Source organism: Anabrus simplex, chromosome 1 (genome assembly GCF_040414725.1).
Source record: "Anabrus simplex isolate iqAnaSimp1 chromosome 1, ASM4041472v1, whole genome shotgun sequence".
NCBI classification, from domain to species: Eukaryota; Metazoa; Arthropoda; class Insecta; order Orthoptera; family Tettigoniidae; genus Anabrus; species Anabrus simplex.
The window spans coordinates 1,187,343,009-1,187,631,366 of record NC_090265.1 but is presented as its reverse complement, the minus strand read 5'-3'; the positions used below and the strand labels follow the sequence as shown (position 1 = coordinate 1,187,631,366).

The window sequence follows — 288,358 nt, the reverse complement described above, 5'->3', positions numbered from 1 at the left end:
ACTGCTTCAGTGAAGAAATTTCTTCATCTATAGCCAGCAACGACTGTCGAGCTTCTGCTATCACCCTCCGCTTCTTTTCTTCTAATTCTTTCAGCAACAAAGTGGCCTTTCTCTTATTTTTTTTGCAAAGAATCTTCTACTTCCAATGCTTCACGTTTCTCCTTTTCAATTCCACCAAGGTTTGAGATAGCATCATATATTCTTCCTTGTGCTACAAGGGATTCTTGTAGCATGTTCTCTACTATAATGTCTTTGTTCAGAGAAAAACCACGTTTAAGTTTAAGTGAAGCATTTCTAGCCCTCGCACAAACTGTAATGGAGGAGGTGGCTAACTGACGCCTAGTGAAATAAGAATATCTTACCGTAGTTTGTTAACGACTGCTGCTGATATTTTACAGCACGTGGAACATATGTTTTTACCTGAAATCCAAACCATCCTGTGAGCTGGTGTAGCAACTTGTATAAATGCCTTTGGTTTCAGTTAATGCTTTAAGTCTGCAAGGAACAGAAGCCATGAGATGAGCAACATACTGCTCGCTCTCGGCAACCGCCTACAGAACATCAAGGGCTAGATCCCAAGAGCATTGGGTGGATTCCAACCACTTCAGTTTATACACTATCTCCCATATGCAGCACCTTTACCAACTAAGCTACTCCATCCCACTATTGGAACATGTAGCATAATTTCCACTTGTTGTTTTGAGTCTTTGGTCCATAGACTGGTTTGATGCAGCTCTACTCGCCACCCTAATCTGTGATACCGGGCGAGTTGGCCGTGCGGTTAGGGGCGCGCAGTTTTGAGTTTGCATCCGGGAGATAGTGGGTTTGAGCCCCACTGTCGGCAGCCCTGAAGATGGTTTTTCGTGGTTTCCCATTTTCACACCAGGCAAATGCTCGGGCTGCACCTTAATTAAGGCCACGGCCACTTCCTTCCCACTCCTAGGCCTTTTCTATCCCGTCGACGCCATAAGACCTATCTGTGTCACTGCGACGTAAAACAAATTGTAAAACAAATCTGATAACCTTTTCATTTCTGTGTATACAGTAACTACTACATTCGCTCTAATGTGCTTGTCATATTCATACCTTGGTTAACCCCTACTGTTCTTACTGCCCACACTTCCATACTTCCCTCAAACCAACTGAACAAATTATGAGTGTCTTAAGATGTGTCCTTCATTCTATCTCGTCCTCTGGTCAAGTTTAGCCAAATCGACCTCCTCTACCAACTCGATTCAGTATCTCTTCATTCGTGGTTCGATATATCCATCTCACTCTTAGCATTCTTCAGTAATACCACATTTCAAAAGCTTATATTCTCTTTCTGAGCTGGTTATTTTCCATGTTTCACTTCCATACAATGCTGCTGTACACTTACGCTATTCCTAAAGTGGAAATATTAAGGAGACCGGAATAAATACAACGGCCTTCGGCGGCATCAAACAGAATAACTAAGCACACAATGTCAGATAAATCCAGATTAGCATAATATCAGAATTAACAAAATCGTGTTGGCCGTGAGGAAGAAACAAAGAAATGGGATCTGGATTATTGAAACATGACAACAATAGAAGAAAATGAAATAAACTCTGTTATCGGCAATCCAAGTACACCCTACCACCCAACATTATCTCACTAATCTGCTTCAAGAATGGGTTTAATTGCATAAATCAGATATAGTGGTGGTAGGCATGTGTTCCCGCCAGCTTCTCAGCGTAAAAATATCAACTTCGTCCACAAAAACTGTTAATATAATCGCAGGTTCCGTTGAAGAGTAAAATATCCGCATATCAATCATTCAACCCCCATATTCAAGCAAGTAGCCGTGATATTGATCATATCATCTCATAGATTACTGCTATTATCATTTATACTACCTTATGCCTACATGTCATTGCCTATTTTCATAATGAAAACGCAGAAAAAATCCCAACACTAATTTATTAGCAAGCCAGTATAGTATCAAATAAGCGTAAATTGAATTGTAAGCCGTACAGAAAAGGAAATGAAAATATATTACACTTTCAACTTAAATACCTAAACTGTTTCAATCGACATAGTTGAAATTGGGTTTTTACAATCTTTCATTCAGAACTTGTCATTAATACTTCATTGAATTCAGTTCATCATTTTGCATTCAAATAGTAAATGGGGTTAATTCATAAGAGGTCTGATTCTTTATTTCTGGTGGATGTGGGGATTCTTCATATTTAGTTTGGATTTTTCTATTCACTTTTCGAGATACGAGATAATCAACAAGTTTCCTGAATGTGGTATCAAACTGTCACCACACTTTAAAATACTATATCAATAGTAAGTAAATATTGTCATACTCATTCGTACATGACAGTGGAAATCAAATATATTATCAATAAGTGCCACTCATAGAATAGCCTATCTGTACAAACTATGATAATCGTGCTATACGATTATATATATGTGCTACTGTAACTGAAGTAAACTCTTATATCATTTACCGCTGTGCCAATACTACGTTGTAATTCAATTTACCAATCTACATTCTCATTGGGAAACATTCGTTCTGTAAGGCGATATTCCTTAATATCCCTACATCTACTCCATTAAGTATGTGAGATTCAATTAACCTTGCATAATCTCTCATGTTATACTACCAATCGACATTTAATCACCTGGACTGTATCTCTATATTCATATCAGCATGACCTAACCTCGCAGCCTGCGTCTTATTTGTCATACAATATCCATAACTAACACATAAATCCGTAACATCATCTTCATTTACTCACACAACGAAACAAACAATATACTCCAATACTCTCATTACTTCATATTTCTCATATATCTCTTCTTATAAATTCATCTGAATATATACATTCTCATTTCATTTCTTCTAAACAACATCTCTGTTAAAGTTTTCTAGTCCATCGACCACATATTATTATTAATCGCTAATTCCCAATATTAAATCCATTTCTTCTTATAATACAGTCATAATGGCCATGTCTGCCGATTTGATCTCTTCAGTATCCAGGTTATACTCTGCAATTCATAGATTTCTTCTTGATCTCGCCTAATTCAAAGCTAAATAATGTTTCCGAGTATATTGGTACATTAACATCGATATACACACTCAATATATGCTTACAATAACCTAAAAGCATATCACGAGTATAACTATTACTCAAATTGGCACTCGTTCGCGGTTGACTTCTTAAAATCTAGCACTGACATTCACAAATTGGAACATATAATTTATTTGTAGGCAATTCTTCACTCCTACTATTTTATTTCAACAACTACAGTACAAATAACTTTGAACAGGTAATTTGGAAACTTATTACTTATCTCGTCTCGATTGGGTCAGCTGCTGGCTCCTGCTCGTATGTTATGCCATCTCTGAGTAATCAGCTTCCATCTCCGTATACGTCACAGCTGGGCATCGGTCTCGGCAGCCTTGGTTTGAGTCATAGCATCTCGGGCAGTCCTCCTCTATCAGTTTAAGCGTGTTTCATCATCTCGCCGGTGGTGGTGATTATTGTTTTAAGAGGAAGTACAACTAGGCAACCATCCTCTCACCGGTGTACATGCAAGAAGAAAACAATATTATTTGGGCAGAATATATAGCTAGTTCTTCCATTATAAGCCTTCTAGCAAATATGAATGGCTGCTAGTATTTCTTAATACTTCGAAATTGTGCTCTCTCTCTCTCTCTCTCTCTCTCTCTCTCTCTCTCTCTCTCTCTCTCTCTCTCTCTCTCTCTCTCTCTCTCTCTCTCTCTCTCTCTCTCTCTCCAGTATGGCTTATTCTCATTAAATATACCGTCTCCTCAACGTTGACTAATGCTTCTAATTAATATTTCTGCTGTTCTTGACTGTATTCAGCCACTTATTATACAGTAATTCGCCCTTTTCTCCTCTATTTTACGCTGGTCCGTAGCTTTCTTTAGCTCCAATATTTTAAAACAGAAATGTATGCGTATTTCTCTCGTCTCAGCTTATTTTGCAGACGTAAATGACTAAATTCTGCGCTAGAATTTATATTATTATTTCTCGGCTTTCTTCTTGTATGTTAATAACACTCTTCTTGGTTCGCAGTAAATTACTATTTTTCAAGGTGCGATCTTCTTCCTCAAGGTAGTTAAGAATAGATTGAATTCAATAATTTTTGAAAGACCATAGTTGTTCTATCTAAGAAACTCTTTTTTTTCCGCCTGTCTTTTATAAGTCTCCGCCTTCTAACTATGATAATCTTGCATCTTGGGAACACTTCATATATGTTTGCGCTGTCTGAAGCTGCTCCGCGCCATCTCCATATTAATCATCGCCTCAACTGTAACGTAATGGTACACAAGTATTTAGACGCAATTGAGCCAAGAATATAAAGTAATAATACAAAACTGCGAAAAAGTAAAGGGAATGCTGACCTAGAAGCATATTAAGGATTGTAGCATGCCAAATTATCTATATCCGTCAAGAAACAAGAAAAGAAAATACGCATTTCCACTAGAAGTGCAACTTAAACATTGGGAAGAGAGCAGAACAATATACGCATAGGCAATCATTCCGCACGGAGAAGAAAACTAACAGAAATACATATTACATATAAAGTAGCCCATATACATATAAGGAGAGTAAATTTACACCGATTTCATTAAATCACGGAACTAGTCGAGGAAATAATTATTTTAAAGGAAATTAGAGACCTAAACACAGTATAGGGGCTAACAATCAGTTGAAAGATTGCCAAGAGGAAAATTCATCACCATCTATTATCTGACACAATATATTATTTCATGAACGAACTTGGCGTCATGGAGCATTTTTTACAAGATGAGAGAAACTGACTAATCGGAGCTGCCCGAACCAACTTAGGATGATCAGCCGAGATCCCAAATGACAACAGCCGACTCAGCTGCTAACCGCATGATTCGCTGGCAATAACCAAGCACACGAGATCATCACAACAAGGCGGTGGAATTGAGATCAGTTTCTTGTTATTTTAAAATATGTATGCAGTTTATTAATTATAATACTGTAATGCGTTGTTCGCAAGTGCAGCAATAATCGTTGTGCCCGATGTGATCGTAGAAATCAACTTCATTGCTATACCAAGCTCTCGCAATTTATGTGCAATCCATGTATATTGAAGTGAGAAGTGACTGTAGTATACGATGATGATGATGATGATGATGATGATGATGATGATGATGATGATGCTTGTTGTTTTAAGGGGCCTAACATCGAAGGTCATCGGCCCCAACTGTAGTATAAATGAACCTGAGTCTTACCAATAATCTTAGTCAAGGTTAGTGCAGATGTCAGTGAATGAACATCGTAGAGGTTATACACTGTATATTTAGTAAGACTGTTGATAGTAGAGTATCGTTGTTAGGCAGGGTAAAGGCTATAAGAATATAAGAAGTAATGGATCCTATATTTATTATGAGGGAAAATAGAAGGAATATGCTAAGTAGCAATTAATACAAAATAGGATCAAACTGGCCAATGAGTGTATAAAAATGTCATTATTTATGGGAATAGGTCTACTACTATAATTTCAACGTACTTAAGCCGAAATAAGAACTAAGACATTGCAGTATAGTCACCTGATAACATCACTAGTATAAACAAAGAATAATATCAGGCTATGATATTGGTTAGCCACCATATATCGAGATACAGCCTTCAGAATGAACCAAATCAGGGTTGAAAGCTGTGAGATAATTCATGGTAGTGGTATACAGGAGAGTAAGTGAACCTATAAAGTAATATGTCTTCGGATATTGAGAGCTTTAATACATTTACTGGCACACAGGTATTAAATGACCTAGATGTGACACATTTTACCTTGATCATGTAATATACACTGACTGACAGAGCAAATGCAACACCAAGAAGGAGTGGTCAGAACTTTATGCCAATTGCAGGGTAGACTGACGTCACTGAGGTATGCTCATGATGTGAAATGCGCCGCTGTGCTGCGCACGTAGCGAACGATAAATGGGACACGGCGTTGGCGAATGGCCCAATTCGTACCGTGATTTCTCAGCCGACAGTCATTGTAGAACGTGTTGTCGTGTGTCACAGGACACGTGTATAGCTAAGAATGCCAGGCCGCCGTCAACGGAGGCATTTCCAGCAGACAGACGACTTTACGAGGGGTATGGTGATCGAGCTGAGAAGGGCAGGTTGGTCGCTTCGTCAAATCGCAGCCGATACCCATAGGGATGTGTCCACGGTGCAGCGCCTGTGGCGAAGATGGTTGGCGCAGGGACATGTGGCACGTGCGAGGGGTCCAGGCGCAGCCCGAGTGACGTCAGCACGCGAGGATCGGCGCATCCGCCGCCAAGCGGTGGCAGCCCCGCACGCCACGTCAACCGCCATTCTTCAGCATGTGCAAGCCACCCTGGCTGTTCCAATATCGACCAGAACAATTTCCCGTCGATTGGTTGAAGGAGGCCTGCACTCCCGGCGTCCGCTCAGAAGACTACCATTGACTCCACAGCATAGACGTGCACGCCTGGCATGGTGCCGGGCTAGAGCGACTTGGATGAGGGAATGGCGGAACGTCGTGTTCTCCGATGAGTCACGCTTCTGTTCTGTCAGTGATAGTCACCGCAGACGAGTGTGGCGTCGGCGTGGAGAAAGGTCAAATCCGGCAGTAACTGTGGAGCGCCCTACCGCTAGACAACGCGGCATCATGGTTTGGGGCGCTATTGCGTATGATTCCACGTCACCTCTAGTGCGTATTCAAGGCACGTTAAATGCCCACCGCTACGTGCAGCATGTGCTGCGGCCGGTGGCACTCTCGTACCTTCAGGGGCTGCCCAATGCTCTGTTTCAGCAGGATAATGCCCGCCCACACACTGCTCGCATCTCCCAACAGGCTCTACGAGGTGTACAGATGCTTCCGTGGCCAGCGTACTCTCCGGATCTCTCACCAATCGAACACGTGTGGGATCTCATTGGACGCCGTTTGCAAACTCTGCCCCAGCCTCGTACAGACGACCAACTGTGGCAAATGGTTGACAGAGAATGGAGAACCATCCCTCAGGACACCATCCGCACTCTTATTGACTCTGTACCTCGACGTGTTTCTGCGTGCATCGCCGCTCGCGGTGGTCCTACATCCTACTGAGTCGATGCCGTGCGCATTGTTTAACCTGCATATCGGTTTGAAATAAACATCAATTATTCTTCCGTGCCGACTCTGTTTTTTCCCCAACTTTCATCCCTTTCGAACCACTCCTCCTTGGTGTTGCATTTGCTCTGTCAGTCAGTGTATTTCATAACCTGAAGATATTACAGACCTGAAAATTGGTGTTTGGGATCTCCTTTAAAAATAAAGAAACACGTATTTATTTGTTTTTGGAAAATCCAATTAATGGGGGGGTGCAAAGGGGGTGATTTTTTAAAATGTGTATCTATATGTGAAAACTTTAAAATTTACAGATGCAAAAATTGGTAGTTAGCATCTCCTCTAAAAATAAAGGAACACGCATATTTTTTCCTGTAAATCCCAATAGGAGGGGTGTAGAAGAGTAATAACGTGAACGACGTCATATGTTCGCATCGCGAAACGGTGACGCTGAGGTGTGCCGAATGTCGGACGGAGAAAACAATTCTTCAATTAATCTCCCGTGGTAGAGAAAGAGTCCGTGGTGTGTGAGAGTAATTTGATTTTTGTGAAGGTAGACATGTAAAAAGGTAGCACGAAAGTCCGTGTAATATAATATAAACAGAATTCCAGGACTACGTTATCGTGCTGAATGACAGCGTGATTTTACAAGTACAGAGAAACAGACGTACGAGACAGGGTTTTGAAATAAATATAGGAACCCAATGTCACGTTAATTCAGTATAATAAACTATTGCAGTGACGAAACCGTGATTTCTGTACTATCTTTGTCGGACTGAGGTAGTCTAGCTGCTTCCGGCATAAAATTAATAAATATGCAACTTTCATTCTGCAAAAGATCGCAATCATACCAATAAAAGGGGAATTTTTGACGTGTGCAGAAGAAGTCTCTGTGAAAATCAGTGTGAATAGTATCTTTCCAGTGTTCACGACTCGAAGACCATGGATTATTCAAGAGTCATCGAGGGACGTCTGACCTGCCACCTTAGCGACATGGAGTAGACGCATCAGGCGGGTCCCTTAGGACTCGGACTATGGAGGACAAATTAAAGCTGTTGAGTACCAAGTTACGACTTTGTAATGCCAAAACTCCCTTTGTAAATAGGTAGAGATGTGAGGATAGGGTTAAGATAATTTATAGTATTGAATTGTCAGATTAGTTCGCTTAGAGTGGTCAGTAGGATCCCTTTTAATTTAACTACTTGAGTTATTCGGGAAGGAAACAAATAAGGATAATTGCATGTATTTTTGGCCCAATAATTGCATGAGCATGTTTTGGGGTTATTTGTGTTTACGAGTGCTGTTAGAGGAAAAGGGAGGAAGAGAGTATTGAATTTTGGTGAATTAATGAATTAGCGTTCCCTGAGTGACTATTCAATATGAGTCAGGATAATATGACGGTAGGGTCTTCGCCACTGCCTTTGAACAGTATTTTAATGTGGGATAGTCAGAGCACTCTCTTTAATGCAAAGTGGTAGAATTTATTGCATGTTAGGTTAAGACGTGGCTGTATCTAATATGTGTGTGAAGAGTTAATTGTGCCCAAGTTCGAATATCCACCCTCCAAACACTAGCTAGGCCCTCTGTTTTTATTAAGTTAATTTATTTGGTTGGATATTAAATGCCGATTTTCTGAACATAGTTTCAAATTATATTAGGTACACATTCTCATCTCTTTGGCCTGACATAATAGTAAATTTTAGCTTGTGAGCTAGTGGAAATTGTGGTTAACTCTGCGGTGAAAGGAACGATGTCTGAACTCCGGCCTTCTGTAAAGTTGAGAAAATATGAAGTGATATAGCAGCATGATTTTGAGAGATTTTAACATGTTTATAAGTGCATCAGTATTATTGTGTTAATATGATGAGCCGCTGACCATGCATTGAGAGTGCGATAATTTGTGGAGAAGTTTGTTTCAAGTAGGTTATTGTTCCGTCGGGAGGGCTGTCCCAAGAGGCTTATGGCAGGCGACCCAAGGGGATGCAACTTTTTGAGAGAAAGACAGGCGAGTCGAGATCTCTATGCCGGTTGGCAAGGAAAAGAAAGTTTTTCAGACACTGTGTTCTTCTGTTAGTAGGAGATGTATTTTCACTTGATTACCACATTCGCAGGAAGCTATGTCGAAATTAATGTAGGAACATTTAATTGTTACCCCTAACGATGCGGTAGATAGGGGTTTGTTTTTTCAGGAGACCTGATATGGAAGGAACCGAGGTCACTACTTGGAACCTTGGGGCACGATGAGAATTGTTAGTCACACAGCATCGTACAATAATAAAACGAAATGCAGCCATTATTTTGTTATATGTGTTTTCTTTTCCTGGTTGTAGAAGTGTGTGAACATGATGTTTTAGATAATTATTGATTCATTGAATCTAGATGACGTGAAAATATATTGATAGTTTGTTTAAGTGAAGGGCTTAGACCCTTATGACGTGTACAGTTGGTTCATCAAATGAGGTGTTTCGTAATCACCAGAATTCTGTTCGCTTTTTATTATTTGTGGGATTATGTTGTAATGCTTATTGTTTTTCAAATTTCATATATATTTTTATATATATAATTTATCGTGCTGTATTTAAATTAGGCGGCCACTATAAGACTAATCACAGAGTAAATCAGTGTTTGAATATGTAAATTGGGAGTCAAACCCGGGGAATATTTCGCATTCGCGAGGTCGTAGCCTATCACTGTAAATAGTCAAGTATTTTATTATGATATTGTGTGTCGTATTCAACAGCTGAAATACAACATAGGGCCGATTATCAACAAAACCAGTTATACAAAGTGAAACTTTAGAAAGGTAATTCAACCTTCTCCGATTTGTTTGGATGGAAAGGAATTAACACTCAAGTGCTTAATTAACAAATGTGTGATTTGTTCTATCATTAAATTCGACACCGTAATTTCAATAGTCCACAAAGAGACACTTGTGAAGGTGTGGACTGTGAGTGTACTTAAATGACAGCGTCGAATTTGTTTCCCGTTGCTTTATTGGGTGTCAAATCTATTGGTATAAATTAATGAATTTAATAATCAAGGTTGTAAAGTGTCTATATGTTGCAACGAGAGTTCATTAAACCTTTAGAAAACTTTATTTTTGCTTATCTGTTCCGATAATTGCATCCTTATCTCTTCCGTTCATTTTAAGCCTTTAAGTTAGATTTAAGTTGGTTCTAGTTCGTATCCGCGGACGCTCCATGCCCTTGAGAGGCTTGTGCTCATATCTCGGAACAGAAGGGTAGCGGTAGACCTCACTATGCTATACGGGCATTTGTCATCACATGTGTTCGCATTAGTCATTAAAATCCAAATGAGGTGGCATTTGTCACTAGGCAGAAAAGGTCCCTTGACTGTTGATTTCTGTAGCGCATGGGCCCAAAAACAAATAACATTCATGATTATAACGGTACGTTTTGTTGAAAAGGTACAGGAAGCTAGCTATAAGGTAGCCATTCTTATTTTAAAGGCCGATAAACCACATGCAATAGGTGAAAACTTACTAATGCCTGCTTGTAAAGAGGTGGTAAAAATAGTCCAGGGTTCAGAAGCTGCTAGTGAAATTTCAAAAATTCCTCTCCCTACTGATGCCATCAATAGCCACATGTCCGGTGATATTGAAGACATTATGAAGAAAAAATTAACGGCAGTCAGAATTTCTCACGTCTGATTGACGAGTCCACCGATATTAGCCATCACATACAACTTCTTACATTCGGTTCATCAATGGAGATGTAATTACAATTTTTGCAAAGAACTTCGCAAATGAGCCACTGGTGAAGAGATATTTTGCGTAACTTAAGAATATATGCTCCAAAATGAATATGAATGGAAGGATTATGGCACTCTTTGTACAGACAGGGCCACTTCCATGACAGGCCAAGTGAAATTATTTGTAGATGAAATATGTAACGTTAAACCTAACATTTGTTGCGATCATGGTCTTATTCACTGAAAGCCCTTGTTGCTAAACCCTTCCCGCGTTCTCTGAAAATTGTGCTGGAAAAAGAAGTAAAGGTTTTTAACCTTATTTAATTGCCACCCTTAAATTTTTGTCTCTTCTCCGTTTTGTGTCTGGAAATGGGATCAGAACACACTTCACACTAGTGATGGGCAACGCTTTCGTGAGGACCTCGAGACCGATTCTCCTGTGCTGCGAAGTGTGCGAAGTGAAGTTCCTAATTATACTGTATAATATTGTAAGGAATTATTTCCTACGTCACTAAAATATCGGTAAACAGAAGCAGTGGTCTTATGATATTGAATGTGGGGTCTGATAACGATGTACACCAATCTGGAATGATCTGGAGCATAACTGAACCATATTAGATTACACATTACACTCATGCGTAATGGTGGTTGCATATGTAGCAAGTCGTATCTTGCCTGGTCTCGAGTTTGAACAATACACGCCTCTAGTATCCAGGTAGGCGTACCTAGTGTGCCATTTCACTTTTCTAAAAATAGAATTCAGTGGAGTTAAGATGGTCGCAATTGCCGATAACGAATTTAAACAGAACGCACAAACTCGATAATGTATCAAGATGTTACGGTATAGCGCGAAGTCGAAATAGTCAAAATCAACATGGCAGTGGCTAAGACAAAACAAAACTTAGAACAGTTAAAGGCAGCATGATGAATTAACAAACCATCGTAGAGAGCGAACGCATTACGTCCAAGAGGCTAGACACGCATCTTTAAATTCATAGCTTAGAAGAAAATCATCGGAAAAAGAAAGATTTACAACGTTAAACTAATGAATAGCATTCAAATACAATAGAAATAATACAATCTACGCGATAACGAGAATATTATAAAAACGATACACAGGAGCTGATCATGTCGAAGATAAGGCCTTGATTCCATTTAAAGAAAAAGAATCCCTTGTAACGCAGTGATAACATACTGAATCTTAAAACAATAGTATACGGTATAAAAAGCTGAAACAACAGCAGATATATTGGAGATCTGCAAGATTAAAACGATAAAATTCAAGCTAACCGAGTTCTCATTGAAATTGTTATGTTAGAAGGCTTTGAATTCAGCATAATGTTGCAGCTAACTTCATACATGTATTTTTATCTTTCTACTGTCCGAGACGGGACCGCCATGCAGTTCTAAGGAGACTATGGGAAGATTGTCGGGATGAGGCCAAACTGAGACGACGGCAGAGAGTGACAACATCTCCGAGGACATCTCGATGGCCAGCGGCGGAGTGCGAACGTCAAAACAAAGCCACATATGACGATGCAGACTTGAACCTATCCTGGAGCTTTCATAGAGTTTTCAAAGGCCTTTGACTTAATCAGTAGAATGTTACTGTTGGAAAGGCTGGAGAATGTCTTGGAAAGTGATATATCTCTCTTAGTTCTGATACGAAAGATATTCGCAGAAACCTACGTACAGATTGACGACAATCTGACAAAATCTAACTCAATAGAGCAAACGACAGGAGTGGTTCAGAGGGATCCATTGAATCCGATGCTGTTTAACACACCGAACAAGAATGTAAAAATGTATGTTTACATGGATGACATGGCGATTGCAACATCATCTCATGCAGATCTGCAAGCAGCCTTCAATAGATTAGTGGAATGGGCCGTCAGAAATGACCTACAGCTGAATGCAAATAAGACAGTAGTTATGGCATTCAGACGAGGGGGGAACATTTCATCACATAACACAATTTATTATAAGAACGAAAGATTAACAGTCGCATCATCTAAATACCTGGGAATGACGCTACAGACTACAGGAACCACATTCACACTTCACATCAAGGACAAGGTCCAAACTGCGATAATAGCAATGCTCGACATCTTACACATAAGGTACCTCTCAGTGGATACAATGATAAAGCTATTCAGAGTGAAGATCTCGCCTATTGTGAGTAACGGATTGCATCTAATATGGGACCCTCTTTCTAAGAGCAATCTTCTGGAATTGGAAAAGATCAAGGCAATTTATCTAAAAAGAGTCTCGCATCTAATCAGTCAATCACTACTGATCTGCATTTAGTGCAGTCACCCAGGTGGCAGATTCCCTATCTGTTGTTTTCCTAGCCTTTTCTTATTATAAGAACGAAATATTGACAGTCACATCCTCTAAATACCTGGGAATGACGCTACAGACTACAGGAACCACATTCACACTCTCACACCTCATTTTGTAGTGAATGAGCGATGTATGAAGTTGTATTTATTTCCCGGCCATTGACTGCATTAAATTCTATCATTAAAAGATAAGTTATTCATTAAATTAAGGTAAACTAAGGTACTCATGAAATAAAGGTAAAGAAAGATACTCAGCGTATCTAAATTAACCCCCTCACGGTTGGTATATGAGCTGGTGAGAGAATATATAGGATCTTCGAGAATGGATGCTATTACTTTCTACACCTGCGTATCACAGTGCGTTAAATAACTACACGACAAGAAGAAAGAAATATGGAGCACATTTTACACCACGGATGCTATGATGACTCAAGACTGGCAAACTTCAAGTTACGACCTGCGTCATATCATGACGCGATTCGCTGTGCATGGATTCCATCACAAAATATGCGATAAGACAAAACATCACGACCCTAGTAAAGACTATACTTGCAAATTGTACAAGAAACAATGCGATCGGTACAATCTCCGGAAGTATACGGAAAAACAATGTCGTTGACCTCATTTTGTAGTGAATGAGCAATGTATGATATTGTATTTATTTCTCGACCATTGGCTTCATTAAATTCTATTATTAAGAGATAAGTTATTCATTAAATTAAGGTAAACGATTGTAATACAAATTCAAATGTAGACATTTTGGTTTTTTATAAGTAGATGTTAGATCGTTAATATCTTCGAAACTATTCAATTATGGTAGATTCTCGCGCAATAGTTATACATTTGTGTCGACATACATGGAGATAAGTATTTTTCCTAAAGACAAGACCAATTATAATTAGGTGATGTGAATAATACGAGAATGCCATTGCAATGAAACCAAAGAATTTTGGAAAGTTATGCCATGTGAAATGTGAAGTGAAGGTTATATGTGAAGTGATGATGGATATAATGGGATATGATGGTCATATGTCATAGGAAATCAGAGTAGGGATATATATTTACTGTACCCGTTTAAATGGTGCCTGATTGAATTTGGGGAAGCTGGAGTAATGTTTGTAACGGAACATTGGTCCATAAGTGAGCATGCATCAGCTGTTACCGTGCCGTGCCGCTGCGGACGAGTGCGAACTAGGTCAACAAGCCGGTGAAGGTCGCCACGTCGCGCAGTTACGTTACCTAGTAGCCGACAGCCGAGAGGGGAAAGATATCTTGGAGAAATCTACTTGCCGGTGTGAAGGACAAATCACGTCACAAGAAGGTCAACAGCCAATGAAAATCGAGGAAGGTACTAGAAGGACTTAAGATCCTTCTAGAAAGAAGTGGAAGCAGAGTCTCTAAGGAAAAGTTGAAGAGAACATTACAGTCTCGAAGGGGGAATCGAACAGAAGAGTCTCTAGGAAGTTAAGTAATACAAACTTCTGGAAGAACGTCGTATAATTTTAACCTTCAGGGAGAAGATGAATGTTTGCGGATAGTGATATTAACTGTCCATTTCTTGTATGGCACAACCACGGTTTTATTTGAGTGCTAGTTGAACTTTTCGCCAGCCTAATTCAGTATATACTGCCGTCACTGAGAGAACCAAACCTGATGTAAACAAAGAAACATGTGTATCCGTGTGTATCCATCCGCGGTCTAAACGCTGTTTGGAGAATCACTGTGCTACTCTCGGGCACATGACAGGAACCACGTGGGCAGTCTTGAAACTGTCGTTACTTCGCTTGATTGCGGCGATTACATCAGGATTAGCTCTACATAGACTGTTGCCGGATACCACTGACGTTAACATGTACAGTAGTTGACAGGCAATTGTAATGCGGATTACTGCACAAATTATACTCACTGTCCGCGAAAAATAAACAACAATGAATGATAAATAGCATCTCGACATTTAATTCTAGCGAGGAACTTAGAAGAGGCAATATTAAAACAATAACATGTACAGTACCGGTACTTTACCTAATCAGAATATGATAAAGGACGAACGCCTTCCAAGTAATCGCTTCTTCGATTTCCCGGGTGTTCTTACCAATCCTTGGTGCAGTCGTTCGCTGCGCGGGGTATTATTGCTCCACTCCGAAACACAAGTGAACTCGGATGTCAGCTTCGCAAATCCTTTAAAGCTAAGTCGGGTATTTCTTACAAAATTTATGAAACACATTCATTGCAATTGCCTTCTCGCCACTTTTCAAAGGTTTCCCTTTGAGATGCTTAATGAACTCAACTCGATGATCCACATTGCACAAGAACAAGTAATGTCTCACTCACTCACTTACGCACTGTACTGCTTACTTCCCAAGCTCACAGCTTAACAAAATGGCGGGTCAATCATGAGCGAATGCGTCCCTTGTGCTCTTCAATTTGAAATGCTTGTTTATATTAAATAACATTGAATACAAATAGTTTTTGTATATTTCTCTGACTTAAATTATTTGAGGAATTATATTTCGGACACTTTGCATCTAGGATCGCATTAGCCATGATGTGGCTAACGAACTAGTTTCATGTCTCCGCGTAGGTGTCCCACGGCAGCACTAACCAATAAACGTTAACCCAAGCACGTGCTTATGTTTACATCACGACTGGTTCTCTGGGTGAAATCTGTATAGAGCGAAGTTGTTACAGCCGCACATTTCACCGGGTGGAACTTGCGAAACCACAGACAGTTCGTGCGCTCATTTACGCCCAGTATTGCAGTAGAAATCTATGGAATGTTTCACTGGAAATTATAACGGAAGCGAACTATCTGAAGTGAATATTCGAAAGGAAACCTGGCCTATAAAACATCGTAGTACCAGTAATAATGTTCCGTCAGCTTCAAGACTTACTGTAATCTTGTGAATGTGTTCAGAATTCGAAGCTTAGGGTAAAACTGAACCTGAGTGTTCATCATTGTGCCAGTTAAGTGTCGTAAATAATTTAGTAGTATACAACTAGTGTGAATCCTATTTTCTGATACAAAATTTTAGTTTCAGCTACCTCTGTGAAGACTAGCCGATAGCATGCAACGAACGAGAGGAAAATCCTGGAATTTTCTGGAACATTGTTGGAGTAATTCAACGCTGCTGTACGTAGCCGTAGTCAAGATGGGTTAAGCCAAAGTGTGCACGCCAGCGAGATGAACTTGTCCATCTATAAGCCTCCATAGCGGAAGAAGAGGACGCCGACGCCCATAGCTACATCCCGACGCCAACGATTACCATCGGAACCATAAGTACCATTGTAAAATTTCTTCTCTTTCAGTAGATGACTAGTAGATTGTATTCTTGCTTAGAGGAATGTCGTTTCTTTTGAAATGTTGTACTTAAATGGTGATGGTAGAGTATTCATGCATTCTTTGATTTATGGTTTCCACATATTCTATCTTTGCATTCTCTTGGAATAATGTTTGTGTTTTTGATTCGGTGAGTTTTACGAGGTCATGAATAATTAAGATCTTCAAATGGAATTATGGGGGATTAAGATCTAATAATAATAATAATAAGAAGAAAAAGAATAAAATGGGGACATAATAATCATGACGAGGATGATGAAATTAATTATAGGAGTAAAATAGTAATAAATCGAAGGCTTAATGAACTACTAGTTTATGTGATATGATTGATATCAGAAGGGATGTTAATTAAAGTGTACTAGAAGCAGCTCATCGAGAAGACGTTTTCTAGGAGCCATAGTAGGAAAAAATAATTATAATAATAATAATGAAAGTCGGGTATTTAACTGGTTGTTGAGAATAAAATTGAACGATATTGTGATGGTGGATTTTACGATGAAATTGACGATATGGGACCACTAGGGTGCATGTCAGTCATTGTGAATTTAGTGAATTATAGTGATGATAGTGATTTATGGTGATTTGATTATATTTAGGGACTAATAATAGTTCTTTCCTTCGCTCAACAACCGATATTGTATAATGTACGACTTGCTTATTATTAGCCTTTCCTGGGGCTCACAGACGCATCTTTCCGATGATGGTTGTGATGATTATTTCTTCAAGATTAATTTAGTCATCCTGTTTCGTCTTGTAACAATAGCCTTGATGAATTCATATTATGATCGATTCATGCTATCAGGGTCTTCAATAATATTTAAGAGGAGAATATAATAATAAATGAATAATAAAAATCAAGCGTGTGAATTTGAACTGTGTGATAAATCTGCCTATAAACTGCTGGTGTGATTATGTTGTTACGTGTCAGTTCTCCATTTCGCTCCATGAATGCTTATTCTTTCCGTGTTTTTATGTGATTTATTAGTCAATGATGATGATGTTGTTGTTGTTGTTGATTACGCGTGGTGTTACGTGATGCTCTATCCATCCATAGAATACTAGTCAGTTAGAAATCGTTATGATTTATAAAGGAATACAGTCGAGCAAAATCTGCGAGAGAGGGGAAATACGCCAAAGAATTTCTCAAAGAATTTCTCAAGGAATTTCTCAAAATTGTAAAGCATTTCTCAAAAGTAATTTGTATGGAATTTCTCAAAAATAAGTTGTAAAGAATTTCTCAAAGGTGTGAGAAAGTGATTTAGGAATGATTTCTCACCAGTATGACAAAATAGTTACTCAAGAAATTTTCTCAAAATATGCCAATATAAATTAGACTGAAAATTTATCAAAGATGTGCTATAGTAAGAATTAATTAATGAGCAATTCATAAAGATTAATGAAGTAATGAAAGATGGTTATCTCATGTTCAGTGTGGCATTGTTTTGTTGCAATTATAACGACAGTACCACTAATCACATGATTAATCAAATGTTACAGAGAATGGCTTCGGTTGGAAGTTCATTGAAGGTGTAATTGAATCCAATGAATTCGCTAAGCATGCCAAGGACTCATAATCATTTTGTTAACGAGGAGAATAATCAGTTGAATTATGTTGAGGAAATGTTATATTTTTTGTGCATTGTCCAGACTGAATTTTATTTTCGTATTTTAATAAATGATGTTGTTATTTGTTCTGATTTTTATTTCACATTATGTCTCCTATCCAGTCACCAATGACCCTGTAAATATAAATCTTCTGAAGGTCGGTCCCGTAATAGCAAGTTGGCCCTGCGACCAGTCCAACCTTTTGGGACTCCCGCTACGCCGACTGAGCAACACCGGAGAAGGGGACAATATATATATATATGTGTGTGTGTGTGTGAATATGAGAATAAACCGAAGACATATTGAGAATAGATATGAAGACATTGATCCAATGAAGTGAATAAGTGGGAATGAAATGATTTTAAGCATGAAGATGAGTTATGTATGAGGGTTATTGGAAAGAAATGGGAGAGATATGATATACGAAATTATGGTAATGTTGTGATGTTATACGAGTATAATGAAGAATGGAAAGATAGAATATATATTGCTACGACGATTAAAAGAAGAAAATGATTGTTTTTTGAAGAGAAAGATGATGTTATTTGACGCAATCTAGGATCATTTATGTTCGTGATACCATGATTATATTTCATTGATAGAGAATCCATATGCTAAGATAAAATGTGTTATGGCAGGATTAGATCACAATTAATCCTTATAGGAAGTACCGGTCATTAATTTGATAAATCTACCATAAATTTTTATTTTCCAGAATGATAAGCATGGCATATATTAGATCACATGGATAGGCAATATTATTTTCTATAAATAATTCCAGAAGGATAGATGGTTTATAGTATCTTCATGAAAGATATCCCTTGCATATTTAAATAAGTCACAAAAGGTCATATATTAAAGTTCAGGCACTCATGTGAGAATATGGTTGATTAGTTAAGTTTTATGGTTAATTTGGATCGAAGATTAATTTGATAAATGATACAATGAATATTAGTATATGTTTGGCTAACAAGGAATACTTGTCTTTGTCCCGACGCACGCAATAACTTATGATCATCTAGTGACAAGTATAAAATGAAATCCTCATCCTAAGTTATCAGAAGAATGGAAATATTACGATGCTGATAATATATTTTATAAAATTCAAACAACTTAACATTATCCGTAATTTTAAGCGGATTTTTACTTATTTAAAAAAATTAATTCATATATTTTCTTGATTTTAATTTTGATATGAAATTGAGTTAAAAGTTCATTTCAGATTTTAATAATTTTTACTATATATAACCAACATATCAATGATCAATATTGTTAGTTTATGCTGTCGAAGCAGATTCAATTAATTCAATGTAAGGTAATCATTTTTCCTCCATTTCATTTTCTTTTTGCATCATTCAAACTTGAATAAATGGTTATAGTTAAGGTATACTGGAAGTGCTATTTATCAACTTTAGTTAAGGATATTAAATAGATTTAGAATTAAGGCGTCAAATGGATCATATTCTCGTATAGCCAACGATCCATCATCATTACTGGCAAATAAGGCGTTTATTTACGAAACCGTTCTCTTGTCGGAACTCGCATAAAATTTATATACATTTAGAACCCCGAGAGTGAGCTGGACTGGATTTCTTTTACGTTACCACCCTGGAAGCAGGAAGGGCGTACTACAGTAGCCGTCAGTTTCTATACTTGGCCTATTCATTCGTGAACTTGCCGATGCATACAATGCCAGAATGCGTATCCTTTATAATTATGTATGTTATACTGAGTCAAAATAGAACTCTGTACAAAAGAAAAAATGAACATCCTAGTTGCTTGTTGACACGTATTTGCTGAATGGAGAAGGCGCGTGGTTTGCTATTCGCACATACAGCACAAACAACATTCAGCTCCGTCTACCTGTAGGCCTACGACACGCTGCTCGCCACATAATGCGGGGACAGCATTATCGAGATCCCTCGAAATTTCTCGCGAGAAATTGTGCCTGTTCTAGCTCGAGAAATCTCGAGACCTCGTCTCAAACTGCCCGTAACTACTTCACACCTGCTACATACGGAAGTAGGGTGGTTATCGTGAGGAAGAGTGTTAACATGAATGTTGGATCTAAATGACGAGTTATGTGCATTTTTGACTATTGAGGAGCATGAGTATGCAGATTTATTTGCCGATGATGAATTGATATATAATTTGGCATATCTTTCTGTTATTTCCATACGCTTGACTGAGCTGAATGGAAAACTGCAAGATAAGAATAAATACACTGACTGACAGAGCAAATGCAACACCAAGAAGGAGTGGTTCGAAAGGGATGAAAGTTGGGGAAAAAACAGAGACGGCACGGACGAATAATTTATGTTTATTTCAAACCGATATGCAGGTTACACAATGCGCACGGCATCGACTCAGTAGGATGTAGGACCACCGCGAGCGGCGATGCACGCAGAAACACGTCGAGGTACAGAGTCAATAAGAGTGCGGATGGTGTCCTGAGGGATGGTTCTCCATTCTCTGTCAACCATTTGCCACAGTTGATCGTCCGTACGAGGCTGGGGCAGAGTTTGCAAACGGCGTCCAATGAGATCCCACACGTGTTCGATTGGTGAGAGATCCGGAGAGTACGCTGGCCACGGAAGCATCTGTACACCTCGTAGAGCCTGTTGGGAGATGCGAGCAGTGTGTGGGCGGGCATTATCCTGCTGAAACAGAGCATTGGGCAGCCCCTGAAGGTACGGGAGTGCCACCGGCCGCAGCACATGCTGCACGTAGCGGAGGGCATTTAACGTGCCTTGAATACGCACTAGAGGTGACGTGGAATCATACGCAATAGCGCCCCAAACCATGATGCCGCGTTGTCTAGCGGTAGGGCGCTCCACAGTTACTGCCGGATTTGACCTTTCTCCACGCCGACGCCACACTCGTCTGCGCTGACTATCACTGACAGAACAGAAGCGTGACTCATCGGAGAACACGACGTTCCGCCATTCCCTCATCCAAGTCGCTCTAGCCCGGCACCATGCCAGGCGTGCACGTCTATGCTGTGGAGTCAATGGTAGTCTTCTGAGCGGACGCCGGGGCCGGGAGTGCAGGCCTCCTTCAACCAATCGACGGGAAATTGTTCTGGTCGATATTGGAACAGCCAGAGTGTCTTGCACATGCTGAAGAATGGCGGTTGACGTGGCGTGCGGGGCTGCCACCGCTTGGCGGCGGATGCGCCGATCCTCGCGTGCTGACGTCACTCGGGCTGCGCCTGGACCCCTCGCACGTGCCACATGTCCCTGCGCCAACCATCTTCGCCACAGGCGCTGCACCGTGGACACATCCCTATGGGTATCGGCTGCGATTTGACGAAGCGACCAACCTGCCCTTCTCAGCCCGATCACCATACCCCTCGTAAAGTCGTCTGTCTGCTGGAAATGCCTCCGTTGACGGCGGCCTGGCATTCTTAGCTATACACGTGTCCTGTGGCACACGACAACACGTTCTACAATGACTGTCGGCTGAGAAATCACGGTACGAAGTGGGCCATTCGCCAACGCCGTGTCCCATTTATCGTTCGCTACGTGCGCAGCACAGCGGCGCATTTCACATCATGAGCATACCTCAGTGACGTCAGTCTACCCTGCAATTGGCATAAAGTTCTGACCACTCCTTCTTGGTGTTGCATTTGCTCTGTCCGTCAGTGTATATTCTTACAAGTACGGATAAGGTTCAGGGTTTTTGAACAGGCTGAATTTGTGGATTCAAGGAATTGGGAATGTTCATTTGAGATGTTTGCGACTGTATAACCACTTGTTTGCGGCAAAAATGTGATGATGGACCTAATTTCAAAACCATTTAGATATCCTGCAGGAAAGGTTCATGAGGTATTCTGGAGGGAGATTTTAAGATTTTGGCTGAGTACATTCAGAAACTTCCCATTAATATACAAAGAAACTTGCAGGCTTAAAGGCAGAGCGAATATTGAAATTAAAGCTCCTTGAAGTGCCTCTGGATGCATTTTGATTAATAATAAAGAATGAATATCTGCAAGATGGCAGGTAATGCTTTATTGCACCGAGCTCGTTAGTTGCAGTCGCTTAAGAGCGGCCAGTATCCAATATTTGGGAGATAGTGGGCTCGAACCACACTGTCGGCAGTCCTGAAGATGGCTCTCCGTAGTTTTCCGTTTTCACACTAGGAAAATGCTGGAACTGTACGTTAATTTAGGTCACGGTCGCTTCGTTCCCGCTCCTATCACTTTCCTATCCTGACATTACCATAAAATTTATCTGTGTCAGTGTAATGTAAAGCAAATTGTTATTTTCACGGTCTATGTCCCCTATAAAGCAAGGCCTTGATTAGAAAGATATAGCATTGATTTAAATTATTTTAACAAACAAGTACACTTTCCCACCATTTGTGTTTGTTTTTCGTCTGATATTTGCGTACAAACACTGACTCCACCTTGTAAACAATCAGTTACATTTCAGGATTGATTCCCTGTGTCAAGCTGAAATTTCATACACTTTTAGTTTTCAGTGTCTTTCTTCCAATTACAGAGCCAGTATTAATGGGAGTCATTTTTTTGGTCAAAAATGTGTAACAATTCCCCTCAGACAGAACAAAGGTTAGTATATTTTTCCCGATCGTAAGGAATCAAAGGAAAAGCGTTACTCAAGTCTGGATTAGAATGCCTCTTCGGTTTCTGACTTCTCTCCAGACGCAGGATGAGAGTGGCGTGCTTCTTTAAGGCTGGTTGAAGATATATGAGAATCCACGTCTGCTGAAGTTCCGTAGCGGGGATTGTTTTCGGAAGGTGGACTTTCACCCTTAGTCTTGCTTAGTATAATCACAAATTTGTCCATTGTTTCTGGATTTTTAAAATTATAACACTCTGCTTGGTACCACTATACAAACATACCAATATTGTATTGCAGCTAATGCATGGTCTATATGCAATTTTCTCATTAACGTAAGATGTGGTTAAGTGTAAGAGAGGGCCGTGTGCCCTAACTTCGCCACATGAAAGAAGCCATAATAAATAAATAAAAATAAATAAATGAAATTATGTCATGAATTATGTGTAAGCCTACAATATTCACCCTAGAGACTTACAAGGGGCTTAAGATCAGTCACACGGTTACCCTGACAGAACTCAAAGTTGACTGACTTAGACAACTGCCTTTGTACATTGGATGATCCGTTAATTAGTACTAGATGTTAAACCCAACACGGAAAAGAGAAGACACAGTCAACAGATTTACGGGAAAGATGATGACAGCTGGGTGCCTAGCAAAGCACTCGCATAGCTTCTTGTCTTTCCAGGAATCCCTGGGAAGCCACAACAGAGGGTGATACGGAATGTGCTGATGAGGTCTCTTCGCGGGGGTCGATTAAGAAAAACCAAACGGGTAGGGGGGAAATTGCCTGAGGCATGTTTCACTACCCCTACTCCAAACTGGCCGAGAAGGTAAATAGTGTCGATGGTTAATTAAAAATGAAAATTGTTTTTCACTATCTACTCTCGTTATCTCAGAGACGTATTCAACGCTACTCATTAGCAATTTTTGGCAGTTTCCCAGAATTCCTTAGATTTGCACTTACATGAAGCTGAAGTTCAATAATTTTCTTTGTGTTTACAGTCTCTTTCTGACCAATATACACTTATACCTGTATATTTTGGTAGCCTACGAAAAAACAAAGGTACTGTAGTGTGTTCTTTTCATATTTTTCCCAAACATTGAATGGAAGTATTCTCATGCATTTGCTTTTGGGTATATGACATCACATCACTGACACATTATAATAGCTCAGATTTAAAAAAGTATTTTGAGACAATGTAAATATTTCTCCATTTCAGTTACCTCACAAGTCAATACAATATTTAGCATAGCATGTGTGTTGCATTCTGCTAGATTCCAAAAAAATTGATAATAATAAACTCTTGTAGCCCACTAGTCTGGTACATGGCTTTTAAATTTACACCACTTCGGTGATTTGCATGTCAATGACACAGTTCGAGTACATCAAACAGAATTAAATTTCTTGGCATAGCCGGGAATCAAACCCAGGGCACTGGGGTGGTAGCCAAAAACGCGATTTTGCGAATACTTCACCGGGCAATTAGTGAAAATGAGGGAGCTTGACAATCCTCCAGCTGAAACTGAACTCATATCGGCCATCAGCAAGCAGTTCCCAGCTGACGTTCAACGCATGTTGGTCGCAGCGAATGTAAAGACAGCTGTGGAGGCAGAACATGTCTTACGACACCTCGACCAAACTTCAAGCGGATCTCACCCTAGGGCCAGACAAACCGAAATGATTAATAGGTTGGATTGCCAAGGGAAACAAAGCAATATCGTAGTCAAAGGTCAAGGCACGAATACCTGTGAGGCATATGCTGGTAACCAAAATGTAAGGGGCACCCAAATGAATTCTCATTTTTGGCGAGAACCCAGACGACAATATGGCAGACAGCAGTACACACAAAAGGAGCATAACCGAGATCGTCGACCCTATACTAGGTGGCCACGTCAGAACAACCAGAATTTCGGGCAGCAGAAAGAATACTACCGAGGAGAATTCGAAGATAGAAAGAGGAAGTCGCAGCAATACGTTAGAGAATTAAATGGGTCGAGACCAAGGATATACTTATGGGAAATACCCATACGGCGGCTGACTCAAACGGCGGAATACCAAGGAGCCGAGAGCCTCGCGTTACAGAACCATAAAGCTAATCAGAGTAGATTAAATCCTCGTGCCCGTGAATATGAGGCCAACGAATAAATTCATCCTAAAGAAGCGCCTGCTGAGCGAGGAGATAGCCGGAATTTCGGAGACTATCAATCCTCAGACTTATCCATGGACAATAGTAACGATCGACATGTTGGTGATACAACCCGATGATCTGTTGGAAGACAAGATCCAGATGAATACAAAGATTGTAAGAGAAGTGCCTGTAATCTACATAAGAGTAAATGGAAAACGGGTTCGATGCTTGGTAGATACGGCCTCAAGTGTTAGCGTCGTACTGAAGGTTTTGTTGGAAGAACTGACGTTGAAAGACCATATTCCTGTGATTCCAGTATCGAATATTAAAGTTCGCGTCGTGATTCCCGATCGAACTACGATTATTTCACATCCGTTTGTTGTACTATTAATGGGTCAGAACTTCCTACGAGAATATACAGCCAATATCAACATGGAAAGTAATGAGATTTGCTTTACATTCGATTCGGTCCAAAAGGAGGTAAAATTGAATGAGGTTGAAAATTTAGATCTAGAAGAGATGATTTGGAATACCCAATTATGCTCCGAAGAAGAAGAAAATGTCTTAGATATGGACGAGATTAGTATGAAAATCTTTGCTCATAATATTTATCATCACCGCGCTCAGTAGTTGCAGTCGCTTAAGTGCGGCCAGTATCCAGTATTTGAGAGAGTGGGTTTGAACCCATATTTTCCATTTTTACACCAGACAAATACCTTAATTAAGCCCAAGGTCGATTCTTTCCCATTCCTAGTCCTTTCTTATTCCATTTTCGCCTATGTTGTGCTCGTGCTATGTTAAGCACATTGTAAAAACAAATATAGGTACATACTGAAAGAGGAATCATCCTGTTACGCCTACAATTGCCCATGATCAAAATGGAGATGTACCGCGTGTTTCTTAAGTTTAAATTGTGCGCGTTGTAGTCTGTGACGCAAAAGCATGCTGCTAGCAAGATCGGCTGAAGCTTACCGTGGCACGACCGCGACGTCACCGAACACATGGCCTGCACGTCAGAAGGAATGACCTAGAAGCTTTTTTCTATCTTCGCTTCCTGATTAGATAACAGCAAATGGGCAACGGGATCATGTTGCTGGCAATAACAAGTGGCTTGTGCTCAAATTTCAAGTCCATAGCTGCATTATTCCCGGAGATATTAAAATATCAGGTGATATAAAAATCAAAGATACTCGTCTCTCCTAATCTCGAAAATCATAGATTACATACATACATACATACATACATACATAATCATTATAGACTGTTATGCCTTTCAGCGTTCAATCAGCAAGCCTCTGTGAATTTACTAAACGTCGCCACAATCCTCGATTTGCTACTACTGTTGTGGCCTCAATTAGTTCCATACCTCTTTAAATCGTTAGAAACTGACTCTAACCATCGTCGTCTTGGTCTACCTCTACTTCTCTTACCCTCAATAACAGAGCCCATTATTCTCCTAGGTAACCTATCCTCCTCCATTCGCCTCACATGACCCCACCACCGAAGCCAGTTTATGCATACAGCTTCATCCATCGAGTTCATTCCTAAATCAGCCTTTATCTCCTCATTCCGAGTACCCTCTTGCCATTGTTCCCACCTGTTTGTACCAGCAATCATTCTTGCTACTTTCATGTCTGTTACTTCTAACTTATGAATAAGATATCCTGAGTCTACTCAGCTTTCGCTCCCGTAAAGCAAAGTTGGTCTGAAAACATACCAATATAAAGATAGTTTCGTCTGGGAGCTCACTTCCTTCTTACAGAATACTGTTGATCGCAACTGCGAGCTCACTGCATTAGCTTTACTACACCTTGATTCAACCTCACTTACTATATTACAACCCTGGGATTACACACAACCTAAATATTTAAAATTATCAACCTGTTCTAGCTTTGTATCACCAATCTGACATTCAATTCCGTTGAATTTCTTACCTACTGGCATCAATTTTGTTTTCAAGAGGCTAATTTTCATACCATACTCATTACACCTATTTTCAAGTTCCAAGATATTAGACTACAGGTTTTCAGCACAATCTGCCATTAAGACCAAGTCGCCAGCATAGGCCAGACTGCTTACTAAATTTCCACCTAACTGAATCCCTCCCTTCCATTTTATACCTTTCAGCAGATGATCCATGTAAATTACGAACAGCAAAGGTGAAACATTATAGCCCTTTCTAACCCCTGTAAGTACCCTGAACCAAGAACTCATTCTACCATCAATTTTTACTGAAGCCCAATTGTTAACATAAATGCCTTTGATTGATTTTAATAATCTGCCTTTAATTCCATATTCCCCCAATATAGCGAACATTTCTTCCCTCGGTAACCTGTCATATGCTTTCTCTAGATCTACGAAACATAAACACAACTGCCTATTCCTCTCGTAGCATTTTTCAATTACTTGGCGCATACTAAAAGTCTGATCCTGACAGCCTCTCCGTGGTCTGAAACCACGCTTGTTTTCATCTAACTTCCTCTCAACGACAGATTGCACCCTACCGTCCAAGATGCCAGTGAATACTTTGCCTGGTATAATAATCAATGAGATACCTCGATAGTTGTTGCAATTCTTCCTATTCCCTTGCTTACAGATAGGTGCAATTACTGTTTTTGTCCAATCTGAAGGTACCTTACCAACACTCCATGCTAATCTTATTACTCTATGAAGCCATTTCATCCGTGCCTACACACTATACCTAACCATGTCAGGTCTAATTTCATCTATTCCTGCTGCTTTAAGATAATGGAGTTTATTTACCATCCTTTCCACTTCCTCAAGCGTAATTTCACCAACATCATTTTCCTCCTCGCCATGAGGTTGGCTGTTCGCAACACCACCAGGATGATTTCCTTTTCCATTGAGATGATGTTCAAAATATTCCCTCCACCTCTCCAGTGATTCCCTGGGATCTATTATGAGTTCACCTGAATTACTCAAAACACTGTTCATTTCCTTTTTTCCCTCCCTTCCTAAGATTCTTTATTCAGTCCAGAAAGGTTTCCATACTGCTTGACCTAGCCTTTCCAAGTTATTACCAAAATCTTCTCACGACTTCTTTTTGGATTCAACAACTATTTGTTTCGCTCTGTTTCTTTCATCTACGTACAAATCCCTGCCTGCCTCGGCCCTTGTTTGGAGTCATTTCTGATAAGCCTTCTTTTTACGTTTACAAGCTGCTCTCTGTTGTGTGAGATCAGTTAGTGTAACCTCTTTGATTCTTGTTACTCCTGATACTTGTTTACGAGAGCTTTGAAATAAGCAAAGAAACACACTTCAAGTTTTAGTTTGGGATCTTTTTGTTGTTCGCAAGATGGCTTCCATGTATATATGTGTATTAAAATAAATGTGTTCGATTATTGTTGAATTGTACCCGTGTTTTATCGTTTTCGAAGTGCATTCCCAACATTTGGCGACCGTGACAGGACATTAGACAGTTATATAATCATATAAACAGTTTCATACCTAGTATTTCAAGAAAGGAAGTGAATATAGCTGTGACAAATCAAGAGCGGTATTACGGCGATCAATAACCAAGATCTACAATGAGCTCGACGCGTTACTACAGATGCCGGAGAAAGATACGGAAAGTATTAGTGCACATATGGATCTATTAGAAACGAAATTTCATGAATTAACAGGTATGGATACTCTTATCTTCACTAATATGATTGAGAACGTGGAGGTTAGGGATGACGAGTTAGACAAAGAAATCAGTATGGCTGACGAGTATAAGTGCAAATTGTATAAGGTTAAGACTGTTGTTACGAAATTATTAAATGAAGACCGGAACTCAGAAGCTACTGCAGTATCAGTTAATTCTAACTCGTCACTCCAAGTTAAGCGTTCATACAAACTGCCTTTGTTGGAACTGAAATAGTTCGGAGGTGAACTAAAAGATTGGCTTCCTTTCTGGTCACAATTTAAGAAAATTGATGAGGACCCTCTTTTAGACCCTAGTGATAAATTCCAATACCTCATACAGGCCACCACTTCTGGATCCAGAGCAAGAGATTTAGTTGAGAGCTTTCCTGCTACCGGAGAAAATTATTGTAAAGCAATATCAAATCTCAAAGCACGCCATGGGAAGGATGATTTGCTGGTAGAAGTGTACATTAGGGAGTTGTTAAGTTTAATCATACAGAATGCTGTGAGCCCTAATAAGGTGTGTTTATCATCCCTCTATGATAAGCTTCAGAGCCACATAGGAGCCCTAGGAACCTTAGGTGTCACAACGGACAAGTGTAATTCCATGCTTTTACCACTAGTAGAGTCATGTTTGCCTGACGACATTCTAAGAACTTGGGAGAGAACTACTTCAATCGCGCTCATTGGCCAGTTTTCTTCAAATTCAGCTGTTAAACCAGGGGGCGCTAGTGTCGGTGACCAGAGTGTGAATTCCAAGAATCGTTTAGACAGTTTGATGCAATTTCTTAGATGTGAAGTAGAATAGGAACAGAAGATTACTTTGGCTATGTCAGGGTTTGGTGTTTTGTCATCGGTAACTGTCAAGGGAGGTCCAAAGAAGAAGGAAAAGAGCTTGAATTACACCACTAATGAGAACGTTCCCACAGCAGCAGGTCTCCTTACTGCCTCTGATAGAGAAACAGCAGGGTGTGTATTTTGTTCGTCTAATCACAAGTCTCAAGACTGTATTAAGGCCCAGAAGGTGACTTTGCAAGAACGTCGTCTTGCACTTGAGACTAAAAGATGCTGTTTTTCTTGTCTCAAGGTCGGACATCCACCGAAGAAATGTAGAAATAGGCCTAGGTGCATCATTTGTGGTCGAGGACACTTTGTGGTTATGTGTGATAAGTTGCCACAAACCCAGGTAGACTCAGCCGTAGAGAGACCGAACTCAACAGGAGACAAGATGGCTTCTAGTGCGCAAGTCCAGAAAGATGAGGCTTTAGCTAGTTTGTCGAACCATTGTGGGGTGCTGATGCAAACACTAGTTGTCAAGGTTCGGGGCCAAGGAGTTGAGCGGACTGTAAGAGCATTAATTGATTCAGCATCACAACGTTCCTACATTTTGAAGAGTACAGCCACGGAAATGGAATATCAAACTGACAGACAGGAAAATATCCAACACTCGCTATTTGGAGGTACAACCACTGGAGTATACCATCATTGTGTGTACACTATTTATCTCTCTAGTCTGGATGGTAGCTACAACTGTCACTTTGAAGCATTAGACCAACAAGAATTTGTGGTGCCATACCTTCAGTACATCAAGGTCCTTGGATTGAAGAACTAAGTAGTCAGGACATTGTTTTGAGTGACATCGAATCTTATGGACCAATAGAAATATTAATTGGAGCTGATGTTGCAGGCAATTTGTTTACAGGAGGCCACAAGATACTAAGTACTGGACTAGTGGCCATGGAAACTCGTTTGGGATGGATTTTAATGGGCAAAGTACCTTCAGAACATAGGAATGAGGAAAGTATGGCTATGGTGGTGACTGCTATGCTAACAAGAGAAGCCACCATCACAGATTTGTGGACTCTAGATACTTTAGGGATTAGTGATCCATCTGAGAAACGCAGCAGATATGAGATTGAGTCTACTACACAGCAACATTTCCTTGATACAGTATCAGTCAATGAAGAAGAGCGTTTTGAAGTTCACCTCCCATGGGTTGAGAACCATCCTCCACTGCCTGATAATTACCAATTATCACTGAAGAGACTGATGTCTACTGTTAAGAGATTGAAGACTGAAGGTTACTATGATGCTTATAAGGAAGTACTAGATGATTGGCTGAGGGAAGGGGTGATAGAAGAGGTGCCTCCTCAGGAAATGGATGTTCATTGCCACTATTTGCCTCATCGTCACGTTGTGAAACCTGGATCAACAACACCAATGCGCCCCGTGTTCGATGCCTCGTCTAAAGAAAATAAACAGCCCAGCCTCAATCAGTGTCTTGAGAAAGGCCCGAATTTAATTGAGAAAATACCTTCCGTGTTGACTCGTTTCCGACTGAAGAAGGTGGGAGTTGTTGGAGACATAAGAAGAGCTTTTCTCCAGATCAGCATTCGCGAGAGAGAGAGAGAGAGAGAGAGAAATCTTTTGAGATTCTTGTGGTTAGACAGAAATGGAAGTCTCAAGACATACAGACATTGTCGTGTTGTATTAGGGGTCTCTCAAGTCCTTTTCTATTAGAATCATGCATCAAACTTCACCTTGAAAATACATTAGTACTGTGTGAGGAAGGGAAGTCACCATGGCCCAAGCCATTTGTGGAACTTCTTACCCATAGCTTCTATGTTGATAATTGCCTTGCCAGTTTGGACGATGAAGAACAAGCTAAGCAGTTTATTGATGTAGCTTCAGGTGTCATGAGGAAACGGCAATTTTGTCTTCGAGGGTGGGAGTTGACCGGAAGTAATGACGTTTCCGGACCTACCAATGTGTTAGGACTCCTATGGAACAAGTCCGACGATTTCAACATAGATAACCTTCTTTCGATTAGCTTCGAGAAAATAACAAAGAAAGTTATTTTGAGTGCTGCCCATAGAATTTTTGATCCGGTGGGTGTCACATGTAGTGTAGCATTAATACCAAAATTGTTGCTTCAACAGACTTGGAGGGACCGAGCTCGATAGCTGCAGTCGCTTAAGTGCGGCCAGTACCCAGTATTCGGGAGATAGTGTGTTCGAACCCCACTGTCGGCAGCCCTGAAAATGGTTTTCCGTGGTTTCCCACTTTCACACCAGGCAAATGCTGGGGCTGTACCTTAATTAAGGCCACGGCCGCTTCCTTCCCACTCCTAGCCCTTCCCTGTCCCATCGTCGCCATAAGACCTCTCTGTGTCGGTGCGACGTAAAGCAACTAGCAAAAAAAAAAAAAAAGAAAAAAAAGACTTGGAGGGAAGGTTTGACATGGGATGAAGAAGTCAATGAAGAGATCAAAATAAAATTCTTGAGTTGGCTTGAAGAAGTTCCTCTTTTAGCTCAAGTCAAGATTCCCCGTTGGTTGTCTAACTGCAACAGCCCAGACGACTCCTGGACACTTCACATTTTTTCAGATGCCTGTCAGACATCATATGCAGCGGCTGTATTCCTGCGTGTTGAGCAAGGGGGTGAAGTGAGTGTTCACTTGGTGGCTGCCAAGTCAAGAGTTGCACCAACTGGAAAATCAGGCAAGGGATTGACCATTCCCAGGTTAGAACTTTTAGCAGCTTCAATAGCAACGAGATTATATGCATCGATTGTAAAGGATTATTGTATTCCCGATATTAAGGCAATTTTTTGGACAGATGCTTCAACAGTTCTCGCTTGGATTCAGCGAAGTGAAGCATGGGATGCTTTTGTCATGAACCGGATTAAAGAGATACGAGAACTGTCAGTTGGTTGCGAATGGCGACATGTTTCTGGAAAAGAAAACCCATCAGATCTTCCATCACGTGGATGTTCTGTGAAGAAGTTGATACAATGCCGTTGGTGAGAAGGCCCTGGTTGGTTGAGAGAAAATCCAGACTGCTGGCCAGAAACTGACTTTTCTTATAATGAGGAAGAGATAAATTCGGAGAGAAGGAAGAATGTCGTTTCATTGATAACAAGTAAATCAGAAGACATCAGTAAAGATTGGTATTACCGACACTTTTCTCAGTACAAGAAACTTGTAAGGATGGTAGGCTGGATGTTGCGCTTTCTGACCAACTGTCGCATCAGCAAAGCTCAACGCATACATCGTGACCTGACAAGTGAGGAATTTGTCACGGCAGAAAGGAAGATTTTACGGTGGGTGCAGGAGGAAGTGTTCATAGATGTTTTCAATTCCAAACTAAAGAGCTTACTTCCGTCTGTTGACGAACAGGGATTGATTCGTTTGATGACCAAGATATCAAACCGGGATGATGTCAGCGACTTTTGTCATCCCATTGTGCTCCCAAACGCTGATCACCCAGTCGTTCAGCGACTGATTATGGACGCCCATCTTAGCAACTCTCATGCTGGTACGCAAATGCTTTTGTCAATTCTGAGGTAACAGTATTGGATTCTAGGAGGTAGACAAACAATTAGAGCTCTTATTAACTCCTGCATGATTTGTAAACGTCATAGTTCAAAGAAGTTGGCAGCTCATCCTTCACCTTTACCTGAGAGTAGAGTGCGTGACGCAAGAATTTTTGAAGTTACTGGAGTTGATTTTGCTGGTCCTCTCTACATCAAAGCCGATGATGGAACCTCGAAGAAGGCATGGGTTTGCTTATTCACTTGCGGAGTTTACCGTGCAGTTCGATTGGAACTGGTGTCTTCATTATCAACAGATAGCTTTCTACAAGCTTTCAGACGTTTCTGCAGCAAACAAGGAAGACCTGTCATTGTCTGCAGTGACCAGGGAACAAATTTTGTTGGGTTTAAGAACTCCTGTCACAAACTGGACTGGAATGCAATCTCACAATACAGTTCAGCGCGGAAGATAGATTGGCGTTTTAATCCTCCAGCTTCGCCATGGTGGGGAGGTTGGTGGGAACGACTAGTAGGAATGCTCAAAACTCTCCTCCGTCGAGTGCTTGGTCGATCATCTGTCAACTATGAAGAGATGCGACAATCCTCTGCGACTGCGAAACCGTCATAAATTCTCGGCGATTAACCTATTTGTCTGACAACCCATCAGATCTGGCTGCTCTAACTCCAAACATGTTTCTACACGACATAGAAGAAGTAGGAGTACCTGTTCGAAGTAACTGATCTTCGGAAAAGACTGCAGTATCGCCTTCAGTTGAAAAAGAATCTTAGAGAAAGATTTCGTACTGAGTATTTAGGTCAGTTGAAGTTATTAAAATTATACAATCTTTTTAATAACAACCACCTACTCAATACATTATATTACTCATTGAATTATACAATAATCATGAGGTGTCTTAAATAAATAATTATTATAATTCAATGAGTAATATAATGTATTGTGTAGGTGGTTGTTATTAAAAGGATTTTATAATTTTAATATATTGTCCTCAATACGGTTCTATTATGAGATTAATTACATGTAACTTAGCTGCCTACCAGGCTACAAAAAGGAATAGATATCTTAATCTCAAAGTCAAGGTCAGCAAAATATCTAGAGATATTCAATTTTTAAAAGAATGTATGAAGCATGGACTAACTCCCAAATTTCTAAAACACCTTCAAAGAAAAAACTTTTCGACTTCTGATTTACGTAAAACTCAAACGAAAGTTAATGAATTTTGGTTAAAAAACGAAATCAAGGCGCATTACAAAAAGAAATCGTTCCTAAACTTACAGCTTTATAAGACGCATCTTGAAATATCCTCTAGTATGTCCCCATTAGAATGGAGTTCATACTCCATGTTTGTCAATGAAAAGGTACATGACATAGTGAAGAAGAAACAAACAACATTAGACAATAAACTGATACAATTGCAAAACACTAAGAATAAACAGAGTAGTGTCAACAGTAAAACTAACCTCCCTTCCGCCGACTTAAATCATTTTCCTACTACGGTGAACTTATCTAATACCGACTTTTCAGATAATGAACTATCCCTCCTTGATAAAGGCCTGAAATTTAATTGGCCTAACCCGAAAAAAACCGACGATCTGATTACTACAGTCGCGGAAATTGAATCTAACATTCAAAAACTCCCCATAGAAGTGCATAAAGACATTAAATATGAAATAAAGAAAAAGCTTCCTTTTCTGGCGAAAGAACTGAAAACTACCTCGAATCCGACCCTTAGCAAACAAATACATGATGTACGAAATAAAATTAATAATAATAATATCATCGTCACTAAGGCTGATAAAGGTCCCACCATAGTATTACTACATAAAGATGATTACATAAAAAAAACCGAAGATTTCTTCGCTAATAACAGTTTTACTATTATTAATAAAGATCCCACCCCCAAAATCCAACGAAGTTTGAAGAACCTATTGAAGAATCTGCCGTTCTTACTACAAGAACACGAATATCAGAAACTTATAATAATGAACCCGAAACTTCCAACTGCAAAAGCTTTGCCAAAAATCCATAAAAAAGACGTACCTATACGCCCTATTATCAACTGCATGAACAGCCCTTCTTACAAAGTTTCAAAATTTTTGCATAATTTTCTCAGTAAACCTTTTAAATTCAATAATACAGCCTATATAAGAAATTCCGTTGAATTTTGTGAAAAATTATCGAAATTCAATCTTGAGCATAATCATATAATAGTATCCTATGATATTACCAATATGTATTCCAATATTCCGGTAAGCAAAACTGTCAAGATTATTAAATCAAACCTTTTAAAACACAGTAACCTTAGCAAATGCGAAATAGATAATTTCATCAGTCTGTTAGAATTTGTACTTAATAACAACTATTTCACCTTCAATAATAGAATATATCATCAAAAGGGCCTAGCAATGGGTGACCCGATCTCGGGCATTCTAGCTAATATCTTTATGGATGATTTGGAAAATAACAAAATAATCAATAATATTAATGGTCTTCAATTATGGTTAAGGTATGTTGATGACACTTTTGCCATTATAGATACACAGAAAAACGATAGTCATAGTGTGCTAACATCCCTTAATAAGCTTGATAATGATGTCAAATTCACTAAGGAAGACGAGATCAATGGTTCTCTAAACTTTTTGGATTTAAACGTTTCAAGAGAGAATAATAAGTTCAGTTTTCAAATATTTAGAAAGCCTTCTTTAGAAACGATTCCTTACATCCGCAATCTCATAAACAGGCTGCATTTTTTAGTCAATCTATAGAGCATTAAAAATCCCGCTGACAACTGAAAATCGCAAAAAAGAACTAAACTATATTAAGGTTTTAGCCAGAATTAACGGCTATAACCCCTTAATGATTAATAAAATCATTAACAAGATAAAATTAAAAACCGCAACGAATTTGGTTCCGGACAAGCCTAAAAAAACGAAATATGCTCCCTTCACCTACACAAATCCAGGCCTATTTCAAGTTACTAACCCTTTAAAGAAATACGATATTAATATCGCTTATAGAACCCGATATACGAACTGTAATATATTCTTCAATTCAAATATAGTTAACATTAATCACAATAAATTCTCGAACTCTGGTATCTATAGGCTTAAATGCACCCATTGTGGATTCTCCTACATCGGACAGACTGGACGTAGCTTTTTGACCAGATACCTTGAACACTACAACGCTTCGAAACATAAAAAGTATTCCGCCATGAGCACCCATATGGAAGAGACTGGCCACAGTTTTACTACAATTGAAAAAGACCTTCAAATCTTGAAATACGTCAATAAAAGTAAACTTATGACAGAGTTTGAGAACGTTTACATATTCCTAGACCAGCATTTTAACGGGCATCAAAATTTAAATGATACTTCAAAAATTAAAAGTCCAATAATCGAGAAAATTCCAAACTACTCTCTCTTTTCAATATAAATAATAATAACTTTACGAGAATCTTTAATTATACAACTGTTAATAATACAACAACTACTACTCTACTGCCCTCTCATGCGACACCCCCTCCACGAATACCCGACCCGTCTAAGAAATCGGTCACCCCTCCTCCTCACATGACTCACTCCCCGCCTCTACGTATACATACATACAATACTAGAAGCAGCAATAAGGTTACTCGCCAGTTTGATTCGCGGAGCCAACGTTAGCGAACACCTCACACTAGTCGCAAGGGTAAGCCTCCTTTTCTTTTTCTTTCATTATAACATAACTTTATTTTTCCTCCCTTTTCTTTCTTTCCAGATTTCTAACTCCAATTGTGCCATAATCTACTCCATTCATCTCTGGTTTGCTGGAACTCTCCCTACTTTCAAGTTATAGTTACTTAACGAGTCCACATTGGTGTCCTACGTTGTATAAGATTAATTCTACTGCTAGCGTACAAATACGGACTAGTTCAACTGGTATTTCCTTCTGGCATTGTGTTGGCTCTCCTACAGAATTCCTAACTACTGAAGTTCACGTCATTTTAACCTTAGTTTCGTCGCCATGCGCCTTTTAATTGACTCAGTTTGACTCGTACTATTCAATAAACTCTATTACAACTTTTGTTTTGCTCAATTTAAGAACTCCATAGTCAATAATTAATCCACGCTTCACGCATTGACATATATTTTTAGATCCACTATATCGATATCTTTTTACTTTAACAACCTCATGTTTGTTATAACTTTATAGACTACCATCGTTCAAAGTATTCCTCTCCATACTTGCTGTTAATCTGTACATATTGTTATAATTTCATGTCTAATGTTATCATTTTACTTTTTATTATGGCTTTGTCACTCTTTTAACAATTTTTATCATTCAGTTCAGGGCCCTGACCTAATCTTTGTAAATTAAGGCTGATGATGTTCGCTATGTCGAACGAAACATGTTCCTTTATTTAAGACACCTCATGATTATTTTATAATTCAATGAGTAATATAATGTATTGAGTAGGTGGTTGTTATTAAAAGGATTTTATAATTTTAATATATTGTCCTCAATACGGTTCTATTATGAGATTAATTACATGTAACAGTTGAAGTTATTCGCCAGCAAGGATAAGCCACATGATCTCAAACTGGGAGAAATTGTTTTGGTTGGCAATGATGACACTAGAAGAATGGATTGGCCATTGGGACGAGTTGTCGAGCTTGTTAAGGGAAAGGATGGCAATGTTAAAGTAGTTCGTGTCGTCACTGCTTCAGTCGAGCTTATAAGGCCAGTTCAAAGAATATACCCACTAGAACTCAAGTTTCAACCACCTGAGGATACCCAGGAAATCCGAAACAACCTAAGGAAAGACTTTGTTCCAAGTGAGGAAAATATAAAGGATAATCACGAGACCAGAGCATTTAACTCTTCTACTCCTCCTGAAGATGGTCCTCAAGTTTCAAAGCAGACAGTGACAATAACTCATCGAGGACGATTGATTCACAAGCCAGAAAAGTTAAATTTGTGATATGTGTCAATTAACATATTTATTTGTGTTTAAATTATTGAATTTTATCATTTTGTAGTTGTTTCAGGACTATTTTATGAAAGTGGCAATTTGTGCATAAAGGGTGTAAGTCAATTCATGTTAACATTCATTTGACTTAGGTGGGAGGATGTTGTGTGAGATCAGTTAGTGTATCCTCTTTGATTCTTGTTACTCCTGAGATTTGTTTACGAGAGCTTTGAAATAAGCAAAGAAACACACTTCAAGTTTTAGTTTGGGATCTTTTTGTTGTTCGCAAGATGGCTTCCATGTATATATGTGTATTAAAATAAATGTGTTTGATTATTGTGGAATTGTACCCGTGTTTTATCGTTTTCGAAGTGCATTCCCAACAGCTCTCACTTCATCATTCCACCAAGATGTTCACCTTTTCCCATCTTTACACACAGTTGTTCCTAGGCATTCCGTTGCTGTTTCTACTACAGCATCCCTGTATGCCACACATTCACTTTCTATATCCTGAACCTGCTTACTGTGTACTGTTCGGAACTTCTCACTGATCATGTCCATGTACTTCTGTCTAATTTCCTCATCCTGGAGAATTTCTACCCTTATTCGTTTGCAAACAAATTTCACTTTATCTACCCTAGGCCTAGAGATACTTAGTTCACTACAGATCAGATAGTGGTCTGTATCGTCGAAAAATCCCCGGAAAACTAGTACATTCCTAACAGATTTCCTGAATTCGAAGTCGGTTAAGATATAGTCAGTGGCGGCTCGTTTGGGAGGCGCTAAGGCGCGCGCCCCCCACGGGGTTCCATTAAATTCGGGAATTTTAATCTTAAATGTTAACAAGGGAGAGATTTTACTATAAGATTATTATCAAGGGCGCGAGTTGTACTGTGCTGCGGCGCGATGCGCTGCTGGCCCTACGCAGGAGGGCGCTCTCTCACAGCGGACCAAATACTCCCGAGTCTCGCTTGACTGGCCTTGAGGGAGCCAATCAGAGGCGAAGTAGAGATGTGCTGTTCTACGGAGATTCCGGCGCGTTTCTGCCGCGGCCCATCGTTGCATCCAACCTACCCGAAACATTGGTGATCTGATTTCTATTTAACAGGGGTCAGTTTATGCCATTTCTCTCCTAAAACTAGGAACTATTTTACTGAGGCACTTACCTGAGTTAAATGTGCCGGTATACATTTAAAATTGTCTTGTAATTTTTAGGATTATTAACTAACGAAACGAGTAACGACTGTAACTACTGGCTCCTCGCACTTGACTCATGTTGGCCATACTCACTGGAGAGCGCGATGTTTAACTTTGTGTTGTTGAATGATCTCGTGAGGTGACTGTGACAAGGTGAAATTACGAGAAAGGTTGTGATTTATATGTAGGCGTAGTGTTATGTATGCACTTCGTACAGTATGATTACTGTTGAACATATTAAAGAACTAACGTTTTCTTCTCTTTCCATCGAGAAGAAAGTCGAACTGAAGGAGTGTTTTAGACCGACACCAGACTTCTCGTTGAAAAAACCGGAGACAAAGAAAAATGAAAATAGGGCTTTCCAAAGACAAATTAGTTCTCCTGACGTATATAACAAGAACTCGCGGATATGTGAAAGTGATATCTCAGAAACCTTTTACTGCTTTCCTAACCTGCTATTCTCCCGTTCTAAGAAAGGAGATAAATGGATCACCACAGGGGTGATATCAATAGTACCATGGACTTTGAAATGCTTGGTGAAATCAATGTCGTGTCTTGTGTAAGTGATCACTACAACGAAACTATTCGTAAACATAACTCTATGTTGGACAAGAACAGGCAAATATTATTATTATTATTATTATTATTATTATTATTATTATTATTATTATTAATAAATGAATAATAATATAATAATAATAATAATAATAATAATAATAATAATAATAATAATAATAATAATAATAATAATAATAATAATATATCTGTATGCATGTTCAGTCTTCAGCCCTAAGGCTGGTTGGATCCTCAACAGCTCTGCCATCAGCTGTCATAGATGGCCTAGGCATCACTGAAGAGGCATACTAGGGAAATGAGGAGTGAGGTAGTTTCCCGTTCCTTTCCTCACTGAGCCAGAAGTTGCTGTTACATATCAGTCTGCCAAGCCCACTGAAATGCACACACCAACCGACTCTATGAGCAACATTTTCACACCATACTTAGCAGGGACTGACTGCAGAAGGAATGGAATTACTAGCATCGCTCATAGCTCAGTCATTTTCATATTGTCAAAGCCAAGGATAAGACAGAGACAGATCAATGAAAGTTACAAAATTGCTCTAGCCCACACCAGAAGACATAGTGCACTGTAAACACTAGGTCCTGCCAGTAAAGGCATATAATAATAATAATAATAATAATAATAATAATAATAATAATAATAATAATAATAATAATAATAATAATAATAATAATAATAATGGAGTCACCAAAGATATCTACAATAAAAGATGCATATCCAAAAATGTAAAAATAAGGCATTACAACACAGTAGTGAAGCCAGAATGCCTATATGCAAGCGAATGTCTGGCATTAAACTATAATTTAGATAAGCTAGAAATACTAGAAAGGCGAATCATGAGGAAAATATTAGGCCCACAAAACACAGCAGAAGGTTGGAAATTACGAAGTAATGCTGATATATATCAAAAAATAGAAAATATATCAGATGTAATGAGGAAAAGGAGACTTATGTTTTTAGGACATTTATATCGAATACAAGGTAGTAGATTATCCAGTAAGATTTTCAGATATTTGTGGGGTAAGAAATAAACGACAAGCTGGGTCAATGAAGTAAGAAAGGATTTAGAAAATAACAATATAACAACAGAAGAAAAAAATAATAGAGAAGGCTTTCGGGAAAAAGTATTGAAAATAGAAGGATTCCAAGGTAGGAAAGTAAAAAAGACTGGTTCAAAGTGGTCTGAAGACAGAAAGAAGAAACATAGTGAACAGATGAAAGCGTACTGGAAGAAAAGGAAAGAACAAAGAAGAAGGAATTGAAATTGGCACGTGGTCCTCTGGTGGCCCATTCGAAAGAATAATAATAATAATAATAATAATAATAATAATAATAATAATAATAATAATAATAATAATCAACATCATCATAATCAAAACAATTGCATATGCATTGCACCGTATAGTGTTCGAAGTGTGTACCTTGATAACATGTTTTGAAGAACTTGAGATATTTTGTGGAATTATGAAACTAAGGTGCGCCCCCCACTGCTGATATCCACGAGCCGCCACTGGATATAGTCTATTACGGATCTGGTACCCCTAGCCTCCCATGAGTAGCGATGAATAGCCTTATGCTTGAAGAATGTATTCGTAACTGCTAAACCCATACCAGCACAGAAGTCCAGCAAACGCTTCCCATTCCCATTAGCTTCCATATCTTCCCCATATTTACCTATCACTCTTTCGTATCCTTCAGTTCTATTCCCAACTCTCGCATTGAAATCGCCCATTAGCACTATTCTATCCTTGCTGTTGATCCTGACCACGATGTCACTCAATGCTTCATAAAACTTGTCAACTTCATCCTCATCTGCACCCTCATATGGTGAATACACGGACACAATTCTTGTCCTAATTCCTCCAACTGACAAATCTACCCACATCATTCGCTTATTTATGTGCCTAACAGAAACTATGTTGCATGCAATGGTATTCCTGATAAAGGGCCCTACCATCTCCTATCTCTTCCTCGTTATCTCCCCTTACCTGAATATCACTTACTCCTAGCACATCTAGATGCATCCTCTTTGCTGACTCAGCCAGTTCTACTTTCTTTCTTCCATAAGTCCCATTAATATTGATAGCTCCCAATCGAATTACATTTTGTTCGCCAAGTTGTTTCCAAGGAGTCCCTCGCCTGTCAAATGGGAGTAGGACTCTGTTACTTCCATAGGTCGAGGCTTGTTTAAAATGTTCTGAGCTCGGTAAATTCATGAAGCACGATGCTACCCTACTTGCACATAGTCCAGCCTCTAACAGGTTATGGACCACCGGTGAATTGTGTAGTCCTAGCCGCCTGAGCACCAGGAGGGCCATGACTCAGAATATGACCGAGATGCCCACTTCCATTCCATAGCAACTGGTATCCCGACTCTCAGGACCACTTACTAGGCCACTCAGCCGTTGCCCATGGTTCACGAACTAGGACGTGACTACAGTAACCCACACCATGAACCATAACCATAGATTAATCGTTTAATAATTTCTGATACATGCAGTAAACAAAAATAGAAGGAGTAAGCTGAAATAAGTATTAAACTTGTGTTATTAAATGATACATTCAATGAATATTAATATAAACACAGATGATTAGAAATTGAACAGAGAAAGAATAACCTGAACTGAATGTTGGAGTTGCATTGATAGATCGCACTTTGAAAGAAAAACCGAACCATCTATGAATATTAATCTCTTTTCAGATTATAAGCAAAACTTCAAAGAATGTCAATATTGCCTTTACGGACTATTGAGAAAACGGAAAAAATGAAAATTAGTATTTGGCAATAGGGCAGACTAATATAACTACTATGACAACGTAGTTGCATACTAGACCTGAAGTCTATGTACCTAATGGCTCTAGACTTCAATGGAGTTATATTGTCTATACCTTAGGCACAATTCAGTTCCTGGCTGACATGTATCACATCCTTTCCTTCCGTCAGTTTCCTACTCCACATTCCCCTAATAATGTTAAATAATTTTGCGATTCTTCCCGGGTGTATCCATTCTCTGTTGAATAACTTTACAATATACAGCTGATTTTCGTTCTCAATTTTCTTTATATCCTCTTCATTTATAAATATCTCTCATATTTGCTTCATCATTGAACAATCTTTTATAAGGTGTGTCCAGAACATAGGAAACATTTATTTTCATCTCTGTTTTGTTTGTATGCTTTATTTTTATGTACCCCCCTTAACCACCATATTATACCCCTCATTCTCAATTCGTTATAATCTCTACATTTATCCTCATTAGCCCACTTACATTACAAAATTCTTCTAATGACCTCTTACTTCTACATTGTGCAACAATACATTGCTTTTCAATATCCTTAACTCTTAGGACTATTTTTTTTTTTTTTATTACATATTCTCATCTCCTCTATACAGTCTCTTTTCCAGTAATATCCCATTCCTATCGATTCCAAAATGTTCCGTACCCATCCACCCAATATCTTTGGTTCTGATGTTTCATTTGGTGTTGATATGCTATCTGTAATACCTCCTTCTCGCAGCTTCAGTCTCAATCAATACTTTATTATCTTTTTAATAATATCCACTTGCAGACTTATATGTTTGCACTCCACAGTTAGCTGTACAACTGGGTAGACCCATAATTATTTTACCAAATCTACTCGTGATTGTATCAAGTGAATCAACCCTCCCTTCAACTCCCCAAATTTCCACTCCGTACAACACTAATTTAACTAATGCATTTAAAACATTTTTATACACTCTGTAATCTGTGTTGGGCATCTTTTTCTCCAGTATGTTAATGGCTGACAGTGCACTCATACCTTTTATTTTAACTCTTTTTATTTGCTCTGCCCATTTTCCATTTCCACTTAATATCAAACCCAAATATTCCACTTTCTTGAAAACTTCTAATTACATCTCGCCCATCCACCTTTTTTTATTCTTTGACAATTTACATCCTTTTTTTACACACCATTACCGTGGTTTTCTGTGCATTAATTTTTAAATTCCACTCTTTACAGTAATTTACCACTACAGTTATACTATCCTGCATACTATTGGGTGTCAAAGTGAGCAGAAGGCTGTCATCAGCGAAAATGAGACCCGGAATATCTTGGTTCTCAAGACTTGGGTAAACCCCTGCCTCAAAACCTTTCGATTGAAAGATATCATTTATAAACAGTAAGAACAGTACAGGTGACAACTTACAACCCTGCTTCAGCCCTACTTTTGAGAATATTTCCCCAAATACTACTCCCTCCTTAGTTTTAATTGAGCACTTCACTTCTAAATATACATTTTCAACCGCTCTTATCATCTTCTGAGACACCCCTAACCTTCTCATCTTGGCTACGACTGCCCCTCTGCTCACAGAATCAAATGCTTTCTCCAAGTCAATAGGTAATGTACAATTTTCCACCTTTCTTTTTTACATACTTAACCATTATTGTTTTTACTACAAAAATATTATCAGTTGTCCTCATCCTTTCTCTAAAGCCTGACTGAAGTCTCTCCAGAATCGATCTCCCCTCTGCCCACTTCATTATCCTTCTTGCTAACACACCTGTGTATATTTTACTTAATGTATCCACCAACGTTATGCCCCTGTAATTATTTGGGTTAGATTAATCTCCTTTCTTCTTGTAGATTGGGCATATCACTTCCTCTTGCCAAGATTTGGGAACACCCCCCCCCCCCCCCCCCTTCAAATATTCTGTTAAATAATTTCACCATACTTCCTAGGATATCTTTATTCTGCGCCACCTGCTTCCAAAATTCGTTAGTGATGCCTGAAATCGCTCCTGATTTGCCTTTCTTGGCTTTCCCTAAGACCTCTCTCACTTCTTCTATCGATATTTCCTTATCTAATGCAGGCACAGTACACCCCAACCCTACCGATATTCCGTTTTCATCTATTCTCGGTCTCCACCTATCTTCAACCTCTAATAGTTTCTTACAGTGCTCCACCCAGATAGCCTGACTTATTTCAGCCTGCCGAGGAAGCTTCCGCTTTCCACAAATCCTCCTAATTGTACTCCATACTTTTCTACTATCATTCTGTTTTGCATTGCTATTCAATTCATCAATTTTCTGCTCCTGCCATTCAGACTTAGTTGCATACCCCTACAGTATTTCTCTATTCTCTTCTCAAGTTACAAAATTCAATCCTATGGTTTTCTCCCCCGTGCTTTCTATACGCCTTCAATGCTTTCAGTACTTCATACTTTTTATGCCTGCATTTGTCATTGTACCAACCCTTTCCTATTATGTTCTCCCCCTCCTTTATCCTCATCTTCTCACCTGCCATCTTTACAGTGTTTTCTGTTATTTTAACTGCTGCACTCGTTAGGTTATTCTCGATCATTGAGTCTATTCCAGCTTTCACTATCTGGCCTATTTCTCCCTCATACTAGTTCATAAACTCCTCCTTTAGCTCCTCTCTCCACCTGTATTTAGTAAAGGTTTCTTTGAATTTTATTGTATTGCTTGTTAATGCCCTAGCCTCTCTATCATTTACTCTGACAATAATTGGTAGATGATGTGACTCACCCCATTCCTTAACATTCATGCTTTTAATCAGAGGCAATGCATTCCTAGAGCACAGCGCCAAATCTGTGATACTACCCCCTGCCTCCGTTATGTATGTCAGGTTCCCTAATTCGTCACCATGCCACCATCCATTCAAAATATATATATATATATTTTTAAAGTTGTTTTACGTCGCACCGACACAGATAGGTCTTACGGCGACGATGGGACAGGAAAGGACTAAGAGTGGGAAGGAAGCGGCCGTGGCCTTAATTAATGTACAGCCCCAGCATTTGCCTGGTGTGAAAATGGGAAACCACGGAAAACCATTTTCAGGGCTGCCGACAGTGGGGTTCGAACCATATATAATTCTACCGTACCACACAGCTCTAGCAACTTTTCTCCATTTATATTAGAACCCTTATCCTGGCTCACTTCTCTCTTGTACATAAACTTTTTCTGCCCCTTTGTCGTACACCGGCTTCTGATCCGTAACCCTCGCATTGAAGTCTCCCATTATTAGAATACCTGCATCCTCAAAAATGTTTTGAATTCTATTCATTTCTAGTGCCAACTCATCAAAGAAATCCTTTTTTGCAAATGGAGAGACTTCAGGAGGGTTGTAGACAAAACCAATACATAAATCTGGCTCACTCTCATCGTACATCTTTATTTTAACCCACATTATCTCCTCCATTTCTGATTCAATTTGGTCTATTCTAGATTGCAAATCCTCCCTAACCATAACCATTATCCCACCCGGGTATCTGCCCCTGCCGGTTCGTCTTTCTTTTGCCTTATAGTAAACCATGAACTCTTCTATTTTTACATTACTTTTCAGTGGAATCCAGGTTTCCACACATGCGAGGATATGCAAGCTTTGTAACAACTCTTTAAAAGATTCATTATGTAACTTACTTCTAAGACCTTCAATATTGATGCACCCTACTGTTATCTCTAGTTATTTCTTCCTACCCTGCCCTTCACTCTGGCTGTTCTTCTTGGACCTCATAATCCTAGTAACACTCAGTTCGCCAGAGTTCTCATCTAGTGTAATAATACATTCCCTATTGAGGCCACCCTAGTTTAAATTACCATTTCTGCGCCAGAAGTCCTTCAGACTGACACGTCTGCATTTCGGTGTTGCGTCTCTCACAGAGTCAGCACTCAGCTGCCGCTGTAGGTCACCACGACTGCCCTCACTATTAGTTGTCTCTGCGTTGGCTTCTTCCTCTCTCTGTTCTTGTCGCTTCACTTCCTGGTCATTGCTCACTGCTCCGCATTCTGCTGATCTCAGCTGCCTCGTACGTTCACCTTTCTCCTCGGCCAATGTACCCTCTGTGTTGTACATATTCTTTAACTGCTCCAGCCCCCCATGCTCTGGTCTACTTGCTGTCACCTACCACTAATTTGTTGCCCCTTATGTAGGCCATTAATCCTGCACGCCTAGCTTTGCCTAGGTAGAACTGTAGCAATCTCTGGTTCTTGAAGGCTTCTTTCTCCAGCTCCTGTTTGATCCATAATTTTTCACCTTTCAATCGGCTTGTATTATACAAAATCTTCTTTACTAGTAGGGTTGATATGAACCTCACTCTCACTGGTCTGTTGCCTTTTGCCTTCCCCATTCTCTGTATCGGCCTCCCTGCAGGTGATCTTCAACCTCTCGTTTATTATCTCCAGCACTTTGGATACCAGATCATCTTTAGTATAAAATAAAATAAAATAAAATTTTAAAAAAATAAAAAATAAAATAAAAAATAAAATAAAATAAAAAATAAATAAATAAAATAAAAAATAAAATAATAAATAAAATAAAATAAAATAAAATAAAATAAAATAAAATAAAATAAAATAAAATAAAATAAAATAAATAATTTGAACAGTGTAGGACCACTGCGTTGTAAAGAGTATGAGATCACATTCTTCTCCTGCCACCTTAATTCTTTTATCTCTTCCTCCATTTTTCTCACCTTATCCCTCAAACTGATAATTCTTTATTATTTTGGACCACCATTTCTGTCACTTTGCCTATCTCCTCTTTCACTATTTCTCTTAGTTCACTGGCTTGCTCTCGTAGTAACTCTCTCATTTGTTCAGCTTGACCCTTAACGATTTCCCTTACCTTCTCCATCTCTTCCCATCCAACCGCATTAGCAGGATCAGGTCCAGGGTTCATCTCGACCCCTCCAATGACCAACAACACTGTCATGACTGATGCAGCCATCAAAACTGAAATCGGACTCACCTGCTGTCTGGCTCTGCAACCTACTTTGCGCCTCGTGGGTCTGCCTCTACTGTGCCAACGACCTATCGTCGCCTGGTACAATTCTATTGAAACCCCATGTCAGTACTTACTCACTTAACAAGCTTCCTCTTCGCTTGCACGATTACAGCTGTATCGGGTGATATCCATGACATTCATGCCAAGTGTCAAGCTTTCGTATAAAAGGCGAGCCTGGAAAATCAACGACACACACAACAACCGACAGCCTGCCGACCGGGGCCAAGTATCTGTCGAGTTCAGTCTGTTGCATGTGAAGACAGTTGTAACATGCAATCTGGTGGCTTGTAGCTCTCAGAGTAAGGTTTATTGAGTGCATGTAGTGTTGTGTATTGATGATACCATTCAATAAACCTTTAGTGCATTTACTGCACTGATGTACGTTTATTAAGCACAATGAGTGATACAGGCCATGATTCTATGTCTCATCAAGTAAGTCATCCTAGAAAATGCTGTGTGCAGAAACACCAATGGAAAATGAACGTGGCCAAGAAGAAGAGAAGTACTGTAAAGAATATGTAAGTGCGAAAGCAAATAATGTTGTAAAGGCCAAAGTAGGGCCTACTTGTCTGTGTGGTTGTTTTGAGAAACTGGGTCAAAATGAAACTGCTGAAATAATTCAAACATTTTGGGACATAGGAAATTACAACCTACAGAATAGTAATTTAAATAAACTAATGACTAGTGTGGATGTAGAAAGATTGCGTGTAGATTGTGCACAGTAGATTATAAAGTGATTCATGCAAATAAGAGTTACAATGTTTGCACAGTTGCTTTTCGCAACATACATAGTATGAGTGAAAAGTGACTGCGTACTGCTCGTGACAAGGTTACAGGAACTGGAACCATTGATGTAGATCATTGTGGGCATCAGGAAATGACAAGAATACCCGATTCAGACAGAGAAAACATAAAGGCACACATTAAGTTTCCCTGCCTTATCTAGCCACTACAGCAGAGCTAAAAGCCCACACAGGAAATATTTAGCCTCTGATTTAAGTATATTCAAAATATATGAGGCTTACTGTGACTGGATTGTTGAAAACCATCCTGAAGATCTTCCAGTTCCTGCGTCATTTTACCGACAGATCTTTAACACAGAATTTAACCTTGGATTTACTCCTGCAATGCCTGACACCTGCAACTATTGTGACAAAACAGAGTGACAACTAGAGACAATAAGACAAGACATCGATTCCAAACAAATAATAGAATTAAAACAGGAAATGAGTTTGCATGAACGCAGAACTAAGATGGCACAAGCACTGTTAAAACAAATGGCTGATACCAAGGACCCAACATTTGCTGCTGTTGCCATAGACAAGCAACAGACGCTTCCCACACCCAAAGTAAATTCTGGAATCAAATTTTACAAGAGGAAATTATGGATTTATAATTTCTGTATGCTCAATACAAAGGACAGAACAACTTCAATGCATCTTCGGGATGAAAGTATTGGAAAATGAGGCTCTGCTGAAATTGCAAGTTGCCTCATGCACTATACTGAAAGTAAAATACCACCCGAAGTGAAGATATTATGTATTTTCAGCGATAATTGTAGTGGGAAGAATAAAAACATGAACATGGTTTTGACCTGTCTCAGATACATCCATGCCGACCATTTCTCAAATACTGAACACGTCTTCATGATTCCCGGCCACCCTTATCTTCCTTGTGATCGTGATTTTGGGAATATCAAATTGTATCTTATGAGAAGAGAAGTGTTTACTGGGATTCAGTATGGCCAACAAATAAGAATTTACAGAAGGAAGAACCCTTTTGATGCCATTATGGCAATGAGAGACCAATTTAAAGATGTAGGAATTTTGCAAAACCACATAACAAAATGGCAAGTTTTGAGCGCCAAGTTTTCAGAGGGAAGAGCAACTACAAAATGGGATTTGGCATTAAACCTGCTTATTATGGAGAACCTTGAGTGCATCTGCAAAAGGGACGTGTGCAGGGCTAAAATCATCATTTCAATCTTTCGATAGTCAGTCTACCAAATAAGTACACCAAACCTGTAGTTATTTCACTAGAAAAAAGTTGCAGATATTCACTCACTTCTTCCGAATATTCCCACGCATCATCATGCATACTTCACAAGTATATTTACCTATCAAGAAAACATGTACCACACACCAGAAGGAGAAGAAGAGGTAGCAATGAATGATGACACTTTACTTTACTGACATATGCATGGTTGTTCACAGCACAACCCAAGCTAGACCAGCGCTTAGGCATGTTCACACTTTATACTTTATGGTTACATATTTCTTTATATTAATTACAGTAGTTAATTCATTATGTTTTATTGTGTATACTTTATTATTTGTATTAATGATTAATATTAGAACAATTCTTGCAAAATGTTAACTTTACAGGAAAACAGTTTCGGCTATCACACGCATGAATGCATACCTTATTTAAATAACAATGTCGATTAAATTAGCATTCCGAAACCTTGAATGTCTGTCAAATAGCACACCTGAACACTTCTTAATGTCTTTATTGATTCTTTTAATAAAGCGCATTAAACCTTTAATCACATTGTTCTCTAAAACTAGCTTTTAGCACATACGTCCCGTAGTAAAACGTTAATCACATTTCTCTCAAAACAACCTTTTGGCGCATATGCCTTTGCTATTCTATGGGCCTCATTTATAAAAATGTTGCTTGTCATCCTGACTTGGTATTTACTTTTGAGTTTTGCAAGGAGCAAGAATGACTGCCTTTTAGTTTTGATAAAGTCACATTTATGATATTAACAGTACGGTATTTGTGAAATATCAAGATCTTCATGTGTAATTTGCAGATCTGATGGAAAAAACTTGATCTTATGTTAGTATTATTATAAACGTACGTTTTCAGTCCTAGCTGGACGACTGCATGCAAATGTGATGGGTAGGCAGAGATCGAAACACAAGACAAGTGTAGGGATTTATTACATTTGGGTAATAATAGCATGCACTATAATTAGCACTAACCTTGTGATAGGTGATGTTGAAAATGGTGTCCTCCTGCATACACACGTTTCTGACATTTCTTGATTAAATTTCCATTCACACACTTTAGTTCTGCTTCCATAATTCTCCTGATTTCTCTCGTCCTTAAGTTTTTCTACAGTGTGAGGATTATTTCTGTACACTTTATTTTTTGGGTTTCCCCACAAATACACATTCACACACAGTAAGATCAGAGGAAGAGGAGGGTCATAACCCTTTAGAAATTGTCCATGGAATCAGCAGCACTGTGGGCGATGCCAAAATCTTGTTGGAAATATCAATTTTCTCTTTCATTACATAACAACAATTGAAAAAATGGTGTGAATATATTTCTGCAGTACCTCTCTCTATTTACTGCATCATAAAAAAAAAATCTTATTGCTCATTGTGCTGTTATTGCACACAATACACCAACTTTAACATCATGCAATGAATTGACCACGGATTTTCTGTACTCCAGTAACTATTGTTTTGTGAAGCAACATGACCACTTAATTAAAACCATGCCTCATTAGAAGACAATATTAAATGTGTATCCATAATGCTGTCAACAATGCACTGTAAAATAAAATTACAGAAATTGACTCATTTACCATCATCAAGGGGTCGAAATTCATGGACAATAGTCAATCTGTAAGGTTTCAAATGTAAAAGTTTAGTAGCGATATTGGCTGAGGTATTTGAAACACCTACTCGCTGTGCAAGCGATATTCTTGGTGAGTGTTTGAATGATGTGCTAATTTCAGTGATTTTCCCCTCAATTAGCAGTTTTGCTGAGGAATCGCAGCTTTTAGTGATCCCCTTTTTCTTAATTTATTAACAAGACACCCCACAGTCTCCCTACTTGGAGCTGAAAAGCCATGCGATGTCTTGAAACTGTCTACACACCTCTTTATCTTGCCTGACCACAATACACCACAAGGGTAACACCTACGTTTTTCTGCTCAGCTTGCTTGTGTGCAATCATCCGGGCCAGGGCAAAAAAACAAACACACTGTATTATTGCTGGTTCGCTATATATTTGAAAAATTCATCTTTCACAAAATTTTCTTCCCCAGTACACGGTAAATACCAGTATTACTTTCATAGTGTTATACGAAGGTTGGAAATTTAACAGTGGCAACACTGCTGTAGGACGCCATGCAATAGAACCTAATGATGTCGTTGATAGCACACATTAGTTACATACCTACTTTACCTCAGGGCATAAGGACTCTCCCTCCCCACATCACGTGCCTGCGAACTGGCGGGAGGAACAGAGCCTCGTGTTAGCTGGCGGTCTAAGGTAGTGTTTTCACAATGTTTTCCGAAACAGGAACAGCAGAGTTGCATAAAGATTAAATGTGCCAGAGGTCATACAGCACGACAATGTCATCAACGTCTTCTAGAGGCTTGTGGGGAATCTGCATTGCCTTACAGAACAGTGACACAGTGGGTAAAAGCCTTCGATGGAGAACGCCAAAATATGATGGATATGCATCGACCAGGTCATCCTAGTGTCAGTAAAGAAGACGTGCATGCTCGCGCTGCATTATTGGACACTGATTGATGCTATACTATCCGTGAGCTCACCTGAGACACCGAATTAGCGCATAGGACTGTACTTCACATTCTGACGGAACTCCTGGGTATGAGAAAAATTTCATTAAGATGGGTTCTGTGTGATTTGAGGGAAATGCAGGAATGGTTACAATACGATGCTGCTCGTAAATACTTGGAGCACTATGAGTGAGAAGGAGAGGCTTTCTTATGCCATATCATTACACTAGATGAGGCATGAGCCAAATGGTACGAGCCACAACGGAAACGCCAATTGAACGAATGCCATCGTTACGGATCACCACGAAGATTGAAAATTCGTCTGAACCCCAGCAGTGTGAAAGGTATAGTGATTCTCATGTACAGTTGTGACGGTGTTATCCAAATGCATTATGTTCCTCCACAGCAGACCGTCAATTCACAGTATTACTGTTCAGTTTTGGAACAAAACCTGGGACTAGCATTGAGAGGGAAGCGGTGACAAACCCACCCATCATTTTACATGACAACGCTCGGCCGCATACACTGCAATCTGTGGCTGATTTCTTCAGTCGATGGGGCTGGGAATCGCTGCACCATCCACCATACTCCCGAACATAAGCCCTTGTTACTTTGACTTGATTCCAAAGATGAAGGAACCACTTTGTGGCATTCACTTCGTAACTGTTCCAGAGATTTATCAGGCAGTAGACTGCTCCATTTGAATTATTAACATAACAGGCATTGCTAAAGGTATCCTACAACTTCTACATCACTGACAATGGGTTGTACACAATGCTGGTGACTACTTTGAAGGGCAATAAAAACTTGGTAACATGTATCTCTTTTGTATCAGTTGTAATTAAATAGTTGCTACTATTAAACTTCCAATCCTCATATTATGCCATGCAACCATTAAAGATTATTATTATTATTATTATTATTATTATTATTATTATTGTTGTTGTTGTTGTTGTTGTTGTTTTCAGGAAGCCTAACATATAGGTCATAGGTTTTCTTAAGACAATGCCCTGCAATAATTATTTCTGTGTTGTTATATTACATTGTAAAATCATAAGATAACAATACATTGTACATATGTACCTTTATATTACACTGTAAAAGCATTAGATAAAAGTTCCACAAAGAATTTTTCAGGTAATCTGGGTCTCAGCCCAGGGGCAGGTTATATAATCAAATGAAGGTTCCTGTTGTTTTGGTTCCATTCGTAGTTCTGGTTCGAAACACAGATTCTTGATGCCCGGTATATCACAATACTTTTGTTCTGTTGCTAGTTCAGATTCAAAGCATGGATCTTTCATTGCTGATGCATCACAGAGCTTTGGTTTTTCTGGTGTCTCAGCTTCAGGTGAAGGATCTTTGATAGCTAGCAATAGTAAAATTAAGCGATAAGGAGAGAAAGATGACAGTCACATCAACAAATAAAGTAGATAAACTTATAAACAGACATGATTTTAAATGCCCTTATTGGTAATCCTTAAAAATCTAGATTGTAGTTTGCACAGAGTGAATGAGAAATCAGAAATCACTGTACCCCTATGTAAAGCACCAGCACACTTCGTCTTGTCCGTGCACAAACTTTTCTTGAACATTTCCCAAGTGAGTTCACTGACTTCATAGCACGATTAATATGGTCACTGTGCAGTACAGATCTTATCACCCTAGGCAACTTCTCATGGGATATCATCAAGGAACGTATGTCATTACTAGGGCCCGGATTCATATGCACTAAAAACTCCAAAAATATGCATGCACATGCACTAAAAATTTTGAAAATATGCACGAAAATATGCACTAAAAATATAAAACAAAATACACTTACCAAATGCATTATTTAATTTTAACTCAGTGTTAAATTGATAAACATGATTCATTCCTTGTAAAATGATTCATGGCAGTAGGTTATTAACAGTTTTTCAATGTTTTCAGGAGTCAGTGACTTTCTGTTGTAGGACAGAATTAATTTATACACTGAAAATGAACGTTCTACGTCGACACACGTAACTGGGCAATACTTGTACACTGGCATTGATTGCTTGGAACATTCTTCTGGCAAAGACTGCCTGATTCTACTTATGTAGTTGCTTATGGATTGAAATGTCAGAAAGAAGGAAATAGCTGTTGTGAAAAGTCATTATCCATCTGTGACACTGAAAGCACTGTCCTTGATCAGGGAAGGCTTCTCGTGTTGCCAAGAGATGTAAAACATATACAGAGTTCATTATATTTTTCATTTCATTCAGAAATCTTAGATAATCGATCACACATGAGAAAAAAATATATCTATACATGCACTAACGTTCAAAATATGCATCTGCATATGCTCATATGCATTTGTAAAAAATCCGGGCCGTAGTCATTACACAACTACAGCACAGCTACCCATTACAGAGGGCTATGGAAGAAGCTTTCACCACCGTTATCCCACAAATTGGGGCAAATATTCGTTTATAGGAAGGGCAGTTAGGGACTGGAATAACTTACCAAAGGATATGTTCAATAAATTTCCAATTTCTTTGCAATCATTTAAGAAAAGGCTAGGAAAACAACAGATAGGGAATCTGCCATCTGAGCGACTGCCCTAAATGCAGATCAGCAGTGACTGATTAATTGTGATTATATGCTGCAACAAAAGTCACACCGGACATAAAGTTTCATCAGTTTGTGTTTTGAGCATCAAGGAGGCAACAGAGACACATTATATGTATAAGGTACGGTAACTCTGTATTATTATGTAGGAGTATAGTGACTTCTCGCCCACCCTGAGTCACAAATTCTCGTAGACAATTTTATTAAAGAAATATACCATATAAAATTTAGAATTAACGCTTGTTTCTGTATTAAACAATGCTCAATATATAGGGAGATTCCTGTACAAACAAATCTCATAACTTAGTTATAACATAGAAAATACAGACCATTTTTAAAATTACTTCCAAAAGCCCAAAACTTTTAAGCATAACGGGGTAACCACGGTAATCCAGCTGAGTCTAGCACTGATTTCACTCACTTGTACCAGCTCTTTTCTCTTTAATCATTCCCATCCAACATCACTTACTCAATTTGACCCCTCCAACTAAAAACATCATAAATGAAACATTTGCTTATGTTCTAAAAAATGAGCCACATCTCCAATGAAGAACATAATAACTTCACATACAATGTTCTTCATTGGATAATTCCAGTTCAGTAATTTCTTAACTACATGTAAATGGGTTATTTAATACATTAAAACATGCTTCTTGTGACAAAATACACTAGACAGTAAATGCATTCCATAAAGCCTATAATCGTTAATATTGAAAAATTCTCTGATTTGTTGGAAATGTTCAAAACCTTGAAACCGCTCTCCTCAACAATTTACTGTATGCAGATATGATGTTCTTAGTTGGAGGGGTCAAATTATTGTTCCCTTAAGTTTGTGAGGTCTGGGAAGCCTTTTATTTTCCAACCTTTCATGGCCTCTCCCTTTCTAAAGACAATACAGTGAAATTTTCACACAGTGATTATATCAGTACAATGATGAAATATTCTTATCCTGGTGATGTAAATTCTCTTTGTTTAATGATACTCTAGACAACAATAAAGCTCTTTATTACAATTGATTTTTCTATCCCCATTGATATATTTGCTTCCTGATACCGCAACTTTACTCTTTTTCTCTCCTTTTTTTTTAACAAGTTGCTTTACCAACACAGATAGGTCTTATGGAGATGATGGGACAGAAAAAGGCTATGAGTAGGAAGGAAGTGGCCATGGCCTTAATTACGGGACAGCCCCAGCATTTGCATCGTGTAAAAATGGGAAACCACGGAAAACCATCTTCAGGGCTGCCGACAGTGGGGCCGCGATTTTACAAAAGCAGTGCAAGTGAAAAGATTTCCAGTGTTGCGAACATAGTATGCTACAGTGTTCATAGAACTGAAGTACTACTGAATTCTGAGAAAATCTTGCATGCAAGCTACAAAGATTAAAGCTATAACAGTAATAAATGACCAGCTTATTGTCTGTGTAACAGAATCAGTCTTTAATAACAAACAGAAAATAATTACTTCTTCAACAATAGCTATATTACAATGAACACACGAATATAATTCTCGTATTGTGGAATGGAATTGGGTCAATAACAAACAACAAAGAATTATCAATCAATCAATCAATCAATGATCTGCATTTAGGGATGTCACTCAGGTGGCAGATCAATTGCTTACCTAGTTTTCTGTTAAACATTTTCAAAGAACTAGGAAATTTATTGAACATTTCTCTTGTTAATTTATTCCACTCTCTTACTGCTTGTTCTATACATTCATATTTGCCCCAATTTGTACTCTTGAATTCCAACTTTATCTTCATGTTATGACCTTTTCTATTTTTAAAAGCTCCGCTCAAGCTTATTAGTTTACCTATATCTTTCCACGCCAACTCTCCATCGACAGCTCGAAACATATCCCATAGTCAAGCATCTTGTCTCCTTACTCCCAAGTCTTCCCAGCCCAAGGTTTGCAACATTTTCGTAACACTACTCCTTTGTTGGAAATCACCCAGAACAAATCATACTGTTTTCCTCTCAATTTCTTTCTAGTTCTTGTATCAAGTGGTCCTGGTGAGGGTCCCATACACTGGAACCATATTCTAACTGCCCTCTCCTTTACATCCTTACTACAACCCCTCTCATAATTCTCATAAGCTTCTGAAGAAATCTATAACCTTTCTTAACAACCTCGTTAGTGTGATTACCCCAATGAAAACCATTCCTAATATTAACATCTAGATAGTTGCAGTGTTCCCCATAAGGTAGTATTACCCCATCAGCACAATAAATAAAACTGAGAGGACTTTACCTATTGGTGAAACTTATAACTTGACTTTTCATCCCATTTATATTCATACCATTGTCTGCTGTCCATCTCACAGCACTGTTTAAGTCCTCCTGCAGTGGTTCACAATCTTGCATCTCATTTACTGCTCTATACAGTATAACATCATCCATAAATAGCCTGAACTGTGTTTCTAGTTTTTTACTCATATCATTTATACAAGGTGTATCAGAACTATACTGACAAAAATATGAGGGATGTTTTTCGTGTTATGTTAAGAATGATGGTGCAATCGGATTGGCGGAGAAAGTTTTTATTTTCGAGAAAATGAGGTTACGTTGTTACTTCAGGGCACACGACTCAAACCGACGAACTTGCAGTATATGCTATGCCAGAGAGCTAGCCGCTGCCTGTTGCCTTGCGTCAGAGGACGGAAGGGAAGGGAGGGGTAGTGGGAAGTTGGAGACAGAGATAATGCTCAATGTGAATGCACTAGTTTCTCGTTTGTTTTGCACAGTCGCTTCCCAGCCCCAGTAGGCAGTGTACAGTTTGTTCTGCACAAGCTGACTACTATATGAACCCCGTAGAAAGAGAAGATGAACTTGTACCAAGAATACAGGTAGCTTTCCAGGTAATTCGCGACGCACCACACATCCTGAACATAGTCCCAAAGGTCACTACTACACCATTGTGAACTGTGTATCGAAGTAGGAGGGGGTGGCATATTGAACATCTATTGTAATCAAACCATTGGGGTGGCATATTGAACATCTATTGTAATCAAACCATTGGGCGTATTGTTTCCTTCTTCAGTATTTCATTCCATGTGCAATGTTGTGAGTGAAGGAATACACAATCATAGGGCAGCAGAGTAGCATCTTGGAGCATATTAAATAATAAATAATGTTACTGCGACCAACAGATGAGAGGAGAAATGATGTGGTGCATTCCTTGGGCTGACATGTGTGTCTTAATTACAGTGTGTTCTTGTACTGTGTGTGCAGTTATGGTTGTTTAATAAACGAGCTATGGGTATTGCCTGTAAGAGACAAGGACAATCCTGTGCGAGTCGAACAAGGAAGCTTGTGCATAAGTGCGGAGCATTCTCTCTCCCTCCACCATACACCCCACTTCCCCTCCCTCCCCTTCTCTTCTCTTCCCTGAAGCATGGCAGCGGCTTGTGCTCTGGCACAGAAAATATGGAGAGTTCATCAATTTGAATCGTGCACCCGGAAGGAAAAATGTAAACTCATTTTCTCGAAAAGAAAAATTTTCTCCACCAATCCTCTTGCACCATATTTCTTAACATACCAGGAAGAGCATCCCTTATTGTTTTGTCGGCTACATTCAATATCCGTATGACCAGTGCTTGTGTTTACCGATATTTTAATGATGAAGGAAATAAGTCCACACAATGTTATAGAGCATTCGCATCATAATTAGATACTTAGATATATTACAGTGCAATGTGTAACTGTGTCTAACTGTACGCGACAACTTTAAGACAATGTCCGACACACAACGTAAGCCGTGGATGTAGGTTATTTTGAAGAAATACTTGTGGGATGATCCAGCACTTAAAAACACAATTCACTGAAGAGGAATCATCATAGAAAACACCTCTTACCCGGCCTGCATCACAAGAGGCTATCCTGTCAACAACAACTGCGAAGTATCCAAGTAGGTATACATCCTATCTACAATTATTTACAAATTATGCTGGGTTATTCAGCTAAGATGTCCAACTCAAATAATTCGTGGACTATTTAAGATACTGACATTGTTTTCACTTTCGTTAATGGTATTAAGGCGCTCATACTTGAAGATTTAGTACTTTTCTAAGCTTTTGACAAAATTTATCGGCATACACATTTCCATATGAAAACTGCTGACAATATACTATCAAGCTTACATTCATAGTTACTGCAACATCGCACAGATCACAGCACAGGAGAATCTATCTTGAGAACTACCCATTACTACCCTGTCGAAAGAACTGGAGCAAACTCAGGCATTTTAGATTACACATTCCACTTAAGTGTAATGGTGGTTGCATATGTAGCAAGGCACATCTTGCTCTGTCTCAAGTTCGAATAATGCATGCCTCTAGTATCCAGGTAGGTGTACCTCCTATCTACAGTTAATTCACAAATTATGCAGAGTTATTTGGCTAAAATGTCCACCTCAAATAAGTTGTGAACAGTTTAAGATACTGACATTCTGTTTTCACTCTCGTTCATGGTATTAAGTATGGTATGGTACAATTGAATATGCAGTACTTTTCCAAGCTTTTAACAAAATTTATCGGCACACACATTTCCATATGAGATTGTTATTTCACGCAATAACACCTTATGATTTACTATCAAGCTTAAACTCTTAGTTACTGGGACATTGCACAGATCACAGCACAGGAGAATCAGTCTCGAGATCTGTGTCGTCAGTCTTGAAAGTCTCGAGCAAGAGCATTGCCCATCACTACAAAGGAGTGAAACAAATCATAAAAGGAGTAACTACAGTAGATTTTATCAACATAACATGGTTGGCATTGAATAAACTGAGAGTTTGAATTTGAATGAAATTTAATATATTCTAAAAGGAAAATTTGGTGGACATTTGGAAACATAAAATTTGGTGACACGGAAGAATGTTTTCTCTACCTACAGAATGACTGATATCGTAAGCTTAACCTGCACCATGATTTTGGCTGTACTTAACATGCAGATGGCCAAGATGATGTTGAATCATATTTTGAGAGTCTGACGTTATCTAATCAAGAGTAATATAATATGGAAGAATTATGGACTATCTGAAGATACACTAAACGTCAGTTATGTCTGAGCAATTATCCAAACGTCAGATTAACGTGAAAAGAACTTGTTAGTGAGGCAACATCACAAGAAGATACATCCGTAAATGAAATATTCGGACCCCAGCACCTGTTTGAAATCTGATAGTAATCATTTAAGAACAGCTTAGGTAAAGAACTGATTTGTAATCTGCCACCTGGGTGACAGCCCTAGATTGCAGATCAGTGGTGATTGACTGACTGGTTCATTGATGTGTCTTTTTCTTCGGCCTGAAACAGATAAATAAACACCAGTCATCATCATCATTTCCCGTTATCTAGCTGTAGCCGGGTAGAGGCAAATATGGTTCCTCTCCACTTTCTTCAGTCTTTCCACCACTCCTCCTCCAATACTGTGTCCCAGTCCAGGTTTCTTTCTCTGATACTGCGTTGGATTGTGTCCTTCCATCTCAATCGTGGTCGTCTGCGGCCTCTTTCCTTGCATTTGCATTTCCATCACCTTTTTTGGCATTCTTTCATCACTCATTCACTTTATGTACCCAAGCCATCTTAATCGGCTCTTCTCTATTCTATCATTCATTTTTTCCATTCCAATTTCTTCCCGGATTTTCTCATTCCTTATTTTCTCTCTGCTATTCTTCTGTATCATACTCCTCAAGAACTTCATTTCGGCTGCCTGTATTCGACTGTCATCCTTCTTTGTCATTGTCCAAGCTTCTGCTCTGTAAGTTGTTATGGGTACATAACGCATCTTGTACATAGTTTCCTTTGCTTCCACTGACTATGAAAGAAACAGCTTCCAGCTTGAAGGAGCTCCAGCTGCCTTTATCATCTCCACTGAAATGTCATCTATTCCAGCAGCTTTTCCATTCTTCATCTTTCTTACTGCCATTTCAATTTCATTCATTGTAATTTCTTTATCTATTTTTTTCATCAACTAATTGCCTTTCCTGGTGGTCCGTTGAATGACTGTCATTAGTTAATGTCAATGTTCAATGTTACTATACTGTCAAAACGTAGTATACATATCCACACATTACAAACTTAAGTCCTTGAAGAAAGGCGAGAGGCAGACATGATACGAATCACTGAGAACAAAGAAGTATTCTAATAAAAGCTGAAAGAGAAGCTTGCTATCGAAATTAATGGGGCTGTGAATAAAATTAGGGAAAACATCAAGCAACAGATTGCGGGAGCAGTGAAGGAGTGCAGAATAACCAAGACCTAGAAGAAAAAGCCCTGAATGAGTGATAACTCCTTACGGATCATGGAGGAGAGACAGCACATTAAGTATGGGTGATATGGATGGCATGGACTGAATAATCCAGATCAATCAACAGATCAAACGAGCTTGCAGACAGGACAAGAATGTTTCCTTCAAGGTCATCTGCACTGACTTGCAATGCCATGCTGAAAGACATGGGTCAAAAGACAGTTAATTTTCTGATGAGGGGTTTCAAGCCCTAGACCCAGGTCATCAGATACAAACAACGGAACAGGGTAACAGATCCAATGGGCGTTCCAGAAGTACGTCAAACATACTGTGCTGAGTTATTAACGGACAACTAAGGCCAGGCAGCCCCAGCCCAGATCTCTTGTGAGTTTGAGACCTTCGTTCTGAGATCAGAAGTTCAGAAAGCCATTAGCCAACTGTGGAATGGGAAATCATCAGGAGTAGATGGAATCATGGTGGAAGTGTTGAAGAACATATGTCATCTGCGATGAGTTTGATGCTGTGACTGCAACAACATTTGGCGAACGGAGTGCTGGCTGGGCAACTGGTGCCACTCCAGTTTTGTTCCCATCTTTAAGAAAGGATCCCTTGAAGACTGTTTCAGCTACAGGAATGTGGCTCTCATCTCACATGCTAGTAAGATCCTTTTACATATCACCCACAAAAGGCTTTAGAGCAATCTTACCCCACAAATCACAGAATCATTCCAGGCACGAGCACCTAGGAGCAAATCCTGAATGTCCACCAGATAGGAAAGAAAGTCATGAATTCAATATGACTGGCTTGCTAGGCTTCACTGATTACATTAAAGCATTACACTCAGTGAAAAAAGTTCCATTCTGGACCACACTCCTAGAAATTGGTGTGTCTCAACATCTGGTGAAACTTGTGTAGAATCTATATGAAAACAACAAAGTGGTGATCATGGTAAACTAAACCATTTCCAACAAACTGACATCAACAACTTAAGGTATACCAACAATACTCTCATCACGGGAACCAGCAAAGAGGAAGTGGACACCATAATGAGAGCTTTGGAGCGGACAAGCAGGGAACGTGGCCTGGAGATCAGAGGCAAAACCAAGATGATCATCATTGACAGAGCAGCAGGTAACCAGCCCTACCTGTGGGAGGCGGCATATTTCCAGGTTACCTATGATGAGACCAGCAACCTCTAAGATGAATTAGGTTTGGAAAGACAGAACCATAAAAAGATATTTTAAAAACTCCATCTGGTCCAAGAAAGCAAAAGCAAAAGCAAAAGTAAAAGCAAAGCAAAGCAAAGCAAAGCAAAGCAAAGCAAAGCAAAGCAAAGCAAAGCAAAGCAAAGCAAAGCAAAGCAAAGCAAAGCAAAGCAAAGCAAAGCAAAGCAAAGCAAAGCAAAGCATTATTTATTTACAAAGTTTGGACTCTGGCCCTCTCTTACACTTAACAATATTGTGTTTACAATCTAAAATAAAATAATTAAACTAGTTAAATTACAATAAATTTATAGAATAAAAATTAAATAAGAAACTAAAATAATATTAAAAACTGAGATACTTTTAATTTAAGTCTTAAAGTAAAGATCATTATCAAAGTTAAGTAATGAGAAATATTGAAACCCTTAAATTAAAGAGCCGGCCCTGTGGTGTAGGGGTAGCGTGTCTGCCTCTTACCCGGAGGCGCCGGATTCGATTCCCGGCCAGGTCAGGGATTTTTACCTAGACCTGAGGGCTGGTTTGAGGTCCACTCAGCCTACGTGATTAGAATTGAGAAGCCATCTGACGGCGAGATGGCGGCCCCGGTCTAGAAAGTCAAGAATGACGGCTGAGAGGATTCGTCGTGCTGACTACACGACACCTCGTAATCTGCAGGCCTTCGGGATGAGCAGCGGTCGCTTGGTAGGCCAAGGCCCTTCAAGGGCTGTAGTGACATGGTCTTTTTTTTTAAATTAAAGAAACTTAGAACATTCTTCAAGGGCAAGTATGAACACAATAATGTAACTATAGTTCCGTTTTTATGAGTTTCAACTTGACAGTTAGCCGGAAGTCAGCCGGTGGTGCCAAATTGCTATGAATACAAACAGCTGATTTACGATACACAACATGAACAGAAATGTAAATACTGGAATATAAGTCCATAATCAGTTATTCTTTGTAGCAATATACATGATTCGCAGATCAATAATACACAACACATTTAGGATAAAGCTACAAGATAAAAATATGTCAATGCTCGAACAGATAAAACGTGAGAAAATTAAATTAAATTTCTACTTACCATGTAGAAGATCTCGCATTGCTTTTAGATTCAGTTTCCCGTTATGAAGGAAATAATCCTACAAAGCGAATATACCACTCATTTCTCAGTCACTATCGGCATTGTCATCGTCTGTTGAGGTTTCACTCTCGTTTGACCCTAAAGAGATAATAAAGTCTGCAACATAATCATCTGAACTACTTTATGCCCGTTCCTTCTGGCTATCCACCACATAAGCTGGGTATTGGGGGCTTGCTTTTTTTTTTTTTTTTTTTTTCAAGAGATGCATAAGGTCCCCTTTCCCCATGTCATCGCGAACCGAAATATTGTGCTCCTTCAACCACTTAATCAACTCATTCTTTCTAGCCGCCATTGTTGGTGCTTTGTCAAGAAAGACTCCCTAACATTAAAAACAACTTCCCGGGCCTGGCTCCTTAGTGGAGTACCACGTCCGAAGGGCTTTCTTCTCTTGGGAGCTTCATCCTTAGACGTAGACGTCGACATGACAGAACATCAAATTCACACACGGGCCTAATTTTTTTTTTTTGCTAGCTGCTTTACGTCGCACCGACGGTAGGTGTGCTAGGTACCGGCTGATGAGCCCACCCTAGCACACGAGGGCGAAACGCTGGCAACCAAGAATGAGCTAGCTGGAAAATTTATAATGTCCAATAACGGACCATTTATATTGGTATTATAAATTTGCTCATTCAGGACAAATATTTCAGATTCCCTATGGGAATCAACATCTATATCATCTGATGGCCAAGCAGGCATCAATTTTTAGTGATGAGACAAAGTCTCTTAGTGCATTGGCACTGCCGATGGCTCCAGTTAGCCTACGCAGTGGCCTCCGCGGTATGCACTAGCCAGCGTATTGGTAGGTGTGCTAGGTACCGGCTGATGAGCCCACCCTAGCACACGAGGGCGAAACGCTGGCAACCAAGAATGAGCTAGCTGGAAAATTTATAATGTCCAATAATGGACCATTTATATTGGTATTATAAATTTGCTCATTCAGGACAAATATTTCAGATTCCCTATGGGAATCAACATCTATATCATCAGATAGGTCTTATGGCGACGATGGGACAGGGAAGGGCTAGGAGTGGGAAGGAAGTGGCCGTGGCCTTAATTAAGGTACAGCCCCAGCATTTGCCTGGTGTGAAAATGGGAAACCACGGAAAACCATTTTCAGGGCTGCCGACAGTGGGGTTCGAACCTACTATCTCCCGAATACTGGATACTGGGCCTAAAATTAACTTACTATATAACTACCAAACGAAATATTCAACTAAGCTACTATATAAAAATAGATCACCTGTTACACACTACTTACTACAATATAATGCGCTATACTATTAAAAATACTAAACAATACATTTATAAACTCTACACTAGGAAATATAAACGATCAACAACCTAGCACAAAGACCGCAAAAAGAACTGAGCACAATACAACACACAGCTGATAGCACGTGGTTACAGTAAGCAACAGATCGACAACACTGCTAACCGGAACTGGAGTCTAACGCGCTCTATCGGAGCGATCGGCTGCCTATGATTGGCTGTTGATTAATTCACTTGCAGCGCTCAAACGTGAAGTCGAAACTCATAATAACTGAACTATAAATACTGCAATAAATGAAAATATGAAATGTATGTCCTAATAAATTCTAAGAATGAAATATAAAATTGAAACACATAATAATAACCTAATATGCTTGTCTTACAGCTATACTGAAACATTATTCTTTACATCCTATTATATTCTCTTAGAGTTATCTAACTCAGGCACACAGTCATTCATACTACAATCATTCAATCAGCTGTCCTCAGCAAGTAAACTCAGCAGGCACCTTAAATCTTAACAACCAGCTAGTGACTCTGATCTGAGGTGGCAGGGCCTTCCATAATCTGGTACCGGTCACCCCAAATGATCTAACTTTATTTGAGCGGTGCACAGGAATAGAAAGAAAGGAACCCAAATGGGTATTTAGGTCTGAAAAGATGATAAAAAGGTGTATTCAGAAGTAACATACAGAGGCTGGTTTTCAGCTAACAATCTAAACACCATCATTAAAATGTGTCACTGTCAACGTTTTCAGGCTTCAGTCATGAGAGAGCCTGATAGTATGGAATTTTTTCCACACTGGAATATGAATGAATTAAAACAAACTAAACAAAAATGATTAAAAATTACATCAATAAATACACTAACATAGCAGAGATAGTGACAGAACAAGAAAATAACACACGCACTTGTAAAATGGAAACACTGGCCTTTATTTGTTAATTAATTACAGTGCATGATCCTGAAAAAGGAATCTCATTTCTGCAGCAAATGTGTTATAGCATTTTAATACAGTATATGGTGAATTCAAGTGATGAGATGTTCTGGATCTTTGAATGTGAAATAATTTATTGTTGCAAGTTCTAACTTGAGGAATATGAAAGGAGATGAAGTTATGTAGTTCTGGGGAAGCAAATTTATTGGTTATAATTCTGTTTAACATTTGCAAAAAAATAAGCATCCTCCTGTTACAGAGCAATGTGCGGTTCAAAGTACTTCTTAAATACCATGCTGATGAATTGGGCAAAACATATTCATTGTTTTATAATAAAAATACCATAAAAACTTATTTTGAACAACTTCAATAACATGTATTTGTTCCTTTGAACATGGGTTCCAAATTACAGATGCATATTCTAATTTACTTCTTACACGGCTAGTGAATAACTGAACGAGTATGGAAGATTGAGTAAATGATTTATTATATCACAACATGTCTTGAAGAAAATCTGAAAATGAACTATAGGAATATCTTCATTTTTACGGACAGCCAAGTGACCATTAAGGCAACAGAAGCAGTCCGGATAATATCCAGAATTGTCTGGTATTGCCATTCACTTCTCCTGAAGCTCTCAAAGTACAACATTGTCAAAATAATATTGGTGCCAGGGCATGCAGGTATAGAAGGAAATGAAAAAGCAGATAAACTGGCCAGGAAAGGGGCAGAAACACATTTTGTAGGCTCAGAACCTGTATGCGGGATTTCCTATGGACAAGCCCGACACTACATAGGAAAATGGGTACAAATGGACAACTGGAAAAATATTCCAGGATACAGGCTTGCAAAGGAACTGATAAAAGGACCAAACAAGAAGCATACAAAAGAACTGTTGAAACTCAGCATAGAAAATATGAAATGGGTAGTAGAATGGTGACAGGACACTGCCATCTGAAAAAACACCTTTCTCGTGGACAGTCAAGATTTTCTTCTGATGACGCAGAGCACAGTTCTCTGCAAAACGTAAATAAATTTCACCTTATTTTCTTGACACAGCATAAGCCCAAAGGCCTATACAGTATCACCTACATAGAATTGGAGTAATAAGAGACAATATATGTGGAAAATGAAATGAAGCAGAGGAATCAGCTGAACACATACTTTTCGAATGTGAGTCGCTGGGTAGAATCAGACTCTCCACTCTAGGACTACAGGTGAAGAGAGAGAAAAATACAAGAAGACCCAATAAGAACAACCTGCAGCTTTGTGAAGGGAACAGGTATATTTAGGTAGAAATGAAGCAAAAACATGGTAACAAAAGATCTTAGAGGTCAACGCTAATTAGGAACTAATATTTAGAGGCCCCATGAAGAAAAGAAGAATTTTTCAACCTAGCTGGAAAGGCAACTGCTACCAAACTTAAGTCCAGACAGTGTGATAGTATTAGGCAATGTTAGCTGTCACACTGTACAAGAGAACAGGAAGCCAACACTATTGACTGGCTTACTCACAACTTACAATTTGAAGGAAGTTTGACCACAGTGGAATTATTGATGTTGGTAAAAAGTGTCCCAAGTGAGAAGACCTACCAAATTGATCAAATGTTTACCAATGCTGATCATAGTGTTCTGCATCTATCACCCTATCATGCACACCCCAATCCTACTGAGTTGGTGTCAGCAGGCATCAAGGGTAGAGTGGACGAATCTGTGTCAGACTCTCTAGATGTGAAGCGTAGACTTTGTGAACAAGCATTAACTTTGTGAGCAAGCATTTTCAAAATATTCAGTGTCTAAATGGAAAAAATGGTGCGAGCAGGTTCGCAAGACAGAAGGTGAATATAGGTCCAATGATGCCTTCATTGATGACGGCATTGATAGTTGAGTGATGACAGCTCATCTGAATCTGAATCCAAGGATGACAGCAGTAATCAGGAAGATGACAGTGAGATGGTAGATGAGATATGAGAATGACAAGTATGTTATACTGCCTTTAATGACTTAATCCTTATCCTTCACAAGTGAGTGCTTTGCATGCATTATTTTGTGTTTATATTATGTCCTATGTGTGTACATTTATTAGAACTGTAGATTTATTCTAAATCATAGTTTATAGCACATGGCAATCATAAATAGCCCCATTCAACTCCATACTTTACACTTTTGGTTATTTAAAATTTACTTTCATTCTTTTAATCACATTGCATTGCATTTCCAGCATTAATGAAAGATTAACCTCAATCGATGAGCCGGAGTGTAGCTACTCACAGTATGTGTCAACAGCAACCTGATAGCCAGCCGCGTGCACGCTTGTCATTCCATATCGTCAGGGAAGATCAGGAAAAGTTAAAGCGAGCTGCGTGAATCAAACTAGTCGAGGGTTCTTTTGTTTGTTACAGCTATATAGCAGATAAAGGGTAACATAAATTCAGCTTTAGGACCGCACTGAGGCATGCAGTATAATACTTCACGTAAAGACTTACCTGGGTGGGTCCTCATGTGCCTGTTCAATTTTGATTTAGTATAGAAAGATTTGTTGCAAATTTGGCAGTCATACGGCCTGTCACCACTGTGTATACGTTCATGGATAACAAGATGCTGGTTTTCTATAAAGGACTTGTTGCACTGCTTGCAGGTGAACCGCTTCTCTCCCTTGTGATAACGCATATGGCGTGTGAGCTCAGATTTAGTGAAAAATGAGAGATCACAAAGTTCACATGAAAATGCCTTCAGACCTGTATGAAGAAGTGCATGTCTCTCCAAGCCACATTTTGTGAAGAACGCTTTACTGCAGATACCTGTCAAAACAAAAGTATTTCTTATTTACAACTGAACATACAGTTTTACTATGAAACTGTTGGAAATCTCAAAGAAAAATGTTGTTTCTCTAGGTAATATGACTGTTTTGCTACAGCAATCAATAACAGATTTAAAGCTAAGGTTACCATATTTTGAAATACTGAAATACCTCTCTTGATAATGAATGAGTCATTATGCAACTTTTAAATATGTCAGTTCGTCGCCATAAGACCTATCTGTGTCGGTGCGACGTAAAGCCAATAGAAAAAGAAAGAAAAAAAAAGTCAGTACCCAATGTTCATAATTAAGTTAGTACCTGGAAACCAACCACAAGAAATTGTGTGTTTTATTATTTGTAAAAGTCTCCCACAATTCCAACCCCTCGTCCATGCCGTGGGAGATGGGGCAATGTCATCAAGTACGGAATAGCCTATGGGGGTGAAGTACACTGGGGACCGTGTGTGCCCCGAGACCGCTATGGTAGCTGTGAAGGCCCAACAGGAATCTTCAAAAAAAGATGGTGGCTAACAGACTCTGGTGAAGTCATGACAGGCCTAGCAAGTCGGTGATGGATATCGACTAGTTTTCAAGGAAATAAGGAAAAATAAACCGGACGGTTGTAAGAGACAACAAACCTGGCGAGGAATAGGATTGCGAATTAGAATGCTGAATGTACAAACAGTGACTGGAAAAGTAGAAGAGATTGCAGACATGATGGAAAGAAGAAAACTGGATGTATTAGAGTTGGTAGAGACTAAGTGAAGGGGGAAAGGTAAGAGAGAGATACAGAATGGTTTTTGGTTGTACTGGATAGGAAATGATGAAGGAAAGCTAAATGGAGTAGGAGTGGTATTAAGAAATGGACTGAAAGAGGAAGTAAAAGGGATAAATGACAGGTTGATGAAAGTCAAAATAACTGTCAACAGAAAAACCTGGGAAATTGTACAAGTATATGCTCCACAAGTAGGATGCACGTAACAGGATAAAGATGACACTGAGGAATTGGAGAGATGGATGAATGGCCAAAATAATGTAATGGGGGACTTGACTACCCATGTAGGCATTGATAGGAAGGGATATCAGAATGTGCTTGGAGAGGAAGGATGGGGAAATAGAAACAGGGAAAGGGAAAGGCTACTGGATTTGTGCAAAAGAAATGGGATGATGGTCGGAAACTCATAGTTCAAGAAGAGAGAGAGCCATAAGATAACCTGGTACAGCAGTGACTGGTTTAGGAAGTCCATTGTGGATTACATGATCTATGACTGGGAAATGAAGGGGAATGTTACAGATTTAATGGTAATACCATCAGAGGCCCTAGATAGTGACCACAGACTACTGGTAATGAAACTGAGAACAATGAAGGAGAGAAAGACGACACAGAAGCAAGAAAGATGTATCAAAATATGGAAACTGAAGAAGAAAACCAAGGAAGAACACCAAGAAAATATAAGACTGAACTTACCAACAGATCATACAAAAACAGGAGAGGAGGAATGGGAAAGGTTCAAGAGGAGATAAGTAAAAACTTCAGAGGAAGTTTGAGGGAGAACTATTTTTTTTTTTTTAATTGGCTTTACCTCGCACTGACACAGATAGGTTTTATGGCGATGATGGGATAGGAAAGGGCTAGGAGTGGGAAGGAAGAAACACAGAGAAAGTAGTATGGCTGTGGCCTTAATTAAGGTACAGCCCCAGCACTTGCCTGGTGTGAAAACAGAAAACCACAGAAAACCATCTTCAGGGCTGCTGACAGTGGGATTCAAACCCACTATCTCCTGGATGCAAGCTCACAGCTGCACGGCCCTAACTGCATGGCCAACTCGCCCGGTTGTGGAGAGCTAATACCAGGAAAAGATGCAAGGAGCCCCCATGGTGGAACGACAGTGTCATAGTGGTGGGTGGGGAGAAGAATAAAGCTTTTAGTGTGTGGTTTCAACAGAGGACAACAGAGACAAGACAAGAATATAAGACCAAAAAGGAAGAAGCTAAAAAAGGTTGTAACAGAGGAGAAGACAAAATGGTTGGAAAAGTGGACAAACATAATGGAAGAATATAGAGAAATGAAAAAGTACTGTATGGAATGATCAAGAGTAAGACGAAAGGCATGAGGGAAGATGTTATAATGATAGATAAAAATGGAAATGAAGTACAAGGTAAAGTGAAACCCAAAGGAATGTGGAAGGAGTATTTTGAAGATTTACTAAACCCAGAAGGATGCAATGAGTAGAAAGGAAGAAGCAGGGAGGAAGGAAGAAACACAGAGAAAGACTTAACATGGGGAGAAGTGGAGGTAGGACTGGACAAGATAAAAGGAGGGAAAGCCCCAGGTTTAGATGAAGTGAGTATTGAGATGGTGAAGGCAGCAAGAGAGGTAGGGAAACAGTAGCTTTATTATGTGTTGAAAGTAGTATGGAAGGAGAGGAAGATCTCTGAAGACTAGAAGAAGGGGATAATCATACCCATTTCAAGAAGGGGAATAGGAAAGATTTTAAGAACTATAGGGGAGTCACATTGATATGTCACTGTGCAAAGGTGTTTGAGAAGATTCTGCAGAATAGAATCAGAAAGAGGGTGGAAAAGAAGTTAAAAGAAGAACAGTATGGCTTCAGATCAGGAAGGTCCACAGTACATCTTATACTCACAGTAAGGCAGTTACGAGTGGGATAAAGATCTACTTATGGCCTTCTTGTACTCTGAGAAAGCATATAACTATGTGTGTAGAAACAAGGTATGGGAAGCTTTACAGAAAGGTGTCGAGGAAGCAGACAACAGAGAGAGTGAGGGAGATGTACCATGGGAGTGTCAGTTATGTGAAAGTAGGAGGAGAGAGAACAGGCTGGTTTGAGCAAAAAAAGGGGATTAAGACAAGGAAGTGCTCTGTTACCTTTGCTCTTCACTGCAGTAATGGACGAGCTAATGACAAAAGTGGCAAGGAAAATTGGGGAAGGAAAAATTAAAGTGATGATGTTTGCAGGTGACTTGTTAGTCTGGGGAGAAAAGGAAGAGGATATCCAGGAACAATAAGATGCATGGGAAGATGAGGCGGAACAATATGGAATTAAATTTAATGCCAAAAAGAGCAAGATAGTGATCGCAACTAGAAAGAAGGAGAGACTTACAAGAGGGGTAATGCTTGGAGAGGAACAGCTTAGGAAGGTACAGAGTTACAAGTACCTGGGAAGTATCACAGAGGAAAGAGGAAGAATGATTAGGAAATAATCGAGTGTGGAAGACAACCAAGAGCGTTCCTAAAAAGTGTCAGAAGCCTGGTTTGGAGCAAGGTTGTCACTCAGAGAAGCAAAAGAGTAATATACAGGATGTACTATATACCTATTCTGACATCTGCAGCAGAAACTCGGGTAATGAGGCAGAGCCATAACTAGGATACAGGCAAGTGAAATGGAATTTCTGAGAAGCAGGATAGGAGTGATGAGAATGGATAAAATGAGAAACGAGAAGGTTAGAGATATGGTAAAGGAAGAACCACTACAGAAAGGATAGAGGCATCTAGACTTAGATGGTATGGACACATGAAAATATACCGAGGAGGATGCATAAAATGGAGATAACAGGAAAATGACTGAGAAGAAGAACAAGAGACAAGTGGATAAAAGGAGTGGAAGAGTGAGTACAGAGAAGAGGAGAGGACTGGGAAAGAGTGACAAGGGAGAAGTGGTAGGAAGACGAGAGGAGATGGACAGGCTCATGTTCCAAGCAGATCTGGCCAACAGCTGGAAACTGCATATGATGATGATGATTATTATTATATGTAAAATAAGTTTTGTCTGTACATTGTTCAAAATTAAAAAAAGAATGGTATTTCTGTATTGGCCGTGTTTACAGTACAAAGAAAATGCAATTTTTGATTTTCTGTCATCTCTTTCTCTGCATGTATGTATGTATGTATGTATGTATGTATGTATGTATGTATGTATGTATGTATGTATGTATGTATTTAATTTCTCTACTACTCAGTCAGCATTGAAATTCACAGTGAACTCACAGTGAATTCATTGTGAAATTCAAAGCTGACTGGGCTTTATTAAGACAACAATAAATATATAGAGATTTTTTCAAAATTTTCTTGCTAATTCTTATTTAAAAATATGTAGAAATATATGTGTATTAATATTTTTATAATAAAGGAAAAAATAAAATGATTACTGCAAATCACAGTTTTTTATAACCCACAAGTCTAAAAACATACAATTTTATGTAATTAGTATAAACTAAGTAAAAAAACATCAACATCATTGAAAGTAAACTTTTAGTGTGAAAATTGTTTGCCTGAGATTAAAATATCAATATCAGGAGTAATGGAACTTCATCACCGGGCGAGTTGGCTGTGCGGTTAGGGGCGCGCGGCTGTGAGCTTGCATCCGGGAGATAGTGGGTTCGAACCCACTGTCGACAGCCCTTTCCGTGGTTTCCTATTTTTATACCAGGCAAATGCTGGGGCTGTACCTTAATTAAGGCCACGGCCGCTTCCCACTCCTAGCCCTTTCCTATCCCTTCGTTGCCATAAGATCTGTGCTGGTGCGACGTAAAGCCCATTGTAAAAAGAAAAAAAAAAGGAACTTCACTCTTAAGTCCTCTTCAATACTTATTGTGTTTCTATGTTTATTTTTGATGTATAAAAGTTCAGAAAATTCATTCTCAAACAAGTAACTTGTAAAAAATGGCATAAAAAATAGCAGAGCTTTCCGGAAGATCATTGGGTACTCGGGTTTACATCCGATCCACAAGTTAATTAAAGATTTCTCTTTAAAACTGTCTTTCATGGAACTATCTTCTATTAAATCAATAAAACTTTCTTTTAATTCAAACTCACATTTGGTGAGGTTCCTGAAAAAGGATTTCTGATTTTGTCAAATTTGGAATTATCTTCAGAGAAATATTTATTGAAACTTTCTTGAAGGGCTTCCAAGTGTACAATGATATCAACAACTACATCTGGCATTGGAGATATTATTCATTTTCTTCAAAAAATGATGACAGAGTAGCAAATGCAGATAAATTCTCCTCCTGTATTTGTGAACTAAACAGGACCAACTTTATCTTGAGGGGATTAATTTTATCATTGGCTGTGAAGGCTGTTGTGTTTGGTCCCTGAAGTCCCATGTTCAGCGCGTTGAGTCTGTCAAAAATGTCAACTACATATCGTCCACACTATGCCAAACTAGCGAAAGTGACAAACTAGGGAATCTGTAGTTCTGAAGTTTTGGTCTAGATTTTATTATTTATACAGTATAATGTCTATCCTCTGACAGAGTCTCACATCTACAGCTCATTCTGTATGGCTAACACATAGAACCAATCATTAAATATAAAAATTGATTTGACATGAGTAATCACAACTTCTTTCAACTCTCCTAATTTTTTGACATTTTGCAGATTCACTAGTTTGCTAGAGGGGGGACAATATGCCAATCTTGACAACCATTTTTCATCACCAAACAAGTTTTTCATGTCATTATTTCTTTACTCAGAAACATAATAATAATAATAATAATAATAATAATAATAATAATAATAATAATAATAATAATAATAATAATAATAATAATAACAATAATAATAATAATAATAATATTATTTGCTTTACGTCCCACTAACTATTTTTTTACGGTTTTCGGAGACGCCAAGGTGCCGGAATTTAGTCGCATTCTGTTTGGGGATGAACATTGACTTAAATGGCACCTTGAGTGTCACAGTTCATCTCAGCGACCCCAAAATCAATGGATTCAACACTAAAATTGGTCATTTTTTATTATTTTTATAATTTCATCCCCTACCACAGGGGAGCTAGGGGTGTTTTACCACCAAAGTATTTTTTCCAGATAGAAAGTCATATGTGTACCAGTTCAGTTGAGAGATATAGTGGATCATATACGCATACAGTACATCCAAAATCTTGTAAATTCGGATATTATTTTTTTCAGCCCTTCTCAACCCCCCCCCATCTGTTTGTGGCTGAAATTAAACATAAATGGCACCCAGTGTGTCACTATTCATCTCAGCAACCCCAAAAGTGATGGATTCTAAATTAATATTGAACGTTTTCTATTATTTTTATATTTCACTCCCCACCTCTATTTGTGCTAGGAGTGTCTTACCCCCACAGTATTTTTTTCCAGATAGTACGTGATATTAGTACCAAGGTTGGCTGATAGCTATGATAGAACATACACACATATATCCATAATCTTGGTCATTTTCTACATTCTCTTTCACCCCTTCCAACCCCCATTCTGATTGGGGCTGAACATCGACATAAACAGCATCCAGAGTACCACAGTTCAGCTCAGCGACCTGGAAAACCATGTATTCCACACTAATATTGGTTATTTTTAATTATTTTTATATTTCACCCCTCTCCTAAGGGTGTTGCTTGCTTGCTGATGATGATGCTTGTTGTTTTAAGGGGCCTAACATCGAAGGTCATCGGCCCCCTAAGGGTGTTAGGGGTATGCTACTCTAATAGTATTTTTTCCAGACAGTAACTTACATTTGTACATTAACATTATCACAAATTAAAATCTTATAATATTAGTGTTTGTCCTTCCTTTCTCAACAAAGAGTTTTATGAACGGAATTATTTTAATAACTTTGTGTGTGAATTTTAATTTGAATCAACTTAAAATTACGATAATTATAGCGAACCTGATCGCATATAGTTTTAATAATTTGGTTCAAAATACCCACAAGCCTTCGACTTGTTGAGAAAGGAAGGACAAACACTATCTTTTTAAATATATTTTAATTGTAATGTTATAAGATTTTAATTTGTGATAATGTTGATAATATTTATATGATTTCCAGTTTTCCAATGCCTCTGTTCAGCTGATGATGACGCAGTATAGCGTCAAAACTAGTTCTGAATAAACATAATACGTTGTAATTACATCTACATAACAAATTGTATACTACTGAATAAGATGGACCCTAAAACTTTTAAAAAGCTTTGTAATCCTTTATGAGTCCTTCTCAACCAGCATTCTGATTGGGGCTCAAGCAAGAATTATATGACATCCAAAGCGTCACAGTTAATCTCAGAGATCCCAAAAACTATGGATTTGACATTAATATAGGTTATTTTTGATTATTTTTTTACATTTCAATCCCTCCCCTACAAGAGCTAAAGGTGTCTAACCTCCACAGAATTTTTCCAGATAGTAAGTCAAATGTGTACCAAATTTGATTTTGTTTTCTACAATTTGCTTTACCAAATGAAAATAAGTGAGTTAAATCCACCTTTTCAATACAAATTGAATAGTGTTTATTAAATAAACATTTAATGGGACTAGTTTCGACCTATTTAAAGGTCATCTTCAGCCATACCGCATGTAAAACAACATATTTGAAATAAAGTTGTTTTAAAGATGGTCTTAAAACATAGAAGTTTGACACTATGAAAAAAATGATTTTAGAATTTCCTTAAAACACTTTTGTTCACTTAGCTGTGGGAACATATGAGAAGAAGAATCTTTTAGTATTCTTCGTAGTATTCAACGTAGATACAAGTCGAAATTCACAATCTTGATGAGGTATGGAATTGGGCATATATGCATTAATGTTGTTGTAGTAGAGAAGAAGAAGTCTTTTGATATTCTTCGCATCACTGCAAAGTGTAGATATACTTTTACACTTTAAATCATTTATAATCTTGATGAGATGTAGAATTGAGCATATATGCAAAGTAATGTCCTAATTTAACTCGCTTATTTTAATTTGGTTTAATCAAAGTTCAATACGGACCCATAAAATGAAATTAATTTCTCTAGACAATTTGCTTTACGTCGCACGGACACAGATAAGTTTTACGGCCACGATGGGATAGGAAAGAGCTAGGAGTGGGAAGGAAGAGGCCATGGCCTTAATTAAGGTACAGCCCCAGCATTTGCCAGGTGTGAAAATGGGAAACCACAGAAAACCATATTCAGGGCTGCCGACAGTGGGGTTCGAACCCACTATCTCCCGGATGCAAGCTCACATCTGTGCGGCCCTAACCGCACAGCCAACTCGCCCGTTGAATTTGGTTTCAAGCTGTGCTGGAACATACACATATTCATCTATAATCTCGCTAATTTTGGGCATTACCTTTTTCACCCCTTCTCACCACCATGTCTATGGGGCAGTAATTTGAACAAACGACATCCAGAATGTCACTATTCATCTCGGTGACCCTGAAAATTATGGATTCTAGGCTACATTAATATTGGACGTTTTCTATTATTTTTATATTTCACCCCCTTTCCACCCCACCTCTAGTAGTGCTAGGAGTGCCTTAACCCCACAATATTTTTTTCCAGATATTAAGTCATATGTGTACCACCAAGTTTGGTAGAGACCTATCGTAGAATATAAACAGATACATCCATAATCACGGTCATTTTGGACATTCTTTTTCGCCCATTCTAATCCCCATTCCGATTGGAGCTGAACCTCCACTTAAACAGCATCCGGAGTACAACATGTTCATTTCAGCAACCCTGAAAACTATGGATTCGACAATGATTACAAGAAATGAAATTCATTATTATGCCCATATTGTCATGGTACTTTTAGGGGAAGGGAAATTCCACCTCTACAATATACAGTAGAGTCTCATTAATCCAAACTAAATTGGGACCAGAGTCTGTTCGGATTACGAAATTTTCGGATTAACCGGAAAATGTTTTCTAATAATAATGTTATTGTTTTTACATCCCGCTAACTACTTTTACGGTTTCCGGAGACGCCTAGGTGCCAGGATTTTCTCCCGCAGGAGTTCCTTTAAGTGCCAGTAAATCTACTTATACGAGGCTGACATATTTGAGCACCTTCAAATACCACCGGACTGAGCCAGGATCAAACCTGGCAAGTCAGGGTCAGAAGGCCAGCGCCTCAACCGTCTGATGAAAATAGTTTCTACAAGACAGTACAGTACATACTGTACAGTAATTTGAAATGTCCATTCTTTAGCAGTTACATTAATAAAATACCCTGGTTTAACACTGCATCTTCGAGCAGGTTCCAATCACTACGGCAAAAGAAACTAAGAGACATTGTAAAGTTAAACGACCAGTGATTGATGGTTTATGATGTGTAATTATGTTTACATTAAGTTATTCTAGTAAAATATGACTAATAAAATGCAAGTAAATCTTCATTCTATAATATGTTCTTTCATTTCTATAAGGAGAATTTTTTTTTAAAATTTAATACTTCAGTTCGGATTAACCAGACTTTCAGGTTAACGGGGTTCGGATTAACGGGATCCTAGTGTAAATTACATTTATTCCCTTCAGAATAACATTAACTTATTGGTATATGTTTGGCCTCATAGCAACATCTTCAGCCACAGTTCAAAAACAAAAATAGAACAAGAATATATATTAATATACTTTAAAACTTGTCCTGTCTGTGTACCGATTAAAACCATTAGTACCATAACACTTGTTCGATACTGAGATAGGTCATTTTTGATTATTTTAACTTTTACCCCTTCCCTAGGGGTGCTAGGCAGAAATTCACAGCTGATTCTCGACACTGTGCAATACAGCCTACCTATCTACAATAGAAATAAGTGTTTTATCATGATTTTCTTTAACAGAGGATTCCAATGCTGTTGTTATGGAAACAAAAATAGCGGCCTTTGCAACTCTACCCAAAAGACAGCCATGTTAATTAATATACATGTAGCAGATTTTGCAAACAAACAATGATCTGTGAATTAAGCAGGCTTTACAACCATAAATGCTGTTCATGTAGCAGGTTTTGCAACCGTAAACATTGGTCTGTGAATTCAGCAGGCTTTACAACCATAAATGCCATGAATGTAGCAAGTTTTGCAAGCGTATGAAATTTTTAATTTCAAATTTAAAGTTATTATAACTTTTTTAGGAACCTAAAAACGTAACTAAATTAGAAGCGAGTATCATAAATCAATATGAGATACCAATATCTCATTTTTGTAATTTTATGCATATAGCTGGTTTTGCAAATGGGCTACTCATGTATGGATTTAAGAAAAGTTGTGACAGGCTGGGCATTATTCAATTTTTGCCAATTCAATGAAAAATAGAACAACAAATCAGAGAAAAATGAGTTTATTTCATAATTCAATGTTGAAATCAAATAAATCACAAAAAGTTAGTACAAAAAGGGTATGCAATCGATGGGTTATTTCTGCATTCACATAAGTTATTCTTCAACTGGAAAAAAGTTAGCACTTAATTGTAATAATACTAATGTAGGTAAATAATTTATTCCTTCTGAAAAATGGAAAAAAAATTACTTATTTGGCTTTGGCAATTCAATTGTCGATAAATACCTAGTGAAGACAAAGGAGAATATTAAATTATAGTGCAAAATACTGAAAAAGGTCTTTCTCTACTACATACATACTGTATCTGTACTTGTATCACCGTACTGATTATTGCCTGAACAAACCATGCTCGCAGCACAAGTTCAGATAAGCAGTAAGATTACAAGTAAATATTGCATACTCACCACAGGTGAACTCGTTGATCCCAGTGTGTCTCTTCTGATGAGTCTTGAGATTTGTTAATGTAGTAAATGTCTTCTCACACAATAAACATGAATAAGGTTTCTCGTGAGTGTGGACTCGTTCATGATTTGTCAGCTGGCTTTTCTGCCCAAAAGTTTTACCACAATGATTGCAGAGAAAAGGCTTAACACCATTGTGCCGATTCTCGTGATTCTTTAAACCAGAATAACTGTGAAATGTTTTCTCACATAGGCCACATGGATATGGACGCACACCCAAGTGGTAACGCCTGAGGAAAAATATATACAGAGTATATACTGAAAATGTAAGTTTACTCCAGCAAAGTAAGTAATCAAAAGAACTTTCTTGCTGAAACTTTATAAAGATAAGACTTGCTTAGGAATAATTAAATTAACAGCAGTATTTCCACCAAGTCATAAAATTAATATGCTTTAAACTGAATTTCAAATAATAAAGTAGCTATCATTTATTTTTTTCTTTCTGATCATAGGTTATAAACTTTATGGTTCTGGTCCGTATTGAATTATTGTAAGTACAATATAATTATTAAATTAATGCGGTAATGGTCCACCTTTCAATACTATAATATGTAATATTCTAAATTACATTAATTAATTAAGGACTAGTTTCGGCCGGGGCTGGCCATCTTCAGCCTTAATGTAAAACATCTAATAACTAAACAAATGTACATGCGCACAGTTGACATAAAACAAATGAAACAAATATATACAAATTGACATTAAAAAACTGGGATGAAATTATGATTAAATTTGAAAATAAACTAGGTTCTCTCTTCTTGAGTATGCTCATCATTGAGAATATTTCAAGTATTAATTTATATACACAGAACATCTAATAATTAATAATTCAATAGTAAATGGGAACTGGTAAAAGTTGATCCCGTAGTTCATCACCAAATCTATTTGAGTGGTGTTAGTCATATGCAAGCCACTGGACACTGCTGTAAATAACCACTAGCTGACGGAGAACTGTTAGATGTTGTTTCATCTTCAATCATGGTAATAAAATGAGATGCTCTCGTGGTGCTTGTTAAATCATGCTGAAATGTAGGACATTGTCAGGACGGCACATGAAGATGTGGTTAACACATATACATTGTTTCTGGTATAAAATTTGCAATTCATTGTGGTGCCCATGAAGTTAACCTGAATAAATTAGATAAAATTAAATTAATGAATTGAATGAGAGAATGTGTTAGTTATATGGCATAGGTTATATGAGACTTACCTCTCAATACAGCTAGAGGTGTGTGGCCTATTATTGTGTGTGCTTCAGACTAACTGTTGTGAGATTAAAATGAAACACACTATTTGCACGAGTACAGAATGGAAGAATGCAAACTCTTAAGATCCAGCCCTATTTATAGTTGGCTTAATAAACCATAAAAACAGTTCTGTAGATTTTCAAAGCTAGCTATGAAAGTACATGAATTCATCATGAACATATACATTCATTCGACAGGCAAGAACTTCTCATTCATTATATTCTGACCATATTCAGTTTCTCAATTACCAGTTATGATATTTACTTCATTATCAGTAAGGTGTTCCACCTCTCGTTTCTCATTATACCATAAAACATTTTTCTGTTACCATCTATATCATCTTTCAGTTTGTCACTCGATATGTTGAATAATTTTTTTTTCCTTCTCTCTTACAATCTGTTCTGAGTCTTTCTTTGCTTGTTTATATAGTTCTTTATTATTATCATCACTTCAGTTCTTGAAGTATTTTCTATAGACATAATTTTTTCAGTACTACATCTCTGCTCCCATAATTTCACCAATGTTTTCATCATGTTTTTCATTAGTCCGTCTATACAGTGTTTCAGTTACTGCCCGCCTAGTGGCCATGGTTGTTAAGGCATCAGATCTGTATGGTCTGACACCATGATTATCCAGCTTGAGTCCCATTGGTGGAAAAGATTTTCTCCATCAGAATGTTGGCCAGCAGGATAGGAGAAGTGGTGGATTCAATTACAAACCTCTACGCTCTGTTCATGTGGAGTGAGGGCACATGATGCTGTTGACGGTGATTCGTCCATCAGATGGACACGTTAAGCCTTGAGAAGATCTCTTGGTGTTATTCGACAGCAGTTGGCCATGTGCCGACATCGGGTTTCACCCTTCCCTTACGTCATCATCATCCCACATCCAGGCGCGCAGGTCGCCTATGAGAGTTAAATAGAAACAGGCGAGCCTAAAATGTTCTTGGATGTTCCCAGCACTAAAAGTCATAAAATAAATGAATGAATAAATAAATAAATAAATAAACAAACACACAAACAAACAAATAAATTAAATAAATAATACAGTTACCATAACTACGCATTTCTTCAAGTTCTGCCAATCTCCTTCTAATGTTCATAAACTTCCTTTCCTGGACAGTTCTCATTTCTTTCAACTTTTTAAAACTGAAATAACCAACTAGGAGTGCATGGTCACTGCCCATGGGCACACTGGGTATCACTTCTTCTTCTACCGCTTTTCCCACACACATGTGGAATTGTGAGTGCGAATTGTGTCACACATGTGGATTTGGCGCTGTTTTATGATCGGATGCCCTTCCTGATGCCAAGCCAATGTGATGGGATGTAATCACTATTGCATGTTTTTGTGGTGGTTGTTGTCTGCATATGAAGAGAATTGCGTTGGGACAAACACAAACACCCAGTCCCCAAGCCAGAAGAATTAATCACATGCAATTAAAATCGTCGACCTGGCTGAGAACTGAATCCGAGACTCTCTGAACCAAAAGCCTCAACACTGATCATTTAGCGAAGGAATTCGACCACACTAGGTATCACTATAACACTTAATATTATCTTTATCAGTTATGTTCCCTCCAATATATGGTTGATAACCAACTTGTTGCATATCTCCCCAACTACAATGAAATTTTTGTTGTCTGTCTTTTTAATATCAAACACTGTCAATGACAATTTGGTTTCTTCTACAGAAATTAAGAAGTATGACACTCTCAGCATTACTTGGTCCCATCGGTGTGAGTTGAGGCCATGTTTGTACTCATACGCTTTCTGTGCATTCATGTCACCACAAATAATGGTTTCTTCATCTATGATCAGTTATTCCAGAGTTTCTTCAAACAGACCTCTCTAAAGATCATCACAATAAATTTCAGGCACATAGTACTGGATAATATATTGTAAATGTTCTGGGTAGGGTCTAATTCAAACTGGCATGAATAATCCTAGCATATTTGAAATCTAAGTCAACTATAATGAATATTAATTTTAAAATTCATTAGCTTTTACCCACAGATTCACTCATGTTGAATTTGCTTTTGTCTCCATTCACAGAACTGATGAACACTGGAACTTGCATCAAAATGTGTGTAGCAGTTTTTGAGAAACTATAGAAGATGCAGACACTTCTCTGCAGAGAGGGAGGATTTTGATGGTTATAATGAACTTGCAGTGCTTACAATACTAAAAAGAAAGTATAGAGGTTCCACCTTTTCAATACATTGTTATTAAGTTGTACCAATATTAAGTTACAACATGTATACAGCTGGGCTGAGTGGCTCAGAAGACAGAAGCGCTGGCCAACCAAGCCCTAGTGTGCGGCTTTGATCTCACCTCAGTCCAGTGATATCTGAAGGTGCTAAAATATGCCAGCCTCATGTGAGTAGATTTACCTGTGAGACAAATTTCCAGCACCTCGGAATCTCTGAAAACCATAAAAATGCAGTTAATGGGACCTACAATTATTATTATTATATACATGTACACTATTTTGTTATGGTATAGTTGTGTAGTTCTGGTATTTTGCTCTGTAGTAGTTTCAGCACACGATCTTCATATACTTTGTTTGTCAGATAGATTTTGGTATCATAGTGAATGGTATATGTGATTTTCTTAATCATGTACGGCAAATCATTTGAAACTCTTTTGATTTAATTTTATTAGCTGAATATGGGCCTAACTTGTGGAGAAGTGTGTCAGGATCTTCATCTGAGTAACTTAGATTTTCTCGGGTGTAAAGTCATCATACTCAATCGAAATGTAATTTAAATCATGTATGTTTGAATATAAATTGAGAGGATTATCTTAAAACTCAAGTCTTGGAAATGATTCCATTCCTTTGGATCAAAACCAGTTAACATGGAAACAAGAGGAGAGATAATATTAAGTCAAGACATGGAAACCGGAAGATGGGTTGGATCTTTGAGAATCCAAATGTGTTAGTTAAGAATTGTATATGCGTAGGACTTGTTGCGTGATATTATATTTTTGAATTTGTGACATCCCGAGGTGGATCACAAATGTATGGCTATGTTAAATGGGACACTATAGTATATATTTTACGAGTGGTAATGTGTTAGTCCTATGTCTTTGAGAGAAAATGAGTTGTATTGTATAATAGACGTATTAGAATATTCTTCGAGAGTAAAATCACGCTATGATTAATGGAGAGAGTTATTTATGCAAACTGCAGTTGGGCATCGAGATATTTAGAATCTTTGTGTGATATTGGATAATTATAGACTGCGCGTATTTGATTTTGGACTATGTCTTTGGTATATTTGTGTCCAGTAATACTATATTCAGAATTCTCCGAGTGTTACTGTCATTTTAATTTTCACGTTTATTCACGATGGTTATGGATAATTCTTCGAGATTATTCCCGAACATTCAATGACTTTCATCCGAGTCAACTACTTAGGTTTACATGACGCAGATATTCATCTAATAAAACTATGAAAATGTGATTGCATTTGAATGTAATGGTCATCTCGCGTATAGCCAAATGTTGTAGATGTTGTGTTGGAGTAGAATTGTAATCATGGTGTATGATAGTTATAGTGAGTTCATCATATATTTTTATTATGTCTCATGTATTATATTGTGGATTAGGCAGTGTCATTTTCTTTCATATTTCAGCGTCTAAGAGTTATAATGTGGCGTTATCTGGAGTAAGATTTTATTTGAGTTAGATAGACAATTTGAAGTGGCATTTCAATACTTTAACTTATTTCTTTAATTTATTTAATTCAGTAAGGAATTGTCAAATAAACAGATACTTATTTCATTGCGTCGATTAAGTTTAATGGAAAATTATGTACATAATCAGTCACAACAAATTCAGATTTTGAACAAAGGACGGTAATTTTTATATCATACAAAGTTTAATTTTTCTTTATTTTCTAATATTTCAGATTGGATTATCAGAACCCAGATCTTTCACATTTAATTAAATAAAATTGTTTGCTTTACGAATGATCAAAAACACTCTGTAATTCTGAATTTGTTAGGGCGAGATAGGGCAAAGATTAATGTACCACCCCATTTGATTTATGTTTATGTACTTCAAGAACAGCATTTAATCTTTTTTATTAGCGATCATTTTCATAATTATGGTTAAAAAGGATGACAACACAATGATATTGTTTTTATGTTACATAAACCATGCCAAAATTTGAATCTTATTCAATATTTTCTTTATTACATGCCACAGCATTAATGACTTTCCCAAGCATGCCATGTCCTTCATCACTCAGGCTTGCTAAATCCTTACTGAGCACCCCTGGGGTGTCTCATTGCTCTCCCACTAATGTCCATGTTCGGGTGCAATATACACATTTCCATCATTAGATGGAGTAATAATCAACTCATTTGAGACATCTTCAATGAAAAAAGGTTAAAGTTCTTTTTACATAATTAATGCTAAAATATGTGTCAAAACCTAATGAGGAAAGAATGAAAACAAATGAGACATGACGGAAACAAATAATAAGTGATTATGGCGAGGTTGTGGACCCCTTAGCCTAAAACTTGCATTGTTTTATAATTAAAAAACAGGACGAAATCACTGTGCTAAAAAAATATTCAAAATGACAGTCTGTCTCCGTTGAGTCACCATCATAAATAGTTAAGAGGGGAGTGAAAAACTTGAGAAACTAAGTTTGAGAGGAAACACATGCCAAGTAAACTGTGTGTGACACATAGTGGGAAACCACCAATGAAATTAAAAAATTTTTGAACAGTTGCACTCTCGAAAATAAGTGTATTCTCAATTTTAGCGGTCCCTTTCTCAATGATCATGTCCAATGTTGGCTAGGTGTGTTTACCTTATTTTTAACTAGTCAGGAGGGCAGCGAAAAATTAAGAAGCTATGTTAGAGAAGATAACAGATGCCAGGTAAAATGTATGTGATGCATACTGGAAACCGCCAATGAAATTCAAATCCGTAATGGAAAAAATGAGGTTGTATGAGAAATTTGGGCTAATAAGTAAAAAATAAGTGTGAAATTTTAAACTTACTTATTAAGTAGTCGTCCTCTCAAAACGGCCTGACCTTCTCAAATTTAACAGTCACGTTCTTACTGATCGTATCTGTTGTTGGCTCAGCTGTGTTTGCGAGGATGGGAGAAGTGAAGGGGGAAGGGGAGGGGTGGAGGGCTGGTGGGGAGAGGGGGGAGTGGTGGTGAGTTGGAGAGATGGAGGCGGGGTTTGTTTTTATTATAGAGGTTCTGACAAATATATGGAATGAATGTTTCAAGTAGAATGTTCTTTTCTCGTTGATTTCATTTTAATTATGAGAGGGGTTCATAAACTGATATATATCGATGTGAATGCTCTTCAGAACGTTGAGCAAGGTACCTTTTTGTTCATAATACAAGATCTTAAGGTATTTATATATTGATGTGTATTCGTGACTGGATTCTTTATGATGCTCACTCATAGCTGAAAAACGATTATATATGAGAGTGTTGCGATGTTTGGCGTATCTTATGACAAAATTGCGGCCTGTTTGACCGACATAGCTGGAATTACAGGATTGGCATTCTAATTTGTAAACTCCGGAGTCCAAGTATCTATTATTATTGTTGACAGTGTGCGGATTGAAAAAAGTCTGGAGTTGGTGTGGGAAGTTCTAAGCGCTATTTTAATGTTGTACTTTTTAAAGATATTAGAAATTTAGTAAATGCTACTATTATTGAATGTTAAAGTGGAAAACTTCTCTTTAGGAGCGGAATCTTTTTCTAGAGTAGTTTTGGGTCTGTTCTTATATCTATTGATGATTCTGTTGATGGAGGTTCTACTGAAACCATTGCATTCTGCAGTACTGTAAATTGTATTAATTTCTTTTTTGTAATTCTTGTGTGTGCTATTGTAAGCTGCTTTCTTATGTATGTCTTGGTGCAGAGAAGTTTGTTGGATCGTACTGATAATGTGGGTGGGTTTTCTGTATATATTAAAGGATAAAGTGTTGTTGCAGTTGCGCATAATGGTAAGTCCAAGTAATTAAGGGCATTATTGTTTGCTGACTCTATGGTGAATTTTATATGTGGATCAATGGAGCTGAGAAGTTCAAGTACTGTATTGCGGTTAGTAATACGGAAGTCTAAAATAACAAATGTGTCATCTGCATAGCGTGTCCAGTGTTGAATGCCGTTAATCTTACCAATGATGTGAGAATGTTCTAAATGATCGATGTAAATATCTGCAAGGATCCCTGAAGCAGGTGACCTGATAGAAAGACCCATCTGTTGGTAAATGACATTACTGAAAGTGAAGAAATTGTAATTCAATGAAAATTTCAGAATCTGAATAAATTCATCTATTTCGCCTTTACTTAATTTGCTGAATTTGGAAAGGTTGTTCTTAATCAATTGTGCGGTGTTGTTAACGGGCACATTAGCATACATGTTAGTGATATGAAATGAATGAAGTGTGTGCTGTTTGGATAAATTAAAGTATTTTATTTTATTGCAAAATTCTATGGAATTTTTCACTAACGTACTGATTTGAAAATGATAGTGTGATTTAAAGAATTTGTGAATGAACTGACAAGGGGAGGTCACGATGTCCGCATTACCGATTTTGTTTAAACTTTGTAGGTTGGTAGTACTACATCACCAAAACACAATGGCAAAGTAGTAGCGCGCAACTCTCAAAAATGAAAAAAATGAAAAAGAAAAAAAAAGAGAGCGATTTTGAAAATGCCAAGAAAAGTTACGAGAGCTTTAGCATGCCAGGTACCATCAAGCAAGAGACTGTGGTGCAGTGGTCGAGTGGTTAAGGTTCTATACTTCAGTTATGAAGATGGTGAGTTCGAGTCACGCTCGTCTTAACTTTTTTTCCTGACATTTCCTTATCCCCCTTTTCCTCGTGTTGCGAATGAGAGCAGCAGTTAGTCACTGTCTGACCGTGTTGTGTCATGTAACGGTTGTGTGCGATATAACCTGACATGCTCATCATAAGTTTGATTGGCATGGAGATCTCACATGTTGAATTATGTTCGAATGAAAGTGTTTTTGAATGTAAGCTACGCAAAGTGGAAACGCGTTCCCGGGAGAGCAAGCAATAAATTAACAGCTGAAAAGGGCCATGGCTTACGTCTAGCACCTTCTTTACATAAATCACTTAGTGGATCCCGGCAACTCTGTAGAGATCAAAGAAGAGGCCGAATTACTGGGAAAGAAAATGTTCTATTTTGACAGTAATAGAAGAAAATAAATTTTTAATAGATAAAAATAGGGGGAAAATGGGGGTAAAAAGCTGGTAGCAGCATGATTCAAACTTGCCATCTTCATAATCGAAGTGGAGAACCTTACCCACTCGACCACCGCGCCACAGGGTCTCGCTTGATGGTACGTGGCATGCTAAATTTTTCTTAACTTTCTTCAACATTTTCAAAATAACTTTTTTCGAAAAAGTTTGAGAGTTGTATGCTACTACTTTGCCAGTGTGTTTTTGTGATGTAGTACTACCAACCTACAAAGTCTGAACAAAATCGGTGATGTGGATATCATGACCTCCCCTTGTGAGATATTTCATAAGTCGGACTATTTCTGAAATTTAATATGTCTTATGGGAATGTCGGCTTTATGGATCTTGGGTAGTGCTTTTGCTGTGGGAAGCTTTGGATTCGTGATAATCACTTTGGATTTTTCAAGGTCATTAAACAAAAACGAAACGTTCTTAATAATGGTTTTCAGGTATCTTTGTATTTTATTAGTTGGATCTTTTTTTAGAGGTTATGAAGTTGTTTACTGTAAAAAATGTTTGTGCTTTATTGATGTAGTCACGTTTATCCATGATTACGGTGGCGTTCTCTTTGTTGCATCTCAAACACACAACAACAACATTAATATTAATAATAAAGTAATAATAGTGGTAACGATGATGATGATAAAACTAAGAATATAGTTCCACAAAAGCTATACATGTAACCGTAAATTATATAACGTAAAATTAAAGGAAAACTAGCCAGTCCATATAAAGCTCATTAGACAATTCCAAAATAGTTCCCAAAAATGCTTTTATGCTTTAGAATCCTTCTGAAGCACCCCTGCCTGGTGAAATGTTTGGACAACTTATATAGATAAGATCCTACACGGCCTTCTTTTAAACTAAAATTCCAAATTCCATTAAAACACATCCATCCATTTTCCCGAGATGTTGTAACAGACACAGACAAATATTAAACTGGAATCAACATAGGTCATTAGAATAACAGTATTCTTGTCAGAATATACTGTCAACCAACATGAATGTCGCAATTAAAAGCAAGGATTTCAAATGAAATGCTCAGTCAAATAAAAAAATGGCACAGTTTCTTTTTTCACTAGAATGCCTAGTTCCAGCAGCTGTAGTGACCAGTGGCATATGCTGGGATCAAGACGTGAGCTACCACTAGACTTAGGTTACCCCTTTTTGAAGGTTGGTTTAGTGAACGTCAAGTCTTCAGCATTTTGAGCTGCAGCCAATTGTCGATGGAGAAGCCTGCTGTGTTGTCAAGGCTGCTTCGCAAGCTACTGCCCTGGCCTCTGCTATTGCCAATGCTCAACCCCTAATCAGTGGATATGGTAGCCTAAGGCTTAGCAAATGAAAGTCCGGCTTTGTGGCTAACTGGGTAGAATGCTTGCCTTTAGTCCGATGGCCGCGGTTCCGTTTTTGAATCAACCCCCTCATACTTTTACTTTCCCTGGCTTGGGGACGGGGTATTTATGACATCTTCGCCATTCATTTTATCCTCATTATGTCACCATCAAGCCTGTACAGATGCCATGCCCCATTATTATTGTATGTTGGGTAATCAGCCCGAAGGCTGGTTTGATCCTCTGCAGCTTCGCCAACAGCTGTCATAAATAGCCTAGGCGTCACTGAAGAGGCGTACTAGGGAAACGAGGAGTGAGGTAGTTTCCCGTTGCTTTCCTCACCGAGCCAGCAGTTGCTCTTACATATCAGTCTGCCAAGCTTAAATAAAAATATTGAATTTTACAGCGGTCATACCCATCCTTCACTGGTTAATTAGCTTCCTCAGGAGGTCAGTGGTAGTGTCCGATCCATGATTACGACCAACAAATTAATTTTAAAAACCACCTAATCGATACTTTATTTTTTGCCTTGGGCAAAATTAAAAATACATTAGCACACACAGAACATGTTTCGACCACTTAGTGGTCATCTTCAGCTGTATAAAGATAGTTGAGATGAAAAACATTTGGACAGTAAGCACATTAAACCTTAAAACTATGTCCCATGGGATCTTGGAAACTATTGCTCTAGATGCTCTAAAAGAAGGGAGGGACAGGAGGGGTTTGAGGGTAGCCCTCTTACAAATGCCTGAAGACTGTTACAAACATTGACGTTTTTATTCATGCCACCTAGTGTTATTACGAAAAGCATATCACCACAGGCGCATTAAATATTTTAAATATGTATATTAGTTAATAAGTTTTTTCAACACAATTGTAGACACGAATTGTAATTTAAGTATCATCCACACACCTTACCCTCAACCGCCCCACCCCTCCCTTCCTTTAGAGCATCTACAGCAATAGTTTTCAAGATCTCATGGGACATAGTTTTAAGGTTTAATGTGCTTACTGTCCAAATGTTTTTCATCTCAACTATCTTTATACAGCTGAAGATGACCACTAAGTGGTCAAAACATGTTCTGTGTGCTAGCTAATGTATTTTTAATTTTTCCCAAGGCAAAAAATGAAGTATCGATTAGGTGGATTTTTAAATTAATTTGTTGATTAATTAATTAATTAATACTGGATACTGGCCACACTTAAGTGACTGCTACTACTGAGTGCGGTGATGATAAATATTATAACAGTGGTCTGTGCAAGAGGGGTTACCAGACAAACCAAGTTAAGTCAAATAAGCTGAAGATTACACTAAATGACACTGAAATAATCATGCAAGCACGTGTACTGGAATATATTAATGAATATTATGGCTAGTGTTGGTCTAGATTTCAGAGACAGACAAATGCAATTAAGAAATGTATGAAGGCATTTGAGATGTAGTGCTGGAGAAGGATGGAACAAGATCTTGTGGATAGAAAAGCTCACAAATGAACAAACTGTTAGTAGAATAGGTGATAAAAATCTCTACTACCAATAGTAAGAAGGAAAAGAAGAGACCAATTAAATGGCCATCTCTGCAGACACAATAGTTCTATAGTTAACTAGCATGTTACCTGCGGCTTTGCCTGCATTAATTAATTGAATAGATATTTTAGAACGATTATTTTAAAAGCAAAACAAAACTTATTTAACACAAAACGTTTTTACATAAATTGCAGGTATAATATTTTATTTTTAATTATATTTTTACTTTCAACACTCAAGATGTTGAGTTAATGGATGGTACAAGTCATATTAAAACAATATAAAAGACCATACTACACAAAAACAAACTTTTTCCTTACAGTTCTACCAGATATAGTATATTGAGTCTCGTCCCATATGGAGCTAAGATGTATAGTTTTCCTTTCCAACTCTGGACTAACTCACGTACTGGTACAGTTGACCACGAGAGAAGTTCTTTTTCGGAAGATCGAGTCCTACAACTTTAAACGACTGTGCTTGTGCCTTGTTGATGCACATAGCGAAATTGAAACGAACGTGGAACTGAAGCATCTAAATTGTAACGGTATATCCGAAGGGATGATACAAATCTCAGGAATGAGTGCTACTTCGCCCGTGGCATGTCCAGTCATGACGGTGCTTTTAATAATATTGGGCATTAGTTTCTTGACTAAGAGTCGTGTTCTACTGCAGCGAGGAGCAGGATTCATATTCACAACCTTCCGCTTCAAGATGTTCCACGGTACTCCAGGTGACACCAAGTTGTTCGAAAGCTCTGCCGTGTAGTTCAAAACCTGTTCTGTATTACGTGTGGTGTCAATAGATTTGTAAGTTTATAGAACACCGGGTATTTCTTATAAACTTTGCTTGTTGGTGACACTGACAGCATTTCTTGGAGCAAGATATAGACTGCTAAATGTACTGGATACAGCACCCTGGTTGAAGCTCAGCGAACTAACTTTTGTCTATATGCCATTATGGAGACTACCACTTCGTTGCCTTGACATTCTTATCATGATATTTAAAAGCATTATCTAGTCCGGCTCCACGGCTAAATAGTTAGTGTGCTGGCCTTTGATCACAGGGGTCCCAGGTTTGATTTCCGGCAGGGTCGTGAATTTTAACCATAATTGGTTAATTTCGCTGGCACGGGGACTGGGTGTATGTGTTGTCTTCATCATCATTTCATCCTCATCACGACATGCAGGTTGCCTAAGGGGGTCAAATAAAAAGACCTGCACCTGGCGAGCCAAATTTGTCCTCGGACATTCCCAGCACTAAAAGCCAAACGCCATTTCATTTCAACGCATTTTCTATTCAATGAGTTAGTAATCCTATAATGAAATGAGCAAAATGAATCTGGCTGGCATTTGTTTGGTCGTGAGCAAAATGATGAAGGATAATTCGGCATTATACACTAACATTAAAATTATGCACTACAGGAACACACCTTTCATTTCATTCCCAGTCCAGTTTTTGAGAGACGGATTACCTGCCATTTTCCCTGTCTCTATCTGGTTCATTGTTGTGGTTTGGTAATAACACATAGAACAGTTCAATGAGAAATTCATAAATGTATAGACAAAGATACCACAGCCTTTTAAATTGTACTATAATTTGTGAATTTTCTTCTTGATGTAGTTTCTTAGGTGTTATGCTTTTCGTTACATATAGCTGCAATTTCTGTTACCTTCTGAGAGTACCTGTGCCCGTTGGTTGGGACATAGGATATGTGTACGGTACCCCCTGCCCATTGTAAGAGGCCTCTAAAAGGGCGGTAAACCTAAGGTCTAAACTTGAGACCATGGGACCCCTAGCTATGTCTGACATTACTTCCATGTTTTTTTCTTTAAAAATTGTTATCTTTTTGGGGCATCAACCAACAAAGATCTTTTGCCCCTACTTGCACCATATGTTATGAACCTGTGTGTATTTGGATACTGCAGAAGTGTAGAGTGTTGAATGTGAAGAAAGGAATATTAAGGACGACACAAACACCCAGTCCCCAGGCCGAGGATATTAATCATTTACAATTAAAAACCCCTGACCCAGCTGGGAATTGAACCCGGGGCCGCCGGGTGGCAGGCAGACGCGTTGCCCCCTACACTTAGTTCCCTGTACTTCTATCAGCTTCACCACATTCATCTTTCTATCAGACCTCACTTAGTCAACCTTTATAGTCTTCTGAGCCCGACAGTATTTGGCTTGCAAGACCTAGCCAAACTTTTATTTTCATAGCTCCCCAATTACAGGCTATAGAGGAAGGGTATGTATAGGTATTTTAAGGCAGAAACAGGTTCCAAGAAGGACATTCCAGGAATAATTAATGAACAAGGGGAGTGTGTATGTGAGGATCTTCAAAAGGCAGAAGTATTCAGTCAGCAGTATGTAAAGATTGTTGGTTACAAGGATAATGTCGAGATCGAGGAGGAGACTAAGGCCAATGAAGTATTAAAATTTACATATGATAACAATGACATTTACAATAAGATACAAAAGTTGAAAACTAGAAAAGCGACTGGAATTGATCAGATTTCTGGGGATATACTAAAGACAATGGGTTGGGATATAGTACCATATCTGAAGTACTTATCTGATTATTGTTTGGTCGGAGGAGCTATACCAGATGAATGGAGAGTTGCTATAGTAGCCCCTGTGTATAAAGGAAAGGGTGATAGACGTAAAGCTGATAATTACAGGCCAGTAAGTTTGACATGCATTGTATGTAAGCTTTGGGAAGGCATTCTTTCTGATTATATTAAGACATGTTTGTGAAATTAATAACTGGTTCGATAGAAGGCAATTCGGTTTTAGGAAAGGTTATTCTACTGCAGCTCAACTTGTAGGATTCCAGCAAGATATAGCAGATATCTTGGATTCTGGAGGTCAAATGGACTGTATCGCGATTGACCTGTCTAAAGCATTTGATAGGGTGGATCATGGGAGACTGCTGGCAAAAATGAGTGGAATTGGACTAGACAAAAGAGTGACTGAATGGGTTGCTATATTTCTAGAAAATAGATCTCAGAGAATTAGAGTAGGTGAAGCTTTATCTGACCCTGTAATAATTAAGAGGGGAATTCCTCAAGGCAGTATTATCGGACCTTTATGTTTTCTTATATATATAAATGATATGAGTCAAGGAGTGGAATCGGAGGTAAGGCTTTTTGAGGATGATGTTATTCTCTATAGAGTGATAAATAAGTTACAAGATTGTGAGCAACTGCAACGTGACTTCGAAAATGTTGTGAGATGGACAGCAGGCAATGGTATGTTGATAAACGGGGTTAAAAGTCAGGTTGTGAGTTTCACAAATAAGAAAAGTCCTCTCAGTTTTAATTACTGCGTTGATGGGGTGAAAGTTCCTTTTGGGGATCATTGTAAGTATCTAGGTGTTAATACACTGACTGACAGAGCAAATGCAACACCAAGGAGGAGTGGTTCGAAAGGGATGAAAGTTGGGGAAAAAACAGAGACGGCACGGACGAATAATTGATGTTTATTTCAAACCGATATGCAGGTTACACAATGCGCACGGCATCGACTCAGTAGGATGTAGGACCACCGCGAGCGGCGATGCACGCAGAAACACGTCGAGGTACAGAGTCAATAAGAGTGCGGATGGTGTCCTGAGGGATGGTTCTCCATTCTCTGTCAACCATTTGCCACAGTTGGTCGTCTGTACGAGGCTGGGGCAGAGTTTGCAAACGGCGTCCAATGAGATCCCACACGTGTTCGATTGGTGAGAGATCCGGAGAGTACGCTGGCCACGGAAGCATCTGTACACATCGTAGAGCCTGTTGGGAGATGCGAGCAGTGTGTGGGCGGGCATTATCCTGCTGAAACAGAGCATTGGGCAGCCCCTGAAGGTACGGGAGTGCCACCGGCCGCAGCACATGCTGCACGTAGCGGTGGGCATTTAACGTGCCTTGAATACGCACTAGAGGTGACGTGGAATCATACGCAATAGCGCCCCAAACCATGATGCCGCGTTGTCTAGCGGTAGGGCGCTCCACAGTTACTGCCGGATTTGACCTTTCTCCACGCCGACGCCACACTCGTCTGCGGTGACTATCATGACAGAACAGAAGCGTGACTCATCGGAGAACACGATGTTCCGCCATTCCCTCATCCAAGTCGCTCTAGCCCGGCACCATGCCAGGCGTGCACGTCTATGCTGTGGAGTCAATAGTAGTCTTCTGAGCGGACGCCGGGGCCGGGAGTGCAGGCCTCCTTCAACCAATCGACGGGAAATTGTTCTGGTCGATATTGGAACAGCCAGGGTGTCTTGCACATGCTGAAGAATGGCCGTTGACGTGGCGTGCGGGGCTGCCACCGCTTGGCGGCGGATGCGCCGATCCTCGCGTGCTGACGTCACTCGGGCTGTGCCTGGACCCCTCGCACGTGCCACATGTCCCTGCGCCAACCATCTTCGCCACAGGCGCTGCACCGTGGATACATCCCTATGGGTATCGGCTGCGATTTGACGAAGCGACCAACCTGCCCTTCTCAGCCCGATCACCATACCCCTCGTAAAGTCGTCTGTCTGCTGGAAATGCCTCCGTTGACGGCGGCCTGGCATTCTTAGCTATACACGTGTTCTGTGGCACACGACAACACGTTCTACAATGACTGTCGGCTGAGAAATCACGGTACGAAGTGGGCCATTCGCCAACGCCGTGTCCCATTTTGTACCCTGATGAGATAGGCCCTAGTTTCATGATTTGATTTTGATATGAGAAATACAGATATATTGGAATATTAAATAAATACAGTGTCAGTTTTGTGTGGACGGGAGAATTTCCACATGATCGCGACAGTCCGGCGCCACGGTAAGCTTGTCATTAAGGGGAAGAAGGTTTCCTGGTCAAAAGATAAGAGGATTAAAATCTAGAGCTCACAACAACAGAATAATGACTACAAGGAAGTGAAAGAGTATATATTTCGGACCAAGGCCGAGCAAGATGCATCACCAATACCGAGAATATGACGTACGGGTTTCGTCCACGCCCGAGGCATTTGGTGTGGCCACGTTTCACAGGGAGAGATTTCAAACTAACCAAAGCGGTCCTGACCAATGAGAAAATGTATCGTAGGCCCGCAGATAAACCAACATAAGAAAAACTCAGAGTGAACTCCAGTTAGCTTCTCCGATAACAATAATTAAATTATTCCAACCACATAATTGAATAGAGGGGATTTTTGTGATATCGTTCCCATGTTGAATAATTGTAATCATAATAAATTCAAGTATTGAATTCGTGGAAATGACCCATGCTATCTCGCCATTGGTCGAGATGAGCACGCCATCAGGGACGCCGAGTTAGCGCGCGAAAGGTGGAGGACAGAAATTAAGTGATATTTCCATAATCACCGAACGATAGGAGTTCAGAATACGACACATGAATGTGTATCGCCAGTGTATTAAGTAGGATAAAGCAAGAGATCCAAATCCACCTGCATATGCCAATTTAGGAAACCAACCCCCCTCTCCAGGAAGTGACCGCGGATGACCCCTGCGGGAAATCAGATCGTCCATAAAAGTCCAGAAGCGGACCTCACATCACTCAGTTCCTACCAGTACTCAGTCGTTTGAAGTCACCAGTTGTGACCGAGCGGACCTCACATCACTCAGTTCTTACCAGTCACCAGTCGTTATCGGTCACCAGTCGTGTCAGTCGTAATGAAGTAGTTGAGACTCTGACACGTTGACTCTGTAAGTCAGTACCCCGGGACGTATTCGAAGTCAGTTAGAGCTGAAAGTACGTGAATTATTAGGAGAATGAATACGAACAGTGAAATTATCCATAGTACCGAGTGTGTATAATCAGTACAATTGTATGTTGAAATTAATGAATGTCATGTGTTTAAATAATAACTAACTAACGGAACGCCGATAGTACCTTTGGAAGGCAGTGTGCGGAGCCTGAAGTAAAGACCTCAAGATAGACGGTGAATAACTATCCGAGCAGGGAATTATATGGAGCTAGGCGATGATCAAGACGGCTTGAAAATAAACCAGGAAGTGCCGGTTGAAGACGCGATACGCGCCGGTTCAAATGAACGACATTTCGTCGTAATGTGTCACGACGTGTGTTTCGGGCGTATATGAAGAGTATATTGTGCGAGTGTCAGGGGTCTAGGAGCACCTATAAGTGTTTTTTTTTTTGTTATTAGTATTGTTGTGTAAAATAGTGTAATAAGGTATTAATCATGGGTAGTCACCCAGAAGTGTTTTATTGTGTAAAATTTGTATTGTGCGACATGATGGACGTGTAAATCACCATGGGGCCGTAAAGCCTATATCTCCTCCGCTACGAGACAATGGAATTCTACATAGGAATGAGTACACAATTTTGATATTTAGGGGATGTTATCGCGACTAAACGGGGTTCAGTGTAAATTAATTATGGTTACTTAACATGGTCCGCTTCCCGAGTCCATGATTTTTATTTTTTTGTTAGACGGACGAACTAATTTATATTAACGTAATAATGGGTTAGATTAATTAATTTGAGTAATTGTTTGTTGTATATAATGTAAATATGGGATATATTTCTTTCAATTAATGCATGCTGTTTGTAATACTTTGAATTAAGTTCATTTCAAGTGTTAAATTCTTTTTTTGTGCTAACCCATTTATTTGAATTTCATTCACTGCGGTGATCATTTGTAATTTAATTAGGAATAATTTCTATTAGACAGCCAGATTATGAAAAAGCCAGAGTATGGAAGATTTGTGTTGCGTACGGAAGGTCATTAAAATACTAATAATAATAATGTTTATGAGTTGACAAAGGAAAGTAAAATAATAATAATAATAATATTTGGGCGTGTAGAAGTTAAAGTATATTAATAATAATGACAGTGCTTCGTGAGTTAGCCAGTGCAAATATAATAATCAATGTGGAGATGACATGTAGCGTTAAAGACTTTCATTCGCGTAATCAGTTTGATTTTACGTAAATTTTTGATTTTACGTTTTTGGACTTTAATTTAATCATTAAAATTTTGTTTAAGAGCGATATAGGCACGTGAATTAGAATGGTCACGATATGTTAAAAGCCCAGAATGATTTGAGCCCATATTTAGAGTTGGAAGTCATGAGGGACGAATATCCGGCGTGAAATAAGTTGAGCCGTATTGTTTGTAATGATGAAATAGATGAATCTCAAGGCCTAAGATGATATAAATGCATATGCCGGTGTTCTTAGTGGTAGAATCCACGCACCGAGGATTATTTTATGAATTAAATGTTTGAAGAGTTCCGATGAAAGGAAATGGACTTCAAATTTGAAGGAATAGTTTAGCAATCGCCGGCATTGGAGGTATTTGCCCAGCCGCGATGTGCCATAGGTTGTGAGATGTGTCTTGGGAGGACAGGTGTCCCCATATAAAATTAACGGCAGTACGAAGTTGAAGGTACGGTCCCGAATACCGTGTTGTCCCGACCGATATAAAGCAGATCTTAGTGGTTCATAACGGGATTTAACATATGTGACTAAATTCTAAAGAGTGGATATTAAAATATCATCTTTCCATTTTTAATAATAATAATAACAATAATCATACTCCAAGTGAATCTTGTCTTAAATCGAGTGCTTAGTGCCAAGATAAATCGGAATTGTAAAAGGGGTTATGCGTTAAACATATTAAGAGTGGACTACCGTGTAACAGGCGAATTTAAGTTTTTTTAATAATAATAATAATAATAATAATAAAAACTAAGCTACTTTTTTTTTTGGAGAATAATTTTTATATATTTTGGACATAATAATGAAGTTGGGAGATGAAATGAAAGATTTGAGATTTTTAACTAATAATAATAATAAAATATTTGAAAAAGGAGAAGAAGAATAACCAATGAAGGTACTTTTTTTTTTTAAACTTATTTTTTTGATGAATTTAATAAGAGCGAGAAGTTGAAGTATTATAGCGAGGTTGATTACGGGTTACGATAATCACGATTTCCACTATTAATAATAATAATAATAATAATAATAATAATAATAAAATATTTATGAGGAAGCTGATCATTATATTGTGCGGATAAATTAGGAGGAAGAACTAACCTTCGTTTGAAACGTCGGCAAGGGTTGGCATATAATCATCCCGGATGACAAATGATAATAATCAAATACTGGATTATAATTGAAATTAATGATAATAATAAATTAATTGATGGTAGTCAAAGTATATGCTAATGATCAGACAGAGAATGGTAATGATATTATTTGATAATCATAGGAGGGTATGCTAGGGACAGTCATCCTGTGTCGAACTGCTCCGAACCACATGTTGGGTTTTCACGGGGAGATAGCGGTAGATACGTAAATAACCCACGGACGGCACATGTTTGCAGGGTCAGAGCAGAGTAATGAACCTTTCCGTACGTCTTGTCGTATTGACAAGTGTAAATATTAAAGTAGCTTTTGAGTTAATGAACTCTACCTGGTGTGTTTGTGAATCTGGAAATAATAGGCTAGAGTTTGTCCGTATTATAAATTCCCGTTTTTTCAAGGCGATAACATTTTCTACGGTGGGTGTCCGGCTCACCAGAATGTACATACTGGAAGTGTCTCATGTCCAAACGGAACGAGGAGACGACAGTAAAAAGTTACTGTCGTGCCTTCGTTTCCGAAAGAAGATCTCCAGCGGTGAAACGTCCAATCATACGGATGTGAATTCGATCCCCAGTAACCAATTGGGACGAATTCACCAGATGTTTTACACTACCAGAGTAGTGAGGTAAAATCCAAGTATTATGTCATTTATTTTTCAGGATTAAAGTGTCACAATGTAAATTTGTCATCATGTGTAGTATGCAAAATAAGTGAATAAATTGCTCCTCATTGCAATTTCAATAGGAAACAGCTTCCATATCTTTTCATTGTAGTTAGTCTAGTATGCCCATGGAATTTAAGTTGTCACTTCCCATTCCTATTGTGGAGTCAGAATTTTGTATCCATGAATGAGTCGTCCCCCGTAACCTTAAAATTTTCATGCCCCGTTCATCCCTGTGTTCATTTGATGCGCCGATATATATATATTTTTTTTTTTGATAGAAAATTTTTTTTTATTCGTTTTCGAACTGATCACCCCTGAGATAAATGCTAGTCTGGGACTCAGGAGGTGGGCGGGTGCAATTTATCGTTCGCTACGTGCGCAGCACAGCGGCGCATTTCACATCATGAGCATACCTCAGTGACGTCAGTCTACCCTGCAATTGGCATAAAGTTCTGACCACTCCTTCTTGGTGTTGCATTTGCTCTGTCAGTCAGTGTATAAGGAAAGATCTTCATTGGGGTAATCACATAAATGGGATTGTACATGGTTATGAGGGTGTTTAGGGGTTGTAGTAAGGATGTAAAGGAGAGTGCATATAAGTCTCTGGTAAGACCCCAACCAGAGTATGGTTCCAGTGTATGGGACCCTCACCAGGATTACCTGATTCAAGAACTGGAAAAAATCCAAAGAAAAGCAGCTCGATTTGTTCGGGGTGATTTCCGACAAAATAGTAGCGTTACAAAAATGTTGCAATGTTAGGGTTGGGAAGAATTGAGAGAAAGAAGAAGAGCTGCTCAACTAAGTGGTATGTTCCGAGCTGTCAGTGGAGAGATAGCGTGGAATGACATTAGTAGACGAATAAGTTTGAGTGGCGTTTATAAAAGTAGGAAAGATCACAATATGAAGATAAAGTTGGAATTCAAGAGGACAAACTGGGGCAAATATTCATTTATAGGAAGGGGAGTTAGGGATTGGAATAACTTACCAAGGGAGATGTTCAATAAATTTCCAATTTCTTTGAAATCATTTAGGAAAAGGCTAGGAAAGCAACAGATAGGGAATATGCCACCTGCGCGACTGCCCTAAATGCAGATCAGTATTGACTGATTGATTGATTGATTGATTGATTGATTGATTGATCGATCTTTTACTCTGATCCGACCCCATTTTTGAGACCTAGGGAGTGGACTTGGCACAGTTTTACGACTGAATGTCCTTCATGACATCAATGATTTCATGTCCCAAGAACTACTTCCGAAGTTTTCGGAGATGCCGTGGTGTCGTTATTTTATGCCGCAGCATTTGTTTTACATGCCAGTAAATCTACCGCCTTGAGGATTTGTACCTGAGCACATTGAAATATCACTTCTACTGTCTGAGGTAACCAGTTCAACTCATACAGCTGGTTACTCACTCATCAACTGCCCATCTGTGTACGGTACCGCCTGCCTGTCGTATGAGGCCACTGAAAGGGGAAAACCTAGGGTCTAAATTGAGACCACGGGACCCCTAGACATGTCTGACATTACTTACATGTAATTCTACCAGCTCCACCACATTTATCTTTCTATCGGCCCTCACTTAGCCAACTCTTGTAGTCTTTTATTATTAGGATTATGATTATTTGTTCTGTTTTGCACTGCTCATGTTTTGGCCTTTCTCTTCCATTGTAACCACTTGACACGTCCTTTTAAGAAGTAAGTATAAATAACCACCTACAGTAATCGATACCATATTAATGCCTCAGGCAAAATTGAATAAAATTAAAACTTACAGGACATGTTTCGACCACTTAGTGGTCCTCTTCAGCTGTATAAATAAAGAACTGAAAAGAAAAACATTATGACAATAAGCACAAATAAAAATTCTTTGGAGACTCCTTTGATAAAAATGGAGGTCATCAGAATAGGTCATCTTGCCTCTCGTTCTTGTTTGGAAAAGATGTTTATTCTGCGCTGTCTAGAGGGTCTGTCTTTGAGCGCGACCTGGTGAAGTAACGATGTGATACAGTTTGACAGTTCATGGAAAGCTCTGGAGAGAAGGGAAGTAGAGTTTTATCGCCATCTAAAATAACATGTGAGGGAGGAGGGAGATTGGGCTGTGCTTCTGCGATGTCGTGTTTGATTATATCTCTTGTTCGTCTAGTCTGTTTCATGTCTACCCATTCTAAGTATTTGCTAATATTCTCATATAAGATGTTTTTATGCTCGTTGTTTTCGTTGAGATTCTCTTCACTGTTTTCCAATTTATCAAGAACGATGTGGACCCCCCTGGAAAACATCTACATCGTTCTTGATAAATTGGAAAACGGTGAAGAGAATCTCAACGAAAACAACGAGCATAAAAACATCTTATATGAGAATATTAGCAAATACTTAGAATGGGTAGACATGAAACAGACTAGACGAACAAGAGATATAATCAAACACGACATCGCAGAAGCACAGCTCAATCTCCCTCCTCCCTCACATGTTATTTTAGATGACGATAAAACTCTACTTCCCTTCTCTCCAGAGCTTTCCATGAACTGTCAAACTGTATCACATCGTTACTTCACCAGGTCGCGCTCAAAGACAGACCCTCTAGACAGCGCAGAATAAACATCTTTTCCAAACAAGAACGAGAGGCAAGATGACCTATTCTGATGACCTCCATTTTTATCAAAGGAGTCTCCAAAGAATTTTTATTTGTGCTTATTGTCATAATGTTTTTCTTTTCAGTTCTTTATTTATACAGCTGAAGAGGACCACTAAGTGGTCGAAACATGTCCTGTAAGTTTTAATTTTATTCAATTTTGCCTGAGGCATTAATAAAGTATCGATTAGGTGGTTATTTATACTTACTTCTTGATTAAACATCGATACGGTCAGGAAATGGACAACTTGTAATACGTCCTTTTAATGCGATGCATCACAAATCGCCTTAATTATTTATTTATATATTTAACATACCGGTACCATTATTTATGCATTGTTTTTACATTTTACTCTTTCTCCAAGACCATATGGAGAATACAGAAACTTCTCCAGGCCCTATCTATGGTAGATTTAGAGAATAGGCGATTGTTTACCTATTTTTTTCATGTCGTTGATAAAACACATCTTTAGATATCTGCGTTCAGTTGATTCGGATGCGCATGGCACCTTTATATATTTAACATACCGTTATTTATGCATCATTTTAACATTTTACTCTTTCTCAAAGATCACATGGAGAACACAGAAACTTCTCTAGATCCTGTCTACAGTAGATTCAGAGTATAAGCATTTGTTTACCTATATTTTTCATGTCGTTAAAACACATCTTTAGATATCTGCATTCCATGGATTTGGCTGCGCATCGCACACATACAGACTAACATTTCCGGACATCACGGACTGACTGAATATGGCTCCTCATGTCTGAGACTGAAAATGGCTTCTACACCATGGACTTAAAATGACTCCTTGAATTGTAATACCTATCTTATGTACGTTGCCTAACGACAGTGACCCTATGCATTTAATCTTGGTGACAGCACGTTGGATTGTCATATTCCAATACATGTTTTCCGATGGTTTTTCGTTAATAACTCAACAACAAAAGCGAAAATAAAAATTCCGACTTCGAGGTGCATTCAGCCCTCCTTCCATCAACCTATGTTCAAAATTTCAGATATCTGCATGCTGTAGATTTTGCTGGGCATCGTCCACACGCAAAACACACACAAACAGACAAACACTTCCTTTTATTATCATAGATGTAATGGAAGAAATGATTCAGGAGAAGAGAGAAAGAGGAAGGCCTAGATTGCAATACTCTAGACAGATGAGAGAAGATGTAGGAGGCGGCTTGCATGAGGAAATGAAGAGAGAACAGGAAACATACAGGAGTGGAAGAAAAAAAAAAAAAAAACAACTGCTGCTAACCAATCTTTGGATTAAGGATTAAGAGGATGTCATTAATAGAAATGTAATACTCAGTATTGTTGAAATCTGATGTCTTCAGATATGATATCTCTCTCACACAGGAAGCCAATTAGTCTATCAGATCTAAGGAAGTCTACTAGAAAGCATGGGAAAATAGGGGCGTTTTGCAGCTACAACATAGCATTTTGCATAAGATAGTAATGTTATTGGTTTTACGTCCCATTAACCACTGTATGGTTTTTGGAGATAACGAAATGCTGGAATTTTATCCTGCAGTTCTTTTACATACCAGTAAACCTACCAACATGAGGCTGATGTATTGAGCACCTTCAAATATCACTGGACTAAGCCGCGATCAAACACACCAAGTTGGGCTCAGAAGGCCAACGCTCTATCATCTGAGCTACTCACTCTGGCTTTCACAGAAGAAAACAAGATGCTATATAAGGTACATTCATAGATCACATCTGTAATGAATGGAACACATTACCTGTGAACATTGAGGTCCTGTTTCCGAACAAATGACTTGCCACATTCTTCACATAAGTATGGTTTCTCACCTCGATGAACAATTTGATGTTTTCTCAAATTATCCCGCTTTGGAAAAGATTTTGAACAAATTGTACAAAGATAAGGAAGGTCTTCCACTTCATCAATACTTTTACTTTTCACTGCAATTCCAGACCTGATTCGCTTTACTCTCAATACACTTTTATTATGATGTCTTCTTTTCAATTCCTTTTTAACTGTCATTCCAGGAGATATGTTCCTTGACCTATGTAGGTTATCGACTTCATTTGTAGTATTTCTTTGTGGTGCTGATGCAACTTGAACATGTAATTTGTAATCTTCTTTGAAGATCTTGATATGCTTGGTATCATCTTGTTCTGTTGACTCCAGTTTCTGCAACAAAATTTACAATATCAATTAACATATTTCTTTCTCTTTACATATGCTCTATTTGGCATGAAGTTCTGTCCCGCATACAAAGGCAGCTAGTCTACAGAAAAACGACAGCTACACTAGGTGCATAATTATGTTACCTATTCATTCAAATATGTTAATGACATCATTTATAGTATTTGTTTGTGGTCACAATATACCATACACCATACACAGTACACCATAAAAAAATTATCCTCTCTTTGCCTTGACACACTACTTCATGTTATCAGTCATTCATCTTATCACTACACACACACAACATCTAGTAGTGTTGCCTCCATGAACTTTGTTTTTAAGAGCTTGATACTTGGGATCTAAGCAGGCCTTCTCCTTTAACCCTCAAACCAGTAGTTGAAATAGCTCTAAATGGTGGGTGCGCACCACACATTTGCAGTACCTGATTTATGTCACTCTGACAGGTGTATTAGGCACTGAATATACACATATAATACACCAAAACATTCAGCATGAACTGAACTATTTGAGAAGTGGTTTTGATTTACCCTCAATGTAATACTTTTTTAAATTTTTCTGCCCCTTTAAATGCCCCCACAAAAAATCAAAAATATTTTTTACTTATACATCAACTATAAATGACTAATAAGTTTTCTGAACCTTTTAAAAATATACATTTTTTTAGAGAAAATTCCGAGGATAGGCATGCAAATTTTACATAAATAGTGTTAATACTTTAGGAATTATTCAATAAAAATGTACGGTAGTTGATAGAGCTCAGGTGGATGTTCATAACCTACCGCAGGTGGCACAACACTTATCTGTTGTGGTGAAGCAGGTCTTGAATTTGCAGATGCATTTAATTCTATTAGAATATCTTCATCATTTAAATCCATAAATGTAGCCATCGTGTGTGCATAACACACAGTAAACAATGAAGGCAAGTCGCAACAAAATCAACACGTTTCAAAGCTACACGAATTGCGACCTTCATTTGTTTCAAAGATATCACACAAAAATTGATGTATTTAACACTAAAACATTCCAAAGAGAAAACAGGCTTGATTAATTTTGCCATCTATTCACAACTTCTTCTAGCTATATTTCCCGGTAAAATACACCTGACGATCTATCGTCAGCGCCGGTTGAGATAGGCGCACACCTGCCGATCTATCGTCAGCTACCAGTTTGATGGTTAAAACATAGCACAAGCAACAGTCTTGTGGATTCAGATCGGAACTCCTTGAGGGGCAACTGACAGTGGCAGCAATGAATCAACCAAAATGGTGTCGACATCACTTGTAAGTGGGCACCGAGTCCTGGTGGAATATCTAGTGCTTAACTGCGAACAAACTCATGTTTACAAGGGCTTCATAATCTTTTCCGGAATGTTGCCTTGGTAGTTGGTGTCATGTGTTTTCATACCTCCTTCACAGAAATGCAGCGAAATGATGCCCTCGCAAAACTCCCAACCAAATAGTCACTAATGCTGGATGTTGCTCTTGTGTAGCTTATTTTTTTTACAAGTTGCTTTACGCTGCAGTGACACAAACAGGTCTTATGGCGACGATGGGACAGAACAGGGCTGGGAGGCGGAAGGAATCGGCCGTAACCTTAATTAAGGTGCAGCCGCAGCATTTGCCGGGTGTGAAAATGGAAAACCAAGGAAAACCATCTTCTGGGCTGCCAACAGTGGGGTTCGAACCCACTATCTCCAGAATACTGGATACTGGACGTACTTAAGCGACTACAGCCATCGAGCTCGGTCTTGTGTTGTTTATACGAATAAAGCTGCTGTCTCAATGCTTCTCAAGTATGCTCCAAGCCTAATGTCCTTTTTAATGGTGCATGTCATTCTCATAGCAGGATTTTAATTTCTCACCATTTCTTTGCTTGTGGAGCATTTTTTTCAAATTTTTGCACCAACAGTTTTGATGGCTGCTAATACCCTTGCCTTGCATCATTGACCACTTCTAGTCCTATTATCAACAGAGGAAGTGTTGTTATATCATTTAATGGTTCGATACAAAAATTTGCTTGTTACTTGCAGTAGTCCAAAAAAGTCAGAACTCTTTCCTGGAGTCTTGTTACACTTGTATAATTTAGTCAGGTAAGTTTATCTTTTCACTAACTGACTAAATGATTGAAACAATGACTAGAAATGTTAGTTATAAAATATACACCAGTTCAAGAACATAAGTGCCTTGTGGTAAATAAGCATGAACATTTTCAAAAGAATCGAGTACCCATGTGGTATGAGCCAAATAAAGATAATATATATCTTCTTTCTCTTTTATGGTAAAGAATAGTGCATTATTTGGCCCAAGGAATTCACATGTACAGGATTTGACTTCTTAAAAATGTTCCAGGCCACATGAGGTTATGCCATTAATTGGTTTGATCTTACAGGAAATATGAAAAACCTCAACCTGTTTCCCAGTCATTCGACCGGGTCAGGAATGGAATGAATGAAGCCCCAATCTAGCGGCGAGGATATGAATTGTGTCGGCTGCTGAAGCCTGTTACACTCCTCTGGGGCAATGATTAATGACTGACACATGAAATGAAATGATACTGGAGAGTGTTGCTGGAATGAAAGATGACAGGGAAAACCGGAATACCGGGAGAAAAACCTGTCCCGCTTTGTCCAGCACAAATCTCACATGGAGTGACATGGGATTTGAACCACAGAATCCATCAGTGAGAGGCCAGTGTGCTGCCGCCTGAGCCACAAAGGATCATCTTACAGGAAGTGACTGAAGTAATTATTTATGTAAGAATGGAATAAATTTCATTCTTCTCTAAACAAGGAAAAATCATACTGTACTGAGGAGAAGAAGTAAATAGAATGGGAGGAAGAATGATAATGAGCACAAGAAGTGAAGAGACTGGATGGGCATACACGGATCTACTGAGAAATGATACTAGGCTCATGTAGTAATTAAATGATATCAAGCTCAGGGAGTAAACAAACTCTGTCAGAGAATGATCTAGTGCTGAAGAGGTAAACAAACCAGGTGGTAGCATTAATCATAAAATTATCTTGGCTTAAAAATGTGTTGCAGCCCATGGGTTCCTTAAAAAAAAAATGCATTTGAAAGAAGTTTATCGACCCATTCTCTAATTTTATGGTCTAGTTTAGAAACACCCTCCATTTTGCCTAAAACTGGGATGGAACCAACCATCTTGAGCAACTTCAAAAATCATCAGAATAGTCAACAACCTGGAAAGGGGAAACATTCCAGCTGATGAACTAGCAGCTAAGCTGTGGCCAACTGCTAATTTTTTCATGGTTAAAAATGCCTGAATACTTATAATATTTTATGATATGATAGTAAAATTAAATGACTGTTCTCTACTAGGAACATAATTTTTGATAGCCAAGGACGGGCATTTATAGCAAGTAGAAATACATATCTCGCCAATAATAATAATAATAATAATAATAATAATAATAATAATAATAATAATAATAATAATAATAATAATAATAATAATAATAATAATAATCTCCAAGATGCTTGCTAGTACACTGCTGAGACATCAGTGTAAGCCTTCTTCGAAGCAGTGCACTACCCAGCATCCTTGGAGAAGTGTGACATTCCAATAGGTGAGCCCGCTGCCACACTGGAGCGAAATGCTGGTTATTTCAAGATTATTATTACTCTTTCGAATTGGGCAACTAAGGACCTCGACGTTCAACTTTTTTTGCATGGAGAGGGCTTTGATGTTTGCCTGTAATCTTGTATTGTCTGGCTATGTTAAAAAAAAAATTTACAATCTGCTTTACATCGCACTGACACGGATAGGTCTTATGGTGGTGATGGGGTAGGAAAGGGATAGGAGTGAGAAGGAAGCGACCATGGCCTTAATTAAGGTACAGCCTCCAACACTTACCTGGTGTGAAAATGGGAAACCATGGAAAGCCATCTTCAGAGCTGCCGAAATTAGGGTTCGAACCCTATGTTGTTTCTTTTTCCCTTCATCCAGAGGGTGTCCATCTTCTTTCGTGATGATTTGTCCTGGAATCCCTTTTTTGTCTTAATATCCTTTTGAGAGGTAATCAGACTCTGATGTCACCTTTCATTACTCCTAGTTCCTAAATGTCTTTTATCACTTCTGTTAGCCATGGTGTCTTGATCTTTCTATTGTTCAGCAAGTAAGAAGCCAGTTGGTCACAGTGAATGGATTTATCCTTGAATACTATAACCATAGAAAATTAGATGTCCTTTCCGTATCGTTCTCTCCTGGAAGTTGGGTAGATGGATGGGTAGTTATGGATAAAGTGCAGTTCTACATCAGTTCTACAACAATGGAACCATTAATCACCATCATATGCATTACTGGAGTGCAGATAATCTCCATTGGGTATGACAGGTAGCTTTTCAGATACAGTGAGGTGTGAATGCATGGTGTTTTTGCTATTGGCTTTACGTCACACTGACAACAGATAGGTCTTATGGCGACGATGGGATAGGAAAGGCCTAGGAATTGGAAGGAAGCGGCTGGGGCTTTAATTAAGGTACAGCCCCAGCATTAACGCATGGTGTGGCATTGTGGCTGACCACCTCATTGGTCACCATTTCTTTTAGGGACCTTCTGACAGGAGAACGCTATGCTATACGCGGTTGCTCCAAATTGAACTATCATATTTCTGGAACACGTGACACTCCTTGACGACTGCAGGATGTGGTTTCGATATCACAGAGCTCCACCGCACACAGCAGTGGTCATCCAGGACCACTTCCATGCGACGTATCCTGATAAATGGATAGGAAGGGCAGGAACTGTTCCCTGGCCCGTCAGATCATTCAATCTTACATCCCTGGATTTTTCTGTGGGACCATATAAGACAACTGGTGTATACACAGGAGCCAGCCAACCCTGGTCACCTTAAACAGCTCATCATGGAGCCACTGCGTCGGATGAGGCTCATTTTTATCTATATGGTGGTGTCAGTAAACAGAATCACAGGTAGTGAGTGCCATTTAATCCTCTTTGACTGCATGAACAACCCCTGCACTGTAAATGTGTGACTGTATGGTGCAGCGTGGCTTCGTTTGGCATCATCGGTCCATATTTTTTGAAGATCTTCATACCCATGCAGTAATGGTTGATAGCAATCTCTATGTCCAAATGTTATATGATGTCCTTCTTCCAAGGGTGAACAACAACATATGGTTCCAACAGGATGGGACAACAGCTCACAGGGTCCGCCAGTCCATGACTGTCTTGTGGCGTCGTTTTCCTGGTCGATTGGTTTCCTGATTTGGCAACATTCATTGGCTAGCACGGTCGCCTGATTTGACTGCCCCTGACTTCTTCTTGTGGGAATACTTGAAAATTCAAGTGTACACTACCCGGTACACAGGGTCATAAAAAAAAAAAAAATACCCTCATTTTAAAATTTAAAAAAATTGCTACTTCATGTAGGATAAACATTTTGAGGTGATTATGGCCTTAAACTGAAGAGGAAAGAAGGGAGGTTTTTGCAAAATTTCTGCTAGCAGTTGTTGCCTGACCTTGACCCGGTGATGTAACCCTCGCTATGAATAGCGCATCTGCTCATATGGTGTGTAGCCAGACCTGTACGACGTGAACTGCCCAGTGAAAATATCAGTGCGTGATTTGTGGAATAGAAATACAATATGCTTGTTCAACATAACTTTAAAACAACTTATCAGTGAGGTGGTGAGGTGATATGCTGGACCATAAAGCCATACACTGATGATATAATCAATTTAAAGGAACAGGATGTACAACAAAATGAAAACCATCAGGCCTGCCAGGAACATCAGAGGATAATGTTGAATGTATTTGCTTGTCAAGTGACCGGGCGAGTTGGCCGTGCGCGGAGAGGCGCGCGGCTGTGAGCTTGCATCCGGAAGATAGTAGGTTCGAATCCCACTATCGGCAGCCCTGAAGATGGTTTTCCGTGGTTTCCCATTTTCACACCAGGCAAATGCTGGGGCTGTACCTTAATTAAGGCCACGGCCGCTTCCTTCCAACTCCTAGGCCTTTCCTATCCCATCGTCGCCATAAGACCTATCTGTGTCGGTGCGACGTAAAGCCCCTAGCAATAGCTTGTCAAGTGTTAGAAGTAACAAGAAATCTATTGGGAGGCAAAGTTTGCAATTAGGAATACCTAAGACTACTATCCAAAAAGGCTCTGCATAAACATTTCCATGACAGTGCATATCAGAGAAAGGATCACTGTTACCATCACAACTGTCATTCCAGACATGCTCCAGCGTATGAAGCAAGAAACTGATTATCGATTCTATGTCTGCATTCCACTAATGGGGGTACATTTAGAAATTTATTTAGTTATGTACAATAACTCCTATCTTTCCTCTTCACTTTAAAACCATAAACTCCTTAGTATGTTTATCTTCCTTGAAGCAGCAATGTTTTAAAATATGGGAATTCTTTTTCAATGACCTTGTATTTTTTTCTCTCCACTTGGAACTTGGTGTAATTTAGATTTCTTTGAAAACTATTCTTGATTCACATGTTCTGTACAACACTACTGTTAGAATTAAATATATCGTATTCTTTTTATAAATTAAGAATAATGAAATTTGAAACATTGTTGTAAATAAACTAACATATTTATTTAAAACTCAAAATAGTGACTGAATTCACACATTGTGTAGTGAGTGGATTCACATCACATCGTGAAATGAAACCGATCAACAATTAAATTTACGTACTAGATGCAATTATGGATGAAATCTGAATTAATTTTTGAATCTTACAATGTCAATAATAATAATAATAATAATAATAATAATAATAATAATAATAATAATAATAATAATAATAATTGGTACGGGGTTACCCATGGAACGCAGAGGTGAAAGAAGGTGCCGAGATGAATGGGTCTAACTACGAAGTCAAAGTTAATTTAAAATTTTAACAAAGGTTATATTTTCTTGAAACAACAAAATTTAAACAACTTAGTGAAATAACAAGGATACAGCAATTTGGAACCAAGACTTGGGAGGACCCCAGACATCAGAATTTAAATATTCTTGTGCTACAAGCCCCTAGTTTACAATTTTGAGCTCCTAGCTCAACTTTATAAAAGATTACACTTTTACACAAAGGGCAGAAATCTCCTAATACATGGAGCACTTGCTCCCAGTTCTCAATATCAAGCCTCGCAGAGGCATTATTACAATACTCAAAAAGAGCTGACGTGCTCTCAGTGTTCCCAGTCTACGCAAGGCAACACAATGCAAAAATCCAATAGTCACAGGCCTGACAAGGCACTATTTACAAATAGCCATTTTATTACACAGAGGTACCTAGTACCCAACTTACTGGGCCTTAGTGAAAAAGAACAATTTCAATAAGCGGCCCGAACAAAATGGAATGGAGTCAAAGATTCAGCTCCACGAAAAAATTTAACAACCTATAGGGCACTTGGCGAACGGCACAGGGGCTAATCCCAATCTACTGAGGTAGTGCGGATGGAAATCACTTTAATATATTGCAGAAACAAATGTGGTACCTCAAACCAAGATGAAGGGAAACTCGAGAGGGTATATCACTCTCTATCCCCGAATTACGGTTACAGATTTTATGAAGTTTTTACATAAGCCGGCAGAAAATTACATTTTTAGAAAAGAAGGTTACATGGTAAAAGTTTCGGACCTTTCCCGCGGGTTAAACTGCTGAGCTAGCAAGAAATAAAGATGTTAAACGGCCATTACCTTGCTGAAGGACTGCTGCCTGATGAAAGAGACACCTCCTGCCTCCTGCTTCACATACACACACTTAAATAGATGTTGATCAAGTGGCCAAGAGACGTGAAAATCCGCAGTTTACAAACCCTCGGGGAAAGTTCGAGACCTATCATGAATAATCAAGCCACACCCTCTCACTTTTATTGGCTAGCGTAAGTTTACACACCAAATCGAAGAAGAAACCTGTGATAGGCCGAAAATTAATTACAGAAATTAGGGATTGGCTGAATTTAAAACTGGCAGAAAGAAAAGATCAATGTTGCCAACCCAAAAATGAATGAACATAATTTAGTAAAGAACAAACTTATGAATACAAAATTTCTTCAAATAAAGTTCCTTCACTTTGCACCAGGGTGCATGATCATAGTTTTTGTAGTGACATCTGTTGCAGAAAGTCCAAACTTCTTGATAAATGGTAAACAAAACACCTAGAATTTCATACAGTACTGGAAACTTCACAATCACGAAATTGAGGAGGTGACATCTTCTGAGTAAAAGTTTAAGTAGGTCTAGTCTGAAGTTCAGTGCTTCTCCTGTAGAGGAGGTTTTAATTGGCGCAAGATTTAAATGTGCGGCGTAGAGATGTACCTCCCAGTATAATAATAATAATAATAATAATAATAATAATAATAATAATAATAATAATAATAATAATAATAATACTTTGCATTGCAATCTACCTACAGTAAAATAATTTTTTTTAAATTCTGTTTTTGTTTGGATTCAGCCCATTATGGTACATGGAAAATATTTTTGAGAAAAATTTATATTTTTTAAGATCACCCACACAATTTTCTCATGAGTAATTAAGAGCCTACTACACTTTAATTATTTTTTAAATACCATCAAACTTTAACACTTGTTGTTGGCCATCACCCTAAGAAAGAGAGAGAGACAAACCCACCCAAAAATTCCTTTATCTTTCTGAAACTTTCATTCATACATCCCTGTAAAGGAAAAGTATTGTAAGCACCATTTTTGTGTTACGATGTTTATACATCAATCAGACTTCACTGCACATGCTGACAAAGTATTGTAAGTGTCAAACGAATTTAGAGGGTAAAAGCAACATCAAAAAGAAATGATTGTAACCACCATCAGTAATATACAGAACACCAGGTTATTGTAAATGCCATTCATTACATCTTAAGCTCCTGAGTCAGAATCTTGTAATTTGCTTACAGATTATCGTACGCGACAATTTTTAATTCTGGAGGGACCGTGAAATGTGTCACTTTCATTGTTTGTGACTGTTGTTGGTCATTGCTGTAGTAACTACTGTCGGATTTTTTATTATGGACACTCGAGTTTAGGCTTAAATTACAAAGGAACTAATAGACCTATTGCAATGCGAGTTATACCAATATTTTCTTTGTTTTATTCTACATTAGTGTATATAAGACACGTTGTTTTCGACGTTCATGAAATATTTTTTATTTGTAGTTGCAATCAATATTGCCCGGGTTTTTGGCTTCTTCTCTAGGAAGCGCTCACTTAGGAATATATACAAAGAAAACTACTTGTCTGATGGTAATGAAATTTTTATATGTTATAACCACATGTATTTGTAGTGTAATACTCAAGTTACAATGTTTTTCAACCATCCCGAAAACAGTTCTTATCATTTTTCTAAAGCTACTCTTTCTCAGCCCAGGATAAACGTACAGCAGCAAACTTGGGCTTGTTTTGAAGCAGTCAGTCATGGTTATCAGAAACTACAACAACTGTAACCGTACAGTGTGGTACCGAATTAATGAAGAGTAATATTGAAAGGAGGTTTTGTGTACGCCGGACTGTGCGATTAACAGCAGGCCGGGTGGTGAAATCGGGCGCAGTGTTGCCGCGTTCAGTAGTAATCACGCGCGCAACGAACACAGTACACTCGCCCCGGCAGTTGTGAAAGGGAATGCCCGTGATCTTGGTTTGTCCGCAAGCTATTTTCAGTTGTCCTATGTTCTGCATGTTGGTCACGTCACTTCAAGATGCCTCCGAGACCGCCGTCATCAGAGGGTGAACTTGCAATGATTTTGAGTGCTATTTGTTTCTTTCAATGTGAGGGGGAAAAGAGGTGACAAGAGGTTCCTTGTGTACCAGAAAGTGGCAGATTGTCTTGGATTATCGCTGTCGTCAGTGAAGAGAGACGGAGCCGCTTCAAAGGAGAATGATGGAAATACATTATCGAGGTCAAGAAAGAAGCGGTGTATGAGACTGGGGCGTCCGAAAGCCCATCTCGGTGATTTTACTTTGGGCACAATACGAAGAAATATACGCGATTTTTATATGAATAAGATATTTCCCACAATTAAAAGCCTCCGCATGAAACTGTTAGAAAATATGGAGGATTTTCCTGATATGTCAATTTCTACGCTTTTAAAGTAGTTCGAAGTTTGGGATTACGATTCAAAAAACTAAACAGGAAACCAGTGCTGATGGAATCTGTAACAGTTGCTGCATCCCGGCATAGCTACCTTAGACGAATTAGAGACTTCAGAGCACGGCTACAAGATCTTATTTACAGAGGAGACCTGGTGCGGACAGAACCATACTATGAAATATGGGTGGCAAGAAATCGTGGTTGAAGCTTTAGAAAACAACGTTGACAACTATAATCTGTACAGAGAGTACATTCACCAAATTTATGGATGGCGTGAAGGGTTCAAAACACTGTCTGGAGCTGGGAAACGCATCACAATTTTACACATCGGAAGTGAAGAAGGCTTTCTTGATGGCGCAGAACTTTGTTTTATTGGCAAGAAAGGAAGTTGTGATTACCAAAATGAGATGAACTCGACTCATTATGAAGAATGGTTCACGAAAGTCCTGAGTTTATTGTGGGTATCATACGATGGTCGATCCTTCATCTAATAACCCGAACATGTCATAGCTGAAACCTGGAATTTTTTTTTTTTTTTTTGCTAGTTGTTTTACGTCGCACCAACACAGATAGATCTTACAGCGACGATGGGACAGGAAAGGGCTGGAAGTGGGAAGGAAGCGGCTGTGGCCTTAATTAAGGTACAACCCCAGCATTTGCCTGGTGTGAAAATGGCAAACCACGGAAAACCATTTTAAGGGCTGCCGACAGTGGGGTTCGAACCTACTATCTCCCGAATACTGGATACTGGCCGCACTTAAGCGACTGCAGCTATCAAGCTCGGTGAAATTATATCTTGGATAACATCAAAGAATATTTCACTACCACCTAGAGCTGACGATTATAACAAATTAACTAAATCAGAGCTGAATGTCCATGCCAGGCATTATTTTCAAACACCGGTAAAGAAGCTGGAACAACTGATTAAACGACTTCGACCAGAGGTACGGTTTGTTTGGTTACTAGTGGCCCATAGTGGCTTAATCCAATCGAGCTCATTTGCGCTTACGTAAAAGGGAAAAATAGCAAAACCAAATATGACTAACACATTAGAAAATGGTAGAGATATGGAAGCAATTAACGCTTTATGCCGAGAAGCCTTATGTACCGTGACCCCTGAACGCTGGAAACAATGTATTAAACACGCTAAGAAAATTGAAGACCATTACTGGGAAAAAGATGGACTGTCTGAAACTGTCCCTTAATTCGAGCCAGTCATAATCAGCATGAATGACAGCAGCACCGATTCATAGGAACACAGTGATTTTTCAGACGAACAAAATTGATAGAATTAAATATTGTAAATGTATGTAAATAATAATGCACATAACTCTTGTAAAAATTGTACAGTGTCATATTTCTAAATTAGGAAGTCAACCACTTTTAAACCTGCCATTGAAGGTCCAAAGCCTTTATGAGAAAAGGTTATGGGAAGTGGAATTTATAAGAGGAAATAAAATTAAAGGTTGAAAGCAAACGAAAAGCTGTGTTCATTGCGCGCGTGATTACTACTGAACGTGGCAACACTGCGCCCGATTTCACCACCCGGCCTGCTGTTAATTGCACAGTCCGGCGTACACAAAACCTCCTTTCAACATTACTCTTCATTAATTCGGTACCACACTGTACGGTTACAGTTGTTGTAGTTTCTGATAACCATGACTGACTGCTTCAAAACAAGCCCAAGTTTGCTGCTGTACGTTTATCCTGGGCTGAGAAAGAGTAGCTTTAGAAAAATGATAAGAACTGTTTTCGGGATGGTTGAAAAACATTGTAACTTGAGTATTACACTACAAATACATGTGGTTATAACATATAAACATTTCATTACCATCAGACAAGTAGTTTTCTTTGTATATATTCCTAAGTGAGCGCTTCCTAGAGAAGAAGCCAAAAACCCGGGCAATATTCATTACAACCACAAATAAAAAATATTTCATGAACATTGAAAACAACGTGTCTTATATACGCTAATGTAGAATAAAACAAGGAAAATATTGGTATAACTCGCACTGCAATAGGCCTATTGATTCGTTTGTAAATAAAGCCTAAACTCGAGTGTCCATAATAAAAAATCCGACAGTATTAGCTTGAGCATGATGGCCATCAATGGTCCGTATTGACTTAATTACTGTTATTAATTACGAGCAAATGTACCCATGCTTCGCTACGGTATTCAACATTGTATTCGAATATCGAAGGAAATAGTGTACATGCAGTAAATAAGATTGTTTTAAAATTGCATTAGCGTTATCCGAGAAAGAGCATGAGGATGTCCCCATACGTTGTTTCCAATGTAAAGTGTTTGTTACGGATTTGTGATATAACGGCAGGCTCACTTGCCTACTGCCATTCACAATCGAGTTGGGAAGTTAACATTATAATTGCAGGCCCCATTGCCTACTGCGCGGTCACAATCAATTTGGGAGTGTTCGTTACAATGGCAGGCCCCATTTCCTACTTCCAAACAGATTACAGTTGAGGAGATTTTATTATAATGGCAAGCAACTTCCCTACCACCAGTCAATTTGAGTTGTGCCGTTATAATTATAATGTCAGGCCCATTTTCCTACTGCCAGCCAGCTTACTGCCAGTCACACCAAGTTGGTGAGTTTCCATCAAAATAGCAGGCCACTATGCCTAATGCCAGTCAAATTTTAGATGAGGACATTTGTTTATAATGGTGGGCACCCTTGCCTACTGCCAAACACAATCGGGTAGGGGAGTTAACAAAACTGCATGCTCCCTTGCTTTCTGCAAGTCAATTCGAAAAGTGAACTATTCATTACAATGGTAGGCCTCCCTTACTAATGACAGTTACACAGGAGTTGGAGAAGGACCCCTTTCCTACTGCCAGTCAAAGTCGGTGTGGGGAGTACTGATTACAATAGCAGACACACTCTTTCTCGATCACTACAAATCGACATCAGTGAATATATATAGATCGACATACGAAAGTATATGCGTGTTTACAATATTGCAGACCTTCATTTACAGATTAACTGCTGCTAAACGTACATCATATCGACAAATGATTATACCATAAGACGCCGGATTTAGTGGCCTAAGTGGCTGGTCCTATGATATCTCATCTATTCTTGCGTCAGATTAAGTTAGAAACGTGGAACAGGGTAAAGTTTTTGTAAGATTATCTCACATTGCATTACTTTTCGGATAATTATGTGACAGCTACATACATAGCATTTGGCTCACATATGACTACTGGGTGGGCCAATTTTCGTGAAGAGTTTGATGATTCTGTATTTCATGTAAGTAATTGAAAGTGTGAATTATGCATGTGAAAAGTCCAAATTTACTTAACATCGATTAATAGAGAAAAATCAAACGTAAAAGGGATACAGATACGGCAAAAAGTCATAAGACCAAGGTTGTAGATCATTCTAAATTAAACGGAGATTGTGCAATCCGTCATGTGATAGGACTTTCCGAAGGTCTGCACCATCATTAAAATTGCCTGCATATTTCGATATTCTTCGGGGATAAAAAGTGAAAAATTTAATGATCTTGGATATTTTCCGTCCATTACAGGCTAAAACGCATAATTTTGTCAAATTTCAATTATCTCTTTTCTTCTGGCAGATTATGCCGCAATCTGGATTTTGGGCGAGGAAGGTAAAAATGAGGACTTTCAGGAAACTAAACCAAAAATTATGCAGATGGTCATTATTACCCCTTAAACGGAAAGGTGTACGAAAATTTCACCAAAATAGTCGATGTAGAGGCACATAGTCGCTACGATTTGATTTATATAGATAAGATATCTGCTCCATGGAAAACACCTTTTGGGCTATGTCCGCTGGACTTAACCTGCAAAACTGACCATTCATGATATCTCCCTTATTAATCCTCCTGATGAAAAATGCACATGAAAAAGTTTTTAGAGGTGGAATTCCATCACGTTTGGTTGATTTCCAGTCAGGTTGGTCTTGTTCTGTATATATTGTGGAAGAGTAAAATCACCATTTCGGTTCCCTATAAACAGCCCGTCCATTCTGGAACATGAAATGCTATTGGCCTTTAAAACCTACCTTTGGACAGGTGGATGCTAAATATAAAGTTTGATTCGAATATCTTCAGTAGTTTTCAAGTTGTAAGGAATACGCTTTACACGCACCCGCTCGTGAGTTAAGTCTGATGGGACGTGTACCGAAAAACGGTCCGTTAATGATATCTCCCTTATTAATCCTCATATTGAAATGATGCACATGAGAAAAAAGGTTTAGAAATTAATTTCCATCAAGGTAGGTAGATTTCCATTAAGTTTGGTTGTGTATATTTTGTGGAAGTGAAAAAACACTGTTTCGGTTTCGTATAAATCCCCAGTCAGTTCAGGGATTTAGAAACAATATTTGCCCTTAAACCTATCAAGGACAGGTGTATTCTAAATATGAACCATGGTGGAAATACATCCAGTAGTTTCTAGCACTCGCGTACATACGGCGTAATTAAGGAAGAAAATAATACAGTTAAGAAAGTTGAAAATTAATAGAAAATGGATTATAACTGAGGACAGCCGGTTAATGACAAATATGTAAATGCCAAGTGAATGTATTGGAAAATCAAATGCCCCTCAACAAATCATGCTGGTGTGTGTTATGGATATAATAAAGCGGTAACAGAGGAGAAATTTAGGTGCAGTGATTCTTAGGTAAACAAATAATAAGAAGATGACTAATGGTGTTATTACTTAATCTATTCGAGGGCGGTTATAACCTCCAACGATATTCCGCCAATATCCCGCAGATAGGCCGATTGACGCCTCTCTTGCCTTCTACCCAAGAAACAACCACGAATTTAAAAGTATGATGAGGAAAATGGCAATACGTTACTTCCCTGCTGGCATGCAGTCAGAGACGTTGCCATGGTAACCTGTAGGTTCGCTGTCGGTCTGTCGGTCACTCAATGCAGAGCATGATACCAGCAGAAAATTGTAAATTTCTCCGTCATATGAAGAGTAAGGTAAATTACGAACATAACGAAAGTTGTTTATAATAAAGAGACGTTTCACGTTCGGTAAACGGAGTTTACAGAAAATCAATAGTATAAGAGAAAATGGAGAAAAACCATTCTGGTTTTCCTATAAACCCCCCGTCTATTCAAAGATTTTAAAATGATATGCACATCGAAACCTTCCCCGGGATGAGTATACTCTAAATATGAAGTTTGGTTGAGATCTATCCAGCTGTTTCGACGTGATGGTGGAACAGACAAACAAACAGACAGACAGACACGAAAAGTAAAAACCACCAATTCGGTCTTGAGTTGACCTAAAACGGATAAATATCTGAAAAATTGGCAAAACAAAAGAAATTACAGACAGCAATTTTATTTATATAGATGAGGGATCAGCATGAGCACGTTGAAAAGTACAGACTTCCACTTCGAGATTCATAACTCCTAAACGGGCATGATATTAACAAACGGTTTGCGCCATCAGGCGCCTCATTCATCACTCTATATGTTTCTTTCTATACCATTTCCTCGTATCGCCCCTATTTAGTGGGTAAATTGAGTTCAAAATTTGAATAGGGTGAAATTTGGGTACATTTGTAACATTTTACATTACTTTTTGCCTACTTATGTATAAGCTAGAATCATGAAATTTGGACCACATATGGCCCTTGATTGTGCCAATGTGCGAACCCAACTTGATGATCCTATCGTTCATATAAGTGTGTCAAACAATGAAATATACTTGTAAAAATCACCATATTTACGAAGAATCCAGAAATACGGCCATATCTAACGTATAAGGCAGAGAGATACGACAAAATGTCATAGGACCAAAGTTGTAGATCACTCCGAATTGAAGGGAGATTGTACCATCCGCTTTGTGATACGACTTACCGTTTAGCCAATAAATAGCTCAAAAGGAATGTCTGCACAGTCATTAAAATTGCCTCCATATTTCGATATCTTTGGGGGGTAAAAAGTGAAAAATTTGCACATCTTGGAATTTTTCTGTCGGGTAGGGACCAAAAGCTATAATTTTACCAAATTTCAATTTTCTATCTCGCCTGGCAGGTTGTGCCGCCATCTTGATTTGGGGGGATGGGGGATAAAAATTAGGAAATTCCCGAAAATTTTTAAGCCCACAAAACCTATAGGTTGTCGTTTTGGATAAATTAGACGACTGCGTTCTTATGCTGAGCCCAAAATTTGAGGGCCCCCAGCGTGCCCCCTTGAGGGAATTTTGAGAATTTTCGAGTTTTCTAGGGATCCTGGGGTCATCAGCTTCTTCCGTACCAAGTTTCAAATTTCTGAGATTTCTGAAAATGCCTCATTAATTCACGTCTTTTTTCATTTTTAAATATTTATATATACATCGTTCCAGACCGACTTGCTTTTATATATATAGATTTCAAAGTCTGCCTTGTCAATACAATTCAAAATCTAGTATATACTAAACCATCAAGTACATAAATATATATAAGTACATGTTTTGAGAATTAAAATTCTCTTCTTCAGCTTATAGATTAAAATCATATGCATGTAAAAGACCCTATTTAAAACTATTTTATGTCTTAACTAAATACTGCATAAAAACAACAATACAATAACAACATTAAAAGTTCAAACACGAATATCATTCATATTATGTCCAAAGTTCTGTAAAACGTTTGTATGTGGTACTAAACTTGAGCAGGTTGTCAGTTATCTAATGTTATTGTGGTGCGGCATCATTTATGACCTTCAACGTCCCACCACCCTTCATGGGTCTCAAGTTGTTATACTTAGTGAAGTTGATGGTTTGAAGGTAATAATAATAATTTTGTGTGGCTATTTCTAGCCAAGTGCAGCCCTTGTAAGGCAGACCCTCCGATGAGGGTGGGCGGCATCTGCCACGTGTAGGTAACTGCGTGTTGTTGTGGTGGAGGATAGTGTTCTGTGTGGTGTGTGAGTTGTAGGGATGTTGGGGACAGCACAAACACCCAGCCCCCAGGCCACTGGAATTAACCAATGAAGGTTAAAATCCCCGATCCAGCCAGGAATCGAACCCGGGACCCTCTGTATCGAAGGCCAGTACGCTGACCATTCAGCCAACGAGTCGGACATGGCTTGATGGTTTAGTATATATAATAGATTTTGGATTGTACTGACAAGGTGGACCTTGAAATAATTAATAACATTGCTGTATTACATTTTATAACTGTCTCAAATGAACTTGGGACTTGAAACATAAGGCAAAACTTGCAGGCAGACTTATCGTATGTTGATTGGCAGGGAAGAGGGAGATTGATAGGAAGAGAAGAGAAGAGAAGAGAAGAGAAGAGAAGAGAAGAGAAGAGAGAGTAGAGAAGAGAAGAGAAGAGAAGAAAAGAGGCTGTTTCTTGAGACAGACTTCGCTGAGCAAGTACGGTCAGTGGCTAAACAAATCGGTTCATTGTGAGTACATATTCCTACCGCTCATGCCCGAAGTGAATTATGCCGCTGAAAATTCTAAACCGGACTGTCAAGAGAATTTTAACCGAGCAAGTTGGCCATGCGGTTATAGTTGCGCAGCTGTGAGCTTGCATTCGGGAGGTAGTGGGATTGAATCCTACCGTCGATAACCTTGAAGATGGTTTTCCGTGGTTTCCCATTTTCACATGAGGCAAATGCTGGGGCTGTACTTTAATTAAGGACACAGCTGCTACCTTCCCAATCCCAGCCCTTTCTCATCCCTCCATTGCCAAAAACCTTCGATGTGTTAGTGTGACGTTAAACAAGTAGCAAAAAAAATATATATATAGTAGAACAAGCATGAGACTGAAGAAATTTAATTTGGTACACAAAGAAAAACATGGAAAGGGAAAAAGCGTGTATCTAAATTATGATTTGTGTCAGGAGAGAGGATTGGTTTCCAAGGAGGTTGTATCAGTATGAGAAGTATTGTAACAGATTTAAGCTTCAACTGGAAGAAGATTAGAAATAACTGATGGGCTATAATAGAGGCCACCTATACTTTACAAAGGAAATTTTAATATGCCCTCCTATTCAATACATAAACATCTGCATCATTAGATGTAGTAATAGTCATACATGTTTCAACTCGTTTGAGCCATCAGTGAAAAGGGTTTAAGTTTTACATAACCGATGCTAAAAAATGTGTTAAAACGTAATGAAGAAAAGAATGAAGACCAACGAGACATGACGGAATTAAAACATAAGTGATTATGGCGAGGTTGTGGACCTCTTAGTCTAAAACTTGCAGTGTGTTTTAATTAAAGAACGAGGACGAATTTGCTGTGCTAAAATTTAAAATGAATGTCTTTGTTGAGTCACCATCACAATTAATTTAGAGGGCAAACATAGTTTCTCTAATTTTTGCTGTTCTCCTGACTATTTAAAATTAAGGCAAACACAGCTGAGCCAACATTGGACACGATCATTGAGAACGAGACCGCTAAATTTGAGAAGGCCAGGCCTTTGGAGAGTGTGGCTATTTAATAAAATTGAACTACATGGCAGTTTCCACTAAGTGTCAAATACATTTTACGTGGCACTTGTTTTCTTCTCAAAATTAGTTTCTCAAGTTTTTACTGCCCTCCTAACTATTTGTGATGGTGACTCAATGAAGACAGACTGTCATTTTAAATTTTTGTCCTCGTTCTTTAATTATAACTCACTGCAAGTTTTAGGCTAAGAAGTACACAACCTCGCCATAATCACTTATGTTTTAATTCCGTCATGTCTCATTGGTTTTCATTCTTTTCTTCATTACGTTTTAACACATTTTTTTAAGCATCAATTATGTAAAACTTAAACCCTTTTCACTGAAGATGGCTCAAACGAGTTGAAACATCTATGACTATTATTACTCCATCTAATGATGGAGATGTGTATGTACTGAATAGAAGGACACATTAAATTTCCTTTGCAAATTGAAAACCGTCAATACAGAATGATTCTAATATCTTGTAATATAATGAGGTCACCTATACGACGAGAGACCTGCACCAGACCTCTCTGGAAGCCACACGCCATGACATGACAGTAGTTTATCTTGTGAATAAATTTGTGGGTGAGTTGCTGCAGAAACTGAGTCAAGAGTGTACTTCTGATGGCTGATTGGAGATATCCAATAAGGAGATTAGCAGGTGACACAAGACGAATATCTAAACATTACTTATGACTCCAAACACAATGATCTATTACCATAAACGGATGAGGACTGATAAAAACGTTCTTTTCTGAATGTCGTACTGTAATCAGTGAAATTTCCACTTTTATTCTCTTATTGTAGTGTAGCAAGTTAATTTTCCTATTGTTTTTATCTGCATTTCTTAATACAATCACTTAAGATTTTCTTAAATGACTGTATTATTCTCATGCCTTATAGTCCTTCAAACCAATCCCTCCAAAATATCATAAGCACTACAAAAAGCTATCATAAGAGGACCATTTTGTTAAACAATACACTCGACAACGACCGGCAAACAATCGTAAGTAATATTCATAACTTTACAGTAAGTTCCTTTTCGTTACAATTGAATAAATACGTAACCTAATACATGGCAATAAGGTGAAAAATTCATTTCTGAAGCAGAATATAAACAGAAACTGCCTAAGGTGTAAGTATTCGACTCGCTAATCATTTTTATCATCTCGGTAAAATTCATATTTTGTTGCTTACGATGCTTTGCCTTTCCAGGGACAATATAATGATGTACAATAAACAACATGCAATGTATCTTTAGAAATTTCATTTGAACTTGTACTGGCAGTGTACACTGCTTGAGATGGATAGCATATCTTTCCTTTGTTTTTGGAGTGGTAAAAAAAATTCAGATCAGCAATTAAGTATGAGTATTAGAAAATGAACAATAAATAGTTTTAAAATTCATTCTGCAACTACAGTATATAATAACAGACTAATAATAATCATCATTTTAAAAAAAATACTTAGGCTAGCTTAGTGGTTACTATCTCCAATCAATCAATCAATCAATCAATCAATCAATCAATCAATCAATCAATCAATCAATCAATCAATCAATCAATCAATCAATCAATCAATCAATCAATCAATCAATCAATCTTCTAAAGGCTAATGCCTTGTTGATGCAACCACTCTCTTCTTTCATTGGCTGTTTGTTTCAGTTCCATGTAATTGTTACAACTTAACCTCTTCTTGATGTCGTCCAAATACTTCATCCTAGGTCTTCTTTTCCCTTTCTTTCCCGTCACTTTCCCTTCAAGTATGTTAGTGATGAAAGTATTGTGTCTGATGACATGTCCAATAAATTTTATTTTCCTGATTTCCATTTCCTTTAAGAATCTTCTCCATATATCTCGGATAGCATTGCTAATGCTTTAGATAAATAAATTATACATTTTGCAGATTTGGAAAAATTAAGGTTGAATATTACAACTCATCACCAAATAATCCAGGACTCCTTGCCAAAACTAATTTCTAAATGCACGCCTGCCATCACCTTATTCAAGATGGCAACAACCAGTTCATAGTCTGATTACAGGAATAAGGTCAGCAAATCCTTAGGGTACTACCATCTTATATCATGTAGCTGTCAGACTGTCATGAGGCTTATTCCATTCCAGCCCAATTAACAACACAAACTTTGGTCAGGGTGGGAATCAAAAGTGGGTGCTTGAAAATTATCATCTACGAAAACAACAATAATACTTGGCAACATGCAGAGCACATGAGAACATATAGGTAATTTTAATTTGTTTATAATACAACCACGTAAGTCATGCAAATCTAATTTATCATTTACACTGAGAAAGGAGAAAGAAAAACTGGACTACAGGGAAAAGTTAATGGGTTAGTAAGATTACTCAGGCTCACATTAAGAGCATCCATGAGTTTATTCATTATGGCCTCATGATGCACATCAACACAGTGATTAAAATATTACAGCAGTGGGTTACCTCTGAAACTTCAAGTTCTGCTTCATTTCCATCTTCTTCTTCTTGTGTTGAATCAGAAGAATGTCTCTCAATACATTTCCTCAAAATGGTATCTGAAGTCTGACACATCACTTTAAATTCATAGAATCTATCAACTTCTTGAGAACAGTTATGACATATCAGAGCTGGCAATCCATCTCCTTCAATCACCTGAAATTCCAAACAAAAACCATGAAATGTATACTTTTGTCTAACAAGTGCACACATTTTTGTTATTTGTCTATAAACAGAAACACAACATTTGAAATCTATGATGCAAAATAGAAGTTTAGAGTATTTACTATATACTCAAGTTTGCAATGTTGACAGTATGCATTAAAGAGAATTATAAGAAAGGGAGTTTCAAGAAGTGAATAAGAAGGTACATAAAAATTTCAGAGGAATCATAATTATATCTCATACTGCCATAAAAATGGACATAATATTAGAATGTGTTAGAGGATATGTGGAAATTAAAATAAATGAACACTGGTTTCAGAGGTCGAAGATCAATGGTGTAGCCTACTTTTCTAATGAGACATAATATACCGATGAACAGTTGAATTAGAGTTACCTGGGTAGTTGCGTGCAACACCCACTTTCATCCAGATGATTATGGCAGTGCAGCATGACAGGGACTCTATAAGATACTGGAAGCATGGGAAGTTGTACTGTTCCATGACCAATGCACAGACTCTCATGATGCACAGAGATTGTTTGAAGCACGGTCTACAGCATGCACATCTCACTCGACAGCATTCTAGATGTGCTCAATAGGATTGAGGTTGGATGACCTTCGGAACCAGACAAGCACCCTCATGTCCATGGTGTGTTCATCGAACAAATCAACTAGATTCACAGGTCTCCTGCAGTGTGCTGGAGGTGAATAAATGGGTGGACAAGATCTGACAGCAGGTTATTGCCTTGAGCACTTGGTGATGCACTTGCACCCTGCCACTGGCGTGTACAAACTGGTACCATGATTCATTTGTCCAGGTGATCTTTCTCTTTGCTTTGAGAGTTCAATAGTGGTGTTCCTGTGCCGATGTTATTCTTTGTGCCTTGTGATGTGCGGTGAGTAGGATACTCAAGTGGGATGGTGGCTTCTGTAAGTCATTGCGAGGAGGTGGTCCCGGATGGTATGGCTCCTTACATTTTGCTGTTTTCCAGCACTGAATTTGCGAGTAATCTGTTGCACTGTGACTCATCTATCTACTCTCACAATCCAAGTTAGCCGACGGTGACCAATGTCATTGACAAGTTGACCCTGACAATGGTTTTCAGTTTATAATTGTCACGAATCCGTACTGACATTAAATCAAGTGTAATTAAGAGATTTCCCACCTTTTCAATACATTTATTATTGTTTTGTCTAGGCCTATATCAAGAATAAACACATAATTAGAATGACAATTAGTACATGTTTTATTACTCTATATGGATCATCTTTGGCTATAGGGATAATTTATACCTAAAATAAGACAATGGTCAAGTTATTTAAAATAACATCGAAAACATTTTAAAAGTAAAAAAAAACAAACAAAAAAAACAACACATTATGTCACTATATTAATGTCTTTGTCTTCTTCTTATAGGGCCTAGTTAGATGTTATATGTCCCATTAATACTATTTGGTGGCATTTTTTACCCTTAATTTAGTGGTTTGTAGCTAAAATCTTCCTTGGATTGTCTAGTGGTATCTTCTTATGTTAATAAAAAGGGGACTCTTCAGTCTAGCCGGGGAAACTCCTCTCGACTTTAACTGAGGTACAATACAGAAGTATTTTCTCATCGGCCAATGTGATTTGTAGTTATTGTTGTTATTAAGGAGTCTAGAAAAGAAAGGAAGAAAATATTTAGTTTATTTTAGTGTGAAAAAACTATGTTACTACTGTGTGGGGATGTTAGAAAATGTTAAATACTTACTTCCCCATTGGTCCCTTTAGAACATGTTGTCGCTTGCATAGCTGGTGGCTGACTGCTTGCACCGAACAGCTGAGCAGTTAAAACATGGAAGGGGGAGCGAAGTGAGTGGCAGGTATTACTATTGTAGGTGGAACTTATGGTTGGTAGAGAGTTCATATCTTCTTTGGTGTCTTTTTTTACTTATGTGTTTTTGTGAAGCTACTTTTAAAATTTCTTCTAATAGAATGTTTTCTGTAATTTCATTTATGTTAAAATTAGGATTTTGTTTTCGGTCTATTTCTATGTAGATTGTTTCTAAAATGTTCATTAGGATGTCTTTGTTTGCCATACGTAAAATTATTAAGTCATGTTCTATTGTAGTAAAGGTGAATATCCATTATTTTTCTGTGTTTGAGTGTTCTTGGTACTGCCCCTATTTTCCCCAGGGTCAAACACAAGAAATCCTATCGTGGACCATTTGTATGTGGCAACATACTTTTAAGAGGCATTAAAAAGAAAAAGATTGGAGGGCATCTGGCAAATGTCACACACAATAAAAATTAAACTAACATTTCTTAACATGGATGCAACTGAAATTAACATCACAAATATAATCAGCTGTTCAAGATGCTGGATTGAATTAATCGAAGTCCCTATGATTTTAAACACTTACAAATCTTACAATCTCTAACAATGAAAATTTAACTTGTCGACTACGTCTGCTCTTTCTCTCTGGTGCAATTATACACATTAGAGAACACTGAAATTAAAGAATGAATTGAACTAATTAATTCCTGATCCAAAGTATTAAATCAATAAGTTATCTTCCTAACCTGATCATTGACTCACTCACATGTGTTCAATAAAATAGGTCTTAAAATGACCAAATTTATTCAATCATCTCGGAAATTGCTTCAAAAGTCTACCAAAAATCTTTATAAATACCTATTTACACTAAGTCATCTATTCTTCCATCTCACCTTTCTCTAATTACTTGATTATGAGCCAACAAATCCTGCTAATTCTTCACTAACTCATCTCTGAAATTCATAAATAAAATAAAATGGACTTAATCCCGGTCTATTACAAAACAAATCTACTTTAATAGGTCAAGTTTAATCATTTGTGACTTCAATTCACAATCAACAATATATTGCTTCCTTATCTACTCTCAATGACTGAATTCATAATCATATACGAAGGCCATCCAGAAAGTGGTACCCGTTTGCGCAATAAAGACACAGGAGTAAATATTAACAAATATACACATTTTTATTGGAAAGAGCATACTTTACACTACTTCTCCACATAATCTCCAAGAAAATTTAGTCAACTGTCATAACGTGGGACGAGTTTTTTATTCCAGCATCATAGTCCTCCGCCGCCAGTGTATTGAGATACGTAGTCATGGCTCGTTTAAGTTCTTCATCGCTGCCAAATCTTTTCCTGCCAGAAAGTCTTTAAGCTTCATAAAGAGATGAAAATCCGAAGAGGCCAGGTCCGGGCTATACGGGGGATGGTCGAAGGTTTCCCACTTGAATTGCTGCAAAAGTTGTTGTGTTATCGCAACTGCATGAGGCCTGGCATTGTCATGAAGGAGAATGACGCCTGTAGACAACAGACCTCGCCGTCGATTTTGTATTGCCCGCCGTGATTTCTTTAATGTTTCACAATATGCATTAGCATTAATTGTGTCTCCACGGGCCATAAAATCAATGAGCAGTACACCTCGGCGATCCCAGAAAACGGTTGCCATGAGTTTCCTGGTGGACAGAACTGTCTTGAATTTTTTTGGTTTGGTTGGTGAATGAGCATGATGCCACTCCACTGACTGTCGTTTACTCTCAGGTGATGCATAACAAACCCATGTTTCATCCCCAGTAATGATGTGAGTCAGGAAAGAGTCGCCTTCATCGGAATAACGTCCCAGAAACATCAGTGCTGCAGCCATACGCTTGGTTTTGTGCTCCTCTGTAAGCATGCGAGGGACCCACCTTGCACAGATTTTTGAATAATGCAGATGGTCTTTGACAATTTCATGAACAATTCTTTGAGACACATTAGGAAAATGTTCACAGAGTTCATCAATTGTGACATGCCGATCGTTCCTCACGCATTCGTCTACTGCACTCAGCAGTTGGTCTGTAATGACAGATGGTCTCCCTGAATGCTCCTCGTAATGTGTATTCCCCCTCCCTAGGTTGAAGTTGCGACACTAGCGCCGAACAGACATTGTCTCCATACACTTCCGTTAATTGGCGATGAATATCACAAGGTCGAAAGTTTCGTGCATTAAGAAATTTAATCACGGTCCTCACTTCACAACTAGCGGGGTTCTCAATTTGTTTAAACATTTTAGATGATCACAGACACAACACCGGCAATGCTAGTGTCACGCAACCTCGCACAGAGCAGGCAGACAAACCACTGATGCGGTCTGACCTTGCCCAGCGGCTACCAGAGTTGTCAGCACTTCATGCAGTGCTAATGGGTACTACTTTCCGGATGACCCTCGTAATTAATTTTAACTTCATCCTGTTAATTATTATTATTATTATTATTAATATACTTCAACACTTAACTGATACTTAATATTCAGTTAATCTCCTTATCTTATCACATTATAATTTGTTGATTGGATTTCCTTCATTTACATGTTATTTCCTCCTTTTGTCAGATTTCATATCATTTTGTTAGTATGTCTGTCCTCCAAGAATATACTACAATCATTTCAAATGACTTTTACCTAATTCAAAATAATTTCTATTCTTAAATTCATCATCAGGAAATATTAAAGCCTTCTTTCCACAACATTACAAATTATAAGGTCAATGGTGACAATGATCCTCCCTCATAACAGTACATGAGAAGATCAAACAACAGCAACACATCACATATGGTGCAACATAACAATGAAATGTACAACAAGATAACACACATCTCTCACACAAGCATACGTTCCGTAGCCTCAATTATTTTTAGTGTTGATTTTTTTTTTGCTCGTCTATGACCACATTTAACCTGTTGATAAACTAAACCATAATAGGTATTTGATTTCATTGTATTGGCATACAGCACCATCAAGAAGGACTTTAATTTTATTGAATCACCTCATGTGTACAATTTTTTAATTTCACTTTTAACAGTATTCAAGTATCAAGTGTTATGCTCAGAACATTCCAGCACATTCTTCACTATTTTAACTGACGCATTCGGCAATCCGAATTATTTTAATGTGTTGTTTTTTGTTCTTGTCCTTTGTGCTTGATCTTAAAACTTTTCGGCTGATGATATCTAGAAGATAGATGAAACATGTTCCGTTATATTTTTTTTAAAATGTTATTTAAATAAATAATAAAACTTTTAGTATTCTAAAGGTGGAACATTTGACCATACCCTTAAAGTATATGTACAAGTTTTCTGGGGATTTTTCAATGATACAGACCACTACCTGATCTGTAGTGAACTAAGTATCTCTAGGCCAAGGGTAGGGAGTGTGAAATCTGTCTGCAAATGAATAAAGGTAGAAAATCTCCAGGACAAGGTAATTAGACAGAAGTACATGGATATGATTAGGGAGAAGTTTCGAACAGTAGACAGTAAAAGGAGAACAATAAAACTTTGATTTCCACCTATTCAATACATTAAAAGCAATTTAAAAATTAGGATCTCATCCTTATTTTATTGCTAAATTATTAAAAACATAAGACATGTTTCTTTCAAATTTTGAACATCTTCAGCTATAAACATTCTTAACAAGGTTAAAACCAGTAACATTATTCCATAACTTACACTTATTGTTTACTGTTAACAAACTTAACCATAATAACTATTAAAATTCTCTTGAATATAAAGCTTTATATATTACGTCATCTTATTAAAACATTATAACTATTTGTTGTGTTTGAAACTTTAAAACCTTGTTCTAATATCTGAAATGCAATGTCACTAGTCAGTCATGTATAAATAAATTTACAATCTGCTGAAGTTGTTGAATATCTTAAAATTATTTGTTGGAATACACATTAAATTAATGTGTATTGTAAGTATTGTAAAGGTGGAACATTTGACCATACCTTTAAAGTATATGTACAAGTTTTCCAGGGATTTTTCGATGATACAGACCACTACCTGATCTGTAGTGAACCAAGTATCTCCAGGCCTAGGGTAGGGAAAGTGAAATCTGTCTGCAAACGAATAAGGGTAGCAAATCTCTAGGATGAGGTAATTAGACAGAAGTACACGGATATGATTAGCGAGAAGTTTCGAACAGTAGACAGTAAAAGGAGAACAATAAAACTCCAAACAAGGGTTGAGGCAGACAGCGATTTGTACATAGATGAAAGAAACATAGCAAAACAAATAGTTGTTGAATCCAAAAAGAAGTCGTGGGAAGATTTTGGTAATAACCTGGAAAGGCTAGGTCAAGCAGCAGGGAAACCTTTCTGGACAGTAATAAAGAATCTTAGGAAGGGAGGGAAAAAGGAAATGAACAGTGTTTTGAGTAGTTCAGGTAAACTCATAATAGAATCACTGGAGAGGTGGAGGGAATATTTTGAAAATCTCAACGTAAAAGGAAATCTTTCTCGTTGTGTTGCGAAAAGCCAAGTTCACGGGGAGGAGGAAAATGATGGTGAAATTACGCTTGAGGAAGTGGAAAGGATGGTAAATAAACTTCATTGTCATAAAGCAGCAAGAATAGATGAAATTAGACCTGAAATGGTGAAATATAGTGGGAAGGCAGGGATGAAATGGCTTCATAGAGTAGTAAGATTAGCATGGAGTGTTGGTAAGGTACCTTCAGATTGGACAAAAGCAGTAATTGCACCTATCTATAAGCAAGGGAACAGGAAGGATTGCAACAACTATCGAGGTATCTCATTGATTAGTATACCAGGCAAAGTATTCACTGGCATCTCGGAAGGGAGGCTGTGATCAGTAGTTGAGAAGAAGTTGGATGACAATCAGTGTGGTTTCAGACCACAGAGGGGCTGTCAGGATCAGATTTTCAGTATGCACCAGGTAATTGAAAAATGCTACGAGAGGAATAGGCAGTAGTTATGTTTCGTAGATCTAGAGAAAGCATATGACAGGGTACCGAGGGAAAAGATGTTCGCTATACTGGGGGACTATGGAATTAAGGGTAGATTATTAAAATCAGTCAAAGGCATTTATGTTGACAATTAGGCTTCAGTGAGAATTTATGGTAGAATGCTGAAAGGTATAAAATGGCGGGGGGGGGGGGGGATTCAGTTAAGATGGAAATTTACTAAGCAGTCTGGCCTATGCTGGCGACTTGGTCTTAATGGCAGATTGTGCCGAAAGCCTGCAGTCTAATATCTTGGAACTTGAAAATAGGTGCAATGAGTATGGTATGAAAATTAGCCTTTCGAAGACTAAATTGATGACAGTAGGTAAGAAATGCAACAGAATTGAATGCCAGATTGGTGATACAAAGCTAGAACAGGTCGATAATTTTAAGTATTTAGGTGTGTGTTCTCTCGGGATGGTAATATAGTGAGACTGAATCAAGGTGTCGTAAAGCTAATGCAGTGAGCTCGCAGTTGCCATCAACAGTTTTCTGTACGAAGGAAGTCAGCTCTCGGATGAAACTATCTTTACAGCAGTTTGTTTTCAGACCAATTTTGCTTTGTGGGAGAGAAAGCTGAGTGGACTCATGAAATCTTATTCGTAAGTTAGAAGTAACAGGCACGAAAGTAGCGAGAATGATTGCTGGTACAAACAGGTGGAACAATGGCAGGAGGGTACTCGGAATGAGGAGATAAAGGCTAATTTAGGAATGAACTCGATGGATGAAGATGTAAGCATAAACCGGCTTTGGTGGTTGGGTCATGTGAGGCGAATGGAGAAGGATAGGTTACCTAGGAGAATAATGGACTCTGTTATGGAGAGTAAAAGAAGTAGAGGAAAACCAAGACGACGATGGTTAGACTCAATTTTTAACAATCTAAAGTTAAGAGGTATAGAACTAAATGAGGCCACAGCACTAGTTGCAAACAGAGGATTGTGGCGACGTTTAGTAAATTCACAGAGGCTTGCAGACTGAACGCTGAAAGGCACAACAGAGTATAATGATAATGTATGTATGTATGTATGCTGACTTGTCTAAATCTATTAAAAAACTATTTAAAATAGTTTGCGTTGGGTCCACCTTGTCAATACACTTTTTATAATTGAAAATTATTCATTAATTCATACATGTTTCAAGAACATTATGCACCTGGACTTCACTGATGAACGGAATGCGTTATGTTCCTGAAACGTGTACGAATTAATAAATAATTTTTAATTATAAAAAGTGTATTGACAAGGTGGAGCCAACATGAACTATTTTAAATAGTTTAATAGATCCATTTAACCTATCGAAGACCTTAATGTAATAAGTAGGGCTCGGATTCGAGCATATTAGCATATTTTTTTCCTGAATAGTACACACTGAAAGAAGCCTTTCGGTGGTGTTTTCATCTCTCTGGGACCAACAGAATTTAAATTTATCGAGCATATAAATGCAAAAAACCGCGGTTTTCATAATCTATATATATAAAAGAACTTGTCCTGACTGACTGACTGACTGACTGATTCATCATCGCCGAGCCAAAACTACTGGACATATAGAAATGAAATTTTGGGGATATATTTTTATTAAGATGTAGGCGCTTGCTAAGAGAGGATTTTTGGATATTCAGTCGCTAAGGGGGTGAAAAGGGGGGTGAAACGTTAAAATGAGTGTATCTATATCTCAAAACTTTAAAAGCTTACAGATGTAAAAATTGGTATTTAGAATCTTCTTTAAAAATAAGGAAACACGTATTTTTTTGTTTTCAGAAAATCCCAATACGACGGATGAAAAAGGGTGAAAATGGGGGAAAATGGGTTGAATGCCTTTAATCAGGATACCGGTACTTATATCTCAGAAACTGAAGATATTACAGACCTAAAAATTGGTACTTTTGATCTCTTTTAAAAATAAAGAAACACGTATTTTTTTGTTTTTGGAAAATCCAATTAATGGGAGGGTGAAAAGGGGGTGAATTTTTAAAATGTGTGAATCTATATCTCCAAACTTTTAAAGTTTGCAAGATGTAAAAATTGGTATTTAGAATCTTCATTAAAAATAAATAAACACGTATTTTTTTGTTTTCGGAAAATCGCAATAGGAGTGAAAAGGGGGTGAGAAAGGGGTTGAATGCCTTTAATGAGGCTACTTATATCTCAGAAACTGAAGATATTATAGACCTGAAAATTGGTGTTTGGGATCTCCTTTAAAAATAAAGTAACACGTATTTTTTGTTTGTGGAAAATACAATAAATGGGGGGGTGAAAAGGGGGTGATTTTTTTAAATGAGTGTATCTGTATCTCAAAACCTTTTAAGTTTATAGATGTAAAAATTGGTATTTAGAATCTCCTTTAAAAATAAAGAAACACGTATTCTTTTGTTTTCGGAAAATCCTAATAGGAAGGGTGTAAAAGGGTGAATAATGGGTTTAATGCCTTTCATGGGGCTACTTATATTTCAGAACCTGAAGATATTACAGACCTGAAAATTGGTATTTTGGATCTATTTTAAAAGTAAGGAAACACGTATTTTTTCGTTTTTGGAAAATCCAAATACTGTGGGGTGAAAAGGGGGGTGAATTTTTTAAAATGAGTGTGTCTACATCTTAAAACATTAAAATTTACAGATGTAAAAATTGGTAGTTAGAATCTCCTCTAAAAATAAAGGAACATGTATTTTTTGTTTCCTGTAAATCCCAATAGGAGGGGTGTAAAAGGGTGAAAAATGGGTTGAATGCCTTTAATGAGGATACATATATCTCAGAAACGAAAGATATTACAGAACTGAAAATTTGTATATGGGATCTCCTTTAAAAATAAAGAAACACGTATTTTTTTTTTAGTTTTTGGAAAATCCTATTAATGGCGGTTAAACAGAAGTGACAAATTGGGGTGAATTTTTTGAAAGATTATCTTGGGAACGTAAAATGTTACAGACGTAAAAAGTGGGTGTTTGGAATCTCCTGTAAATCTAAAGAAACATAGGTGATTTGTGTTTGGAAACTCCACTTAAGGGGAACTCAAAAGGGGTGAAATTTTAAAATGAGAATTTTTACAGTTTATCTCAAAAACTTAACATGTTACAGAAGTGAAAAATGGTATTTTTTATCTCTATTAAACATAAAGAAACGTGTATTTTTAGTTTTCGGAAATACCACTTGGGTGGAGAGGGGGGGGGGTAAATGTGACTGAAAATGGTGTTGAATTCTTTTAATTAGGCTAATGATATCTCAAATATGAAGATGTTACAGACGTGAAATTTGATACTTGCAATCTGCTTTAAAAATAAAGAAACACGTATTCTCGGAAAATCCAATTAAGGGGGGAAGGGGGGTGAAAGAATTGAAAAATTAATTGACTTAATTGAATGAGAATACATACATCTAATAAAAACTAAAGTTGTTACAGACGTGAAAATTCGTATTTGGATCTCCTTTAAAAACAAAGAAAAACGCGTTTTGGGGGGAAACCATCTTGGAGGGCGGGAGTGTAAAGGAGTTGAATTCCTTTCATGAGGACACATAAATCAAAAACTGAAGAAGTTAGAGTCGTGATAATTGGTATTTAGAAGATCCTTTACTATTAAAGAAACAAGTATTTTTTGCGGGATAATTCACTTAGGGGGGGGGGGGGGATTAGTGTGAAATGAAGTGAAAAAAGTAAATTATTTTTATGGGGATACTTATATCTCAAAACTGAAGGTAATAGACGTGAACATTGGTGTTTGAAATCTTATTTAAACATAAGAAACAAGCCTTCTTTTAATTTCTTTTTTTTTGGGGGGGGGGGGTGGTAAATAAACTTAACGGCGGTGGGGTGTAGAAGGAGGTGAGACCAATTGATTTTACTGTTATTAATGTACTTATAAGGATCCTCCGTTGCTCAGGCGGCAGCGCGCCGGCCCCTCACAGCTGGCTTCCGTGGTTCAAATCCCGGTCACTCCATGTGGCATTCGTGCTGGACAAAACGGAGGCGGGACAGGTTTTTCTTCGGATACTCCGGTTTTCCCTGTCATCAGCCATTCCAGCAACACATAATAGTAATAATAATAATAATAATAATAATAATAATAATAATAATATCCCGGACCGTCGTCAAATGTGCGGACCGCGCTGGAAACGGCTCCTGGACGGGTAATGACTAAGAATGCAGTCCGGCCGCGGGTACAGCACCGCCAAGGCACCCAATATGACAGCACGCCAGATCTCCTGAAGGATTTTATCCATATTAAAAATATTATAGGAAAAGATGGCAAAGATTTACGGACCCAACTGACCGGGAGGAATACCTGAGCCTAGCCCGGGAAGTACGAAATCGATTGCTGGAAAGGAAGATTTAAAAATGGGAGAAAACGTGCCGTGAAATAATAGAAAACCAGTCAGATCGGGAATTTTGGTGGATTCTCGCAGAAAACGAGTCAGATCGCGAATTTCGGCGGATTATATATCTAAAACAATAAGCATTCAATTATAAATTTCAGTATAATACCGTAGCGAAGCACGGGTATCTTGCTAGTAGAAGCATATAAATGCATATTCTTGTTGTTTTCGTCTAAATAGTTTGTTTTTCTTCGAATTCACCCCCGAATTTGGGCCCTGATCATCCTTAAGGTTCTAAAAAAGAAATAATTATTGAAAAGCCTATCTGGTTTGAATAATAGAACCGCAGGTTTTTAACCTTTAGTGAGGTCATTCACACACCCTAATTGGCCTCTGCCAGATTAGAGTGCGACTCGTCAGATAAGCGATGGAAGCCCCAAGCATCCTTTCACTTTGAAATGTGAGGGTTTTTAGTGGTGTGCCTATTTTGGGAACCAGTATTGTTTAGGTGGCTTTTCCCATGAAGTGGTGGAAGATCCGACCCGGTCAAGTCAAGTTTCTGCATTCCACTCTCAGTTCGTAATCGTAACCGTACGTATCTATCGAGTTCTTGTGATTTCTAACTATGCGATGCCTAAAGTTAAGGAATCTCCGAGTGTTTTACTCCAACGATGTGCAAAGGAAGACCCTGGCTCGTTATCTACTGAGGAGAAAATTCTTTTCTGCAAAATGTGCGAAAAAGAGGTAAGTTCTTATTGACATTTTCACATCTACGTTCTTAAAGATATTACTGGTCAAACGGTTGAAATTTCAAGTAAGCCGTATGTGCAGCATACGGTGCCTACCTGCTAGGTAAGTAGAGATAAGTCTAAGAATTCGGAGTGTAGACCCGTTAGATCCTCAGATTTTACATTTCCGATACGGAAATTGACGTTTGGATTTGCTGATTTTTCATGGGATCGTTGAGAGGGTGCTCGTATTTCTACTGCAATATTTTAAAATAATTTCATAGTCCACAATGCTTTATTTTTCTTCATTCAATGTATTTTTTTTTTCTCACTTATGCGTACCTACCTATTTATTTTCAGATCATGATTTGAAAGTGTTTTCAATTTTCCCAACATAAAGCCACAAGTGGGCACTCAGCCAAAGTTGAAAAATTAAAAAAAAAAGGAAATTGAAGAAACAAGCGTTGATACAACCTTTGTTCAATCAGCAACAGCACTCGGACGAGTTCTCTTCCAGAGTTTGTAGGGCGTTTTTAAGCACAAACATACCCCTCTACAAGGTCGAACATGCTGAGATTAGAGCTTTCTTCAAGAACTTTGCAGGAAGAGAGTTGCCTCATGAGTCGACCCTACGTAAAAATTACGTTTCTTCAGAGTATGAAAAGGTATGAATTCAGGCACGATTGCCGTATTCCGCATTCTCGTTTAAACAATTTAGAAGTAATTTTAACATGGATCTGGCTCTGTCGTAATGAAGGTTATCTCTCGATAATACCTTCATTCCACGAAGAATATTCATTCAGGTACTTTCTTCACCAGGTTCTACACGCAATCAGGGACGACATCGGGTGCCACACAATTTGGTTATCTATCGACGAGACCACAGACAGTTGTGGAAGATACATGACCAACGTTATTGTTGGAAAATTCAGTCCCAGTGAACTGGGGAAGGGCCACCTAATTCTGTGCAGGGAGCTAGATGTGACAAACTATGGTACCATTGTGCGAACAGTGCAAGCAGCTCTACGTAAGTATATTTTTGTTAATTTATTTTTCGAGTGTTTTGCCAAAGAAGAATAAGTACAGTCTGGCTATAATTTCAATGCATTCTACATATGCTCAGTGAAGACTCTGACAGTTCTGATAGTTAAATATATCTTACAGTCGTACGACATGTCAGAATCCCATTAACTGAACGGTTCACCCTTCATTTCATGCATTCCAGTTCCAGGCTTGCTGTGGCCAACCTTTCCAGATGAGGAGGTAAACAAAGTACTCACATTGGTGACTGACGCTTTTCCCTACATGATTAAGGCTGGGAAGAGCCTCAAGCTTCTCTACCCGAAGATGTTACTTGTCTTACCCATGCAATGCACAGAGTTGCTAAGGAGCTGCGTGAAAAATCGTCCAGCGTCAACAGCGTCATTTCCTCAGTGAAGAAAATTTTCGTCAAGGCTCCTTCTCGCGTCCGTGCCTTCAAGGCGATGCATCCAGAGCTCCCTTTACCTCCCGAGCCCATATTGACGCAATGGGGAACTTTGATCTTGGCTGCCTTGTATTACACTGAAAATTACAGGGCAATTGAAGAAGTAAGACTAGTTGAAATTAAAATCTTCTCATTTTCGAGGTTTTCTCTATCATTCTTTTCATCTCTTTTATCTTTACTCCATCATACGGCACCTAATTTTGTAATTTTCTCAGTTATTCTCCTCGGCTAATGTTTTTCATTTATATTTTTTCCAGGTGATCAATACGTTTGATGAGGCGGACAGCAAGTACATCGCGAATGCTAAGGCTGCTTTTAAAATGAAGGGCTTGATGCCATCCTTAACTTTCATAAAAGCCTACATGAGCGTCATTCCTGAAGCTATCTTTAAGTTGGAATCGCGAGGGATGGAGTTGGTTGAAGTGGTCGCTACAATACAAGGAGTCATCCAAGAAGCCGACTCGTGGCCTGGAGAGACTGGGAAAACCGTGAAACAAGAACTGGCGTTCGTGCTGGCTCGAAATCCCGGTTGGAGTGCAGCGTTGGACTTGGAGAGGATGCTGCGTGGCGAGTCTGAACCGTAAGAGGATTTTCCGAACTACTCTGCACAAGAAGCAGCATCATTCAAGTACTTACCTCTCGTGTCAGTTGATGTCGAAAGATCATTCTCGTATTCGGGAGATAGTAGGTTCGAACCCCACTGTCGGCAGCCCTGAAAATGGTTTTCCGTGGTTTCCCATTTTCACACCAGGCAAATGCTGGGGCTGTACCTTAATCAAGGCCACGGCCGCTTCCTTCCCACTCCTAGCCCTTCCTTGTCCCATCGTCGCCATAAGACCTATCTGTGTCGGTGCGACGTAAAGCAAAAAAAAAAAAAGAAAAAAAAATCATTCTCATCATTGAAACTTTTATTGACTGATTTTATTGACTGCATATAATGGTTTTTTCGAGGATATCTATCGAGCATATAACACATGGTTTTCGAGCACATCCGGAGATTTTATCAAGCATATTGATCTGAGCCCTAGTAATAAGCCTCTCTGAGAATTCAAAACTAAAAACATAGAAAAAATTCTTATTGTACAGAGCAATGCAGATCTACTTCACTGACTCGCCTAATTCTGAACATCTTGTAAATGAACTTTTAAACTGTAACTTTGATAAGAAAACTTCTCATATACAGTATATATACTTGAAACTTGAATGCGAGTATATCGCAGTGTATCATACATACAATTAGAAAATAAAGCTCGTATACAAAGATATGTTTTTTTGGTTTTTTCGTTTCACTTTCCTTTCTATAGTTTTTAACGGTGTTTTTCGAGCATATTCTGCATATTTAACTGCATATAATGGTTTTTTCGAGGATATCTATCGAGCATATAACACATGGTTTTCGAGCACATCCGGAGATTTTATCAAGCATATTGATCTGAGCCCTAGTAATAAGCCTCTCTGAGAATTACACGTTACAAACACTAACAGTGAAATTATACTGCAGTCACTAAATGATTCAGACCCTCACATTAAGTTCACCTTAGAGAAAGAAAATAATCATTCTATTAATTTCTTGGACCTAATATCTAGACACGAAGGCCATCTCACTTTTAGAAAACCTATACAGACATCCACCACCATAGGGGCAGACTCCACGCATCCCAGCTCCCATAACAAAGCAACTTACCATAGCATGATTAACAGGGCCTTCAACATCCCCATGTCTCAGTCCGACCTTTATATAGAATTAAACATAATCTGTACACATAAAGCAGTCTGGCCTATGCTGACGACTTGGTCTTAATGCCAGATTGTGCCGAAAGCTTGCAGTCTAATATCTTGGAACTTGAAAACAGGTGCAATGAGTATGGTATGAAAATTAGCCTTTCGAAGACTAAATTGATGACAGTAGGTAAGAAATTCAACAGAATTGAATGTCAGATTGGTGATACAAAGCTAGAACAGGTCGATAATTTTAAGTATTTAAGTAATGGTTTCAGTCTTTAATACAAAAATAGCCTAATCAATAAAATCAAACATAAACCTAAATCCAATCTCATTAGAGATTCAAAGCCACAACAAAAGTTTACTACTTTCACTTTTAATAATAGTATTCATCAGCATTACCAATCCATTCAAGAAACATAACATCTATGTAGCATTTAGAACCTTCAACAACCATTCCCGGTTTTTCCACAATTCCAACTCCATAAACAAATCCAACAAATTTGTAAATTCAGGCATATATAGACTAAAATGTTCTGACTGCAAAACCACCTATGTAGGTCAAACATGAGGAATTTAAATGTACATTATCTCAAACACGCCAATGCAATAAAACACAATAAGTTTTCAGCCATGGGTCAACACAAAGTATTTTAATCATCATTTCACCAATCAATAGGATTTTGACCCGATGCATGAGTTCCCACTGGGACATCAGGGGGTAATCTACTTACACTCTGTTTTTGCTATCATTCCACCTTCTGATCTATCTGTTTTCCTAGTCCCGTTCATTTTGTCCCTTTCTAGATATCCTTTCACAATCCTTGTTCATCTTACTGATCGATATGACTTTATGTTTCAACATAATAATTAGGACATACCTTTGATACCTAACTTATCCTTTTCAGCATTCAGAAGACTTCACTACAACTTTAGATTAAACAGAAGACCACCTAACAGCCAACAGAGAAGTTTGCATAATCAACTTAGCCACATGATCCTTATGTTTTTCTTATATACTGTATGTTGTTAGCTAATTATAACACTGCTTTTGTATTCGCATCTATTATATGTATGTTTTTTTATCAAAATGTTTAATCAATCGATCTTCCGTGAACATTATTAAGAATAACAATGCCGTTGTTCCTTGGCATGTTTTGAACTTTTAGATGATACTATTGGAAATACTAGCCTAGATTCTTAATGTGTTATTTTAAAATTGAAGTGTTGATACCACTTTAACCTTAAACATCAAGATCTCAAGAAAACATATTGCCAATATCATTATGGAATCCATACTCAACTTTTTGCAATCATTTAACTCCACTGATAGTAATTTTAAACCCATTTTCTTGTTTATCGTGTTCTTTTTCTGACTGAACTCTCACAGTCACCTTTTTACTTGTCATAACAACATAATTCACCTTCATGTTTTAAACAATTTCATGTACTCAATTTATAGATGTGTTTTATCCTGTTATTTGATTAGTTTAGCTGAAGATAAGTTTCTTGATCAAAACTAGTACCAAGACAATAAGAACTTTGAATGAATACATGAGTAAATTTAATTATCTAAATGCTGATGTACTGATTATGTGGATCTGTTGTTGTTGTTGTTTCAGTCATCAGTCCATAGACTGGTTTGAAGCAACTCTCCATGCCACTCCCAACTAGATGCTAGTTGACTGTTGAAGGGAGCAGACGTGTTTGTGCAGTGATGGTTATTTCCTTACCAGCTTGGCGAGCAGCAATCAGGACATGGGCAAGTAGGCAGGGGGTTGCGGAGTGTGTGCTGGAATGTGGACCTGCAGCCGGCAGCTACCCGGGAAGTGTTGTATTGTTGGCACTCATTACCACATTACTTGTTGTAGGAGGTTTAGAGTTAAACCTGGGCCCTGTTCAACCAGCTTCAGAAGAGGTAGTGAACATGAAGTAAGAGGAACTTAAGATCTGGTGTTCAGTGTGATACATGTGGAATGTGGTTTCATTTCAAGTGCGGTAAGTTACAGGCTCTGGACAGTAATAAGGAAAGGATGGCATGTTGCAAGTGTTTCATGAATGGGAATGTGAATACCAACAAAGCAAAAATTGACGAACTACAACGGGAATTAAATGAAGCAAATCTCATGATTGCAGAGCTACAGAAGAAGTTATAGGAAGTGTATATGAGAAATGTGGAGAATATAAAACCTGTAAATTGTGTGGTGATAGACGATTCTATCGTGCGTCATATAGACAAGAAAATAGGTCAGTGTAAGTGATATGCATGCCGGGAATTCGACTGGAACAGCTGAACAGGACAATAGAGGACAAATGCGGCGGGAATGAAAAAGTAGTAATTCTCCACATAGGAACTAATGATTTAAAAAGACAACGAACTGGATATAATGGGGAACATTTATGATCTAGTGAACTCGACTAAGAAAAAGTTCCCAAAGGCAAATTAGAGGTACTGTATACTAAGGAGACCAGATGTATCGTAGAAGATTGGTCGATTGAACGAAGACCTTCAGTGGGTGGCCGAAAGTTCCGGATCACTCTTTGTAGACGGCAACAGTTGGATCGACGACAGGGACTTCAGCAGGATGGACTTCATCTGAACTAGCAAGGAGTGGCGAGACTAGGTGAACTCTTTTTGAGGGTTACCCAGTCCTTTTCCACCCAAACGGATGACGGTGCAGAACGGAAAGCTGAATGACGATCCATGATGGGAGAAGATTTAATGCAGCTACAATGGCAACAGGGCCACCAACAGGATATTGTGAGAAGCAGTGAAAACAGATCGGGTATTTTCTTAGATTGATGCAGGTAAACTGTGGAAGTATCAGTAATAAAATCGCAAAATTCGAAAACTTAGTTGATGCAAATGACCCTGATCTAATTGTGGGAATGGAAAGTTGGTTATCGGATAACATATATAACTCAGAAATATTCAGGTCAAAATTTCTAATGTTTAGATGGGATAGAAGGTCGAAAGGAGAGGGAATTTTCATTTGTGTTAGATCAGAGCTAAGCAGTATGTTAAAATGTGTTCTCGATGACTGCAAAATAATTGGGGTGGAGGTAAATAACGCACACAATAAACAAAATATAGTTATTATTAGAGCTTATTGCCTGCCAAAATCAGGTTTAAACACGATCACTCATCTTTCAGAATTGACATGTGCAAATATAAGCTACTAGAAAAGAAGTATAATTGCAGGGGATTTAAACCTACCGTCAGTAAAGTGGGCTGGGTCAACTACGCAGTTGTTGCAAAGAACACACGTAAACACGTACTTTTAGATGTTTTTCTAGTCAGACCAGATGACATATCTTGTGACATAATTCAGAGGATTAGTGACCACAGAGTAGTGGTACTCCATCTCTCTTGGCAAACTTGTAATACGAGGCATGTGGGAATTTCTAAGACTATTTGGTGCTATGCGAGGGGAGCCTCCGTAGGTTTTCAAAACTATTTGGTGTTGGTATCCGTACCAAGTGTACGCTACTTACGAAGAACATAGGGACATTCACTCCAAAATAAATTAAACAGCAGATCACTACATCTGATGAAAAGAAATACCTATTCAAATTACGAATGTTCCCCGTAAAGCTACATAAGTCATTACCCATATTACTAATGAACAAACATAAATTATCAATCAAGTTGCTCGTCTACACAGATGAGGATACCAACTACCAGATCAACTCAAGAACATTGGCTGCTGTAGGAACGGTGAAATAGTTTGGCATCAACCACAGCAGTTTTAATGTGTCTTTAGTTTCAAATTTGGATATGTTGTTCAAACCTCATCAATGTTTTAAATTAAGACTGTAAATTGTGTCATACCAGAGTGTTTATATTTTATTGGTTATATGTGTGCTTATGTCTTCCAATCGGAGCGTGGCTGAAGACAACCCAATATATATGGGGTCGAATCTAGTCCCAGTTTTATAAGACAATATACATTCTAATGGTACTGAATAGGTGGACCTTTCCTACCCATTGATAGGGATTAATTGTCAATACGGACCATAATGAAATTCATAACTTATGTATTTGAAGTTGTGCTATACTAATTGGTTAAAGGAGGGCAAGGGGATGGTCGACATTTGGGAGAACCTCAAAACCATTTTAAATACCGGACTGAATAAATTTGTTCCAAAAAGGATAATTAGGGAAAATTCAGATCTGCCGTACTACACCATGACTAATAAGAAGCTTAAATGTACGAATAGGAGAGTGTTCAACAGAAGAAATAATAATGATGCGTGTAAAGCGGAGTATACAAGTTAAATGAAAACTGAAATTCCTGGAAACCCTTTCTAAAGATATGCAAACAAGTCAGTTCTTTCCCTTTGTATAGGAGGGGATTTATTGGCGACAACAGTAGGGTTGCTAGGTTGTATGTTTTTCCAGTATTCTTATGTTTATTTACTGTTAATTTAGCCTTACGTTTTTTATTTCCCCATATGACACTTTCTTCCATTGTTTTGGCGCTGGCTTGTCGTAGAACCCAACACAATACTTCCCCTTAATATGCATATAACAAAAATGCACATTAATTTGATTATATTTATTACTGTTCAGATATAAATTTTACGGTAGTCTATGTTTAGGTTGGTGCTTCTGAAGATCATTCGATTGCACAATCGAGTGTTGTCAATATACTTCATTTCCGATTAGCTGTTTTACACATGTTCATAAACTTCTTTGCAGTGATAATTTACTGAATCCATACAGTTCCCCTAGTTTTGTTTGAGAATCGTAATGAGTTCACCAGCAAAGAAGAAAGCAACAGCAGTACAGTCAAGTGTACTTGAAGAAATGGGAAGATACTTTCATGTGGGTTAGACCTGGTTCAGGTGATAAACATGCTTTTTGTACATTGTGCCAGAAGGAATTCAGCATTTTGCATGGTGGACAGTTTGATCTCAAGCAACATGCCCAGTACAAAGGACATCAGTTAAAGGAGAAAGCAAATAGTCAAACCACGAAAGTGCCTAAATATTTTGTGAACACTAAGAAATCTGAAGCCAATGTTGTCACAGCTTGTGAGTTAGGACTTTTGTATCACACAGTCAACCATAACCTGAGTTATGCAAGTTTGTATTGCGGCAATAAATTGTCATGCACATTCTCAGTTTCAGAAACAGCTGTAAAACTTTCCTGTGGCAAGACGAAGGCAGAAATGTTAGTAAAAACTGCATTAGCACCTAAAAGTGTCAGTGATTTTGTTAATATTCTAAAATCTCCTGAAAGTAGTAAGTTTTTCTCAGTAGCAACAGGTGCAACAAAAAGATGTTCCCAATTTGTATAAGATACTTTGAACTGTTAGTAAGAGTACAGAACAAACTGCTGACATTTATTGAACAGCCTGATGAATCTTCAAATACAGTGGCAAATTAATCTTTGATAGTCTGGAGAGCCATTCACTAAATATTAACAATTTAACAGCATATAGCGCTGACAATGCTAAAGTGAATTTTGGCAGGAAACAATCTGTTTGTCAATTGTTGCTTTCCAAGAATCCCAACCTGCAGAAAGCCAGTTGTTCAAATCACATCGTTCATAATGCGATGAAGCACGCCAAGCACGAGCTGGAAATGGATGTAGAGAATCTTGTTTTGAAGATCTATAATAAATTCTCTGTATCAGCTAAAAGGCGTGAGGAATTGAAATCATTTTTTGAATTCGTGGATTTTGAGTGGTCTGAAATATGAATGCATGTGCCCAAAAGATGGCTCTCCTTAACTCATGCCATTAACATATTGATTGAGTATTGGCCAGCTATAAAGAGCTATTTCAAGAGCATTGATATCTGTCCAAAGCAACTTGCATCTGTATTTTTAGCAGAAGACCCAGAGAAGGAAACTATTCCTGAAATATATTTGCATTTTGTGCCAAATATGGGAGGTCAAATGCAATCAGTATCAAAATACCTGGAAAAAAGGGAGCTAAGTATTATTGAATTTCATAACAGTCTGTGCATGATCTATAACAAGATCACACAAAGAACGATCAATTCTATGGGAGTGAAACTAAGAAATAAATGAGAGAGATTTCATCAACATCCCTTAAGAAGATTTCATGTGAATTTGATCGTTTCTATGACACAATGCTGAAATATCTCGAGAACCATTACGACTTCTCAGCTAGTAATAAGTATGCAAGGTTGGAACCTCTTTTTTTTGAATGCGGAAATACAAAATTGTGACTCTGAACTTGCAGTTGAAATACTCAATCTACAAGAAACCTGGACCAGCTATATGAAGAATTTTGTGAGGTGAAAATATAACTTTACTGACTGTATCACTAAGGATGGTGGTGGTGTGTCTAAGAGGGTGAAATTCTTCACACTAGTGCCTCAACAAAAGTGACAAATATCTCTCTGCTCATATGTTTTACTAGCATTTACCGGCGGCTTCACTTGCGTAGATTTCGTAAAATGATAAAAGTAATCGTACCTCAGTACTGTACTAAGACATTATCTGAAAATCCCTAAAGTATAAACACTCACCAACAAATTGAGTTTCATTTACCCCAGAAACTCTTTGTAAACCACGTTTGTGTTATTGCCTTTTGGAGCTAAGATGACCATGCAACGTAGAACTGTACATATGAGAAACAGTCTTCGCTCAAATCGAAAAAAAAGTTTATTTTTAAAAGAGATTCCAAATATCTATTTCCACGTCGTAACATCTTCAGTTTTTGAGATAGGCTACAAGAATCCGTATAAAAGGAACACAACCCCCCTTATCAGTCCTTCCCATTTTCCGAAAGAAAAAAAAAAAAAAAAAAACCATGTTCCTTTACTTTTAAAGGAGATTATAAATACCAATTTTTGTGTCTGTAACATCATCAGTTTTTGAGCTATAAGCCTCCTCATAAAAAATTATTCACTTCTTTTCACCCCCTGTTAAGTGTCTTTTCCGAAAAAAAAAAAAATACTATAGATATACCGGTACTCATTTTCAAAATTCACCCACTTTTTAAATTCTTTTCAGCCCATTAATTGGATTTTCTGAAAATTAAAAAATTACGTGTTTCTTTATTTCTAAAGGAGATTCAAAATACCACCTTTCACGTCTGTAACATCTTCAGTTTTTGAGATATAAGTTTCCTCATAAAAAGAATTCAACTTCTTCTCTTCTTTCTACCCCCTCTCCCTATAAGTCGACTTTCCGAAAACAAAGAATGTGTTTTCCTTCTTTTCTTAATTTCACCGCCCCCCCCCCCTCCATTTTAAGTCACTTTTCCGAAAACAAAAAAATACATGTTTATTTTTAAAGGAGATTCCAAATACCAAGTTTCACGTCTGTAAAATCTTTAGTTTTGGAGATACAAGTATCCTCACAAAAAAAATTCACAATTTTTTCACCCCAACCCCGTTAAGTTGATTCCACCCCCACCCCCCAAATGCGTGTTTCTTTATTTTTACCGGAGATTCCAAATACCAAATTTCGTCTGTAACCTTCAGTTTTTGAGATATAAGTATCCACATAAAAAGAAATTTTTTCACTTCCTTTCACCCTCCCGCCATAAGTGAATTTTCCAGAAAAAAAAAATTATGTTTCTTTATTTAAAAAGGAGCTTCAAAATACCAATTATTATGACTGTAACATCTTCAGTTTTTGTGTCCTCATAAAAGGAATTCAACTCAACTCCTTTTCACCTCCTCCCCCCTTCCTCAGTTTATTTTCCCCTAAAATGCACATTTCTATATTTTAAAGAAGATTCCAAATACTAATTTTCACATCCGTATCAACTTTAGTTTTCATAAGATATAAGTATCCTCATCATCATCGTTCACCAACTCCAGTTCCCCAGGTATGGTATACGAGCCCATTCCATTTTGTTCTGTCCATGAACCATTCTTCGTTCACAATCCGCTCCCAATCCTGACCTCTCTCCTCTACATCCTGCTTCACTAAGTCTGTCAATTTTTCTCTAGGTCTGCTCACTGGTCTCTTTCCCCTGATTTCTCTTTCATTCTCCTTTCTTGCAGACCTGTTGGCACTCATCCTTTTCACATGACCAAACCACTTCAGTCTTGTCTTTTGGATCTTCTGGAGTAAGGAGTCTTCTAGTCCTACGTCTTCTCTGACTTTTTCATTCCTGATTTTATCCCTCCTGGTCTTTTGGATCATTGTGCGTAGGAACTTCATTTCTGCTGCTTGGAGTTTCGAGTTGTCCTTTCTTGTTAATATAGCGGTTTCCAGGCTGTATGTGAGGATAGGGGTGTAGTATGATTTATACAGTGTCATCTTGGTTTTGAGTGGTACTTGTTTATCCCATAGTAGCTGTCTTACTTGGAGGTAAAAATGTATTGCTTTGCTGATTCGACTGTTTACTTCATATTTAGCTAAGTTATCCTTGGACATTATACTACCCAAGTACTTAAATTCTGTGACACTGTCCAACTTAGTGCCATTTAGCATGATTTCTGGCTGATTGTCACCCTTCTGTACCTTCAACACCACCGTTTTAGCCTTGTTGATGTTTAATCCACATCTCTCAAACTCCCGACTCCACCCCTGCAGTCTCTTCTACATCTTTCTCCGAGTTACCCCAAATTACTACATCATCTGCAAAGGCTTTTAAGTCTTGTTGCCCCTTTTCTTTTAGCGTCTTTAATATGGTATCCATTACAATGATAAATAATAGGGGCAACAAAGCACTACCTTTTTAAAGTTAAGAACTTCATTTTGGTCTACCTTGTTGTACTCTCCTTTTTGTCTCAAACCAGTCTGACAGTCCAGAACCGACTTGTACACAGCTTCTGGTTTTCTCGTAAAGCACCTTAACTTTTGAAATTAGACTGTCTCGAAACTTCGAGCTTTCTCAGGCACTCCCAAATAAGCTCCCTTGGTATGCTGTCATAGGCCTTTTCGATGTCAAGGAACAGTAGATATAAAGGCTTTTTTCCCAATGTTTTTCCATCAGCATCCTGACAGCAAATATAAGATCTGTTGTCGATCCTCCAGGCCTAAAGCCATATTGTTTCTCTTCTAAAAGTGGTTCTACAATTTCTCGTAGTCTATTCTCTATAATTTTTTCCAGAATATTTAGTCCATGAGAGAGTAAAGTGATGCCTCGGTAGTTGGTACAATTCCGTCTGCTGCCTTTCTTGAATATAGGTACAATTATACCTTTTTTCCAGTCTTCTGGGATGGTATTTTTCTGCCATACTACATTTAGGAGTCTATATAGCAATTGGATTGCTGGGATTCCTCCTGCTCTTAACATGTCCACACTTAACTCATCTATTCCTGCAGCTTTCCCTTTCTTCATACTTTTAAGGCTCTTCTCTATTTCCAGCCATGTGATTGGTGGCTCCATATTTTTACTGGGCTCTTTACTTTTTCCAGATTCTTCTCTGTTTTGAATTACATTTGATGCCTCCCCATTCAGGAGCTTGTCAAAGGTCTTGAATTCTCTCCTGATTCCATCTTCCTCTCATACTACTGATCCACTGTCCTGCTCTATTACCTTGATGTCTTCTAGTGTTGGCTACTGAATGCATGATTCGAAGCAGTGTATCGATTCATTCAAGTGTCCGAGTGAATCGATTCACAGGAACGGTGAGCTCACGGCACACGATTCAGCTTACTCCCAGCGGACAGTGCTGAGTGGGGCACTCACTGGACTTTGACGGGGAGCCGAGCTTCCACTGCAGCAAGACAGTGAATCATGGCACACCGAAAGAATCGTGAACGAGCGCGGCTCAGTGAGACACATGATACACACGGCTCCTTATCGGCTCACTGGACACGCGGAGAGCCGAGCTTCCGCTGCAGCGAGACAGTGAATCATGGCACATTGAAAGAATCGTGAACGAGCGCGGCTCAGTGAGACACATGATACATATGGCTCTTTATCGGCTCACTGGACACGTGGAGAGCCGAGCTTCCGCTGCAGCGAGACAGTGACCCATGGCACACCGAAAGAATCGTGAACGAGCCGGCTCAGTGAGACACAAGATACACATGGCTCCTTATTATGCTATAATGGACTCTCGAGCTCAGCTCATTTGAAAATAATACCCATTTGCATTCACTGTCCTCTTCTTACAGGGAGGTTTAAATAATAGATGGATTTATTTGCAGTGTTTAAAGGGTAGTCACAACATAATTCTGAAGTAGCTAGTAAGTAGGTAGGCTATTAGGTTATACTGTTTATTAGTTTAATGAATCTTAGTATTATAACTTAGTTGACTTTTGACAATTAAACTCGACTCTAGCCTGCCCTATGACTATGAGTCATGATCATGACCACTCAAAAGTACCTGTTTTATATTGGGAAGAACGGCTCAGTATTCTCTCAGTTCATATGTCACATCGTTGCACAAGACTTCAATTATATGTGGACAGACGCAATAACAGTATGTTGAATCAGAAAATCAGCGGGCTACTGTACATCTCGGGTAGCCTATACAAAATATGATGATTTAAAAAAATCCTCAGCTGATAGAAAAATACATATTTTCAAAAATGAATGAGCGAGTTGTCGTGCGGTTAATATCGCGTGGCTATGCGCCTGCATTCGGGGGATGGTGGGTTCGAATCCCACCATCGGCAGCCGTTAAGATGGTTTTCCGTAGTTTCCCCATTTTCACACCAGAAAATGCTGGGACTGTACCTTAATTCAGGCTATGGCTGCTACCTTCCTAATCCTAACCTTTCCCACCCTGCGTCGCCGGAAACCTTCGATGTATTAGAGTAACTAGCATTTTTTCTAGGAAAGGAGTTCATAGTATGAAGACCAGATGGCAGCTACGAGCACTGAATGCTGTTGCTGCTGTCTAAACCAGCACATACTACACAGATGCAGTAGGAGCGGTGACCAATGAGCCGTGAATCGGATCACCGTATCGATTCAGTAACGTGAACGGAATCAAATGAATCGATTCAGTAAAATGAATCGAATGTCCCATCACTAATGTCTTCTAGGTTATTTCACTTGTTTTTAATTACTCTATACAGAAGTTTCTTGTTTCCTCTGCTATCCTCTTCCAATTTTTCCACAAACTCATTCCATTTTTTCTCTTTCTCTTCTCTTACTACCCTCTTAGCTGTAAGTTTTTTTGCCCTGTAGAGTTCCTGTAGTTTAGTTATTTCTTGGCCACCTGGATCTTGTGCATCTCTTTTATAGCCAATCTGACTCTGTCATTCCACCGAGGTGTCTCTTTTTCTTTCATGGTCGATCCTGTTACTCCACACAGGTCTTTAGCTTTACCCACCAAAGTATCCTTAAAAATTTTCCATTCTTCTTCTAATGTATTCATTTCCCCTTTTGGTAAGTTTCTGTATCCTTATTTTATATTCTTCCTTCAGCTTGGCTTCTTCTAATTTCCAAGTCTTCACTTTACGTTTTCTTTTTCTTTCCTTCGGGGTTATGTTAGCCACATGATTTAGGTCTGCAATCAACAATCTATGATCACTGTCCATACTCTCACTGGGGATAACTTTGACATCAGTTACATATTTCTCTCCTCCTTTGTTAGTGATGATATAGTCGATGAGCGACTTATGTTTTCCGTTCCAGCTATATCTTGTTATCTTGTGGCTGTCTTGTTTTTGGAAGAAAGTATTTTTGATGATCAATCCATTTCTTCTGCATAAATCAAGCAGTTGTTTGCTTCTGCATTTCTGTTCCCAAACCCATGTGGTCCAATGATTTCCTCATAACCAAGTCTGTCTGTCCCAACTTGTGTATTTAAGTTCCCAATGATGATTGACATTTTCTTCATCAATTATATCTTCTAGATCTTGACAGAATTGTTCCTTCTCTTGAGCACTACATCCAAACTGTGGTGCATATACCTGCACTACCGTGTAATTTGTGGACTCCAGCTGCATAGATAATTTAATGATCCTATCATTCTTATAGGATACTTCGGTAATGGCGTCCATGTCTTTTGTTATCAGGAAAGTAACACCATTTCTGACCTCTTCCTCACGTCCACTCCATACTAATTTGTAGCCATCTCTGAGAATCTTGCTACCTGCCCTTCTCCATTTTGTTTCACTCATTCCCAATATGGATAGATTTTTCCTCTTCATCATATCGATAAGTTCTTCAGTTTTTCCAGTCAGGGTCAAAATATTCATAGTCCCAATTCTTACATTGTTCTTCGGACATATCTGTCTTTCATCGGAGCCATGTTAGCCGTCATACCTGCCAGATCTGCTCGAGGACTTTGTCATCAATCACTACTACTGATCTGCATTTAGGGCAGTCGCCCAGGTGGCAGATTCCCTATCTGTTGTTTTCCTAGCCTTTTTTTAAATGATTGCAAAGAAATTTCAGTCTTATTTCTGATCTCCATCCGAGGCTTGTTTGATTGTTGAAAGCAATTCGTAGACGCTACCACTGGCTTGCTAGGCCTACCATGGATCTTTGCGTTGATACTTTGTTATGCACTAGATGGTCAGTGCCTGACACGCATTTCCTCATGTCAGTTAAGTCTATGGTTTACCCGCCAATACTCGGGAGGCTGATTGCAGTGGTTGCCCACTGGGCGATGGGGTCGCCACACACCTACGCCTATATAAGTATCCTCATACAAATAATGCAATTAATTTTTTAATTCTTTCACCCCCTTAATTGGATTTTCCAAAATCAGAGGAATATGTGGTATTTTACTTTTAAAGGAAATTCCAAATACCAATGTTCATGTCTGCAACATCTTTAGTTTTTTGAGATATAAGTAGTCTTATACAAATAATTTAAGTAATTTTTAAAATTTATTTACCCCCGCCTAAGTGGACTTTCCAAACACAAAAAATACGAGTTTCTTTATTTTCAATAATAATAATGTTATTTGCTTTACGTCCCACTAACTACTTTTTAAGGTCTTCGGAGACGCCGAGGTGCTGGAATTTAGTCCCGCAGGAGTTCTTTTACGTGCCAGTAAATCTACCGACACGGGGCTGTCGTATTTGAGCACCTTCAAATACCACCGGACTGAGCCAGGATCGAACCTGCCAAGTTGGGGTTAGAAGGCCAGCGCCTTAACCGTCTGAGCCACTCAGCCCGGCTCTTTATTTTCAAAGGAGATTCCATTCACCAATTTTTACATCTGTAACATCTTCAGTTTTTGAGATATCAGTATCCTAATAAAAAAAGTATTCAAGCCACTTTTCAGTTCCCACAAGTGGTTTTTCCAAAAACAAAAAATTACATGTTTCTTATTTTTGAAAGATATTAAAATACCAATTTTCACTTCAATAACATGTTAAGCTCTTGAGATATACTGTAGATACGCTCCTTCCAAAAATTCAACCCCTTTTTAGTTCCCCTTAAGTGGATTTTCAAAAAAAAAAAATCTCTCTCTCTTTACTTTTACAGGAGATTCAAAATACCAGTTTTTACGTCTGCAATATGTTATATTTCTGAGATATACTGTAGCCCTTCTAAAATTCACCCCCTTTGTTACTCCTGTTCACCCTACATTAATTGGATTTTCCCAAAACCAAAAAATACATGTTTATTTTTAAAGGAGATTCCAAATACCAATTTTCATGTCTGTAACATCTTCAGTTTTTGAGATATAAGTATCCTCATAAGAGGTATTTAAACCACATTTCACCTTTTTTCACCCCCTTAATTGGATTTTAAAAACAAAATATACGTGTTTATTTTTAAAAGAGATTGCGAGTACCAAGTTTTACATCTGTAAACTTTTAAATTTTTGAGATACAGATATACTCATTTAAAAAAATTCATCCCCCTTTTCACCCCTTTATTGACGGAATATTCAAAAACCCTCCCTTAGTGAGCACCTACACTCTAATATAAATGTATCTCCGAAATTTCATTACATTATGTCCAGTAGTTTAGGCTTGGTGATGATGAATCAGTCAGTCAGGACATGTTATTTTATATATAGATAGATAGATAGATACTAAGCATACCAGGTTCAAATGCTTTTGTGGAACGAGTGTTTTCGATGATGAAGAAAAAGTGGACTGATGTTAGGAACAGGTGTTCACCAGAACTCATAAAATCAGAGCATCAAATTGTAATAAATTTTGACATGCCCTGCAAAGAGTTTTATAACCTAGTAATGAATGACAGTAGATTCCTAGATAAAGCTAAATCAGTTTCAAAATACGAGGTGATACGAAGCAGTAGGGTTTAAGATGTAAATGTGAGTGGTTTTTGATCGAAAATGGGATTTAATACAAATATGAATGCATGAGTCATTAATAGATATGTCCATGAAAAATTTTCCTTCTTTTTTTGAAGGAAGTGGCAACCCTAATTTTCGTAGGTAATGTATTAAAATAAAACTACCAGAGATGTTTTTCAGTTAGTCATAAAAATCTTCCTTTTTTCCTGACCAAAAACCTAAAAATCTTCCATTTTTTGCTGACCAAAACATGGCAACCCTAGACAACAGATGTAGATAATGTGGAAGCAAGGTTTTTAATCCAGCAGTACAGTTATTCAGGAACAATTTTCTGGAAACTAATAATGATTTCCAAAGTAAAGCTTCATTATTGCATTACTGCATAAAGATCTTTCTAAACTCAGAATAAGTAAATCTTGTGGGCCAGATTCTATTTCCGGAGAGGCACTTAAACTCGTGGGTGAAGCGATCCTACCATATTTAATAAGAATCTTTAATATATCACTGAACAATACGAAGGTTCCTGAAGATTGGAAATCAGCCATTGCAGTTCCTATTCACAAAGGGGGTGACAAGAGCGACTTGAATAATCACATGATACAGATGTTGATTCCCATAGGGAACCTGAAATATTTGTCCCGAATGAGTAAATTTATAATACCAGTATAAATGGTCCATTATTGGACATTATAAATTTTCCAGCCAACTCATTCCTGGTTGCCAGCATTTCGCCCCAGTGTGCTAAGATGGGCTCATCAGTTCGTAAATAGCACACCCACCAAGACGCATAGCTAGTGCATACTATGGAGGTCACTGCGTAGGCTACTTGGAGCCACCGGCAGTGCCAATTCACTATGAGAGACTTTGTCTCATTCCCAAACATTGATGCCTGCCTGGCCATCAGATGATATAGATGTTGATTCCCATAGGAAACCTGAAATATTTGTCCCAAATGAGTAAATTTATAATACCAATATAAATGGTCCATTATCGGACATTATAAATTTTCCAGGTGACTCATTCCTGGTTGCCAGCGTTTCGCCCCAGTGTGCTAAGTTGGGCTCATCAATTAATAATAGTACACCCACCAAGACGCATGGCTAGTGCATACAGTGGAGGCCATTGCGTAGGCTACTTGGAGCCACCGGCAGTGCCTATGCACTAAGAGAGAATTTGTCTCATTTCCAAAAATTGATGCCTGCCTGCCCATCAGATGATATAGATGTTGATTCCCATAGGGAACTAGCCATGCATCTTGGCGGGTGTGCTATTTACCAACTGATGAACCCAACTTAGCACACTGGAGCAAAATGCTGGCAACCAAGAATAAGTTTGATGGAAAGTTTATAATGTCCAATAATGGACCATTTATATTGGTATTGAATAATCACAGACCGGTAAGTTTGACATCAATCGTATGCAAACAAATGGAGCAATAGTAGATTATCTGAGGTTAAAGTGGGACTCTTCTGGAATGATATTTAATGGGCAACATGGTTTTAGGGTCCAAGGCTTCTGTTAAAGTCAGTTCTGTTCCATATGTCAAGATACATCGGATAAGCTTGACAGTGGGTCAAGGATTGATGCAATAGTAATTGATTTTGCTAAGGCATTCGATCTTGTGCCACATGACATCCTCCTTAACAAGTTAGCACGTATGGGCATTGACATCAGAGTTGCGAAATGTATACGAGAACTCCTCAATGGATGAACTCGGAGGGTGCGCGTAGGAGAAACGCTATCTTCTCCAGTGTGTTATGTCTGGTATGGCTCAGGGTAGCGTTATTGGGTCAATTCTTTTTGTACTTTTCATGAATGATGTGCCTGATTCGATAAAAGCGGAAGTGCCCCTCTTTGCTGATGATTCCATCACATATCGGGAGATAAGACATAGGAACATGAACTATTGCTTCAGCATGATTTAGATAGATTGAAAAATAGGTGCGTGAAAATAGAATGAAAATCCACAGCGGAAAAAGCAAGAAATTGTGTTTCAGTAAAACGAAAATGACAGGAAAGAGGGATAACGAAATCAGAGGGGAAAGTGTTGTTGAAACTGACAGTTGTAAGTACTTAGGTGTTACTATTAGAAAAGACAAACTGGTCAGAGCAAGTGAAAAATGTAGTTAAGAAATCCTGGAAATGGTTACATTTTATTATGCAGAATCTCTGGTTCCAAAAGTAAAGCTTATAAATGCTTGGTAAGACTGATTCTTGAATATGGATCTGCGTGCTGGGATCCGTACAGGGTGGGTTTAATAAATTCCCTAGAAAAAGTTCAAATAAGAGCGATGCGTTTTGTAATCGGGAATAGGAGGAATACCTTTAATTGGGAAAATCTTTAATCTAGAAGAACTAGAGCTCGCCTGTGTGGCCTTTATACGAGCTATATGGGAAGAGCTGCCTGGAGAAGTATTAGGAATAGTTTGGAACCTCCCTCATACTTCTCGAGAAATGATCATAAGCATAAAATTAGGGCCAAAAACCAGCATACAGACGTGGGTAAGTCTTCCTTCGTAAACCATTCAAAGATCTTTTGAAACAGGGAAAAGAAAAACTACATCTTGAAACACCGGGCACTATGAAGTTCCATGTGGTTGTGGTTGCTCATATATTGGCATGACGAAAAGGCTTGTCAGCACCAGGGTGAAAGAACACATCAGGTCGGTAATGAATGTCACTCTTTCATCCTCCATGGAGAATGCAATAAGCCAGTCTGCCATAGCAGAACATTTCTACAGTACAGACCATGAAATCCTCTTTTCACCAGGCGAAGGTCATCGCGCCTGTAAAAGAGTTTATGTTCGACTGGTAAGGGAAGCCATAAAGATAGAGCTGTGCCCAAATAACATCAACAGGGAAGATGGCTTCAAGTTATCAAATACCGTACATGGAGACCTGTACTGCAGAAATACATGCATAACACCGCCATGGAACAGCGGGACGCACTCACGAAACTGTCGACAGAGAGCGGTGAATCACAGCATGACAATCCTCGAGTCCAATTAGTGGGGTAGGCCGTGAATTTCTTTGCTCACAGTCGGAAGCAGAACTTAACATGCCCTGATGAAGACCAATGCAATTTGGCTGAAAGCTCGGCTTTATTAAATAAATATAGTGGCTTTAATCCAGTATTCATTTATTTATTTACGTTAAATTGGAAATTTACTGAACATCTCCCATGGTAAGTTATTACTCCCGTTCATATAAGCGAATATTTGCCCCAATTTGTCCTCTTGAATTCCAACTTTATCTTCATATTGTGGTCTTTCCTACTCTTAAAGACACAACAAGTCCTTCCATGCCATCTCTCCACTGACAGCTCAGAACATACCACTTAGTCGAGCAGCTCGTCTCCTTTCTCCAGTCTTCCCAGCCCAAACTCTTGTCAGAAATCACCCAGAAAAAAGCAAGCTGCATTTCCTTGGATTTTTTCCAGTTCTTGAATCAAGTAATCCTGGTAATGAAATGTCGTATGGCTTTTAGTGCCGGGATATCCCAAGACGGGTTCGGCTCGCCAGGTGCAGGTCTTTCTATTTGACTCCCGTAGGAGGAATTAACCAATTAAGGTTAAAATCCCCGACCCGACCAGGAATCGAACCCGGGATCCTCTGAACCGAGGCCAGTACGCTGACCATTCAGCCAACGAGTCGGACAAGTAATCCTGGTGAGGGTCCCACACACTGAAACCATACTCTAGTTAATTACACAGAGGAGGCCTACTGTACCGTACGAGGTTAAACGAAATTAAAATATGCAGTACCGTACTGTTTCACTGGTCTTGGGGTAAAACTTTCCCACCAAAACATCTGTCAATCAATCTATAAAATTAGCGCGCTACGGAAAGGAGTGTAAAATAAGAGTAGGGGAGGGTGGTCAACAATGAGACAAAAAATACATTTCAGTTTCTACAAATTACGTATTGCGAAAAAAATATGGTGTTACACTAGGAAAACATGAGCCCATATTTATTCTAGAAAGTAAACCCTTGAAAATACATTGTTCTTTCTTCTTATGAGAACAACCTCCTTTTTCCTAAACCATGACATTTGTCTCATTGTACCCCACGTATGGTACACAGTGAGACATCTGCATGTACACAATGAGACAAATATATAAACATCGTTCACACGTACTTTAAGTTTACGTATTATCCTCATTACATTAAATTCTGAAGAGAGTGATATATTTAAAATATTTTATGTTGTAAGAGAGCGATATATCTTATGTTGTAGGATAAGGAAAATAAACATTAAGTAAATTGTTGAAAAGTAGATGTTTCCTTGTATATTTTTTAACAAATAGGCTACAACTGTGAAACATTATAAAAAACAGCATAATTTAGTGGTAACGAACCACACTATATTCATAGTTATGCAAAAAAGGAAAAAGTATAGACCTAATCACTGAATATTCAAGAGTCTCAAATCAATTTCAAACGAAATAAATGCTTGCTGCCTCTTTGTAGTTCCAGCAACGAAGGGCTTGGGCAAAATCATCTTGATGTCATTTGACGAAACAGATGCCACATCAGGGTTATGAGGATGCACAAATTTCGTCCCTACACTCTTTTGACATTTTCTCAAGAAGCTCACCTCATAATCACCTTCATCTTTTGGTGCAGTCACCTCTCCAATGTAAAATACACTCTTCTTACTAGGAAACTCAACGAGAACATAATCACCATGAGCTGGTTCTCGGTCAAGTTCCTCAAATGCTGTAGGATCTAATGAAAGAAGATCGCCAATATCAAGATCATCATCTGTGTCGTATAAATGAAGTTGTATCAACGTTTATCTCATCTTCATCACTTGTAGAGCCAAAATAAATTTTTCTCTTAGTTTTTTGTTTTTTCTCTTTTAATGCCTCACATGTTCTTCGCTTTCTGTGACCTCTCAGAGCAAGTTTCTCCGGTGTATCAGTCGCAATAATGCTTTTGCATTTTCTGCGTCCCTTCCGTTGATTTGTTCTTGCTTTAGCCCTTGGATAACCTAAGGCATTGCTAGGACTCAGTAAAAATCCACTTTCCGTCTTCTCAGAAGCTAGTGATTCGTTAAAAGACTCTTCTGCTGTCACAGCACTAGTTTCAGGAGTTGAAGATGCTGCTGTTTCTTGAGAAGGACTTCCAAGGTTAGCGTCGGGTCGATCCATGGCCGAATTCATTAGAAAATCTTGTTTTGTGAAAACAAGTCTATTCAGTGGGAATATGCCTGTCTTTCGAAAACCAGAGAGGATGTTAGCAGGTGTCATGGCATTTTCGTGAGCAAATTTGACAAAGGAGGCTATCTCATAGATGGTGACAGGACATCCTGGATGGTGAAGCATCCATGAATCCATTGCTGAATTAATTTGTGCTTTGAAAGGATAATACACAGACACATCTAATGGCTGCATACGGTGGCTGCAATGAGGCGGGAGTGTAACTACGGTAACACCGTTATCTTTTGCAATATCAAGGGCTCGGAGAGAAAGGTGGCTTTCATGATTGTCCATGATGAGAATTGTTGGATCATCCTTACTAGAACGGGAATGCTGTACGAAATGCATCATTACACTCGCGAAGAGTTCTGCTGTCATCCAACCCGATGGGGTGGTAAGACCTAAGGTGCCTGGCACTCCACCATTAACCATATGTTGCTTGAAGTTCTTCCTGGGAAACACCATAACAGGAGGAATTGAATTTCCTGCTGCATTCACCGTGCAGCATACAGTGACAAGTGTTCCACGTTCCCCACTGACAATCTTCCCTACTTGCTTAGATCCCTTTTCTGCAATTTTTTTCGGCTGATGGACAGTTGTAACAGGCGTTTCATCCAAATTGTAGGTTCTGCTTCCATCAGCAACATTTGGAGAACGCCTCAGGGCCTCTTCATAATTGTCAAAAAATATGTTGACGTTGTGTGGATTGAATGCAGTGGCTCTGGATATACTGCAGCTCTCGGGCTGTCTGATGCTGACATTCGGATTTCTTTTTAGGAATCCACATAACCAATCCACTCCAGCTCTCTGTCTTTCAGTCCAAGTTGTAGGAATGGTAATTGAGTTTGTAGTTGCCATTTCATATGCTATCTTGCGTAAATCTCTAGTGGATTTTCCGTAACACATCCTTGAACAGGTAATGATATAATCAGCTAATTCTTTTTCCTGCTCTGTTGTGAAAATTTTCCTTACGTCATACCTAGGTGTCATAGATCTGTGAGCAAATGAACCTGCAATCTTTCTTTCTGCAGCCACGTATCTATATAATGTTTGGAAACTAATTTTGTGAAGTCTGCCAGCTTCACGCAAGGATAGTTTATCTATTAATACTGCATTTACTGCGGCTCGCATGTCTTCGTCTTTAAATAGTCCCCTGTCTGTTTTCCTTGTCGATTTCCTTGGCATGATGAACCTAAAATTTAAAAACAATGCGTGTAAGGAGGGTGTGTGTGTGTGTGCACCTACAACAGCACAAGTCCTAAATAAACCAAAGACAAACAGAGAAAATTCGCATAGAAGTGTTCCATTCTGTAACATTTCATAACCTATATGGGATTATTAAAAAACTGTACGCACACTACTCACACAAATCTTATACCCATTACTCTTCAAGAATTAATGGACTACAATTAATTGTATTCGAACCACAGCGTGAAATGCATGACCTAATATTATCGTGTATTTATGGTACACAATGAGACATCTCAAATGTGATTAATGGAGCTGTGTCTCATTGTGTACCAGCAGACATCTCTACAATATTTCTCTTACAGAACAACTATTTTGACAATAACTAATAATCTAAATATACTCACAGTAAGAGAGAAGCATACAGTTTCAGACACAACAGCAACAAAACAACAATTTCGTGAAGTTACTGCACACGAAGACCACAACTGCATAACAAAATCACAACTTTTGCGCCATAAAAACACACATGCAAGGAATACTCAATAACCAGTGGAGCCAACCTTATAATTTATGCAGTACAGAATTATAGTTGTTTGTACATCTTCCACAAGAAAGCAGCACCCGCTAACCTAAATATGGCACTGGCCAGAGGACTTGTCTCATTGTGTACACTGTCTCATTGTTGACCACCCTCCCCTATTTGGATAAAATATAAGTAGCGCCAGAAAAAGGTAGTATTGAAGTATTGTCAGGTACAATAAAACTTGAAACATTTCTAATTGCTCTGCTAATCCATATCAACGTGAATACACCTACACAAGAACAAACTAACCTCAAAAGCAGCGACTGACGTTATCCTCTGCGGAAGACTTTCGTGAAAAATAGAAGACATTTTAGTATCTTTCACCAAACAAAGCCGGCAAATCTCGTGAAAATTCTCTATTCTAAACCCACTCATCATAAAAATATGCGACGCTAACGGTTCAGGAATGTCAACCATTCACATTTTCAGCAATCAACTCCGAACCAGCCCTCAAACCTACCCGAGCCCCCCGAGCCAGCCCAAGCAAACAGCGAGATGTGCGCAAATACGGGCGAGTATGGGAGGGGAAATTTCCCTCTCAACCCTTCTCAGCGTACGGCCCGATCATCATTCTACATTTACATTTCCCTTACCTCCTACTTCTGCGCTCCTCTGCAACATTTCTCTGTTCCTCATCTTGTAAAAAGAATGCAGTTCACAGAAATTCAAGTAGCGTTAATGGACTGCGGCTAAGGCGATCGAGCTCATAGTTCTTAAATGTCAACCGTACAGAAATATGCAATTTTGCTGGAAAAAAAAAAAAAAAAAAAAGCATGGTTTTGTCTCAGCAGGAGGATGAGGGAGAATTTTCTTTGTTAAGAGTAGGAAAATAATTAATATAACGTTGCCTAGACTGTTGGTTAATAAGAAAAAAGAACATCGTTTTTACACGCGGTGCATTGAGGACAATGTGATTGTAAGAATTTGGTTATATTTAAGGAATATATCAATAGTGTGGGACTTTTACGTTAAATATGTCCGATCTTGAATCCGAAATCGAAGAAAGTGATTATGACTCCGAGACTGAGGTAATTAAGACTACATTTTGATGGGGATTTGTCGTTTTGAGTTTTGAACTAATGCTGTTTATTTATCTACCTGTGGAATAGTATATCTTTCATATTCTCTGCTTTACAGTTACAAGAGGCTTTTAAGAAAGGGCTTTTAAAACCAGGCCTTAATACCGTTTCTGTGAAGGAGGAGAGAAAATTTAAAAACAATGTGGTAAGTCTAATATAAATATTGTCTTGAATGCAATATAGGCTACATCTGGAAGTTCATACTGGACTAACCGGGTGGAGTCCATCGAAAAGCATATTATGTTTCTGATCAGCTCGTTCCTTCCTTTGTTGAACATAATTGGTCAACGGAGCTGTAAGCTACTGGGCTATTACTTTAGCCTGGTCGACATTATATTTCTAATGTTATAAGTGGAGATTAATGAAATCTTACTTGGAAAGCGTCTCAGAGGAGAGATGTGTTCATTGCGATATCCAGGAACCCACCATCCCGCCCCAAGAAGTACATTTCATTTTATAAATTAATGAAGAGTATTACATGCCATTTTCATTTCTGATATAGCTACGAGCATTCCTATTGGCCGATGTAAAGTGGCACGTGATGTCGTTCCCGTCGATATTGTTAATCATAATTTGTTACCAACCCCAGCACAATATAAGCTTGTCCCTATATCACAGGTCTTGTCCAAATCCTATCCTAACCATCCACACGGCAAGAACCACTCCAGACCAATGGTCTTGTCCAGGTCCTATCCTAACTGTCCGCACGGCAATAACCAGTTCAGACCAGTTCTGCTTCCACACGAAACTAGAGGCCTGGCTTCTAACCTGGGGGTGTACCCCCCCAGACCCCCTTTGCTTGTCCTTATATCACAGGTCTTGTCCAGATCCTATCCTAACCATCTGCACGGCAAGAACCACTCCAGACCAATGATCTATCGTGTAACAGTAATCACCACCACCAGCCATTGAAGCACTACTCTCTCACTAGTTCCTCAGTATAGAGGTACCGAGCTCGATAGCTGCAGTCGCTTAAGTGCGGCCAGTATCCAGTATCGGGAGATAGTGGGTTCGAGCCCCAATGTCGGCAGCCCTGAAGATGGTTTTCCGTGGTTTCCCATTTTCACACCAGGCAAATGCCGGGGCTGTACCTTAATTAAGGCCACGGCCGCTTCCTTCCAATTCCTAGGCCTTTTCTATCCAATCGTCGCTGTAAGACATATCTGTGTCGGTGCGACGTAAAGCAAATAGCAAAAGTATAGAGGTTGGCAGCTCTGAGCACCGCTTGACAATATTCTTCCCGAGAAGGCCGTGAGCGTGTAAACAAATGACAGTCGTTACACGTGTGTGAAAGTCTTGTCGACCGGGCTGAAGTAATGATGCTATGGGTACTCTTTTAGTCCCCTGACATTGCAATGAACACATCTCACCTCTAAAAGAATTTCACGAAAGGTTTGCATACTTTCTAATCACTATCTCCCGGCTGCTAATTTCAGATGCTAGGTAACATTGTCTGGCCATCAATCCATACCTTCCTGTATATCACAACTTTCTGCAACACAAATGTTCAGATGATCCCCAGCAATAGAATTCCAGTCCCATTCACGCAAACTTTATAACGTGATGAGAAAGTAGAAAGTATGCAAACTTTTTGTGGAATTCCTTTTTTTTTTGCTAGTTGCTTTACGTCGCATCGACACAGATAGGTCTTATGGCGACGATGGGACAGGAAAGGGCTAGGAGTGGGAAGGAAGCGGCCATGGCCTTAAGTAAGATACAGCCCCAGCATTTGCCTGGTGTGAAAATGGGAAACCACGGAAAACCATTTTCAGGGTTGCCGACAGTGGGGTTCGAACCTACTATCTCCCGAATACTGGATACTGGCCGCACTTAAGCGACTGCAGCTATTGAGCTCGGTGGAATTCCTTTTAAAGGAATTACATTCTTTTTTTAACCTAATAAAGAGTAGCACATCCTATTCTGCATTGCTGTGCTAGGTAGTAAAATTGCAATTCTCTTATTATTGTTTGTCTTAAACGTAATGCCAATGCCCTTCTTGTTAAAATATTTTTTAAAATTCCATACAAGTGTCTGTTGTGAAATGTTATTACTGCCACATTCCTTCTTTCTTTCTTTTTCCAAAGTTGATCTGTGTTTATTTGCTCTTTATTTTGTCTACATATTTCTTTGAATATCCGTTTCTATTCACGAACTCATATATTGTATTCGTTTCTTTTTTGAAAGCTTGTCTTTTTAAGAGGAATTTAAGGGTCCTGCTAATCATACTGTAATATGTCGCCTCCTTCTGCCGTCCTGGGTGATTGGAGTCATTCCTAATAATAGTACTAGTAGTCATTTCTTTTCTAAAGACCTGGTACTCTACTTCCCTGTTATTTCTCATTATTTTGACAGCTTGTGCAATTGGCTATAATCGGATATGAGGTCATGCCCATCAATGATTAGTAATTCCATTTCCAAACCGTGCTGAGTAAAAGCACAAGTAAATACAACCTGTAAATGATATGGCCATGGCACATATTGTTCTTACAGCAAGGGAAAAAAGTACTTTAGTAGCTCCAGGCCAATCTCTTCCAGAGGTTTTTCTCCTATGGCTGTGGCGCATATGGCAAGAATAAAGGTCATTTAGTACAGGGGTGCAGAAATTTTCTCTGGTTTGAGGATCCAGCCTAAAAGTTCAGGAGCCAGCAAGAATCCCACCAATGTGATACTTATAAATAATCAAGTTCCGCTACTTAGTATTGACTCCGTATTACTTCTTTCTAATCTTAACATTTATACCACCCAGAAATACCACTCAATTTATATGCATTATATGTAGTTCCCACTGTTTTCACGTTCTGCAAGTTGCTCCCTGAAATGTTCTACCAACATTGAGATATCACATGTATTGTGGGTATTCTGCCTGAAGGCTGGTTGGATCCACCACAGCTCCGCCATCAGCTGTCATAGGTAGCCTAGGCGCCACTGAAGGGACATACTAGGGAAACTAGGAGCAAGGTAGTTTCCCATTGCTTTCCTCAGCAAGCTAGAAGTTGCTGTTACGTGTAAGTCTGCCAAGTCCATCGACCCTATTAGTGATATTTTCACACCATTCTTAACAGGAACTGGCTGTATAAGGAATGGTTTTATTGGCATTGCTCATACCTCGGTCACTTTCATATTGTCAGAGCCAAGGATGAGACTGAGACAGGTCAATGATGATAAATTTATTCTAGCCCATACCAGAAGACATAGTGCACTGTAAACACTACATTGCCTGCAAAGGTGATCAACAACATAATTTTCCAGTTCAGTTCCAGTTGGCCATGCGAGGATACTGGATAAGGTTGTGCATATATCTACAGTTCCATGAACCAAACATCTTTCCTTCAGTTATCTGACACTAGCTAATCAGTTTTTCTTTCTATAAATCGACAACAGAACTTGCAGCTGGTCCCAACTCCCTCCCATTGTGTGTCTTGGAAACTGTCACTAATGGAGGTGCTTGTTACAAATTGATCTTCATTTGGGCCAGGGGTAGTTTTGAGTAATTCAAGTAATTATAATTCAGTACTTGTGAGGAAATAACTGCTCCCTCTGAAGTAGGAGAGAGAAATTCTTCAGGATTTCTAAAATATCCAGAAAAATCCACATTTAAAATCGGTGAGTTTTCTCAGTAGACCTCTTGCAACTGGAGCTGCTTTACCTCTACTTGAAATTACATTTTCCAAATGCGCAATGACACATTTCCGATCAGACGCTGGGGCTAATACACAGCCGACCTTGCTGGCCACTCATTTTACACTGTACAAATACTTACATTTCTGAACTCGTGTCTCACTTTTGCAGCCTCTTGGGTGACTGCTGGTAAAATTTGTAGAGCAACTTCAGTAATGAATTAAATCCACCAACATTGTCCACATTATCTTTACACAACATAATGCACTAAATTGAAGCCTATGTGTTATGCAGTGCACTGCAACAATATGTTTTGACCTTTTGCTAATGTTATGATTGTCGTCATAAAACCAATCTGTGTCGGTGCAATGTAAAGCAGATTTAGTTGTATAACAAGAAGAATTTGGAAACAAAATAAGATTTATGTTAAGCCATTCCTGTAGTTCCATTGAATGCTAGTCAAGGCAATTTCATACTCCACTCTTCTTTGAATTTTTGGTTACCTGGTTGCAGGGCAATTTTTATTTTTTAACTTTTTCGTTACGCCGGTACAGGTAGAGCTTACGGCAACGTTGGGATAGGAAGGGGCTATGAGTGGGAAGGCAGTGGCCGTGGCCTTAACTACGGTACAGCTCCGGCATTTGCCTGGTGTGAAAATTGTAAACTATGGAAAACCATCTTCAGCATTTTCAGGGCTGCCGACAGTGGGATTCAAACCCACTATCTCCTGAATGTAAGCTCATAGATGCGCAACCCTAACCACACGGCTAGTTCGCACAGTGTAGGCCTACTACAACTGTTGCATTTCTCAATTTATGTTTACCTTGATTTACAAAGTATCTTACTGACATACTGGAAAACTGAACTTCCATGCTGATTGTGAAAGAATCAGTTGTATTTTCTCCTTCTTTGTTTCCTCCCAATACCCGCTTAATATGTATAGGAGTTTTGAATAATTGTGTCAAATTAGCCTGGTTTGATTGGTCATCACACCCAGGTTTATTATTGCATCTCATGTTCAAAGACTAGCACAGTATTAAAGGCCTACACAAACAAAAGATTTATGATTTACTGGCCTAAGCTTAGCATTTAAAACTTGAATAATAACAAAGGACATGCGTACAACCACTAAAATGTAAACACAATACCAATTTTTGACTACGTGTGCTTATGAAGTAATTAGTTCTCAGTACCTCCACCAAAGGCTCTGTTGTTGTAACAGATAAGAGCCAACTGCGTTATGTATGGTGACCTGGCACCCGGGATTTCTGCACCCCTCATTTAGTGGCTGTAATCTATTTTTGCACAGCTAGATCAATCTCTGTCATGTGACCACACTCCCTTCCAGAGGCTCTTTTGTATTGCCACTCCCATACTGTCTGCACAGCAAGAAAAAAGTTAATTTAGTAGCTGTAACCTATCTTTGCATATTCAGCATGAGAACACTGGCCCCTTCAGGGGCCACACTCCCTTCAGCACGCTCTTTTCTATGGTCGCCGCGCATACTGTCCACACGGCAAGAAAAAAGACAGGTTGGCAGCCTTGTGCACTGCACGATCCCGTGTGATCGCGTTGCCCGTGAGAAATAAACATACGACAGTCAAACCACGCCTAGATATTGGTGATACAGGTGGTGGCGACCCATGGTAATAATGTTGCTTGAAATTCACTGGAGTTATGCCGATAGTGGGTTTGAACGCCCCTGTTGGCAGCCCTAAAGGAGGTTTTCCGTGATTTCCCATTCTCGCGCTAGGCAAATGCTGGGGGCTGTACCTTAACCCTGGAGTGTGTGTGCCACTCTGTAGTCCAGGGTTGGTAAGGGTGGTAGAATAGCACCCATGGTAGCCCCTGCCTGTTGTAAGAGGCAACTAAAGTGGGCACCAGGGGCTCTGAACTTGGGAGCATGGGTTGTTGACCACAGGGCCCTTAGCTGAGTCCTGGCATTGCTTCCACTTGTGCCAAGTTCTTCACTTTTATCTACCCTATCTGACCTCCAATGGTCAGCTCTGGTTCTTTTCTGACTCCAGCGGTATTAGAGCACGCAAGGCTTAGGGCATCTTTCATTTTCACACCCTTTATGGCCCTTGTCTTTCTTTGGCTGATACCTTCATTTTTCAAAGTTCTCTCTGATTAGTGTTATATAGGGGATGGTTTGTCTTCCTCTTAATAATCACCACCACTCTGTATCATCTTACCTTACAGGGCGAGTTAGCCATGCGGTTACGGGTGCACAGCTGTGAGCTTGCATCCGGGAGATAGTAGGTTCGAATCCCACTGTCGGCAGCCCCGAAGATGGTTTTCCGTGGTTTCCCATTTTCACACCAGGCAAATGCTGGGGCTGTACCCTAATTAAGGCCACGGCCGCTTCAACTCCTAGCCCTTTCCTATCCCATCGTCACCATAAGACCTACCTGTGTCAGTGCGATATAAAGCCACTAGCAAGAAAAAAATCATCTTACCTTACATGTGACAGTGTTTGGACTGCACAGTGTACTTTGCCAGCTTTCTTGAACATTATGTGCATTTTGTCATTTTGTGGGGTATGGAAATTAATTGAAATAATTCAATGATGTAGTGTTTTTGAATTTTTTTTTTTACATGTTGCTTTACATCCCACTGATACAGATAGGGCTTATGGCGACGGTGGGATGGGATAGCATCTAGAAGTGGGAAGTAAGCAACTTTGGCCTTAATTAAAGTACAGACCCATCGTTTGCCTGGTGTGAAAATAGGAAATCCCGGAAAAGCATCTTTAGGGCTGCCGACAGTTGGGTTCGAATCTACTACGTCCCGAATGCAAGATGATAGCTGCGTGATCCAAACCTCCCAGCTACTTGCTTGGTAGGTTTTTATTATAAAAACACAAAAATATATACACTGTACTAATGCATAGATCATATTTTAGGGAACACACAAACAGGAGTCAAGAAAATCAAACATGGGACTGCACTACGTACAGATATGAAATTAATCTATGAAAACATTTTTCTGCCTTGTCAATACTTCATATTTTTATTATATTATCTCCCATACATGTTTCGAGAGCTCAACTGTTCCTTTCCTCAGTGGTGCAAAACATCAAACAAAAAACCTTGGACTTGACACATTTGTACAATACAGTCATCAGTAAAACAAATTATACATAAAATCTTGAAATCGTTAAAACATCCCTTTTGTGTCTAAAATATTAACTTATCCTTATTATGTCATTTAGTAAAAACTTTTAAAATTTTCAAAACACAAAATTAATAATACCTATTAAGTTAGTGACAATATACTAAAATTGAAAGCCGCTTGAAAAACTTCTCCTTTCCTTAAATACTTATTTAACCTAAAAAAAAAGAGAAAAACATTATATTTAAATTTCTTAATCTGTAATTCAGATATCTTATTTATATACTGTATTCCAAAAAATTGTCAACTGACTTACTGCTTAAGTTCTAAGACCTTTCAAATAAACCAGAATTTCTCCTTTTAATCTCGTCCGACCATACGAGCCATTTATACGTAAAAGACAACTAAGATGACTAGTGAAAATTTTTATTACTTCAGTTTCAGCTGGTACCAAATTTGTCAAATTTAAAACAAAATTATACTTGTCTGAACCAAACAAACATATCCTTGTTCCTGTACTTGCTTCCATTGACGTTACGAGGACAGCTGCTACGGGATGCTATGCTGCCAGTTACGTAATGTAGGGGATAGGAAGCATGTCAAAAACCGGAACTATTTCTTTTGCTCTCTTTTTATTAATATGCCTAGCTGATGTACCCGTGCTTCGCTACGGGATTCTCAGAAAGACTGACTTGGTGGTTTTCCTAACTGAATTCAACATAGATCATTACAAAAACGTCAGTAGGAATGTAGCGATTGAAAGCAATGTTATAATATAAAATACTCGATCAAATGAAAAACCGCACACTTTCTCACTTTCAACGAACAATACTACGGTGCCGATCCAACAATCCAAAGTTCCAGAGCTGGAATAACCAGGTTGCAGACTGCCGTGAACATTCCCCTGTCATTATTCCGTTAAATATGCACACTACTCATTCCAATCAGTGCCTCAGGGTAGGGATTGAATAGCTCGAATACTATGATCAACCAGTGTGTTACGTACCAGTAATATCAGAAAATGTATGAACCAGGGGAATGCCATGCTAAAGAAGAAAGTTATCTTACTCCCCGGCTACTTCCCGCCAATATACAGGCAGGCTGTTACAGTTGGTATGACCAGGCGAGTTGGCCGTGTGGTTAGGGGCGCGCAGCTGTGAGCTTGCATCCAGGAGAAAGTGGATTTGAACCCCACTGCCGGAATCCCTGAAGATGGTATTCCGTGGTTTCCCATTTTCACACCAGTCACACCAGGCTGTACCTTAATTAAAGCCAAGGCCGCTTCCTTCACACCCCTATTCATTTCCTATCCCATCGTCGCCATAAGACCTATCTGTGTTGGTGCACGTCATGCAAATTAAAAAAAAACCTCAGTACGCTGCAGTAATCCTATCTATCGGTAATGAGTGGAAACAGAAGGCAAAAAGCACATCACAACAAACAATGGTCAATGTAATGTTATTGTTGATAAAGTTTATGAGCTTTCAATATTGCAGGCCTTCACATTAGTTTTCTTTCGACTCTGTGATATTAGGACGTCTTACAAAATTATTTATATCATAGACTGTAGTTCCTTATTCTCAGACTTTACATACCGATTTTCACTAAATTCTGTTTACCCATTTTCTCGTGACTCGGCGCTGATATGGACTTAGTAACAAAAATCCAAATTCATGAATATCTCTGTGATTATATGCGGTACTGTAACAATGTATAAGACATAAGTGATCAGAAATTTAATAACTTCTTACATAACTACTACTAACTTACGACATAACTAAAGTTATGGAAAACTCTTAAGTTCCCATGGAGGGAATTAGATATTTTTCACCAATAAAGTTTGTCAAAAACAGATCAGGTGTAAGGCTTTTCAGGCGTTTGCTCTATTAACCAGCGTTTCGTCATAGGTCTGACACTATACTCATCAGAGTGGGATGTGTCAGACCCTACCCACTGACGCTGGGGTGTATGCAGGTGAACTTATCAGAAGCCCATTATAAGAGGCACAGTCTGATAACTGCATACGGGAGATAAATCTCCACAATGGAATTAATGCCCGCCTAGCAATTCCGAATGGAAAACTCTAAGTTCCCATGGAGGGAATTAGATATTTTTCACCAATAGAGCTTGTCAAAAACAGATCAGATGTAAGGCTTTTCAGGCGTTTGCTCTATTAACCAGCATTTCATCTTAGGTCTGTTTTTTATAACTAAAGTTATGTTAGTTGTGTAGTATTTATCGATACGACCACTAATAACATAAATAACTTATTTGAGAATTACATTTCAGGCCTTCCCCTAAACTACTACCATTTCACTCAGCGTGAATAAAATAATTTATAGCCTAGATTGTAGTGGTTCATCACTCGATTTTACATTCCGATTTTCATTAAATTCTCTTCAGCCGTTTTCTCGTGATGCGTGTACATATGTACAGACAGACAGAAATTGCGGAAAAGTAAAAAAATGCATTTTCTTGTTACTGTGGACATGACAAGTAATAAATCTCATTGTAGACCGTATTGGACATCAGATTATGAACATTAAAATAAGAATAATAGTTAACACCACCTTTCCAATACTTAACTTTCCTTATATTTAGGAAATAAACATTACAACAGGCGTTGTAAGATGGGACATGTTTCGCTTAACTGTCGTAAGCATCATCAGCCGAAAAGAAATCTTAGCCTAAAGTTAGGTCAGGGCCCCGAACCTAGTGTCCTTAAAATATATGGTACCCTAAGAAACAACATTTACATTTAGAAAATCAAATAGGCTTAAAACTAGTGTGAAAAAAAAAAAAAACAAAATATTACAATATGGCTAAGAGAAAGACACACACTCGTGTTGAAACAGAGGATAAAAACAGAAAGTACAATACAGAGCTGGTAGTGAAATAATTAAAATCATTAAGGTATCACTGCTACCAGTCAATCAGAATGTTCAAACATAAAACAAGAGTGAAAATATATAAGTGTTCATCATGGCTAAGCGAGAAAAACACATTATCGTATTGCCAGAGGTTAAAAACATAGGGTACAACACAGAGCTGGCAGTGTAATAATCAAACTCATAGCTGCCTGTCAGTTAATAAGAATGTTCATCATGACAAAAAATGATGATTATATTCTTTTGAATGAAGAAATAATTAAATCACACTCCTGTATAGATACGTGAGACGGGCAAGAGAAATCACATATTGTAGCAGACATGGAGTAGTAACACTTCAAACAGGAATTGAACACGCCTGAAGCTGCTTCATTTTTACTGGGAGTTCAAGATCGGAACGGAAAAAATAAGATGCCAAGTGCGTGAATTTAGATCTGAAAAATGTTGGACGAAGTTTCTAGATGAACCTTATGAGGAAAGTTAAGTATTGGAAAGCTGGTGTTAACTATTATTCTTATTTTAATGTTCATAATCTGATGTCCAATACGGTCTACAATGAGATTTATTACTTGTAATATAACCGCCAACCAGGCAAAAGAAAAGAATAAATATCTTAACCTCAAAGTTAAGGTCAATAGAATTTCCAGGGACATTATGTTTTTAAAGGAGTGCTTAAGATACAGATTGGTTCCCAGATTCTTGCAACATTTACAACGAAAGAGCATTTCATCCCCAAATCTACAACCCACCCAAGAAAAAATTAATTCTATTTGGCTGAAAAATGAAATAAAAAAACACTACAGGAAAAAATCACTCCTGAACATGCAGCTTTACGAAGTTCATCTAAAAACTTCGTCCAACATGTCGCCTTTAGAATGGGACTCCTTTTCTAAATTTGCTAACGACAAGGTGTCAATCGCGGCAAATAAGAAACAAGAAGTTTTAGACAAAAAAATTACTTTTCTTAAAGAATCAAAAACTAAATTCGTCAATTCTTTCAAAACCACAGGGACATTCTCTTCCCAAATCAAAGTTGTTCCAAACACTGTAAATTTGTCCAACACTAACTTTTCAAACAGTGAAATGGATCTTTTGAACAAAGGTTTCAAATTCAATTGGCCCAACCCCAATAAAATTGACGATCTGGTGACCAACATTGCCGAAATTGAATCAAATATTTCAAAACTTCCTATAGAACACCGTAATGTTGTTAAATACGAAATTAAAAAGAAGCTCCCATTACTAACCAGTGAAATAAATTCCAAGCCTTCTTTAAATCTTAACAAGCAAATAATTGAAGTAAAGAACAAAATATGTCAAAAATCCAGTTGATTTTTGTAATAAACTTTCTAATTTCAGGTTACATGACAATCACGCCGTGGTTTCGTATGATGTCACCAATATGTATACTAGTATACCAGTAAATGAAACTATTTGTTTAATAGAAACTAACCTTTTGAAACATAACACTATAAGCAAATGTGAAATAGATGAACTGATCAACTTGCTAAAATTTGTAGTAAACAATAACTTCTTTACATTCAATAACAAAATTTACCAACAGAAGGGACTAGCGATGGGCGACCCGATATCTGGAATCCTTGGTAACATTTTTATGGATCACCTGGAGACTAACAAGATAATCAATAAAATCAATGGTCTACAGCTTTGGCTAAGATACGTCGATGACACATTTGCCATTATCGACACACATCGCAATAATAGTGACAGCATTTTAAATACCCTTGATGACCTTGACCACAATATCAGGTTCACTAAGGAAGACGAAATCAACAGGTCTTTAAACTTCCTGGACTTAACCTTGACCAGAGCCAGTGATAATTTTATTTTCCAAATTTACAGAAAGCCCTCCGCTGCTCCTTTGACAATAAAGAATGAGTCTTTACACCCTCAATCTCATAAACAAGCAACTTTCTACAGTTTAGTTCATCGAGCATTAAATATTCCACTATCCCCTTCTAACCGGAAAAAAGAGTTCGAATCTATAAAAGAACTTGCAAAACTTAACGGCTATAAACCTAACCTGTTAAATAAGATTATTGGTAAAATAAAATAAAAAAATACCACAAATTTAATTCCAGATAAGCCCAAAAGAATAAACACTGCCACCTTCACCTTCACTAACCCCGCCATATACAGCATTACTAACCCATTTAAGAAGCATAACATCAGAATTGCCTACCGAACTCGCAACACTAATCGGAATATATTCTTTAATTCCAACTTGGTAAATACTTCTCAGGACAAATTTTCAGACTCAAATGCCCCCAGTGTGAATTTTCTTATATCGGACAAACTGGCCGCAGTTTTAGAACTAGATACTTGGAACATTATTATGCCTTAAAGCATAAAAAGTACTCTGCCATGACCAACCACATGAGGGATTCCGGCCACAATTATTCTACAATTGATCAGGACCTCCACATTATAAAATATGTAAATAAAAGCAGCTTAATGACTGGATTGGAAAATACATACATTATCTTGGATCAACATTTTAATAATAATAATAATTTGAATGATGTCCCAGAGAACAACAGCCCATTAATTGAACAAGTCCCCAAGTTACTCACTAATTTTAATATAAATCATAAGAATTTCACAAAAATCTTCAATTATAAACCTTTAAATACCCCTCCGGTCGTCATAACAGATTCCACCTTACCCCCTCCCCATAATACAACTCTGCCGCCAGCTTCCAGCACTCTCATTGTTACGCCTACCCCTCCCGTCCCAACTTACTCTCCGCCTAAGCAAGCACACAGATACTACACACGCAGTAACGGGCATACGTTTAACAGACCCCCTCGAACGGCTAATGTCTCCGGTCAACGCTCATCCAACATAATAAGTAAGCTATCTTAGACTCCCATTTTGAACACCCTATTTTCAAGGCCCGAGTACATCTTTTTCCTTTTTCCATTTTTCAGATCTCAGTTCATGCACTTGGTATCTTATTTTTTCCGTTTCGATCTTGAACTCCCAGTAAAAATGAAGCGGCTTCAGGCGTGTTCAATTCCTGTTTGAAGTGTTACTACTCCATGTCTGCTACAATATGTGATTTCTCTTGCCCGTCTCACGTATCTATACAGGAGTGTGATTTAATTATTTCTTCATTCAAAAGAATATAATCATCATTTTTTGTCATGATGAACATTCTTATTAACTGACTGGCAGCTATGAGTTTGATTATTACACTGCCAGCTCTGTGTTGTACCCTATGTTTTTAACCTCTGGCAACACGATTACGTGTTTTTCTCACTTAGCCATGATGAACACATATATTTTCACTCTTGTTTTATGTTTGAACATTCTGATTGACTGGTAGCAATGATACCTTAATGATTTTAATTATTTCACTACCAGCTCTGTATTGTACTTTCTGTTTTTATCCTCTGTTTCAACACGAGTGTGTGTCTTTCTCTTAGCCATGTTGTAATATTTTGTGTTTTTGTTTTTTTCACACTAGTTTTAAGCCTATTTGATTTTGTAAATGTAAATGTTGTTTCTTAGGGTACCATATATTTTAAGGACACTAGGTTTGGGGCCCTGACCTAACTTTAGGCTAAGATTTCTTTTCGGCTGATGATGCTTACGACAGTTAAGCGAAACATGTCCCATCTTACAATGCCTGTTGTAATGTTTATTTCCTAAATATAAGGAAAGTTAAGTATTGGAAAGGTGGTGTTAACTATTATTCTTATTTTAATGTTCATAAACTGTGGACATGACAGATACAGAAATACCATTCTTTTCAAATTCTGAGCAATGTACAGACAAAACTCTTATTTTATATATATAGATTTTATGCTAATTTGTACATCGCATTTTCTTCATTCAGCGGTTCGTTTAAATTATTCTCATTATTGCTTCTCCTTTCGTTGTAGTATGCAGTATTTCCATATCTTCATCTATTTCCGTAAAATCATGACTATACTCTTCCATGTGTTCGTCCATTGCTGAGAATTTTCTGTGTCTTACTGCATTCACATGCTCTTTGTATCACGTCTCCAAACTGCTACCTGGTTGAACTACCGGTATATATTGCTTTCCACAACTTTGGCACTTGATGCAATATACTCCCAATTTGTTGTCTTACTGGAACTATTAACTTAATTTGAATTGAATAAAATTCTCTTATTATTGTTTGTCTTAAACATAATGCCAATGCCCTTCTTGTTAAAATTTTTTTTAAATTCCATACAAGTGTCTGTTGTGAAATGTTATTACCGACACATTCCTCCTTTCTTTCTTTTTCCAAAGTTGATCTGTGTTTATTTGCTCTTTATTTTGTCTACATATTTCTTTGAATATCCATTTCTATTCACGAACTCATATATTGTATTCATTTCTTTTTTGAAAGCTTGTCTTTTTAAGAGGAATTTAAGGGTCCTGCTAATCATACTGTAATATGTCGCCTCCTTCTTCTGTCCTGGGTGATTGGAGTCATTCCTAATAATAGTACTAGTAGTCATTTCTTTTCTAAAGACCTGATACTCTACTTCCCTGTTATTTCTCATTATTTTGACGTCTAAATAGTTCAGTGACTCTCCTTCCTCTGACTCCATTCATCGTTGCCATAAGACTAATCTGTGCCAGTGTGACGTAAAGCAAATTGTTAAAAAAAATGTAGATAGAACTTGTCTGTCCATTTGTATTCATGTATCATAAATTATGGAGCATTAGTTGTTGAGATGTCAATATCGCCCAACTTCGTGTGAAGAAACGGGACTAAGGGGTAGGTATAACAGTCAATGAGATGTCAATAATATGTTGCCATAAAAAAAATGACTGCTGCTTGCCAGGTACTTGGTTTAAAGGTGAAAATAAAAATCAAACTGAGAATTACATATCTTGAATTCAGGATAGAGCCAGGCTGAGTGGCTCAGGCGGTTGATGCGCCGTCCTTCTGACCCCAACTTTGCAGGTTCGATCCTGGCTCGGTCTGGCGGTATTTAAAAGTGCTCAGATACGTCAGCCTTGTGCTGGTAGATTTACTGGCATGTAAAAGATCTCATGTAGGACAAAATTCCGGCACTTCAGCGTCTCCGAAAACCATAAAAGCAGAGGTGCCAAACTTGAAAGTGGGTTATCAGTAATCCCATTTTTAACTTGCGCACCGCCCCCCTCTAAACGTTTATGAGTCAAATCCAAAACATCCCATTTGCCCTTTTCAACAACAATCTATTCTAAAGTACGAGGGCCATCTGGAAAGTAGTACCCGTTAGCGCCGCATGAAGTGCTGATGACTCGAGTAGCCGCTGGGCAAGGTCAGACTGCGTCAGTGGCTTGTCTACCTGCTTTGTGCGAGGTTGCGTGACGCTAGCATTGCCTGTGTTGTGTCTGTGATCGTTTACAATGTTTAAACAAATTGAGAACTCCACCAGTTGTGATGTGAGGGCCATGATTAAATTTCTTAATGCACGAAACGTTCGACCTTGTGATATTCATCGCCAATTAACGGAGGTGTATGGAGACAGTGTGATGGACGAGTCATCTGTTTGGCGCTGGTGTCGCATCTTCAACCTGGGGAAGGGGAATACACACGACGAGGAGCGTTCGGGGAGACTATCTGTCATTACAGACCAACTGCTGGGCGCAGTAGACGAATGCGTGAGGAACGATTGGCGCGTCACATTTGATGAACTCTGTGAACATTCTCCTAATGTGTCTTGAAGAATTGTTCATGAAATTGTCAAAGACCATCTGCATTATTCAAAAATCTGTGCAAGGTGGGTCCCTCTCACGCTTACAGAGGAGCACAAAACCAAGCATATGGCTGCAGCACTGATGTTTCTGGGACGTTATTCCAATGAAGGAAACTCTTTCCTGACTCGCATCATTACTGGGGACGAAACATGGGTTTGTTATGCATCACCTGAGAGTAAACAACAGTCAATGGAGTGGCATCATGCTCATTCACCAACCAAACCAAAAAAATTCAAGACAGTTCTGTCCACCAGGAAACTCGTGGCAACCGTTTTCTGGGATCGCCGAGGTGTACTGCTCATTGATTTTATGGCCCGTGGAGACACAATTAATGCTAATGCATATTGTGAAACATTAAAGAAATTACGGTGGGCAATACAAAATCGACGACGAGGTCTATTGTCTACAGGCGTCATTCTCCTTCATGACAATGTCAGGCCTCATGCAGCTGCAATAACACAACAACTTTTGCAGCAATTCAAGTGGGAAACCTTCAACCATCCCCCATATAGCCCGGACTTGGCCCCTTCGGATTTTCATCTCTCTATGAAGCTTAAAGACTTTCTGGCGGGAAAAAGGTTTGACAGCGATGAAGAACTTAAACGAGCCATGACTACGTATCTCAATACGCTGGCGGCGGAGGACTATGATGCTGGAATACAAAAACTCGTCCCATGTTATGACAAATGCCTAAATTTGCTTGGAGATTATGTGGAGAAGTAGTGTAAAGTATGCTCTTTTCAATAAAAATGTGTATATTTGTTAATATTTACTCCTCTGTCTTTATTGCAGAAATGGGTACCACTTTCCGGATGGCCTTCGTATATCATATTACATAATAACATTTGCTCATTACCTGTTAGTTCTGTGATAAAAAAATTCTTTGTAGCTTGTTTTGCACCCAGCAGCTGCTTTTCAGTGTAGGTTTTCTTGAAACATACTTCCTCCTGAGATGACATTTTCGTCTTCAGAACTATAAGCGACTCCAGTGCAGATGTACATAATGTAGGCCTGAATTCTGTCTGATTTTTCCTAACAACACTGAAAACTCCCTCTGTTGGAAAGTTACTGTGAGGTACACTTAATACTGCAAATACAACATTACTTAAGGTTTTATACTTAATTTGTCCACTTTCATTTTTAAGCTGCATAATGTTGCCCCAGTTCACATCAGTGTTAGGTCCATGTACAAAATATTCAGGGAAGTATCACACTGATAAACTGCAAATTCATCTTCAAGTTTGTCATGTTCACTTTCCATGGAAGAAAAGAAAAAAAGATTTTCAGCTTGTGAAAACTTGACAAATTGAGGTCTTTTTGTGGCAATCTTTACAGATACCTTTCTAATTATTGTGTTTACGGTTGGCAGAAACTAGTTGAAAATTGTAGACATGATATAGGCTTTTCGACTTATGCCGTGTCAAGGAAACAAGGTGAAACTCTCTAGTTTCATAGGGAACTTTGCTTCGTGTCTTCAGAAGGAAATCTGGACTGTCCATGAGGAAGTCTTCTACAATAATGAGGGTTTGAATTTAAGAATATTTTACTGTTGGAGAATTGTAGTGGTATGCTTGTTCATCACCAGGTGGCTCGTTGTATGCTGGTACAGCTCTCCAGGCGGGAGCTGATGGCAACATTAAGCTCCAAATGAGATGTTACACACATATGAAAGTATGACATAAGTCATAGTTGGAATGAACCAACTGGTGATGACAAACGTACAAATTTGGAAAACATTGAAACAAAATAACAATATAGAAAGGACAGGGAAGAGAACTACCTACGTAAATCCTTTATGGCTGGCTACCACGTATTACTTAATTGATAGCCATTGTCCCTGCTGAAATTGTTAGGATTTTTACGTATTTCCACAGCTTCTCATAAAATCCTAGACACTAAACATAATGTGGGTAAGAGCTCAATCATCTTGGAACACGACATCATGACCTCACAATAGGGTGTGCTCAGCTATTGCTGACTTGTCTGGTTGGTTGAGATGGATATTTCTTCAGTGTTCTTTGATGTGAGTCCCAATGGACCAGCATGTTTGGCCAATGTATATCTTGCCGCAAGTACAGGAATTTTGTACACCCCAGGGTGTAATAGTGGGGACAAGTTGTCTGTCCTCACTTGTACCTAAACAATGAGCAATTTTAGTGACATTGCCAAACACAGTTTTTATATTATGCTTGCGAAGGGCCTTGGCAATTTTGTCTGTGGTGTTGTGAATGTAAGGCAGGTAGGCAGTCCCTTCACTTCTTTCTGTGAGCTTTGATTAGTTGTCCCTCTTGGATGCAGGGCTCTATGAACCTGTACATCGTTGAAACCATTACCCTAGAATGTGACTTTGTGTGTATCCATCTCCTGGATATTTGCTGGCTTACAAATTTGTCACTCTCGTGGCGAGTGTCGTGAGAATGCCCTGTTTTTGTGCTGGATGGTGGTGAAAATCTGCATGGAGGTAGCGATTTGTGTGAGTAGGCTCACAATAGATGGTATGTCCTAAGGAGCCATCTGGTTTCTTACTAGAACATCCAGGAAAGGAGGGCAACTGTCTGATTCCATCTCCATAGTGAATTTAATTGAAAGATGTTGTTGATTTAAATGGTTTAAAAATACATGAAGTTTCTCAGGACCTTCTGTCCATACCACAAATGTGTCATCCACATACCTTCACCAAATCATAGGTTTGACAGGCACTGAAGCAATAGCCTCCCTCTCAAAATGATCCATAAAGAAATTAGCCCTTACCGGCAAAAGTAGAATTCCCATAGCCACCCCATCCGTCTGTTCATAAAATTGCCCACCCCACAAGAAGTAGCTCAACGTCATGCAGTGGTGAATTAGCTTAGTAATGTCCTCAGGAACAGATGCTCAAAAAGGACATGACCGTGTCAGCCAGTTCGTCTGGCATGATCTTTTCCACCTCCACATCTGCTAGGAACCATGAGAGTTACGGATTGCTTCTCTGCTCATTTTGCCATTGGGTCAGATACTTGTGGTAGGTTCCAGTGTCATTTTCTACACTGAGGGGACCATCAGTCTACCTAAAGGGGCTCATCCGCTCAAAGCCGTTGGCCCCTTTAGAGGGTCGAATTTACTGCCATACAACACTCGATGAGTCACTGTACGGGCCTACTCCATTACTGCAGCGGAATATCCGGCTAGATAATAACTGTACATAGCTTAATAAATAGTGCTATATTATAAGGCAACTGTCATCCTCCCCTTGTATTTCCTGGAAGGGATGAGTAAATCAGGCTGCGGAGCTACCAGTATGTATCAGCTTTGGGCTCTATTGTCTCCTTCATTTGGTGTCACCTTGAATTTTCTGGAAGGCAAAACAAGAACATTTGTATTCTGGGTGCACACCGAAGATAGGAGAACTTCGTCACCAGGTATATAAAAGTGGACTCCCCTCGAAAAGCATGAGTTGTGTTGTGTTATTGTGGTGAGTGTCGATTAATCATTTACAAGTCTTGAGCTAACAGTTTAGTGTGTGGAGCAGTCACTGAGTTGCTTGTGCAAGTTACTGGTCGTGTCTGGAGTCGAGCCTAGTGTACGGCAGTCGTGTGTTGTGATGGACAGTGAACATGGATTGGAACCCGTCTGCATGGAACTATTGTGTGAAGTGACTGGTGCATGCAAAGCAAGGTGAAAGGTGAGACCTTTCAGTCAAGATTAGGAAGGATTGCTGTTCCAAGTAAAGCTTGCCAGCTGGAGACCTGCTGTAAGGACAAGAGACTTGTTGTAGATAGCCAGTAATCATTGTTGTCATTTATGTCAAGTATAATTGTGTGTTGTGTGTGTAGCAATTGGGTCATCCTTGATTAAATTAGTTCAGTAAAGCATTCAGTGTCTTATTCACAACAGTAAGAAAGCGTTACTACTCTGAGTTGTCATTTTAGTTTTAAGCACCTTAATGGCACATGACAATATCATGATCGTAGCCACAGGGAATGCAGAAAGGATTAAAAATCTCTTAGTGAAATATAATATAACAAGGTCATCAGACTGATAAAACATAGGGATATTTCATGCAAATTAATGACAAGATCCAGAAAAGCTAGATGGAGAGAAACAAATTATTTCAAGGTAGAAACAGAGAAATTATAGTGTATAAAGTGTACAGAAAAGTGGGAAGGTAGAGCTTAGGGCTCTCTTGTACACGTGGCTGATCTAAGGTATAAAAGAAAGTGGAATGAAGGGTTTGAACCCTCTGTATATGGATTGCTGTCTCTTTCTTTCCACCTTTGTCTTAATAGTTTGGTGACCCTATTTTAATTGTAATATTTAACTGTCGATTCTCCTCACTCACTATCAAGGGAATGTTAGACTTGGGTAAGTATAGCAACATGAACTACTACTCTGTGGCTAGAGGTGCATGGTGAGCCATTTGATGGTGAATGAGAGTACCTCTTCATAGAGCAACAGTAACATTTAATGAAAACATTTGTGGGGCAGGCATTGTTACCTTCTGAGGAAGCAAAGTAAGGTCTTTGTTAAATGACATGTTTTCTGTCAATTTGTTTTGTTTCACACAGCATAAACCTAAAAGGCTATAATGTCTAGTATTCCAAACCATAAAAGATAGATACAGGCATAATTTATCTTTCGATATGGAAATTAAAGTTATTTTTAGCTTCCACTTTAATCTTGCACAGTGTATAGAAAAGTAAAGTGCCGTCTGTATTCCAATGTTTACCTCCAAACTTGTGCATGAATTCTTGCAACTTAGCACTTGAACACTTTATTTGATCATAAGTTATGAGTTTCATTATGGTCCGTATTGACAACTGATCACTATCAAAGGGTAGAGGAGGGTCCACCTATTCAATACAATAAGTTTGTATATTATATTATAAAACTGGGACTAGTTTCGACCCTATATATATTGGGTCATCTTCAGCCACACTATAATTGGAAGACATATAACCAATAATAAATTAAACACTTCGGTATGCCACAATTTACAATCTTAATTTAAAACATTCATGGGGTCGAAACTAGTCCCAGTTTCATAAGACAATATACAAACTTATGGTATTGAATAGGTGGACCCTCTTTACCCTTTGATAGCACTTCGTTTTAGGTGTGATCTGAGAGTAAACTTACTGTGAACAGTAGTAACCTTCTGTAGGCGCTACACAGTACACTTTCAGGTCACTGTTGTATTTTTCTTGCTCTCATCTTCCTTAACCTCTCCTCTACTTTATGTTAGTCAGGAGCAGTTGACCTAATTAGCAAGAGTACAAAATCCCATCCTCTCTTTGTCCTTCATTCATTTTAAGGACCCAATCCTCTTTTGTGTCTGTTTCCAGGTGCTTATCTCATCTCTGCATGACCTAATTACTGTCTTTGTTCACTTGTTTGTTAACTTCTTTTATTTAAAAGAAAAAAATCTGATAAGCTTCAAGCAACAATTCAGAGATGTCCAGTAACAACTTGGTAACAAATGCTTCAGAAGGGGATTAAATCACTAAAATATGACCTAAGTAATATAAAATTATGGAAAATATGACCAAAGCCATGAAAAATGTTCAAAATATGTTAAACCTCCTTATTTCAATCAGAGTTGACTAAAAGTTGCTTGTAATCGGGAGATAGTGGGTTCGAACCCCACTGTCAGCAGCCCTGAAGATGGTTTTCCATGGTTTCCCATTTTCACACCAGGCAAATGCTGGGGCTGTACCTTAATTAAGACCACTTCTGCTTCCTTCCCATTCCTAGGCCTTTCCTCTCCCATCGTCGCCAGAAGACCTTCTGTGTCGGTGCAACGTAAAGCAAATAGCAAAAAAAAAAGTTTTTGTTTTAAGTTTCAAATATTACTGAGAAGATTTTAAAAATATGACTACATAAATATGACGTATTATTTTACCCTGCTGAAATGAAATGTCGTATGGCTTTTAGTGCCGGGATATCCCAGGACGGGTTCGGCTCGCCAAGTGCAGGTCTTTCTGTTTGACTCCTGTAGGCGACCTGCGCGTCGTGATGAGGATGAAATGATGATGAAGACAACACATACACCCAGCCCCCGTGCCATTGTAATTAACCAATTAAGGTTAAAATCCCCGACCTGGCCAGGAATCGAGCCCGGGACCCTCTGAACCAAAGGCCAGTACGCTGACCGTTCAGCCAACGAGTCGGACGGAGCCCTGCTTATCAGCAGTAACATTATACTCTGAATAACTGTTGTTAGTTGAAATTTCCTTTGTGTTTTCTAATTCTACTAATCTCCACTAGATGACAGAATACAGTTGTAGAACAGCTAATAATAATAATAATAATAATAATAATAATAATAATAATAATAATAATAATAATAATAATAATAATAATAATAATAATAATAATAATAATAATCTGTTTCTTTCATTCATTAACATTGTTGATTTATAATAAAAGTATAATTTATGGATTCTTTATTATAATGGCAGAAATAGTAGATTTTTAAAGCTAAAATTGAGGTGACCTCAATCTCGTACTTTAAAATCTTAAGACGAGGTTGTAAGTACAATCTTCTTAGTTTGTAAGTTATACATGTGAATATTTCCTTTGGAAGGTTTAAAAAAAGAACAGGCTTGATCTTCTCTTCAACAGTAATACGGTATTTGTTTCATCTTTCTTTGATCTTGTTTTTAATTTTCATGCAAATTTTTGCTCTTTCTTAATAATGATATTTAACTGCCTGTTCTCCTCATTCACTGCCAAGGAAATATCAAACTCGTTTGTGTAACTATTGCAGTAACATTACTCTGAATGACACCAAGAGAGTTGGCCTTGCGGATAGGGTCACACAGCTGTGAGCTTTCATTCGGGAGATAGTTGGTTCAAACCCCACTATCAGCAGCCCTGAAGATGGTTTTCTGTGGTTTCCCATTTTCACACCAGGCATACGCTGGGGCTATAGCTCAATTAAGGCCACAGTTGCTTCCTTCCCACTACTTGCCCTTTCCTATCCTGTCATCTCCATAAGACCTATCTTTGTCAGTGCGACGTAAAGCAAATTGTAAAAACAAAAGAAATGAACTCTGAATGACTGTTGTCAATTGAAGTTTACTCTTTATTTTCTGCTTCTACTCATCTCTGCAAGATGGCAGAATTCGTGCAATTGTAGAATAGCTAGTGGAGTTTAAAACTATTATGGACAAGAGATGCCTGGACTGCCAAAATTACACTGAGAAAATGTTTCTTAATATGCTTGTAAAATCATTGATTGTGATCCGTTAGTTTAAAATCAGTACTATTAAATGCTAATTGATTATGATGCGATTTGATTCAGCACTATGATTATAAGTTTCTTTTGTTTTCAGCTTGTAAAAAACAGCATTGATTTGCTTTTGCCTCATGAATCACAATCAAAACTTTGCTATTGATATTTTTTTAATTTAGCTAGGTGTTTAAAGTGATTAGTGCAGGTGAGTTTTTTTCTTTTGATGTTATCCGAAATCAAAGAAAGCTAGTAGTTTTACTTGAATGTTCATTATCATATTTACATGTGTGTAGGCCTCACTTTTCATATTAGAATTTTGTGACGAAAACTGGGGTGGGGCTTGTACTCAGAACAAAGAAAAAAAATTATGAAAAATGGTATTACCTGAATTGTTATATTTGCTGAATTACTGTTCACTCACTAATACTTTGGTCATCACTAGATTCAGTATCTGGTGTAGGCCTACACTAGACTGTGTCATCTCCCTCTCCATCCATTGCATTAGAAATTGATGTCGCCTTGAAACTTTTGTGAACACTGTCTGGAGATATTTCCTTCTATGCTGCAATAATCCATTCATACATCTGTAAAAGTCAAGCTCTCTTAAGGGGTCCAGTTGGAGTCGTTTCTGCTGCACTGCTTATCCAGTTACGGTACAGTCGTCTCAAATTTGCCTTGAAAGGGCGGTTGATAGAAACATTGGGAGGTTGCAACATTCCAGTCATTCCACCAGAAATCACCACCATATTGCACTTTTCTTGCTGACACTTCTCCTTAACACCATCTGTCGAATGACCTTGAAAACTGTCAAGTTCAAGCATCGAATGTGGGCGTATGGGTGCACCTGGTCGCCGAAACCACACTGTTTTTAACTAGTCCATGAAAAGGGCTTAAGTCATCCAGCCGGTTTGTTGCACTCGAGCAATATCACCTGAAGGTAACTTTTCTTATGGGAGAGTCTTACGCTTTAAAATAACGTATGGTATAAGTGTGTGCCCATCAGCAGTGATTGCTAACATCACAGTGCCCCTTTGTTTTTCCATACCGGCTGTATGTACCTGAACTGTTCTAGCACCGAGCTTGTTTACTGTTTTATCTCCTGGCATGTCAAAAAACACAGGTTGTAGTCATTCATCAAAGCATGATAACGTATTTTTGAAACTCAAGTAGCTTCTCCCGGTATGTTTCCTGGAGATGTTACACCATTGATGTCCACCGCCTTATTGCCAGTTCATGTTCATCTTACTTGTCCATAGCTGGCTTTGAATTAAGTAGACATAATGTTCTGTTTACTGGCTATCTTTCAAGCTTCAAGTTGAAGCATTTCAACAGATACAACAAAACCTTGAGGTCTTGTTTTGTGCACATATTCTTGCAACTCTGTTTCCACCTGAGGATATTTCGCTTCATTAGCCCAAATGGCCTGTCTGTTACTATTGTTTTTTTTTTTTTCAAGAGATGTTTTCTGATTCATCAAACGACGAATATTCTTAGGATCAATATCATATTTCCTTCCTGCCTCTTTTCTACCATTTTCTTCTGCGTACTTCACCACGTCTAATTTGAACTTTGCTGTATAACTTGTTCATACGCAACCCATGTTCAACCTTCACACTTCCAAAACCCTTAGTGAACTATGTACCAGTACCAGTAAAACCTGTTGGACAGATTTGTTGGGTAGGGGAAGTTGGGACTCTGCAGCCTAACCACCCCCTTCAAGGTCGCACAGTATGGAATTCAAGGCAGCAAAAGAATTTACAGTGTTGACACATTTCATAGCACCTTCACCAGGAAAAAAGTTTGATATTATTTTTTTTACAAAAACTGAAAGACTGAAAAAAAAAAATTAAATAAGGCATAATTTTTTTTTTTTTTTTTTTTTTTTTAAGTCTTTCAGTTTTTGAATCTGAAGCACAGAGATATGACATCTCATTTCAAAACCTTCACATGCATTGACTGGTATTCAAACCTTGGCTGCCGTGGTGAGAAACCAGAGACATTTTCTTGTGACTATCATGCTCCCTTTGTAATTTGAAGATATTGGAGTTGGTTATAGTCTCTTGGCTTCATTTGTTTCTAACTAGTCATAGGTTTATTTCGGGAAGAAAATAAAGTGACGTATTATTTTAATAATTTAATGCCCTTTGTTAATACTACATGCTAATATGTTTGGATTATGGACAAATAATTGTTGATATTCATCTGTCTGTAGACTGAACTGAAAGAAAAGCTGACTGAGATGAAGTTGAAATTACCGTGGGTGGAACGTCTTGATTTGGTGACTGGCCAAGCTCCGCTAGCCCCTGAGTTGGCCTTCAAGGTATGGTATATTTCTTTAATAGTTAAAAATAGATATTATTTTTGTTTCCTATCCCCAGTTTGAAAATTAATCCAGGTAAGTTTTCCTTTATAATAACAATAAAATGGTTCGTGGTGTGGGTTACTGTAGTCACGTCCTACTTGGTGAACTATGGGTAATGGCTGAGTAGCGTAGGAAGCGGTCAGGGTACCAGTTGCTATGGAGCAGGAGTGGGCATCTCGGACATATTCTAGGTCCTGGCCCTCGTTGTGCTCAGGTGGCTAGGACTATACAATCCACTGGTGATCCCTAACCCGTTAGAGGAGAGACCCTCAGTTGGACTGTGTGCAAGTAAGGGTAGCATCCTGCTTCACAGAATTTTCACCAAACACGCTCAGAATGTGTTAAGCAAGCGTTGGACCTTTGGGAGTAATGGAGTCCCACTCCCATTTGACAGGCGAGGGACTTCTTGGAAACAACTTGGCAAAAGAAATGGAATTTGATGGGGGGTTATCAACATTAATGGGGCTTATGGAAGAAAGAAAGTAGAACTGGCTGAATCAGCAAAGTGGATGCGTCTGGATGTGTTAGGAGGTAATGATATTTGGGGAAGGGGAGATAACGAGAAAGAGATAGGAGATTATAAAGTGTACTTGGTGGGTGTTAAAAAGGGAAGGGCAGAGTGTAGGTTAGGACTGTTCATCAGGAATACTATTGCATGCAACATAGTTTCTGTTAGGTACATTATTATTAACAAATACATTGCAATTGGGAAATATCTCAGTGGCAATGGTCACTTACAGTAGTGTGATAATAAAGTAAAGTTAAAACGTAATTACCCAACAACAACAAAAGTACAACAAGCAATTCCATGGAAAGAAAATATTAAAAGAAATACTACTAGTTTAACATTCTAAATCCACTATCATCCTATACAAGTTCACATACAACTTAAGTATTTCCAGTGCTTAACACTACGGCTTACAATACTATAGATTGAGCAATTCAATGGAAAGAGAATATTACAAGAAATACTACTAGTTTAACATTCTAAATCAAACAGAAAATCACAAATTCAGTGTCCGTCACAACTTTTACTTTACACTAGCACTAACAATCTTCTTAAATGTCTTGGTACAGGAAGGGAAACTATTAAAGACTGCTGCAGGTAATTTATTCCATCCCTTATGGTCCTGTTTATGAAAGAAAACTTGCCCACATCCGTATGTTGGTTTCAGGCCTTAATTTTATGCTTGTGATCATTTCTTGATAAGTACAGGGAGGTTCCAACCTATTCATAAAACTACTCCAGACAGCCCTTCCTGTGTAGCTCTTATAGAGACCACACAGGCGAGCTCTAGTTCTTCTACATTCAAGCCTTTCCCAATTAATGGTATTCCACCTATTCCCGGGTACGAAACGCGTCGCTCTTCTTTGAACCTTTTCTAGGAAATTTATTAAACGCACCCTGTACAGATCCCAGCACGCTGATCCATATTCGAGAATCAGTCTTACCAAGCATTTATAAGCTTTACTTTTGGCACCAGAATTAGCTTTCTTGAGATTCTGCATAATAAAATGTAATGATCTCCAGGATTTCTTGACTACATTTTCCACTTGCTCTGACCAGTTTAAGTTTTTTCTAATAGTAACACCTAAGCACTTACAATTATCAACTTCAATAACATTTTCCCCTCCAATTTCTTAATCCCTCTTTCCTGTCATTTTCTTTTTACTGAAACACAATTTCTGCTTTTTCCGCTGTGGATTTTCATTCTATTTTCACGTGTCCATTTTTCAGTCGTATCTAAATCCTGGTGAAGCAATAGTTCATCCTCCTCTGTTTTTATCTCCTGGTATATGACGCAATCATCAGCAAAGAGGTGCACTTCGAATTTTATCGAATCAGGCATATTATTTATGTCTCATTCATTGTTTCGGTGTATTCACCATGTGAGGGTTGCAGGTGAGGATGAAGTTGACAAGTCTTAGGCCGTGTGCACACTGAGCGCGCTTCGCATAGTGTGTCGCGTGTAGCGTGAAATGCTATGCATAGCGCAAGGTGTGTTTGTTGTTCACACCGAAAACTGTATGCCATGCTCTCAGCTTAGTTTGGCGCGAGGCGTTTTAGGGTGGTCACAAACTAATGCCGTTATCCAAGTACACTAGAAACAGTTTACTGATGGATAGCAGTTACTTAAAATTGAGAATTAAAAAGAAGAATCGAAACTGGGTTCATGAATTTCATGAAGAACGAATTATTTTCAGAAAATTCCATCATTTGTACAGAGATGCAAGACTTTATCGCGATAAATTTTATGATTACTTAAGAATGACAAAAAATACCATTGACCTTCCGAACCCTGCAACTGAAATGTAGCGACAAGTAACAGAGAAGTATTGGAAAAAATTCAATTTTCCCAATTGTCTAGGAGCACCAGGGAGGCAAACACGTGGAAATTAAATTTCCTGCTAAATCACGCTCTTTATATATAATAATAAATAGGATTTTGCAATATTGTTTCAGTTAGCATACACAATATATCATCGTAACTAAAGTGGAGTAAATGTGTGACAAATAAAATTCATAAACAGAAATATTTACTTCCAAGCCCACTACTAGCCTGCAGAGTGATATTCTTCATGTTACCACCCTCCATTGGCAAAATTATAAACCGATATGACAGAGTCTGGGAGATTCTATACACTTTGTCACAAAGTGTCCGGCTGCGTGGCTAAATGGTTACCGTACTGGCCTTTGGTCACAGGAGTCCCGGCTTCGATTCCTGGCAGAGTCGGGAATTGTAATCATAATTAGTAAATTCCATTGGCACGGGGCCTGGGTGTATGTGTTTATTCATAATCATTTCATCACCACGACGCAGGTCACCTACGGGCATCAATTCAAAAGACCTGCACCTGGCAAGCCAAACTTCTCCTTGGACACTTCCGACACTAAAATTCATACACAATTTTATACTGTCACAATGTTAAGCCCGGTAAAGTGTGACAGTAGAAGTAATATTACTGTAGGAATGCGATAAAACTGTTGTAGATACTTGTATGTATGTTCAGTCTTCAGCCCTAAGGCTGGTTGGATCCTCAACAGCTCCACCATCAGCTGTCATAGATGGCCTAGGCATCACTGAAGAGGCGTACTAGGGAAATGAGGGGTGAGGTAGTTTCCCGTTGCTTTCCTCACCGAGCCAGAAGTTGCTATTACATATCAGTCTGCCAAGCCCACTGAAATGCATGCACCAACCGACCCTATGAGCAACATTTTCACACCATTCATAGCAGGGACTGGCTGCAGAAGGAATGGCATTACTAGCATCGCTCATACCTCAGTCACTTTCATATTGTCAAAGCCAAGTATAAGACAGAGACAGATCAATGAAAGTAACAAAATTACTCTAGCCCATACCAGAAGACATAGTGCACTGTAAACACTAGGTCCTGCCAGCAAAGGCAAGGAGATACTTAAGTCCACTTATTTTGCTAAACAGTTACATTTTTATAGTTTTTGTGTCTTGGGTTTCATATTTCTTCTCTTTGAAACACTGCATGATTAATTTTTTCTTCCATAGCTTCAGAACCAGCTAGGTAACGCTAAACAATTAACCAACACTGCGCGTTGTCTGGCAGTTCGCTTAGCTGTAACATAGGCGTTCAGCGCAGCAGAGCACGGACAGTGTGAACACCTGGCTTAGGAACAAAGCACTGGTTATGCTTAGCATGACGCTTAGCGTTGAGCAGCACGCGACACACTATGTGAAGCGCGCTCGGTGTGCACGCAGCCTTAGAGTGACAGCAACGATAGGATAGTACTAATGGTCAGTTTCAATGCAAGACTTGGAAATTTGCTGGACTTCTGTACTAGTATGCGATTAGCAGTTACAAATACATTCATCAAACATAAGGCTATTCACTGCTACACATGGGAGGGTAGGGACACGAAATCCATAACCGACTTTGAATTCAGGAAATCTGTTAGGAATGTATGGGTATTCCGGGAATTTTTTTTATGATACGGACCACTATCTGATCTGTAGTGAACTAGGTCTAGGATAGAGAGATTGAAATCTGTCTGCAAACGAATAAGGGTGGAAAATCTCAAGGACGAGTAAATCTGACAGAAGGACATGGATATGATTAGTGAAAAGTTCTGAACAGTGGACAGTAAGCAGGTTCAGGATATAGAAGAAGAATGAGTGGGATAAAGGGATGCTATAGTAGAAACAGCAGTGAAATGCCTAGGAGCAACTTTGTGTAAAGATGGGAAAAGTGAACATCTTGGTGGTATGAAAAAGTGAGAGGAGCTTGTAAATGTAAGAAGAAGGCATATCAGAAATAGCTCCAAACAAGGACTGATGCAGACAGGGAATTGTATGTAGAGGAAAGAAACAGACTGAAACAAATAGATGTTGAATCCAATAAGAAGCCCTGGGAAGATTTTGGTAATAACCTGGAGAGGCTAGGACAAGTAACAGGGAAACCTATCTGGAAAAATAATAAAAAAGGAAATGAATTGAGTTTTGGGTAAATCAGGTGAACTCTTAAATCCTAGGGAATCACAGGTGGGGTGGAAAGAATATTTTTAAAATCTTCTCAAAGTAAAAGGAAATCTTCCTAGTAACAGAGCTCATGGGGACGAGGAGAATGATGTTGGTGGAATTACTCTAGAGGAAGTGGAAAAGGTGGTAAATAAACTCCATTGTCATAACGCAGCAGGAATAGATAAAATTAGACCTGAAATGGTGAAGTATAGTGGGAAGGCAGGGATGAAATGGCTTCATAGAGTAATAAGATTAGCATGGAGTACTGGTACGGTACCTTCAGATTGGACAAAGGCAGTAATTGCACCTATCTATAAGCAAGGAACAGGAAGGATTGCGACAACTATCAAGGTATCTCATTGTTTAGTATACCAGGCAAAGTATTCACTGACATCTTGGAAGGGAGGGTGCAATCAGTGGTTGAGAGGAAGTTGGATGAAAACCAGTGTGGTCCCAGATCTCAGAGGGGCTGTCAGGATCAGATTTTCAGTATGCGCCAGGTAATTGAAAAATGTTACGAGAGGAATAGACAGTTATGTTTATGTTTCTTAGATCTAGAGAAAGCATATGACAGGGTACACACATACATATCCCATGTCGTTCCATCTATACGATGGGTCGTCGAATGAAGCCCCTCCACCAACTTCGGTCTTAGTACTTTTCTCCTTCTTCAGTGTTGTCCCAGTCCCCTCCTTGTTTGCTGAATGTCGTTTTTCACCATGTCTGTATATCGCATTCTTGGCTGCCCTCTTGGTCTTGAATATTTTAACTGCAGATCGTGCATTTTTCTGGGTATGCAATCAGGATCCATCCTTCGCATGTGACCATACCATTTGAGTCTACGCAGAGTTATGTTACCCTGCATTCTGCCAACCTGAGCCATGTCCCTGATGTTCTCATTACGAATTTTATCACGTCTTGTTTTGCCATCCATTGCTCAGACGAATCTTATTTTAGCTGCCTGAATCCTTGCTTCATCGTTTTTCCTCATGGTCCAGGTCTCCCTCCTGTATGTCAAAATTGACATGTAATAAGTCAGATAAATTACTCGCTTTCATTTCAATGGTACAGGGTACTGAAGGAAAAGATGTTCGCCATACTGGGGGACTATGGGATTCAGGGTAGATTATTAAAATCAATCAAAGGCATTTATGTTGACTTTTGGGCTGCAGTGAGAATTGATAGGAGAATGAATTCTTGGTTAAATGTACTTACAGGAGTTAGACAAGTCTGTAATCTCTCACCTTTTTTGTTCAGAGCTTACATGGATCATTTTGCTGAAAGGTATTAAGTGGCAGGGAGAGATGCATTTATGTGAAAATGTAGTAAGCAGTGTGGCCTTTGTCTTAATGGCAGATTATGCCAAAAGCCTGTAGTCTAATATCGTGGAACTTGAAAATAGGTGCAATGAGTATAGTATGAAAATTAGCCTTTCCAAGACTAAATTGATATCAGTGGGTTAGAAATCCATGAGAACTGAATGTCAAATTGTAGGTATAAAGCTGGAACAGGTAGATAATTCCAAATATGCAGTTAAAAAGAATTAGGGGAACATGTTTTGTAACGTCTGGTTTGTGAACATTAATTTGGTAGATGGGGTTCCAATGGTCGTACAGCATACCTTGAGACCTTAGCTACTCAGGGTATGTCAAATCGAAGTTATACTTCCTCTGTAGGCATAGCCATGCATTAATATGTCAGGTGATCCCTCAAAACAAAGTGAATAGCGGTGCGTTCATGTGTCGTTGTGAGGTACACAGACTACTGCAGCCATTTGAGCACTTTGTACGTCAACCAGCACATACCACGAGACAATTTAACGAGGTTCAAGATGCAAGGGCCGTCACTTTGATCCAGGAAGGATGGACTTTTCGTCGTGTTGCTGTGGATCTTGGTGTCTCTCGTCAGTTATACGTCGCTTGTGGAATTGCTAAGTGAGACAGGCCAGTTCACAAGGAGGGTTGGACTTGGTTGTAAACGCCTGACAACCCCACAGGATGACTGATATCTAACCATCTGTGTGTTGCGGCGTCGTTCAGCAACTTCCAGAGAACTGCAACAAGACCCCAGGAAGGTCACTGGAGTCACGGTGTCTGACCAGACAGTAAGGAACAGGTTAAGATAAGTGTCCTTTCAACCCAGATGCCCTGTTCGAGTGCCCTGTTTAATGCAGTAACATTGCGCATCTCGCCTTCTATTTGCCCGTACCCACGTCAACTGGCAACTTCGCCAATGGAGACCTGTGTTGTTCACAAAGGAGTCCAGATTTCCCCTGACACAGCGTGTGGAGGCACCGTGGTGAGCAGTACATGCCAAATGTTGTTCTGGAAGGCAACCGATTTGGACAAGGTTCTGTGATGGTGTGGGGTGGCATCAGTATTGATGGTCGTACGGATCTTGTCGTCGTCCGTGGTAATTTTACCGCTGCGGGGTACATCGAGCAGATACTGCTACAGTATGTTTTGGTTGCTGCATACGGTGTTGGCCCTGAATTCATACTTATGCATGACAATATCAGGGCTCATGTAGCGCACATCACCAGAGCTGTCTTGTGAGAACTGGACATTTAAGATATGAAATGGCCAGTAGTGAGTCCTGACCTTAATCCCATCAAACTTTTGTGGGATAGGCTTGATAGAAGTGTTCATGGGTGTCCTGTTCCACCACAGACTATCCAAGACCTCGAACAGGCTCTCATTGAAGAATGGGACCTGATACCGCAACGTGACCTCCATCGACTTATACGGAGCATGCCACGTAGGTGCCACGCTGTGATAAATGCTCGTGGAATACATACACCATCCTGAAGCTCTCCAACTGTGATAAAAATCCACCTTGGAGGACTGTTTTCACTTTGTTTTCTCCCCTATTTGGACATTTCTGTTTGTGTTCTGAAAATGAGTGCAAATCCATCAATGTTCTTTTGTATACTTCAACGGTAAAGAATAAAGGTTTAGTTGGTAATATACGTGGGTGTGAGGTATTGTTTTGTGGAGCATGGCATACGTTCCCCTAATTTTTTTGAACTGTGTATTTAGACTGTGTGTTCTCTCAGGATGGTAGTATAGTAAGTGAGATTTAATCAAGGTGGAGTAAAGCTAATGCAGTGAGCTCGCAGTTACGATCAACAGTATTCTGTGAGAAGTAAGTTAGCTCCTACATCAGTCTGTTTTCAGACCAACTTTGCTTTACGGCAGTGAAAGCTATGTGGACTCAGGATATCTTATTCATAAGCTAGAAGTAACAGACATGAAAGTAGCGAGAATGATTGCTGGTACAAACAGGTGGGCATAATTTCAGGAGGGAAGGTTACTTGGAATGAGGCGATAAATTCTAAGTTGGAAATGAACTGGATGGAAGAAACGGTTTGTGTAAGCCGGCTTCGGTGGTGGGGTCATATGAGGCGAATGGTGGATGATAGATTACCTAGGAGAATAATGGACTCTGTTATGGAGGGTGAGAGGAGTAGAGGGAGACCCAGATGACGATGGTTAGACTTGGTTTCTGGTGATTTAAATATAAGAGATATAGAACTGCACGAGGCCACAGAAGTACACTAGAGTCTCGTTAATCCAAAAGTCCGGTTAATCCGAACTAATATTCAATTTATTTTTTTAATTTTCCTTATTGAATGAAGGAACTTATTATAGAATGAAGATTTACGTGCATTATATTAGTCATATTTTATTAGAATAACTTAATGTTATGTAAGGAGACAAGTTGTAACCTAGTTTTAGTCGTTTTCTGCTCTACGGGTTCTTAACTACCCTACTGTAATTTTGTACAGTGTTTTATTAATGTAACTGCTAAAGAATGGGCATTTAAAATTGCAGTATGTACTATATTGTAGAAACTATTTTCTTCACACGGTTGAGGCGCTGGCCTTCTGACCCCAACTTGGCAGGTTCGATCCTGGCTCCATCTGGTGGTATTTGCAGGTGCTCAAATACGTCAGCCTCGTGTAATAGATTTACTGGCACATAAAAGAAATCTTGCGGGAGAAAATCCCGGCACTTAGGCGTCTCCGGAAATCATGAAAGTAGGTAGTGGGACGTAAAAACAGTAACATTATTATTAGAAGATATTCTCCGGTTAATCCGAAAATTTCATAATTCGAACATTTCCTAATCCGAACACACTCCGGTCCCAATTAGTTGGATTAACGAGACTCTACTGTAGTTACAAATAAAAGATTGTGGCAACGATTTGTAAATTCACAGCGGCTTGCAGATGGAACACTGAAAGGCATAACAGTCTATAATGAAGATTTATGTGTATATGTTTAATATTGCTGCAACTAAGATATCGACCTGTGTGTGTGGACCATCTTGTAGAGCAAACAGAATCGTGAACGGTCTCCTAGAGTAGTATGATGCAGGCCTAATACTGTAAATAGTATGTGTCCGTGAAAATGTTTTCTTTAGCAGAGGCTTGAATGAATATTCTTTACCAAATCTGATTCAGAGTTTCATTTTGTGAGTTATTTTATGTACCGATTCCTCTCTTTGTATCATAAAATGTATGATGGATGCTGTGTTTAATTCACATATTTTTATAGTTTACAAAATTATCATTATTGTAGAGCATTACTAAGTTTTTTTTTTAAATATTGTGTATGCAGGGTTCTATAATGATTTTGTTCCATTCAGTGTAACTAAGAATACGTTCACCATTTTGGGATTTCTATAGCTCATCAGCAAGTAAGTCACTTCCTATAGCCCATTCAGCAATTTCATCTGTAGTGTCTTTTTCCTTCCCCTCTGAGGCAATACCTATTTACCCCATTTTCAGTACAGATAATTGACAAGCCAGATATTTTGGTGTGTAAATACCTCGTAAGGAAGCACTTAGTTAATGCTTATCTGATCGCTGGACTGTCGCTCCATGCAGTCAGCAATTACTGTAACACATTCTGTACAATGTTGACAGGAATTGATGCTTGCTGTGTTCTTGTCTTGATTTCCTTGAAATCTTACCACAGCTGCAATGTTCATTCAGAACAAGGCCACTCATTCTGAAAGAGTTCACAGCATTAATTACTTTACATTTTTTAAAGGCTGCTTGTAAAACTTGCGTGTAAAATATTCATAATGGAAGTCAAAACATGCACAATAAATTGAAATTTGAAATGTATGCACTAATCTTATATATATGCAAATATGCACTATTAATGCCTTTGCTGGTGTGACCTAATCTTTACAGTGCACTGTGTCTTCTGGTATGGGCTAGAGCAGTTTTATTATTTTCATTGATCTGTCTGTCTTATCCTTGGCTTTGACAATATGAAAGTGACTGAGGTATGAGCGATGCTAGTAATGCCATTCTTTATGCTGCCGGTCCCTGCTATGAATGGTGTGAAAATGTTGCTCATAGAGTTGATTGGTGAATGTATTTCAGTGGGCTTGGCAGATTTATATGTAAGAGCAACTTCTGGCTCAGTGAGGAAAGCTACTGGAAACTGCATCACTCCTCATTTCCCCAGTACACCTCTTCAGTGTTGCTTAGGTCATCTATGGCAGCTAATGGTGGAGCTGTTGAGGATCCAACCAGCCTTTGGGCTGAGGACTGAACATACTCTCATATACATACATACATACATACATACATACATACATACGTACGTACGTACGTACGTACATGCAGTATTAAACTTAATACTTCGTCCAGTTTCAACTTCAAATGTACTTCCTTGCCGACAAACAAAATATGCATTTGCAAACAAGTCCAGTGTCTAGCTATCAGGTGCATATGATGTCAAAGTCATTACATGGAGTTAGGGCTTATAGGAAGATTATTTTCAAATATTTTCGTTAATATTAGGTCTGTCAAAAGACTGTATATAACAGTTGTTCAAGAATATGTTAATTCTGTTAGTTTATACCAAAAACCCCATGGCACTACAGCCCTTGAAGGGCCTTGGCCTACCAAGTGACCGCTGCTCAGCCTGAAGGCCTGCAGATTACGAGGTGTCGTGTGGTCAGCACGACGAATCCTCTCGGCCGTTATTCTTGGTTTTCTTGACCGGGTGTTACTTTATACCGTATATACATATATTTATTGTATGACGGATGATAACGGAGATGCTTACAAAAAATTGGATTTTTAGTGCAAGTCCCATGGGACACTTGGTGTTTGCTACTTCAAGATGGGTTAACAGGAAGAATTTAAGAGTCATTTTATTTTCAGTAGGGCAGATAATAAGGGAGGTATCATCAGCGATGTGTTTCTTGAGTCTTCAGTCACTGCGCTATGCCAGTGGTCAGACAAATAACAATATACAACCTGAGAAGTAGGGAAAAATTTTCACAACTTCGAACAGGAACTGTACCGTACAATAAATTCAGAAATTGTCCTCATTCTGCCTCAATTTTGTTCAGCTTTATCATACTTCACGTTACTACCCCGTGCTTTTGGAGAAAAATATCATTTTAACATGTATTAAACATGTGAATAGAGCCATGTTACTTTGCATAAATTCCTGAAGGAAACATAAGAATCTTAATGGTGTTAACCAACAACTTGTAAGCATATATTTAATGACTGTTGATGAAACCAGGCCTGAGTCAACTTGATGGTGAAAAAGCATTATTTTTCGGAACTTTTTCGATAAAGGGTGTCGTCTACTTTACCGGCCGTGTAAACGATGCTGATACTAAGCTGAGGGACATTTCTTGACCCAAGAGAAAAGTAAAAAAAAGCTTGATTTACATTCGGGTAAATATGGTACTTGAAGGCCATTGCACTCGTTACTGAGCAATGCATTAATTTTACCTGTAAGAATTGTAAGATTGCAGTTTGGTGTTTCATTGAATACATCATGCAGTTACTCATAAAAGGCAGCCTTGCCTCATCATTTGCATATTAGATTGGTGCATAGGTTTGTGCAGTAGTTGTCCTTGTGTGAGCAGAATGAAAATGTGCACTTACTGGGTTCTGTCTAATGAGGACTTTAGCCACATTTTGACTGAGTACTAGTCCAATGTCTTGTGTCCTGAGTAGAAGACAATTTTACCATCACTGTCTCTTTAGTTGCTGTCAGTCTAACAAACTCTGGTAAGGCTCAGTGTGTCTAGTTTGTATAACTCAAATTCACAGAGTAATTGTGCTAGTCTATTGGTTTGATTTCAAGATCATGCATTCCAAGTTCTATTCTGGGTGATGTTTTTTTTTTTTTGCAGTAAACTCTTTGAATTCCCTTTCATTAATGGCTGGACACCCATCTCCATCATCCATGAAAAATTCAAGCCACTGCCATATCCATTTTCAGAACTGTCCGTTTCAGATTGCTGATTGTTAGCCTAACACTCATTCTCCCTTATCCAGACTTTGAACTAGCAATAAATAACAATGCAGATTTTTGTTAATTTATGTTATTTATTTTAGTTCTTATGGTGATCAACTTTCTCGTTATGGACTGGCAGATTCTGATAGACCAAGAAACAGATGTCATACCACTCAATAGTGCAATATTGGAGGATAGTAACATAATATAATTTTTTAATTAATTTTTTTATGCTGTTATGTGGAAAGGAGCTAAATGTATATTAGGAATGTACTAATTTAAATTTGCGTTGAAATGAAGAAAAGTATCATGTTTATTGTTTAAGAAGAAATTTCTGGTAATGTGTCAGACCTCAGAATTCAGTGAAATAAGGCAGAATCACAATAGACGACGTAGAGAGAATGGTAAATTAACTGCATTGTCACTAAGCTGCAGGAGTGGGTAAAATTAGGTCAGAAATGAAGAAGTCTGCTAGCAAAGAAGACATAGAGTTTGTTATTAGGTCTAGCATGGAATTTGAGTTAGTGGAAAGGGAACTGATCACTAGCAATTAGGATGCTACCTTTTCATTCAGTTTGCTCACTCTAAACCCAGCCGTGAGGTTAGTATGTTGGAACATATTGAACTTATGGCGTATCACATACCAGTAAAAGTTATGCTACAGAAATGTTCTCATCTTAAGCAGTCAGCATGAAATACGTGATTGTGTTCCATGAACATATACTGTAATAGGTACAGTGCTCTAATTTTCTGTGGAAACTTCCACATCATTCAGCCGCTGCCTGACTTCAGTTTCCCGGCCATATAAAACATCCTAGCTATTGTTTGCTTCTGAGAATTGTATCGGAACGTGTGTGTGACTGTTGCTTGTATATTAAGTAACCTATTGGAAAATGAAGTATTCAGTTAAACAGAAATTTATTTGATGGAATATTACTTGAAAAAAGGTAGCTATAGAAGATGTGTTCTGATATTTGCTCATGAGTCTTTTGACTCTAGCATTCGTACAATATCTTGTGTTTCAAAGTTGATGAAAAAGTGGCATAAGTTACAGCAGGTGCAGTTTGTTTCGTACAGAGGAAGTGGGAAAGGTACATTTTAACTGAAGATAAACTTGGAGATATTCCTGGCATGCTTATAAGCAAGTCCCAGAAAATCATTTAATCATGTAGTGCAGGAAACAATCATATCCATGGGGTTTGACCAGGAACTTCACCAGACAGATTTTGCCAGAAGAATAAGGTTCTGTAATTGGTTTTATTAGTGTTTGCAATAGAAATTTGGATTTACAGCTAGTATTTATGTCTGTTGAGGTATGGTTCTGTTTTTCTGGACAAGTAAATTCTCGAAATGTGTGATTGTGGAGTCCTGAGAACCTGCGTATTGTACAGGAAGTGCTTTTGCAATCCATGAAAATAGGGATAATGTGGGTGGTAAACGCGGTGGATAACTGGGCGTATATTATTTGAAGGCCACTTGATTAGGGATGTACTGAAATACTACCGATAGATGTCTCATGAGTGGTACACGGTATGCACTTGTTGATCGTAATTATCCTCTGTGTTTTTGATGGAAATTCGCAATGGCAGAAAAGAAAACTGTTTTGCTTGACTATTGCACTATTCCAATGTTCCAAAATCAAGGTCAATCAATCTCATACTATTAATTTCCTAAGGAGGAGCCCTACCTTAAAAAGTGGTTGCATGCGCTTCGTAGACAGGACCTAAGAAATTTAAAAGTGTGACTCATTATATCAATGTCCCGCTCCATGGCTAAACGGTTAGTGTGCTGGCCTTTGGTCACAGGGGTCCCGGGCTCGATTCCCGACAGGGTCGGGAATTTTAACCATCATTGGTTGATTTCTTGGGCACAGGGGCTGGGTGTTTGTGTCATCTTCATCATTTCATCCTCATCACGACGCGCAGGTCGCCTACGGGAGTCAAATCAAAAGACCTGCACCTGGCGAGCCGAACATGTCCTCGGACACTTACGGCACTAAAAGCCATTCGCCATTTCATTTCATTATATCAATGACTGCTCGAAGCATTATGCAGTTGAAGATTTTGTCATTATTGAAATGAGTGAATGAGATAATTACTTCTAATTAAGAAATACAGTGGAACCTTGATATCTCGAATTACCTCGGGAGCTAAATTTTATTTCGAGTTATTGAAATTTCGAGATATAGAGAATACAATTTTTGGGCATGTATACCACATAATTGAATCATATGTATCTACGGGCATAAACTGTATACAGTATTTTTAACAGTATTTAAAAATATACAAACTAACTCGTATTTTACGGCATCACTTTAATTATAACCCTTATTATAGTAACATTTTAGAATTCAGTACATACAGTAGTGAAACAAGAAATATACCCTCCGTTAACACCTTTGGAAAAAATCTGATAATCTCTTCTGATTTTTTACTGTTAACCTTCTTTTCTTCCACATACATTTAAACAACATTTATTGCTGTGAAAACAGTATTTACATTCAACTGACTCTGTATGTAGGATCGAAGAATAGCCACTGCACTTAACGCTAGTCTGCTGAGGGTACAGGAGAAGCCAGCTCTAGTTATTCTTGTTGTGAATCATCTTCTTCTTGCTTGTCAACAGCGTTGACTGTATCCATAGGAGGCTCTGCTACTATAACACCAGAGTCCACATTTTGCTAAGCCTCAAAATGTTTGTTACCTGTTGGTTTTTCGGCTCCCACCATATTAGCTCCCAGCATCAGTGTAACCTTTTCTTTACTTGTTACCTGTTCCTCACAAACCACAAATGCTGTATTGGACAGTTGATTTACAAAATTTGAGTTGCAGAGTATTTTTTGCTTCAAGGGAAGAAACGTTTGTCGTGACCTACCTGTCTTGCGAGATGTTCTAGTTGGTGGGTCACCGGCCGTTGGTGTTGGCGTATTACCTGTCCTGCCGAGCGGTCCTGTAGGGAGGTAAAATGTAGGTGCGAACTCTGTCCCGCAACTCCCGAAATAATAGATGAAGTAAAATCACTGTCCTTTATTACTCAGGACGACTACACACACTATATACAAATATATTTACAGGTTCTGAATATGTTGGTCTGACGAGAGCTTGCTTCACGAGCCTAGTCTACTGCTACGTGCTATGTCCGAATTCTGCCCTGCGGCACTTATGTACAACTTCACTGTCACAACTGACTGCTCAAAAGAGCCTGGTCAATAGAGCACGAATAACTGGTCGAGAGAGAGCCCCGCGCCATCTTGGCTTAGGGTTTATATTTGCTCTCCTTCAAGCAAAGGTCGGTCCCTTCCCACTACCATAGGCGTTGGACCGTGGGTATTACCTATCTATTCGCCTTGTTAGGTGGCGCCCTCAATTACTATTATGAACTATTTGTCCCAGTAGGTGCTGCTCTCTGGGCACTACTATCTCTATCCTTTTCCTTGTACTTTTGTCTCTCTGTCTCTGCTAGAGTACCTCTGCACTGGCTTTGATCTCTTTGTCGGTGAGCCGAGAGCTCCAGTACCGACTATTAGACTCAGCTTGTCAATAAACAAACATCCTCTGCCGTAAACATGTTTTTGTAGGCGCATTTTGCAAGCCCTCTGTCTGACTAAGACTCTCCACTACTTGTAACGTACTGAAGGTTTCTTCTTCCTTCCAATTATTAAAATCTCAATGCAATTGATATACAAATGGTCTGGCACTACAAGATGTCCCGTATTACTGGTTAATATTCTTACACTCGTTTATATCTTTTGATACCTTGAAATCGAATCCTGGCTGTGAATCGGGGCTGCCGTTTATCTGACAGTCCGCCGGTTCGAGCCTTGGAGAGGTTGGTACATGACACGTTTGATTCGAGAAATCGAGAAATTCGTTTAACCGAATTTCGAGTAATAGAGAAATAAAAAACACAATCTTCTACGAAGTCGGGGTTCTCTCACGTTATTTCGGTGAGTTGACTCTGTTCGAGAATCGAACTCGGGACCCTGCACTATCTGACACCAAAATATAGGCCTGTCATGACCTACCTGTCCTGAGAGACGTTCTAGTTGGTGAGTCACCGGCCGTTGGTGTTGGCGTATTACCTGTCCTGCCGAGCGGTCCTGTAGGGAGGTAAAATATAGATGCGAACTCTGTCCCGCAACTCCCGAAATAATAGATGAAGTAAAATCACTGTCTTTTATTACTCAGGACGACTATACACACTATATACAAATATATTTACAGATTCTGAATATGTTGGTCTGACGAGAGCTTGCCTCACGAGCCTAGTCTACTGCTACGCGCTAAGTCCGAATTCTGCCCTGCGGCACTTACGTACAACTTCTGCTCGAAAGAGCCTGGTCAGTAGAGCACAAATAACTGGTCGAGAAACAGCCCCGCGCCATCTTAGCTTAGGGTTTATATCTGATCTCCTTCAAGCAAAGGTCGGTCCCTTCCCACTACTATAGGGGTTGGACCGTGGGCATTACCTATCTATTCGCCTTCTTAGGTGGCGCCCTCAATTACTATTATGAACTATTTGTCCCAGTAGGTGCTGCTCTCTGGGTACTACTATCTCTATCCTTTTCCTTGTACTTTTGTCTCTCTTGTCTCTGCTAGAGTACAACTGCACTGGCTTTGATCTCTTTGTCGGTGAGCCGAGTGCTCCAGTACCGACTATTAGACTCAGCTTGTCAATAAACGAACATCCTCTGCCATAAACGTGTTTTTGTAGGTGCGTTTTGCAAGTCCTCTGCCTGACTAACTCTCTCCACTACTTGTAACGTACTGAAGGTTTCGTCTTCCTTCCAATTATTTAAATCTCATTACAATTGATATTCAAATCCTCTGGCAATACAAGATGTCCCGTATTACTGGTTAATATTCTTACACTAGTTTATATCTTTTGATACCTTGAAATCACCGAGCTCAATAGCTGCAGTCGCTTAAGTTCAGCCAGTATCCAGTATTCGGGAGATAGTGGGTTCGATACCCACTGTTGGCAGCCCTGAAGATGGTTTTCCGTGGTTTCCCATTTTCACATCAGGCAAATGCTGGGGGCTGTACCTTAACTAAGGCCACGGACGCTTCCTTCCCATTCCTAGGCCTTTCCTGTCCCATCGTTGCCATAAGACATATCTGTGTCGGTGCGACGTAAAACAAATAGCGATACCTTGAAATCGAATCCTGGCTGCGAATCTCGGCTGCCGTTTATCTGACAGTCCGCCGGTTCGAGCCTTGGAGAGGTTGGTACATGACACGTTTGATTCAAGAAATCAAGAAATTCGTGTAACCGAATTTCGAGTAGTAGAGAAATAAAAGACACGTGAAGAATAGGACAAACGGCTGGAAAATTGTAGTTACTTCGAGGTATTGAAAATTCGAGTAATGGAGGTTCGAGTTATTGAGGTTCAACTGTAATTTTATAATAAATTAGTGATGTTCTGGTTAGTTAATATGACCTATTTCAATCATTTTAGCCGCGCTGACTAGGTTGGACGGTAGAGCGCTGACCTTCTAAGGCCAACTTGGCAGGTTCGATCCTGGCTCAGTTGGTGGTATTTGAAGGTGCTCAAATACGTCAGCCTCATGTTGGTAGATTTACTGACACGTAAAAGAACTCTGCGGGACAACATTCCAGCACCTCAGCATCTCTGAAAACCGTAAAAGTAGTGAGTGGAATGTAAAAACTATAACATTCTTTATTACTATTCAATGAGTCTCCGTGGCTTATGCGGCCTCTCACCGCTCCGTTCCGTGATTCAAATCCTGGTCACTCCATGTGAGATTTGGGCTGGACAAAGCAGAGTTGGGACAGGTTTTTCTCTGGGTACTCTGGTTTTCTCTGTCATCGTTCATTCCAGCTACTCTGTCCAATTTCATTTCATCTGTCAGCCATTAATCATTGCCCTAGAGGAGTGTGACAGGTTTCGGCAGCTGGCAGAATGCCTTTCCTCGCTGCTAGATGGGGCTTCATTCATTCCCTTTTTGATCTGGTTGAATGACTGGAAGCAGGCTGAGGATTTTCATTTTTGGTATTATTCAATAATTTTAGGTGAAAAACGAAGACTTAAGCTGTACCTTCGATATATCCAGGGAGAGGCACCGGCACCTTGGAAATAATCCTGAGAGCAAGAAGGTTTCGAAGTTAGGAAGCAGCCATAACCCCATGTGCGGTGGTGTATCTTGAATCATAGAGTGACGTATAATTTGACACTGGAGCACCGTCAAGTCCAGACTTCCTGAAAACGAAATAATACATCAATTCTAAATTTAAAATATTTTTATTTGTCTTATGACCTGAAACAAGGTCTTGAAACTTGTGCACTAAAGGGAAATTCAGTTCAGTAGTACTGGATGTAGCCTCTGGTACTGCAGTCGTACCAATTCGTGCTTTATATACGCCTGTAACCTAAAATATATATATCACACATATTTTCAAAAGGCTGTTTTTACTTTTAAGGAATTCAATCTTAACAAAAACACTAAAAGGAAAGGTTACTACTTCCCGTCCTTCCCTTTCGATCAACTCTTATTTCTTTGCGGATAATTTTCCTCCCTTTTCCTTCAATTCCTCCTTTCAATTCTGCAATCGTCATTCCACCTATATTATTTCCCACCTCTTTCAAACATCAGCAGAAGATGGTAATTTAATTTTCTTGCATTTAAAGTAACAGTTTCGTTTCAATTATCATAAATTTAGAAATACTCCATATAAGTCCCGTGTAAAACAGTCGAGAAGCTGTAAACGCATATCGTGTATTACCATTACGGTGCCTAGCAGACAAGTTTTGTGTGATACATCCCTATTCAGATGTGCAGACTATTTGAGAACAATTTTGCATCCATATTTTTTAGTCAACTGACACAGGAAGAAAGGGATTATAGATAGTTTGACCAGTACGGTGCCTAACCATATCGCTCTTAATTCTAATTTTTTTTACTAGATAATTAGTACAGGTTTAGGTCCCCCTAGACTAGCTGAATTAACTTACTGTGATTATTATCTTTAGAAAACCCTAAACAGCAAAGTTAACAGAAATAATCCCATACTATATGTGCAATGCAGTCTACTACCAAAGCGGAATTACAGAAAGTGGCAAATATTTTTGTTTAAATCATGTGAGGCATGTCTTACTGTGGAAGGAGGTAATTTTCAGTACTATCCAAAATAAATGGTGAGTAATAAACCAGGAGAATAGGTATGAGGTTATCCACCTTTCAATACACTATAAGTAAAATGATCCAAAATCTCATTGTATGTGAGTGGTAAGCGCGGTGGATAACTGGGCCTATATTTTTTGAAGACCGCTTGAATTCAGATGTGTAGACTGTTCGAGAACAATGATCTAAAATCTCATTGTCATTTTACATACAGCAGATTGAGAGGTGGATAACCTCATACCTATTCTCCTGATTACATGTCAATACGGAGAAAACATGAGGTTCTTAACTTGCAAGTAATAAACCTGTATACATGTACAGTATTTTTAATAAGTATTTAAATTTATTGGCTTATTTTATTCTGTTGTTACTGAATGTGTTGATTCAACTAAGGTGAAAGGATTTTTCTCACCTTCCAATATTAATTTTATTTTTATAGCTAGTATTGGAGAGCCTCCGTGGATCAGACGGCAGCGCGTCGGCCTCTCACCGCTGGATACTGTGGTTCAAATCCCGGTCACTCCATGTGAGATTTGTGCTGGACAAAGCGGAGGCGGGACAGGTTTTTCTCCGGGTACTCCGGTTTTCCCTGTCATCTTTCATTCCAGCACCACTCTCCATTCTCCTTTCATAGCATCTATCACTCATTAATATAAATCGCTTTGGGAGTGGCGACCCCATCGTAATACCAGCCTATATATGATTCATTCATTACATCCCTGACCCGGTCAAAGACTGGAAAACAGGTTGTAGGTTTTCATTTCAGCTAGTATTGGAAGGTGAGAAAAATCCTTTGGCATTAGTTGACTTAAAGCCAATATGGGATTTAAAAAATGAGATTTATAAGTTGTAAATGTCTTGATTTGCCGATAGTAATGAAATATCCTCCCTGCTCCTAGCTCGACATTCGACATATGATTGGGAGAGCGAAAGTCGGCTGGGGATGAATGATGTGGACATTTTCTCATAAAAGTTGAGAGCACTGCAATAATAATGCTAATAATAATAATAGTAGTTGTTTAGCCTCAGCTACCATGTGTAGATATTTTGATTTCATCTGCTTGCTTGTCAGTTTTGTGCTCATTTGACTTTCCAGATGGTAAAGAAACCAGACCTATGGAAGAGCTTTAATTGATTTTGAAAGACGAACACCGATTGTTTCATCAGAGATCTTTTACATTCCAACACAGTATGATAAAGAGTACCAAATGGACTATCTCTCTTCTGCCCTTCAGAAGTTTTCCTGTCTCTGCTGTATTTGAACTCATGAGCATAGGATCTGCAGGCTGACATACTACCATTAATCCACGGAGGGAGCTTATTGAGCACGGTCTGTAGCAACTTACATTATTGGGTCTCATTGAGAACATTTGAATACCTCAATGGAAAAATGGAAAAAGTTGGGGTTGTACCTTAATTAAGGCCACGGCCACTTCCAACTCCTAGCCCTTCGCCATCCCATCATTGCCATAAGACCTATCTGTGTCGGCGCAATGTAAAGCCAATTGTAAAAAAAAAAAAATTAAAAATGGCATATCCCAACTCAATGAACTTTTGAGGTATGTGCAGTGAAAGTTAAATGTAAATTTATTAAATTTACTAAAATTGAGCACATACATCTATCAAAACTGCTTGAGAGGAAGGAGAGAATATGTAAAAATACTACTGTAAATCTGTGGTGTCATAGATAATCATGAATTGTTACAATGAATGTGTAACTATTAAACTTTACAGGCATAAAGAAAATACAAACCAATTCCATTGGCTCCTTGGGAGGCACAGTCTTCTGTCCAGGCACACACAAATCCCGTACCAGTGTGATAGAAGACAGCTTTGTGAATAGTCTGGATATACTTGCCCCACTTTTTTATTTTATAAACCTTCCACTTTGTACACTTTTCAGTCGGACCAAAAGGGTAGGTGTTTTTGTCTGTTTTAGTCTCCCATGGCATAGATCCATACACACACAGTGTGTCTTTCTGTTCAGTCATAAGGCGTACACTCGGCATTTGGTGACAGGAGACCAAGTTCACCCTACTCTTTTCTAACACTTGCTCGCGTGATTCTCTTGCATATTGCTCCCCTTTATTTTTACACCATTTTCATTTGTTCTTCACCAATTCTTGGGGCTTCCGTGATAGCTTTTTTTGCTTTACCGGTTTCAACTTGACGTTCGTAGTGCCTGCTGAAAATCTGTCATAACCATTACATCACTTTCCTCTGCCTTACTTGACTCGATATCTGCCTCATATTGCTTTTTTGAAGCAGCAGTATTGGAAAGATGCTCTATCTTGACAGGATTGTTTTCATCATTTGTCACAGACCTTATATGTATAGTTTACTGGAAATTTGAACTCAATGTTAAACTCAGGGTTGAGAATATCTTCAAAGGCAGTCAGTTAGTTTCAACACACTGATGTTTGTACGGATGATTTATTTTCTTGATAGAATGCACAGTTGAGATGTACGTCTTATTTGGGGTTCTTGCTCTGCTGTAATGTGATTAGTACTTTGGAAATGATCATATGTGTTTTCTGATCTCTTCTTTGTCGTCATCCTTGATTCTGTGTGGCCGATTTGTTTGCCTACCTCACTGATCTTGCGGTGGCGTTTATCATCATCAGCATCATTTTACAGTTCCAGTTTCCCGGGTACTGTTGGCGAGCCTCTTCCATTCTGTCTTATTGAGATACGTTTTGTTGTTAATGACATCCTCCAGTGTCCTTCCCCGATCTGCAATGTCCATCTTTACAATGTCCATCCAGTGGGTTCTTGGTCTTCCCACCAACCGTTTTTCTGCCACATATCTCTCCAAGTTAACATATGCTGTCCTTGTTGGCTCCATCCTCATTACATGCCCAAATCACCTCAATATGGACATGCTGACCTGATCTAACAATGATGTAACAATCCCAGCTTCCTTCCTAACCACATCATTCCTTAATTTGTCTAGTTTGAATTTTTGAATTGTAGACCTAAGGAACTTCATCTCAGATGCCTGCAACTTTGATGAGTCTTTCTTAGTGACGGTGCAGGTTTCAATACCATAGGTTAAGATTGGTATGAAGTACTGATTGAACATCACCAGCTTTAATTTTGTTGGTACTTTGGGATCCCAGAGGAGTTTTTGTTCTTGCTGGTAAAAGTGAGAGCTCTTCTGCACTCAATTTGCCACCTTCTTTTGGCTAGTGTATCTTGAGATATTACACTGCCAAGATATGTAAAGCTTTCCACACTTTCTAGCGTTTTATCATCTTTATTAAATGGATCATATATGCATGGTGTTTATCATCATTATTAACCTCTTAACTGGACATGACAAGTTAATTCTTCTAACAGTAGTTGTTACTCAATCGGGTGATGATGAGTTAACTCGTCTAGGGCCTTCGAAAACTATTATCTGCTGGGTGGGACGTGTTATCTCGTGTCTTTTTGTTGCTGTGTGTAGTTCTATGATCGCTTTATAGATGTCATTAGTTTCCAGACTTACTGCACGACACTGCTTGCTAAAATTTAATTGCATTTTCTCCCATATATAATTGGTAAGCATGCTTGTTTGGATAACGAAACTATTCTTCATCTCATTGATTCAGATGATGAATTAGATGACAGCTATTTGGATAGAGAGGATAACACAATTGGTGAAACTTACAGTGAGCTTGCAGCTGTACCTTATAAATAAAGTCTCATTGAAGAAAACTGTATAGTGTAATAGTAATCGATGTACTTCATTGCAACAGTGGCATCATTGTTTCTTAGTGTCAGGTGTAGTATCATAATATAGTTGCAAGAAGTCAAATCAGAATTTTGAATTATGGTTTGAATTACCAAATGCAAATCAAAAGAATCTATTTTTCCCCTCAGGAAAATCAAATCATCATAAATATGGCTCTCAGTCATGGCCATACGTAAACAGCTGCTAATTTCAGATGACCACTAGTCATAAGACATAGCCTGCATGGTTGCTAGGTAACATAGACCATCCACCCATACCTAAAGCCCCGTTCAGACAGAGACATTTTTGCGCCAGTACTGGTGCAAAACATAATGTTCTCATGAACATCACCCTGGGTTGTAGATTGCAAGCCAGCAAATGATGGCAGATATTGTGCCATTTTCCTAGCCGTTGTAGTTGGGTACAGTTTATTGAAGTAGTGCTACCAGTGTTTGTGTGAGAAAATGGAATGGACAGGCTGCTAGTTAATGTTTAACCACTCCCTACAAGGAAGAGACTTGTTGTAATATTAAGTCACCAAATTACCCTAATAAGCATACCAGAAGAAAAAACCTATGGAAAGATTTGCATGTGCATTGAATAATGTTAAACCTTCAACTACTTGTGGCATTATGACGGAAATTAAACATTTACGTATACTTCGTTTGTGACTGAACTGAATAAGATAAAACAGTGGAAAAAGAGTGGAGCAGGTTCAGGACAAATACATAAGCCCACAGTTTGGTATTATTAAAAGCTGCATTTTCTAACAGAACATGTTCTGCCAAAACGAGGAACTTGTAATGCAAAAGTGAGTTTGCAGCCAGATTCTGATGACATATTGATAGCAAGGAAACTGTTCCATCTCAAAACATAGACTTTCACGACCACTAAACTTGTTGATGTAATATTAAGTCACCAAATTACCATAATAAGCATACCAGAAAAAAAAAGAACCTCTGGAAAGAATTGCATGTGCATTGAATAACGTTAGACTTTCAACTACTGGTGACATGACGAAAATGAAATGTTTATATACTTCGTTTGTGGCTGAACTGAACAAGATAAAACAGTGGAAGAAGAGTGGAGCAGGTTCAGAGAGCAAATATATAAGCCCACAGTTTGGTTTTATGGAAAGCTGCATTTTCTAACAGAACATGTTCTGCCAAAACAAGGAACTTGTATTGCAGAAATGAGTTTGCTACCAGATTCTGATGACATAGTGATAGTAAGGAAACTGTTTCATCTCAAAACGTAGACTTTTGCAACCACAAAATTAGGTAATTTTATGCTGGGGTTTATGTGCCCGCTTATATATAATACCAACTTATTTCCCCAACATACAATTATGTCAAAACTGGATTTTGTTAAATAATTTATTCAGTTTATGAAGGTAAAATATGTACATAAAAATTCAGGAAACTCTGTCCTGAAAGCACCAGTGTTTCATCCCAGTGCAGCTTGGGATCATTGGTTGAAAACATCACCTCTCCAAGACCCTGGCCGACTAGCATGCTGGTTTACATAAAATCAGCTTCATGGTCCGTATCGCACTTCAATAGATTCACAACTAAGTGTTTATTTATTTTCCACCTAGTCGATACAATGATTACTTAAGGCAATTTAATGGTTAAAAGTGGTACATGTTTCGTATATTATCAACATCTTCAGCCACATAACACTGTTTAGATGAAAAATACATAAATTGACAAAGTAATGCTTTAGAGGAAGTGTCCTTAAAATTAACATAAGATTGACAACATTAAATCAAACAAAAAACTCAAGAGAAAATATATAAATTATTTCTACAATTGAAAGCAGTTGTCAAGGAAACACTTGTACAGTAATTCCATAGAGAATATGTCCTAATGAATATTCTTTTCTTAATAATTCATGAAAAAAAGGTCAATTTATAAATTATAAATTATACAGTTTATAAGTAATTGTCGAAATGAAGAAATCCAGATCACAATGTGGCTCTTATTACTAATGCAGATGAAAATATTACTAATTCCTAGTTGTCAATTCTTATTAAGCCTGCTTTCCTTTGGAACAGTAACTGCTGTTATTCTTTCACAGTCTTGTGTCTGGTGTAATATTGATGATTCATTCTTCCTTGCTCTTGCACCTGAGGAGGTGGAGGAGCAGGGGATATAGGTGTGTCAAGAACCTCCTTGCTGTCATCTGTAGCTTCAACTGAGGAGGAATAAGTTGTAGGGCTATCTGTAGGTGGAGAAATTCCAATTCTGTTTTTGTGATCTTTCTCAAGCATTTTCAGATATACTAGTATTTGATAATATAATGGATTCTTATATTCTACAGCCTCATTAAGGTAGAATATAAGAATCCATTATATTATCAAATTCTAGTATATCTGAAAATGCTTGAGAAAGATCACGAAAAAAGAATTGGAATTTCTCCACCTACAGATAGCCCTACAACTTATTCATCCTCAGTTGAAGCTATAGATGACAGCAAGGAGGTTCTTGACACACCTATATCCCCCGCTCCTCCACTCCTCAGGTGCAAGAGCAAGGAAGAACGCATCATCAATATTACAACAGATACAAGACTGTGAAAGAATGACAGGAGTTACTGTTCGAAAGGAAAGCAGGCTTAATAAGAATTGACAACTAGGAATTAGTAATATTTTCATCTGCATTAGTAATAAGAGCCACATTGTGATCTGGATTTCTTCATTTCGACAATTACTTATAAACTGTATAATTTATAATTTATAAATTGACCTTTTTTTCATGAATTATTAAGAAAAGAATATTCATTAGGACATATTCTCTATGGAATTATTGTACAAGTGTTTCCTTGACAACTGCTTTCAGTTGTAGAACTAATTTATATATTTTCTCATGAGTTTTTTTTGTTTGATTTAATGTTGTCAATCTTATGTTAATTTTAAGGACACTTCCTCTAAAGCATTACTTTGTCAATTTATGTATTTTTCATCTAAACAGTGTTATGTGGCTGAAGATGTTGATAATATACGAAACATGTACTACTTTTAACCATTAAATTGCCTTAAGCAATCATTGTATCGACTAGGTGGAAAATAAATAAATAGTTGTGAATCTAGCATGCTGGTAGCGGTACCAGAGCAAGCTATCATGTGATTAAGCACAAATACAGTGTCATGTACTAGAAGAGATACGGAATCAATGTCCTCTGTCCGAAGTTCATTGTTCAAGAAGCTATGTAATTCATGTCCACCTTTGTCTTACCGTAATATCCATGGTTTTGTCCACTATCATCTGTTCACCCACCATAATTTTCTTCTCCAGCGACGGCACAAAATTACCCCAGAAGTAATCGCTTGTACAACAGCTACCATTGCCTCGATTTCACTGTCATCCATTTCCTGACAGACTATGTACCATTTAAGGCATTGTGTGTTCATGTGCTACCAGCAGAAGTCATACCAGTACATTGTACAATAAATGGTAACAATATATTGCGCCATTTATGGCGCAAGAAATGTCTCCGTCTGTACAGGTTGCTAGTGTTACACTATTGTCACACATTTTGTGGCACTACGTTCTGTAACGCAAATTTTCAGTTGACCACCAGCTATAAGACATATTTATTTCAAAATGGTCAGGGCTAGATAACTCATTTTCTGTGAAGGCATGTACACATAATGCGTGGGATGAGTTCCTTTGTCATTTGTGGAAGAGTAATGAGAATGATGAGGTAACTTGTCACCCACATCATGATAATGGGCATGACGAATTAACTTGTTTTCAGTCAAAATATACTCCCCGCAATGAATGTTAGTTCCTCAGTGGAAACTCCCCAGTTAAGAGGTTAAATAGATAGATGTTCATATGTGAACATCAGAAAATACTAACATATAGGCCTACCTTATAGTGAATGGAAAATTCTAAATTCCCATGGAGGGAATTAGATATTTTTCACCAATAGAGCATGTCAAAAACATACCAGGTGTAAGATTTTTCAGGCGTTTGCTCTATTAACCAGTGTTTTGTCTTAGGCCTGACACTAGACTCGTCAGAGTGGGATGTGTCAGACCCTACCCACTGACGCTGGGGTGTGTGCAGGTGAACTTATCAGAAGCCTCTTATGAGGCACAGTCTGATAACTGCGTACGGGAGATAAATCTCCACAATGGAATTATTGCCCGCCTAGCAATTTGGAATGGAAAATTCTAAATTCCCATGGAGGGAATTAGATATTTTTCACCAATAGAGCGTGTCAAAAACATACCAGGTGTAAGATTTTTCAGGCATTTGCTCTATTAACCAGCGTTTCTTCTTAGGTCTGACACTAGACTCGTCAGAGTGGGATGTGTCAGACCCTACCCACTGACGCAGGTGAACTTATCAGGAAAAAAAAATATATCTAATTCCCTCCATGGGAATTTAGAATTTTCCATTCGGAATTGCTAGGCGGGCAATAATTCCATTGTGGAGATTTATCTCCCGTACGCAGTTATCAGACTGTGCCTCATAAGAGGCTTCTGATAAGTTCACCTGCATACATCCCAGCGTCAGTGGGTAGGGTCTGACACATCCCACTCTGACGAGTCTAGTGTCAGACCTAAGACGAAACGCTGGTTAATAGAGCAAACGCCTGAAAAATCTTACACCTGGTATGTGTTTGACATGCTCTATTGGTGAAAAATATCTAATTCCCTCCATGGGAATTTAGAATTTTCCATTCGGAATTGCTAGGCGGGCAATAATTCCATTGTGGAGATTTATCTCCCGTACGCAGTTATCAGACTGTGCCTCATAAGAGGCTTCTGATAAGTTCACCTGTATACACCCCAGCGTCAGTGGGTAGGGTCTGACACATCCCACTCTGACGAGTCTAGTGTCAGACCTAAGATGAAACGCTGGTTAATAGAGCAAACGCCTGAAAAATCTTACACCTGCTACCTTATAGTGTTCGCAGTCTCCATACTGTCAAACAAAATATTGACAACAAGGCTTTCTGGCACATAGGAACCCACTGATTGTTAACTGTAACTCGGTACTTGTAGGTTCATTTTCTTTGCAAATAGTCTGGATGCACTTTGTCTATTTTTTTTTAAGCCTTCCTCTTAATGCATTTTTCAGTCAGTCCAAAAAGGTGGGTATTTTGTCTGTTGTAGTCCCTCATAGTATAGTTCCGCATACAACATATCTTTCTGTTCAGCCGTAAGACTGCTGTGTTGACATACTGACTCTGGACATTTGGCGACAGGAGATCAAGTTCACCCTACTTTTTTTTTGAACACTCACTTTTGCGGATCCACTTAGGCTACGTGTTGCTCCCCTTTATTTTTACAACTTTCACCCACTCTTGAGGCTTTTATGATCGTTCTTTCACTTTGTTTGTATCAGCTTCATTTTGCTTGACATCAGCCACATCACCACTCCACTCCACTCCACTCCACCCCACCCCACCCATTACACACTACCACTGAGGTAGAGCAGGTGGCAAGTGGTTGTACAGAACAAGATACTAAAGATAATGACCAAATGACACATCCCACCTCGATAACAGGTTTCTCAGCTTGTTCATAGATAACAGCACAATACATGTTTTGTAAAATATACAGTTGACAGGGAGTTGGGATCTGCCATTTTTCTATTGAGGTACTCATTTGTATGATACATCAGTGTCTGCTGATGAAAGAAGTAAGTCATATTGTGTAAAATATTTTGAGGAAAAGTAAGTGCAATAATAAATTACTTTTGTCTGTTCATTAGTTGTTGACTATGTAGTCAAAGCTCACTAGATGGTGCATTATACTTTATCACTAGGCATTTTTCAGTTACTGTCTGAAAACGTTTCAAGATAGGGCATAATATTTTGAACAGAATGTAAGAAACAGATTAAAGTAACGCTGCTGTGAGTAAACAAAAGGTGGGGGACTTCAAATAAGTCATAGAGACCCTGGAGAGACTGGGAAGAACTGTACCACTGACCAAGGGTAGGCTATGTAGTCTGGTTTTATACATTTCATCAAACATTACAAGAATTAGTGATGTATTCTGTGCTGTAAATTGAGTGAACCTAGGCTTTTTCATGTCATTGAGCTCATTAGTTGATGAATTAAATGAGAAGCAGTTTAGGAAATATGTATGAAATTAACCATTTTTCTGTTATTCAAATTTGCAAGTGAATTGTAAATGCAAGGGGAAATGAGAAAACTAACCCCAGAACAACTATTCTCTCATGAACTTCTACTAAATACCATTTGAACTACGAAGTATTTATTACAAGGCAGAGAGATGGACTGTCGCCTGTCTGAGTGATGACAAGAGACAGGCTGCTGTAGGATACACTGTGTCATCTGGTTCAGGAAGAAGTTACTGTTTGCAACAAATTAATTCAGATCTGAATTGAGAAGAAAGACTAGCTGCATTACTTTTGAAAATCATGCAAAGCAGCCATACATCTGCATAAATTTAACTGATGATCACTCGATTACAGTATTATCAAAGAAAATATCTTTTCTCTCACAAGAAAGAAAAAATCATTATGGAAGTAAAAGTTCTGAAGAAAAGGAAAAAGAAAAAAACTGAAGATGCTCAGATACATCAGCCTCACATCAGTAGATTTACCATAATGTAAAACTTTTATAGGACAAAACCCTGTAAAAGTAATTAGTGGGACGTAAAACCAATAGCATAATAATAATAATAATAATAATAATAATAATAATAATAATAATAATACTGCTCCCGTCCCCCACTCCTCTTGCTCTCCGGCGATGGAGTCTTCAGGGTCGTATCTGGGTTTTAATCTAGCGGGCGTAAATCTAACTTAGCGGCTTACAAGATTTGGGCAAAACAAGGTAGCAACTAACTAATAATGAATGAGAATCAATATCAGCTTTAATATAAAGGGTTTATTTACTTCTGATTATGGGAAATGATGCAAATAAACAATGGTGAATACAAATAAATAATTATAATGTTAATGATCTAATCCATTTAGAATTGTTTGGATTTAATGAAGACAAAACCGAGTATAACCATAATTGTCTTTGGCATGATTCTGCATATGCGGGAAATAAAGTATAAACTCACTCAACTATTCCCAAATGTCTGGGAAGATGTTGCACACAAATACAAAACAAATCTGAGTGAACCCTAAGCTGTATCTAATCTGTTAACCAGTGGAATAAACTACACAGTCATAAATGCCATAGATCCATGGTGAACCCATGACCATATATACACAAAGAAGGTCAGACTGCTGGTTCAAAACCTAACGTCAACCCTGAATACAAATCACAACAAACATAAGGCGAAACACACCAATACTCACAAAATAAATTATATACACACATACAGCTGATTGCAGTGAACAGACCTGCCAATCTGGAGGTGTGCACGAGATCTGAACTCGGATCCTTTGATGCTTGCAGATGGGCTGAAATACTACTAATAATATATCATTTTAACAGTTTTAAAGTCTGCTATCTTGAATTAATCATAGCTGAGAAAAATGAATCACTTAACATTTTACACTGAAACAATTCTGAAAGCCTCTTACTTGTCACTGGTGCATACGAATTTTTCCATTGTGTGGGTTACGAGCGCAAAATAAAACACTAGAACCGCCGGAACGGTCAAAATGACCGCTACACATTTTCCAAACTGAATTTTGACTACAGTTTTTATTGTACGATATTGAGCTGCAGCGACTTTTCCTGATTAATGGTCAGGAAAATCCATATTAAATATAATTAATTTTGCATCGATGGATGGGGTGTTAGTAACGGGTATACCTACTACCACATTAATTATCATAATAAAATGTATAACAACACATACCTCTTGTTGAGATATAATCATCTACTTATAATTATCCTATCAACAATGGTAATGTTCAATATCACAACAATGGAACTCGAATATATTACGAATTGTAAGAGTTATATTTCCGCTGCATCTCCGGTAGTGTTATCATTCGTCAGCTTGTTACAGGACAGTAAACATGTCTCGTAAACTATCTGATGCTGAGTCTGTTGTATGACATTCCTGAAGATATGTCTGATGTAGAATACGGCCCACCGGGCGAGTTGGCCATGCGGTTAGGGTCACGCAGCTGTGAGCTTGCATCCGGGAAATAGTGGGTTCGAACCCCACTGTCGGCAGCCCTGATGATGGTTTTACATGGTTTCCCATTTTCACACCAGGCAAATGCTGGGGCTGTACCTTAATTAAGGCCACGACCGCTTCCTTCCCACTCCTAGGCCTTTCCTGTCACATCGTCGCCATAAGACCTATCTGTGTCAGTGCGATGTAAAGCAAATAGCAAAAGAATGTGGCCCGGATACAAAGGACCTAAAAAGAGAAAATGCATACGAAGATTACTATCAGTCAAGTGATAACTCGAAAAGCAGTGATACAGATCACGGTGAAAACTGGATTGTTCAGGCTGAAGGTAAGTTGATATCAGTGTTATAACTATCAGCATAACAAGTTTGGTGAAATTCCTTGATTTATACCATATTACAATTACAATGATCCATCATATAGGCTGAGTACTGACGAGTTTTCAATTATTCTATAACAGTAACCCGTAAAGCATGGTATCATAGAGGACGCGACAACCAAGGTAAAAGCCTCCCATGGTCAGATAATACTCCATTAGGCACTGATGGCATCAGGGAGTCTAATGTAGCAGACAGGGAAGATGACACCTGTGGTTGGATTGTTCGCCATACCCCCTTGAAAGAAAATCCAGGACTTACTCCATATTTAAAGCGGCATGTTTGTGATGACAGTGTGACGAGTGCGTGGCGTCTTTTTATTGCTAATTACCGGGCGAGTCGGCCATGCGGTTAGGGGCGCGTTGTTGTGAGCTTGCATCCAGGAGATAGTGGGTTTGAATCTCATTGTCGATAGTTCTGAAGATGGTTTTCCGTGGTTTCTCATTTTCACACCAGGCAAATGCTGGGGGTGTACCTTAATTACGGCCACGACCGCTTCCTTCCAACTTCTAGGCCTTACCTATCCCATCGTTGCCATAAGACCTATCTGTGTCGGTGCGACATAAAGCCACTAGCAAAAAAAGTAATAATAAAAAATTATTGCTAATTAAATACTGAAACTTATAAAGCAATATACAGAAACAGAGGTAAAATGATAATAATGCGTAACCGTGCGTAGCGAGAACAGAAATATAATCATTTCAATAGTGGTCAAAATGACCACATCGGCGGTTCTAGGTATATAATATATTCCGGCGGTTCTAGTGTTAAACACAAAAACTAACATAAAACTACCCCTACTCACTCACCCTCATCTACGGTAGGTGTGGCAAACACACATCACTTTCAAAGCTCAAATTAGTTGCATCTGGACTTCACATCACAAAATCAACACACTCATTTCAGAATGAGATGACCCATATTCATTTCTTACTTCACAATTCAATAAAGCGCTCACATTTCTCCACCCACAACATAACTTTTAACTTCCGCACTAGGAGTCCTGACTTCAGTACCTACTGACATCGGAGGCTAACACTTCTGAACAGAGTATATGGTTCTTTCTCAACAATCTTCACATAATGGGACAGCTGGTCACCCAAAGAAAACAAAAATCTAGATAGCAAAATACCAGCTCATTATTATTATTATTATTATTATTATTATTATTATTATTATTATTATTATTATTATTTTTCATTCATTCATTCAACTTTACTAATCGGCCAACTAGGTACCACGATAAGCCTCACTTTACATTCTGGCATTTGTTCATTTTTTGCTTGATCCACACCGTCTTCATTAGCTCACTGTGTTTAGCACGACGTTATTCTGTCCATTTAGCACCAGTTGCCCGTTTTTCGTCCCGGAAAGCTCCAAAAGACTTGATGGCTGCTCTGAAAAGATTTCGGTCTTGTGCAGCTTCTGCTTGTAGGCCCAATTCTTTAAGATCTTTTTTGACATTAACGTACCATGGCATTGCCATTTTTGGTTTTGAGTCAAATACACTGAAGTTACGTTTCGTCCACCGAATGTCGATCATCCGTCGTATATGACCGTAGAAGCGAACTCTGCCTTTATGCATTGTGTCCGTGATCTTCTCTATCTTAGAGTGTACTTCTTGCCTGGATTTTCTAATGTAGATGCCGTTTTTGTAGTTTGGGCCAAGTATGGTGTGTAGGATCTTTCTTTCTTTCCTCTCTAAATCGCAAGCAAACATTTCTCGGACAGGATAAGGCATTCAGATGCATACAGCGCTACTGGTTTGATCACAGTGTTGTAGTGACAAATTTTTGTGTTCAGGGAAAAGCACTTTTTGTTGTATATGTTACGGGTGGTTTGGAAAGTGACTTCCATTTTCTTTGTTCTTGCTGCTGTGGCTTCTTTGTCAAGTCCATTTTGCTGAATCCGTTCCCCAAGGTATTTAAATTTACTAACACGGTTTATCGTTCCATATTTGGTGTTTAGTTGTGCCGTATCATCTTTGATATTTGACATTACTTCTGTCTTTTGAAAGGAAATTTGTAAACCTGTTTGTTCTGCTACTTCCTTCAACACATTGATCTGTTCTGTTGCACTTTCAAAATTTTCTATCATAAGGGCTATATCATCAGCGAACGCTAAGCAATCTATTTCCACTCTGATTTTCTTTGTCCCAATCCTTACGGGTTTGTAAAGGTTTCTTTCTTTTAACGTCTTTCGCCACTCCTGTATTACCTTCTCAAGTACACAGTTGAACAAAATAGGTGACAGCCAATCTCCCTGTCGAACGCCTGTCTTGATCTCAAAGGGTTCAGAGAGGCATCCTTGGAATTTTACTTTGGATTTGGTATTAGTTAGTGTTGCCCTTATTATCGCCCGCAGTTTCTCATCGACTCCCATTTCTGTAAGGATGTTAAGCAATACATCATGGTCGATGGAGTTGTATGCTTTCCTGAAGTCTACAAATGTAGATATGTAGGTTCGACCTCTCAGCATATGGTATCTTATTATGGTTTTTAAGTATTTGTTCTGCACTTGATCGGCCTTTCCGAAAACCTGCTTGGTATTCCCCGAGTTGTGTTCAGCTTGCTGTTCTAGTCTTTCAAGGATGGATAGTGACAGGATCTTGTAGGCTACTGACAGAAGAGAAATTCCACGGTAATTGTTCACATCTCTTATATTTCCTTTCTAGCTTCCAGTCCTCTGGTAGTTGTTCTTTTCCCCATATATCTACAATGGTTTGGTGTAGAATGTCAGTTGCTTCTTCCAGGGCATGTTTCCACAGTTCTGCAATCATAGAGTCTTCACCAGGAGCCTTGTTATTTTTTGGTCTCTTTTATGTGGCATTTGATTTCATCGAGATTTGATGGAGAAGATGGCAGGTTTTGGCTCACTAGTTTGTTTGTTTTGATGGGGTTGGCTGGTTTTCCACAGTTTAGGTCATTAAAATACTTAGCTAAGATTTCGCAGTTTTCTTCATTTGATGTTGCAAGACTTCCATCTTTCCTTAGAAAGCAAAGGGAAGGTGCCTTGTATCCTTGTACTTTTTAAAATTTCGGAAGTATTCACGGGTCTCACCTCTATGAAAGTCTTGCTCAATCTCGTCCAGTAGTTCCTTTTCATACTTGCGTTCCTGACTGTGTATTATTTTTGCTGTTTGTGCCTGTTGTGTTTTGTACATCTTCCAATCTTCTTTTTTCGAGGTGTAATATTTTTTCCAGGCATTCAGACGATCCCCTAAGGTCTTCTCGCAGTTATCGTTCCACCATGTGTGCTTCTTCCTCTTCTTGATATCGGCCACTTCTTTTGCAGCTTGTATCATCTGCTTTCTCATGCTGTTGAAGTCTTTTTCCACTGGTTGGGCAAGTTCTTTGAATTCATTCTCTATTTCTCTGAGCTTTTTTGTGTCAAAGCGAATTATGGTAGGTTCGTTCTTCTTTTTGTTGAGAGGGATTGGCCGAAACTTGATTACTGATACGTAGTGATCTGAGTCTATGTTTATTCCCTTTTTTACGGTAACGTTCATGATTTCTGGACTGTATCTTTGAGATATAGCAACATGGTCTATTTGGAATTCTCCTATTGTTTTGTTTGGGCATCTCCATGTCATCTGTTTTCTTGGTAAGTGACGTAAGTGTGTTGACATCAGTTGGAGGTTATGGTTATCATATAGTTCAGTGAGGCGGTCTCCATTCTTGTTGGTTCTTTTGTGTGCTGGGTAGAGCCCAACAACTTTCCTGTGTTTCCGTTCACGTCCTACCTGTGCATTAAAATCACCCATTAGGATCTTGACGTGGTGTTTCGGGATTTTCGCTAATCTGGCACCCAGGACGTTCCAGAATCTATCTGTACCTTCCAGGTCTTTTTTGTTTTGTTCATTAGTTGGAGCATTTGCATTGACTAGCGTATATGTTTTATTTGCACAATGCAGGGATAGTAGGCATAACCTATCATTAACAGCTTCAAAATTTGAGACTGATCTAAGGATTCTGGTGTTGACAGCAAAAGCTGTACCGAAGATAGAGGTGTTTTTCATTGCTCTCTTATGGGATTTGCTCTTGAAGAACCGATACCCTTCAGACTCAAACGTATCTTCATCAGTGAAGTGAGTTTCTTGCATAGCCATTACTGCGATTTTATTTTTATGGAGGGCGTTGGTCAGCTGTTTCATCTTACCAGTTTGTATTAGACTGTTTATCTTGAACGTTGCCAAAAAAAAAGTCTTAGATATGGGTTTCAGCTTTCGTGACTGTTCAGGATTTCATCTTTAGCATGATGTTGCACCCCTCCCCCCCAAGAATCCAAACGGGATGCATGCGTCGCTTGTCGGCGATGCTGGATTTCTTTGAAAAGTTGCCACCTGGGGTATTAACTTCATGTCTTTGTTTTACCATCATGCTTGAAAAGCTTTAGCTTAGCTTGGATCAAATTGCTCATTCTGAATACAACCAAGGTTGTTAGCCCTGGAGGGCCTCAACGTATTCTCCGGCTGCGGGCAGGTATTTCCTCCTTACCCGAATAGTTATGGTTTTTCCGCCAATACTCGGGTGGCTGATTGCAGTGGTTTCCCACTGGGCGATGGGTTCGCCACATCCCTATGCCAAATAATAATAATAATAATAATATTATTATTAATATATATATATATATAACTCGCTGGGGCCATTAAGGACCACGTTAAGTCTTGTTGCATTTGACACTGAACTTGGCCTTCTTTAGAGCCCAAATTTCCCTCATTCTTTGTGAGTGGGCCTGCTTGCGCTCCTCTGTCCAAGGGGCACCGTGTCTTCTCTTCGGTTGCTCGTCTCGGTTTAGCCCGTTCGTCAATATTTTCTTGCGGAAGAGATCTCTGTTAAGGGCGTCTTCAGCTGAGATATGTAGCATTTGCAGGTCTTCTTGGGTATTTCTAAACCAGGGAATTGTGGTTTTGGGGTTTGAATCAAAAAAGTGAAAGATTTCTTTAGTTAACTTTCTTCCGTCCATTCTTTTCAGATGACCGTAAAACCGTGCCCGTCTTTTTCTGATTGTGTCGGTAATTTTCTCTATTTTGCTGTAGACTTCCTCGTTGGATCTCTTTTGATGGATTCCATTTCTGTACTTTGATCCCAAGATTCCTCTCACAATTTTGCGTTTTTTTTTCTCCAGTTCTTCAAGGAGTCCTTTGTTGGCATTTAGAGACAGGGTTTCGGCTGCATATAGAACTACTGGCTTCAGAACTGTTTCATAGTGACGTATCTTGGTGTTTTGAGACAGGCATTTTTTGTTGTAGATTGTGTGGGATGTTTGGTAAGCTATTTCCAGTTTGCGTACTCGCTCCTGAAGCACTTCTTTGTCCAGTCCATTTTTCATGATTATCTCACCCAGGTATTTGAATTTGTCTACTCGGGTGATGTCCCCGTATTTCGTATGGAGTTTTGGTGGAGTCTCTTTGATGTTAGTCATTACTTCCGTTTTCTCAAACGATATCTGCAAACCAGTTTGTTCGGCAGTTTCCTTTAAAATTTCAACTTGAGCTCTAGCGGTTTCTATGTCGTTTGAGAGAACAGCAATATCATCGGCAAATGCTAAGCAGTCTGTTGCGATCCCCTTGGATTTGGTTCCTATTCTCAATGCACTGTAGTTGGTTTCCTGTAATCTCACCCACCAGGTTCTGATGATCTTTTCAAGAACACAGTTGAAGAGTATCGGGGATAGCCCATCACCTTGTCGGACTCCTGTTTTGATGTCAAAGGAATGCGAGAGACATCCTTGGAACTTCACCTTGGATTTTGTATCGGTCAGGGTGGCTCTAATTAATGCCAACAGTTTCAAATCAACTCCAAATTCATTTAAGATGTTTAGCAGGACTTCCCAGTCAATGGAGTCGTACGCTTTCTTAAAGTCCACAAAGACAGACACATACTGCTTGGACCTTAGTGTACAATATCTGATGATCGTTTTGAGATTTTGGATCTGTTCGGCTGTTGAGCGACCTTTTCTGAACCCTCCTTGGTATTCACCTATTTGATGTTCGACTTGTGCTTCCAAACGCTCCAGGATGGCAAGTGATAGAATTTTGTAAGTCACGGGTAGTAAAGATATTCCTCTGTAGTTGTTGATGTTCTTCATGCTGCCTTTTCTGTGTAGTGGATGGATCAAAGCTATTTTCCAATCTTCGGGTAGGGTCTCCTTGTTCCAAATTTCTTCTATTTGCTTTTGCAAGATATCAAGTGATTCCTCTGGGGCATATTTCCATAGTTCTGCTACTACTGAGTCTTCCCCCGGCGCTTTGTTATTTTTGAGACGGGCAATGTGGCGCTTGATTTCATCTCTGTCAGGTGGTCTGGAATCTGGGTACCTGAGTAAGAGTTCCTTGGTCTCAATGGGGCTTTGTGGTTTAGAGCAATTGAGTAAATTCTTGAAGTAGTCTGCCAGAATGCTGCAATTTTCTTCATTTGACGTCGCCAGAGTGCCGTCCTTTCGCTCAAAGCATAGAGATGGTGGTTTATAGCCAGTGAGTTTGCGTTTGAAGTCCCTGTAGTACTCTCTGCTTTCATTCTTCCTAAAGTTTTGTTCTATCTTTTCAATGAGAGATTTTTCGTATTTACGTTTCTCAGTTCTGAACACCCTAGCTGCTTGGGCACGTTGGGTTTTGTAGGTTTCCCAATCATTTTCTGATTTCGTAGAGTAGTACTGTTTCCACGCATTGAGTCTTTCTTGGAGGACTGATTCGCAGGTACCATTCCACCAGGCATGCTTTTTGCTTCTCTTGATTTCTGCAACGTCTTTGGCGGCCTCAACAAGGAGATTTTTGGCGTTGTTGAAGTCACAGTCATTTGGTCTAGCCTTCTCCTGGAACTCCTCGACCCTTTGCCGAAGTTTATCATTGTCGAAGCGTGTGATCTGTTTGGTTGTCTTCCTTGTGTTTGCGGGAATTAGTTTGAATTTGATAAGAGACATATAGTGATCTGAGGCCACATTGATGCCTTTCTTTACCTTGACATTCATAATCTCAGGGCTGTTTCTCCTGGAGATTGCAACATGATCAATTTGGAACTCTCCGAGAGTTTGGACGGAAGAACGCCAAGTCATTTGCTTTCTGGGTAGATGGCGAAAGTGGGTCGACATGACCTGCAGGTTGTGATTTTCGCAAATGGACACCAGTCTTTTTGCCATTGGGATTGGTTCTTTTGTGAGCAGGGTAATTTCCTATAACTTTCTTGTACTTCTGTTCACGACCTAGTTGGGCATTGAAGTCACCCAAAAGAAGCTTGACATGGTGTTTGGGGATTTCGTTTAATTTTTCATCCAGTAGGTCCCAGAAATGATCAACTTCGTCTGGATCAGACTTGTTCTTATCGTTCATAGGGGCATGTGCGTTAACTAGGGCGTAGGTTTTGTTCGCGCATTTAATTGTGAGTATAGACAATCTGTCATTCACAAGTTCGAAATTTGCAACCGATTTAAGGATCTTGGTTCTAACAGCAAACGCGGTTCCAAGCATCACAGCTCCATTGAGGATTCCTCTTTGTGCTTTGCTCTTGAAAAATCGGTAGCCTTCGGATTCGAAAATCTCTTCATCCGGGTACCTTGTTTCCTGTAGGGCCATTATGGATATCTGATTTTCGTGAAGAGCTTTGGTGAGGGTTTTCAGCTTGCCAGTTTGTGTAAGTGAATTTATGTTGAAAGTTGCTAGAAAGGTTTTAGATTTTGGCCTGAGTTTTTGACTCTTCGGGGTACACCGAGACGCTCCGACTCGTCTCTTGCATGATGTCGAGTCTCCCCCAGAATCCGAATGAGACTCGTGCGCCGTGGCGTTCACGACGAGGGATTTATCCGAAGATTTACCCCCTGGGGTATGTTTCTTGAAATGTTGTGCCATCATGCTTTTTGACTTGACTTTGCTTTGGACGGGTACCCATCCTTTTACAACTAGGGTTGTTAGCCCTAGAGGTTGCCTCAAGATGTTTTCTGGCTTCTGGTCATTTACCAGTTTTCGCCGTAACCCAGGCAGGGGACCAGTTCTTTTTTCACGGTGGTATTTTATTTCCCTACTACCCTCTGACTCTGCTGGCGGCAGAGCCAGCGAGCTTCCCCAATTCCAATGGGACGCGCCCGATGGAGGTAACTGGTAAATCCCCACACGGGTATTATTATTATTATTATTATTATTATTATTATTATTATTATTATTATTATTATTACTATTATTATTATTATTTATAATAGGGCGAACATCTAGGTCAGTGGCATAGTAGTACCACTCCTATGTAATACTTTAGTGTTTTCTTTTACAATAAATTTGTGACAATAAAAATTCTCATACTTTATTTGCCTGGTCTAACATAAAATGTGGTCACACTAAAGTTCAAATGAAAATGGGAATCTAGCTAAATTTAAGGGAGGGCATTAGCTCGGATCTCTGTAGAATCATTTCAGTACTCGTTCCATCCAGATTGGCTACTCTATACTAAACTTACCCGGTATGCATAACATTACCTGGGATCAAATGTATTGGGACAGAGTAATCAATTCGACTGTGCACACTACAAGGGCACTAGGAAAGTTTTGCAGTGTGAGTGAACACTTTAGACTTTTTCAAAATAATTTACTCCACACTCAGTACATGTCTCCATACGTCGAAACCAGTCACTTAACCAACTCTGCCAATTTTCTTTGGTTACATTTTTACACTCTTGATCCCATGCTGCCAGAAGCTCCTTGTCGGATGCAAAATGCTGCCCTTTCAGCTTCATCTTCACTTCTGGGAAGAGTGCGAAGTCACATGGGGCAAGATCAGGACTGTATGGAGGGTGATCAAGCACAGTCAACCCTGATCTGGCAAGAAAATCCATTGTTACATTAGCACGATGTGCTGGAGTATTGTCGTGATGCAAGAGCCAAGTGTTGAGCCGTGACCTTGGACGGAGCTGCTTGAGAGCCTGGATGACCTGAGGCAGACAAGTCTCACTGTACCACTTCGCAGTAACTGTCCTTTGTGTTTCTGGCACAACCCGAGTCAGGATGCCCCGTTTAGTGAAGAATACTCCAATCATCCTTTTCTTTACTGACCTGGACTTTCGCACAGTCACAGGAGTACCCTCTTCTTCAAACAGCCACACCTTGTTCTGGGATTTTGTTGGGACATCGTAATAATAAAGCCAAGTGTCGTCACCTGTAACGATGCTATTGACGTTACGCATATCATTGTTACTACTGTTGCTTCCAAAGTCTGATGTCAAACACTGATGTATCATGCGTGAGTTCAGCAACAACAACAACGATAGTACTAGTAATAATAATAATAATAAAAATAATAATAATATCTGATATGGAGGAATTGGATAACTTCTGGGACCTATTGGATGAAAAGCTCGCCAAAATTCCCAAACACCATGTGAAACTTCTTATGGGAGATTCCAATGCCCAACTTGGCCGAGAACAAAAGTACAAGAAAATCATTGGAAACTATCCTGCCTACAAAAGAACCAATCAAAACGGCAAGAGATTGGTCTCCATTTGCGAAAACCATAACTTGCAGCTCATGTCAAAACGGCAAGAGATTGGTCTCCATTTGCAAAAACCATAACTTGCAGCTCATGTCAACCCACTTTCGCCATCTTTCCAGAAAGCGGACAACATGGCGATCTCCTATCCCAACCATCGGAGAGTTCCAAATAGATCACATCGCAATCTCTCGGAAAAACAGTCCTGAGATTATAAATGTTATGGTTTAAAAAGGCGTAAACATGGCCTCAGACCACTATATATCTATAATTAAATTTAAACTGGTTTCTACAAACTCCAACAAGACCCCCAAAAATATCATTCGCTTTGACAATGATAAACTCTGACAAAAAGTCGTGGAGTTCCAGGAAAAGGCTTATCTGATCAACTGTGACTTCAACAACACCAAAAAACCGCCTGATTGAGGCTGCAAAAGAAGTTGCTGAAATCAAAAAAAGTAAGAAACTTGCCTGGTGGAATGATACCTGTGTTTCAGTTCTCAAGGAAAGGCTTGATGCATGGAAAAAATATTATTTAACAAAATCTCAAATTGACTGGGAAACCTACAAAGCCCAGTGGGCCCAGACAGCTAAAGTGATCCGAGCTGAGAAATGTAAATATGAAAAGTCACTTGTTGTGAAGATCGACCAAGACTTTAAGAGAAATGAAACCAGCGAGTACTATAGAACGTTCAAAAGGAAACTTATGGACTATAAACCTCCAACGCTATACTTTCAGCGAAAGGACGGGACCTCAAACGGAGAAAACTGTACCATCCTCGCCGACTACGTTAAGAACTTATAAATTGCGATCAACCTAAAAATCCCATCAAAACCGAAGAACTCATACTCAGATGCCTAGAATCGTGACTACCCGACAAAGACGAAATCAAGCGTCACATTGTCCGACTCAAAAACAACAAAGCGCCTGGAGAAGACTCTGTCATTGCAGAACTTTGGAAATTTACCCCTGAAGAAGCAGTTGAAATCTTGCAGAAACAAATAGAACAAATTTGGAAAGAAGAAATCCTACCCAAAGACTGAAATATGGCGTTGACCCATCCGTTACACAAAAAAGGCAGCATGAGAAATGTCAATTACTACAGAGGAATATCCCTGCTACCGGTAACATTCGAAATTCTCTCATTTGCTATCCTGGAGCATTTAGAAGCCCAAGTCGAGCATCAAATAGGTGAATACCAAGAGGGCTTCAGGAAGGGTCGTTCAGCTGCTGAACAGATCCATAACCTCAAAACGATCATCAGGCATTATAATCTCAGGTCATAACAGTACGTTTCAATGTTTGTGGACTTCAAGAAAGCCTACAATTCGATAGACTGCGAGGTTCTGTTAAACATCCTCAACGAATTCAGGGTTGACCTGAAACTGCTGGCATTAATTAGAGCCACTCTGACTGACACAAAATCCAAAGTAAAGTTTCTAGGATGCCCAACAGATTCCTTCAAGGTCAAAACAGGAGTCAGACAAGGTGATGGTCTCTCTTCGATGCTTTTCAACTGCATGCTCGAAAAGATCATTAGGATCTGGCAAACAAAATTATTAGAAGTTGATTATAGTCCTCTGAGAATGGGAACAAAATCTGAGGGAATCATGATTGACTATCTAGCGTTTGCTGATGACATCGCCATTCTGTCAAACGATGTAGAAACTGCTAGGATGCAAATCGACCTTCTAAAAGAAATCACTGAGCAAACTGGCTTGCAGATATCTTTTGAAAAAACTGAAGTAATGACTAACATCGAAGATGTCCCAGCAAAACTCCAGACAAAATATGGGAAGATTAGCCGAGTAGAAAAATTTAAGTATCTGGGTGAGATCATAATGAAAAATGGACTGGGCAAAGAAGCACTTAAGGAATGCGTACACAAAGTTGAAATAGCCTGTCAAACGTCGTGCTCAATCTGCAATAAAAAATGCCTCTCCCAAAATACTAAACTACATCATTATGAAACTGTTCTGAAGCCATTAGTTATGTATGCAGCCAGAACCCTATCCCTAAATGCTAATAAAGAACTCGAAGTACTAGAGAAAAAGGAGCACAAAATCATCAGAAGTATCATGGGATCCAGTTACGAGAATGGAACCCATTATAAAAAGTCCAACAAAGAAATGTACAGTAAAATAGAGAAAATTACAGAAACAGTCTGTAAGGCACGGGCACGATCATTACGGTCATCTCAAACAAATGGACGCAAACAGGCTGACTAAACAGATCTTTCACTTTTTTGACTCCAAACCCAAAACCACAATGCCCTGGTTTATGGACACCAAGGAAGACCTCCAAATGCTGCATATAAAATCTGAAGACGCCTTCAATGGAGATCTCTTCCGCAAAAAGGTACTGACGAATGGGATAAACCGAAACAAGCAACCGAAAAGAAGACAAGGTACCACCTGGACAGAGGAATGCAAGCTGGCCCACTCACAGAAATGAGGGAATTCTGGGCTCAAAAGAAAGCGAAGGAAACTGCCGAATGTAACAAGACTTAATGTGGTCCTAGATGGCCCCAGTGAATAATATATAATAATAATAATAATAATAATAATAATAATAATAATAATAATAATAATAATAATAATAATAATAATAATAATAATAATAATAACAGCGAAGTGTAATTTAGGTGGCCGTGGATTAGCTAGGTGCGAATGTGAATGAATATGATTTCCTATATTGTGCTTCTTTGAGGGCTTGCTGTCTGATCTTTTGGTTCACTGGTGTATTTTATACATGAGATGGTGTTATTTAGCATGTATGTGTTTTAGTTTGCTGTAATTGTTAACAAGAAAATAAACTTTTTAGACATCACAGTCAGTAGGAATAATGACAAACTGTCATACAAAGTACACAGGAAGCCCACTTAGACGTCACACAAAATTGACAGCAAATCAAACCATCCTTATACCCACAGAATAGCAGGACTGAATGCAAAGACACATAGAGCTATTTCTATACCAATGAGCACAATGGATTTCAAAGAAGAGATACAAATAATTAAACAAATCGTGAAAGAAAACAACCACTTCCGGGTACGGTAGAGAAACTATTAAATAAACAAAAGAAAAGCGCCAGAAAAACCACACAGGAAGGGGATAAATACATTGTTCTCAACTACATTAACAAGAACACATACAAAATAGCTAACATTTTCAAGAACAAGGTATAAAAGTAGCCTTTAGGATGAACAGCACACTACAGAAACACATCAGTAAATGCAACCTGAACAAAAAAGACCTGTTCTCCAAGTCAGAAGTCTATGAACCCAAGTGCCAGGAACCTACCTGCAGTGCCACTTATATTGGGCAAACAAGCAGTCATTTCTACACAAGATACAAAGAATACATAAATGTGATAAGATACAATAGACAGACATCCTCACAGATCTAAAAATCTTGCACATCAAAAATAAATGTAAATCTTTGAATATAAAAGAAGCAATTGAAATTTACATCGCAAAAAAAGGATACGAAAACAACCTGAACGAACATACAATTTTTAAAAACTCCCCCTATTCATCCTACTTAATTAACACCTGGACAACATTTACACTTTTTACATTAACGCTTAATGAATATGTCTGGAATGTGGGTTAGGATATTCTTTTCTGTAGTAAGTTCTCCAAAACTTAATGCAACATCCTCGTCACTCGAGACAATCTTTAAATAGATAATCATTTATCACTAAAAATAACATTTTTTAAATTTTTATTTAGCTAATATATTTACAACCCGTGTTTCACCTACAGGTATATCACGGGATATTTACAGTTATGATAACATATGGATAAATTATTGAAGTGAATGGAAGATTGTCTTGAGGAATTCTGTTACTGGGAGAGTGTTCCAGTGGTATTTCACAATCGTTGGCAGGGGAGTTGATCGTAGCACAGCTGGTCGTTCTCTTGAGTACATGGTACATTCAGCCAACAGGTGTTGAGCAGTCTGTGGAGATTTTTCCGTGCAGCTGCAGAGTGCTGAATCCATTATGTTCATTTTGTGGAGATAGGATTTAAAGTGACCATGATTTATAATAAACTGGGTGGTTATGAAGTTGGGCCAGATAGATGAGGACAGTCTGTGTGGTATATTACAAGGACTGTATAATTTAAAAATATATGTATATATGAACGTAGTTACACCGGAATGAACACAAAATTTTAAAAACTTATCTCCTGTTCACCCTACTTAATTAACATATGGACAACATTTGCAGTTTTTACATTAGCATTTATTGAATCCCACAGGAGGTAATCTCTGACTTAAATGCCTGGAATGTGGATTAAGATATTCTTATCTGTAATAAGTTTTCCAAAACTTGCGCACCATCCTTGCCCTTCAAAACCGTCTTTAAATATATTATCATATATCATTAAAATAAAATCTCACAAGGACTTTCCTAAAAAATTTAAAAATGAATATGATAATATTAATAATAAAAACTGCGAATACAGTTCCACGAAACAGTGAACATAAGCTTAAATTACGCAGCTGAAAATTAAAGGAAAAGTCTGACTCAGCTGAATGGTCAGCGTACTGACCTTCGGTTCAGAGGGTCCCAGGTTCAATTCCCGGCCAGATCGGGGATTTTAATCGCTTCTGATTAATTCTTCTGTTCTCATTGTTCTCAACTACATTAACAAGAACACATACAAAGTAGCTGACATTTTCAAAAGCAATTGGGAAATGGAATGATATGTTGCAGTATTCAGTCCAGATTCTGCATGAGGTTGTGCAGTTCTCAGAACGTCTGGCCCAGTTTGCCATGCAGAGTCGGCTGCTTCAGAAGGAATGCTCGAATGGACATCAGATGACTGAAGCACTTGACGCACTTGTGGTACCCCTCTTCTCTTGAAATTTCCACTCCAACCATTTGAATGGGTGCCTGCACGTTAGTCTTGATCACAGGGGAGAAACTCCGAAGAATAAGATGAAGGGCGGTACAGCCAACTATCATGTACATCTCATACTTGCTCTGGATCAATTCAAGTATAGTGGGAAGAAGAATAGCACAGAGATCCAAGTCCAAACAGTCGGTCGTAGGGTCACCACTCCCAAGATATCCATCATAATAGACACATCGTTCATGGCGATGGCCGAGTCTGTTGCAGTTTTGAGATCCTTATTGTGCCACAGAGAATAAATAATCTGAAGACTTCGCTGGCGACTGCTTAACACTACCATCATTTGCTCATGGCTCGCATTATTGAAGATAACACCTCTGCCTCAGACACATCTGGGAATGTTTGTTGATAATGGAATGTTCTAGAATAACTTTTAGGTAAAAAGTCATCCATATCAAGACCAGCAGGTATATCAGATGACATAGGCACAAAGTCACTGACTTCTTTCTCTTCTGCTCTTGGAATGATGACAGGCTCTTTTTGGTTTGGCACAATGCAGACTTCCACAGGGGGTGGTATCTTTGGCTGTAGATTACTCCTTACTGCAACAGGCTTTTCGAGAGGCTTACTGAGAACACTGGGAGGGCAGGCAAATTGTGGCTGAGGGAGTGCGACCTCGTGTGTGAGGAGTTAGGGCTGTGCGTAATACTATTCATCTTAACAGGAAAATCCATCTCAGGAAACAAATTATTCTGATCTCTGCAGGAGTTAAGTCGCCGAAGACTGTTGTGCTGCCGTGGAGATCTGGAAACGGGATGCAGGAGTTTCCACAGGTACAAGAGGTTCTGGAGGTGAATGTTGTGATCGTACTGTCACATTTGCAGGCAATGAATCCAGACTTGGCAGGCTGTGGGGCCGCAAAGAAGAGGGTCCCTCACCTTCTGACATAGGTCGGAAATTGGTGCAGAAAGTGTGGGATCTGTGTTGCGAGAAATGGGCCAAGAGGATGAAAGTAAGCACCCATGTGCCAGTTCAATGTAGGGAGTAAATTTGGGAAGGTAGCTATCGACATGGCAGCCTTTTCCTGAGACAGAATCTGGAAACAAATACGTAGGCCATACACTATTTCGAATGAGAGCCTGCACACTTCCAAACCAAGAAGCCATTACAGTCATCAGTATCCTTATGAAAGGCCTTTTCTCATGTACTGGTACTGCCTTGAGAATTGCATTCTGACCAGGGAAGGAACTTCGAGTCATCAGTCTTTCAGCAAGTTTGCCAACATATGAGAATACAGAAAACCAGAACGATTCCACTACACCCTCAATCAAATGGAATGGTTGAACAGATCAATAGGACCAATCGAAAATACCTTTCCAAAGTGATAGCAGAAAACCAATGTTGACTGGGACAAACACCTGCCGTTACTCCTTATGGCATATTGGTCTTTGGTCCATGAATGACTGGGCAGAGACTGGCATGCATTCTCTTCTCAAGAGAGTTCCGTTTACCCTGTGACCTGAAGTTTAATAGCAAACCAGAGGAGGATTTAGTAGCTGAGGATGACTCTGTGAATCGTTTGAAAGAAAGACGGACTTGAATTCATGTCCTCGTTCAGAGAAGTATGAAAAATGCCAGCAACAGAACAAAGCTTGCATACAATGCATGGACGGAAGAAGGGGGATTCCAAGCCAAGGATTTGGTTGGCTCTTTAATCTACAGAGATGCCGTGGTTTGTCACTTAGACTCTTAACAAGCTTGGGAGGAGCCATACAAAGTGGTGAAGTGTAATTTATCGAATTCGCAAACTCCTCCCAAGAAAAGCCAAAGGTGGTCCACAGTAATCTGTTAGCACTTTATGAAGGAGTCAGTTTAGCAAGACTGTTCCGGGATGGAGTAGTCTTCGAGAGGGGACAGTGTTGTGGACATGTGGGTTATGAGGAAGTGGAAAAACCATATGTTATAATAAAAAGTAGTGGAACTTCCTGAATCTTTGTGAGTGAGTACCTTTGACTGTAGGGATAAGAATTGATGATCACAGTATGGTGGTTTTGTTGATTGTGTAATCGTGGAAGAAGGAGAAGGTTGTGGCATGCCGAAAGATGAGTGGCATAATTATGGTAAATTCAGTTTTGTATTATTTAGTGAGATTGTTATATTAAGTGTGGAAATAAATTATTAAAAGTATAATTTAATAAAAGTGTGATTTCTCTAATTACATGCATTAAAATATAATTTCTGATCTTTTATATTTTAGTGATTTTTATCATTGAATAATAATGGTTACAAATTTCATTGTGATCCATTGATTGTGTGTTATTTGTGATGAATTACAATTGGTCAGTACATGTTTCGGCTTATTACAAGCCATCATTAGCTTTATAACAAATAAAAATGAGGATACTTATGTTTATTACATATTCCACAATCTTCCAAGTATCTCTGTTTAGTTCTGTCTACATAGACTTATGTGAGTTATAGAAAATACAATTTCTAATCTTTTATGTAGTACATTTTTACTGTACGAGGTATGATAATGTAAATATTTACATATTTAGAGTTTTAACGCTAAGTCTATCAATGGTGAAATGTTGCTGACATGGAAGTTTTGTTCAGTTTTCATGGTTACGAGTTAATTCGTGATAGTGGTTGTTGCGAACGACGAAACAACATATCGGACGCACATAACAAAGTTCAGTTCCATAGGCGCTCAAATACAATTTTGAAACAAATCAAATGGAGGACCAGACTGCCCCAAACGAGCAGACACAAACACATCACTCACAAGGTGATTCAAACATTTATTACACATGAATAAAACACTGCATATTTACACATTATATACACCAAAGTCGGAGGTACACCAAAACACGTGTACTGCTGCCGGTCGCCATGTTCAGTGTCTGTATATAAAACAAAAACGCAGCAGCACATTGCCAACTGTTACAAAATGAAATGCGGCAGACGAGTACCAACACAAAAGCCGCAACATACTCCCCCCTTTGAGGGATCTCAACACTCAAAATCAAAGTCAAGTGTTCATGTTCATCACAGACAAATTAATAAAAAAGTAAACTCAGATACAACATATACAAATATACAACTATACAACATCCTTGGGCAATGGACACAATTTCACTATGGCACGGCGCAAAAGACCAGTTTTAGTCTTTACACTGACCACACGAGTAATATTGTCACAACCAGGATGGAGCTCCTGGATTATACCAGTTTTCCAAACCAGAGGAGGAAGGTTATCCTCTCTTAGAAGCACTAAATCTCCCACAGTTGGAGTCCACTTTCCTACAGAAGACCATTTACGTCTTTGTTGAAGTGATTGTATGTATTCTTTTGACCACCTCTGCCAAAAATCGTGATACAGCTGTTGCACCAAGTTCCATTTAGTTAGACAGGAGCGGGAGCTGTTGGATATGTCTGGAGAGGGGATAGAGGTCAATCGTCTCCCTACTAGAAAATGTCCAGGTGTCAAATAGCATTGATCATTGGGGTCGTCAGTCATTGAACAGAGAGGTCTCGAGTTCAACACAGACTCAATTTGATACAAAAGAGTACTCAGCTCTTCAAAATTAAGAATGCATTTTCCTAGGGTCCGCTTTAAAAGTGATTTTGTAGACTTTATTCCAGCTTCCCAAAGCCCACCGAAATGAGGACTGGAGGGTGGAATAAACTTCCAATTCACATTCAAATTAGATGAATATTCCTCTATTTCAGTAGAGCTATCCTTAATAAATCTTAATAACTCATTGTTGGCTCCAACAAAATTTGTGCCATTATCATTCAAGATGAGATTTGGAAATCCTCTACGCGCCGTGAATCTTCTAAATGCGGCGAGGAAGTCCTGAGTCGTTAGACTCTTCACCGTTTCAAGATGTATTGCCTTAGTGACAAGACAAACAAAGAGAGCAATGTACGCTTTAAACTTTATCTTACTCCTCGGGTTATCACCTTTTATGATGACTGGGCCACCATAATCAAGATAAAACAATTGTGAGGGTAAAACACCTCGAGACAAGTGGTCAGCTGGATTGCTGTGGGTCGGTACGTGTCTCCAGTCTGAGACTGAAGTGAGGGATTGAATTTCAGCAACTCTATTAGCGACAAAGGTTTTCCAACAATTGGCGGGTTTCTGTAACCAACACAGAACTATCGTGCTGTCAGTCCAGCAGTATGTTGAGAAAGGAATGTGCAATTTCAGCGATTCAGTTACCTTACTCATTAGGCGAGAAAGCAATAGAGCAGCACAAAGCTCTAAACGGGCAATAGATTGCTGTTTTAATGGAGCAACTCTCGATTTAGAAGTCAACAGGATCACTGATACCTCATCATTATCAGATACTGTCCTAATATACACACAAGCACCATAGGCAGCTTCTGAAGCATCAGAAAAGCCATGGATTTCAATAACCTTATTCTTAGCAAAGGGCATTACATTTCTTTGCACTCTGAGTTCATTAAGCAAGGGGAGCTCACTGTAGATAGCATTCCAGATTTCAATAATTTCAGATGAAGGTTCTAACACATCATCCCAATCAATTTTCAACTGCCAAAGAGACTGCAGGATAAGTTTACACTTAACTACGGCACATCCTAACAATCCAAGGGGATCAAATATGGAAGCAATGATAGTGAGAATGCTTCTCTTAGTGACTTCCTTAGGTGCTTTCTTCAAATTTATTTGAAACTGAAACTCATCACATTTAGGATGCCACACGATACCTAATGTTTTAATAGCTTCATCCTTAGTGAGGTTACAAGGTGACAACATTTCTCTATCCTCTACAGGGACATTGGCAAGAGCTTCTGGACAATTTGACGTCCATTTTCTAAGATGAAAATGTGCACTATCAAGCACAGAAGAGATTTCTGATTGAAGCTCCTTAGCTTCTTCAACTGAACTAGTACCTGTCAGCAGGTCGTCAACATAAAAACAAGAGCGAATGATCTCTGATGCAGTGGGGTGAGATTCCTTGTGTTCATCAGCAAGTTGAACTAGACATCTCGTAGCAAGAAAAGGGGCGGAACTTGTACCGTATGTGACAGTAGTAAGACGGTAGTCCTTGATTTCTTCATCAGTAGATTCACGCCAAACAATTTTCTGAAGATTTCTGTGGTCAGGATGAATTAGCACACATCTATACATCTTAGCAATGTCGGCCTTAAGAGCAACAAAATAGGTTCTGAACCTTAAAACAATGGACAGCAAGTCAGGCTGAGTAGTAGGACCAACCATTAACATAGAATTCAATGCTATCCCATTTGATGATTCACAACTTCCATCAAAAACAACTCTCAACTTGGTTGTAGTGCTAGAATCCTTGAGCACACAATGATGGGGCAAGTAAAAGCTTAAAGAGTTAGAGGTCTCTGGAGGTGCAATTTCCATGTGACCCATTTCACTGTATTCACGCATGAAATCTACATACTTCCCTTTCAAGTCTGGAAGCTTAGCAAATTTATTTTCCATCTGTTTGAGCCTTCTAACAGCATTATGCTTAGACTCAGCTACAGGTGGCACTTCAGCACGAATAGGAAGTTTGACAACAAACCTACCAGAATCATCTCTTTGAACACTATTCACAAAGTGTTCTTCACAAGCCCTTTCTTCAGGAGTAAGAACTGGTTGATGAAGTTCTTCAAGCTCCCAAAACCTTTGGAGTTTAGTGTCAATAGAATCAAGTTTTACAAGATTAGCACGACGAGCCTTGGCATTATTCTTAATGCATGACTCAGGGAAAGTGCCTGATAGCACCCAACCAAATTCGGTATCTAATAAGGCGGGATAACCCTTCTTATGCAAAATGTTAGAAGACACAATTTCATAATAGACATCAGCACCTAGCAAAATATCAATAGTAGAGGGCTGATTAAATGTCCTATCACTCAAAATAATATCATGAGGAATAACCCAATTAGAACAATCAATTTCCTGCGCCGGAAGTGGACTTGTGATTGTGTTCACGACTGCACAGTTCAACTTCAATGTATAATCTGATACATTTGAGAACAAAACAAGGTTACATGTGGAACTTACAGGAGACACATTCGAATTGCCTATACCAACAATAGGTAGACGACAAGACCTAGTACGAATACCAAGCTTCTTGACAAGATCAGAAGTCACAAAGGATAATTGACTCGCAGAGTCTAACAAAGCTTTAACTAGTATAATCTCTCCTGAGCTATTTTTTACTCCTACACACGCTGTGCTCAGAAAAACATTAGAACCTAGTCCTGAAACAACCTTCATGGCAGTGGGTGAAACAATTGCAGAACTTGTAGCATTCATATTATTATTGTTATTATTGGGACTTGCTTGTTCCTTGTGAACCAATAAGTTGTGGGGCCCATTACACTGGGAGCATTTGTTTTGCTTACAATGTTTAGAAACATGAGAAGCGGAAAAACAAAGATAACAAAGTTTATTTTCCCTCACAAACTTGCGACGGTGATCAATGTTTGCTTGTTTGAACTTTCTACAATCAGAAATGCTGTGATTATCAAGTTTGCAAAACCTACAATTCAAGGAAGTGCTATTGTTAGCAATGTGAAGGGCTTTTAGGTTGGATTTTAAGTCTCGTTTTTGCTCAATAACAGGTTTCTTGCATTCTGTTAGCTCTAATGTTTGACGTTTTCTTTCCAAGAAATCAATCAAATTATTTAGTGTGGGAATATCAGTGGAGGCAAATTTGTTTTCCCATTCACTCCTATGGTTGGACTTGATCTTACTTAGAATCAATTCCTGTAGCAAAATTTCATGTAGTGGAACCTGACCCTCTAAATTGTCAACAGCACTAAGATTAGATTTTACTTGGTTTATCAATTTGCGATATTCAATGGAAGATCCACTAGTACAATTATGGAGATTGAGCAAATGTTTTACGTGCTGTGAAACAATCAAGCGTTTGTTATTGTACCTTTCATCAACTAAATTCCAAGCAACAGTGAAATTATCAGCACATATGGATAGGTTATCTAACAAATCCCTGGGTTCGCCTTGAAGAGACGACAATAGGTAGTGTAGTCTTTGCACGTTGTCAATGCGGGTATTGTTAATAACCAAGCTTTGAAAGGTGTTCCTGAAACTCAAATATTTTGTCAAATCTCCTTTAAAAACAGGCAATTCAATGGGCGGGAGCTTCAAGCTACAGTTGGACCGAGTAGAGTTATCAGAAATAATGGATGCATTGCTTGGACTTGTGGGTCTCTCAAATGAGCAAAGCAATTCTTGAATCCTAGCAACTATTGCATGATATCTGTTTTCAAACTCATCATGCTCTCCAAAGTGAGTTTCGCTAGATTTTGAGTCTAATTCACATTCTAGATACTTCCTAACAATGCTGAATTCCTTCCAAATTTCTGGCAGCCTATTTTGCCTAGAAATTAGTTCGTGATGGTTGATGTTATCTTGCTTTAAGTAATTTTCAAGGTGAGTTAATGACCTTTTAAGTAGACCACATTTTTGAACAGCCTTTGCTTCGGATTCAAACACCATGATGAATAGTTGAGGTAATCAGTTATTGACAAGATAATAATAGAAATCAATCTTACAACTATGGTGACTATACAAACAATAAGCCCTATAATCAGTGCACTGCATTCATTTGCATTGTTAGAATGAGTGACAGTCTTTGAATGGAACCAACAATGTAGGTAGATGCACAAAAGCATGAAATAACGTATAATAAACCACGTACGTTCTAAAATATACAAAATACACAAAGCGGCCCAACAAATTATTAGCACGAAATCGTATAATGCCCATGAGAAGTCAAGACAAATCTGTTAATTCTATACACAAAAAGTGCTAGCAGTAGGGTTAGGATATCAGGCAGGATGTCTACCCTAGTCAAGATAGGAACAATAAAGACAAATGGAACAGACTTACAGTACATGGCGGTGCTGTATCATCAATCATCACTACCACTGGAAACACTCCTTGGTTGGAATCACATGCCCAAAGTGACTGGAAAGTCCAAAGGATGACGTCTGCGATGTAATGTTCACTGGAGTCCAAATTCCAAGTAGCATTTAACATCTCGAACATCAGGGTATCAGATACAAGCTGGTATAAATAGCTCACAAGAACAAATGCAATAAATAGCACGTGGTAACTTCCACAGATTGTTAACGTTCGATATCAAAGCAGTTCCAAAACAATGTAGACTTCGTTGAAATCTCAATATGACGAATTCAAACATTCGTAGTAATTAGCCTTAAGCACGACATCCTGGTGCTTTTATACAATAACTGTTCACGATGCTTTTCGCGCCAAGCTCGTTGCTATGTTCAAACGGCGATTGCAGGCAGCAATTCATGACGATAACAATTTTTAGGTGACTAGCACAATGTTCAAAGTTCACAATGATTCTCATCTGGCCCGGAGGACCAAAATTTTTATGTTGCGAACGACGAAACAACATATCGGACGCACATAACAAAGTTCAGTCCCATAGGCGCTCAAATACAATTTTGAAACAAATCAAATGGAGGACCAGACTGCCCCAAACGAGCAGACACAAACACATCACTCACAAGGTGATTCAAACATTTATTACACATGAATAAAACACTGCATATTTACACATTATATACACCAAAGTCGGAGGTACACCAAAACACGTGTACTGCTGCCGGTCGCCATGTTCAGTGTCTGTATATAAAACAAAAACGCAGCAGCACATTGCCAACTGTTACAAAATGAAATGCGGCAGACGAGTACCAACACAAAAGCCGCAACAGTGGTGATTATCATGATAATTTGTCATGTTGCTCCTGTCCACTGTGGTGTCAACTTCTCTTGGTCACCTCTTAACTCCTTCCAACCCCTATTTTGTTTTATTATGGTTTGTTTGGTCTGTGGAGTCTTTCATTTTCTTGCCTTTCATGGCTGTTCAGACACACAAACCAATTGAATATATTATTTTGCTGTATCATTTGTGTACCAAGAAACAAGCAAGCTTAAGTACTTTTTAAAAAAGTGTCTGACAGTTGCTCGTTTTCTAAATTATTCCTTGGCCAGAAATATACTATTTGGCTATATGGTAGAGGTTTTCTCGTCAACCGGCAGGGGATACCGTTCATGTAAGTCTATTCTACTGTTCCCACCCATAGGGGAGTAGTCGTTAGAGCAAAATATACTTATTCTACAACATGTGAAAGCTAACTCTGCATAGTTTGGTTATTTTTGGATCCTACTTTATTTCCATTGTGCCATTTGTAGCCTTTTATTCTTACATGCCCTAGAATTTATTGTTTAATATGATTAATATGACTTTTTTTTCTTTTCTAATAGCTGGAGGAACAGGAAAGGCGAAGGGAAAATCAATTGAAGAATGTGAAGAAAGGCCAACCAAAAGTTGATATTTCAGACGACCCAGTGTTAAATGACTTCCGGCGTGAAATGACATTCCATCGTCAAGCACAGGCAGCAGTACTGGAAGGTGTTGCCCGGCTAAAGGCTCTGGGTATTCCGACGAAGAGGCCTGATGACTACTTTGCTCAGATGGCAAAGAGTGATGAGCACATGCAAAAGGTATTGATGTATAGTTTCTTTAATATGAGATTGTCCCTACTTAAGGGCATCATGGAATATACATTGAATGTTTACATTGTAAGCTATAAGGGGCAGTCGAATGAGAATCGGGCACCTGCTACAGCGTGACCATGGAATGTTTTTATTCAAAAGTAATTACCAAAAGTAGTAATGCATTTATCCCACTTGGAGACAAGACAATCAATTTCAGTTTGGTAGAAAGGGGTAGATCACTGACGGATCCACAACCACACCAACTTTTGCACTTCCGCGTCTGAATGAATCCAGCATCCATGAATTTCTTTCTTCAGGTCGCCAAAAATGTGAAAATCACAAGGTGAAAGATCCGAACTGTATGGAGGATGTTGAAGTGTTTCCCAATCAGATTAGGAAATATGGGAGCGAGCATTATCATGTAACAGGATGACTCCAACCGACAGCATTTCAGGGCGTTTTGACTTTATGGTGCATCAGAGTTTCTGCAGTGTCTTCATAGTGTTGTGCACCTCAAAGAAGGAGGTCATCATGACTTTACCAGAATTTGTGTGAACAGCTTTGGATTTCTTTGGTGGAGGAGAATTGTGATGTTTCCATTGCTGGCTTTGCCATTTGCTCTCAGGCTCAAAATGGTGGCACCATGTTTCGTCCCCTTTGACAGTGTAGGTGAACTAACTATCGGGCTATGCAAGGAGTAACATAACCATGATTCCACACGTTAGTTTAAAAGAATGGTTTATTGAAGATCCAACATCTCTGTACATGTACACTGTTCTCGAACACATACTCCACAACGATACACATCCTACTACTTCTCACATACAGGCTAACATGTTGAGCTCAGTACAGTACAGCCACAGTTGTCACACTCGTCAAGCTCGTCAAGCATCACAAGCTGTACACACATTATATAGCCACACAGCTGACCCATTCTCTCATGGAATAAATGCGTCATACAAAGAATACACAACCTCCGAGTAAACACTATGAGGGAACATTGACCCTCTACAGACGGTACAGGACAGAAACACATACTCTTCCTCATAGTACCTCTGCAGATGATTCAGACATAATGGCATGCACGGAGCCGTGGCTAATGCCAACCTGAACACAAATTTCTGCCGTAGTGATTCGTCAGTTTTCCTGGATAAGACCATCAATCCGCCCTGTCACATCAGGAGTAATGGCTCGATAGGTCTGTCCTGGGTGAGGATCATCTTGCAGTGATGTGCACCCTTCTCGGAATCTCCTATGCCACTCGTACACACTCGTCATGGGTATGCAGTGTATGCAGTGTTTGCCATACACAGCAGACATGCGACAATGAGTTTCATGTACTCCAGCACTCTCAGCCACCAGAAAACGAACCGTACTTTTCTGCTCTTCTTTCCTTGCCTCCATTTCTACAGCTGGACGAACACACTAGACCATTCCGCGCACCAACAAAGACATAACCCAACAACTGCATGCATCTGTGAGTTCTTACCATGCAGTTCCTCTACCACAGCGATGGCAGTCTCGATACGTAACAACAGTGTTGCCACCTTTTGCACAGAATATGTTTTATAGCAGGTGTTCGGTTTTCATTTTACTCCCCTTATACAGTAATGTGTAGATCTTTTTATTGTGGGGCAAGCTGAGTATGAAACAAAGGGAAAAGTAGTCAGTAATTTTCGTCATTTTATATCAGTTAAGAATTAAAAGGTCTTTGCCAGTTATGGAGCCAAACTTGATTGCAGCAGTAGTTTAGGTTCTTAGTATATCATGATAATAGAATTAAGATTTTGACTGGCTCTGTAATTAACAGTAGCATTCCCAGTTGTTCACTATGGGAACCTCAACAAGAATATTATAATGTTTTCATTAACATCTCTTGTATCATATTGCTATGCATAAGTTGTGAAGTGTTGTAATTGTTCACTTCAAAAAGGGAAACTTTTCTGGCATTTTTTTTAAACAAAAGGATTTTTTGAGTTGTTTCCCCTGAATTATATTTCTGCACAGTATTGACAGAAAACATATTCACTGTAGTGTTTGCAGTATATTTCATAATGCTTATACTAATTGGCAGCTGTTACATTTTGATATCGTTACATTATTTCAACCTTCACTCATCATTTTCCATATTTTTCTGTGTTGAAACTCTCATCAGTGAGCTAGACCTAAGATATACCGAACTCAATAGCTGCAGTCACTTAAGTGTGGCCAGTATCCAGTATTCGGGAGATAGTGGGTTCGAACCCCACTGTTGGCAGCCCTGAAGATGGTTTTCCATGGTTTCCTATTTTCACACCGGGGAAATGCTGGGGCTGTACCTTAATTAAGGCCACAGCTGCTTCCTTCCAACTCCTGGCCCTTTCCTGTCCCATCATCGCTATAAGACCTATCTGCGTCAGTGCGATGTAAAACAACTTGTAAGACTTAAGATATACTGTCTTGTTTAAAAATCATTTTTCACACTGATAATCAGAGAAGCAGTGATGTGTTATGCATTTCTTGGGTACCCAAGCATTATGTGCTGGTGGAAAGAAAAACTGTTCATAGAAATCTAAAAAGACAAAAACTGGCTGATTTCAAAAAGTTGAAAGGATCTGCTCAAATATATGAAATTGTTTTGCAGTTGAAATTGTTATGTGAGTTTATTATGCTAAACATGAAGTTTCTCATGTAATGTTTGCTTGAAGACTCAGCTAGCTATAGCAGTTTATGAACAGGAATAGTCTTTTGCTTTGGTGTAGAACATCTCTGTGTCAAATAATGGAGAATGGTTTCATTAATTAGATTCTTGCATTTCATTGCTTATGATCAGGTCCCAGATTTTGATGACGTATCATCTTTTAACTATTCCTAATTCTTTCCTGGCCTTCTGGATCAATGGTTCATAGGAACCTCATTTCTGCTGTTTGGAGCTTTGAGTTTTCCTTTCTCTTTAATGTGGTAGTTTCCTGGCTCTGCGGGAGGATAGAGGCGTGTAGTAGTACTATTTATACAGTGTTATATTGGTTTTCAGCAGTACTGGCTTATCCCATAGCAGCTGTCTTACTTAGTGGTTAAAGTGTGTTGCCTTTCTGATTCACTTGTTCACCAAATATTTGCCTAGGTTATCTGTTCATATTGCTTCTTCTTCTTTTTTATAAGCATTGTCCTGCTTCAGTGCAGGATCCACTACCCTAATCTGGGAACACTATTTATCACAGTTTTGTACTTCCTTCGGATGAAGGCTGATGATAAATTTCATGTCTGCATTGACTGTCAATCAAGTGCTGTTTTGGTCGACCACTGGGAGATGGCCGTCGACTTCCAGGTGGTGAGCGGTGCTGATTACGATGGTTGGTGCAGCGCAAATTACATGACCGAACTGCTGAAGTCTCCTTTCTTGCATTTTGTCAGTGGTCAGCACATTGTTGTCTTATTTCATCGTTCTGTACTTGGTTGAGGCGGGAGACACAGAGTGACCATTGGACCATGTGCATCTCCATTACATGGCAGCATTCAGCAGATTTGGTCATTGTTTCATATAGTGCTACTGGGTAGATCATTGGATTTCATTCAAAATGTCTTTGGATAATCTAGTGTCAAAATGTCATTTGAAAATACACTGACTGAGCAAATGTCATGGGATAGCGGAGCACTGATGCGCAGGTGTGTTGTCTGCGCACCAGATGCCCCATGTGCCAGCGGCAGTTGTATAGGAGACCTTGTGAGCAGTGGCTGTACATGTGACAGGTGTAACATGGAACGTCGTCGTGAGCTGACACCGTTCGAACGGGGTATGGTGGTCGGTGCCCGACGGATGGGAAGTGCGATTTCGGAAGTGGTGCGGGAATTCGGCTTCACACGATCAACCCTGTCTAGGGTGTATCGTGAGTGGTTGAATGTGGGTGCCACCGTCCACAACACACGAACGGCCGGCCGTCCAGCCGCCCTCGATGACCGTGACCGGCGACATCTGAGACGGATTGTCAATAGGAACAGATGGGCAACCGTGCAACAAATCACGGCTCAATTCAACACAGGCCATGCTAGACACGTCTCCCAGTGGACAATCCGTAGGAACATGGGTTCTATGAGGTATGGGAGCCGGCGCCGCACACGGGTGCCACTGTTAACCCAATGTCATCGGGCACAACGATGCGCATTTGTCTCCAGTCACCAGGGATGGACACTGGAACAATGGCGTAATGTGATGTGGTCGGACGAATCACGATTTCAATTGTACCATGCCGATGCGAGGCACCGTGTATGGTGCAGACCACATGAAGCGATGGATCCCGCCTGCCTCGAAGGAGTGGTCCAGGGCGCTAGTGTCTCTGTTATGGTCTGGGGTGCATTTTCCTGGTATGGAGTGGGCCCCCTAGTTGTTTTGGAAGAGACTTTGAATGGTACGCGGTATGTTGAGCTGCTCGGAGACCATCTCCACCCATTTTTGGCCTTCCAGCGCCCAGGCGGTTCTGCGGTGTTTCAAGATGATAACGCGCTCCCACGTCACCCAGGAATTGTTCCAGGAACATGCAGTGGAGGTCCAACGACTGCCATGGCCACTCAGGAGCCCCGGTATGAACCCTATCGAGCATATCTGAGATGTCCTGGAACGCCGGCTCCTTGCCATGGATCCTGCACCCACGAACAGACCAGCATTGACGGCCGCTCTGCAAACGATTTAGTGTCAGCTGCGTCCAGAGGACTACCAGGGACTTGTCGACTCACTTTCATGGCGTCTCACTGCAGTTCGCAGGGCCAGAGGAGGCCCCACACGCTATTAGTTGACTATCCCATGACATTGGCTAAGTCAGTGTAGATCTATACCATGTGCTTTAATTAATAAAGTCAAAATGCCAGAGTTGTGTCCAAATAGGAAGTGGATATTTGGAGTGGTTTGAGAGTAGGCAAGGTGAACAGTAAGGCAGCGCACTATTGCCATTTTAATTCATCATTGTAATGGATGAAATAGGTAAGAGTTAAGACACTCAACAACAACTTTGAGTTTAAAGATCTTGCCTTTGCAGATGATGTGGTAATATGGGGTGATAGTGAGGCTGAAGTACAACAAAAGCTGAATGACTAGAATCCTATATTCAAGCAATTTGGTCTCAAGATAAGCAAGTCCATACTAACATCACTCTAGATGGATCCAAGTTGGAAGAAGTCCATCAGTTCCGTTATCTTGGCGTTTTACCATCTTGTGAGGAAACTTCTTTGGGATAAGCAAGTTCAATTAAGATTAAAAATTAGTACTCAACAGGAGCTTTTTTTAGTACCAGTTACTACATACAGTCTAGAAACCTGCATCCAAACCAACAGCAGCGAACTACATGCAGTGAAAATTAAGTTCTTAAGAACTATGATTCAGAAAACAAAAAGAGACAAAATAAAAAACAGCAAGATACGCCATCTTGTCCATGTTAAAAAATCCCTTAGTGAGATCTGCATCAAAGCCAGGCTGAAATACTTTGGTCATCTCAAAAGAAGGGATCCGCAAAGAACTGCTAGAGTGTGGTTTGAGAAGGAACTCGAAGGCAAAAGATCAAGAGGTCGGCCAAGGAAGAGATGGATCGATCAGATTGGAAATGATCTAGCTGGATGAAGTCTGGATTGGCAGCAGGTTATGGAAGAAGACCTCTACATGGACAGAAGTAAATGGAGAGCGCTCATTCACTGCACTTGGGAAAATGGAGCTGGTTCAAGATGATGATGATGATGATTACCCAAATACTTAAATTCTGTGTCATTTAGCATTATTTTTAATTCATCATCTCCCCTTTGTACCTTCATGCATGACCTTGGTGAAATTTAAACCATGCCTTTCAAACTCTTGACTCTATCTCTCCAGCCTCTCCTCCACTTCATCCTCAGATTCACCCCAAATCACCATCACCATGTAAAGGCGAATGTTTATGTCCTTTTTCCTCCTTCGTTTTTAGTGCCTTTATTATGATATCCATTATGGCAGTAAGGGGAGAGACAAAGTGCTGCTTTGCTGTACTGCTCTCTTTGTTTCAAGCCATTTGGACAGCCCACTTGCACACAGCTTCTGTTCTATACAGCATGTTTGCTTTTGCAGTGAGTTGTCACAAACTATCAGCTCCTTCAGGCACTTCCAGATACACTTCCTTGGTATGCTGTCATAGACCTTTATGATGTCTAGGATTAGTAAAAATAGAAGTTATCTTTTTTTTTTTTTTTTTTTTCTGTGCTTTCTCATTAACATTCCGACTGTAGAGATAAGTTTTGGTGTTCTTCCAAGCCTAAAACCATGTTGTTCCTCTTCTAATAACGGTTCTGCAATTTCTCTTAACCTGGGAACGCTGGAGTTTTCAGTTTTCAGTTTTTTAAATTTTTATTTAATATTCCCAGCATTCACATATTAGAGAGCATTTAAAAGTCATTTTTCTAAAAATTGGATGAGTGGTTTCTAAATGAGGGCCTGGTACTGTACAGTACTGCATGGCACTTGACATAGCTTTTGAGTGAAACATAAAAATAGTTACCTTGTTAGATTAGTATGAAGGATCAGTAGTCCCCTCTGCAAGTGACTAATTGGGTTTACACAGCCAACAAGTTTCTGTTTGGTTGTAAATAATTCATCCATAATATTCTTTCTAGCTTTGAAACGTCCAACATTTAATACAAACACACCTGACAAGTTTTAGACATGAAATACTGTATTTTGTATCGAATATGGGTGAAATAATAATAATAAAAATAATAATAAATAATGTTTAAGTCACTATATTGGCGCTCGGTTCAGGAGGACCGAGATTCGATTCTCAGCCGGGCTGAGGATTTGAGCTTACTTGATTAATTCCTCAAGCTTGGGAGCTGGGCGTCTGTGATCGTCTTAAAACACAATTTCATCTACAACAACACATCACCGAATTGACCACCACGCAATAGTGAATATATCCCTCCACATATAATTAGCGTTGGGAAGGGCATTTACCTGTGAAACTGGGCTTAAATCCACTTTAGTGTCAACCCAACATAACTGGGGAAAAGATCAGGAAATAATAATAATGATATGTTTAGTATTGATCGATTCCCCGCCTGGAAGTCAAACATTTAGAAATGAGATTTCCACTTCTGGCCCTGATGTTCACTCAAGTATACACCAAACATGAGTACTAGGTTAAATCCTGGGCACATAGGTGGCCGAACATGGACCTTAGAGCTGAAGTTACTGGTAGTGGAAGTCTGTACCTTCCACTTATTCAAGGGCCTTGATGGCCTCTACGGAGACTACTTCGTTTTTACTTGTTGTTTTTTCTTCTACCGTCGTTGGTCTTAAGACATGGCTGAGTGCCGCATATTTTCATGGAAAACGGGCTCTATACCGTCCTAGTATATCTGTTAATTTGAATTTAGAGCATATAATGAATGCCTATCACTTAGCAATACCACAAAATGTTTCTTACTTTTGTTAGTCACTGAACGTCACACTAAATATGCCGAATTTCGGGGACAGTTACAAAGGGCTAGGATTGGGAAGTAAGTAGCCATGGCCTTAATTTAGATGCAGAGCAGGTAAGTTGCAGTGCACAGTACTCGTATAAGAGAGTTCACCGAAAGGAGAAAAGAACGAAGAAAGTTCCACAGTCAAATTTCCCTAAGTATATAACGGTGTCTGACCTCCGAAGAGGCCTGGCGAAGGTCTTTCGAGTTGATGAAGGCCTATAGGCGACCTGCGCGACTGTGAGGATGGGGCCTACCTAGGATTACTTCTATTGTTGCAAACGGCACACACACCCAGTCCTTGAGCCATCGGAATTAACCAATGAATGTTAAAATCCCTAACCCGGCTGGGAATCGAACCCGGGACCTCGTGGACCAAAGGCCAGTATCCTAACTATTTAGCCATGGAGCCAGACTGTTCCCAAAATAACAGGGAATGAAAATGGTGAGAGCCACCTTCCAGCCAGCACCATCTGTACCTTAATATGAGGGCCAAGGTCGCTTCCTTCACTCTCCTAACCTTTTCCTATCCCATCGTTGCTATAAGACCAATTTGTGGTGGAGCGACATAAAGCAAATGATAAAATATTAATAATCTTTCTTTCTTAATCCGTTTACCCTCCAGGGTTGATTTTTCCCTCACACTCAGCGAGGGATCTCACCTCTCTCGTCTTTAAGAACAGTGTCCTGGAGCACGAGATACAACTGGGGAGGAGGACCAGTACCTCGCCCAGGCAGCCTCACCTACTATGCTGAACAGGGACCTTGTGTGGGGTATTGGAAGATTTGAAGTAATAGAGAGGGAATAGGGAAGGAATCGGCCGTGGCCTTTAGTTAGGTACCATCCCGGCATTTGCCTGGAGGAAAAGTGGGGAAACCACGGAAAACCACTTCGAGGATGGCTGAGGTGGGAATCGAATTCTCCTCTACTCAATTGACCTCCCGAGGCTGAGTGGACCCCGTTCCAGCTCTCGTACCACTTTTCAAATTTCGTGGCAGAGCCGGGAATGGAACCCGGGCCTCCGGGGGTGGCAGCTTATCACGCTAACTACTACACCACAGAGGCGGTGGTAATAATAATAATAATAATAATGATAATAATAAATGGCCTCAGGTACTGTGTACAGGAATTTTCATTTGCTTCCATGTCAATTTCGACGTTCCATTTTACTCTACCAGATGACAGAGAAACGGATATCTGCTGGGATATCTATAGCTGATTTTAAAATAATTTTGTCGGGGGAACACAAAATGTGTCCCCCAGACTTTTATATGCCGATGTCGAACGACATGGGGCGTCGAATGTACTCTTTTCTGCAATCGGCCCACAGTGTTTATATGTTCTTCACATCCCTTTAGGAATTCCGAAAAATAACATTAGCTCAGATGTGACATATCTTTAGGAAAATTGGAATAATACTACTATACACTTTAGTTCCTTTATTTAGTCACCTATTTTCACTTTTCACTAGTTTAGAATGGCAAAAAGTAGTTTACACAGCCGCCCACACGACACTTGATGCTTTCTGTGCAGATTCACATCCGGCAGCCGCACAGTCCCGGCATTGGAGCGATATGGTGATGTAGTCCATTGAGTCTCAAGGTGTCAGATACTCTACAAAGGAAATAAGTGAGATTAGCTGTATTTATATCTCTTCAAAATACCACCCAAATATGAGTATATATATCGTAATAAATAATTTGCACCTACCTTATTCTGATGGTGGCACTTGCACTTGGAAGTAAAATGTCAACGAATATTTTCATTTCGTCAGGATTTCTTTAGGATATTAGTGGACTGTTGTGGGTCATCCGCCATCCAGATAGCTGGTAGACGAGGTGATGATTTTGCTCTCTTTGCGGGTCGTGAATCATTGTCAGACATGGATTCTGTACTCCTGTGCAGAATTTGCTGCTTCAGCACTATTTCAGCTGGTGCACGGAGTTGACATCCCTTAAGGTTATCTGCAAGACCCCCTTCATCTTTCTCAGCCGAATCTTCGTCAGATAATACACGAGATTCCGGTGGTTCTGTGTATATGGCTTCATCATCAGTATCCTCTTCTTCAGTAACATATAGAACCTCCTGAAGCATCAAGCCACTCAAAAGAAGTTCACACATCATTAGACACAATACATCGCACTCTCCGTGTGTGTTATGATGTGGATTTTTTGTAAAATCTATAATTAAACAATCAAATGACACATATAAATCATTATTTTGGACTACAGTATGAATTGTTTCTGTAGAATCAACCTTAGAAGTGAGGAGGAGAAAAGGAACAGAAAGGTCTGGTAAGCGCAGTGTACGAAGCCTCCGTGGCTCAGGCGGCAGCGCGCCGGCCTCTCACCGCTGGGTTCCGTGGTTCAAATCCCGGTCACTCCATGTGAGATTTGTGCTGGACAAAGCGGAGGCGAGACAGGTTTTTCTCCGGGTACTCCGGTTTTCCCTGTCACATTTCATTCCAGCAACACTCTCCAATATCATTTCATTTCATCTGTCATTCATTAATCATTGCCCCAGAGGAGTGCGACAGGGTTCGGCAGCCGGAACGATTCCTATCCTCACCGCTAGATGGGGCTTCATTCATCCCATTCCTGACCCGGTCGAATGACTGGAAACAGGCTGTGGATTTTCATTTTCAAGCGCAGTGTACCAACAAAATAATTAACGTCATAACAGCGAAAACAGAAATGCTGACCAATTGCTTCTTTTTCAATCTCCAGCTATGTAATTGGTGGCTGCTTGGTTCTTCACTGTTTAATGGCACACTTGTAACCTCATTCAAGAGCTTGTTGAAAAAGGCCTTGAATTCACTCCTGATTTTGTTGTCTTCTCGCACTAAGGTTCTGTTGTTCCGTTCTGTTGCCTCTGTGTCCTCTTCGTTGCTCCTTCTATTTTTCCCTGCTCTATATAGTAGTTTCTTGTTTCCTCTGCTGTCTTCCTCTAATTTATCTGTGAACTCCTTTCATTTTCTTTACTCTTCTCTCTTGACTTTCTTGTCCTTCTGTAAAGTTCCAGTAGTAGTAGTAACTTGACTTTCTTGGTCTTGGGTAGTTTTTTGCTTTAGTTTGAATAGCATCTTTTTCTGCTTGGTTCGTTCTTTCATGGCTGTTTTGACTGTTGTTCCACCAAAGTGTGTGTTTTCCCCTTCTTGTCGGTTCTATTTCTCCACACAATTATCTTGCTTCTTCCACAAGTCTGTTTTTATTTCCATTCTTCCCTACATGTTTCCATCTTCTTCAGTCTCGCTTCTCCCACAAATTTAACGTTAAAGATTTTCCACTCTACCCTAAACATGCACACAAATACACCTGGTGAATAATTTTGATGTCACTTGCATCTAAATGAAGGAACAACAATGATTCATTGGATGTAGATTATCAGTGATGTTGGTTTCTTCTCTGTTGAACTTTTCTTAAGGCTTGCAACTGTATTCTGTTGCAAAGCATGGTAATGATACAGTGTGTTAGTAGTTATTTAGTAATACTTTTAGCTTGCTTTTGGAAGATAGTGTGTTCGACCCCACTATCGGTAGCCCAGAAGAAGGCAAATGCTGGAGCTGTACCTTAATTAAGGCCACGGCCTCTTCCTTCCCATTCGTACTCCTTTCCTATCCCGTTATTACCATAAGACCTGTCATGTCGGTGTGAAGTAAATTAATGGAAATAGAAATACATATTATGATGAAACAAGTGTTTGCTGCATCAAATTACATTTCTAATTTTCAGTTCAACAAAGCCAGGAATTATCATCATCTTTTATTCAATCGTTTGGCTTCACTGAGATTAACTGTACTGTGTTACTTATTCTTTTTTATTGTGATTGTGATTGTGGAACATTTGTGACATAAGCTCATGTTATTAGGTAAGAGAGGAGCTCCTGAAGAGGCAACTTGCCCAGCAGCGCAGTGAGAAGGTCCGGCAGATGAGAGAGCAGCGTAAAATGAACAAACAGCTCCAAATACAGAGCAAGCTGAAGAGAGCAAGTGAAAAGCGAGAACTTATGGAGCAAGTGAAGAAGTTCCGTCAGAAGAAACGAACTGATCTAGACTTTCTTGATGACAAGAAGAAACTGCAACAACGTGGTCCAGGCGGCAAAAAAGGAGCTCAACTTAATAAAAAGTAAGATTTCATTTGTCTCCTTCATTCATTCATTCATTTATTTATTTATTTATTTATTTATTTATTTATTTATTTATTTATTTATTTATTTATTTATTTATTTATTTATTTATTTATTTATTTATTTATTTATTTATTTATTTATTTATTTATTTATTTATTTATTTATTTATTTATTTATTTATTTATTTATTTATTTATTTATTTATTTATTTATTTATTTATTTATTTATTTATTTATTTATTTATTTATTTATTTATTTATTTATTTATTTATTTATTTATTTATTTATTTATTTATTTATTTATTTATTTATTTATTTATTTATTTATTTATTTATTTATTTATTTATTTATTTATTTATTTATTTATTTATTTATTTATTTATTTATTTATTTATTTATTTATTTATTTATTTATTTATTTATTTATTTATTTATTTATTTATTTATTTATTTATTTATTTATTTATTTATTTATTTATTTATTTATTTATTTATTTATTTATTTATTTATTTATTTATTTATTTATTTATTTATTTATTTATTTATTTATTTATTTATTTATTTATTTATTTATTTATTTATTTATTTATTTATTTATTTATTTATTTATTTATTTATTTATTTATTTATTTATTTATTTATTTATTTATTTATTTATTTATTTATTTATTTATTTATTTATTTATTTATTTATTTATTTATTTATTTATTTATTTATTTATTTATTTATTTATTTATTTATTTATTTATTTATTTATTTATTTATTTATTTATTTATTTATTTATTTATTTATTTATTTATTTATTTATTTATTTATTTATTTATTTATTTATTTATTTATTTATTTATTTATTTATTTATTTATTTATTTATTTATTTATTTATTTATTTATTTATTTATTTATTTATTTATTTATTTATTTATTTATTTATTTATTTATTTATTTATTTATTTATTTATTTATTTATTTATTTATTTATTTATTTATTTATTTATTTATTTATTTATTTATTTATTTATTTATTTATTTATTTATTTATTTATTTATTTATTTATTTATTTATTTATTTATTTATTTATTTATTTATTTATTTATTTATTTATTTATTTATTTATTTATTTATTTATTTATTTATTTATTTATTTATTTATTTATTTATTTATTTATTTATTTATTTATTTATTTATTTATTTATTTATTTATTTATTTATTTATTTATTTATTTATTTATTTATTTATTTATTTATTTATTTATTTATTTATTTATTTATTTATTTATTTATTTATTTATTTATTTATTTATTTATTTATTTATTTATTTATTTATTTATTTATTTATTTATTTATTTATTTATTTATTTATTTATTTATTTATTTATTTATTTATTTAAAAGCATTTGTATAAATGACATATAGCTGCAGCTAGTAGTATGAGGAGGATCCTGAAATTGCATTTTAATGTGGAATATTCCTCCAAGTAAAAGATAGCCTAGCAATCAGGACACCAATAAACACTCCTTTTTGTTTTTGTAGCACCCTACATGCCATCGTGTGGCCTTGCCTTTTCTGTTGGCAGGATCCTTTCAATAAATTATTGCCAGTCAGACATGCCACAGTGTTGTCTGAGGAATGTGTTCCTGGGACCTTTCTATCTGCTCCTGATCCAGGTTCTATTTATGGGCCCTCTGTGAATACGAGAGGATGTTAGGTTTCACTCAGTAACATACTATTACTCATTAGAGGTGTGTGGAGCATGTTGTGATTGATTTTTGAAATGAAAAGTCATATCTCCATGGTTCAGATTCCATGTAAAACAGGAGGTACTGTGGCTATGATCATGACATCAACGGTCACAGTGACTTGCTTGCTTACCATTACTCATAGATGCCATTTCTCACGATGTACATACAGAACACTGGGCGAGTTGGCCGTGTGGTTAGGGGCGCAGCTGTGAGCTTGCATCTGGGAGATAGTGGGTTCGAATCCCACTGTTGGCAGCCCTGAGGATGGCTTTCCGTGGTTTCCCATTTTTATACCAGACAAATTAATTAAGGCCATGGCCCCTTCCTTCCCATTCCTAGTCGTTTCCTGTCCCATCGTCGCCATAAGACCTATCTGTGTTGATGGGACGTAAAGCAAATTGAAAAAAAAAAAACATACAGAACAAAAGTAATGATTTTAATACACTACAAGAATACAGTCATAAATTGCACCAAGCAACTCATGATACGAATAAAAGTTTGTATAAGAAATTTTTCACATGATATAAATTTCATATTGATTTGTATTAACAATCACTTGACGTTAAGAAATTTTTTATGTACTCTCAATATTGTAGGAGATATGAAAGGTCAATCCAGACATTGTGTATGATATTGATATACTGTAGTGTCACCCTACACTAGCAGAATACTGCTGCAAAAATCTCACACATGGCACTGGGCTGTCAGGTTAAAATGAGAAAAGTACAAATTGATTGCAAGCTGTGCTCATTATTGTTAAATGGTGTTAAATTCTTTGCTACGTAATGTTTTGTGGATTATCAAACTTACTTCAAAACATTCTTAGTTGTAAACTTTGGCTTGTGACTGAGTACTATAGTTGGTTAGGCATTTTCTTCCTGTGCTCAAGGTTGCAAAATTGAATAGTGGCACTGTTGGTTGACATTTAATAGTTCTTAAATGTAAGAGATTTACTGGCTTTTTGAATGACTTTTCAGGATAACCTCAATAGTAGTTGAAGGGATGTTTAATAAGACCTACTATTAACAATACCACAAAAGAAAAAAATATCTGTATAGGGGGACTATGGGATTAAGGGTAGATTGTTAAAATAAGTCAAAGGCATTTATGTTGACAACTGGGCTGCAGTGGGAATTGATAGAATGAGTTCTTGGTTCAAGATGCTTACAGGAATTAGACAAGGTTGTCACCTTTGTTGTCCATAGTTTGAAATAAAAGAATAAAAATAATTAACCGAAATGTCCGTGGTATGGGCGCCAGAGTTCACAGGAATGGATCCCTCAGATTTTAATAAAGCATGATCATTCTCTCTCCCAGGGTGTGTACATAAAGCTGCGTACTGGTACATCTGGTTCAGGCCTTACCTAACGTTCTGAAAACAACTAAATAGGTAGGAACTGCACCTAAGTTAATCAATAACTCCACTGATTCTGGAATAACTAACTATATTCTGAATAATATCTGTGCTTGAGCACCTCATCAACACAGCAAAATATACATAATATACACTCACAAAATAATGTTGGAAGACTCCATATCTACAACAATAACAACAACAACAACAAAAACAGTGGGAAACCAAAAGCGAGGACCAAGCTAGCATTTGCTGTCTGTCCATTGAACAAAGTACATATATATATGTAGATAAATACCCTTCACTGTCTCTGTTTATCAACACAACTTCCATATTCTCATAATTGGCACTTTATATCACACAGATAGTGTACCTTTATAATTCTGTGTTCACTGATTCTAACACTTGGTTTAAAGATACATTCACTCGAACAACACACGCTTGTTGTTCCAGAACATAAATTATTGAAAGTCTGAGATACAGTACCCCGTAGCTTTCACCAACATATAAGACACCAAGCTACCACAAGTGATAAAATATCAAGTGTCTAAGCACTCCACAGTTTGTACCACTCATCATATTCCACAAAATTTCACGTCAACTACGTTGCACACAAGTTTTAAGGCAAGTCATCATCTTTCACCAAAATTTGAAGTCAAGTCACATCTCCTCTCACGTTCCACCAAAGATTCAAGACAAAGCATGTTTCACAAAAGTTACACATCCTCTCACGTTCCACCAAAAATTTTAAGACAAGCATATCTCACAAAAGTTACATCTCCTCTCACGTTCCACCAAAAATTCAAGACAAGCATGTTTCACAAAAGTTGCATCTCCGGCCAAGTCCATCGCTTCGCCGCGCAATGTTCCATTCGATTCCATCTTGGACTGGGAATTCCACCTCTCACCATAAGCAGCATTATTCAAGAAGTAGTTTATATACGGTCTACATATATTTTACCTGAACTCTTAACACGTTCAGTACCTGCTTCTGAGCGGGACACTTGAATGCCTGGACCAGCCATTTTCATGCCCGGCCCTCTTGACGTGCATCACTTAATAAAATTGACAATTACTCCTAAACTATGAATGTTAGAAAAATGATACTTAGTGCTTACCTCTAGTAAATGTTTAGGGTGTGATATCTGGTGTCACAGGTTTCAAAATACATCTAATTTTATACAGCCTATCTGTATTTTCGGCATAATGATTACTGTCACTGAAGTGAAGAAATGAAAGAATATGAAGGAAGCGTATTCGGAATATTGTTTTAGAAAATATTGGAGTATGAAAAACAGGGTCTTCGGTCCAGTATATTTTTATATCAGGATTTTGGACTAATCGGTTTCCACGATTGCATGATCGAATTCTTTGTGAAAGGCCAGGGCGCCGCACTTATCACTTGACTCGCGTATAGATTGGTCTGCTCACACACATACTGATAAAATTCGTCATTCATGAAAATACTCACCTAACTCAAAATATCCTGCTTATTTTCTATTTGAAGATTTATAACTGAATTCTCTGTAAATAGTGGAACAGGTGGACAATAACTAGGATGATATGTATCAGGCACTTCACCTTCCTCTATAGGCCTATCGGATTCGGGAATCGGAATTTCCTCGTCACTCTCACTTTCACTATCTGAGTCTATTTGAGGAATAAGTTCATCACCAGAATAATCATTGTGAACAATATCTAATCATTTATCTTCCGTAAGAAACTTTGTTTTATAAGCCATTATACTACACTCGGTAAGAACGACACGCACTGCATTGAAATCTCAAGTAACGACTTGACGCGCGAGGAAGTGCTGAGATATTCCCGCTAAAACAGCTAACATGAGCCCACTCAACGCCAGGGTTATCTCAAAAAGGTAAACCAACTTCCTGCTACAACCAGTAACGCTGACTAAGGTGTAAGACTGCATAGATGACGAATATAAACAGCATTGCTTCGCGCGGAACATTAAACGCCTTACGCCGTCCGCGGCCCGCAGCATAGGAGCAAGCTTAAACGTCTTACGCCGTCCATGGTCCGCAATGAGTGAAACTGAGTAATATTGGATTCTAAGCAAGTTATACATACCCTTTGTGCCAGTGATGTACAAAATTAAAACTTTCAACCATAGATAGGAATGTGCAATTAAGTCATAGAACTCGCTAGAAACAGTCTGGACATCGTAATCAGAATGCTATGAAAATCTCTTATGCTTTTATATTTGCGCAATACTCAATGTCTACGTAATATCCTGTCATCATCATAATACTGATGTAATGTACAGTTGATCCACAGTTTTATAAGAAAGTGTAATATCCATAGAACTCACCAGAACAATCTGAACATTCATAGGCACTATTTTGTACTTTAAAAGTTTTTATCTAATCATTGGCATCACGATCTATTTTAATTTCATTCATGTATTCAACCACATTTTATAATGAATGTTATCACAATGTACATATAGTTTACTCTATTAGTTTTTATTACGCTGTAAGAGGGTAATGTTCCAGGACATCCAATAGAAAAGTGTAATTATTTTAGGCTGATGATGACCTAAATTGAGTTTGAAACTAGTACCTAGCAATGCATTATGGTATAAGCATAGGCATTGCAAATAATGTATAGTAATGAATAGATGGAATAAAATATTTTATAACTAATTATATTTATGATCTCAGTTCAATACGGAACTGAAAATGAAATTTATAACCCATGATGATGTAGCTTACCAAGCAAAACAAAAAGCCTTTCAATATCTAGGCATGAAGTAAAAAATAGCCAAGTTACACAAAGATATTGATTTCCTGAAACGATGTATTTTATTTGACTTAACACCAAATTTTCTCAGAAGTAATAAAAAGAAACATCAGATTTCACCACAAACTATCAAAACTCATAATAAAACTAACAAAATTTGGTTAAGAGACGAAATTAGATTTTTGTACAAGAAGAAGTCAGTTCTAAGTCACAGATTATACGAGACTCACCTTGCAGCGACAAAATTACTTTCTAATGCGCATTGAACACTTTTTTTTTATCAACAAGGGAGGGTGCAATCAGTGGTTGAGAGGAAGTTGGATGAAAACCAGTGTGGTTTCAGACCACAGTGGGGCTGTCAGGATCACCTGGCACATCAGATAGGTAATGAATCTGTGTATAGATGTTGAAATACTTCGACCTCACACAAAGCACATTGCCATGGGTGCATCATCTTGACAATTGTATCTAGGCGTAAGATCACCTGTGTGTATAGGTTGTTTTCATGGTTACATTGATCGTAAAAGTAGACAAAAATATCAGCACTAACCTTAAATGATCCTACTACTCCATGACATGATGGCAAATAGTTCACACTCTAGATAACAGACAGCACAACAAGCTGAAAAGTAAGCCAGTACATAAAAACGGAGATTTCCGGCGCCCCATCCACAACCGCTGGCCGCAGTGATATGGAGATCTCCAGGGCCGGTCTTCAATGTGTTAAAAGTATTTTATACCATCTAACAAACTTTTGTTGAACTATCCTAAAATGGAGCCTGATTCCTTTTGCAGCTGCCCCTCTCTTGGAGAAACAAATGGTTTTCAATTTCATTTCGTCATCCTCCCCCTTGGAGTCATCATCCTGTTGAGATGGGTTCCTTTAGGAAACTGAATTGCTAATCTCTCACTCATTGTAGAGTTGTTGGCTGTACAGTCTACTCTCTTACCTGGAGATCCTGTCATTGACTGATTATTTTCTTCTCAGCCTTTGGAGAAATAGATCTAGAAAAACTGTGATTGAAAAGAGAGCACCATTTAAGTTGAGATGCCTATACATAAAGATATGTGGTGTTTGACCTTGTCCTGTTGTGTTTATATGTTTGTCTTTGTCTGTGGCTTCCTACCATCACATTTTCCTTGTCCAGCATAATTTTTCAAATTTATAAAGTAAATATGTTTCTCTTACAAGACACAAACACAGCTTTGTTAAGTGCAATAGTTGAATTAGCTAATGATGATAACTTATTTCAAATCAGTTTAGAATAAATAAATAACATTTTTACTGTTGTATTCAGTTGACCTTGCTTTTGACTCTGTATGAATTGTTTTTTCAGTAATGTTTTCAAGTCTACCTCAGAGTTACAAAATTGTGAACTCATTATTAGATTGCTGCACTTTTCTCTCTGTATTACAGGGCTCAGTTGAAGCGTAACTACAAGGAAAAGAAATTTGGATTTGGTGGAAAGAAGCGTGGATTGAAGTCGAACACTAAAGCAAGCACCTCAGATGTGTCAGAATACAGGAGGCCCAAGAAGGAACATTTCCAGAAGAACAAAATGAAGCAGAGGCCTGGAAAGAACAAGCGCATTAAACAGAAGGCTAAGAGAAGAAAGTAATATTTTCAAGGAATAAGGAAGATCTCTTTCTACTGCATTAAATTTGCAACTCTACCATGGAGTCATTGTATAGATTCAGATTACTTACCAGGTTCATTTGGTAACATCTGTTTTGTGAGAACATGCATTGTGCTTGTCAGTTTGGTATAATTGTGAGTATTATACACACACAATGAAAAGAAAACAAGCTTTAGTGATGAGCTATAAATAGACTACTTAAAAAAATTATTACTTTAAATGATCATTCTGTTTGCAAGTCCCCTTCCTCATCATTCTGATAGCAGATTGGCCTTCGGGGAAGAGGTTGGATATGGTGAGACCTGTACGAGTTGCGCTGCTCAGTGAATTATCCTTGAGACAGGCTGTATATTTTGGCCGCTCTTGTGCTCAGAGTTGTAAGATGGAATGTTTTGTCGGCATTGATGAAGGTTACACTTGAGAAATTGGTGTCTGTAGATTTATTGGTATGTAAACATAATGCTGCCTGGGTTACCTAGCATGCAGTTGCTCCCAAATGCTGGCCAGTTTTGCACAGTGAGATTGCGCTGTTATTTAGTTTTATACAAACTAATACGATCACTAAAGTAGCAATGCATTGCACTTAAATTTAGCATACAGAATGTACTAACCCTGTTAGTAGATATATATCAAAGTATATTCTTCTGTTCAGTTGTTGTTGTTTGAGTCATCAGTCCATAGACTGGTTTGATGCAGCTCTCCACGCCACCCTATCCTGTGCTAACCTTTTCATTTCTGCGTAACTATTGCATCCTACATCTGCTGTAATCTGCTTGTCATATTCATACCTTGGTCTACCCCTACCGTTCTTACCACCTACACTTCCTTCAAAAACCAACTGAACAAGTCCTGGGTGTCTTAAGATGATACGTAACAGGAATTGCAGGTTATGTTTTCTTCCTAATTTTCTTAGCAACACAAACTCTGCATAGTCTCTGTGTTGCTCATATTCTTTTAATGAATACTTTGAGGTATGTAATTGGATCATCCACCATTTTTGTCTCCTTTTCCAAATTTTATTAGTTTTTGACACTTAAGCCTATTTCACTGAGGTATTACTGTGTTACAATATTTCCTCGTATGTTGCATGTTCCATACCATCAACCGGGCTTGAGTCAGTCACTTTTTATTTGTATTTTTACCCTCCATTCATCAAGGAGCATTATTGGTAAACTTTGAATGTACTTACGGACGATATATAACCGGAGCATATTACAGACAATATTGCAATTCCTTGATGTTATTAATTTCACGGCAAAAAGTATTTAAAATCGTGGTAAACTCAATCCAGCAAACGGACTCGAGTCGGCCACCCATTTGAAATATGCAATAACACTGCTCTCGCACTTTCGTAGCTGGTTTCGACCCTACTATTGTAAATATTGTATCTGTGTTTATTTTCTTTGTTTTGTTTTTTTAAGACTTTGATCTTTATTTTAACAAGATTTTAATACATTTTTAAGTTTACTTGAAATTTATGTCCATACATTCCATCACACAAAAGTAGAGTAGAAAAATGCCTAAAATTAGTTGACACAGTAACCCTGGGAGTTGGTTTTGAATACCCTCACAATTCTTTTACTCTAGTACAAGTAGTGTTTTGCTAACGTGTGTAAATCAAACTTTGAGGGTGAAAATAGCCCTTCTGACACTACTGTAAGATGTTCAGCGATGGTATCTTCATGCGATACCATATTTTCTGGTAGTTTGTCTAATGGACAATTTTCGTATTTTAATATTCTCATTTGATAATAATAGAAAAATTGTGGAACAGTAAGAGTAATATTAAGTGGATTACAGAAATCAAAGAAGATATGAAGGAACTACAAAAAACAGTAGAGGATTTAAAAAACAAGACCCACAGAATCAAGACAGTCAAAAACATAGACACCAGACTACAGACCAAGATCAGCAGACAAACCATGGGAAGAGTGATTTCAGACGAAGAGAGAAAATCAAGATCCGAGAGGATGAAGAAGTACTGGGCTGAGAAAAAAATCGAAAAATCGATTGTATAATTGACATGAAGGCCATAAAATGTGAAACAAATAAATAAAATAAATCCTCAATTGCAGTTTTGAAGTCCAGATACTTGTCTCCCATCTTAATAGCATATGTACTATAGCATGCAATGTTGTTAAGACAGAATAATTCTATCACTAGTTATAGAAAGGCACCAATTTGTTCGCAAGAATAACGAGGTGGCTGACTCAGTATGAGAATTGAATTTCTTTGCATTACTTCATCTTATATGAAATAAAAGTAATTACTGCTACTGTTGCTAGCTAACAAGAATACCAGGAACCCTTCATAACAGTTACATCCATATACGATAAAAGCAGTCATGCCATATTATTAAAAGTTGGACATGCTTATTCATATTGGTGTTTTCAAGGTCATATATTTTTAACATGTTACGTATTTTTGGCTGTTTCTACCACATGGACAGTGTTGGCTGAAGCCTATGCTTCAATGGTATGTACACGTCGGGTCTTCGATGCGTTAAAGAAATAATATAAATGTTTCGTTGCAATTATGACAAAGCAGTAAATTCTAGATACCCTGGCTGTCTCAAGCCTGGTTGGCAGTACTTAAACATGTATTAACATTAGCTTGCATTTTATTTGTTGTACAGAAGTAAACATGTTCTAAAGATCTTAAGGTAGCCTATATTTACATTTTTTAAATGCACCTTCCTTGTATGAAAACTTTACAATTTGCAAGTAACACTTTTTCTTAGGACTAATTCTCTTTCAGGTATCCATAATTTCAGTAAATGTTGACAAATGTTTGGATTAGAATTTTCAGTTATCTTGAAGTAGTAACTGCAAGAAATTTTAATGTATTCTGGATATCCATCATACTATGGTAGTGAGCTTGTTTTACTTGATAGCTTTGCATGTATACAGAATAAATGGAAAATCCAACATAATCTCTGTAAATGGCCAAAATTGTAGTTGAATTTACTCAGATATAATGAACGTGGAGATCTCACTGTTTCTGTCAGTTGTGATGACTTGGGAATTATTATTGCCAGGAACACATAGAAATGCTAAGTGGGATAGAAGGTAATTTGTGTGTTTCTGCTAAAGAAAGATATTGGAAATCTTGGAAATGGCAGATGAACTGACTTCATGAGTAACACAGTTGTGAATTGGCTCTCAGCACTGAGTAATTGTATGGAAGGTCAGAGCTTAAATTTATATTATTTTTCTCCTATCGAATCACCATGAGTTTTGGCATGTATGATATATAATATGTACGTTCCAGGATAAAGTTTGTGCTTAGTGTTCCTTTCCTACGTGGAATATAAAATTATGAACATAATGCTGGTTAAATTCCAGTCCATACTAGATTTATATGCATATTGCCCCTTACTTTTATTACCTTTCAAAATAAAGGCTTGTTCTTATACTTGTTTAAAAAGATCCACCTTAATACTCAGTCTGTTCTAGTAAATTCCCAATAAATGATTTTGTGTAGTATGGGCTACATACCATACCTGCTGGCATCATTCTCATTCTAACATATTTCACGCTTTCCATATGGGGCAACAGGTATGAATCTCAGGTTTTCTACAACTTGAAAATTATGTAACTTGTTTATTTCTGCCTCTCCTAGGCTCCTCTGATAATAGGTTAACTCAAAAGTGATCGGTATCGGTGCAATGTTTCTTGTAATGGTGTCTTTTTTTCTCCTTATTGCTTCCAGTCTCCTTTTTATCGACAGAATTATGCTACCTAGGTATGGGAATTCTTCTCGTACCAAGCGAGTTGGCTGCATGGTTTGGGTCACGTAGCAGTTAGCTTGAATTTGGGAAATGGTGGGTTTGAACTCCACTGTTGGCAGCCCTGAAGATGATTTTCTATGGTTTCCCATTTTCACACCAGACAAATAGAGGCTGTACCTTAAGGCTATGGCCACTTCCTACCTAATCGTAACCCCTATCCTATCTCATCATCGCTATAACACTGGCCTGTGTCTGTATGACGTAAAAAATTGAAAAATGTTGTTCGGGTCTTGAGGCTGGGAGCCAAAATCTGAAGAGTCCTATAATCCCTCTCAAGTCAAAGTGAATAGTTTTACGCTTTCTGGGTGGTGTGTGAATCGCAGTGTGCTGGAAACATTTCTCTCTTGAAGCATGGATAAATATAAATGGATAGTTAACACACACACACAAAAAAAAAAAAAAAATTGTGCTTGATTAGAATTACTGCTATAATTCTCATTGATCACCATTGTGAAGCACTGCAAGAATTAGACTTGTATCTAAACAATATCTGTTGCTTCCTTACTTATTATATAAGATTTTTAGCATTCTGACTCCAAACTTTCCAACACAATTATGATGAGAATATTTGCTTCCCAATGTTTTGAAAGTACATGTGTGTTTTTCTAAATTTCAGCAAATGAAGTACTGTTCTAAAAATGTCCGATTTTTCTTCTTCTTCTTCTTCTTCTTCTTCTGCTGCTGCTGCTAGAAATGCTTGAATTTTGTGGGAATTAACATATACAGTCTCTGGACATATTATTAGACACACCTTGAATTTTTAACATAATACGAGTTTAGGAGGTATAAACTCTTCTCGTTCGAGTCTTGAGGCTGGGAGCCAAAATCTGGAGAATCCCATAATCCCTCTCAAGTCAAACTGAATAGTGTTACGCTTTCTGGGTAGTGTGTGAATCGCAGTGTGCTGGAAACATTTCTCTCTTGAAGCAGATTACTTTGAACTGTCTAAATGAAGGGATTTAAATTTTTCAAACATTACAAATGATTTAATATTGAATTTTCACAACCGCATTGAAATCAAAATCGACTTTCAACCTATTAAGTCGTGTTATACGTACATAGTATGTGTTGAAGAGATGGTAGAGCAACCGGGAGATTGTGTGTTCGGATCCCATTGGTGTTAGTCATTTTTGTTCTGTATTTAATATTAGTTAATGTACTTTTAATATTGATTATTTTCGTTTTTTAAAAATGTTCAATAAGCAGAATTAATCCAAACATCTCGATACTTTGTCAAGCCGCCTGTGCTGTGATTCGACTTGGCAAACTGTTAATACAAGTTTGTACAGTGTCCTGCATCTGTGGGTGATGATACCAGAATTGAATAATTTGATTTAGAAATGCCCCTGGGAACTCAGAAAATACATTTATCACTACTGTATGTAGGCAAATACTGTACACTTTAATGATACTCACCAATTCCAGAAGTCCAAATCTTAATGCTTGTGCTCCTTTGCCCATGCAAGACTTTTTGACATCATAGCAGCAGTTAATTTTGGCTTTGGGACAGGCCTGCGAGCCTTGAAGTTCATCTGTGAAAGTTTGCACCTTACAGTTCTTTCAGACGCAATGAGATGTCTGTGTTCCATTTTCATTTTAATTTTTTTTGTAGAAGCATTTTTGGCTTGTTAATAATCTTTTTATTATTATTTTATGAACATTATTTCTAGAGTAACCGTTGGTTTTTGTTATGTCATAAATTATTTCCATCTCTTTTTCAAGACCTGATAGTGGAGTATTAACCGCCCTATGGATTAAACTATAAAAAGTGCCCTTCTTGTGTGGTCTGGCTGATCAGAATCCTTTTTAATTACTGTATTAGTTTGTGTTGGCTTTCTGTATATTTGATACTAGCAGAAGTACCCATTCTTCGTACGGGTTATCAGAAACTGGCTTTAGTTACTCATACTATCGGTGTGACTGACTTCATTAGATATTTATATCACTGGTGTATTTACTTAAGTACGTAGAAATTATTTGTCATGTTTGGAATTATAGTGTAAGTATCTTCTTCTTCTTTTCTTCATAGGGGCCTCTAAATATTAGTTCTTAATTAGCGTCGACCTCCAAGATCTTTTGCTACCATGATTTTCCTTCATTCCCACCTAGATATACATGCTCCCTTCACAGAGCTGCAGCTTTAGTGTAAGTATACTTCCGCTAGATAGTACCACAAATGTAAATATTATTGAATGTATTTGTTTGATCCGACATTTCGTAACTATTACAAATGATCAAGGAAATACGCGATGCATGAAAACTACTATAATTATCAACAATTATAATTCTCGGGGCTTGTCACTCATGTCGCACATCATATAATGAATCTGAGTATAAATGTTGAGAAATGAAGTCATGGGCACACCATCTTGACAATTGTGTACAGTATATAGGTTGTTTTCATGGTTACAATGATCGTAAAAGTGGACCAAAATATCGGCACTAATAACATCAGTGATACTACTACTCCATGATTTGCTAGAAAATAGTTTAAACTATAGGTAACAGACTCCGCAAAATGCTGAAACCTAAGCCAATATGTAAAAACGGAGGCCCGTCGGCAACCGCTGGTCGCCGTACTACGGAGATCTCTGGGGCTATTATTTTTATACTTCACTCCCTATCCATCCCCGCCCAAAGGAGTGCTATGAGCGTCTTACCCAATAGTTTATTTTTTCCAGATAGTAAGTTATATGTGTATCAATTTTGGCTGGCAGCTATACCCAAACGTACATGCATAATCTAGCTGCTGTAGAATCCTGGAGCTGACGTTGCTATGGTTACGGCCGTTCGTTTCTTTATCCGATTCCTAGAGCAGGGGTAGCGTGGTTCCAACACCTCCACAACGGTTGGTTTTAGGGCCTTAAAAAAATTGTTTACGGACCCGTAGGGTTTACTGAGTTTTGTTATTTGCGTCAAGGGGCTTAAAATGAGCTTTGTCTCGTCCTTGTACGACAAATTCGATTTCGCCTATATTAGCCTATTATTTTAATATTTTTATATCTCCCCCTGTCGCCCCCCCTCGAATTGTTTCGAAAATGAAATACAGCCCATGTTACTCACTGGCAATGTAGCTTTCTATAGGTGAAGTAATTTTTAAAATCGATTCAGTATTTTTTGAGTCTATCCATTACAAACAAATATACAAATTTTTCCTCTTTATAATATTAGTATAGAAGTATAAATTACATCCTTACACATACGGTTGACGTCAGGAAGGACACCCAGCCGTAAAACAGAGTCAAATCCACATGTGCTACGCAGTTCGCACCCGCAACCCCACAGGTGTGGGTAAAACGATAGAAGAAGATACTCATTTCAAAAATTCACCCGCTTTTTTAATTCTGTTCACCCCCTTAAGTGGCTTTTCCAACAAAGTGTGTTCATTTTTAAAGGAGATTCCATGTACCAATTTTAAAATCTGTAATTCATTTTTTGAGATATATGTATCCTGACATAAATTATTCAACTCCTTCCTCACTTCTTTTCACACCCCTCCCCCTTGAGTGGATTTTCTGAAAAACGAATATTTGTGTTTCTTTTATTTTTAAAGGGGATTCCAAATATCAATTTCCATGTCTGTAACATGTTAGGTTTTTGTGATTTATTGTAGATAATTTCGCTGCTGTAGAATCCTAGAGCTGACGTTGCCATGGTTACGGCAGTTCATTACTTTATCGGATTCCTAGAGGAGGGTTAGTGTGGTGCCAATATCTCCGTAATGGTTGGTCTTAGGGCCTTAAAACATGGTTTTCGGGCCCGTACGGCTTACCGAGTTTTGTTCTTTGCGTCAAGAGGATTAAATTGAGCTTTGTCTCGTCCTTATACAACAAATTCGATATTTTGCCTATGTTAGCCTATTATTTTTATATCCCCTCCCCCGTGTCCCCCACCTCGAATTGTTTTGAAAGTAAAATACAACCCATGTTACTCACTTGCAAAGTAGCTTTCTATAGGTGAAGTAATTTTTAAAATCGGTTCAATAGTTTTGGAGTCTATTCGTTACAAACAAACAAATTTTTCCTCTTTATAATATTAGTATAGATTCAAAATGGTTGTTATATCTTGAGAAACAAAAAGAAAAAAAAAAGATACATAGTGTTTACTTATAGGAATAGGTATTCTTACGATTTGTCCAAAATTTTCAAGAAAAACAACATTGAAATAACTTTTTTTTTTTTTTTTGCTAGTGGCTTTACGTTGCACCGACACAGATAGGTCTTATGGCGACAATGGGATAGGAAAGGCCTAGGAGTTGGAAGGAATTAATTAAGGTACAGCCCCAGCATTTGCCTGGTGTGAAAATGGGAAACCACGGAATACCATCTTCAGAGCTGCCGACAGTGGAATTCGAATCCACTATCTCCCGGATTCAAGCTCACAGCCGCGCACCCCTAACTGCACGGCCAACTTGCCCGGTACATTGAAATAGCATACCAAACAATAATATATTTTATTTTTGCTGGCTCATGTAAAATTAATAAAAACAATCAATATGGTCAATCAGGGTCATTCACATTAACGTGTCAGCGTTGTAAGAAATAATATATTGGACAATCAGGAAGAAGCATAGCGGTCAGATATAAGGAACGTACAAACACCATGAAACACGCTAGATATTTGGCCATGTGTGAATATCTGCACAATAATAATCATTCCTTTACCAATATTGAGCAAGACATGAAATACATTATGCAGGTAAAGGGAAATATTATATGGATGTCTTGGAGAAATTAGGAATTTCTTTGGCACAGAAACAAAATGTTGACAGTAATTTAAATGAAAACTTGTGTCAAGAAAATCTGTCATTCATGTTAGCAAATCAGTATGTAAATAGAAGAAAGAGAAAAGATAGATAACAGTAACCCTAGCCACTAGCCCCCTTCCCTTCTTTAACAGCCTTCAAGGCCAGAAGTTCATTCCCCTCTCTTATCCGTTAGTGGCTTCGAGTCGGTTCAGGCTTATTTCAACATCTGCTGTCGGTTTGTGTCTGGCTGGAGAACGAGAAGTCATTCACTGCCCCAGTACATTATGTAAGTTCGGTTACATTATTCCACATAATGGTATTCAGCATCAGGTTTCAAATTTATTATTCTAATTAAAAAAAATTCTTATTTCACAATAAGAAGAACATCTTCCAGGCATTCATTTCAAGGGTATGGCACGAATGTTTGATCCGCTCTGTTTACATTTGGACAATAACCTTTATAGGATCGGTTTGTCCAATAAAGCTATGTATCATGAGACAACTCATTCTAAATATGTCTTATGAGGTAGAAAGCCCATAACTTTGTGGAGGATAAGATCTTATCCTAGCAGGATTTTTTTAACAGCAAGCAAGACCATAGATGTTAATTGTTTTAATTTTTTAATTCATCCTCTACCTGTGGCATTTTTCCATGAGCTTAGTCAATACAGACCAATTGAGGACTAATATTGGTCATATTTGTTGATTACAACAACCACCCCCATTCAGATTTCGGTGAGACACTAGCGACAGCTCACACCGCTGTTGCCCTCAGCCCAGCCACCGAACCCCAACACACTGAGTCTCACACTGACTCCAGCACTGGGTCCCATAGTGACTCTAACACTGACTCCACCATGAAGTCCAACACTCACCTACTGTCCACAGCTAGCCTACTTTTTATAGCTCAGGTGATGTGTACCAGAATGTTCGCGATGTGGCTAGAGATGGAACATTCTCATTGCATCTCCCAGGAACTCGCGGGGAAACCACTGAAGACAACTATACACAGAAAGGCCGGCTGGGATCTCCCTGGTCATATGACTCACTAGCTCCTTCAAGGAAGTACTGCAAGGGGCTACCACAGGGCTGGCACGTAACATTGCCCGAACAGTTATCTTCCCTTCCTCCCTTCGAGAGCTGAATGTCCCGATCATTTATCTTCTCAGCTGTTCGTCAGTATAGCGCCCATCGGTCTAGATGTACCACCTTCATCTTGCATCTTGGCCTCTGTCAAACTCAGTAGCTGACGTCATTTAATTCCCATCAGAATGTGGTAAGGGTCTTTCACCGTCCTCTGGAGCTTCAGAGACCAGCCCCTCTCCATTGTGGGGTTATACAGCCACTCCAAGTTGTTCTCATGATTTCTGATGGCCTCTACTCGTTGGTCGTACCGTGCCTTCATTCGGTCGCTCTCTATGCTCAAATTCTTCCAGACAATGGTATGTAGATCGTCTAGTCTTCTTGTCAGATACAGGCAGTACTGATTAGTCGGGGCAGGACGGTCGTCATGTCGGCTGAACGCTAAATCCACTGGAAGTTGCAGCTCTCTTTTACACGGCGTCGACGCTGGTACAGATCCCGTGGCGTTGTGTACTGCAGACTGGTAAGCCAGAGGGACCAGGGGAAGGTGACAATCCCCGTCCCTCTGCGTTTCCATCGAGGCGTCATGTTCCCCATTTCCTTCCAACTCCACAGTGGTCCTTCAGTAGGAAACTTTGTGGTCGGCCTCCCTCCTGGAACAGAACTTGCAGTCTTCTAGACAGGGTCTTCAGGACATATCATCGACCTGCAGAACATGCTTTATCTCGTGGAGACCCTCATCGACCTTTCTCTGGCCGTCCTCCTCCTTATTCTGGACATCTTCAGTCTTCTTTTGAATGTATTCCATCATTTTATGACCATCTTCTGTCTCCTTCTGGCCGTCTTCCATCTTCTTCTGTCCATCTTTTGTCTTCTCTTGGTGGTCTTCAAACATGTTCTGGTCGTCCTCAGTCTTCTTCTGGCCGCCTTCCATCTATTTTTGGCCGTCTTCTGTCTTCTCCTGGGTGCCTTCTTCTGTCTTCCCTTGTCGTCTTCTTCCATCTTCTTCTGACTGTCTTTTATCTCCTTTTATCATCCTCTCTAGGCTTTCTTCCATCTTCTTATAGCCTTCTTCTAACTTGTCCATTGTCAGTTTGTGGCCTCCTTCCATCTTATTAATCAGCCTCTGGTAACATTCTTCCTTCTTCAACATCATATTGAAGAACGCATTTAACTGAGCCTCTGTTTTGATGTGGCCTCTGATCTTAACTAGCCTGCAGAAATTAACTTGAAAAGGAAACCGAACAATTTATATGATTATGTGTGTGCTCGCTATACACACATGTTCTAGAATGCTCTTAACAGCGGTTGAAACCTGCAGTATCTGGTCCACTGGTTCACGCTGATAACAACGATGAATCACGCATGGGATCTATTCCAACTTCTGAAAACTTTCATCATTAACATTTTTGGAGATAAAGTGTTGGGAAAGAAAGGAGGAGGATGGCCTACGAAGAAGTACTTGGAAGACATCGAAAGGAGACTAGGATGTGACAATAACTAGAAGCTGAAAAGGACAGCAAATAACAGGGGAGAATGTTTGCATCGACAAGGCACTACCTTTATGAATGAATTGAATGAATGAATGCAGTCATACAGGATACTAGTTCTGAAAGAAAAAATATGTAAAAATTTATATTGGACAGACTATCCTAGAAATGGGAACAGTTTAGTTAGGATTCCAGAACTAAGTATAACATTCTGGTCAGTGGTAGCTGGTGATAAAAATTTTGAGATTGCTACAAAACATTAAAAGCTACCCTATTTTATATTTATGTTATAACTAAAATACCAGTTTAACTAACCTAATGGCAAAATATGAATTCCATGCAGCGCCTTACTTGTGTAGAACTTGTCTTATCACTCTGGTGTTGAAATCCTGTACGTTTGAAATCATCATCTTCTCATTTGACAACATTGAGATGTAGGATGTTCCTGCGATATGTTTCGTAAAAGGATTTTAGAGTCGTGGGCATTGTTACTAGAATCATCAACAGCTTTGCTGTCTCAGAGAAATTATCTTAGTTTCCATAAGACCTTTCTGCATTGGTGCAACGTAAATCAAATTTTGTAAATATATATTTAAAATCTTGCAAGTTACAGGATAACACTAGTGTTTCTTAAATATTCTCTGTCATAGAATACCTGTCTTCAGTCTGTTCTTTTCCAGAATGGGATAATTCTGAACGGTTGTTTCAAGGTCCCTCTTTGGAAAACTCGTAGAAAGGATACTGAAGTTGAAAGAAGTCAGCATGTTTGCTGCATCATGATGACTTAATAACTTGAATAAACAACAGCATTTTCAGTGATTTTGCCACCCACTTCCTAGGGATCTTTATGACCGCCTTCAGGTTGTCTTCTCTTCCTGACTTGTGAATCAGTTTCAGTGTAAATGTGGTCAGTAGACTCAGATCTGTCATGTAGCTTCCCTTGCTTTAATTACATCAGTTGACCTAGACTGTAACTGGTTATACAAAATGTCCGCAGGCAGCATTATTTTGCTGAAAAATGAAATCCAGTAAAGGAATTTTTCATCCAAATAATGTCGCAATCCAACAGCTCCCTGACGTGTTGTTATTTGACATTTTCTCCAGTTCCATGAAACACTCTTTCAAATCATTTTCAAAAACAACATTCACAGTTCTGAAATTGATATTCCACATGACCGAAGAACAGTTAGGAATTCTATGAGGCACCACTGAATCTAATGCTGACAATCTCTTGAGAGACCTCGGGAAAGAAGCAGGAAAAGATGTTCAGGAAAAATATCCTTGCTGATTAGTTCTGCAAAGCTGCTCGTTCCATAATGAGGTTCAACTGATGAGCATAGCAGGGAATGAAATGGGCATAGGGATACAGATTTTTTTTTTTTGCTTGAACTTGCCGTTTCATCACTCATTACAGTAGTTCCATTGAAAGTTTGTGTAATCATTTTGTGTAATTAATCTTTGAAAAATGGATTCGCCTAATGTAAAATGCGTTCATAAATCGCATCTGCATTCCTTAAAAACCAGAACCTCTCAAACAGCACTCTTTTATTTTCAAAACAAAAAATTGAAACTAAATGTTTTTGCTTAGAGACATACATCCTATCATCTCTCTAACTTCTAACATACAGTCCAACAATTCATTTTGAATAGTTTTTGAAGTTCCTTTAAAGATTTGGTTGGCTTCCTGCTTTTTCATAGAAATGTCTATACTGGGCACGAAATTGTTCAGTGTCTTGAACACACCTCAGTTTTCAGAGGTCTCTGCATTGTGACCTCTCAAAGCCAACTCAAAAGTTCCACAAAATGAAATGCAAAATGTAATGGAAAGCACATGCCTGTTATTTTCAACTTATTGATTGTGCTTCAGTTTTGCATCATGGTATGGTTGGCTTAGTTGAGTGGTTATATTTTTGCTTCCAAAAGATTTGACATATTACAAATATGCTTTATATTTGTGTTTTTTGATCAACATATTAATAATGCTATTTGCTTTATGTCCCACTAACTACTTTTGCAGCTTTTGGAGAAGCCGAGGTGCCGGAATTTAGTACCGCAAGAGTTCTTTTACATGCCAATCTACCGACACGAGGCTGACGTATTTGAGCACCTTCAAATACCACCGGACTGAGCCAGGATTGAACCTGCCAAGTTTGGGTCAGAAGGCCAGCGCCTCAACTGTCTGAGCCACTCAGCCCGGCGATCAACATATTAACACGTGCTAAATCAATCTCTCCATTTCTATTTGACACATCATTATTTCCAAAAAGAAGGCAGGGGAAAGAGAAAAGAGCATTGTTGTTATATAACTTCTTTTTCAGGTTTTTTTTTTTTAAGCACAATTTTTCCTGCTCATAGCTTTTTGGTTACTGGGTGAGTTGACCGTGTGATTAGGGGGGCACAGCTGTGAGCTTGCATCCAGGAGATAGTAGGTTCGAACCCCACTGTCAGCAGCCCTAAAGATGGTTTTCCGTGGTTTCCCATTTTCACACCAGGCAAATGGTGGGCCACGGCTGCTTCCTTCCCACTCCTGGGCCTTTCTTGTCCCATCGTCACCACGTTATCAATCCTATGTACTCGCAAGAATATAACTGCGGCATATGCAATTTGACTAGCATTGCAGAATATATGTATAGAGATACAGTATCTTCAACCGATGGCAGCCTTCCAATCAGACATCTAGGAATCTTAATCTCAGCCAGGTGAGGTAGTTCTGTCATCCATTTCAGAAACCTTTTCTTTGATGATTCATTTACTTCAGTGTCCCAGTCCAGCTCAGAGGCCCAAAGTTCCTGTAGAATTCATTTAGGGCAGAGAGATACAGGACATGAAAAACCAATAGGATCAAATACTCCATGAGCAGCTCTTAGTACTTTCCTCTTTGTTATTACATCAGGTACGATATCAGTGACACATGTCAGATTCAACTCAATAGTATTGTTTTCTTTATTCCAAATGACTCTTAACACTTGTGACAGGTTTTCAGTTGTTTCGTTGTGAGAATACTCCCACCCTTGCAGATTGAACGATGCCTTCTCCATAATTATATTTTCCTCCTTCATGAATGAAAAGAGTTCAGTTTCATTGTTAACACTTGTAGTACAATTATCTATTCTCTCAGCCTTTCTATTGTCGGAACCAAGTAGGGATTGTTATCAACTGCCTCTCTCTTCATCTCATTCAAATGGAATTCTATTGTTGCCGACAGCAAGAAAGGACAACATACAAGACCGAAAACAACTCTATTATGACGAAACACTTTCATCTTTCCTGTACTTTCCTTATCCCACCAAAAAAAAAAAATCTTAGAAAGTCACGGTCTCTAGGATGGACGCTTATTTGGAGAAATGACTTTTCTATGTCTGCAATGACTCCAATGTCATTTTCTCTGAATTTCACTGTATTCATCAAAGTAAAGCTTGTAAATCCATTATCAGATGTATTGTTTTTGGTGGGAAGCATGTGGAACTAATGTGTTATAAACTTGGTAACAAAGTGTTTCCAAAAATGATTTTGAGATAGAAAGAAAGTCGATTAGCGAGGGTGCCACTCTACTATGGCTAACGTCTCTTGTTCTCCTGAGGTATATTTGCAAACCTTGGCAGTTGTTGTTATGAGTAAGGGTAAACAAAATACAGTGCGAGCGATCATTGATACTGGGTCTACTAAATCTTGCATTGTGCGTGGCCTAGCTGAACAAATGGGGTACCAGTCAATCGGAAAGGAAACTCTAATACACTCTTTGTTTGGTGGAGTACGTTCCCAAGAGGCAAAGCATGATTGTTACAGTATAAGTTTAAGGAGATTAGAGGGAAACTGTTCCAAGGAATTGCAAGTTTTGAGTCAAGAAATAATTTGAGATGATGTCCCATATGTTAGGAATGGTACTTGGAGTGATGAGATAAAGGATCTGAAAATTTGTTTAACAGATGTACAAGACCGAGGACCCATAGAGATTCTACTGGGGGCAGATGTCGCAGATGAATTGCTTACTGGGAGGACACATCAATTAAAATGTGGTCTAATTCTAGTTGAGACTGGTCTAGGGTGGTCACTAATGGGAAAAATTATAAGTAATAAACCTTATATTATCATTTAGTAATAAACCTAGAAGGGATGCAGCGTCACTGTTGGTGACATCGTTGTTTTCAAACCAAACAAAAATTTCTGGTCTCTGAGACTTAGAAATTCTTGGAATTACTGATCCTGCAGAAAAGGAATCTACTGTCGAGAAGAATGAACGAGTTAAGAAGAATTTCGTTGAGACTGTGGGGCTGAATGAAGACAACAGATATGAAGTGTGTGTACCTTGGAGCGAACAACATCTGCCTCTTCCGGACAAAAGTGAAATAGCTCAGCGCAAATTTTAGACAGTCGCCAAGAAACTACAAGCTGAACGACATTATGAGGGATACGATGGCGTCTTACAAGATTGGATGGGGCAAGGAATTATTGAAATGGTACCTGAAGAAGAGCTGGCGAATGGCGGGCACTATTTACCACATCGACCTGTCTTGAAAGAGAACAGCACCACCAAGATAAGACTTGTATTTGACACCTATGCAAAGCAGAGTACGCCCTTTCTCTAAATGATTGTATTGAAAAGGACCTAACCTTATAGGGTGATTCCTAGTTCATTACTGAAGTTCAGAGAAAATGACATTGGAGTCATTGCAGACATAGAAAAGGCATTTCTCCAAATAAGCGTCCATCCTAGAGACCATGACATTCTACGACTTTTTTGGTGGGAGGAGAGAAAGCCTGGGTCTGTTTATTAACATGTGCTGTTTTTCGTGCGGTCTATCTGGAGCTTGTGACATCCTTGGCTATCTCAACATTCCTCGAAGATTTTCGACGCTTTGTATCCAGACGTGGAAGGCCAGCAATAGTCTACAGCAGGGCCTCGCAAACACCCAAAATCTCACGCGTGCAAATCGATGAGCAAGAGCTCCGTGCAATGTGCATCGGTCTCGCTCGGCTCGGATCAACGCTTCGTCTCTGGGCTACTCGGCTAAGCTCGGCTCGACTCGGCTCGGATTTAGAGCGCTACGGAGCAAGTAAGGGAGACAGGAGGAGCGAGCGAGACAGGCGTGGGGAAAGGGAGACAGCGCTATTGCTCCAAATCGAGGAGTGGGGGTCTGCGCTCTGGTCAACCAAGCGAAGTCGTCTTTTGCACAGTGCATGCATCCTGAGAGGCCCTGGTCTACAGTGACAATGGGACGAATTTTCATGGCGTCTGTAATGCCTTGGAGACGATTCAGTGGGTTAAAATTGTTGAATATAGTTCTGCAAATGACATTGAATGAAAATTTAATCCTCCCGCTGCACCATAGTGGGAGAGGTTGACTGGTGTTCTCAAGCAAGTGCTCAGGAAAGTTCTGGGAAATTCGTGCTGTCGTACCAAGAAATTATGACAGTCTTGTGTGACATCGAAGCTGTGATTAATTCTCGGCCGCTTACGTACCTGTCCAATGATGAAAGTAACCTGATAGCAATAACCCCTGTAATGTTTCTGCAAGAGGTCAAGGAGGTTGGAATGCCCGATATCAACATGATAGAAAATGTAAGATTTGACAAAAGATACAGATACAGACAGAAAATAGAAGAAACTTTAAGGTTGAGATTTAGGAATGAATATCTTTGACAACTAATTCAGAAGAACTACCCTACAAAAAATCAGTACAGGGCCGATGACCTCGATGTTAGGCCCCTTTAAACAAGCAGCAAAAATCAATACAAACCCTTCGTGGGTGAAGTAGTGCTAGTAGATAATGACAACCTCAAAAGACTGAATTGGCCGTTGGCAAGAGTGATGGAAGTTATCCCTGGCAAAGGTGGTGTTGTGAGACTTGTTCGTCTGAAGACTGCAAAAGGGAACTCGTGAGACCTGTGCAGAGGGTATACTTCCTCGAAGTGACATGTGCAGAAGACCACACCTAAGACAATTTAACAGTGTGAAAAGAAAGAAAGCGATCAAAGGACAATTAAATCATCGACCAGTAGTTCCAGACTGAAAACTAGTAGTGGAAGACTAGTGATTAAACCAAAAAGAGTTGAGGATTGAGTGATATTTTTCACAAGTGTTCATTTATTCTATGTGATTTTTCTCAAGTGTTCTTTTTATTTTTGAGTTCCAAAAGAGACAAGAAAGCGGAGATGTGATCTTACCGTTTTGTATTGTGTATAGTAATACAATTTTTTCTCTCTAAATTATGTCATTTTGTATTGATCAAGTGGATAAATTACCGGGCGAGTTGGCCATGCGCGTAGAGACGCGCGGCTGTGAGCTTGCATCCGGGAGTTCGTGGGTTCGAGCCCCACGGTCGGCAGCCCTGAAGATGGTTTTCCGTGGTTTGCCTTTTCACACCAGGCTGGAGCTGTACCTGAGTTAAGGCCACGGCCGCTTCCTTCCAACTCCTAGGCATTTCCTGTCCCATCGTCGCCATAAGACCTATCTGTGTCGGTGCGACGTAAAGTAAGTAGCAAAAAAAAAGTGGACAAATTGTAATTGTAATGTGGATAAATGATGTGTTGAGTTGTTTCCACAACTCAAGGTGGGAGGATGTTGAGTTTGTAACATATTTAAAATTAAATTTAATATGATAGGATTGGCAGCAGAGAGAGATGTCTGAGTTAGAGAGTGTGGTGTGGGTGTGTTGAAAATGAAAAATGGCTGATGTGTATAAGTGCCGGTTTTTCTTCTGAATAAATAGTGAAAATGTATGATTTCAGCGTAGTGTTTTGTAATTTTTAATTGGTGAACTTAACACCAGTGATGACTGAAAGTACGGAAGAAACCTTCGAAGATTGAGTGCCAGGTCGAGAATAAAAAATCGGAACAGGTGGATCATTTCAAGTATTAAGGATTTTTTTCAAGAATTGCAGTATACTAACAAGGCATGTAGGCCTACTTGACCTCGAACGCTCAAAAGAACGAAAATATGCTTAGAATATATTAATAAATCGCTCTTCATAAACACTACAGTATGAGTTTTGAGTCTGACAACAAAAGGCATTTGAAAAATCATCTACGCAAGGTCGGAAAGAGGAACTTTGGTAACACAAAGGATCAAAATATCACCATAATAAGACTAAAAGCGCACATTTCAATGTTATCACTCAAATGCTACATTTTCCGCCAGCAGTTTCACAAAATATATGCTTAAAAATCTGCTGAACCTGAACAAGTGCAAGAGTGGTATTGATATCATTTATAGCGTTTATCACATGAAAATCTTTCACCGAGTGGAGTGGCCGCGCTATGGAGCCAAGCTCTGCATTCGGGAGACGAGTGGGTTCGAATTCCACAATTGGTTGTCCTGAGAATGGTTTTCTCTGGTTTCCCATCTTCACTTCCAGGCAAGTGCTGGGACAGTTCCTATTCATAGGCCACAGCCGATTCCTTCCACTTCCTCACCCAATTTCAGTCATTCATTTCATCTTCATTAGCTCTTCAACTGAGATTGAATTCAGGAAGGACATCCGGCCGTAAAAACATGCCTTATAATTGCATCTCACATCATCCCCGACCCATATCAGGAAACGGGACTAAAATCCTTCAGAAATATTTTCCGAGAAAAGTTTGAAGTACAGGGGGAAGTTGAAGAAGACAAGTTGGGAGACGTCTTACGCATTAATTCGGTACTTAAAAGAAAGAAACACCTTACAGAGCTTCATTTCGAGGAGAGAGAAGAATATTCCTCGTAAATATTTGTGTTGGGTAAAGTAGGCCTTCATCGATTTCCCATCTACAGCCGAACCAAAGGCGGCGCTCGTCTGTCTGCTGTGGCGTATGTGTATTTAGCACCAGTCATTCAGGTGTGCTCAGCATGCCAAGTTAATATGAGGATTGCCAATTACTTAATTGATCTATCAATTACATTATCACTCAGCTAATATTTACCCGTAGTTACAGCTCCGTCATCTTTTAAAGTCTCTCTCCTCCGTGTAGACATTTCCACCCAACCTCCCTCCCATTGACAACCTGTTACATCCACAAGTGTAACAATGGAGCTAATTTCATTGACTGAGAGTTGAAGTGGTGTCTCTTTTAACATCTTGCTGGGACCGACACATTGTCTAAAATATAATTTAATTCATTCAGGGTCGATTTCATCAAACTCCACTAAGGATTTAACGTTACGTTGAACTGCTTTAATGGGATTGTTAACAGCATGACTGTTTCATCAACCTTCGTTAACGCTAATGCGCTGTTAAACTCTCGGTTACACTAGCCTGCAAAATAGGCTGCCGGACAATTGCGGTCACGGACATTTGCGGTCACTGCAGCAGGGGGTGGCCCTCATTAGCTTAATCTCGGGGTATCCCCGCTAACCTGCCTGAGCAACTACTCGCTCTTTGCAGATCAACATTTTTCTCTCGCGGGCATTATTTAGAGATTGATACCTTCAGCCACAAACACCATTCTATATAGAAACTTCCTGGTGTGAGGACTGTATTTACTGTTGTGTGCTGTAATGGAGTTGACAGTTACTAATCAGGGAAATCGTCATGCACATTACAAAGGTTACATGTACAGAAAGTATAGGGAGAGAGGACCTGGTATCGTCACCTGGGTGTGTCTGAAGGAGAAGAACAAGTGTAAAGGGCGGCTGAGGACAAGAGGCGAATAAATACTTCATACCGTCGTTCTTCAGTGTGGACCACCTGAAGAAGCGGCCTTCACATTCAAAAAGCAGGCTCAAGAGGCAAAGAAGAGAGTAAGAGAAGAAGCGACTTCACTATCACAGATTTACGTGCAGGAGTTTGGTGATCTTCATAACAGGGGCTACGATTTTGTCACTTATATGCCAGCTCAGGAAACTTTAAAAAGAACAGTGCGTCGGCAACGAAATCATGCACGCGGACTTCGAGGAGGCGTTGAGAATGAATTATGGCAGCAGGTTTCTTTTAGCTGATGACGGCATGGGAGTAAGAATTATAATTTTCAGTGCCGAAAGTGGTAGAAAAAGTCTTAGGCATTGTGCGCTATTTTTTATGGATGACACGTTCAAAAGTTTCAGCAAACAGTTCGCCCCGATATACACCATTTACGCAGACCTTGGGGGCCGGAGTGATGAAAGCAATGTTTATCCGGTCGTCTTTGGTTTCCTGCCTAACAAAAAGAAAGAAACTTATATTCGTTTCGTTCACCTTATCTTGGAAGCAGTTCCCCAATGGAATCCTAAGAAAATCACTGTTTACTTCGAAGCAGCTACGATATCAGCCCTACGAGAAGTATTTCCGTCAGCAGAGTTAAGTGGCTGCTTTTTCACATGAAGCAATGTCTGTGGAGAAAAGTACAGGAACTTGGGCTAACGAGCGACTACATGGAGAACGAAGATATACGTTTCCACATCTGAATGTGCGCTGCTCTGGCATTTTTAAAGGCAGATGACGTCAGTGAGGGATGGCTGGTGATACATTCTCAGGCTCCTTCTACAGAATAACTTACTGGCTTCTTCGACTATTTTGTAGACGTATGGTTTGAAAACAGTGAGATACCAATCACTATGTGGAGCTGCTACGAGGAGGAAGACGAAATATGTGAAGAAAGATGACAGGACTGAAAGAACCCTTAAGAAATATGAAGAAACCAGCAACGTCAGGTCCTGCTTAAAGGCGATTCCTTACATAGAAAAACTAGCGTAATCTTCTTGCTACTTCAGGTTTTTCCAATGTAAATAGGTATGTACGAAGGAACAAAATTATAACGTCGACAAAAATAATTGAAGCTTAGTTGCAGCTGATTTTAAACACGACAAAATTATTTTAATACAATAATTATGCCAGTCTAAAGCCTGGATAAAGTGTGATGGAAAACAGCATTTTCAAACATATAATTTACTGTCGACCAAATTATTGTATGTACTTGAATTTGGAGGTTGTTCCTCCTGTGGGTCGGGGACGCAGACGAATAATACATCCACGGTATCCCCTGCCTGTCGTAAGAGGCGACTAAATTGGGCCCCGGGCGTTCAACCGTGTAAGCCACTGAGTCTAATTCTTTCCCATTCCATTTTCTCCGAAAAATATGCTAGCGTGACGTTAGACTACAATAAATAAATAAGTTAATCAATTTAATTAATTAACGATAGATTAACTTTTGCTTTTCTAAGAATGAAGGACTGGTGCGGAATAAAACAGTGTCTTTTACCTTGGCCTACCTTTAATTATTCCACGATAAATAGGAAGCCTATTTTTTGAATTAGCCTCTGATGTTTGTATATAAAAATTCACTTTGTCGTGTATTAGAGTTTATATATCAAATATAAGAGGTTGTATATCTGCGAGACTTTTTATATCATGATAGTGATGGGACATTTTTGTGATGGTGGTATTACTGCTTTTGTGAGAAATTAGAACGGTGCCAACATCCCCCCTTAAAACTAACCAGAAAAAGGTCACGATGGACGTAAAAATGTAAGACTGCCCGGGCTTTGCAAACATCGTACCGTGGGGGTCGGAAGAGAACAAGATTTGACCAAGGTCGGATAGGAAATATAATATATTTATTTATAATCCACAGAATTGTTTGTTACCAAAAACATGACATGGCTTGTTCTTCTCCTTCAGACACACCCAGGTGACGATTTCATGTTGACCTTCCCTATACTTTCTGTACATATAACCAGTCACTGGAAGAATATATATGCAAACACAATATTACTTACATGTTCTTGTCACGAGGGAACCTGAAGAACGACCGCGCATTTTTCTCTACTTCGTAATTACTGCAGCCAAACACAGCACATAACTTACCTATCCCCTCATGTTGAGAGGAGATATCAAGGAATGACACACACAACTATTTATTTATGTCAACTCACTGAAAACGCATAAATAACACCAAAAACTTCACACAAAAATACACGTGTTGTTATGAGAGAATCAGTACTGTTCAGGTCTATCCGCTAGAGTGAGCTCCAGTAGCTGTCCCTCGATATCTCGCTCAGTGTCGCGTATTAATCTCTACTGTATTTGACCATATCAAACCCCAGATTTCTCTTCTATTTACACTTACAATTTATATGTTCATATCTTGCATTATCTTATTAAACTCTGAGAGGGTCGCCTTGCTTCTACACTCGGATACCAACTACTGTCTTTGAATATCTCTGAGTCGTCTAATGATTAGTTTATTCGTCGATCTTTCCAACCTCTCCCAATAACTGCCGTATCCCAACCTGTCTAATATACTTCTAATTTTTGTTAACCAATACTCTCCCTGGATATTTTCTCTCTGATGTTGATATGCGATCTGCAGAAGCTCGCCACCCTCTCTACCTTTCAGTCTCAACAGATATTTCAAAATTCTTTTAAGGATATCTACTTGGATATTTTCTTCACAGGCTTCCCCTCTTTTCTATATGCCTTTAGGGCTCTAATCACCTCCATTTTCTTTGCAGTTACTCCAAATTTGCTGTACAATTTGGTAACCCCATTACAATTTTACAGAACTTACTTATAACCTGGTTCAGCATCTCACACTCTTTCTCTACACTCCATAGCTCAGTTCCATATATCATTCGATTTTTTTACTACGGCTTGCAGGTCATTTCTCTGAATCTTATAATCTATATTTGGGAATTTATTTTCAAGAATTCTAATTACTGATAACGCTGCAAGACCCTTCCATTTTGCTTGTTTCATTTGATGGACCCACTTCCCGTTATTTGCTGTATATATTTCCAGGTACTCTAATCTATTTGTGACCTCCACTTGATATCCATCTATCGTCCATTATTAATTCTTCGCTCGCTTACAGCCTTTCTTACAGATCAGAACTTTCGTCTTGGAAATGTTAATTTTTAATGACCACTTTTTAGCAAACTCTGTCACAGCATTCATGCTCTTTTGTATGCCTCCGCCCGTTAACGTCATCAGCAGGACATCATCCGCAAAAATTAGGCCTGGTATTTCTTGATTTACTAAAACTGGACTCATCCACTTATCACCTCCATGTCCATTTAATATATCGTTTATAATTAACAAAAATAAAATAGGAGATAGCTTACATCCTTGTTTCAAACCCAACAGAGAATCTATTTGACCACATGTTACCCCATCACCTACCCTAATACTGCATTGCACCCTTGGATAAACCGCCTCCAATGCTTGTACCATCTTACTAGATACTCCTAATAGGCGTAATTTCGCGATCAATGCGCCCCTGCTGACTGTGTCAAAATCCTTTTCAAAATCTATAACCGTTATATATAGTCTTCCTGCTTTCGGTTGTATATACTTATCTATTATTGTTTTTACAATCATGATGTTATCTAATGTTCTTCTGCGTTTCCTGAAACCACTTTGATATCTCGAGAGGATGGAGAATTCTTCTGCCCATTTCATCAGTCTATTTGCCAGAATTCCTGTATATAATTTACTTAGGGAGTCCAATAGTGTTATACCTCTATAGTTACTTGGATTACTTCTCTCCCCACGCTTCTTGTAGATTGGACATATTATACCTGTCTGCCATGCCTTAGGAAACTCCAAAGAATCAAATATCCTATTGAACAATTTTACTAGTATTTCCAGCATTTGTTGACTTTTTACTCCTTCTTTCCAAAATTCATTAGTTATACCACTGAAGCCCCCCGCTTTCCTACATTTGGCCTTTCTAATCACTTCTAAAACCTCACATTCTGATATTTTTTCATCTAAGCAGGGGACACAAATCTCTAAACCCCTCGAGATATCCATACATGTTCTATTATTTATCCAAGTATCCTGTCCTCCTAGCAGTTTATTAAAATAATCAATCCAGACTCCATTAGCAATTTTAACATTGAAATATCCTCTCTCACCTCTACTTATTTTGTTAATTCTATTCCATATCTTATCACTTTGATTATTCTTACAGCCTATGTTTATTAATTTTGCCTCCTCCTGTTGCCATGTTCTCTTTTTTTCTACTAACAACACTTTATATTCCTTTCTTAGTTTACAATAGCGTGCCCGAACCTCAGGCTTCCCCTCTTTTCTATATGCCTTCAGGGCTCTAATCACCTCAATTTTCTTTGTTTTATACACATCATTATACCACCCTTTCCTTTTATCTTTAATATTATTCTGCTTTCTTTTCACGTGAGCTACAGTTTTAAAGGGTTTCTCTACCAGTACTACCGCTAGGTCCACATTACTACTCAATAACGCTACCTCTATTCCACTCTTATTATCTGGAATTCTTCTCCCTTTAAATATGACTAATCTTTTTGGGGTATTCTCGCACCACTTATATTTATTAATTATCCTATTATTATCTTTTCATTTTACAGTGTAACTTTCCTCCTGCTCTTTCTCATACACTTCTAGGTAACAGATACCGGGGAATGATGTGTTTCGGCCCATTCTAAGATCTCTATTTCCTTTACCATCTCTAAAATATCTCCCGTACACACAACCAAATCAATTACACTACCTCCCTGCGCTGTGATATATGTTAGCTTTCCCGTTTCATCTCCCCGCCACCATCCATTTAGAATATATAAATTCTCTGCGGCACAAAGTTCTAGTAGTTTATCCCCATATACATTACGTTCTTTATCTCGACTGTTTATACTACCTATCATTGGCTCTATTCCTTCTTTACTATATGCTGGAATTGACTCCAATTCGTGCGTTCCAATCTCCCAACATACTGATTCCTGCATCTTCATACTTACCTTCCATTAAGTTAATCTCCTCTATTAAATCCTCAAAAAAGTTCACATTCGTATATGGTGACCCCATTGGATGGTTGTATATAAAGCCTATCCCAGTTTAAGTTTGATCCAAATTACATCTTGCATATCGTTAGGCAATTCTTCTATCTGACTACTAAACTCTCCCTTTATCAGAAGTGATATTCCTCCCGGAATTCTCCCTCGAGTTGCTCGTTTTCTTTTTATTACACTTCTCGTAACATACCCCTTCCATGTTAAAATCTTTCCTTCAGGCATCCATGTTTCTAAAAAAGCAAATATCTCAAAATTTTCCACAAGCTCAGACACTTCATCATTCCCCAATTTACTTAATAAGCCTTCTATAATAACAAAACCAATTCTCAATGTTAGTTATTTCGCTTTCCTGTTATCACAGACGCTTCCTGTTTTACTACGTGTGTTTATTGTTTTATCAATTTGTACTATACTTCCACGAGGAGAACTATAAATTTCCCCTAGCTTCTTTCCTTCCCGTTTATTACCTTTTCCATCTGTAAGCACCCATTTCTTAGCCCATAAGTCTTTCAAGCTCTGTCCATGCTTCTTTTTCTTATACTCCACTGTCTTGCTGCTGCTTGTTTCAGCTACCGGAGTAGTACACGAGCTATTTCCCGATTCATCATCAGGTGTTAAACATTTACTTAATAGTCGTCTCTCCGTACTAGTGGCAACGCCCTCACTCTCAGTAGGTGTCAGCAACCTTGACGACGCGAGCTCCGCTCCTGTTTCCTGCACGTCATTATTCCTTCTTCCTGTTGCGCTGGTACCGCACTTCCTTCTCGCGTCAAGGCTTCCAGCTGGGATGGCGTGTAGTTCTTTCTCCAACTATCGCCTGTGATGAATACTCTCTTGCCTCTAATAAACGCTGTAAGGCCCTCTCTTCTTGATCTCCCCATGTGAAATCGTAGGATTCTCATCTCCTTCCTTTCTTCAATTCCCATCTCTCTCTGGATCCAGACTTCCGTCCCTATTAAATTCCTGGCATTCCGAAGAATTCGGTAGGTTTTCGTTCCAGATACCAATTGTACTTTAATCGGTCTGTTCCCCTGGGCCCTTCCTATTCTCTGCACGTCGTCCACATCGGATTCCGTGCAATTTACTTTCACTCCTAGCGTGAACACTTCCAACACAGCATCTAGTAATGACAGTTTGTCCTCGCTTCTATTCTCCTTGATCCCATGTATGACCAGGCTTCTGCTACGTTGGACAAACACTGATCTCCGGCTCCCGTGTGCGCTGCTCCAACACCAATCAGTGTTCCTTTGCATTTTCCATTTCTTTCTGGTATTTATCCAGAGATTCTTTTATACCTGCAATATCACCCCGAAGACTATCTTTCATATTCTGAATATCTTTATTCTGTGCTATGATGAGCTCCCTCGTTGTATCTGTTTCGCTGACCTCTTTTATGACCTCCTTGATCTTTGCTATATCTTCCCAATTCAGTGGCTCAGGGTTGCTTTCCACTCCTCCAATTACAAATAACACAGCAATCACTAACGCTGCCAGCACGATTTGAGAGTATTTTATATCACATTTTAAACCACATACCTGATATTTTATTCGATTGTTCCATCGGCCGATGACCGCTCGGTAGAGTTCAATGCTTATTCCCATTTCACTTACGCCACAACACTTAGCACTCCGCACACACGTCTGCTCCGTTTGCAGGGCTCCAATCGACTGATATGGGTGATTTAAGAAATGTACATATTTTGTTGAAACAATATGATGATGCAAATTTGCTTTACCCTCATGTAATGGCATTATGACAAGTATTACTTAAAGGGAAAGTTTGAATGTTTTTGAGGCAAACTTTATAGATTTTCTTTCTGTTAGTAGGCTTCAGGTTAAAAGGAAAATTGTCCACCTCTTAAAAGTAAATTCATTGAATCATATGTGTAAGGAATGTGCCAATATTTTTGTTGAAAAGTGTTTTAATATGATGATATAATGCTTTTAAATGAGAAAAAAGAAAAATCTAGCCGTGAACATTCAGGCAGGAATTCTAAAGCTAAAAATGTAATGCATAAATGAAAGATAAAGCCCTTTCACAGCAGTCCATTTCACATCTTGATTATAAGTCTAATTTCAGTCTTTAAATACCTAATAACCAAGTAATTTTTCATTCATTTATCCAGAATTGCTTTAGCAACTTTGTAGTTAATATCTTAGTAACACTTTTTTCTAGACGTAATTTATTTATCCATTTCCGTATATACATTTCCATTGATATTTGAATTTAGCGCGAATTTTCAGGTCAGGCCACTAGTAGCGCCACTTGCGACTTATCTCCCATTTTAACAAGGCTAAATCCGAAAGTGTCGCGTATTGTCTCTACTGTATTTGTTACTACTGTACCTAATTTTGAAATGTTTTATTGTTGTATGGATGTGGCTTGTTAACTACTGCTCCTATTGTTGCAGTTGATATGTTTTCTTTAATATTGAGTAAATGTTCTAATAATATTAACGTGAGTGATCCATACAGAATGCACCAGGGCTTTGTGTAGAAGAGGTTTCTCTTTCAGAACAATAACCACGCTTTCATCAAGCTCATCAAAAACTGTATCCGGA

At 38.7% G+C, this 288,358-nt stretch overlaps 2 protein-coding genes across 3 annotated transcripts; one reads left to right on the top strand and one right to left on the bottom strand.

The window, feature by feature from the left end:
- Positions 1 to 51,331: 51,331 nt before the first annotated feature.
- Positions 51,332 to 161,669, bottom strand: LOC136858175 (zinc finger protein 660). 2 transcript variants are annotated; one of them, XM_067137531.2, is made up of 6 exons: positions 161,501 to 161,669; positions 124,560 to 124,748; positions 103,129 to 103,541; positions 78,553 to 78,839; positions 67,740 to 68,054; positions 51,332 to 53,231 (listed from the first exon to the last, which is right to left on the bottom strand). In XM_067137531.2, exons 2-6 carry the CDS (start codon positions 124,665 to 124,667, stop codon positions 52,999 to 53,001), a joined length of 1,356 nt encoding a protein of 451 aa, XP_066993632.2. In that variant the 5' UTR covers positions 124,668 to 124,748; positions 161,501 to 161,669; the 3' UTR covers positions 51,332 to 52,998. The 2 variants fall into 2 exon arrangements, with proteins under 2 accessions (XP_066993632.2, XP_066993631.2); XM_067137530.2 differs by lacking the exon at positions 161,501 to 161,669 and adding an exon at positions 161,157 to 161,366.
- Positions 161,670 to 161,780: 111 nt separating this feature from the next.
- Positions 161,781 to 264,411, top strand: LOC136858176 (probable rRNA-processing protein EBP2 homolog). Its single transcript, XM_067137533.2, has 6 exons — positions 161,781 to 161,935; positions 162,045 to 162,131; positions 186,762 to 186,869; positions 241,653 to 241,892; positions 253,207 to 253,463; positions 260,747 to 264,411. The coding sequence occupies exons 1-6, from the start codon at positions 161,882 to 161,884 to the stop codon at positions 260,946 to 260,948; spliced, it is 948 nt and encodes a 315-aa protein (XP_066993634.1). The 5' UTR covers positions 161,781 to 161,881; the 3' UTR covers positions 260,949 to 264,411.
- The last annotated feature ends 23,947 nt before the right edge of the window (positions 264,412 to 288,358 follow it).

Excerpts from the sequence above, each read along its gene's own strand:
- LOC136858175 (XM_067137530.2), bottom strand. The coding sequence starts at position 161,324 with ATGGTTGACATTCCTGAACCGTTAGCGTCGCATATTTTTATGATGAGT. Across the intron at positions 124,749-161,156 it reads CGTCAGTCGCTGCTTTTGAG|GTGATTGAAGGAGATGGATT; the intron begins GTTAGTTTGTTC and ends TTGGAATTTCAG. Across the intron at positions 78,840-103,128 it reads CAGGACCTCAATGTTCACAG|GCGTTACCACTTGGGTGTGC; the intron begins GTAATGTGTTCC and ends ATTTTTCCTCAG.
- LOC136858176 (XM_067137533.2), top strand. The coding sequence starts at position 161,882 with ATGTCCGATCTTGAATCCGAAATCGAAGAAAGTGATTATGACTCCGAG. Across the intron at positions 162,132-186,761 it reads GAAAATTTAAAAACAATGTG|ACTGAACTGAAAGAAAAGCT; the intron begins GTAAGTCTAATA and ends ATCTGTCTGTAG. Across the intron at positions 253,464-260,746 it reads GGAGCTCAACTTAATAAAAA|GGCTCAGTTGAAGCGTAACT; the intron begins GTAAGATTTCAT and ends TCTGTATTACAG.